Consider the following 288358-nt stretch of genomic DNA (forward strand, 5'->3'; position numbering starts at 1 on the left):
GCTGAGGCACAGCAACATGAGAGCTGAGCCACTCCTTTCATCCAACACCTGCAGAAATCCTGGATGTGAAATGAGTTACTGAGGTGAGTGGACAGAGCCTGGCAAAAAATGCCAAGGGGGTGGCTCCTTCTCATTTTGTGTCCCACAGCTTTCCCAAAATGAGCTGTCCCAGCAGCTCATGTGTAGAAAATTGCAGTGATCATGGGAGCATCATGGTGCTCTGAATTCATCCCCGTGGATTGTGCCCAGGAATCAGAGAAGAAAAAGAGGGACAAAAGAGGAGCAAAAGAGCCCTTCAGGTGTGTGCATCTTTTATTGAAGGGTACAAAGAGCCCCTCATGCAGCAAGATTCCCTGGGAGGGTCAGGTGTTCCCTATTCTGCTGGGCTCACAAACTGGTGGCCTGATGAAGCCTTTTCTGGGGAGACAACAGCTCCAGGCAAAGGAGAATGAAGGAGCTGCCCCGCAATCCTCTGCTGGGATCAGTCTGCCACTGCTTCCCACAGCTGGAAATTCTGTTTTGGGGAATAAGCCAAAGGCCAGCCAAGCCTAAGCCCAAATGATTGACAGAGCAGGACAAAATTCAGGTGTTCTCTAACTCCCACAGCCTGATGCCAAGCTCAGTCAAACCATCACACTCCGGCTGCAAATCACCCTCCTTGTCAACAGCACTCTTGTTGATGTTAATTATTGCAAGGATTAGAAATAGGCATTCAGTAATTAAGTACACATCACATTAATCAGCAGTCTGTTAGCAAACTTCTCAAGAGCTGAAGGAAAACTAAAGGGGCATTGACAGATACAGTTTGCATTTGCAAAGTCCTGCTACCTCCTCCTGGTGCTTTTACAGAGCCTGGCAAGTTTGCATAATTATAAATTTATCAAATTTGTCCCCCACCCAAATTTCTAGTTCAATGGACCAGTAAAGATCTTGCTGAAGGAAGTTCATGCTAGCATGAAGGATTTCAATACATATATACATACATATGTTATTTCAATTTATGTTGCCAGGTTAGAATAGGAATATTATTATGTTGATGGATAACCATTCTCAGTTTACTCAATTCTTATCACCTATTTCTAGATTCTAACCTGGTTGTGAACCAGAGAATCTCTGGACTATTCTGTGTTTTTGTAAACTCACAATCATACTTTTCTAGGTGCCAATTCCAGCACTAAAGGTTTGCTCTGTATTTTGCATTGCAAACACCTAATTAATAATTACCTGCAGTGTCAATTAATACTGATTTGCACAAAGGAAGATGTCACATCCTCTGACTCTGTTGTGGAAAGTACATCAGTGGTTCTGAGGGATGGGTAGATATTTGCACTTTAATTTATAATAAATTAAAAATTACAGAGAATAAAGGTAAAATCCTGAAGGAATGAATTGAGAATTACAGGAGAAGCAAATATTAAGTAGAGCATGAGAAAAACACCCTCATGATGCTTCCACTCATCATTGCCCACTGCCCATGGCAGGGAGGCAGCAGAGGGGCTTTATCTCTGGGCCCAAATTATGTTGAATGGTTTCATGAGCAATTTTGCATCTCTAAGAGACTGCTGGATGCAGAGAAAAGCCACCAGAGCTGCCAGTAGCAGCAAAATATTCTAACTAAACCATGAGCCAAGGACCTGACTGCTGTCTCTTGATTTCTTTTGCACTTTCCCAGCTGGAGCATGACCTGGGATTCAGTTTTGCTCCTTCTCCCTGAGCGTCAGCCCCAAGATGTCCAGCTGAAGACACCAGATAATCCTCCCTGTTAAATTATCTCCATGGTGAACACCAAACATTGCCCTTGGCCTGAAAATGTCATGGCCTTCACAAGGCCTGTGTTTCTATCTTGGTTGTTTTCAGAGGCCTAATCGTCAAACTATATTTTTTTATTTTCTCCCCTTAATTTCTATTTGAGGTATACGAGAGTCCCAGAACACTCTTACACCCCTTTCCTTTCCTTTCCTTTCCTTTCCTTTCCTTTCCTTTCCTTTCCTTTCCTTTCCTTTCCTTTCCTTTCCTTTCCTTTCCTTTCCTTTCCTTTCCTTTCCTTTCCTTTCCTTTCCTTTCCTTTCCTTTCCTTTCCTTTCCTTTCCTTTCCTTTTTCCCATCCCATTAATAGTCAGGATATTGTCACTGGCTTTGAAATACTAGGGGGAAAAAAACCCCAAAACTCAGCCACACTTTTCTGTGTATCTGCTTGTCTCTCATATGCAAAAATGCCCTTTTTTCCATCCCATTAACACATATCAAACTGAACTTGAAAGCAAACATCAAAACATTGTTCAGAATACAACTTTTCACAGTGCCATAATATGTCTTGATTAAATACCACAAGATTTATAGATATCTGGGAAAAAAGCAGAAAGCTTAAAAATAAAAGTGTTTAAAGCCTGAAGTACATCTGATGGATTTAGGTAGATATGTCTGAAAATTAAGCCTCAGTCTTCTCCAACTCCCATAACTAAAGCTGCTTTGTATTTCAGTCCTACAAAGAACTAAATAACCCACTGGCTACTGTCCTGCAAAGTCATTTCCTCTCTTTGTTTTCCATACTCGAATTTTCGTATCTTTTCCAACCTTTTGTGCTTAGAATGAGTCAAGTCTGGCAATTTTTCCCAGAATGGCCCTTTTTTTTCCATAGATACAGTCTTTATTATCCTCCTTGACTCCATCTAACACAGATTCTTGTCTGTGCGCTCATAAATTATTGGTTTTTGTGATTTTAGAACTGGTGACTAAAATGGATTCAATGAGACAATTTGTGCTAAATTAACAGGTACTGCTGAGGATTAGCAGCATCTATTTCAAATTTTGAATGTGGTTCTGTATGGAAAACAGAAAAAAACAGCCACTTGTTAATCAGTTTTAATTATCCTGCAGAGAAGAGAAATACAGCATCTCTCTTATAATTGGTCTCTCATCAGAGAACACTACAGCTAATTTTTAAGTTAATTTTGCTGCAGGACCTTTCTGTTCCTACCCTGGCTATTATTTGCTTATGGAGGTGATAAAAGGGAGAGGAAATAATCCAGCAGCAGGTCCCAGACATTCTGTTTGGAAAGAACTTTTCCCAGATTAGCTCTGCAAGAAAAATGACTGGAAATACTGTGATTTGTTGATTGCATCTCAAATAGGCCAAGTCAGGGGTAAAGGATGAGCAATTCAAAATACAGAGAGCATGGCCAATGTGCAAGCAAAGGCTTCTATTTTCAGGAAGACACATTTTTAATGCAGACCAAAAGAGACAGAGACAGAGAAAGAAACAATCTGTTCATGTCAAAACAGAGGGACTTTGTGACTGCCCAAATGAAAAGCTGAGGCAAGAGGAGAAAGGATAAAAATTATTATCTATCACTTCATTGTTTATATTATGCAAAAAGCAGAGAAAGAGGGGTTTGACATTCTGTGGGGCTGGGACAGGAAACCAGACCTTGCCCATCTCTAGGATACTTCAGACAAGTTCCACGCCAGCTGCCCTCTGCAGAGAAGGGAAATTCCCTGATTAATAAGGTTGCTGTTTTTCATCCCAAAGCGTCTCCTGTCCCAAAGTTCTCCACTCAGAACATTACAGCCTTGTCTGTCCCACGCAGCATCTCTTCAGGGACAGCTTCCAGGGCCATCACAAACAGCCTGACACCACCTGAGAGCATTCCAGATACACCAAACCCCATGGGAATTCTATCACTTCTTCTAGCTGGGCTTAGAAATTATCCTGAAATGTCTTAGTCCCAGATGCTTTTGTAAATGTCCAGCTCCATCTTGGGCCTGTCCTAAGGGGCAGATATTTGTCACAAGTGATAAACACATCCTTGTACCCACAGATAAATAAAATAGATAAAACAGGAGTTTTGGGGCTACTAATGTTATTGGCCTGAAAGGTGCTGTTCCAGTTTTGGGAGCTCTGACATCCTGCTGCTGTAATTAGATTTCCAGAAGTGCTGTTTACTGATAGTGCCATGTGCCTGGTGCCAATTAGGCTAAATTCAGACCCGTTATAGTCACGTTCAATGCCCTCAGAGAGGCACTCACTGAATTTGTCCTAGGCAAAATGATCCCAAATTAAAATACAGAGAAATGGTCTTCTGACTCCTCCTCATCTTCTGACTCCTCCTCATCTTCTTTTCTGATCATAGTTCTTACCCAAAATAAGTTTTTTAACACAAAATGTGCTAGTGACACTTGTACCAAAGTTCTGTGCTACAACAGCTGAATGCACTTTGGTCCATTGGGGCTTGGACCATCTGGAAAGGAATCAAAAACCCTTTAGGAAGGGAATGAAATACATGGTCACACATGTCAGACTGGCAGGTGAAATGGCCACCAGGGTGCCAGGGAGGTGGGACACTGAGCACAAAATCTGGCTTCAATAAAATGGCAGTTATTTAGTTACTCAAAAATTCAGGTCTTTATATTTAGAAATTGTTCATGCTTTAGGCTTCTCTCTCTCTTTTCTTCCTTCCTCCATATCCAGATAAAATTCTGTCAATTCTTTGCTTTTTGTGTGAAATTATTCCTCTCTCCACTCCCTACTGTGTAAAACCCAGTAAAAACAGATGTCCCCTGTACAAGCCAGGTGCTTCCCTGTCTCCTTCTCTTTTTGCATCACCACCTTGCATTTGGTTCTTCTCATTTCCCATTTAAAAATAATTTACCCTGCCCCAGCCAAACCCAGCACAACACTGAAACTTGAATGATAACTGCAGACACAGACATATATACACAGGGTTTTTTTATATATAAATACATAATTACTCTATTAGATCTGAGCATGAGTTGGGTTTTTCTGGTTAAACAAATTAAGAAAAATATTAGAAAGTGTAACAAAAACAACAGGATTCAGTTCTGCTCCTGGGTCCAGCAGCCAGCCCCTGGTCCTGTTTAGGGTGTCTCAAAGGGCACTGGAGCCAGCCCATAAATATTTTAGGAGATCATCACGACAAAGATGGTGACACTGGGTCACAGAGCTCAGCAAGGAGTCAGGCTGCCCTGAAGAAAAGCCACAGAAACAGAGCAACTGTGATTGACCTCTATAAGGAGAAAGCATCAGAGCAGTGGGCTCAGACCAGCATTGTTACATCACCCAGGCAAGGAGTTTTCAATTGTGGTCACTGGCGCTTGTGCAAGAGCGTGCAGTGAGAAATTGAGTCTTTGTTTTAAACACACCAAACACTTATTCCCTTTCAACCTCAGAACACAGCTTTTCTTTTCTTTTTTTTTAATTTTTTTTTTCTGATGGCTTCTTGTTACACTGCTACATGGATTAGCTTTTGTTTGAATAAAACATAATAATTTTTTAAAATTATACACCACAAATGTATACATGCATAGAAAGAGGAATGTGGTTTATGGCCGAGCCTTAGTGGTCTCCACCTTTCCAGGATGGTTTTTCTGACCAGAGTGTAACAAAGAGGGATAAGAAAAAGAATTAACAATGCCCAGCATATGGACAAATCCTGATTCTGCCTACACTAGATACAGATTTTTTGCCACCAAATATGGGGATAAAACCATATTGCTGTGTTTTGGTTCTCTCTTTTAATGGGACTAAATAAAAACTACATGGGTGTAAAGGGGATGGAATTTAAAGGGGTACAGTTTGAATGGGCTCTGAACAACCTTAAAGCAAAGTTCATTTCATCCCACCCCTGCCATGGGCAGGGACATCTTTCACCAGCCCAGGATGCTCCAAGCTCCCGCCCGGCCTTGGACACTGCCGGGGGCAACCACAGCTTCTCTGGGAACCTGTGCCAGGGCCTCCCCACCCTCACAGGGAACAATTCCTTCTCAATATCCCATCTAAACCTACTCTATTTCAGTTTAAATAACATGTAATAACAACACAGAGACTTTGGAATTCATTCCTACTCAATAGGTGTCATTTTGGTCTCCCTCTAGTTGCTTCTGCCAAAATATTCAAGTATAAAATCTATAGCAATGACATGTAATATGCTAACTGTTACATATATTTTTCCTCAACCATTAATTTCTGTGTACTAAATTGCATATTTTGGCAGAATTTTTAAGTGTGCACAATTTAGAAATTGCAGTATAATATGATCTGGCCACGTGAAATGGCAACATGTGGGACACTGATCAGACAAAATCAGTAAATGGTTTAAAATAGGTAGTTCCAGATTTAAATATAATACAGAACATCAACCATATAAAATTAGTCCTAGCAGGTTAACAAAAGAATTCTTTATCCTCTTTATATGCACACAAACACATTAATCCACTACTGTTTCCATAAAATAAACTATATTAAAACTAAACCTCTCCTTGAGTGGCAGTGGGATCTTAAAAAGATTTTACCGACTGTGCTGAGTCAGAAAATGGTCCTTTAAAGTAAAAACAACATATGGATATAAGCATTGAAAACAAAAATTCTCAGTTAAGATTTTATTTTAATATTTAATATCCAGTGTGCAGAGCCGAAGTAATCATTATTCTGGAATAATAAGTGGTATTTATTGTAAATGTTTAAGGTAGATATGGCTACATTTTAATGTGTTTATATAATGTGAGCTGCTGCATGTACACATTATAATGACATGGATATACTCAGTTATTTAGGTGTACACACCAAAGGGAAAAAAAGCACATTACTGCAGCTACACGTTTTTCAGAACAGGGAAAGGTTTTTGTTCAGACTCCAATAATTCTGGTGGAAATACTGTGCAAGACAGGCATGTTTTCCATTAACCTAAATTCTGTCAGCCCCCCCAGAAAGCACACTGCTGAGAAATTACTTCATCCTGCACCCTTCAAACCCATCACCCCACATATCTGCTCAGGAACCTGGGTATTGCCACCAGCTAATGTTGAAATACCAGCCTAATTACCTTGTAGAGTTATTTGTTTGTTCTGGAAAGCTAATCCATGGATTCATGTTAATTCACAGACAGCAAGTCTGAGATCCACATGACAGGCTTGAGCCAGAGCACATTAAAGTCAAAGAAAGTTCATTGACGTCAAAGGATTTCGGATCAGAAGCTAAAATAAGGTATTACAGCTCAGCAGTGAATAACACTTTTGTTAGGCCTTGTTCTTCTTGGTAGGGAGGGATTGTCTTTTTATCTTTCTCTTTCTTCTTCCTCTCCTTTTTTCTTGGTTTTCCTTCCTTCTTCTTTCCTTCCTCCCTGTTTCTCTCTCTTTTTCTCAGCAGACTGGCATGAGCACATTGTTTTCACTGAAACTGAGTGGAGTTGTGCTGTGGACACAACAGAAACAGCTCAAATATGGCCAGCTACTGAGCATCCCTATGGAATAATCCAAATTCCAAGCTGTGTTACCCTTAAACAAACGCCCTCAGCTGATTGGAATTTCTCACAGGCTGCAAAGCAGAAGAGCTCAGACACCAAGGGCTGAATTTCCCTGCAGCCACATGTCTGAAGAGATATTTGTATATTTAAAGCAAATCCATAGGCCTCGTGAAATCCTCACCAATTCCAAGGAAAACATTGGAGTTTATGCAATCCTGACGTTATACTCCATTACACAGCCCAAACAGGGGCCAAAAATATCTGAAAAAGTGCAAATATGAGCTGTGAGATCCAGAGGGCACCTTGCAGAGTTTGTTCAGATGTTTGTAGTGGACCTCTAATGACTTCTAGATCCAGAAAGGTTTCTCAGCAAGACTTAGCACAGCTCAGCCCTTTCCTGACACCATCCTGTAAAAAATTGCTGAATGTAAGAGAATATTATTTTGTCCTTTTGTATTCATCATACAATTGGTAAAATTACCCTTGGCTTTCAGAGGAGTCTCTTTACTTTGAACATGAGAGTAAATACATTGTCTTTTCTATCCTCTTCCAGAGGCTCAACTGTCTGAAAATCCTGACATTGAATAACTAAACCACTGTGTTCCAAAGCTCACCCATTTAGGGTTTTTTTAGTAACTGCCTCTGTGAAGAAACAAATATTGTCCTAATCAACTCTTGGGATGCATTAAGATCCAGCTGTGATTTTCATGTGATCTCTAACATAAGAGAGCTTTTTTTGAACTGGGTTTGTCCACATGTGAATATAAACATCAATTTCTGCTACTATAATTTCATTTCAATTCAGAAACAGTATTTTCAGAGATGTCTCCAAAAGATTAATAAGAAATATTAAATATCTTAAGAAATATTAAATATCTTAACCTGGACCCCCTGCATGTATCAAATACAGTGTCCTGCTTTTGGTTTTTTTTTTCTTTTTTTTTTTTTATTTATTCTCTATAATAGTGTCTAATTGCATCTATTAATTATTCAAACCTCTCAAAACCTTGCACATAAAAAACTCCCATTTGCATGAAGAGAAGTTACTCAGATTCTGCAGTAGAAAATGCCTCCTACTTACATTTTCCTGTAGGTTTTTCCTCAAAAACTCAAGATTGTTTACTCTTCTTTTAACATAAAACCAAGAAAATCACATTTAGCTTTTGGGGCAAACATTTTTCTGATCTGGCCTTTGACTTGGAGTAAGCAGTGTAAAGGTGGTGAGATAGAATAGAAATAAGTAAAAATTAATGTTTGACAACACAAAGCCAGCTTCTTATGTGGTTTCTCTGCTCGTTTGAGGAAGCATCTCACTGCACAATTACATCTACTAATGGCAATAAGAGATAATTTTCAATCTGTTCTCAATAAAAAATAGACTTCAGCTGAGTGACTCAAATAAATATTACGTATACAAATATATTTGTACATAATTAAAGGCACATGTATTACTTCCCTGTTTAGTTTGCTGAAATCTCCCATTACTTTTCTCTATCTTTATTCTGGAATTCTATGATTTCCTGAAGAGTTGGCAATCAGAGGTTTTGAATTTTATGGAGTGGGGAATTTCTTCTTAGTTTTAATTCTCTCTTGATTAAATCTTTCTGGTGGTTAGATTTCCATGCAGGGGGATGGAAACCAATTTCAAGACAGATATCCCTTTTCTTTCATCCCCATGAAACTCTTCCATATGGAGTATGTCAGTCAGAAGCCAGGGCGCCATTTAAAAGTCACTGGATTTTACAGAGCAGGGGCAGAGCAATACTTAAGTAGTGCCCAGAGTCACCTCTGGCTCCTTCCAAGGGAATAATTTCACTGATAAATCTTTATTCATCTTGTTCCACTGATAAATTAATGCTGTGTATGAAATCTCTCCATACAAGGAACAGGTAATACTGCTGAGTGAGGAGTTTTCAGCATCTTTGGACTGGAATTACAGTGATTTCCCCCAAGTGGATGTAAAAATAGATAGCAAGTGTAAGAAGCTTCTTACATTATCTCTCAAATTCTCCCTGGCTCAATAAAAGAATTTATTTGAGTGATTTCAAATAGCTTAAAAGAGAGATCCAGCCTCCTACTTCTTATCCTTCCTAACATCATCATCCACCATGTTTAGGAAATTATTATTTTGCAAGGGGATATTTTCTTCTAATGGATTAAAAAAAATGTTTTCTGTCTGGGATAATAAAGCTTAATAAGGAGGAAGAAGATAATTTTTTTTTAAATCAGGACTTATCTTGATTCTTATTTTAAATTCAAACTGCAAGATACCCTTCAATTCAATACCCTTTAATTTACCTTTAATTCAATGATGCTGGATGAAACCTGTGAGAAGCCTTTACATCAACAGTGCTGACTCCCTAAACAAAACACTGTCTGAGCTATGTGCTCACACATATCTGGGAGATAAATTATGGTGATGGATTTTTCTGCCCAAATCTTCTCACTGCCTGCCTTGGAGTTCTCCAAGTGCAGGTAAAGTGTGAGAGTAATTTAAGGTTGCTCAAAGGCTGCCTTTACTTTATAATTTGGTGTTGGCTCTTTGCTGAGAGCCAGTTTTGGATAAGATTTGGCATCAGAGGATAACCCAAAGCTTATTAAATTATTAAATGCCTGACATGACAGCTTTCTATACCTCATCTTGGTAGGGCCTGAACTCTGAGTGAAGAGAAATGATCACCAGCTTGAAAAATACACTGCTGCTTTTGTCCCACAAAATGCACTGTGCCCACTGCTGTGCCCATGAGTGATGCTACCAAGCTCCAATATCGGGAAGTGACTGAAATGCTGAGGAAAAAAAATCCATCAAACCACAGCTTTCTTGTCTTAGGTGTCCAGTCCTTGGATCTGCTGCAAATATTCCCCACAAAAAGAAGCACTTGACTGCCTCAGCCCCCAGCTAAAATTGTCCAGATCAGACAAAGTGTGTTCTTGACTAAAAAAAAAAAAACAAACCCCACACCCACATAAATTATTGCTAAAAATCAGCAGTTTGTGGTGAGGACCTGAGAGCAAGGTTTCACCCTTGGAAGCTGTAAGCAAGCAATAATTAGATTTCCAGGCCTTGCTGTGGCTCTTTACGGGTTTTTCAGTCTCAAGGAGTGTAACTAACCCGTAAATGATCTGCTGCGGCCTCGGGAAGCAAACTGAACCGACGTGTAGGGGATTTAGGGCATTTCCATAAATACATTTAAAAACAAAAATGATGGCTGTTTTCAAACAGGCCTCGAGTGAAAAAAAAAAAAAAAAAGAAAAAGAAAGAAATTTTGGGGGCCTGTGCAATCTCTGCAGATGATATCTTCTCCATATGTGCCTGAAGTGCACTCCAGCCAAGGAGCTCTCGGAGAGCCTGAGCTGCTCTGACGGAATCTCGCAATGTGCCTGTGGACTGGGATGGAGAGAGCACAGCTAAAATTCCTGGCTAGGAAATACATCACTTATAAACAAACCTGCTCCAGGAAAAAAGTCATGGAAAGCGCTGAAAGCAGTCACATGGCAATGCAAGATGTCAGCAAATGTCTTTCTTTTTACCCCAAAAAAAAGCTGAAAGTCAGCATGATTGAATGTCTCATGCCTGCTTCCTTATCAAGAGTATTTTTGCTTGCCATTTATCCGAAAAAGTACCATATAAAATTAGAAAAAAAAAAAGTAAAATAAAAAAACAAGCCTACTCTCACTGTGCTAAATCACTAAATCAACTACAAATAGCATTGGCTGCAGTCTCAAGCCAAGACCTGGTAGGATCTGATTATTAAAAGATCCCTCTGCCCAAATTAAGGTGCAAATGAAACCATAGGCAACCATAGGCAAAAGTAAATAATAATAAAATAATAATAAGTAAATAATATGGATTTTATTTAACAGCAAATGTGATGAGGAGAGAGATAGGGGGTAGAGAAAGAGACACAATGAGGAGGAAGAGAGATACCACCATGAGTTCCTGCAGCATCCCTGCAGTGACCCTGAGATTTCTTTATCATTTTAACTTGATTCTCTTCATAAAGGTTATCAGACATGTCAAGAATTTAAAGTAGCAAATGGAATATATTCTTGAAGATTCAATTTTTTTTTTTACTGTGTACTAAAAAAATATTTTTTAAGGGCTGCACAAAATTTAATAAGAAAGTGGTAAAGGTCTGGAGCAAGAGTGAGCTTGGTTAACATCGGGTAATTTTAATCCACTGTTCCTGTGTCATGATGAAATTAGATTTCTTGTTCTCCCAGCTGAAAAATAAGCTATGAACAAAAACAACGAGGTATTTCACAGGCTGATTCAGATGCAGAATATCTCAGAACAGCTTGGAAATTCAAAGCTCAAGCATGTAGCATTATATACCCCACTTTTCACCTTTAACATTTATCATTCCAAAAAGCAGCCTGGGCCCCTCTGTGGATGCTCACACTATTAGGCACAACAAACATCCAAAGGAGCAGCTGGAAAAGGGCAAAAGGAACTCAGAACTAAGTCAGTAAGACCTGAGCCAAAGAGGACAGCAGCTGTTATTTGGTTATTTGTGTTAGCTAAGTTGTATAAGTGGCAGATAATTTTCCACCCTAACACAATTATGTACTTGCAGAAGTTGTTGTTGTTGCTTTTAATTGTCCGAGGATGGTTTAATGCTATTAGCAGGATATCTCCAGTCTTTAAAAAGGAAATGAAGATTGTGAAATGCTGCATGATTGTGGGAGTGAATATATTGTTGTTCCACTACTGGATTTCACAGAGAATAGTTCAACAGTGAATTTTGCTATATCATAATTAAATTTTCAGTGGAAAAACACAAGAATGCCAGTGGAGGTGTCTTGATTTGCATCAGACAATCATGTGACTCTAAAAGCTTCTAAAAGCCACAAAATACTCTGATATTTAGGACCTTTCCAAATCTTCATGAGAGAGCTCAGATTGAGCATTATAATGTGAATTTCTACAGATCACATTTTAATAATCATAAATATATCAGAGTACTCCAAAAGAAAGTCATTATCACTTGTTCTCATTTAACAGTGACTTAGGATGTACGTTCAATAAAGCTATCATCACTGGAAAGCCATTTCATTATTTTTATTTCAGTACACAGGGTAAGAACAGCATTGGTAGTGGAGACATCAAGGTCTGAGCTGTCTGTTCTTAATGCAACTGATCCCTTGTTTGAATTACAGTCTTGAAGGTCATGACTGAGCAGAACAACTTTAATACAAGCTCCCAGCAAGTTCTGCCTGTTTCCTCCTCTCAGCTGCCAGACTCCACATGTAGCTCACATCCACCAGCCTCAGGGCAAGCAGGTCAGGTATTTTAGAGTTCTTTTCTAAAACTTGTTAAATCAGCCCAGCTTCTTCAACAAATCAGCTGAAAGAGGTCCTGTCTTTAAAGCTGCTGTAGTACATAATGAGATGGAAGAAGGTCAGTTGTTCATGGCCATCAAAGTTTCAAAAAATGTTTACAGTGACAATTCAAACTAAAAATTAAACAAGATTCTTACACAAGAAAGGAAAATGTTTTGGGAAAAGTGAATAGGACATTTTCAAACATACAATGTGCCCTTACAGAGATTACATGAGGTGTTTAATGAAGTGTAGTTTTGAATACTCCAAATTTTCCAAGGCATGGGTGGAACTGGAAAACTGTTCAGTTCAAGCCTTTACAGGAAGAGGGGAGAGAAGAACACTTTTTACTAATTAATAGCTTCTTTCCAGTTGCAGTTGATACTTACAGAGAGTTTGTGGATTAAAATAACTAAACAGACATACAGCTTAACCTATTGCCATCCTAAGGATACAAGGAACTTTTCTCCCTAGGGAATTCAACTGTGCAGATGTCCAGCAAGGAACACCACGGAGGTCACCCTAACACCTGCACTGAAACTGGCCTGATGACAACTTTTATCTTCTTCCTCTGCTCTCCTCCCAGGCTCTGGCTCTTGGATCTTCACTTGGGCTCCAGTCCCATGTCCCGGGGTCACAGAGGAGAAAGTGGAAGATCAAGGGACACAATCCTGACTCTCCCAAACCCCAGGCTGTTGTCCCTCCTACTCATAGCTGTCAGAGGCAGTTGAGAAACCTACTGATCTGCTGCTAATCTCCAAAGAGCCTCTTCCAAACCACACGATCCTGGCTCTGACTTCACAAAAATCTCCCAGTCCAACAAAAGTGAGGCTTCTCCAAGCACCAGTCCCAGTCACAAATTGTGGTTTCTCGTAGGTGGAGGCACCGTCAAAGGCTTGGCTGGGCCTGGTGCCTTCCTGGCCTTCCCAACAGCCACGGGAAGCACTTTGGGAAAGGGAGAGCACCAGAGATGTCACTGCACTGCCTAAGGGGGACACACACAGAGCACAAAACCTTTCACAGGGTGTGGGGGGTTCTTCCCTGCAGCTTTTTATACTTTTGGGTCAAACATGGCAGCTCCCTGCTTGCAGCGGCAAAACATCAGAGGTCACACGCACGGATCCTTGGGAATTTATCTCCCACTGCCAGTCCTGTTAGGAACAAATAATCAGTATTCCAAATAATCAATATTTCAAATAATCAGTATTCCAGGCTGCAGGGACTGTCTCCAAGAGCTCTGCTTTCTGTTACACCTCACTGCCCTGCTCAAAGGTCACAGGAGGAACTCCGTGAAAGAATTGGAATTCAAATCCAGGTCTCTTAAACACCAAATTTACTACGGTTCTATAATTAATTTATACTATGCAAGAAAAATTTTATGCATCTTATTTTATTATTTGGAAGCAGGACCTTCTGGTTTTTATATTCCATCACGGGCAGCAGTTCCATAAATACTTTCTGCACGTGACTGATCCTACGCAGGGTCTGAAGTCAGACTGCTAAAACACATGGCCTAGATTGAGGCCTAGATTTGTTTTCAGTCATTCTTATTCAGTTATTTATTCTTCAGTTATTTATCTTCTGAATCCCCAAGCCACATCTCAGAAGGTTTTTAGGAGGAAACCTAAAGGTGTGCCAAAGCCTGAGTGCTGCCCTGTCATCTTTTCAGTGCCTCAACATGTACAGCAATAGCTGTTACCCCCAGAAAATTAGTGAAAATAGTCAGAAATATGAATGTATGGATCAGTGGTACCCCAATGAAAAATATCTAAATTCCTTTTTACATTCTTTACTAAAGTATATCCCACTTTTCAGCTGTTATCATTTGTTACACTTGCTTGGATGGAAAACTGTCCCATGAAGGAAAATCACCTGCAATCCCCGCAAGAGAGAGCAACACCAGCAGCAAGCCTGCATTACAGTCAGGTTTCATCATAGTAGCAAAGAGTGAGTAAGTTTAGCTACAAAACTGGCCCAGACCCAACCCCTGAGAGCTGCCATTTCTCCATGCACAGTCCTGCACTGCCATCTGCAGCTGCCTGACAATATTTAGATTTCTCCACGAGCGGGCTGACATCGACATTGGCAGCAGCATCCTCCCTGTAAACACTAGGAGTGTTCAGTGGCAGGCAAACTTTTTTTTCCACTAATATTATCATGCTGAAATAACCAAAAGATTCCTCTTTTTCAATATTGTGTTTGTTCTTTCTCCAGCTTTTTTTTTTAACTTTCTGCTTTATCCCACTACTCCACTGTCTTTGCCAATTGAAATTGAATGTTAGATACAAAGTGAAACATATTTATTAACCCAGAAGATTTGTAATACACTGAGAAATAAGACTCTTTTAGAAGTTGTGCAAGATGCCTCAACTACACATGGAAATTGTTTTAAATTCGTTTAGCTACATTTACACCATTAAAACTGGGGTTTAATTGAATATATCCCCCCTAATATATCCTGGTCTATCACCACAGAAATATAAATAGGTTTGGTAGGATTTGATCTGAAATAAAGAAGGAGCCTTCAAAGATCAACAATCCCTAGAAAATTATTAATGTGATTGTCATATTCTGAACGATTTCGGCCTCATTAGTACATGGGCCAGGTCCTACCTGCAGCCATCCTCCTACAGCCTCGTGATTCAGAGGGGGAATGGCTTTATCTTAAGGAACAAAGACTTCTCCCAGTGCCTGGTCAAGTCAAAGGGCTCAGGAACAGACCCAGGAGCCTCTTAGGAGGCAGAGGTTGGGCCAGAGGCAAATCTTACACAGGCACATGGCCAGGAAAAATGTCACACGGAGGAAATCAGCAAGAAGGATTTCAAAATTGAGATCTAGCCTCATAGCTGATGAAGTTGGGCACTGTGAAATGAGCACTTGCAGTTCGCCAGATACCAATGACACCAAAAAAAAAAAAAAAAGAGTTTGTGTTGGATGGGACCTTGGAGATCATTTAGTTACAACACTCTGTCATCTATGGGACACCTTCCACTAGGCAGGGTTTCTCCAAGCCCTGTCCAGCCTGGCTTTGGACACTTCCAGGGATCCAGGGCCAGCCACAGCTTCTGTGGGGAACCTTTACCAAGGTCTCCCCATCCTCACAGGGAAAAATTTCTTCCTAATATTCAACTTAAACCTACTCTCCTTAAGTTTAGAGCCATTCCCTGTATCCTGTCCCTCCATCCCTTGCCTCAAGTCCCTCTCCAGCCCTCCTGGAGTCCCTTTAGGCCCTGGAAAGGGCTCTGAACTCTCCCTGGAACCTTGTCTGCTCCAGGACCAACAGCCCCAACTCTGTCTCAGTTGATTTTCATTGGAGAGATGCTCCAGCCCTTGGATCATCTTTATGGCCTGCCCTGGACTTGCTCCATTTAATTTCCAGAGCAAAGGTCTGAGGGAATGCATGTGGAAATTTAAACTGTAGCACAGGGATCAGTCAAATAGGGAAACATGGAGAAAAAGGGACCCATGACTTGTTTAATACCTAAAGTGCTTTCTGCACAAAGTGCTTCAAGGAAATGGTTTGTAAGGGTACAACTAATCCCACCTGCCAGTGTGTGTCCTTGCAAGTGTTAGCACAGCAAAAGCAGAGCCAGAACATAAAGATCAAGGACACCTCAGTATTAAAAACTATTTTTAACAGGAGGTAAATTACATTCCCTGACATAGTTTTTTTATCATAAATATTTTGCCCTATGTGAAGGAGTCACTGCAAAGAAAAAGAAGATTTATGGCTATGTGGCAGGACAAATTGTAGTGGTATACGAAGAGATTGTGTTACCAGAGATATTAGAGTTTAAAATACTGCATGAGCCTGGGCAGGACTGTGCTTGAATTTTCATGTAGCCAGACTGACATCTTGTGGTTTGTGCAGGACATCTGAGTGGAATTAAATTTGTTAGGGCACCATAAAGTTGCACACACTTCTTTCAGCAGAACAGTGTGTGACTCCTCACTGCATCCATTGGCTGCAGCCAGGAAATTTGGAATTGTAGAAGCACAGAATACCCTGAGGTGGAAGGGACCATCAAGGGTCACTGAGTCCAACTCCTGGCCCTGCACAGACACCCCAAGGGTCACACCCTGTGCCTGAGGGCACTGAATGTCTCCTGCACCTGCAGTGTGAATTCTTACAGAAATGGAGAAACACTGGGGCTCCTCTTATGAACAGGTCACAGCTGCTATGCCATAAATGCTGTGCATGCTTCCAAAGAACAATTCAAAGCAAGAGCACACCTAAAGCTGTGAAGTATCCTAAGTCATCCTCTCTCCCTCTCTCCGTGGAGGATGAAGAAAGAGTGAGACCTATCTCCTAATCTTAGGCTGACCCAAACTAAGAGAAAAATGTCCCAACAGTCCTTGAAAGACCTTGCACTCCTGATGCCTGGGCAAATGTTCGTGCTCAGGCTTCCCACACCCAAGCACTGGGAGCTCCGTGTGGGTGTAGTGCCCCGAGGACAAGTGGCACAAGCAGGGCACTCTGCCAATAAAAGCTGGATTTCTTTCCTCCTTATTTTTAACACGAGAGAATAAAAGGGGAGGAATTAAGGTCACCATGCTAAGAGAGGTGTTTCTGAGGGCACACTGGAGCCACATGCCCAAGCACATCAAATGACTCAGGCTGAAGTTACAGGGAATCAGCAGCTCAAGCTGGGCTGGAGCAATAAACTCAGCCAGGAGTCTCCCACACAGCTCCACTCCTGCACCTCCAACACAGCCTGGATGAAATGTCCTTGCTGTCCCAGCTGGGATCTGCTCTTCATCAACACCTGACATTCACACCAAATTGTAGTTTAATCCCTAAACACATAAAGCTTGCGGATAAAAGTGGCCTGGGATCTATTTTGTTGCAGTTACTAAGGCAGCCATACGCAGGTCTTGGTGTTCACATCTCCAGGCTGTTCCCATCCTTCCCAACTCTGCTCCCAAGCCATTTCTCAGCTTCTTTGCATTTTGAACAAACTCTGCCTATAAAACATCCAGCTCTCGCACAAGAGGGCAAAGGGGGGGAAACATGTCCTTCATGATATTCCCTTCTTTTTCCCACAAGATAATTCAAAATTCTGGCCTCAAAAGAGGGCAAATATTTTAAAGCAGAGTATTTAAAGCACAGTATTTAAAGCACAGTATTTAAAGCAGCCTATAAAACATCCAGTTCTCGCACAAGAGGGCAAAGTGGGGGGAACGTCCCTCGTGATATCCCCTTCTTTTTCCCACAAGATAATTCAAATTCTGGCCTCAAAAGAAGGCAAATATTTTAAAGCAGAGTATTTAAAGCACAGTATTTAAAGCACAGTATTTAAAGCAGAGCTGGAGGGCTGTGTGGGTGAGGGGGTACCATCCCTGCATGAGCTCTCCCAGCTCTGCCCTCTGTTCCCAAAACACTTTTCCCACAGCCATGAATAAGAGAGAACAGTAGCTCATTCCATTTCTTATTTCCCATTTGTCTTTACAATTTACAAGCATTTTCTAAAGACTGAGAGATTCACCTATCACTATTGGGAGGTAGTGAGCAGGGTTTGGACACCTCTGAACCTTCTTAAAACCCAGAGCAGCCACCCCAGACACAGCTGGCAGCACTGGCACTGCTAAAGCCAAGACAAGGTCATGCTCACAGCACTTCACACTAGAGCTTGGAGCTGAATAGGCCACTTTTAATCAGGATAAACACTCCTGGAAGCATTACTGAAGCTGCTGGGAACTACAGATGCAAGCACAGCAAGGTTTTCAGGGTGACACGACACCTTACATTAGATCCACTGACAAAACCGGAATAAACAGGCACAGAGCTGAAACCCTTCTCACCCAAAGGGGCCTGGGTGTCCTAAATCTTGTCTGATTTCTCCCCTGTGTATGAACTAGCCCAACAGAGGATCATATTTCTCCCTAGAAACCTTCCTTCAGTCAGGAGAGACCATCACAACCAAAGGAAAACTGCTGCTGGCACCAACACAGCTCCCTTGTTAATTGTTACAGCACCATGTGGTAGAGATCATCATTCTCTACTGTCCAAACCCATTCTGTAATTATCTGCAGGAAGACAATGCTACTGAGAGCTGGCCTCATCAGCAGAGTCAGGGCCTGCACCTTCTCCAGGAGGGAAAAAAGCCCAAGGAGGAGGACAAAGGCTGGTAGGTGTGGGCTTTGCTGGCTCTCAAGGCTTCAGGAAGGGATTTAGACAAGGCTTTGCTGGCTCTGAGATGTAAGCTCAGAGCTGCTGTGTCCCATACTGGTGTGCAGCACTGCCCAAGTGAATTTTATCTTTCTTTTGAGCTACCATGAGCTGTATCAGACAGCCAAGTGACAGCACAATGGATTTTTTGACCAATAGCTCATCCAAACAGGTCAGGTTCTCCTCCTTCTTGTCCTATAAATTTGCATGGATTTTTCCTCAGGTGGACTCGCAGAACTTAATATCACATTGGGCCTGGGCAAGTGAAGAAGCAAAATGAGGATCTTCAGCCTTCTCCAGCACCAAAATACTTTGTGTTTGGTGTGTGGAGAGACCCACCAGCAGTCAGCAGCTCTGTGCAGCTGAGGGAAATCCTTTCAGGGCTGAATTCTTTACAAGTAAAGCCTCTTATACACTCCCCAGGTAAGTGCTGTTGGTATTTATTTTAGTTTTTTTCCAGCAGCATTACCCTGGAGCTAATTATGCAGCCCACAGTGTTGTTAATTACAGTCAAACCAAATCCTCCACATGCAGCACACCCAAAGCATTACCCCACGAAACTTTATTTCATTACCCCATTGCACTGCATTTTATGCAGTTTCCCTTATGCTGTCCTGAATGCATTTCCATTCTCTGCCCAGGAGCAGTCCACTCCCTGCAGTAGCAAACAATAAATGAATCCTAGGAGGCTCTAGTGTACTTAGGAGGCTCTGGTGAACCTATGAAGAGGCAATTTATTTCTGACTTGGCACTAGGCACAGCGTGCCTTGTAAATGTCAATTTGTGTATGTGTGAGCATCTGACGCTGCTCAGCAGCACATGGCTGAGGCCAAGAATTTGACTGACTCTGGCTGATTTGCGAGCCTAAAAATATTCTCTTTTATCAATATCCACCTTTTTGTGCTGATTTGTATGCTAGCAAAACCCTAAGCAGGCAGTGGTTTCATGGGAGTGTGGGATGGTCTGCCACAAGCAGTGTGATGACACAGTTTGCATCACTGCATACTTTGATTTGTCACTGTTTGTTCTAAATCTGCTGGAATCAGAGACATTTTAATCACTTTTATTATTTTGTCTTCATTTACATGCAGTGCCAAAGGGCCACTGGCAAGCAGAGATACAGCTAAATAAGTCAAATGCATTGTTTTTACTACTGTAGCTCCTACCATGGGCCCATCTCTCCTCCCATTGACGTCAACACTAAATCTTCCAATGGATTCAGTGAGAGCCAAAAATCTCTGGTCACACCCTGTTATGTTTTATACCAGCAGCACCGTGGGCTTCAGCTTCAAATTCAAGCTCTTACTCCAATATGGGAAATGCAGGGGACTTTAAAAGAGGATTTGATGATAAATGTCTGCATTTACGTGGCAAGATGCTTTGTTTGTCATTGGAGTGTGACAAAGGTTGAGTGCCAAAAGAAAACCTTCAGAAATACCAAGCAAAAAATTCCAAGTTTCTAACTTTTCCTATAACAATATGATAATAGTGCACTATGATAAGCCAGTAGAATACTTAAATGACACCCTAAGTGTGCAGCTTGGATACACTAATTTTTCCATCTCATCAATCCTTTCCAGCTGGTGACTGTCAGAGCTGCCTTATCAATTTCAGTTTCATCCACTGAAATGGAATTAATTAACTCTTAATTTCTCTCTTTAGTGTTCATGTTGCTCCCTTTTCCTAGTTCTCTGACCCTTTTTCATTAATTTTTATATACTTGTCTGCTCACTGCTTTCCTTCTGTGCTTGCTGCCTCTCAAAGACTTCTCTGTTATGAGCTCAGCCACTTAGAGCCCCACCCAGCTCTTCACACCTACAAAGATTTTTCTCTCTATTGTCAACTTTCATGCTTATGCAAGGCCAGAATCACATACTGCTTTCAGGACTGCTCCTTCTCCCTCCACTTTCTTGATTCAGCTTTGTTTCCCCTTCCTTAGCACTTTGATATGCCCCCCATAAATTAATTTGCTTTCACACACACCTTCTCCAGCAGAAGAGTTCAACCTGCCTTGTCTGACACTCTGCACTGGCCAGACTCTCCCTGTCTCCATTATTAAATCAGGCTTCAAACCAGGGAAAAGGGAGATTGCATGAATTTTGCACAGTAATACTTTAGCACACATCACTCTTCTAACTCTTCACCTTCAAGGGATGACTCCAACAAGCAAACCAAGCCTACAAAAGCATTGCTCATATCAAGAGATTTCAGATGCTGAGCAATGAGGAGTAAGATGATGTCACATTTTTTGTGAGGCTGCAAACTGCAGAGAACAGTCAGGAAGGTGGCAGCACATCCCACCCCCCATTTTCCTGACAGACTACTCTGTGACACTGAGGAAAAATTATGTCCCTCAATGAAAAGCTGCAGAATCCACCTTCACCTGTGTTAAATATTCCTGCAAATGCTGGCACAAGGTGTAAGGGCATCATTAGTGGAAGTCAGCAGAAGGCAGACTCCTCCAGCAGGCAGGCTGGACTCGATGCCCTTCAAAAGTCTTTTCCTGCCTGATCCATTCTGTGATCCTGGCATTTGCAAAATCCTGAGGATGCAAGAAACACACACTTAAAATGCTGTGCAATATCCCTTGCCTTCAGTGAGCCAGCAAGTGAAATACACCTTTGAAACATGAATTTTGTAATTTCTGCATGATCATTATTGTGCTTTTAACAGGTCCTCTGAGAAACTCAACAGAATAAAGGTTATTTGGCATTCTAGAAGTGTATGATGAGATAATAAAATTTAGTTATTGTGATCCCATTCTTTGGACCACCTCATCTTAGCCTCTAAATTACATGTGAGTGCAACTCCAACATGTAATAAGAGCTGCACTTGTGCTCTGGCAAGAAAATCTGTAAAAATCATATATTCCTGCTGATCTTAAGAGTCATAATATTTTTTTCTCCCTGAAGTGGATATTTCTTCTTATTTCTGCCCCTTCTGAGTATTGCAAAGCCACATCCATTAAAGAACAATGAGTTCTGCCCTGCATCATGTTTCCATATGTTCTGCTGTTCTGCATCGTGAGTTAATGGATTTCTGTTCTGCATCACGTATCAATATGCTCCAAATCCAAGGCCATAATCCTGTCTCTCCAGACAGCCTCTGCAAGACAAGGAATGAGAAAGATTAACCAGAAACAGAATTTGAAGAATGTGTGCTTGCATAAATGCAATACAAGACATGATTTGGCTGGTGGGAAGTTATCGTGACAAGAAGATGTTGAGGGGAATGCAGCTTGAATTTCAAGAAGATCAGAAGCCTGCAGAGCTGAAAGATGGACAAATGTGTCTTGTGGACTTAACAAAATGCCATAAAAGCTGCTGTTACATAGGCATGAAACTATATCATGCCATATTTTCTGTGCTGTTGTTCAGAGTATGAGTCAGTAATGTAGAAGGCCTTTCAGCACATTTTCCCTTCTGGTAAAAAAAAACCAAAACAACTCCAGAGAATGAAAAAACAAAATTCTGGTTGTGCATCTAATTTTTTTTATTGCTGTTTCAATGTATGGAATGAATTCACACTTTCACAGTTGCAGGTTTTGGGGCAGAGATTTTTGTTCTGTGTGGCTGAGCTCTTTGGACAGCAACACATCTGAAAACCCACTGCAGATGGATATCAGCAGTGGGCAGAGCTGGAAAACTGCATTTGAATGGGTCATGTATAGCCTTACTGCTGGCACAACATCAGTCCCATGAGAAAGTCAGAAAAATAAACCAAAGTGTTAATAAAACATGCAAAAATAATAGAAGAGAGGTGAAGCATTATCCCCAATGCTGTGTTGACCTTGAGGCAAGCTCCTCCATTAGGAACACTTAGTTTTATTTCAGTGAGGGCAGAGGAGAAGTGGAAGAAATAAATATTTATTTGTATTATTTACATCCCTTTCTTTCTTTATGAAAACAGTAGGAAACCAGAATAGACACCCTTCATCTTATGGCAACTGCAAGCAGACTATAAATGGCAATAAACATTGAGTTAGGGGCTTAGTCAGGAGATTTTATGGCAGATGCTCAGAGCAAGAGACATTTCAAATCCTTCACAGTCCTGGAGACGTGGAGTTCCCAGCTCCCACCCTGAGAGTAAAGATTTGCTGTTTCTTACAAGCTAATCAAACCATGGTAATCTTTTATAAAGATAGCACAGCAATAGGGTAAATTATGTGGAGGCTTTCTTCTGCAAGTAACCACAAATTGCTACACACTATGAGTAACCACAAATTTTAAGTGCCATTTGCAAGTACTTACAGTACCAGGAGTTCCTTAGACTAAAGAGCACTGAAATATTGAGTCATACACGCTCAAAAATCATCTTTTGCAAAAAAGGAAAAGTAGTTTTTGGACTCAGCCTACAGACACTTAATGTTTTATTATACTTTAATCAAAGCCCAATTAGTCATAAGATAAATTTAAACAGACTTCAGCAATAAAATGTCTGTCTCAGGCTTGTCTTACGCAACTCGAGAGCAAAAGAATAAGGGTTTTTTTAATGGAAAACAGTTTTGTTTGAGTTAAAGAACATTTATAAAATCTGCTGCCAAATCACAGTCTTTGCAAAGGAAAAATATTTTAATTGGCTTTCAAATTTTTCCTGATGAGGCATATTTGTTATCTTTTCCATCTGTGCACCTGAAAGCATCCTCTGGCTAGAAAGACTTCTTCAGGTACTCTGTTTGTGCTATCATTATTATTCTTAGCATAATATCTGGACTATTATGGTAGGTCTGTAAAATGTTTTCCTGATGGCACACAAATCTTGTCAGCAAATGCACTCCAGTCTGCTCTCAGCTGGTGCGTAGTAAAGATAAATAACTAAAGAATTCTCCATGTGACTTCACGCAACATCCTTGGTAAACTATTTATTATGTCTGGGGCTATACAATGCCCTGTCTCCCACTCTCCACTTTGCACAATTTAGTGATTAATGGTTAAAAAAGGCAAAACCCCTGCCAGTTTGAACAAAAAGTCCTGGGGATTTGATACAGCTGGGCACGGTTCCAAATTGGAGGAGGCGCCAGCAAACCAGTGCAGAACGTTACTGATCTGCTCCAGCCATGAGAGATCAGGATTCCAGCTTGGACAAACTCCACAGAGTCAAACACGGTCAGCAGCCAGCTCAGGAGTCCTCAGGATGTCCCTGGATGTCGATGGGCCAGGTCTGGTCCAGTGACACAGCTTGATCTGGGGAAGCTCTGTGATGGTAGGGAGGATATTGCACTCACAGGGCACCTCAGCCCTGGGTGTCCCTGGGTGTCCCTTCTGTCCCTGGTGTTCCTGGGTGTCCCTGGGTGTCCCTTCTGTCCCTGGGTGTCCCTGGGTGTCCCTGGGTGCAGGAAGGGCTCAGAGCAGGGCCAGGCTCTGCTCCAGGGCCCAGCAGTGACACCAGAGCCACAGGCAGAGACTGATCCCAGCAATTCCCCTGCACAGGAGGCAGAACTTCTGCCCAGCCCTGAGCAGAGACCAGACAGGCTATGGGGTCTCCACACTGGGGACATTCCAGAAAATCTGGACACACTTCTGTGCCCTGTGCTCTGGGATGGCCCTGCTGGAGCAGGGAGGTGGCACCAGATGCCCCTTCCAGCCTGAGCCATCCTGGGATTCCGTGGGCAACATTTGCCAGGGCCCCATTTCAGTAAAAAGTCTTTTAAATGTGGTTAATATAAGTTTGCTGAAGGTTCCTCTGTGCAAACCAAGGCAAAGCTGCTCAGATGGGATTGGGAATAAACTTTCTCTTCTTGCCTGTAATAAACTGCAGGCAAGGTCTAGGACCCTACATCTGCAGAGCTTCCTTCAGCCAGTGTGGGATGAACACTTAATTTGCAAAAACAAAAGATCTTCTTTCACACATATAAGTGAAATATGGAACTTCTTTGCAGTGTTTCACATGTAAATGAGATGTGGGCAAGAATTCTTGCAGAACAGAATCATAAGTCAGAGGTGTTGTGATTGGCCAGGAAATCTTATGACTGGCACTTCCTGAAGTAGGTGCTTAATTTTGCAATTTGATGTCTTAGGATTTTTATAAATATCAGGAATTGCTTTAGGGAGCTTGTTTAGTTGATTTGGACTTTTTGCCATTTTCATAAGAAGAATGAAATATAAACTGCTTTCTTGTATCTCTGCAGAAATTCCTGCCTGTTCAGCATCTGCTGAATTCTAGATCCACCTAGACACATCCTGGTTTCAAATTTGTTTCTCTCACCAATCCTGGAACCAAGCCTGGCCAAGAAAACCCAACACAACTTTGTCTTTTGTTATGAAGTGTCCCACTCCACCTCATCACAGTGCAGAGATATCACAGCACTCTGAGGAAGCAGTGCAATGTACAGGGAGAAACAGGGAGAAAAGCAGTGCTGGAATGATGAGAAGAGCAGGCAGCTCTCCAAAGACAGGAAAAAGAATAACTGAAAAAACACAGATGCAAGTGCAGTCTTTCCCACAAGACAGAGCTCAAAACCAGAACAAGTAAAGGCACTTTATGTTGGAAAGTCTTATTCTGCAAATTCTGTTGTGATTTCATGATCTGCTGGTCACAGGTTGCCCATCTCCTATCTTGGCAGGGTGAAAAAAACAAAGGGATGAAATAGAAAGGGGAGAGCAGGGGTAAAAAATGAGAAGAAAGGTGACTCTGAGGAACTGGGTGTGCAAGAGCAAAGCAGCACAGGATGCACAAATCACAGCCACTGATGCTGAGGCCCCCATTAGTGCCTGGATGAAAGGGAGGTGGCACCAAGGCTGCCAACAAATCCATCTCTACAAGTTCTACAAGCTCCTTTGTTTCCTTGGTTCCTACTAGAGGTGATCCAGGTAGGAACACTGTGCCACAATTCTGCTGAAATTTCCACAGAACTCCTTCTGGGGTTTGTTCAGGTTGGAAAACAAATCACAGAAATCCATGTTCAGTGCAACTCACGCCATGTTGGCTTCAGAGTTTTCACCTTTTTACTGAACTGGACACTCCAGTACAATCCCTTTAACCATGGAATGAACCTCTTAGAAAGAAGCCAGCTCTCCTCTTTGTACAGCCACTCAGGAGGCAAATTCACACTGCACCTGAAACAAGCAGCATCAGTGCTCCCTCCTTGCTTCAGGAGACTGCAGTTTGCCTCCTGTACATCCATCTGCACACAAACGTGTGGTTTGGCTCTGGTCAAGGGTTGGAGAGAACCTTTTCCCTCAGCAAAAACCCAGATCAGCTTCATCCACTCAGAAATATGTGGATGAAGCATTCTAAAGGCTGAATAAACAAAAACATACTTGCAGATTTGAGGCAGGACAACTTGGCAACGTGTTTTTGGAGGAATTTAAATCTTCAGTTACTCCTGGAATTCCTACAGCACTACCAATTAAATCTACAAGTCAATAAATAGCAAACTGTGTCTATTAATTAAAGACTACAGGTCACACTGCTGTCACTCTAAAGTGTTGCTTTGGATATTTTTTTGAAGCTTGTTTTCCAAGATAAGCAATCAACAGCTAACAAACAGCATTAAAAAAAAAAGAAGAAGAAAGGCAAAGATACTCTTTTGTTAAAAAGTAAAAGAATGCCCAATCTTGGAGAAGAAAGTTCCTACTTTAAATAAATGCAGTAATTAAAATAGAATGGGGTTCTGGGCTCCCAGAGCACACAGCCAGGGCATATTCAGCCTCCCATCCACCTGCAGATATTTTTAAGTTATCCATTTTAAAACAGACTGAACCCTCCATTTATTTTAAATTAGCATTGTTACTTTAGCTTCTCTTAAATTCTTGGGGGTTTTCTCCTGAGTTTAATGAGCTTAGCAGTGCTTTTAGAGAGTAAGTGTTTAACATGTGCTGACCATACAACTAGCAGGATAATTTCCACTGGAGAAAATGATTTCAAGCTCCATAAATCAGATGTGAATTTACAATGTTCTCATCTAATTGCTGGGAATAGTTTGAATGCAAGTGGAGGACAAAAATATATGAAAATAAAAAGCATGTTTTAACATATTGCAAACAAAAGAATCTACTGTGTCATTGTAGTGACATCAATTCACTCTCTACTGAGTATCAGGGGAGTCCTAAATTCAGATGTCACATGTGGTAATTACTGCAAGCTCACTGAGCCAATTGGGTAGAAAGGAATAGGAAAATAAAGGAGAGCCTCTTACAGCGCACTTGCACAACCCAAATGTCCAGATCAGAAATAAAATTATCAGACTTCTTACAGCCTGTCAGGAATTCTTTCCTATAAGAATGCATGTAAAAGCCTATAAAGGTGAAGGCTGCTGGGATTTCAAGGGATTCATGAAGAATGTTTCCTGTAAGGCCAAGACAAACTACAAAATAAATGAATGCAGGAGAATTCAAAATCTGCTGAAGCAGCACAGCATCACTGGAATAGGTACAACCACCCCTCTTAAAACAGTAATTGCATCTGGAAACTTAACCAGAAGTTGAACCTTAAACCCCAGATAAGCCTGATTGTAATATGAGCAAAATAAATCTTCAGGCCAGGAGTGTGGTGGAGAAATAAATCTAAATTTCTTACAGGTGTTAAAAATCAAAATAACATTCAGCATCCAAGGCTTTTGTTTGGAAATTCATCATGGGCCAAAGCTCCACATTTTTATGGATTCATTTACAACCCATTTTGCAATCACTTGCTGCACACCACATGCAGTGTTCTGTGAAATCAACTAACTAATTACGAATTGCTGAACTGGACATGCCCAGACCCAGCACAAAATAAAATTCCTACTGCTCTGTTCATTTGAAAGTCAAATTTGGAAAACAGAAAGGGGAGGCAGCAAACCTGCATTTCTGGGAGACATCAGGGGACTTTCAAGCACAAACCTAGAGCTTCCAGATGTGAAGATGCAAAGCCTTCCTTTTTTTTTGGGATATCTTAATGATGCCATCAATGCCTCAGAGGTCCCACTGCAAAAACATTGCCTAGTGGAGCATGGCTGGCAGGTTGTGTTTATAAAGAAGGGGAATATGAGGTCAAAGAGGGTGCTGGACATCAGGATCCATGACATAAATATGTCTGGGGGTTGCACAGTGCTTGCTTTCCCCTGGCTCTTCTCTGCCTCTGATCAGTGCAGTGATGTCCACTCATAGAAAACATCATGTGTGGCTCAAAAAGGCCAATGAATCCTCCTGAAACTCCTCTGTCTGCTGCTAGGACAGGATGAAATAGAACCACATTGGTTTCCCAGGCACCTGGATAATGAAAAGAAATTTTTCAGGAATAGGAGGAGGATGCTGGAAGCTTGAGACCCAAGGTCAGCTGGCAAAGGTCTACACCAAAATCTCTGTATCAGACAGAGCTGAGAGGAGCAAGGAGATCAGGAAAATGCCTTGTGACTTGGCAACTACAGTCCATAACATTTGTGCTCAAAACTGTCTGCCCATTTGCCAAAAATCCATCTAAGAAAAAACCCAGCCTGGCTCTTTTGTCTTGGTGACAATCCTCTGATGGGACGTGGGGAGGGAGGTTGCTGGGGGAATGTCAGAGCCATTTAAGGAGTGAATTGTGTGAGGATACACATGGGAAAAAGCAAATGGAAACTGCTGAGAGCGTGGGGACACACTGGTCCCTACTGGTCCTGTCACTGAGTCAGCAGGGCCAGTGCCATGTCAGGGCAGAGCATCATTTCCATAAATTCGTGATATTTAAGCACCAACATAATCTAGTGGAATGCATCCCTGCCCATGGCAAGGAGGTTGGAACCAGATTGTATTTAAGGTTTTTTCCAGCCCAAACCATCCTGTGATTTTATCAGTGCATGATAATTTCAGCTTCTAGAAGGTATAATTGCAGTGACTAGGATTGTAATACGTGTGGTTGTCTTTTAGGAGACAGGGATAATTCTCTGGGTGAATTAATAATTTGTACCTGTCATGTATTCTCTGTTCAAACATTCTGCCAAACAAAGCATCAAGCTCTCTGGTGGCACAGTGTGGGTTGCAGCTTAAAGGCCAAAACTATTACAGGTTTGTTTTACTACAAATTATTACAGGGATAATCTCTATATATTGCGCAGAAGAACAGGACAGTTCATTTAGGGAAATACCTGTTTAATCTGGAATTTTGTGCCTTGCAATGCACATTTCAGAAACAACCAACCAGGTATGTGATCATGTAATTCTATATTGCTTCTTCTCTTCTTTTTATTTAATTTTTTTTAATGGAAATTTGTTGGCACAGCTTTTCAGTCAGCACTAATGAGCACAACTGCAGTGGGCTGTAAATAAATAATCATATTTAAGACATAAAAGGAAACAAACTTGTTCTTGTGACTTCAGAACATCAGTTTTCTTTTTTCTTCTGAACATTAACAAAATCTTATGTATTAATCAATATGTGTGATATTTGAGGCTTCTAAAAGCGTGTGCCCTGTTGGTTTGTCTGGCTATTAATTTTGTCATTAATCAGGAAGCACTACTGTAAAAGATACCCAAGATAACTCTTCCTTTAAATTTCAGGGAAAATCTCACTAGCACTTACTCTTCTTCAGACTGGGAATCACCATGAACTATAAAAATCCATAGGAGGGACTTATTTACATAACAATTCTAGTAGTATTGGTTTACTGATACTAAGATGTGAGTGAAAACACACAGTCATTTCCAGGGCATAGTAAGAATTAAAATATGCCTTCCTTTAGCAAGTAACAGCTGTAAGTTCTTTCAAATATTGAAGAGACAAATTGAAATTCATCCATTAATGTCTAAAGAGAAATGTTAACATTTTTTCCAAATGTTTCAGTTAAGTTAACATGTGTTATTTATCTGTTTCCCTTCTACAAACCTCATTCTGTGAGTGCTGAGGTCCACGTCCCAACAATGGGCACCAGAACCATCAACAACTGCCCACTCACAAGACCCTTTTTCACAATTTCATGCTCTGTTTGGGCATTTGAAAGGGCTTGGGACGTGCTAGCTCTCTTGTAGGTGCAATAGTCAGGTAAAAGCAGACAGGATGTTAGAACAACTGAAAAACTGTTGCGTTTTCTGCCATTCACCATTAACAGCTGCCCAGGAAAAAGCTCAGCTCCCTTTCCTGAAGACTGCAGCAGTAGGATTCCCAATATCTGACACTGTGAAACAGTAAAAGTTGTTTCACACTCACCTATCCTAAGTGTTATGCAGGTAAAACATATTTAGTAGAAATTAACTATTTTAACAGAGAAATATTCTGCACCATCAGAGCTGTCAGATCTTCCAGGGCTGTGGGATAATCCAGGTGCTGTAGAGAGAGAAAACAAAAGCAATGGAGTAAATCCCTATACCATGAAGGAATTCCCTCTCTATCCACTTCAGTGTGGCTAAAGCTGGCCTTGCTTGATTAAAAACAATCAGCTTGTGCAATCCTTTGGCTCCGTGGCTTTTGGAACACGGGTGCACGAGGGGCAGGAGGATTCTGAGCTGGTCAAATCAAGCACCACTGTTTGCTGTTACAAGAGCACCTTCTACTGCCTGTGCCGTGGCATTGTGTTAGGAATGCTGAGGCTTAACACAACTCCCTCTGAACTCATCAGAGCCCTCCTGAAAAACGTTAAGGAATGATCTCATGTATAGCTTGGCAAAGGAAATTATGCAGATTTCAGACTACTTGTGTTTTTAGAACTATTCTTTGAGCTTCAGTTCAAAATCTCATATATTTCCATGATTATACTCTGTGACCCATGCAGATGCTTTCTCTGCTTTTTCCCTGCACTCACATTGAATTTCTAGGTTTTATTTCAGTTCAGGCATAACTGTTGAGACTATTTGCAATTTTGCTGGAGTGGAGGATCACATAGCTCACAATCCAGCCATTAATAAAGCAGCAGTTTTAATTACAGTATGTTTCCAATGTTGAGGCATTTGAATTCCACGTTCTCAAGGAACAACAGTGTCCTGCCAAATTATACACTACAGAAACTATAAACATTGTTTAGCAAAATGCTACTACAACCATCAGACACAATTAGTCATTACAGATCTATCTGCCAGGGAATACTGGAACTTTTCCTTCCTTTTTTTTCCTCTCCTTTTTTTTTTTCCCCTCTTGATCCTGTATTCTTGATAAATCTGCCCAATTTCAATTGAGCATTCTCCCTTAAATATCTCTTTCAGGGGAAAAATAGCTTTTCATGGATTTCTTGTTAACTGCTACATGAATCAATTCAGTTGCAACATGACACCAGAAAGAAGCTCTGACCTTAACAGACCTTATGGACACCAAAAGGGATGACTCAGCAACTGAATGGAGAGAAATAGAAATCATGCATTAAATCATTTAGTGGTGACAATCTTTTTTGTCTTAGTAACCTAGTTCTCCACTAATGGAACTAATGGAACCATTGCCACCAAAAAACTCAGTGCATTGTGGGTTCAGATCTCCTTCTCTGCCAGTTTAATTGTGAATAGCCTACTCTTTTTTTTTTAATAAGTATAAATCTAAACAATCCTAAAAAATCCAGCCCACTACTCTGTTCCAAACATTTCCTATTTCAGACATGCTATGCAGAAAACAAGCCTCCACAAAAACTCAGACAGCTTAAAAACTAATATGAGTGGCCACATGGAAACAAAAGGAGATTTTTGTTCTCTCAGAAGACCCCCTTGGGACTGGCACTGCAGCACATCTGAATGATTGTGGGTTTATTCTGTCATCTCACAAGATAAGGCTCCCATGAATTTGCACTCTAGCCACGTGTACAAGAGCTTGGAATTCATTTTATTGTTCAACTAGGATGCAAGATGTGTATACACTGCTGACATCCCCTTCCTTAGCAGTGTCCCACTCTACATGAGAAGGCTAAAAAAATAATTTTCAGAGATGAATACTCAGCAGAAATCTCAGCACCTCGTTTTTGCATATTTTCCCTAGCAAAAATGCAGCCCAGTTAACTTTTCTCCTTTTTCTAAGAGCGTCTGGATAACATCAAGTGCTGTCAGTTATGCTAATTCTGTTCTTGTGTGAGTGGATCCATTTTGACATCATGCTAGACTTGGCCTCAGTTTTGGGTACATACCAGTGGGGACAGGTGGAATTTCTATAATAACTCTTGTCTCCTTGGCTGTGTTATGAAGCTGTGGAATCTGAGCAGACAAAGCAAAACTGTGCTGAGGTAATTTGTATTTTATTTTGTACAATTTATATTTATTGAATATTTTAATTATGGAGTATATATCTTAAATCTTATAGACAACATTAGTTTTATCAGTTTTTGTGAATAGATGACAAAATAGTGATCTGCTTTTAGAGCACTCATTTTTTGTACCAGATGAAGTTGTGGGAGCCCAGTCTGTTTTTGCCCCCGTGTGTTTGGGCATTGTGAGCTGATAACTGTAGCATGTTTGTACTACAAACCGTTATTTTCATATTAAGTTCTTTCAATCGCCCAGAAAATCTTCCTTCTTTCTCCTCTGTACTGAAAGATACTAAATTTACACTAAAACTAGAGTTTTGAACAGCCACTGAACTTCTCCTTTTATCTTAGCAAAATCCTCTTAGAACTAGAGAAAGGCCAAATTGTTTGTATTTTGTGTTATCAAAATGTAGTAGGGGAAACAATCCATAAAATGTTCACTTTGAAAAGACGTCACTTGATTTCTGGATGTAGCTTATGTTACATGCAAATAGTTCTGATTGAAGGTTTACAAAGTTATATATAGTGTGGGAAGAAAGATGACTCTATTTATTGTTATTTAAAAAATGCCTAACAGTCTTCATGAAGTTCATAAAAAGCATTTTGATTCTTTTTATTCTCTTGGGAAAATCACTCTTTCACTTGCTCCACCCACGTCTGCACAGTCAGAAATTGCCCTGGAAATAAAATATTTTGGAGGAGTTTTATTGCTGCTCCTCAGGTATTCTGTCTCTCAGACATGGGAATGCTGGGAAGACATTGAAATGAATTGTTTGTGGGGGAAATAAATCCCTGACATTCTTCATGAGTTATCTGCACAGTTGGTTAAAATTTTTCCAAGGTTTTCATACAATTTTCCTTAGCCAGAACACTGCTGGGAGGCAATGCACAGCCTAGGCTGGTAAAGAACTGGGACAAGAAAGTCACAGAAAATGGAAGAAGATGGATCTGTCAAGGCCTTCAAAGCCATTAATTTTCAAGGAGAAGTGTCTTTGCTTAAATAAATTCTACAGGCATTAACTGATGTGGCTAATTCTAGGATGTCTTCCTACTCAAACCTCTTGTTTGCTCATTTTCAGAAGCAAGAAGAAGTTTAGTTAGATCCAAATTTAACAGTAGGACCTCTGATACCGTGAAGTATTTATTTCTGATTTCAGCCATGGGGTTTGTGTAATTTTTTTTCCCCCAGAACTGCCAGTTCAAACAACTGCAGAGAGGAGGATCATATCACATTTTTCCTCCTATTTGTTTCTGTATCTGGAGCTCTGATGAAATTCTTGGTGCTAGGAAAGGTAACTCTGGTTTGTACACCATCATCAGGTATATAAACATCACATCCTTAGCACAGAGAAGAAAAAAAATCTTCAGGAATGAACACCAACATCAGTATTAACTAGAATTAACTAGAAACGTCTCATTTGCAAATTCTAACTCTACATATGGCTTTTTGCAAGGTCTTGTGCAAACCCTCTGCCTCATCATCTCCCTCTGCAAGCTGTAGCTAAGTGCAAGAATTAATTATGTGACCCGTGGGTAGTGAAAAGGTTTGATGAGCCAAAACCTTCCATTCATTTCATACCTTCTTAAAAGCATTGTTCTGATTTGCACCATTTCCAGCAAAAGGAGGATGGATGGTACTTGGAAGAATTGCATCAAGGCAAAATATTGTATTTGGCACTTAAATCTAAAGTTGATAGCAGTTTCAGAAATGCCTGATTCTGACAGTCAATGCCAAGGGCTACATTTTTTGTATTCTGTAATACTCCTCAATAATTGCTCCAAGACTCATACAGAGAGAACAGTGCACAGCAAAGGCTGTTACTAATTCTTTGATCAAAATCAGATGATTTGCCTTTCTGATATTTCAGAGGTTCCAAGCTGTTCTTGCTTTGGTTTTTGCTGTAAGAATTCTTGATGCAATGCACAGCTTACATGTTTTCCCCAGCTCCTGAGGCTTGTACATGTGTGAGCAACAACAATCAAGGTGCAGAAAATTTCCTGAGGATTAATGCCTGGCTGGGAGGGGATGAAGGTCAGCAGCACAGCCAAGGATCATTAACCCAAACTGGTCATTAATCTCAAAAAATATTTCATGTCAAAGCCAGTATTGTTATTATAAGCTGGAAATAAAAAAAAACAAACAAAACAAAACAAAACATGGCTGTACCTCTTTTTATTTGATAGGTTTCATGGTAACATCTAGCATATTTAAAAAAAAAATGACTTGGGAGAATTACAATTAATCAGACTACCAGCCTATCTCCCAATCTCCCAGATTGATTAGTTTTGCTTTCTTTAACATATGTAACATCAGAAAGGATTTATAACAATTTTTTTTTCACATGCAATTGCTGTGGACTTAATAAAGACGGACCTGATTTGTGCATCTATTTATAGGTTCCTATTCCCTTCCCAAATTCTAACTCCTAGAGCTTAATTACATCTCTCTCTAAATCTTTGTTTGACTGGACATCTGCTCTGGGTATTACATTTCAAAGTGATGTTTCAAAAGGCTGTTCTTTGCACAGTGAAGATAATACAGATTTACTCCCTTTAGAGGCAGTACTCCACCTTAGCACTCCCTTTCCTGAACTAAGTCCCCAAAACTACCAAGATGCTGGCAGCCCTTGTGTTTAGGCACCAAAGATGCCAAGGAGCTCAAATATCCCCCAGATCTTCTGGCACATTCCAAAGCAGCTCTGATACAGGTGACAGCTGATGAAAACCTTTACAGACTCAGCAAAAGTGGAAAAATGCAATTAATCTTACACAATCTGAGAAATCTTTCCAAAACAAAGAGCATTTTTTTCTTGTTTTCTTTGTTTGTTCTATGTTTGTTCTTGCTAGGATATTTCTCCCTGTGAGGTGCTCCTCAACTTCTCAGCCTCTGTAATTTAAATATCTCTTGGTGGGGATTTCCTGATGAAAGGGACAAAAATCTTTGGGTTCAGCCCTCCAAGTTTACACACAGCAGATGTAGGTCTCCAGAGCTTTGTTTCTACTCACCACCACATCACAAAATATTTTCCAACTTTTCTTACAAACCTGAGCCCCATACCAAGAGAACAGAGTGAGGGAGAAGGAGTGACAAGGATCCATCTCAGCAGTTTTCCTGGATCCAGCTGAGGTCAACCTGCAGGGCTTTGGAGCATGGCTCACCAACCAGGCACCTTGAAAGTTTTAATTCTAAATCACCTCATTCATTCTTCCTGACATATGTTATGTCTCTGCTTGTAACATATTTTTAGTATTTCCTTTAAAATATATTAACAGGTGTGAGTGTGAAGAACAGACAACTTAAGGAGGTTGTTGTTACTGGACAAAGCCTCCGTTTGGGTGTAGTCCAATGAAAATGTTACAAGCCAAAAATAAAAATGCTTCACAAATCTCACATTCTGATTGTAGATCAGGCTAACTCAGCCAGGAATATGCTAATCTTCAGGTTCCTTCCCACAGTATATTCAGTTTCTGCTTTTTTTGTTTATTTTCTTTTACTCTTCCTTTAAAAAAGCTAAGAAAAGTAACTCAAGTCTTGATATAAAGTCATGGAAAGCCACAGAAAACATGGCCTCTCATTCATAGTCCCTTGCACTCAGATTGTGTTGGTGGCAGTTTGCTCCTGTCTTGTACTGCCATAAAATCCCTTATTATGGGCCAAATTTTGTTATTCTGTTTTTGACTGAACAATGTATAGTTTCAAAATGTCATTTTTGACCAACATTTCAAGGGTTGTTTTGAAGCAAAAACCCTTTAAAATATCTCTTTATACTAAAATACAGACAGGGAAATACAGACAGGGCAAACCTTTATTGTCTTTAATTGTGGGTTCCCAACAACTGACTCATAGTTTCAATTTCTTCCTTTCATATGATGTAATTTTTAACATTCACTATTTTGAAAGCTCCAATCGCATTTTTATTCTTATTCTTCCCTTGTCTCCCATCCTAATCTATTCTCCAGAAAGTCCAAATCTTTTCCTGGCTTCAACGGCTTTCCATCCCCCATTAATGAGCTTCTTTACAAAACCAGGACAAAAAAGATATGATATTTAAAAAAAAAATAAAAATAAATATATATAAATATATATATATAAAATCAGGTAACATATATTACATAAAAAAACATTTTAAAATGACATTATAAATATATGTATGCTTATATATCTCAACATCAATATATATAATGATAAAATAATATTTCCAATTTTATTTCCTCTCCTTTGAACCTAAGGTATGTCTATGGTATCTCAAACAGATTTTTCCTTTTTTTCCATTATGCTGATTTACTTTCTGATGAATGACAAAAAATTTATGCTGAAATGTATAAGGACAGTTATAACTGTGTTTTCTAGGTTTTCTATCTTCTGTTTATGAACACTAGAGTGGCTACAGCTCTGACGAAGTCAATACAATTATAAATTAAAATAGGTAAAGGTGTGGTGCATTTAAACCCAATCAGGTGCCTATGAAGAGACAGAATTGGTGTTAATTATTGCTTTCTCTAGCACTGACTAATTGAAATAGCCAACTGACTGTGGTGTGCTGCTTCTCTGTACAGGCCTATATAGAATTTAATTTCTTGTGAGTTCCTGGGGAAATCAGACATCATTCCTGCTCACTGAAGGAGGAAATGTTGGTAAACAGTTATGAAAAAAAATTCCACCAACTCTGCTGCTTCAGATGCTGCAGCTTAAAATGCAAATGAAAACCAAAGGACTTGGTCGTTGGTGACATAAAAGCTCCAATTCCAATTTTGCCATTAGCAGCAGGTTTTTCCCAGGTTTCTGGCCTAAATCCAGTTAAAACAACTATATATGACTACTTACTAAACATTCCCTTTCTGCTCAGTTGATTATGGCATTATTCACTTTCTCTCCTGAAGTGCTGAAATACTTCTATGCACTGTTAAAAATTCCCTGCCTTTCCACTGGGGCAGCTGCATTTCAGTGTTGGAGTGATGTAATAATTCCTTCAAGAGCTTGCAATTGGTTTTCAAAGCTGAACATGCACTCCAGGATCTTTTCAGAGAGGGCTGTAAACAAACATCCAGCATTCCTGCTCTTTCATATGTCATCCCTGGACCATTCCTTAGCAGGTCTAAAAAAATCCCACAGCCATGCCATGACGTACTGCAGAATGATGTAAGGGCAGGGATTTTCATCAGTCAGGAGGGAAGCAGGGAAGTGATAAGAGATTTGAGCTCTTCACCTTAGAAATACAAAAGAACTGTGTTTAAACCAGATTTGACCCATCTGACAGTATCTGTGGAGAAGGGGGAGTTTTATTGGGGGATAAACCCCAAGGTTTGTTGTTTGGTACGTTAGGGAACTCAGGTATGATTAGAAAGGGTCATTGGGAAATGTGACACTTGGAAAAAGAAGTGAATTATCCAGAGACTAGAAATGAGTAACATCCAAGTGGTTTGCACATCAATAGCAGCAGTAGCTCTTCACTTAATAGCCAGGAAAGCAGTAAAAAGATGATATTATTTTGGCCTTGGTTAAGTGATGAGCATGTTATTCAAAGATGCCAAGGGATGAAAACATTTGATTGAGCTAAGAGACGGAATGAATAAGAGCAGGAATAGTCTTCAAAGTTTATTGGTTAAACAACCATCTCAGGCATGAGATAGTGTCAAAAATAAATAGGGTAAAAGACTGATCAGTAAAAAAGCTATGTCTTAGAAGCCAAAATACATAATGTAAAATAAGAATTATTAAAATTCGAAGTGTTCAAGGCCAGGTTGGACACAGCTTGGAGTTACCTGGTCTAATGGAAGGTGTCCCTGCCCATGGCAGGGCATTGGAATGAGATGATCTTTAAATTTCCTTCCAACCAAAACTATTTTATGATTCTATATTTCTATTGAAGATATTAAATACTACAGCAAAAATGTTTGGACATGTGTCCAAAAGGACAAGAAGGAAAACAGCAGGGCCTCTGTACCACTGAAACGGGATAAAAATTGAAAATAACGGCTGAGTGATGATTTTGGCCACGTGGCAGAGGCAGGACACCCTGCTACATTACTGCAGTGTCTGTCTCCATTTTTAAACACCAAAAAATTAATCTGCTTAGGCTTCCATGCAGCTTTGAGATGTGATGTTATGTGGAAAAGTATGAACTAAGCTGGAATTGGCAGCAGGAGCATGAAGTGAACATGAAATTGAACATAAGTTAGTCATAAACTATACTGACAAGAAATAGTGACAGATTCAGTCACTACTGGTGATTCCTGAAATTTCAGTCCTGGGGCTGGTTGTGCTTGGTGTTTTTATCAGGATCCTTGGCATCTCTGTGATGACAACAAGAAATCAGGAGACATCAGTTTAAAATTAAATTATCAGAATGTGAGCAACAGGCTTTCAAAAGAGGAACTATTAAAACCAATAAAATGCTACAGAATTCTCACTTTATGGTCAGTTATTTGGAAATTATTGAGGAAAACTTAGTAAAACCACCTGATCACAAAAGGGCAAAAAATATTTCTGCAAAGCAAGTGCAACCGTGAGCCTGGCATCAACCATGAAAGTTCCACAAGTGATAACAAAGCTTGTAAATTACATCAGTAAGGTATTAACTGTAATATTTTGTGCCAGTCACATTCAGGGTGAAGTCAGACTTGAATCCACCTGCAGAAAGTCCAGAAGTGTGGTAAGAGAAATGAAAATAATGTCTTGTGACAGGAAAATTTTAAGAGCATGTTTTATTTAATCAAGCAGAACAAGAGCTGATGAGAACTTCTCTTTGCCTACAAATCCACCAAGAAAAACTGTGAAAAGAATTGCTTAATTTTACATACTTGCCAGAAGACTGAGTGTAAAACCTGTTACCTCTCTATTTAGGCCAGGATCTACAATATTTCCACTTATTAGAGCACTGAAGCGTAATCTTTAAATTAGAAATTCTGGTGGCAAGAAAATGATCTACTTTTAGGAAGATACTTGCTCAGCTGAAGAAAGAAATCATGAGGTTTCTTCCAGCCTTCTCTTAGCAGTTCTGCTCTTTGCAGATCCTGGTGGCTCTATTTCCTCAAAGGCAGCAAAAGAGGAGAATTCCCAGATTCAGCACAGGCCTAGGTCTCTTCCAGGAGATGCATCTGTGAAATGTTTGAGAATTTTACAGAGGAAGCCTTTGAGGGCTGACAGGAAATCATGGGTTAAGGATTCTCTATGAGAGGCATGACACTGAATTCCAGATGGGATGAAGCCATACAGCTTAGTGTAAACAAATGGTTATGATTCCTGTCAAGATCAATTTTTCATCTCCATAAAGCCCAGTTTAATAACATGGCACAGGCACCACTGAAAAACGGGAATATCAGCTTTCCAACAATTTCCCAAAATTGAAATAGAATCTGTTTTGGCAAAAACAGTACAGTTGTCCACCAAGAAAAACATTTTAGGTAGGTAGTTATGTAAGCAGTAAAAATAAATGTTTTATAAAATGCACCCACAAGGACTTAGAAGTATTAAAAAAAGCCCCCAATAATAATTAACCAGATTTCATGAAGTATGAAACAGCCAAAAATAATAAGCAGTACAGCTGAAGGAGGTGAAGTCATTTCTCCTACTGCACTCCAAAGCTTGACCACCTGGAGAGATTAAAAAAATATATCCAAAGAATTAATTTTCCTAATATGGGCACAGTGCAAAATTCTGTCTCTTAACATGACTTCATTTGGCCAAAGGAATGGAATTTTATGGAAGCCTAATATGTTTTACAAGTACTTGTTTCTCTGGCACAGCAGCAAATCTTTGGGAAGGCAGATGAAATGAAGGAGCATCTACTAGATTTCCTTTGGAGCCAAAAGAAGCTGGTATTGTCTCCTGAAGAGAAAGTATCATTTTAAATTAAAAGGTAATATTAGTACAAGGTCAAGTCCATGAATAAATTTACTCTGGAAACAGGAATTTTCTGAACTTTTGAATTCCTACGATTGTGTTCTTTAGATAGTGGAGCAAGAAGACTATTTTAAGGTAAAGCTTGGTGGTTTCATTTCCATGACAGGACAAAAACAATCCTTGAGTCAAAACCTCATCTTTGGATCTGTGAATATTAATCTGTGGATATCTAATTGCACTGAACTTTGTTAACATCACCTTTTTCCTTCATTGACCTAGAGAGTCACCTCACACAGAATTTTAGTGTTTAAGGCACTGATAATCCAACAGAGACATTTAATGGGAATTAGAATCTGTTCAGCTCTTTCTTCTGCTTTTGATCAGAATGTCTTTGGGTTTCATTGAGAAAATCATTAACCCAATCTGTGGCCTGAAATTTTTCCTCAATCCTTAATTATTTCCTCCAGCTCTGGGGTCTCAGCACGGGAAAGACCTGGAGCTGTTGGAGAGAGTCCAGAGGAGACACCAGGATGATCAGAGGGATGGAGCAGCTCTGCGGGGAGGAAAGACTGAGAGAATTGGGATTGTTCAGCCTGGAAAAGGCTTCAGGATGAGCTAATTGCAGCCTTCCAGTAACTGAAGGGAGCCTGCAAGGAAAATTGAGAGAGACTATTTGCAAGGGCTGGAGTGGCAGCATAGTGAGGAACAGCTTCAAATGGATGGAGAGTACTTTAGATGGATTAGGAAGAAATTATTTTACTGAGTGAGGGTGGGGACAGGGTGCCCAGAGAAGCTGTGGCTGCCCTGGATCCCTGACAGAGTCCAAGACCAGGTTGGACAGGGCTTGGAGCCACCTGGGATAGTGGAAGGTGTCTGACCATGGCAGCGGTGGAATGAGATGAGCTTAGAGGTCCCTTCCAACCCAAACCAATCTGTGTTTCTGTGACTCTGAAGTTCAGATGCTTGGTACATAAGGATGCTGTCTAGTGTTGCTGGCTGTCAATCACTTGTTTTTAAAATTTTAAAAGTTTAATAGTATTACTGTAATTATATTACAATAGTAATATAATTACAGTAATAGTAATTTGGACAATTTGGATTACGACCATATGAGACAATAAAAAACAAAGCCTTACGGACAGTCCGGGTACCTCTTCTGGGCAAAATAAGCCCGAAAAAGGACACACATTAACAGAGGATTAACCCTTAAAAACAATAGCCTGTTACATATTCATACATGATGTATAAATTCCATTCAAACAAAGGATTCTGTCTGGTCATCATCAACTTCTTCCTCTTAATCCTAACGGCGTCTTCAGGGCTGAGTGAGGCAGGAAGAAATTAGTTTCTTCTGATAATGGGGCAATAAATTGTCTTTCTCTGAAAGATTTAGGTGTCCTGTGGCTGCTATCTTGGTGTGAGTCCTTTCTTTAGCAAAAAATATCTTACATAGCACCGTTTCTATTTTAACATTATGCTATAACCTAAAACTATATTTAGCAAACTACTTAAGAAAATTAATACAGCATAACTTTCCAACATAATACATATAATATTTGCGAAAAGCCAATCATAAACCACACATTTTTCACACTGGCTAAGAATCACAGAAATATAGTCCTTTTATTATTAGAAAACAGAGCGGTTTTGGATGTCAATATCAAGGTTTCCCCCGCGCGTTTCAGAAACTTCCTCAGCAGCTCTTTCCTTCGGGTTTGTGCTGACTCCCTGTGGTCGTTTTGGCCATGGAAACACCATTGGTGAAGCCGGCACGGAAATCGGGAGCAGGAATAGGAGCAGGAGCAGGAGCAGGAGCAGCACCGCCGCTCCCTCTCCGCCCTCAGGGACACCGGCGGCGGGGACACCAAACACACCGATGGTGCTCAGTGTTGCACAGAGGCCATCACATCCCACCGCACCCGCTGCAATTCCGGGTCCAGCACATCCCAGCCTCCCCGAGGGGTTGCGGACGCTCCCGCCCCGTTCCTCCCCTCGTCCCGCCCCTTCCCCCGGATGCGGGCCGGGATGGCGCTGCCCACCCCTCGCTACGAGCACCTGGGCCCCGGGGGGCCCTTTCGGGACGTGTACGAGCCGGCCGAGGACACCTTCCTGCTGCTCGATGCGCTGGAGCGGGACGCGGGCAGCCTGCGGGAGGCTCGGTGCGGCTGGGCGGGCAGGGGAGCCGGGAGGGGCGGGCTGAGGGGGCATTGCTGGCACAGGGGTGTTAAAGCCATTGGAGAGCTCCAGAGGGGCTGCGGAGATGGGGAAGGGCCAGGAGGGGTGAGCTGAGGGGAGATTGCTGGCACAGGAGCCACGAGAGAGCCTCAGAGGGGCTGCGGAGGTGGGGAAGGGCTGGCAGAGGAGCCGGGAGGAGCGAGCTGAGGGGACATTGCTGGCACAGGGGTGCTAATGCCATGAGAGAGCTCCAGAGGGGCTGCGGAGCCGGGAGAGGTGAGCGGAGAGGGGATTTCTGGCACAGGGGTGTTAAAGCTGTGAGGGAGTTCCAGAGGGGCTGAGGAGATGGGGAAGGGCTGAGGGCACTTGGCTTCCTCAGCCTGGAGAAGAGGGAACCTCGTCACTCTCTGCCGCTTTCTCATGGGAGGCAGCAGAGGAGTCAGCACTGGTCCTGCTCGGTGTGAGCTGAGGGGATGGCCTGAAGCTGTGTCGGGATATCAGGAAAAGGTTCTTCTCCCAGAGGCTGGGAGTGGGGCACTGGAGAAAGCTCCCCAGGGAATGGTCACAGCACCATCCTGACAGAGCTCAGAAAGTTTTTGGACAACGCTCCCAGGGATGCACAGGGTTGGATTGTTGGGGTGTCTGTGCAGGGCCAGGGGTTGAACTGGATGATCCTTGGGGGTCCATTCCAGCTCAGGATATTCTGTGATTCTGTACTTCTGTCCTTTAGGAGGACAGCATATTCTATAATGCTGTCTGGACCAATCCTGTGTCTGTTACAAACAAAAGTCATCCAGAGTGTTCTCTCTTTAGAGTCGAGATCTGCCTTGAAATAGGATCTGGATCTGGTGTGGTTTCAACATTTCTGGCTTCTTCCATCCTTGGACCCAGTGCACTGTACATGTAAGTATAACAGCACCTAAACTGCTGCATGCAATGATAAAGGGTGCTTAGCTCAGGATGCTTTAGCCCTCTCATACGTATTTATCATTTTTGCATTTTAAAAACTATTCTTTTCTCAATTCTATAGATACATAAAGCAAAGAGAGCCTGTTGAGCATTTCTGAGCTTATGGTGCAGCCTGAATGATTTACTTCAGGTTCTGTAACAAATGAGTAGTGCTGTGACTAGAAACCCGTTTTCCCATTTCTCAGACAAATTGCTAAGCCTACACTTGTGTTGGCTGGGTTTAATCCTTGTGGGTCCCTTTTAATTCAGAATATTCTGTGATTCTATAAACTAGCTTGTGGTTCATAGGGTTAAACTTCCAGGTACAGTAGCCCATAATTTACACTTTGTAATATTTCCCTTTTAGATGCACAGATATCAACCCCATGGCAGCTTACTGTACCCAGGAGACAGCTCTCCTTAACAATGTCCACCTGCAGCCTGTCATCACTGACTTGGTAAGAGAGAGGTTTCAATAGTGTCTCTTTCATAGTTTGTGTATTTTTTTAATACTTACTGCAGATCATGGAGTCACACAATAGTTAGGGTTGGAAAGGACCTCTGGACATCACCCCCTGCCAAAAAACCCCCAACCAACTACTCAAGCTCTAAAATTCAAAATTAAGCTCTAAAATTCACTGTATTAATTAAATAAATCTGTAGATATAGTTTGGAAAGTGCTGGACAAGAAATTTTATAGTGGCCTGACATTATCATAGCCCTTTGTGTAAAGTTATGCAGTTCTTGGTTTTCAGCCTTTTCTGATTTGTGTCTGCTTTTGCCTTTAGTTTCTTACAAAATTTGATATGGAGAAAAGCTAATTTTTCTCATCTCTTTAACTCTTTTATGTTTATAAAAGATGATGTATAGGCCACAATAATTGGGATTTAAAATGGCTGAACAACTACACTATGTAACTATATGTTTACAAAACATTCGTATTATTCATGTTCCCTAAAAGAAACCCCACATAATCATCAACTTCACCTACAGGTCAAAGGATTATCCCCAAGATTAAATGGGAAGGTTGATCTACTGCTGTTTAACCCACCATATGTGGTAACACCTTCTGAAGAGGTAGGAAAATTTTGAAATACTCTTTAAAAATTGCTACTGTCTGTGGTTGTGACAGTTCTGTCATTCTGTTTTATGACAATCTTTGCTTTCCTTCTTCCTAGGTGAAAAGCTGTGGAATAGAGGCATCCTGGGCTGGGGGCAAACAGGGCAGAGAAGTAATGGATAGAGTTTTCCCACTAGTACCAGACCTGCTTTCACCAGGAGGATTATTCTACTTGGTCACAATTAAAGAAAACAATCCAGGTGATCACTGTCCTTGGACATTCAAATGGGCCAAACCAGGTTTAATGTGGTATAAATCAAAATGTTGATCACAGCTCGACCAAAAATGCAAGCAAATTTATCAAAACTGAGAACTCCCCAAGCTAGTTTGGAAAGTGGTGTGGGACCCCAGCAGCTCTGCAGGAGTTCAGTTCCAATTTTGAAAGGTGGATTAATTAAGTCTGAATCAGTTAATGATGCCAGACCAGTTCTTTCTTATGGAAGAGAATGGTGGTGTTAACCAAAAAGGCTTAGTGTGAAATGTGATGTCTTTCATTTTACAGATGTAGAGAAAAGATTTGGACTTGTTCCTTCTGATCTAATGCTTGATGGCCACAAATGATCATGTAATGTCAGGATTATTCTTTCCACCTGATTTATTAGGCAGCTTTTCTGAGAAGGTACTACAAATTTCACTTCCTCTTACAGTTTAGCTTCATACAGAATTCTAGAAAAACACTGAACTTGTTTGTAAACTGTGAGCTGTATTTGTGCTTGGTGGGAGATTATTTTCCATAAAAGTTCCTGTCTGAAAGAGTAGGAGGACAGAGTTTGTAAACTTTGCTTAACAACTTGGCAGATATTTTAGAATTAATCTTCTATAACCAATTTCAACTCATTTGTAAACACTGCACTTTCCATTGCAGATGAAATTTTGGAAACAATGAAGAAAAGTGGCTTAAAAGGCACACAAGTACTTTCCAGGCAAGCAGGACAAGAGATGCTGACAATCCTCAGATTCAGGAAATCTTGATAACTTCTCTTCACCTGCCAGGTAGTAGGCATGAAGAAAATGAAAAAAACTCTGAACACAGAGTTGTCAGCTGGTAAACACTGAAGTGAATGCAATCTGCCCTTTGCTAATGGCAGGCACTTACTCATTACAAGCAAAACATCAAGAAAGAAATGAACCCAAAAAGTGAACTAGGGAACAAAATATCAATGGGTTCATGATGATCTAATATCCTCTGACAATACCAATGCCACACACCAGAGAGTCTGACTTCTACAAGCCATGCACACGTATCACTTTTAATTTGTAGTCTTCAGTTGTCATTGGTCAGAACCAGGATCATTTTACACCATCAGCATTCACAACAAACTGCAAGCAGCAGTGTTAATACACGTATCACTTTTAATTTGTAGCCTTCAGTTGTCATCAGCATTCACAACAAACTGCAAGCAGCAGTGTTAAGATATCCTTCTGTTGGCTTATAAAGTTCTTTCCTCTCCCAGGATCAGCGTTCTCAGCACGGATCACTTTGGCCTTGATTAAGGACCAGTCTTCCATGTCCCTCTGACCTTCAGAGATGAAGAAAGAGCCTGGTTAAAATACAGAGATGCTCAGAGTTCAGCACAAAAGCATTTGGAGGAAGTTTGGATCAGTGCACAGATGGAAATACAGTGGCACTTTATACAGTGCAAAATGTGAAGGCAGAGCTAGGAGTTGTTTCACTTGTTCTCACACAGCTGTCAGATACTTTTAATACTCAGGGTACTGAACTTCTCATCTCTTCCAACATGTGAGGATGTTCCAGCAGCAGATAAGGAGGATTGTCCAATTCTTCAGTCCCTTGTAATGAGCACAACAGTTCTGCAGCTCATTCAACACCTTCCCCAAGCTTCAGAGATGGCTTCTCAAGGAATGATGGAAAATTTTATTTTAGTAACTGTACGTATTTATATTGCCATTGGGATTTTTTGAGGAATGCAGTTTTGCAAATAGAAATTGAGTTTTAGTCCTTTTCACTTTTTTCTCCCCATTTTAAAGAAACACTAATGTAGTTTTTCTGGTGTACACTGGAGGGTGTTTTTGGGGCTCTCATTGTTTTGTCTGTGGATACAAAGCTTAAATAAGTTGGCTTCAACTCCCAGCTTACTTTTGACCAAAATAAAAACCAAACAAGGGGTAAGAGGTAAGATGGAAATGAATTAAAAAAAAATCCATCGTGGATCTGTAGAGACTGACTTGCAAGACTTTTGTTTGTGTAATGCTCCTATAAATATTATTTTGATATTTGTAGTAATTTGTGTCATTGTAGCAGTGCTTTGTCATAGGGGGCTACTGGAGTGTAGTCCTCACATCAGTCCAAATTAGCAGAGCCTCTTACTCAAAAACTTCTGGAATTGAAAGTGGGATGATAATTAGATATGGTTAAGCTAAATAATTGCAGCTACACTGTCAAGTTAAGGATAATTTGACTGCAGACTGGACCTAGAGCTTGTAGGATTTCCAGATTTCAAGCTCAGGGTTGGGTGCCACCAAAACCTTTGGCCATGGTTCAAAGTAGTTTGTCCTCAGGTGCTGGAGTTTTTATCTAGCCAGTTACTGAATATTTCCCAGTGATTATCATTATCATCCTCTTCAGTTATATTAGGAGGCTCTGCTATGGTAATAAAATGACTCATTATCTCCAGGGTGCACTGAGCACTGCTTTGGCTTCTCTTCTCCACCTGTAATGTTTAATAGCTACAGACAGGTTTAATTATGAGGCCACATCTTACTGTAAACTTGATAATTGCTCTGAGCCAGCATTTCCTGAGGAATCTACAGGAATATCCTTTTTATCAACATGACTGGAGAAACCTTTGTTGTCTGGGCATTGGGAAGAAAAAGTGATCCTGAGGGTTTAAAAAACATCTCCCCTTCTGTGGCTCCTGCCTCCCCGCACAGAGTAATGAACAAAGCTGCAATTTGTTTTTTGAAAGATGCTCCTGTACACGAGGCTTTGATTTTACAAGAAACAAGATAGCAGAGAGGAGGGATGCAAAGCAGGATTTTAAACTGCTTCAGTGCTTCTGCATGACTTCAACATCAGTCAATTAAGAAGTTGAAAAAACTCATTATTTACACAACAATCTGCACTGTAAGGGATGATTGTTTCTGCTGCTTGTTCTCAGCATCTTCATAAGGACAAGTAATTTGGATTTTGTGTGTTTCTTTCTCATCATGTCCTTTTTTTCCCCTAAATATTTTTAAGACATTGAAGCACTTAGCTGAACCTCCCCAAAAACGTTGCCCATGCAAAGTTTCTTCATAAAGTTAGAACCAAATTGAAAGCAAACAGGCATTTTGTATATAGCAATTGTCACCTCTGGTTATGATGGAAATGCTTACCAAAGTCTAAATTATCAGGATTTTTTCCCAGAGTAATATTTTTGAAAAAAATAATGGGACAAGTTTCTGAAATGTTATGTTTGGGTTTCTTTTTTCTGTTGAAAATTTTGTGAGGAGCTGAAAAAGCCTGACAGAAACTCCAATCCAGCCTAAATGGAAAATATTTATGGAAAAAACTCCTTGAGTGTTACTGCACACACAGCAGGGCTCCACTTGAACCAAAACTCTCCTACCACAAATTGCATTTTTGTGCACTGAAGACACCTGGTGGTTGCATCCACAGCCAGCTCTGACAGAAAACTTGGATATCCAGGGAAGTTTTTCTCTTGTTGAGACTTAATTACCACCTTGAGCCATTCTGTTTTTATGGTATTATTAAGATACAAATGAGATATTTTTGATCTCCAAATGGTAATTCAGATTTTTAAATTTTGTTTTTTAACAAAATTCAATTTGAGACACTGCAAGAGTCTAGTTTTGCTTTAAAAGCATGTTTCAAGGGATAGTAAATAATAAGTAAATGTAAAATAAGTATTTGTCAAAGTAAGGAATGAGAGTCCTAATCCTAAATTGTATAATTAGGAAAGGGAGATGGCAGGAAAAGATGTCACCAGATGGGTACTGATTTGCACTGTCTGTAGTAACTCAGTAACTTCTTTGCTGAATCCTAAGAGATGTCAGGAGTTTAAAAACCCTCAGTGCAATTGAATTCAAAGAACTAATTCAATTTAAACTCAACTAGCACAGTTCTTTGTGTTGAATATGATTATTTTGGAGGAAGAGGCTCCAAAAATATGGGGTGAAATTCAGATCTGAGGATTGCTATAAACAGAAATGTTCTTTACCTGATTCAGTCCCCTTTGTCATGGCTGTTGCTACTTCACTGAAGGCAAGTGAAAAGAAAAACCCAACCATATTCTATGCAATGTTCTTTCTGTCCCACCCCAGTTTTTCTTCTGACAAGACCAACGTTCTATTTTGGGGCTGTATTTTTCCTGTTTGCAGGAAACCACAGAGCGAGACACAGCGTTCTGAGAGTGGGCTCCAGGAAGTCTGCTGAAAATTACCTTTTAACACTGCATGAAGGAGGTTTTAGTGCCTTAAAGGAGCAGCAATATTCCAGTGTCCCATCAGCTCCGTGCCTGTCACTGGTGATCACAGAGCTCGGGATTTACTGCTGCACCAGCCAAGGTAGCCCCTGTAGTTTTACTCCTCTAATTCCCTGTTAGAGGAGGGGTCAGCTCTTTCATTTTGATGCAAGTCCTTCACAACATGAGATTCTTTGCATCCCCCCACTTTTCCCTCAGCAGTTTCAGTTTCTGAGGTAAGCTGAGCCTTGTTAAACCAAAGCACACATCTTGAGCCAGGTTCTGAATTGTTGGCTGAGCTTGGGTGCTCTCACAAGGGGGCTCAGTTCATTCTGTCCAGAGCTGGTTAAAGCTTCACTGGGGGTTTTGTTGTCTGTAAAACACTTCCCTAAGTGCAACCATGGGTATTGTAGCTGTTGGATTTGTCTTGGGGTAATGACAGCCTTCAGAAATAAGGGTAGGGAGGAAGCAATTTAAACCTAATTATAGAAGAATTGAGGTGAGAAGGTGTCAGTTACTGCAGTGAAATCCAATGCTGAATTGGAGCTATTTTGTACACTGGAGGACAGATTGAAAAACCACTTGAGGCAAACCAATATATGAACCCCTCCTAAAAACCTCTAAAGTCCCTAAATACTTTTCTGTCAGCTCTGAACAGAGCTACTGAACAGTATTTTCACCTGAGCTGCAGTAGCTCTCTGTATTCCAACCCTCACCCTGCACTTTCTGTTTCTACCTGAGATGTGCTTGTAGATATGAAAGAGGTGGCCACACAAGCTACAAATTCCAAACCCCTTGTAAAAAAGTGGTGGGATGAGGAAAAAAAGTAAAAGCAAAATTGTCAGAGATTGACTCTCCTTCAGCCTATGTAAATAACAAATGTCAGACCTAATTATCAATATCACTGATTTGAAAGCTGTGTGTACTTAATCCTACTGCATCCAGGATATGGATTGAACTGCCTTGATTCAGTCAAAAAGGTAAAATGGTACCATCAGAATTTAGCATGGCCTAATTACTAAACTTTAAATATTTGTTTCACCTGGTTCTGCATCAGCTTCCACAGAAATCCTGACTGATACATTGATTTTTGCAAGCATTTTCCTACATGAATTGTCCACACAAAAAAATTTATAAAGGGTATGTTTATTTCTATTCTGCTTTTCCATTTCACAACAAAAAGCACTTGATCTTAATGTGCTGTGACCTGGAAATGACTGAAAATGAGAAAATAATGGTTCATAAATTCATCAGTCAAGAGGTTGCCTGAATTTATCATTGATCCATCCTCAGATGTCAAGACAAGTCAGAATTCAGGAAAAGAAATGTGTAAACAATCGAACCCACACTTGATGATAATTTTTGATGGGTTGATGTTATTTGCTCAATTTTCATGAAGTCCCCAAGGGAGAGGGATCAAACTGTGACCTTTTTGGATTCTTCCACATTGCAGAAGCCCTTCCTGAAAAGATCTGAGGCCTTGGGTAGCTGCAAGATCCTGTACCTACAAATGGTTTACTGCAGTGTCAAAATGCACAACAATTATTCCACCTGGTATTCACTTGGAGCAGAAGGCATCATTAGGGAATTTCTGTCACCATGAAGAAAATCAGGAATTGACAGGAAGCAAGAGGTTTTGTATAACCAGTCCTGAAACAGAATTCAGTGTCATTGCACAGGTAAATCAAACAAATGCTTCAATATCTGATGTCACCTTAGGCTACAGCAGCAGCAGCTCCTTCAATTTTCCTGTCCCCATCCATTTCTTGTGTCTTATATTACACCACTCTGTGTGAACCACCACGTTCTTAATCCACTTGATTAGGGTAAAGTAAGAGATTATGCATAAATTCTATAAAAAAGGAATACCTTTATTTTTTTTTAAAGAGACTGTTTTTTCATTACCAAGCGAAAACTTTACAATGTAAAGTATTTCTCTTCAGTATTGTTTTAATATAAAAACTTAAATCACTTACTCTGGTCTTACTGTTCCTACAGGGAGTCTTGTGGCACTGCAGGACCCAGGTATCTTCAGCCTCACTCTAGTATCTAATCATAAGTTCATGACTTATTTTTTTAAATAAAACCATTTCTGTGGCCACTCACCATCAACAAAACATCCCTACCACCAAAACAAAAATAAAGCATCTTCATCAGACCAAAAGAGACTAAACTCTTAACAGCACTATTACAGTGAGAAACTTTGTTAAAATAAAAATATTTTGAAAGTTAGACACGACTTTAAAATTGTACAAAGACAACAAGCACTCAAATTACACAGAGTAAGTAGCAGTGAGTACAATGTGAATGCAACAACAGTGAGACTTGCCTCTTTTTATATGCAATATAAGTAGAGATTCCTTGCCAAACTTCCAGCTTTTTTTTATCCTTTTTCCTGAAAAGCAGCTCATTGTGCTGCAAAACCTAACAGGGAGCATCTCACTCTTCAGTTCAACAGAATTGCTAAAAGGGGCTCTGGCTAAAACCAGTCTTTCTATCATGAGAATATCCCATACAGTGCAGAACAAGTTTCTTTCTCCACTGGAAATCAATTCCTTTTATTATGCTGAATGCTTCACATTCCCATGGGATCTGTCAAATTACAGGCTTCAAAATGATTAAAAATTCTGAAGCTTGCTCCTGTTTTTTCAAGAACATGCTAGCTGATACTATCATGCTGTGTCCATGTAAGGAGTCACACAACAGAGACTGGTCGTGTTTGTATTTTACTCTGTGCAAGTGTTGTTTCAGGAAAAACACTTGGGACTAATTTTAGATAATTTGGCTCAATTAGTTTAAGTATTGGTCAGAGAAGAAAATATTTATTTAATTTTTTTCTATTACATTTAGAGCTCAAATATATCCCTAAAACCACATGGCAGGAAGTATCCCTTAGAGATTGTCCCTACGTTTGGCTGTGAAGTGAAAAGCTAACACTGTTACCATCCTCCCTTTACTTCTGAGAGTTTTCTTCTTTACAGGAAATACATCTTGCACAAGAAATTAATCCCCCATGGTGACCGTTCAAACAGCTCCATTACAGCCTCAAAACTAGGATTCAGTTATTCCTTAGGTTTAGATAGATGAGAAAACTTCTGCTGTAAATCTTCCCTGAGATCAACAGCAATTAAAAGAAAGTTATGTTTTATCCAACTGCAGCCATACTGGCAAAACTGAATGATGAAATGAACTTTTGGCAAAAGTGAATGGTGAAAAGAACTTTCAGAACTGGTGTTCTGAATTTGAGTGCTTGCAGGAGTCTGTTTCATGACAGAATGCAATCACTTACTCATATTTTCTCTAAAAATGCCTTGATGATTAGGGTTATGTTCATGATTTTAAACTTATTCATTCTTTCTAGATTACCTGGAAGTGCTTTATTTTTAATAGCTTTACCCATTATTAATGACTGTTGCAATGGATCAATGTCCTGATTTTCAGAAAAGCTTCAAAAGTATTGTGGCTTTACTTTTAAATGAAAATAGCCTATTATTAAGACAGCAGTGTCCTGCAAATTGAGTCCATGACACTTGCCAATTGCTTCATTTTTATGTAAAACTGTAAATTTGAAAGCAACTTGATTTTTTTTCTTCTTTTTTTTTTCAGTTATGCAGGAGCCTGTTTAATGTTCCCATGAAGCATTTCAAAATGTCTGTCAGTCTGTCAGTCAAGGGAAGAACACAGCATCTAATCTTATATAAAATTCTTATGGGGTGCAGCCTGAAAAATCCCATGTTAGCAAAACTGAGTGAACCAGCCCAAATTCCTTTTGCCCATCCCACTTCTCTAGCTGCTTTTCTCAATATCCCATTCTTCTCCATTTGCTTCAATTCTAAGATAGCATTGCTGAGGTTTCAATGAAGATTAAAAATTAAAGCAAGGATGTTGTTTCACTGTAAGGAAACAGCAGCTCTGAGAAAATGCTTTCAGTTCTTGTCAGGACAGAAAAGGCTATTGGCAGTTTACCTTTCACTTGGCTTCAGAAGATTTATTAAACAGTTCTAGCCCAAGGCAGTTAAGGATTTTAAGCTAAACCCAAGCTTGTGCAATAAAAAATTATATTTAGGAAGGCATATCTTGATCTCTAGGATTAGATTAAAAAGTTGCTACTGTTATTCTGTCTGAAGTCCTAGACCAGCAGTGGGCTGAGCACCCCTGGATTGATGCACATGGGTAAGAAACCTTCTGCTTTTTAGCTTTGTCCATTTATTCCAGCAGGTTTCATAGCAGGACATGGAACACAAGTGCATTTCTGCAGACTAACTGCACAAAAAAAAAAATTGTTACTAAGTATGCAAGTCTCTCCCAGCCCAGCAAAGGAGACTGCTCTAGAAACAGCTGGGAAATAGCTCCAAACCCAAAATAATCTGATTATTTTGTCTCTTTTCAGCAGTTCCTTGGTATTGCTGTAAATAAACTGCTGTGAAACTCTGCTGGGGAAAGGAAGCTGGACAACTGGCTCCACCCTCAGGAGTTAAAGCATCCTTGTGCCATTGTACCCGTGGAGAGGGAGGATTCCTGTGCTCCCAGGAGATGCTTGGCACTTGTCTGAGCCCAGAGCATCTCCAGATCTAGAGCAGGCAGAGGTCAGTTGTATTCCAGCACTTTGCACAGTACTCCCTCATTTCATTCCAAACCTTTATGGAACATTTGTGTTAGGTGAACTATTTGGCATCATCATTTGGAATAGCTTAGTAACTACTAGATTTTGGAGAGAGTAACATTACTGAAATTCTTCAATTTCCCATTTTGCTTTCTGCCATCCAATAGATGTGGCCATGGCAGTAAGAAATACAGCCCAGGTCTGTAATTCCATTATAAGTTCCAAGTGTATGTGCCTTCTGACTTGTGTTTACAAGTACAGAAGAACTTTTGCAGTAACTGCTTTAAAATTAATTCTAATCACTTCACCTCCCTTGACTGAAAGGCTGATGATAAGGCCAGATGTGTAAAGGACCTTCAGGGAAAGGTGGAGCAGCCTCTTCTCCTGTGAGCAATGAAAAAAACTTCCCAACTCCTCAGTTTAGTGCTTCTACCATCCCCAATTTATATTTAGCTGAGTCCTGCTAGTAGGAAAAAGGCATTAATCTTCTCTGCTAAGAATTTGGTCCAGCATAAGTTTCACTTGACAGCAGCTGCACTGCAAACCACACTCAGTTACAGGTTTGTCTACTCAGCTTTCAAATATTGGCACTGAAATGGAAGGGGGCATGTGAAACCAAGACAAAGGAACAGTGATTTTAGAAAAGCAGACACGGCAAACCTGCAGAACTCCCAGCCTTATGAGAACAGTGGAGTTCAGAGGTCAGCACAAGAGACTGGCTGGTTAAGCTGGGTAATGAATACATCCACAGTTGCACCAAACAGCATAAGAGAGAGTTCTAGAAGAAAAATGTTTCCTGTTTCAAAACGTTAACCAAGCTTGAATACAAAGTTGCAATAGTCCTCCCCCAACAGAGCAGTGATATTTTAACTAACCATCCTAGAGCTTCTTGCATTTCAAAGGTGCAGCATCTCTTCTTGGTCACTCAGGGACTGGACACGAGTAGCAATCCCTACCACACCGTCTTCTTGGATGCACTGTGAAGTGGGGTGCTCCATTCAAGTGCCTTTTTCTCAGCCTCTGGGCTGAACAGAGATCAGGTGCATGCCAGGGATGCTCCCTACATTCCTCGTGAGCTCTACATCAATGTAGCTCTGAAGTCTACAGCAGGGTTAGCAACGATCTGTGGCACACCGCTAGGTTCAGGAGCAGATTGTCATTTCTACAAGAATACAAAATAGCTTGTAAAATCAATATGTAACACTGTATATATGCATGAATATAAAAATAAACCACACCATCAATATGTAAAACTTCACAACAAGGATGAAAACAGTTCTCTTCTCAGCGGTCTTCGGTGTTGATGAGCTGGTTCTCATTGTCATAGCCATCAGGCAGGTAGGCTTTCCTTAGCTGCTCCGACTTGGGAATGGAGCTGCCGTTCTTAACGTAGCGGGACAGGAAGGCTCGCACGGAGGGGTGATCGGCCTTCTCCAGGGGGATGTTGGCCTCCAGGCACATTTTCACAAAGTCCTGGATCACACTGCTTTTCTCTGTCTGGGCAGCGCTGTTGCACTGCAGGGAGGCAGTCAGAGTCCTTTGCTTCTTCCTGACGTTCTGCTCCTCGAACTCCGCCTTCCTCTTGGTGTGCGTTTTGGACTTGAGGTGGTCGTTGATGGCGGACTTGCGCACGTGGTTGAGCACCACGTTGCAGGAGGTGCAGAAGAGCTTGCCGCCGTCCTCGTGCAGCTCGCTGCCGAACTCCGTCACGCGGTCCTGGGGCGTCACGTACAGAGCGGTCTTGGAGCGGTTCCGCGACGGCGCCGACTTCACCGCGAAGCGCTCCATGGCTCCTCCGCCCGCCCGGCACAGCTGGGGACAGACAAGAGCTCATTGCACATCCAGCCTGGCACCTGCTCACGCCTCGAACACCGTGAGCTCCACTAAGACTCGTTTGTGACGCTGCTGTTAAAGGTTTTTCATCTGCAAGTCCAGTTAATTGCTGCAATGAAGCTCCTCGTGGGTCAGAGTAAAACACTGGTTTGGTTTCTAGGTTTATTACGAGGAGTGTTTTTTGTTATTTGGGTTATTGTCACAGTCTATTTGGACTTTTAGTATAAGATTTTATTAATGTGGTGAGAGATCTTTTCTATTTGATTTTTTTATAGTATGTATTGTTAATCTGTTAAGATTGTGGTGGATATGTATGTGTCGTTATAAGGTATTAGACTGTAATTATAGGAAGTGTTTTTTAATAATTGTTTGAAGTTATCCTCACACCACTAATATTGTGGTAACTCAACACAACCCTCAAAACCCAATCTGTTAATCACTTAAAGTCAAACAAAACCACTTTTTGCTTTCCTTGAAAAGTCTTTTTTATCCTTCAAACTTTAGGACAAAGGGTACTTTCTTAGCATTTTCAACATATTTGGCAATTTCTTAATTATGTTGAGTCAGTGTTTTTCTGTATATTTTATATAGCAAGCAAGAAAACCATTACTGTCACTTTTAAAAGTCAATAACTCCCAACAAAAAACAACCCCAAACCAAACCACTTGTTTGGAAACAGCCCTGGTTTTTAAACCACAGCTGTTAGATTGAACCTGGAGCTTAGAGCAAAGAATTTTGTCACTGCAATTACTGCTGGAACAGCCTGATGGGAACACAGAATTGCATCTGTTGCAAAGCAAAATAAGAAACTGTATTTTCAAAGAGGTTTAGCATCACTCTAAACTAGACCATGTCACCAAAGCTGGCAATAACCCAGTTAAGTGCTCTGAAATCAAGCACTGTCCTTTTGTTGCTGAGGTAAGGAGTAGCTACTGCAAATCTCAACTAAAGATAATTTAATTTACTTCTTTTTAAAGTGAAAGTTGAAGTCAAGTAACAGCTCTCTTCAGGTCTGATGTTTTCTGAGCAAAATTAATGGTCACATTAACTACCCATTTCCCAAAAAACAAAAACAAAAACCTCAAAAGTCAACAATGTTTCTTCTAAGTATCCAGATACGTCTAGATGCCCTTTTCTGTACCTGTTTTCTTTTGTTACCCAGTTTGTTGTTGCAACGTTAATCAAAAAAAGCTTGAATACAGTTTCTGCTGTCCAGAATGGGTTTTGCCCACCCTGGAACTAAAGGAATAGAGAATTCTATCTTCAACACTGTCTTTTTTTCTTAAGCCATTGCTACATGAAGAGATTACAAGCTTCTGCAAAAAAAGGAAACAAAGATCTTGGTGTTAGCTACTTTCCTAGTGATATTTTTTGCTCTCAGTGCAGCTTTGCAGACCTGTAAGTCTTAAGACTGATACAAAGATAAGCAGTCTTTATCCAGCATCAATGTAACCTTCTTCATTCCTTTTCTTGCTTTATACCTGAGTATCCAAACAACCATTTCCTGAAATCAAGCAGAAAACAAGCCCTAACCTAACACAGACTTGTTGCTTTGGCTTCTGAAAAGCCAAAAAAAAAAAAAGTTCCCCCGCCAAACCAGGTGTTCGCGGTGCTACTGCACCAAAACCTCTGGGGATTCTGAGAGCACCACAACACAGGATTTTTGGAAGGCCTATTTTTTTTTTTTTTTTGGAGTCTGCACCTCCGAGCGCCGGGCGGGTTCCGCCCGGGACCAGTTCCCGCCGCGCTCCTCGCCCGGCCCCGTGCCCCGGGTGCCCCGCGCGGGTTAAACGCGCACAGCCCAGGCCCCGCGGCGCGGCTGCGTCCCCGGGAGGCCCCGCAGCCTCCTCCCCGCGCGCGGCTCCGCCGACGCGCCGCTCGCCGCAGCCGCACGGCCCCGCCCGCCCCGCCGCCGGAAGTCACTCCCTGATTGGTTCGCCGCGGAGATGGGCGCGGCTTGAGCCCAATTAGGAGTGGGGGGCGGGCGTGACCGCGCTGATAGAGGCGTGCGCCGGCCAATCAGAGCGCGGGCGGCGGCGCTCCGCGGACGGGGCACGGGGCAGGCGACTGCGGAGGGGGGCGTGACAGACGGCGCGAGCAGCCAGTGGGAAGGCGGGATCGAAGTAACGACGAGACTTTTCCACCAATCGCAGCGCGCTCCTGCGACGGGGCGGAGCCAGATGCGACGGGCGCGTTGATGGGCAGGGCGGGCGGACCAATGGGAGCGCGGTGCGGCGGGGGCGTGGCCGGACGCCGGGCGGCGCGGCGGGGGCGGCTCTTCCGGCGCGGCGGGGCGGGGCGGGGGCGCTCGGTACGCGCGGGGCGGCGGGGCCGCCATGGCGGAAGACGAGAGCGACCAGGAGTCGGAGCGGCTCAGCGAGGAGCTGGAGGCGCTGGCCGCGCCGGGGCTCCCGGCCGGGCTGCCCGCTCTGCTCCGCAGCCAGTACTACTGCCGCCGCTTCTGCCAGGTGAGCGCCGGGGCAGCGGCGGGGGGAGCCGGGCCGGGCCCTCACGGCGCCGGGCCGAGGAGCGGGGCGCGGCCCCGGGGAGCAGGGAGGCTGCCGGGGGGAAGGGAGGGAAGGCGAGGCGGGTCCCGGGCGGGGAGAACCGGGGGCGGCCGCGGGGACACGCGTGGTGCTGCGGGCAGAGCGATCCCCGCTGGCCGCGGTGCGCGCCGGAGCGGCGAGAGGGGCCTCGGGAAGAGTTCTCGTCCCGCCGGCCGGGTCAGACCGGCGTGTTTTATGGCTTTTGGGGTTTTGTCCTTTGAAAGGCAGCGTTTTCTCCATGCGGGCCCGGGGTTGCTGTGCTCCTGGCAAGGTGTGCCCTGCGAAGTGCCAACAGGTTGCTTCTCCTGGCTGCTCTCATCAGCAGGTGTGGCTGGAACACTGGGTGCCTTCGGTGTGTCCCAGCCACGCCGCTTGCTGCTGCCCGCAGCACAGCCCAGGGGTTGTTTTATACAGAACTGCTTCGTTTTATCAACTTTTTGACTTGCCTCACCCACTGCGTTTGTCTTCTGCCATCTACAGAAACGTGATGCCATGTTGTCACTTTGTTCCTGTTTCGTCGTTCAGTGAAACACCCTGTTTGAAATATTATTTACTGTTATATGTGCTTATAGTAACCAGCATTCTGCTCACTAAGCCCATGGGTTGCTTTTTGGGGCTGTTGATCCCTTCATGTTATCTTCTGTTTCATGATCTCTCAAAAATTATGTGCTTACAGTAAGCAGCATTCTGCTCACTGAGCCCATGGTTGCTTTTGGGGGCTGTTGATCCCTTCATGTTATCTTCTGTTTCATGATCTCTCAAAAACTGCCGAGCCAGTAAAAGGAGAAGCAAATGTTTTTGGAAGTCTGGCATTTTCCACAACTGTAAGGAATGACAGCCATGTTTGATTATGTTGGCTGGTTGGGAAGACATTTACTTTTGCTCAACCCTGGGGGTTTTATCTTAAATTTTTCTCTTTGTGCTTACTGTATGTTGAGTTTATTGTGTTGAGGAAGTGCAGACAAGGTGATAGCTGCATGTGCTAATGCCATTCCCAAGGAAGGTATGAATTAGTAGGAAACAGAAGAGGAGAAGAGCAGAGGAAGAATTTTCCTGTGAAATAGTTTTATCACAAGTGCTTTATATGTTATATATCTTGTGTTGACTTCTGCAGATTTTTTTTTTGGTGTGTGTAGGGAGATTGCCAAACCTTCTCCCCTCCTTTGAGTTGGTGAACTCTCCAGAAAAGCAGCCAAAGTTCTGAGTATGTAAAAGGCTCTGCTCCTTTTCTCTTAAACTTTCTTTTCAACAATGCATAGTTTAAATAATCCTGATGAGAGTAAGTTAACATATTAACAATTTGTCCCCAGGGTTTTTGGGTTTTTTTTATTTGCTTGTTTTGTGTAAATTTGGCCTGGTGTGAACAGGAGTCATGTGCTCAAGGTAATCAGTGTTTTGTTTAAACATGTGTTTTAGTAATGGGGTTTTCTGCTGATTTAACTACACAAACACAAGATCCTAAGGGTTGTGCTGGTGTGAAAAGCCTGTAGCTGTGTGACATTCATGGATTGACAACAAATGAAGTTGTATGTGCTCCACACGAGCTCATTTTTCCTCGTGGGATTGGCACTGTGTAATTACACATGTAATATATGTTTGTACTTTTTTATCCAGATCTTCTGAAGGACGTGTTTGGCTGCTGTGCAGACTGAGCCTTCCCACCTCACTCCACTTTGCACTGCTAACACAGTTTTGCTTGTCTCCTTACTCATTTGGCCCTTCTGAAGGTCCTGGTTTGCCTCCTGTGCTCCTGGTTTTGTCTCCTAAGTGGAACAGCAGTTGTAGAAATAGTTGCTTGGTGATGGTGCAGTGAATTTGGACTCTCCAAAAGAAAGATTGTTATTTTCAGAATAACAGCCTATCAAAACACTTGGCTGTGCTTCAGACATGGTGCTGGAGCTTGCTGTCACCTGAAAATAATATTGTTTAGATTGCTTGTAGTTAAGCTGATGAAGTCTGAGCATCTTTCAGTAAGAACCACAGGATAAATGAAGCAAGGTGTAAATACAGCCTTTTTTAGTCTGTAGATCTGTTTTATGCTCACAGAAAGTCCTACTGATCTTTAAGAGAGTGGCTTAGAGCTTGAAATGCATTGCTGTACACATCTTTCATCCTTAAGTGGTGTTAGAAAGGTAAAAAACCTGCTGTAAACAGACAGATTCAGTTCTCTTGAGGCCTGGAGCATTGTAGCTCAACTTGAGTTTTGGATTGATTAAGTGCCAGTTAAAAAATATGAGGTGTCAGGATTATGAGAGCATTTTCCATAAATTTATGGGTAATCACCCAAATTTATGGGTAATTTAGTGATACAAGGTACCATTGGAATGTGGCATCTTGAAGCCCATTTGTAGTTTTGGGATCTGTGTCTTGTAGGTGTTTGTGGTCATAGAGAGTTGTTACAGCCTGAGTCTTTCAAGGCAAAATGGAATAAAACAGTTTTTTTGGAATGCTATTTGAGATTGATGACATGGGCAAAGCAGAAATGAAGCTTTCTATGGCTGGAAGGGAAAAAAGACAGTTGGAAGATGAGTCAAGTGCCCAGCTTATGCATCTCACCAGCTGTTTCTGTGTTACTTTCTACACTTTGCTGATGTGGCTTTTCATCTTATTTGTGGCGTTCCAGGCCCACTTGGATGTTGGGAAAAGCAAATCTGCTGTTCCCAGCTTTGGCAGGCAAAAGAACAACACATCTGTAACTACTTTGTAAGTTAAAGACATTTGAAAGGTGGTACCTGGAAGAAACTCCCTCAGCCTAAACGTTTGGAAGTTTCAGTTTGTGCTTGTATGCAGAATTTGAAATTCTTTCAGGAGGTTTCTCAGGAACTGGAGCCATTGGGAAGTTCCTGTGAGACTGAAATACAAATGGTGAAGGCAGTGAAAACAGCATAGATGGTGACTTTTGTAATTGGAAGAATTAATTTCCAATTTTATTGGCTTAAAAACAAACTTTAATGGTGAGCTGGAAAATGGGTGTAGCTTCCTTCATTGCATTGGAAGCGGGTACAGTTTTATTAACTAGAAAAATAAATTCATTTATTTTTGGGGATATTTTCTCGGAACTTTATTATCAAAATATTACAAGTTGCTTGCAGCATTTCTGTAGCTGTCCTCAGGGCTGCAGAACTGTACTAGAGGTTATTTTATGTTGTTGGTACTGACTGCAATAATCACCAGGTGAGTTCATCTCAAGTAACAAGGTGATGCTGTGAGGAGTAAACACTCCTTGATCTGTTCTTCCTGTGGCATCAGTTTACAGCCTTCCAGCATGATCCTGCTCCTGAGAGAAAGATTACCTCCTTTGCTTACATTAATTGGTGGAAAAACAATTCTTGGGCTTATAAAAAAGTTAAGTAGTAAAATATAGTAACGCACCAGAGGAGATGGTGTTTCCTGGATTTATTTTAGCGGGCCAAAAAAGGCAGGGAGGGTTGTGTGACTCAACTGTTGTTCGTCTTGCTTTGTGGTGAAGGAAGTAAAAAAATATACAGCCTTAGGTGTTTGTTCTTCTGACTTTGGGGTTAATATCTTTTCACACATTTTGTGCCTAAATTTGAAAGCATTTGCTTTTGTCTCTTACTCTGGACTTCAGATCAACAGTGGTTAAGTTGTTTTTATGTCAAAAACAAAACAAGTGCAAAGAAAACCTCCCCAAACCTTTAGGTTATGTCACTTTTATTTTATCAAATTTTGGACCTTTGGAATCCATATTTGATCTACATACACCATTTTAAGGCTCAGCTACACGTGAATACTAGCAGTGACAAGTGATTTCTTCAACATGCTTGAAGCTTATTTCTCTGAAAAGGCACAATCTGTAATTTTTCACCACTTATTTGCTCTTGTTATAATTTGTGGTGTTGATGTTTTGGGGTTTTTGTACCTGGCTGAACAAATATGCTTTATCCTTGTTATTGGCTCAAATTTTAAGAGCACTGTTGTAAGTAATATTTTACTTTTTCGTGGTTTTGAATGTTGATACTGCTTGTTACACGAAAGCTTGCAACGGGCCTAGCATGCATTCCAGTAACTTAATTTCAAAGGGTAATGTAACTGATTGAAATTATTTAAATTTAAAATTTATGCTGTCATGGTGTTTTTTACATTGGGACTGGTGGAAACCAGTGTGTTCAGCTTACTTATTGCTAGTTCAGTATTGTGCTGCTTGAGTTTCAGGTGAATTCATATTTAAAATGAAATCCTTTTGAAACAGACGTGGCAAAGGCACGTGGTGTTGACTGCCAGGTTGGATGCCAAGGTGGGCTTCCAGCTGTGCTGAGGATTTATCTGTGTGTGCAGAAGGGAGTCCTTGGCCTGGGTTGGGTGGTGTCACTCCTTCCTCTGACACTTGATGGCAAATCCGATAAGGGTCTGTCATGCAAAACTGGCCTCTGGTGGCTGAAGTGCATTTCACTCCTCAGTCGGTTCCTGAGAATTCACAATAGCAGCTGATTTGCAAGCTCTTTATCTGAAGATTGACTCCTCCGGGCTTCCAGTCTTCAGTGCTCTTGTCATTAACATCATAAAATCTTTTCTTATTCACATGCTCAGGGTGCTTCTCATCAGCTTTTGTGCCTGCTGTCCTCTCAGCTTTGCCCTAGGAAACGATCTCCCTGTTTTACAAGTAGGATTAAGGAGTTACTCTTTTCCAAAAGAAACATTTGAACATTGGTGCAACACATTGTAGGCTTTTCTTGATCTTTGTAACAGCTTTTTTCTTCTCTGAAACTTTCCTCTTTGACACTTTCAAACTTTTTGGTTTGGAAGTATTGCTACTTCTCCAGGTTTTAATGCCTTTTCATTAAGTATAACTTTTACATGGCAATAACCTCGTTGTTTTTCCTTGGAAAAATGTATCAGGATTGTAACTTAGAAAGGAGTTGCGGGTTTTTATACCTAATGGGAGGATCTCTATTGAGTGATGCTTCTGTCTAGTAGCTTTGCTCCATGGGCTTGTTCAAGTTAGGGAAGGCACACTTGGTGCAGGAGCTAATGCAGAAATCCAGAAGTTCTGTCCTTTTGTTTAGATGAGGAAAAGAGGTAATTGTACTTCTTCACTGACACAACTAATAAATTAATTTTACTGGTTACCGGTGATGTGGATGTGAGCATTTGTGTGTTCACAAGATTAGCAGTTCTCCCTTTCATATGTGAGCAAAACAATTCCTTTCATTAGTTTACTTTCATTTGGGGGGTGAGGTGCTAATCAAAAGACGAGGAGGAATATTTGTATTTTTTCGGTAAATATATTTATCTCTCAGCCATAAATCAGTGCTCCAATCATCCCAAACTGCTTTTCTAGAATTAATGTATAGTTTTCACTGTTGTGCAAGTGACAGACTATAAACATACATGACTTTTTGGCTGGCTAAATGTAGTGGGCATATGGTAGCCAGTCTTGGGAATTGTTCTTGCCTGAAGCAGGCTGAGGAGATGATGAGATTTTGGTGATTAAGAGTAGGGGGAAAGCATTTAGCTTTGAGGGTAGAAACTTGTCTCATGGATGCGTCATGCTGTTGCTGGGTGATGTGTTTTCTTTTGCCAGAAGTCTGATTATGTTTGGTTACTCCTTATGTAATATTCGCATGTGAATTGCAATAAAGCCATTGCTTACATATTTTAGTATAAAGCCACTTTCAACTTTTATATGTCAATATTTCGTAGTGCCCTAAAATCATAAGGCTTTTCCTACTCTTTTTTTAGTATCTTTGGATAGTAAAATCCTTCTTTGTAAGGACATGGTTGGCTTGTTTGTATTTGGAAACAAAACAAAATGCTCTTCATCCACTGAACAGGTTCAAAAGACAGTTAAAAAGCTGTGATTATTTCTTGTGATGTTTCTAGGAAGAGTAAATGTAGTATTACCCAGGTTCTAGAGCTGAACTTTGGTGTCTGAGCTGCTCTGGTATTTCTGCGGATCAGGCAACTGTGGTGGGTGTTGCTTTAATTACGCATTTTAATTTTCAGGAAACTTTGGGTTTTCTAAGCTTGCCCTTTTTGGGTTTGTCCTCATGTGACAACCCTTACATATGTATATTATAAGGAATGACAACCATTGAATTTGCCAAGAAGCTTTCTGTCTGAAAACTAGAAAGAGAAAAACTCACAGAATTGTTGTGAGTCTAATCCTGTGGTGTCTTTACTGTTAAATCTCACAAGAAGCTATGGGAGTAACTTTGTTTGAAATCCTAGTAACGATGAAGTTCAAAATTGGTGGGATTTGTAGTTTCTTTTTTTTTCTTGTGTGGAGGAATAGGAAAAGCTGTAGCAACTTCCAGCCTAGCACTGCATAAAACATTTGTGGTTTGTGTCCTGTGTATTTGCAAATCTAATTATTTGCAATGCTGTTTCTCTTAAGTCTTTGAAATACAGCCAAATAACTTTATATGTGCATATTTAATTACTTTAAAAATGTGTATAATTCATCAGTTATAACATAACTTTATATGTGCATATTTAATCACTTAAAATATGTGTATAATTCATCAGTTAAAACATAATATTCCAAGAAAAGCTATTGTTTCACTGCTATAGTCCAGGTTTTTAATTACTACCTTGTTATTTTTGGGGTTAGCTGTCTTAGCTGTGTGCTCAGAAATTTTTGATGAGTCTGGTCTTGATTTTTTTAATGGGACACATCTGAGTCTTGGATTTTCCTCTGAGTTATTGAAACCTATTAAAGGAGGGGAAGCAGCGTGTTTGGTGTCAGGAAGGTGCTTCAGCCTCCTTTCAGTGCCTTTATCTGCTCTGACTGAGAGAGGGAAAACAAAAAGGCCCAGTCCCTTCATGGTTATTAGCAATGGCAGGTACAGACAGACTGGAGGGTGTTGCTTCAAGGATATTAAAAATTGCACCCTAACAGAGACTTTGAAAGCACCTGCTGCAGGAAGTCACATAAAAAATGTTGCTTCCCTTCTGGTTTTCTCTCCTGTGTATTGAACAAGGCCACTGTGCTTTGGCATTGTTATGTTCTTTTTTTATTTGGTTGACTTCATTGTATTGATATTGGTGTGCCTGTTGGAAATGTGCTGATAAACTTTTACTTATGTTCTGTTTGCAGGCCTCTTTCAAAGCATGGCATCTTGAGTATTTTGTACAAAAAAGTGTTTGTTTTCTATCACAGAAAAAGTTATTCCATGAGATCACTTCAAAACAGACATTGAAGTATACATCATTCCCTGCCCCTCCTTCTGTATGGATTGTGTGTGAAGTGTGGTTTGGAATTTATTATTTTATACTTAGTTTAGGTTTTTATCCACACACTCCCCACACCTCCATCTTTTGCTGATTGTTGCAAGTCTTCTGAGAATTGATTAGATTCTCAGTTAGATTTCTTTTCTGCTGTGACTGATGAATTCATGGTTTCAGGTTATGTACCTTCAGGAAAAGTTTGCTATTGCTGTTTTTCCTGAGCAGTTTGGGATGGGGGGGACTGTTGCTGTGAATGTGTTTTGGTACATTTGAGTAGCAGACCAGCTGCCAGGCCAAGGTGCTTTTGCTGCTGTGTTCCTTTCTCTGCTGGCTCTGGTATTTGTGTGGCACAGGAGCTGGTGCAGACTGGGACTGATGGCTTTTTGGGGAGAGGCTGCTCCCTGCCCATTAATTCCAATGTAGCTGAGCTTACATTGGGTTCAGATGAGTGCTGGAGGTTCAGTGAGGCCTGTGCAGTAGGACACAAAATGTTGTTTTATTGCTTGAAATAATTTATGAACATATCTATACCGTGCGCATCAGGTGCAAGTGTTGTGAAACATCCTAGTGGGAAGTGATGCTTTACTTCCACCTTTGCTTGACCTTTTGGAGGCTCACATTTCTAAAGGATGTTTTTTGTTTCGGTCTGCTTTGTTTTTCTAAGACTTTTGTGGTTTTCTATGAAGGGGACTTGGCTGAAACTATTTCAGGGAACTCTTAATAGATCTATGAGGCAGGACTGTCTTAAAAAATGTTTAGTCTTCTTAAGAGAAAGATTAATGCAGCAAATACCTAGGTCAACTGAAGAAGAATTAGCAGACTTGCAGATAAATACTCTAACAGTTTTTCAAACAAATTACTAAAATAAGTTTGGAAAACTTAGAATCTGCATACAAGTATGGGTCCATCTCAGCTGCTGTTGCCTTAAGTCCATCCTGGTTCTAAATAAAGCCAAATTTACTCATTTGATCAGATAAGGGAGAGGGACTGGGATGTTTGTGACTCTGCTGACATAGAGGCTGGAAGAGTGCAGGTTAGTCTTTCCCCTCTTGGAAAGTTTTTAGACTAGAACGTCTGGATGTTGTTACAGACTCTAATTTGCATCCCCTTGCAAAATAAAAACTTGTGTTTAAATGCAGAGTGCAATATCTACTGTGGCCTAAGAAGAAGGTATTTCCTGTCTTATCCTCTGAAAAGACTAGCTGAAGGTCTCTTGTGATATTCCTTTCATGATTTAGGTCATAAACCAGAAAAGTCACATTTTTTAGGTTACAAACTCTGCTCCTGAGGGAGAAGTTGGGGAGCTAAAGCAGGTATAGTGTCAACTGCTTCTTCTTTCTGAGCAAGGAGAACGTCTTGGATAACAATGTGTATTTCCCTGGTTTTGCCTAGGTTGTTGAAGACTATGCTGGGAGGTGCCAGGTGCCTCTGCCTCAGCTGCAGGTGCTGCAGACGGCGCTGTGCTGCTTCACGTCCGCCTGCGTGTCCTTCCCGGCCGAGTGTGAGCACGTGCAGTATGTACTGAGTAGCCTTGCTTTGTGAGTACTTCTGCTTTTTTGTTATTCCTTCCTTTACAATAGCAGAGCAAAAGGGTTTCGGATCCTCAGAGCTCCCCAGGTGGTGTAGCTAGACAAAACCAAAAATTGCTAATTAGAATGTATTTTCATCTTTTTTGTATCCTTTTTAAATATTCAAGTTGGTTATGAAGTGTTTTGCCATAAAAAACACTGGCAAAATGAATAATCTAAGAAAGAAGGAATCATCATAACTTTATTTTGGAGTATTTGAAAACCAACCTTTGCCAATAGATAATTTTAAATAATTTATCTCAAATTTTTACTTCTAGTGTTGTAATAAGCTAAGTACTTCTTAAGATAAATTTCTTCAGAAGAAAGTCAGTTACTTCAAAATAGTACGGATTTTTATGTTTGAGCCCTCAAAATGCTTCTGGGAATTACTTGTCATGCAGTTAACTGACCCAAAGTCGCATTCAGCTTCAAGAACTACAGGATGTTTTTTCATAAATTTTGCTCTAATTTCAATTAATGCATTGGTCATTTTCCCACGTGAAGACTGGAAGTGTCAGGGTAATAAGTACATAAGGAAAAAGTAAATGCTGTATTTACATGTTGATGAAGCTTCAGTGTGGACATTTCCTGTTTTGTGTGTTGAAACTGTTTGACAGAGGACTATTTATGGCATCATAAGACCACAGTTTTCAAAGTTGCATCAAAACATGGTGACATCTGTTGCAGTGGGTTTTTTTCACTAGTTTTAAGGAAAAAACCTACAAAGTTCAAACCATGTTTATATGTGCATTTAAACAACAAAGCTTGGGAGGTAAAAAGGTGGAAATTCAGGTATTTTTTGGATGAATACATTCTGGTATTCAAGAAGTAAATTGGTCACTGAGTTCCTGTCACCCTTGTCAGTTTAGATTTTTGAGACTGGGTTTGCTCCATGAGATTTGCTTCCATTCTAGGATATCAGATTATTTATTCTTCTGCCTGGCTGGCCCATTTTGCATGTGATGTGATATAAAGGGATCCCAGGGCTCGGTAGCTGCAGTTACCTGGGCAACCTTGCTTGAATCTCTTTTGAAAATTCAGTGTATATTAGGTCTTAGTTCTTGGAGAGCAAAACTCTGCCTGACTGTATTGTCATCCTTGAGTAAGATTTCCTTGGTAACCAGACAATAAACTGTTAACAGGAGCAACTGGTTTATTTCCTATACTTCATAACCTTGCTATTCATATCAAATGAAGCAGCATCTGCATTAATATCAGGGGGTTTTATAATGGTGCCACAGTAGTGTTTTGAGGCAATCTTCTGATGCCAAAGCAGTGATGTGATCAATCTACATGGATAAAAATGTGGATATGCAGTGCTGCAGAGGGTTTTGAAATAAACAAAGTTGGAACTGACTGTAGTAATTTTAACTGGAGACCAGTGATGAGGAAATAAAAATATTTTGATGGCTTCCTTTATTAGACTGTGAGCAAGTGCATTGATAAAGCAGAAAGTCATAGTTTACACTTGTTCACTATTGATTTCCAGATTTTTTTTGCAAGATCTTCCTCTTTTTTAAATCAGTCAAAACAAATTTAAATGCAAGCATGCATCACTTGCTCTAATTAGTTTTGTCTTATTATTTAAGTTCCGGTTTGGTTGCTTGCCAGATCATGATGTGACTCATGGCTGACCTTTCCTGAGAGTCAAGTATGCTGCAGAATTTTGTTTAACATGAAATGAGCTAATGTTTTTGTCAGAACCACGTACTTATTTGGGTAGGGATTGTTTTTTCATTGCATATTTGAATTGAGATTCACAGACTTAGCCTTGAGAGAAACTCTGTCACTGAACATAATAAGTTTGTATCTATTTCCCTAAGCCTGTTTTTGGCATAGTTAATCATTGGTTAAAAAAACCAAAACTTCAGCATAATCTATTGGAAATCTAATTTTGGTACTTTTCCATTATTCCTATAGAAAACTTAATTTTCTCTGTGAGTATTAAGACTTATTTTAATGCCCATGTCTAATGAAAATGTTACTGAGGAGAAAAAAATGCCTTTAATTTGCAAAATGTTTTTTGAAGTCCTGCCTGTTCCTCTGAGAGTTGCTCTTCTTGCCTGCTGCTCTTGACTTTCTCAATCAGCAATTGCAGCTCATTAGTGCAGTGCCTGCCTGGTACTTTTTCCAAGTAGAAATGAAGTTTCTCAGAATCTTCAGGCAGAACAGTAACAGTTGCAATGCAGATCCACGATTGCCAAGTTTTTGATTGAATTCACTCAACTGCATTATCTGGAAGGAGGTTTTTATAAACAAAAACCTGAATTGAAAGGAGATCTGGAAAGTTGGGTTTTACCTACCTCTCTGATTCTGTAACAGGATTTAAAGGAACTAAAAGGCTAGACCAGTATTTTAAGATGATAAAACCATGGAGGTCACAAATCAGTGTGAATCTAAGCAGCTGTTGAAAGTATTAGTCCTTTCTTCACCCATTTCTGCCACCTCTTTTTTTGGGTAACACTTCTGAGTTCATCTTGCTGGACAGAGACCTGATCTGCTTAAAAACTTGGTGGTGGTGGTAAAATTCAAGTTGTATGAATTTGAATGCCACGCAGAAGGTGAGCGTAGTTTTGTTTGCTTGTTTGCACAAAAGCTGTCCCTTTCTAAATAATCTTCAAAAGCTTTTTTTGAAAAGATAAAATAATTAATACCTTTAAACCAACATCTTAATAGAGAGACTTCAGTTACAGCAAGACTGGCTGAAATGAAATAAAGTGTGTTTGTAGTAAGTGCCTGAAAACAGGAATTGTTGTCTATTAGAAACCTTTGAGTGACTCCACATGGCACAAGTCTAGAATTCACAGAATTCCTGATTTTGGTTTGAGTGCTGCTAAAAGTAAGAGACTTGAGTAGTTTCATTTTTTGAATCAATGTTTTTAGTTTGACTTGTCACTACTTCTGTTTTTTAGGAGTTTTTTTGAATTGCTGCTGTTCTTTGGAAAGGATGAGTTCTATGAAGATCCTTTGAAAGATATTTTAGGTTCAATCCAGGTAGTGTTGCCTACTTTCTTATAAACTTTTAATATTATTTTAGTAGATGTCAAGACATTTTTTTGACTGTATGACCTGGAGGAAATGTGCCATTATAGTGAAAGAAACTTTGTTTATATCTATTTAGAGTTTAATGTCATTCAGTTAATGATGTGAAATATCATGTAAACAGTAAATTTGAAATTGAAGCTTCATCTCAATGAAGTCTTCATGTCAGCATAAACATGGATGGTTTAAATTGTTCTAACAATCTGTGGATTGGGAAAGAGCTTTCTATATCTGTGTACAACTACATAAGATAAATGACCCCAGATTAAGAGCTTGTTTTGCCAGGTAAGTGTGGGATTTGGTTTGTTTGGGTTTTTTTATACCTGAATGGATTTTTAGGGTTGTACCACCATGAGAGGAAACTTTGTAGAGAAAGAAAGGATGAAAACCTGGGTTGTGTCTCTATTAATACTGCTCATGGAACTGCAGTTTGAGACTTTGCTGGTTTTATGTGGATACCTGTCTATTACTGCTTCTTCAAATTAATGTACCAGCACTGTTTCTGCATCAGTTGTGTAATCAAACTGGCAGTGAAAACAGGTAATTGTATGTGGGTGGAAGCCATTCTTCTGCTGCATTTTTTGTTTCAATATTAGATAACTCTTTCATTACTAAAGTTTTCTGTTGATTAACGGTGTTGTTGACACTTTTACAGCAAATAAGGCATGGGGATGAGAGGGAACTTGACATGTGAAAATAATGGCTGGCTAAAGCATTCCATGATCTTACAGGCAAACACAATTCCTGTTATGCAGAGATCTGGAGAAAAATGGTTGCTTGAGGGCTGGTGACTCATGGATTAATTCAGTTTTTCCCTCAGAAATCACAAATCCAGCTCAACATGTCTAAGTCTGTGCAGGATGCCATGAGGTGAAGGCTTGTCTCAGTGTGTGCCAGTAATATCTCCAACCCAAATTGGTTTCCATTGTTATACAAGTGGAAGGCTCTTTCTGAGGGCTGTAGAAGCCATGAATTTGACCTTCAGCAGTTCTGTATTGCTATTTGTAGATAATATCAGTTGTTGCTTTAGGGCTTTCTGTATGGTCATTGAAAGACTTTGTAGCTCAAATTACTGATTGAGGAAATACTCAACCATGCATAGGTTTCTTGGTTCGTATCTTTGGGATAATCTAACTGTTTTAGACAACATCTTTTTATTCTTTCTAATTTTTTTCTCTTTTTACACTTAGGAATGTCAGAACCTTCTAAACAAATACAGGAATCTGAACCTGGAACTAGTGACTCGAATAATTCGGGATGGTGGACCATGGGAGGATCCAGTATTACAAGCAATTCTTAAAGCAAAGCCTGTGTCACAGGAATTAGGTACTTCATTTATCACAGTAATTCTCTAGAGTACTGAAAAATGTGTTCAATTATGCTTTTTTAAAATATATGGGGTCAGGTGTTATCAGCTGACATTGCACAGTGTTTTAACTATTTTTCTGTAGTAAAATATGCTGGTCTCTTTTTTGTTTGAAAGAAAGCTGAATTTCTTTGCTAATTTAAGTCTGCTTTTATAATGTAGAGATCAGATTGGTCAGACAAAGGCAGCTATGGAATAGTTTATAAAATTCACAGGGTGGATTTCCCAATCTCCCAAAGCATCAAGAGCAACTTGACTTCAGTTAGACTCCTGAAATAACATGATTGGAGAGGATCTGATGTGTCTATGTCTCCTGGCACTCTGACTCATTTAATTTTTCTCTTCACTTGTAAATACTTGGTCTTGTGGCTTTCCTTGGTTCTGTTTCCAACGATGCCCATGGCTACATGTCACAGCTGCTTTCTGTTTGTGGATATGTAATTCCTGTAGCTGGGAAAGGTGCAGTGCATGGGAACAAAATCACTGGAATGTTAATGAAAGTTCCTAAGAGAAAAAGTACCCAAGCTACAGTAAAGTATTTATTAACATGTCAAGCAACAGTGTTCCTCAGGGGACCTCTTAAAAGTTGTTTTTAGTTTGATAGTGATGGAAAATGCCAGCTTTTCTCTAGTTATTATGGTGTAGTGCCTGATAGAAACCCATCACTGTGTTTGTGACAGTGTGTTCATTGAGAGAGAGGAAGAGCAGTAAAGGCAGGACAGCTCAGTGAGCAGCCTCCCTAACCAGAGCAAGGGTTTTGATAGCAAATTAACATCATTATGCCTTTGTTGTTCTCTTTTGTGAAGCAACTGCTTGAGCAACAGATTTACCCATGATTTTTATTAGATATCTCATAAAGTTCTGGTCAAATAAGTACAGAAACAATGAAAACCAAAATGAACCTTGTTTTGTTCTGCATTGCATGGTTTTAGTGATTATGATGGGGAATTAGGTCTTGATCTCCATCTCTCCAGCAAAGAATTAGTTTAGTCCTTTGCTGTAATGATTCTCTTGGTCATCGTGAGTCCTCTCTATGATGGGTAACAGTTTGAGGAGTTTGTTTTTAACTTGGCAGAGCAGGAATGAGACCTGTTGTCACTAGATGAGCACTTTGTTCCCTTTTATTTCAGGCTGCATCTCCTTTCCCTCTGCTGAGAGATTTTCTCTCCTTTTCCCTTGATATCCTCACACACACCCTTGACACATCTCATCTGTGCTGACAAATGTTTTATTTTAGATAATTTATATTTTGAAAGCTTGTTCTTTCTTCCTCTTTCTTCATCTAAAATTTGACTCTTGTGAAGTCTTACACAAAGCAAACATCCTGTGCTGCTTTATAGGCTAGCAGGGTTTAGTGTGTATTTTGAAACTTGGCCATGTAGCTCCCTCAGGGGTTATTTAAAGAGGAAAAACTGCCTATTATTGCTGAATCACCAGCCATTCCTTGCAAAAATGAGTTTGTGTGAACTACATAATCCTGTCCTGCATTACTTAACTCTATGGAGAAGCTCAGGCCAAGACAAACCTCTCTGCGTCTGTCTTTACAGGAGTTGTAGTAAACTTTCAGATGTCACAATCTTTTTGGAGATTGCTGGAAACAAAGCAGTCATTGAGTTGAAAGAAAAATAGTGGGGTTGAAACATAGGAACAATCAACTTGTAATGGACTAGGGAGAATAAGGTGAGCATCTAGAAAAGAACATTAGAGGTGTGGTCAGAGGGAGCAGTTAATGAGTTTCTGAGGTGCTGCTTGATGTCTGCTGCTCTAAAGCAAAGCATCACTGCCTGGGTAAGAATACATGTTGTTTCTTAGTGTATCTCAGGCTTGGCCAAGCACTGCTGTAGCTGGCACCTGTCTTTGGTTTGGGGGGTTAGAAGAGCTCTGTGTGCTGCCCTGGGGAAATAGGACAGTCCAGGACAGGGAGGGAGCACTGCCCTGCCAGCAGCATCAGTGAAACTTTGAAATCAGAGGAGCTGTAGGAACCCCCATCCTTGGGGAGCTCCTGCTGGCAGTGGTGTAGGGTGTGGAGATGCCCTTCCCTAGGAGAGGAGGCTGTCAGAGTCTCCTTTGTGGGGCAGAGAGGACCTGAGAGTTCCCCACATTAAATGGGAATGGTAGAACAGGGTGAGCTGTGCTGTGGGGTGCAGTTCTCCTTCCTTTAAGAGAAAAGGATGTTACAGCCACTTGTTAGTTGGGCAGCATTTCCTTACCATTAGCACTTGACAGAGCTGAGTATTTCCAGCCTTATTTTTCAGTAATGCTTGCATGCAAAACAGAAGATGTAGTTTATTACCCTAAGGGTGCTAATTCAGTAAAGGAGAGGCCTTTACTTGGCTCTAAGGACTTTTCCATATAATGACTTTTTCTTGCAGTTCATCACCCCCATTAGACACTGGCTTGCCTTTTAGTCCTCTTGTTTTCTTAGTTTGTTCTCAAAAGTGCTAATGGGTAATGGGAATAAGATGTTTCTTTCTTACAATGCATCTGTTAGCAAATCAAATTCAAACCTGACACCTTGAATTATACTGCTTAAATGTTCATTAGCATGGAACACTGCTAGCTTGCATAAAAATCAAGATGCTAGAGAAATCTTGGGTTTGAGTGTAAGGAATTATTTCAATCCTTTAAAAAAAAAGCTTTATCTGAAAGGTTGTTGTATAAGTAATCTCTTCATTTGGGGAAAAAAATTCTTTTTTCTGTTTGTGGGTTTTAGTAACCATTTCTTTATTATCACTTTAGATTGCTTGTAATTAATACAGATTCCTTCTAAGGGATGAACTTTCAGCCTTCACTGACTTTAAATTGACAATCTCATTCTTTCTTTCTTTAAAACATGAAACATTAAAGTACTACAATGGTAGCCTTGAGTGATATTTTAACTTATAATCCAAAGAGATACTATCATCTGTATGATCTTCTATAATAAAAATGAAAAGCATGTCTTCCAGGTATTTCTGAATTTCCAGTTACTTCATTGATGAGTATTTTCAGTAGCTCACTTAAAATTATTTCAGTCAAATATTAGTGTTAAAATTATCTTTTAGAGCTGAAAAACAGATTTCCAGAAATTAGAAGCCAGAATTTAAAGGTATTTAGATAGGAATTGTGCCCAGCAGCACTTTCAGAGGAAGATATGTTTTCCAAGCAAGCAAAATCAAGGCATTCAAAGCTTCTTAAGGCAATAGCATGTGAACTGTAGTGAACTTTTTTCACCCCTTTGAGGTCTTACATTTTAATGGATAATGAGTATCTTGAGGTTTTTAAAAGTATTTATAATTATATCTTTGGTGGTGATGTCAATCCTATGCTTCTGACAGTCACACATATTCCACTGCTGAGAAAGAAGGGGATTTTCTTTCTTTAAAATGCTCACATCTGCTTCTATGTAATATAAATTTCATCAGTCCTTTGCAGCACCTTGTATTAACTTGTTAGAAACAAAATGCTGAATTAGATTACTGGTTTAAGACAAATAACAATTTGTTTCCAAGCAGGACAGATTTCTTATGGTATTTAATTTAATATTTGATAGACTTTTTTAGCAGAGTCTTTATTTTTTTCTTAATATTATTTGTTATTAAACATAGCATTACATTTAGATATATTTATTGTTTGGACTTCATATTCTAATTGCCTTTAAATCTTTCTTTTCTGTGCAGTTAACAAATATTTAAGCTCTGAAAATCCACTGTTCTTTGAACTCCGTGCCAGATACCTTATTGCCTGTGAACGCATCCCTGAGGCAATGGCTCTTATCAAATCTTGCATAAATCATCCAGATATCAGTAAAGATCTGTATTTCCATCAAGCTCTTTTCACCTGTCTTTATATGTCACCATTAGAAGATCAGCTATTCCAGGAGGTATTGTTTGTCAGTATACATTTCTTTTTTAAAATTAAGTGGTGCTTTATACTTGCTGTGTACGAGTTGTCAAGAGGAGCATGTGGAACTCTGATTTTGTGGAACTAAGTGTCATAAAATCAGGCAGCCACAGTGGTGTTGCTCAACTTAGTGCTGGCTTAAACTTGGAAAAGTTGAATGTGAAGTGCCTACAAATCTTGTTGACCTAAATGCAATTTTTTGGTCAAGTATTCTTGTAGATATACTCCCTAAATATTTTGTAACTTCAGTGTATTGACTATTTTACTATTGATTATTTTAGTAAAAGCACTTGAGCCTAATTGATGTTAATCGTACACTATATAGTTTTGTTAAAGTTTTGTAATTATGCCCCAATATGTTAATGCTGGCTTAAGCTTGGAAAAGTTGAATGTGAAGTGCCTACAAATCTTGTTGACCTAAATGCAATTTTTTGGTCAAGTATTCTTGTAGGTATACTCCATAAATATTTTGTAACTTCAGTGTATTGACTATTTTACTATTGATTATTTTAGTAAAAGCACTTGAGCCTAATTGATGTTAATCATACATTATATAGTTTTGTTAAAGTTTTTTAATTATGCCCCAATATGTAAAATGACACTTGAGCTGATTTGATTTGAGCTCACTGACAGCACTTAGTAGATGACAGTGCTTCTCTTAACCTTGTTTTAAGAACAAGCCACCCAAAAGTGGCAAGAAAAAGTGCTTTTGTGTTGTATTTTAATTTCTCAGACAATTATTCTGGTCATTACTCTAAGAAATATGAAAGAGCTAGAAATACCTCCACAATCTTTACTTATAGATGTACACAAAAGCCATTCCAAAGACATCCTGTTAATAGCATTCCAAAGACATTGTGTTAATAGCAATTCCTGAAGTTTTTAGTAGAGCAAGGTCTGATTGGTTTTGATTTCATGTCAGCAAATTGATCTAAATCAATTTTATTTTAATTGTATAGCACTTGTTGAGGACTGATTGCAAGAGTGGAATTGAGATCATCTGCAACACTGAAAAAGAAGGGAAGACTACCTTAGCCTTACAGCTTTGTGAATCCTTCCTAGTCCCACAGCTCCAAAATGGGGACATGTATTGTATATGGTAAATACTTTATTTCTGGGGAAGCAGCTGACCATAAAATACATCCTTATTGCCAAAATGAAACTCACCTAACTTAGAAATAACAGATAAAAATGATTTTTAAATGTTTCTGGTGCTTCTGTTGTGCCTGTTTGCCCTTTTACACATAGTCATATACAGGGTAGCCTAATAGTTCATAACTCTTTATGTACTATTTCCAAGTAACAGAAAAGTGAACCTTTACATACCTTACCTAGAAATGTAGCATTTATTATTGACAAAATGCAGTCTGTAGGCTTAACCATGTAGATATATTGCTCTGTAACTGTAGTGTGTCACCAGTGTGCCTAAAAAGAGAATGTGTGGTGCTGGAAATGTGCTGTTAATTATGGAAACTTGGATGTCATGAACAGAGGTATCACATAGATGGAGTTCTCTAGAAAACATTGACGATGTCTTCACACATATTCAATTATCTTGATACCTGAACTTGTTTTTAGGGCTAAGAAGTGTGTTCTAGAGTAATGTCAACAAATTTAATCGTTCTGAGGACTGAAAGATGGCTAAGGACTATAATCCTTTTGTTGAGCCTCTATAATTTCTGTACCTAAAGGAACATCTTCATTCCTTGGTAAAAAGTGCTTTGTTTCTGTAATTAAAGCAAAACATCCTTCCAAGGATTTGATAGAGATCAAATTATCAATCTAACTAATACTGAGGTCAGAAGCTACCTTGGATTTCTGTGTTCCCAGCTTCCAGGAAATCAAAAAGCTTTGTTGTCTTGAGAAACTAATGAAAGTTAGATATGATAATGTTTACTTTGGTATTAGTATTTTTCCTTAACTACTGGGCTGTAGGAGTAGTAATTGCTCAATCAAAACATTGGGATTATGATAATGACATCAGTACAATGTATTGGCAATGGCTACTGACATTTTTCATCCAGTCTGTCCAGGAAAAGATGGACAGGACTGTCCCCATAGGAAAGATGAAGTTCAACCCAAAAGGTAGAGTTTGTGTGAGCTCAGTGGGAATTGAATCCATCTTTGCTGATTCCTGCCCAAAAGCTGCCTCTCCATGTTACTTACTAGGAAATGACAGGTGTAACCTCCATGGATTAATGCTTTCTGTTTGGAGGAGCCAGTCTTTGAAGAAATGCATTTTCAATACTGTAATTAAAACTCCTTTTGCTGTAGTAACATGTTGACCTTGCTCTTGCCCAGCTGATTAAGTTTTGCATCATCCATTTTTGAAATTCCTGTTTAAAGCAAGATGTATCTCTTTTTTGTTCTGGCAAATCAGATGTCAAAGATAAAATTCCAGTAGAGGCTTGAGTACTGTTTGATACCTTGCTTTCAGGGAGATCATCTTGCCATCTCAGTACTTTAATTTATTCAGAATATAGAACTTGAGGATCTTTGGAAGAGAGTTCAGAGCACTTCTGTCTGTGCAGCTCAAACAGATGTTTCATTCTTCACAGATGCTGAGCCTTAAGAATTGTGTTCTCAACAAGAACTCTGTGTAATACTCCATAGCTCATGGAAACTGCAGCAAAGCTTGTGAAGGCATGACTATACTGTAGTCCAATCTTTTTAAGAAGTAGGAGACAGGTTAAATTAACCTACAGAGTCTTATTTTTTCCCCAAGGAAAATTTTAGTGTCTCCAGCACAGTATAAATCATCTCCCCTTGTCTGGAACTGAGGGCCTTGCAGATCTAACAGAGATCTAGCTGCTAACATTACAAGCAGAGATGAGACAACAAAACTATTAGAAAGCTCTAAATAGCAGATATTTGCTACAGCCTAAATGAAATCTTCAAGCTGAAACCATTAGCTGTCATCTTGGAGGAAGATGAACTTTAAAGAGCTTGGTCACGAAACTCAAATTTTCACCGATGTTAAGAATGAATTCTAGATTCAGATGAACAAATTATTTTTATGAAATTACATCATCAAGCAAGCTGTGCTTGGTCATACTAAAATATTTTTGTGTGAAATAATGGTAAGAAATCAATTTATAATACTTTGTATCAAAGTGTTGTCTCTTCAGGAAGACACACAGTATTTTGATGGAGCAGGCATAAATGGCCTTCCTTCTCTGACAGAAGATTTTTAAATGCTATTTTGGCTGTTTCCAGGTGATTCTTATGCAGTAAATTCAAAGAATTTAAGTAAATTCTTTGACTTACTGCAGTAAGTCAAAGAATTTTTACCACAGGTTTGATCACTCTTTTGGCAAAGCATGTTCCCTACTTGTTAAGTGTAGCAAAGGGTTTAGATCCAGCTAAGTTAGGCAGGGTTTAACCATCATTTCATGTGGCACACAGTGGTTTTGGTATTTTGTAGGTAATTAAGAGGCTGAAATGCATGGTTGCCTCTGGTAAAGAGATGCTGAGTTCTTGATCTTCCAATAGCAATTTAAATTGTCCCAGCAAAATCAGAAATGGACTTGAAAAGGAGAAGCCATTGTATTGACATAGAAAAATAAAACTAAAAGACTAAAATACTGTTTCAAGTCAGGGTCTAGGTAGATGGTGGGTAACACCTTGTTCTTCAGCCATGCAGCTCTTCCTTCTCTTTCCAGTTTTCTGCTCTCCTTTTTCAGTTCTTTCCTTGTGCCAGCCTAGCACTTGTCTGAACACACAGCAAGCCCCTTTAGCCACTAATCTCTGAAGAATAATTTGATTTTTTCTCATGATCTCTGGGATTAGTATTGAAATGGCTTGCTCTGAAATGGTGTGAGGCAAAGCAGAGAATGAGATGGATTTCTGAACTGTAACATATAACAGCAAAACTACTCAGTTCTTACTTCTGTACTTCAGGTTGATACTTCCACTGAGTTGTTAAGAATGTGTTAGTGCATGAGGACACTAATTTCAAACGTGCATATGAAGTTTGCAGATATATAGAATTCAGGTTTCCAGCCTGGTAAAGGCAGAGGTGAGCAGTTTCTATCTTTAGAAAAGCAGAAAGACCAATTTTTTAGTGTGTAGAGCTGCTTATAGGTGACTCTTTTCAGTTTACCCCATAAGCTTGATCTTTCTTTCAGCTTTAGCTCTCTTGGGTTCTGAATGAAAGAAACCAATCAAGGTCTCAATGTCAAGCAGAATTCTAGAGCTGTCCTGACTTAGAAGTGGAGTTGGTTTTGTCATAGGCAGTTCTGTCCTTCCCTTCCTTCAGGCTCTGAGCTCACTAAGAGAAGCTTAACCTCAAAAGGTTTGTCTGACTCTGGAAATCAGCCAAATATTTTGTCAGTAGCCAGGTTTGTTTTCCAAGGGAGGAGATTGCTGGAGTAGAAAAGTGTCTTCCTTCAGAAAATGAAAGTCAGTGTGTCCTGCTTTCATTGTAACACTGTGGTGGGATTTCTGCTGAGTCCACACCCCTGTGTGAGATCTTAGTGCTGAGAAATCTTCTTGTGACTAAAAGTTAGCCCAGTTGCCTTCCTCAGTCTCTGAATTGAAGTGCAGAGAACTTTGATGCTGTAAACTTCAATTAGCTGTATTTTATAGGCTAACACATCACTGAAGCAGAGTTCAGCACTAAACTGTTCTTACATTTCCTTTTCTCAGGCAGAAATGTTGTTTAACTGCAGATTGTGGAGATGCAGGATAGCTGTAGAGCCTGAAACTTTGGTGTAACTGCTCTAGGCAGAAAACTGTGCTGTAATAATTAGAGAACATCACTATTTCCTGCCACATCAGGAGCTTCCTATGCTGCTTCCACTTTTCACATTCAAAAGCTTCTTCTCCTGAAGGACTCTTCATCCCTGTACTGCAAGTGACTTAATCCCAAGAGCACACAGATGTTTGTTGCCTGTGTTGTTGAGGGCTAGGTGCTGTTCCATCTGATTTTATTGTGCACTTCTCTGAAACTGAGCTGAATACATGAATGTTTTGTTGAATATTTAATTGCTTGGTGATAGGAGATACCCTGAATGCTTTAACAAAGTAATTAAGTTGCATTTTCCGTTGTGCACATCGTGGTGTTAATTAGGTCAGTATTACACCATCAAATATGATTTTAATCACAGAATATGCAAATAATTGTCTTTAGTAATGCATTGTGCTTAGTGAGAGAGCTCTTAAACTCAATGTAATTGCAATATTTTATTCTCTACCTAATAGGGACCTGATCTTCATTTGGAGTAAACTGCAGCTGAAATCTAACCCATCCAAACAAGTATTTGTGGACCAGTGCTACCAGCTTCTAAGAATTGCTACAAATGTCAGAGTAATTTTCCCTTTCATGAAAGTCATTAAGGATGAAGTAAGTTGTGTTTGTTTTTACCTCATCCACCATTCTTTCTGTGACCAGTTAAAGTAAAGAGAAGTGATGTTTATATTGTGTAATGACCATTTTTGGTGGAAAGTTAAAAAAGAGGGGTTAGGGAAGGACATAATATGATCTTTAAAATTTTGTCAGTTTCCAGGATGGGCTTCAATATTATGATTGCTTGTGTGGTTTTAAGATTTTTTTTTACTGAATTCTGAGTTTTTCTGTTTCTGCAGCAATATTTACTCTGAGGAGTAAGTCCATGGAATAAATGTGAATGATTGGGGTTGGGTTTTTTTTTTTCAGCCTGACCTCTTAAGGAAATAGGATCTGTGTAATTGTATGTACCCTTCATTCTTGTTAAATTCTGAATCCTTTTACCAATTCTAATCATAACTGGAAAAGAGTCTTAGTACAACATAAAGGAAAAGGAAGAATAATACAGGAAAAGACATAATTTTGGCTGATGAGGTAGATGCTTATTCTGAACAAGACAAAATTTGTAGCAAATCAACAGAAAGGTTTAGATGTGGCACATTTTCCTTCAGAAAATTGTGCTGTATTTCATGCTTCAGATCTCAGTCTTGTTCTGCCCCATCTGCAAAAGATGTCACATGCAGTATTTTGCACACAGGCCTGAGAGTTGTTTCCCAACAAATGTTATTTATTGTTCTTCATGTTCTTCATTGACCTGACTTAACAGAGCTCCTTAATATTTTGTGTTCTAAATGAATTCTAAATTATTTTGTCAGATTTAAATGCAATAATTTGTTGCTGTTCAAGAGGTATGTACTCTAAAGCGCTTGTGGTGACATAATTCTATTTGCATCTGAATAGTCTTATTTTTTTACTAATCACCTACTTATGGAGCATTGGCTGTATTTGTTAAAACCCAAATATAGGACATCCTAATTATTTCTCAGTTTCCTGTACCTTTTTTACCTTTAATCTGCTGCCTGTTGGGCAGAGTATTTCTGACTGCTCCTCTGAGTTCCATGTTCATGACAGGGCCCCCAGCTTGAAGTGTGGAATAGTTCTGCTCATTGGAAGGAAGGTACATCAGTTTTGGAAAATGAAGCCTTTTAGACTTCTTGGCCGTGGGTTGTTACGGTTCTTTCCTCTGAGTTCCATGTTCATGACAGGGCTCCCAGCTTGAAGTGTGGAATTAGGAGTTCTGCTTATTGGAAGGAAGGTACATCAGTTTCGGAAAATGAAGCCTTTTAGACTTCTTGGCCACTGCTTGACCATCTACTGTAATTCAGAAGCACTTGAGGCTCACCTTGCACAAAAGAAGTGTCAGACGCTCTTTGGATTCGATTCAGATGATGAAAGTAAGTCCTGCAGTCCTTCCATGCTGATTTCTCTGGCAGTCAGTAGCAATCAGAAAATGGCCTTTGCAAACAGGAGTAGATGAGACACACTAACTAAATCACAGTACTCTGCTAAATTGGAAGTTGAAATTGGACATGCTGTTCAGAATAAGAAAGAGGTGGTGAGAATTTGTAGGCAAACGAATGGAAAAGACTTCTGATAAAACAGAATGGGGTAATTGAATCAATCTGTCTTGCCTTGCATGTTTGAAACTTAACGTGGTAAAAAAACATATGCAGTGTTCTAGAGCAAGGAATGATTTACATTCTGATCTTTTGTCTTTTATAGGTGCCTGATTCAATGTTGTGGAAAAGTATCAGATGAGGAGTGGTGTAAGGAAACACTACATGAAGCAGCATCAGTTTGTTTCCCAGTTGGCCTTAATCATGAAGCAGTCTCAAATTCCTATAGAAAAACATGACCTTGATAAAGACAAAGCACATTTTCTAGACAAAACTCACAAAGGAGTAATAGGAGCTCTGCAGGTCTTCAGAAAAGTTGCTACAAAACCTCCAAAGTACCAGTTATCCAAAAAAGCCATGTTCATTCCAAATGTATGATTGAAGCTTAATGGCACAGCTTTTCTAGCATGAAGGTTGAAGGATGGTGAGGCATAGAGGGGACAGGCGGAGGAAGTAGAGGTGTTCATTGCCTTGTGGAAATCCAACCAGCCAGTTCTGCAAGCTGCTGTAGTTTGTGTGGTTAATGGGTACCTGTCCACACAGCTGAGAAGGAATCATTCAAGGAGGTGTTATGTTTTTACCTTATGGATAAATGCATAAAGAAACCATGCATTTTTAATTATTTTTTTAAAAGTCTGAGTATGTGAGTCCATTATCTGCTCAAAAGCATGGAGCTTGTTTCGTAAACTTCTACTCAGAATCCAAAGAGGAATGTGGAAGGAAATCTTGAGCTAGATGGGATGCTGGAATAGCCAAAAACTTGAAATACAGAACAAGCAGGGAAAAGAGAGTTGATGTGCTATTTTGTGAGACTTGCACACGGTGGCAATCAGATGCGTGCAAGAGAAGCCCTTTGCAAGGCTGAGGTAAAAGTGACTCCTGTAAAACATCTGCTGTAGGTGTGGGAAGACCAACACAAGTGCTAGATTGTGTGGATATTAACAGCAGCTGATGGAAGCAAGTCTGGAATGTTGGGAGGGCTAAGCTTGCAGAGTTAAACTAATATTCTGCAAGCACAGAGGTCCCTCAGCTGTTGGTAGGACAGACAAGAGCTTGAGAAGGCAAACAGAAGCAGAGCACATCAGGTTGGGGTGAACAAAAGGGTCAGGAAGAACCTGTTTCACATCTGTTATGTTGCTTAATGGTGGTGGGCCACAACTCAGTACTGTCACAATTATTCACTGTCTAGAAGGGAGAAAACAGAGATTCTCTCAATCCTCAAGACACACTGCAATCCTATTTCATAGCATCCCTTGAAAGGAGAGCTTTTCCCAGAGGCAGGTGAAGGAGTTACTGAAATGTTAAGCACTTTATTCACAATTCACTGTTCACAGAAACAATCACAATGTGAAGACAGGAAATAGTTGTTCTTCAATTCTGTATGGAAAAATGAAATACAGAAGATTTTGAAACCAAAAAGATGCCATTGTAATTTTTGGTCTTCCTACCCTAAGGCAGAGGTGTGGCAAACATGCACATTGTCCAATTACTGTGCAAATTTATCCTCTAATTCGTCTCACACTGTCTTGCCACATCATATTTTTTTTAATTTGGGATCCCGTTCTATGGAAATCGTAGTGGGATTGCAGGCAGGGGAGGCACAGGGGTGAAGACTGATGTTCAGTTATTCCAGAAATGCAGGACAGCCCAGAGCAACTGTTCCTGCTCAGCTGTCCCCGAAGAGTTTGTCACAGTGTGTGCAGGGCTTAAATCAACAGGTGGGTGAAAGTTAATGAGTAAAAAATCAGGGGGTGCATAAAACCCCCGTTCATTGTAGCAGTGGCTCACTCTTGGAAACCCAAGGGTTTCTCTGTAGGACTGGCTGTGAAGTAGTTCTGGAACAAACTCAGTAGTTCAGTAATGCCTCTGCTAATAATCCTCTGTAGAACTAAACAGACATTTGCATTAATTCTGCTTTCTTTCCCCTTCCTGCAAGGAAAAAGAATGCAAATTCAAAATCATGCTCTTGAGTTCTAGAAGAGTTTTGCCTTAACTTTGAGTTGGATTAACATAAAAGGTTATAAAATTATGATCACAGGTATGTGTGCATTACATGAATCCCAGTTATGGCCCACTTCCAGAGATTTGTATCATGTTCAAGGCACCAAAGAATTTTTTTTGCAGTTGCAAAAAACCTGATTTAAATGCATCATTCATTATATATACATATATACACACAATATATATATTTACATGTATAAATACATTAAAAAGTTTTAAACATAAAGTTAATGGGGTCCTTATCAGACAAATGCACTTTCACATTTTTTACTTTAAGATACCAACTAATTTTTAAGGACCCGGGTACTGCGTTGAATGTTCCAAGGCTCTCCCTTCTTTGCTCGAGATTGCTTAAATATATTTGGGAAAAGTAGAGAAAAGGTTAATTTTAAAGTATTACAGTTCTGAAAATCTAAAAAGTGAGTAAACAAAGATACAACAAAGATGATTGTGTAAAATCTTTTTAATGTACCTTTTAATCTTTGGTGCTTTTTTTCCTTTTCCCTGGAGCTCCATATGTTTGAAGATGCTTTAAAATCATGATTGAGACTTGTATTATCTTTGGTTTAAGTGTGTAGATAAATGCATCTGTGTACATGCATAAACTGTGACCATAATTTTTTGTACCTGCATTAAAATAATTTTTGTTCCAAGATGCTTTTCTGGGACACCACCATTTGTTTCTCTCATGTATTCAGTGTGTACACTCTGGAGAATAGGAAAAATGAATTCTTACATAGGTGAAGATGAGCATCACCTAACAATTATCAGGAATCTGTTAAATTGACTTAAAGTAGCAAGTGGGTGGTAACATTTTAAAATAATTATTTTTACTTCATAAGACATTGCATTTTCTTTAAGCTACTCTCTGATACCTGTTGGTATTCTCAGATAGTTGCAGTATTAAGCAACTTTAATCACAGGTAAAAAGATACTTGGATCATGTGTGGAATAATTCTAATCACGTGTGGAATAATTCTCCGTGCTTTTTAAGGATTCTTTATTATTTTGAGTAATACCCCATACAAAGCCTGCAACTTGTAAGGCTGAAAATAGTTTACAAGTCTTAAAAGTTGGAGATTTTTCGTTTGTTTTCTTTTTTTTTTTCCCCAGACATTAAGCATTGTGTGATAGAATTGGAAGCCCTTGAAGATGTATCACTTTGATTCAATAAATCCTGAAGTACATGTGTAATATAAGCCTCCAGCCTTCCTTAAAGCTGCCTGAAGTTATCCATGAGCTTAGGAGCCTTGTTGGATCAAAGTTGGTGCAATTCAATGCTCATAATTGTATTTAATAACATTCCTCCAGTTGGATTTGGACTTTCCTTTTAAGAATGTCTCCTCTAACCTCATCATGTTTCACTGTAGAGGTCATGGAATTTCTAATTTCAAAAAGCTGCAGCTCGGTGTAGGCACCTTTCACAAAAAAAAAAAAAAGAATACTGAAAGTAGGTTTCAAGTGGTCATATCTGTGGGACAAGGTCACTGGTACTTTGGTTATTTAGCCATATTCATAAAAATTATATGAATTGTATAGTTTGGATAATTTATAACATTAAACTTTGTGATTTTAATATCACATGGAAGGTTCAGCTGTACTCATTTCTTTTATTGTTTAACACCAGTGCTATGGACAAAAGACCCAAAGGGGGTGGTAGTGTTACTATTTTCTTAATTTATTTGGTACTGTATAACACCTTTCTGATTAAATGCAGTGTATGCATTTTGGGACTCTTAATTTGTAAAAGCTGTTACAGGTTCAGCAAGAAAGGAAATTTGTGCTTCCTTGTTGAATGTTAAATTATTTTACTTTGCATTTTATATAAGAGTACAAATTAAAACTGAGCCATCAAACTGCAATAAATCTACAGTAGTGTTTCATTTTAAAGACCTTTTGTACTGTACATAGATTTGTTCAATAAAACATTGTCTTTGTTGTTGATAGAAACTGATCTTGTCTTTTGGAGAATCACTCTGGAAATGCTGCTGTGATGTTCAGAGCTACTGTGTTATGTTTGGTACATGATGGTTGAGTGGCACCTGTGTGAAGATGCCAGGTCTTGATGTTCCAGGTGTGTGGGTATTTGGATTTGGACAGACCAAGCTTCAAAATGGAGGCAGCAGTTAATTCCTAGGGCTCAAAATCCAGATTTGGGGCCACAGACAAGAAGGGGTGCAGCTGTTTTAAGAGACCTCTGCTTCTGGTTGGTGGGTTCAGACAGAAAGACAGTGTAGCTGCTTTTTTCTTTTGCTTCAGAAAGTTCAATACTGCCCCCTGAAATTACTGGAGAATTTAGATTTATTTACAGCCCCGTAAATTATTAGGTTTTTTTGACTGCAGATTTTTGACTGTCTTCTGGAAAATTTTGGATGGTGACTTTTTTTTGTGTGTGTGACTTCAAACTTACCTTTGTTTTCTGCTGTGGATGATTTTGACAAGGTCCTTACCTGAGGAAGGTAAGTGTGAGTGTAAGGGTAAGGGACCTCAGGTACATTTTGCCAGCAAGAATATTTATCAAAATGGCAATGTGTACATAAGCCATTTAATAAATTAATTGTTAAATATATTAACACCAAATATAAACTTTGCCCCTCCTCAGATGAACAGGAGACAGAAAATACAACAAAAGCCCTTGTAGTAACTCCTTGAATTACGACAGCAATTTATTGTTACAAGAGTTCTGTTCACCTTTTGGTTTATATAGGCTAAAAATTTTCCTGTTCCTTCCCCTTTGGGAATGCCAGTTCCTGCTCAATGCTCAAGTCAATTACAAGTTTGAATAAAAACTCTAAAGGGATTTTTGAGTTATGAGAAAGAAAAAAATGAAATCTACTTCTGAGATTATCCCTTTTCCACCCCCATCACCTCCAACGGGGAAATATTTACAAAGTAAGATAATATGTAAATATATTATAAACAATCCTGCTGAAAGGGCTGGTCTTGGTTTAGAACAGGAAAGGGGCTGTCGGGAGACATCAGTCCTGAATATTGAAAAGTCTCTGCAACCTCTGATGCCAGTGCACTTTTCCTGTCTAAGGATTAATGGGAATGTGGCTATTCCAAGGCAACCTCTCCTTGCCTTCCCCTCCCACCCTCTGATTTCTTACTGAAAACACAGCACACAATCTAATTTTTAAAATGGCATGTTGATGGTTGTTTGTTTTTCCCCCTGAATTCCAGAAGAATTGGATAGGTATTACTCCTTGAAGGCTGCAAATAAAGGATTATTGAAACGTAAGCAAAATGAAGGTAATTTATATTTATCACATGCATTGTCTAATTTGTAGTTTGCAGGATTGATACTCATCAAGAATATTAAATCATTGTGCATGTGAGGGGAAGTTTGGCACAGCAGACAATAAGCATTATTATGTTAAAGCTTTCCAGATGCTTCCAGACTGAGTTTTTATCAGAATGTTGAACTTAAAATTCATGGGCAAATTTTGTTCAGCTGTTTCTGGCTCACACAGAATTCATTGCTGCAGCTCAAGAGAACAGCTCTTACTCAGCTCAGTGTGTGTTGCTTTTCCCTCTGACCAGCCTGGGACATCTGCATGGAATGTTTTTAGATCTCAAAGAGGAAACAATAATCTAAAATACAGGGATAAGGAGTGTGTCCTCTGTTCTTGTGTTCTGTTGCAGGTTTACTGGGTCTTGAGGGCAGGCATTCCTTACTGCACCTCTGAACAGAGCCCACCGTAATGATGAATTTGTGCAAAAGCATCATCAGTAATTTGAATGTGGTTCTTTTGCGTGTTTTTACAGGATCTGGGTGTTCCTGGGTTTGAAATCACAGGCAGCTTTAGCACAAAAAGGTGGTCTCTTTACACATCCATATTTAAGCATGGGGTGGAGGAGAGTTGGCTTTTTCTGCCACAGAGAGGTCAAGCACTCTTTGCACCTTTACTTTTCTTGGCATGTAGATTTTGATGCTTAGCTCAGTGGAAGCTTCTGCTGTCTTCTATTCCCTCTTTTGTTAATCTTTTATCTTTCTTATGAAGTATCCATCACTGGTTGCTCTGCCCTGACAGAAAATAGTGCCAAGTGGAAGAGCAATACAAGGTTGAGAGCTTGCATTTAGTAAAAAAAAAAAAAAAGGTGTCTTCAGCTTATAGGGCTTTGTTTCCTTAAACAGGTGCTGCTGTTGGATTTCCCAGTCCTGTGGAGATGCATCACTTGGGAACATGCAGTTCTTGCCTTGGGCACGAGGGATGACTGGCTTGGTCCAGATGAGGTGCCCAGTGGTAGGAATCACAGAATGACATCCTCTGTGAGGAATCTGAGAATATCCTGATCTGGATGGGACCCCAAGGACCACCAAGTCCAGCTCCTGGCTGTGCACAGGACCCCAAGAGTCACACCCTGTGCTAAGAGCATCATCAAGACGCTGCTTGAGCTCTGCCAGTCTGGTGCTGGGGAGAAGAATATCTTTTTCTAATATCCAGCCTAAACCTTCCCTGCCACTTCAGGTCATTCCCTTGGGTCCTCTCACTGTCACCAGAGAGAGATCAGTGTCTGTCCCTCCTCTTCCCCTCACAAGGACGTTGTGACTGCAGTGAGCCTTCCACTTGTCCAGCTGAAGAGACCAAGCCCTCCTCACACAGCTTCTCAAGGCCCTTCCACATCAACACTCTCTAATGGCTTTATAACATTCTGATGGCGTGGTGCCCAGAGCTGCCCCAGGACTGGAGGTGAGGCCGCCCCAGAGCAGAGCAGGACAATCTCCTGGCTGTCCAAGCTGTCCCTGATGTCCCCAGGACAATCCCCTGCCTGTCCCCGATGTCCCCAGGACCGGGATGTCACCCCTGACTCCAGGGCCGGTTCCCATCCCTTTCCACGCTGCTGCTCTCCAGCATCTCCCCAGAGCTCAGCACGCCTTCAGGGCGGGCTGGGCGGTTCGGACAGCCTCAGTTATGAACCCTCCATAGGTACAACACACAATCTGCACATTTAATCCCGCCTCCCCGCCGCGTCGCTCCCCCTGTGCCGCTCCTCCGTGCGGAACCTCGGTGCCGGCCGCCTTTTCCAGCCGGCGCTCGGCGCTGCAGCGGGCGCGGCCATGGCGGGCCCGGGGCTGAGCGAGCGGGAGCGGGCGGGCTGCCGGGCCCTGCTGGAGCTCCTGCACACCGAGGAGCTGCTGGCGCTCACCGACACCGTCACCAACCGCCTGGTGCACCCGGAGAGCCGCCAAGGTGCGCGGGCAGCCCTCGGGGCCTGCCCAGCGGGGCCGGGCCCTGCCTTCGCTTCCCCGGGCCCGGGGCTCGCAGGGCTCGGGGTCGCTGCCGGAGCCTTCTCCGCACAGCCCAGCAGCTCCGGGGGTCGCTGCTCCGGGGGGTTTGGGGTGTCCGGGCCCAGGAGGGTGCGGTGGCGACGGGCTGGTAGCAAAGGTTCAGCTCCGCACGCAGCTCTGCTCTCAGAGCCGGCAGTGAGCGGCCAGCACGGCCGTGCCCTCAGTGGGTAAAAGTATTGAAATCAAGAGTCTCTCCCTGTTGGTGTCAGTCACATTTTTTTTTCAGGTTTTGAAAGGGTAAAATTTGAATCTGCATTGAACTTCCTTTTTCGGCAGCATGCTTCCAGTTGTGCCCGTCCTCCATCACTTTGTTGAGATTTGTTTCATAAGAGTTCATTTTTTGTGTGAGGCCATTAGGTTTTTTGCCCAGTTGCCTCAGGTGTGTATATATATATATATATATGTATGTATATATATGTGCATATTTATATGTATATACATCTCTATATATATACACACACCTATATATATATGTGTGTGTATATACATCTGTATATATATATACACACCCCTATATATATATATATATATATATATGTTCGTCCCAAAGCCTTGAGTATGTTTCATGTGATGTAACTAAAACCTATAAGATTTGCCCAACACATTTCTTTAAAAGGTCTTTGCCTGTAGTGTTTTTTTTCCCCCTTACTTTTTCCCCCTACTTTTTGCAGTGGTTGTAAGTTAAATGGAAAGATTTTTGTGTTTTATTTTAGCACTTTCTTTCTGGTTAGATTTAGGGTTTTTATAGGTCCTGTGTTAAGTGCTAGCCTCCGTTCAGGTGGGAACTGTGTGCTACAAGTGCTTTAAAAGAGAATTTAAGTTTGTCATGTTTCCTCGGTCTGCCGCAGAGCCTTGTAGCTGCATTTTGTTTATTGCTGCCGTTCAATGCACTGTTGTTGTGCTAGGATGCATTTTCTTATGAACATGGGAGTTGTAATTTCCATACACTGGTGTGGAAATAAAATAGATTGAGTTCCATTTCCAGCAGGCTTCAGGAAGGGGGAAGGAGGTGGAACCTCACTTTCTCAGACTACTGTGCATTGCTGAAACACTTCACTGGAATTCTTGCCCAAGAAGCATATTTGCAAGCTTTTGGGTGTATTCTCTGTCTGATATGATGAGGCCAGATTTCCGTTTACAAACTTGCAGTCTCTTCATGTCCTGCCACCTTGTCTTGCTGTGTTTGGAGGTCAGGAGTTTGGGATTTTATTGTGAAAGAAGATAACTCTAACGTCAATTTCTTTCTTTGCAGAGGCCATTCATGCCATTCTGGTGTACAGCCAAAACGTGGAGGAGCTTCTGAGGCGCAGGAAAGTCTGCAGAGAAATCATCTTCAAGTACTTGGCGGCGCAGGGAATCGCAGTGCCTCCTTCCTCGGAGAAGCACGTGCTGATCGAGCGGGTGAGACAGCTCTGGAGCGGGCAGCTCACGCCCCACGCCCCGGAGGCAGGGCACAGAAAACCTCCTGCACCGGTGAGTGAGTGCTGCTGGAAATCCTCAGGCTGCTCAGCGCTGCCTCCACAGGATGAGCAGTGCAGGTGTGCACCTGTAGGAAGGTCCCAAACCTTTTTAACTCTTAGTCGGTTTAGTTTGGTTAGTTTTTAAATTACAACATATGAAGGTGTCTGCTCTGTTTGCCACAGTGTTTGAGCTCTAATGTGCAGGGTCTTCTCCATGCTTTGAAGTTTTAGATTGTCCTATAGGCTAAAATAGAAGATATTCCCACATAGTTTTGTGGGTTCAGGGACAACTGAAAACAGTATGAATGGCACAGAAATTCTGCAGAGGCCCTCGTGATTTTAGTGAGTTTATATATTGATAAAATGTGCAGTTTCCAGCAGTGACAGTTCAGTGCCATTTGCTTTCCCTTTTTTCCAAACAATTGAATTTATAATTTTGGTGGGCTCTGTTCAGAGCTGTAGTAAGGAATGCCTGCCCCCAAGATCTGGTAAACCTGCAACAGAACACTGATGGGAAGAGAGGACACATTCCTTATCCCTATATTTTACATGATTGTTTCCTCATTGAGATCTAAAAAAATTCCATGCAGATGTCCCAGGCTGATCAGAAGGAAAAGTAACACACACTGAGCTGAGTAAGAGCTGTTCTCTTGAGCTGCAGCAATGAATTCTGTGTGAGCCAGAAACAGCTGAACAAAATTTGTCCAGGAATTTGTAACACTTTGTCTTTTGGCAATAATAGGTTTTGAAGTTAAAATCTTTGCCATTCAGCAAATCCTAGTGGTGTAATGAACTTGGAGGGGTTTATTTGTGGTTCTAATTGGCCTCTCTGCTGTAGTTCAGAGCCCTCGTGGGCAGCAGCCCCACCTCCTGGGCTGTGAGAGCTCTGTCCCTGTTGAGAACCTGTTGCACTGAGCTTTCACTCAGGGATTAGCTGATGACAGTTAGCATTTAGCTGAGAATTGTTTTCAAAGCAATTTTCTGTGTGCATAATTAGAGAAAAAAGAAATGTTTCTCTTTAAAAAAAATCTTTGGTTGATGGTACATCAATGAAGTACTTCAAACATATTCATAAATTTAAAAGAAAGTCGATTTATTTATCACATTCTTTGCACTTGTTTTCTCTTAATTCTTGTCCCTTCTTTCTTCACCACTTTGAAGAAATGGGAAACTTGAACCTATGTAACAGAATTGGAAATTATTTCAACTTGTGGTGAAGCAAATACAGCATTTCTATACAGAATTCTCCAGACTTTTAATGCTTAATTGCTTAATGCTTATAACACAATCTAATACTTACTAGACTTTGGTGTTAGAAAATTTGATACTTTATTTACTTCTAAAAAAATCTTGCTGTCAAGTCATTAATACTGAGAAGTCCTATAAAGTAACTGTACATTTAGTTCCAAAAAATGTCACTTTACATCCTTCCCTGCCCTTTTTCAGTAGAACCAGGATTTTCCTCTTTGTTTGTAAAGAGCCCAAGACTCTGAAGTTCTTTCTAGGTGTAATTCAAAGAACCTGTCCTGGTTCTCTACACTAGATAATCATGTTAGTAAAAACAAGTGAGATTTTACTTTGGTGTTTCTCTTCAGGCACTCTGGCTCAGAACACTTAAAAGGTTTAATATAAGCATGTGCATGATTTGATATTTTTCTAAGTGATAATCTTGCTGAACAGTTCTAAGAAAAAAATTTGCTTGACTGCAGAGTCATGGAAATGGACAGAAGTCACCACAAGATGACATTCATGGTCTAGGAGGAGAATTCTGCCAGTGGTACTTTGAACTCCTGAACTCTCAGCACCCTTTGGGAGTAAAATCTGAAGCAACATGGGGACCACAGCATTTTTGGGAGGATGCCAAACTGAAGTTCTGTTACAACACTTTGGAAAAAAACGTGGAACAATATGTGGGTGCAGACATGGTGAGCCTGCGCCTGCTGTCCTTGGTGAAAGAAGAATGTCTTCTCTTCAACCCAAATTTGCATTCCAGTGGCCTGAAATGTGCCATGTCCCCTCATGGATTGGTGCTGGTGGCAGTGGCTGGCACAGTGCACAGAGACAACACTTGTTTGGGTGTCTTTGAGCAAATCTTTGGGCTCATCAGCTGCCCCATGAGGAATAACACCTGGAAAATAAAAGTGGTGAACCTTAAAATAGTAGGGCAGAACGCTCTGGAGCCTGGGATGCAAATGGAAAAACCTTCCATAAAATATGAGTCAAACCAACTGAGAGAGTTCTATGATGGGAATGAGCTGACTGTGTTTGAACCTCAGAAATTCTGAGCATTTTGTCACAGCTGGGTGCAGGGCTGGGTTGTTGCTGCCATGCAGTTTCTCTTCTCTGAGTAAGATGTGCTGAGTGGCAGGCTGAGATACAGGGTATTAACACAAGTGATGCTTGTGGGCACTTTCCAAGAGCTAACAAATATTTCATGGGCATTCCTTCAGGTTCTGCACTGTAATTAGAGTGGAGTTTGGTTATTCATGGTTGCATTTAAATATGGATTGGCAGCCTTGTGTAATGAGGGGTTCACAAACTGCAAATTCTCTTCAGAACACCAGTTGAAACTCTCACCTGAGCGATAGCAGGAAGTCATTGCATCTGGCTTTGGAAATTTGGGAGGGCTAAGTGTGTAACTGGACATCTGAGTCCTAGGAAAACCAATAGAAAACCCAAAACAAAACACTGAATGGAGGCAGCTGCTGTGGGTGTTCTGAATGTGCTGTAATGGGACAGTGCAGGGAACTTGGCATTGTTGAAGTCTTTTTTTTAGCCTCTTTCCATTAATTGCTTCCTGCCCTTTTACCTTATGGCTCCAGTTTTGTCATGAATGCACACAAATTGTTCTGTGTCCCCAGACAGACAGGCTTGAGATGGGTGCCCATTTCTGGCACTGGCTGTCTTGGATCAAGAACTTGATTTCAGAACTTGCAGCAACACTGTATGAACCAAATGCTCTGATAGTTATTTTTTATATAATTACAACAGAGTTCTTAATATAATAGTTGTGATTTTTGTATATTTTCTCAAAATAAGTATTTTGTTTACTCTGAGCTGCTTTGTTACAGGTACAGAAAGTCCATTTGTTACCACTGGGTGGTTACAGTGATAGGTCATGCTAAGAAAAGTATCCAATTACTACGTAATAATAGAAAATTATTGAAATTATTGCCACTGTAAAACTTTTTTTTTTTTTTACTGTATCTATTTATAGGGGACTAGAGGTGAAGTGAGGTGAAAACTTCTTTTTCTGCATCTTGTTTGATTGTTTGGGAATTTTGTTTTAATTTTCTGTCTTCACTATTTAAGGTTCTGAAAACATAAACATTCCCCCTAACTTAGCAGAACCAGAAGAGCTGTTCCCAGGTTTGTGTTGCTGAACTATGGCCAGGTGAGAGGAAACAAAAAGGTTCAGGTATGCACAGAATTGATCTTTGTGAACAGTTGGAATCTTGCTTTCTCCTTAAAATAATTTCTAAGCAAAAGTTCAGATGTGTTGGGATGTTCTTTCTCAATAAACAGCTGAGTTGTGGCTTCTAATTTTTCTGTTGTTTAAAATAAATATCCTTACTTCGAGTTCCAAATTCAATTTTCAGATCATTGACACAGAATGTTTTCAGAGTAGAAAAACATTGACTGTGTGGCAAATGTGAGAAAGTACTTTTAGCTTAACCTTGACTTTAAGGGAAAAGTTAGGACTTGTTTAAATGGAGCTGAAATTGTTTCTGGACTTGTTTAAATGGAGCTGGACAAGTTTCAAAAAGCTGAAATATTTACAGGAGTGATTTCATCCCTCTTTTTAGATGCTGCTGTTCAGAGCTGAAGGAATTAATTGTTGATTTACCGTTGGAAGCACTGGACATTTTAGTTGTATTTAGGAGATTGATAACAGTTTTCAAGAAATTTTACTTCCTTTTTTCATCCATTTTCCTCTGTTTCTTATCACGACAAATATTTTCAATAACAGTTTCTTATGTCTATCACTACCACTGAAGCTGCAATGCTAAATTTGTGCTCTCTAGATTTTCTCTGGTAAATAATCTGGTAAAAAGTAAAATTCTGATCTATAGCAAAACGTGTGGAACTTTCTGAACATTAAGCAGTGGAAATGATATCGCTCTGTGCTTCCTTTGGATGCTCCCCAAGAAGTGAAGGTTTTAAGTGCGTTCAGGAGTTTATGAAAGGTGTCTAATAGTCTTCATCTGTTTAGACTATAATTTTTTATTCTGCTGGTTCTTTACTGTTATAATTGCCTTTATTATGGCTGGAAATATGTTATGTTCCCTTGTCACAAGATGTTTCTTGTTTGCTGTTTTCTTCCAATCTGTTATCTGTCTCAGTAGCTTGTTCTTTTTCCCCTAAGAGTTGCATAAGGGTAAGCTCTGCAGGGTGATAAAATTCTGTAAAAGGAGAAATACAGGCCTCCAGTAAAGATATCAACAACCACAGCATTTTGCTTTTAACTCTTGCAGTGTACTTCAGCTTTTGAAGTATTTTGAAGCATTTTGAAGATGTACTGCAGCTTGAAAGTTTCTTTGCTTTTTTTAAGAGCACAAAGTAGAAATCCGAAGTTAAATGTGAGTGTAACTGCAGGAGTGATGACAGTGCTGTGACCATCCCTGCTGCCTGCAGGAAATCCAGGGGCTTGCTGGATTCTCAGCAGGGGACAGGAGTGGCCTCTGGGTGACATCTGGTGGCAGATTCATCACTTGCCTGGAGCTGCAGTCCCGAGGAGACTGTGCACAACACGCTGCTTTATCCCACTCCTTGCTGGCAACAAAATGCCCTGAAATTGCCAGGTTCCCCCTCGCCTTCATCTAAAGGAAAGCTTGAAAGGAATCCCTCAGCAGAATGAAAACTAAGAAACCTCTTATATTTCTGGGATAAACTTAAAGAAATGACAAAAATACAACATTTATTGGGCTTGTTGCCAGTAGTAGTTGCCCTTACAGAAATTCTTTAGAGACATGGGTTAGAACAAAGCAGAGATTTTTGTGAGAGTGGTGTTTGTGCAGAGAGGCATCTGCTGGAAGGAGCAGGGGATGTGTAATTCCTGCACAGCCACCTCTTCTCTGCCCTCTGAGAGCATAAATTGCAAGGAAAATAACATCATGTTGTACATGCTGCCATAAATCACTCTTTATAACCAATAAAAGCTGAGCTGCTCATCTAGATGAGGTTTGGGTGCCTTGCCAGCATTTTCCCACTTAAGACTATTGAAAGGAAATGGTGATTTTTAATAACTTGACTGTGATTTAATGAAACGGGCTCGTCTTCAATATCTGAGCTTTCTTCCTCCTCAGCTACTGAAGTCTATTGCCCCAATAATGGACAGGAGCAGCTTTCAGGTAAGGAATGAGTGAATAATTTGGGGATCTTCGACCAGGAGAGGTAGCAGCACCTCCTTTTCTGTAAGAACTGTGGGATTGAGTAAAACTTGCAGGTGCCACATCCACTCCTTGTTGGATACTTCCAGGGCTGGCAATTCCATCACTTCACTGAGCAGCCTGTTCCAATGCCTGACCACCCGTGCAGTGAGGAAATTCTTCATGATATCTAGTCTAAGCCTCCCCTGGCACAACTTGAGACTATTTCCTCTCTTTCTGTCTTGTTCCCTGGGAAAAGAGAACCTCACTACACCCTCCTTTAAGGTAGCTGTAGAGAGTGATAGTGTCCCCTGAGCTGCCTTCTGGTTAAACAACCCCAGCTCCCTCAGCTGGTTCACATCAGACTTGTGCCCCAGACCCTTCCCCAGCTCTATTCCCTTCTCTGGACACACCTCAGCCCCTCCATGTCTTCCTTCTTTTTTAGGAACCTGTTGAAAATCACTGCAAGTTTCCTCTGAAGCAGCCTGGATAACTCCAAGTGTGCTGTTTGAATACTATGGTATAATTCCAAAATACCAAACCAAATGTTTTGATTTCTCCTCTTGGCAAATTGCAGAACCTCCCAAGCACAAGGAAAAACATGTTCTTGGGTTCTGTCTTGACAAGCTCTCACAGCCCTTACTGAAAAGGCTCTCTTAGATCCCCCTGGTTGTCACTGGGTCATTTGGGTTGTGTGGGTGGGTGTTGCACTGTGCTGTCCTAGTGTGAGCCCTTTACAGTGCCCTGAGTGCTTCTGCTGCAGGAAGCATTCCAGTGCCAGTCAGAGGCTGCTTTTGAGGAAAATGCTGTGTTTGCTGCCACACCCACAATCCCTGTCATCTGTTTCACATTACAGAGCTCTCACCCTGGAGTTCCCTTGGGACAAAATGGACCAGGGAGCTCCTGTGGGCAGGGTATCCTGCTGTCTGTGAGGCACTCAGGCTGCAGGACCACCCTGGAGCTGGCTGGCAGCAAACCCCCAACACATTTAGAGATGCTGTGCTGGCAGCATCTCAGCAACAGCTGTTTCATGCTCCTGTTGCACAGCACTGTTTGCTAATGTAAACACAGCTTAAGGGTGATGAAAATGGTAATATGGCCTCCTTAGGATGAAATTAAATTGGTTTTCATCCTAATGCTTTCTTAAAATGTGTGTATGTATATGTACATACATATTTTTAACAAGTCTTTCACTCACTTTCTAGCATTTCCCTTGCAGGATTTATATTTCAAGTGGAGTAGTTGTCAGCTCCTCTTTAACAGCAATAAGCATAAGACATCATGTCAGTACTTGTTCATCTATTCCTTTTTCTCAGTTCATTAGTGTTATTTATTGCCTGGCTGGATTTTGAGTATTAATGAATTCTCCTCAAAGTTTGCATTTTTTATTGAAATAAATCGATCCGTTTAATATCTCTTCAGTAATTATGTGTTTAGATATATTTGCACAGTGCCCCAGCTCTAACAAGATTAGTGGCAGGAAAATCCCATTCTGCAGATTAGTGTGATTTATTGAGTTGAACTTCAGGATTTTCCTCTGGTGCTTCATTATGAAGGTTTATTACAGAAAAACACTTTGTCTTCAATTACTTGCTGGCTGATGTGCATCTGAAAGGCTCAGACGAGCAGTCATTTTTTTTCTCTGAAATTAAAAACATCATCTTATGAGACACAAACTCTTCAAATGCTGCCATTAGAAATACATGTCATGACACTAAAAGGATCTCAGTATTTTCAGTTTACAATTCAATTTTCCATTCTGTCACATCTGTGGCATCCTGACAGTGGCCAAGCCGTGAGCTCCCAGCAATGTCTCCTGCATCTTCCAGGGGGTTGCCAGCCCCTTGCAGCTGCCCCTCTCTTGAAACAATGCTGGGCTGGGGTGCTGGGGGTTCCCCTGGCTTCCTGCAGATTATTTCTACATTGCAGTTTGTGTTGGTGACAGAAACTGCTAAACATCTGAGTGCTAACCATGGCACAGATGATATTGCAGCTACTGTAATAATCATAAAAGTCTCCTTCCAGCTGTCTCCAGCAGCTGCTTCCCCCAGATATAACAGGCAAGGACTCTGCTGGAGGCAGGAGGACATCACACAATTTACTTGGAACTCAGTGAGGGGTTAACAGCAAGGATAAAGGCTTCCAGAGCAATAGAAGGGCAAATTCTTCCCCAAGTGAGCTGAATTTCAGTGCTGGTTGGTTTTCCATGTTATTGACCCAGGCTGGAATTGTGTTGTGGATCTGCCAGGTTTTGTAGGAGCCCAGGAGGGCTGGTTTGTCACTTCCAAGGCAGCTCCTGCTTCAGCCCGGGATGCCACCCCCTTACAGCTGGCTGGGAAGCATGAACAGCGTCAGTGGTGACAATAAAACCACTGGATTATAAAATGAACATGTTAAAAACATTCTAATTCAAACTCTGTTAACTCTTTTTGCATCTGGGAGAAAACCACCCACAAGAAATTTTGAGCTTCGGGTGCAAACTCTGTGTTTGCCCTGAAGCTTTTACATATGGAACAGAGGGCTTGGATTCCAACCTAAAAAAGTTGGATGCTTCCAGGCTATAGCTGACAAACTTTGGCAGCAGGCTGACACTGCTAAGCATGATGGATAGGTTTTTTTTAAACCCTGCCATGGAAAATATCTGGTTGTGGGCTCCTTGGGGAGAAGCTGGTGTGTGGATGAGCCCTTCCAGTGGTCCTGTGACACAAGGAGACAGCTCTGCAGCCCTTTGGAAAAGACCACCCACCCTGTCCTCCTGGGAACAGAGAAGAGGTGCAAGTGTCTGCTTCTCCTAAAATGTGTTTCTGGGATTTGAGGCTCCACATGTAGGAAACTGCTGAGCACAAGTGTCCTGCCTCTTGCTTGCATGATGTCAGCTGTGATTTTTCATGTCCTTGGAGCCATAAGGATTCTATAAATGTGTAAGTTTAATTAGTAACTATGCCATGTTTCAATTGCATGGAGGTGGTACAGTTACCTGGGACAGTTCCTTGTGTCTAATCCACTTGGAGTGCCCTAAATCTGGACTTCTCATCAGATGGTATATGTTCTACCTCCCTGTGTGCTTCCCCTGGCCTCCTGCATGCTGGGCAGGGCTGGACAGAATCAGAGGCTTTGTATTTCCATATCTGCTCACAGTAACTGGAGCATTGCAAATTAGGGAATGGGCTTAAAATTAGCTTTACTTCTTTTATCTTTTAGTTTTCACCCTTTTCACTTTGAAATTCTGAGCTCCTCACTTCACTTCCAGATTTCTTTTGCTCTCAGTGTCCCCACGAGATAGTAACACATGTTGGAAAATCCCTGACATTTTCAGTGTGCAAAAGGAAAATGGTGCTGATGGAAGGTTGTTCCCCTTTTCCCAGTCACAGTGGCTGTTTAAACAAAAGTTTAAACAAAATTTTAATCAAAACACCTTCCATCTCTATTTTTAACAGGGAAATCCTGTCTCTAGATAGGCTTTTTGTAGTATTCCAGTTTTGAAACAGAAGTGAAATTGAGCCAGAAAAGTATGGCTACAGATCCCAGGTCAAAAGTGAAGGGCTGCTTGACTGGATTTCTATTTGTAACTACATTTTTTTGTGATGTAGTTTGATCTCTGCAGGTAAAAGTTGTCTGATGAATTGTGTGCTCCTGAATGGTATTTAGGATGTTTTAATTTCAAATGTTGCATTCTTTGAATGTGTATGTGGCCTGCATGCTTTTCTATGTCTTTTCTGTCTTCTTGTCTCTTCCTCTTATAATTCCCCCTTCTTGGAGCATTTTGAGTAACTTAACATCAAATGGGCTTAAAGTTTGCTAAATTGAATGGGCCAAGTTAATGCTCTTAGAAGTGTTTTATGTAGACTGGATGTTGTGGTAAACCCTTTGTCAAACTCCCTTAGTTTTTCTGAAGTGCCAGTAAAGCTGTTTTGACTTCTTGAGAGAATATCTTGTCAGTATTTTCTCAACTGCTGAGTGCACACTAGGAAATATCCTCAAGGAGCAATGCCAGGTTGAATATTGCAAGCTCATTAGGGTCCTTTTTGTTTCTTTTTTTTTATTCTATTTTTCCCATTTTAAATCCTGTTGTGTATGCCAAAACCTGAGGTGAGTAGAAGGGAAGTTGTCTCTTGGAGCAGTGCTGGGGATTGCTGCCTTGCTTGTGGCAAATGTTGCACCTGTATGCATTTGTTCTCCTATTTAATGTACAGAGAGAAGTGTCCCTTTTCCTTCTCAGCTGAAATAACATTTCATATTGATCAAATCACTTTCTTTTTCTAATTTTGTGCTGTCCCCAAAAAGTTATTCACAAAACTTTGTCTGGGGGCTCTGACAGCACCATTAGCTCTGTATTTCCTTGAAGGAAGGATTTGGGATGGAACAAGAAGCTCTGTTCCTGTTCCTGAGCAGAAAAGGGGATGTTTTCTGTTTGCACCCAGGGCAGGCTGCTCCTTCAGTGTGTTGGTCACTCTGAATGTCCCAAAGGAAAAAAAGTGGCAGAATAATTGTGAGGGGACAGTGACCCACCTGAGGGTGAGGGGATGTCCCCTCTGCTCTGAGCAGAGGAAATGCAGGGGCCGGGGAGTTTGGTCTGCTGGTGACAGGCACATGGGGAGAACATGCAATCATACAAAGAACTTGGGACCTTGGTTCTGAGAAATTAGGGAAAAGAATATTTTACAGCTCTTCCCTTCCTGTGGCTTTTTTTCATCCTTCTGAATTTTCATACTTTTGAATTGACGTGTGAGCCATGGTTTGAAATCCATAATGTGTGGGGGGAGCGTGGTAGGGAAAAAAAGTTTTCTTCTTCTTTTTTTCTTCTTTTTTTCACTTTTTTTTTTTGTGTCAGGTCATTGTAAAGTCTGCAGAGACACAACTCAGACCTGGCAAAGTCTTGCTGATGCCTTTGGCTGGTGTTAGCTCCAGCTAACATGGGAAGGGGATGAACTGTTTGCTGAGGAAACAGATTTTTCAGGCAAAGTTCTGTAGGAAGAACTGTGAGTTAGGAATGCTGAGCTAAAATGTTTTATTCTATTTTTATTGGCAAAGTCCAGCCAGGGAGAGGTGATAGCTTCCAGCAGTGTTGATGTGTAGGAGCAGAGGAGAAATAGTATTCTTCTCCTCCACCTCCAAGGAAAAATGAGGGAGCACACTGGCCTGTTTTGCTGTGCTCCAACCTCTGTTCATGGGTGTAAAGATGAAAATAAAAAGGTTTTAATTTGTTGTTGAACTGTACATACAAACTTGCAACACCGTTCTGTTAAGATGAAAGTGGCTTTTGTTGTGAGGAAAGCTTTTATAAAAACCTCACATCTGAGAAATGGCACTTGGAAAATCAAACTGAAATCTAATGCTGGCAACTCTATGTTGTAGCTATAACTCATTATGAAAAATACAAAATTAATCAATAGGGTCATCAGCTGATACTAAACCATGTCTCAGAACTGGGCAGGTTTCTGTGTTGTATTTGCCTGGTAATACAGATGACTGAATTCTGGTGTGCTCAAAGGCTTTGCTCAAAATTTACACTGCAAATTGCTGTACAGCACAGACCCTCCTCAAGTCTGCTTCCTTTGAGAGGAGGTGGTGATGGTGACAAAGGATTGAAAAAATAGAAATAAATTAGTCATTTACAAGGCTTCTTTCTGCTCCTTGACATTATTTTCAATGACATCAGTGGCACTGAATGTGGCTCTTGGGGACACAGTAATGGCAATATAGAAGCAAAAGCAGCTGCACAGGGATTTGGTGCTGAGGAATCGAGGCAATTAGGAAAAGGTGCTAGAGCTGGGTTGAGTCAGATGTGAAAAAATTGCACCCTGAAATGTGCTGGTATCAGTGATCATAGGCAGAAGAGGTGGTTTTCTCAAACTGCGCAGCTTCCAGAAGATGGGAAAATATTCAGAGGTAAAAATCAGAATTCCAGCCAGCATTCAGCTACATATCTATTCAGAGCTGAACTTCACAACAGCTGCACTTATAATGCTGTTTTGCAGATCTAACACTTGAAAGATGTGGAAAATAAAATTCAGGATGAATTTTAAGAACGCAACAGGAATAACCAGCGTGGCAGATGTAGATTTAGGATATTCTGCACTTTCTGAAGGATTTGTTTTTAATGTGAAGCATGTACCTTCACACTCTGTAACATGTGCTCTGATTCCCTGACAGATTCGTTCTGCACAGTCCCTCTGGAATATTGGCACTCACACCATCTATAAACAGACAGTCAAGGTTTGTGTCTGTCAGGGCTGGACTTCATTTTATTTACTGCATGGTCTTTGGGGGTGGGAAGAAAGGGAATTAATCAAAAGAAGCACACAATTCTCCGTTCCTCTTTCCCTTTATTTATTTATTTTTGGAACTTGAAAGCTCTCAGAACTCCTCATTATTCCCAAGACTCATTTTTTATTCTTTTTTCCCAGTAGGAAGGCAGCTGATCTCAGCAGGTGAGGAGCAGGGCAGATGAGCTGTTGGAGACAAAAGGCATTTCCAGAGATGATCACAGAGATAAGGGGTCCTCTGGTGATTACTGGGGGTGAATGGGACAGGGTGCAGAGGCACTGGGGTGTTGGGGAAGGAGGGTGGAGGGGACAGGGTGCAGAGCAGGAATAGGCACAGGGAATGGTTTTCCAGAGGTCACAGTGGGGAAATTTGCCTTTCTGCACAGAATGTGTTATCCCTGGGTACTGTGCAGGGTATTTTGTGGGATTGCCTCCCTTTAATGCTGGTGGAAACCCCCGTGTGGAATCACTGCTAGTACATCACACACATGCGATTCTCTGTGTGCTCCAGCCTGTCAGTAGGGAAAAACCCTCCAAGCAGGAGGCCCTTAGTGTTAAGTGGGAGTGTTGGAAATGACACCGAGTTGAAAATATTTTTATATCGCTTTAGTCAGGGGTTTTGTTCGCCTTTGCCCCGGGGAAGGGAATTTTAACTTTGTTTTCTAAGGACTGTTTCAGCACTCATGGCCTGATGTCTCAACAGACTGGGAGCAGCACAAAAGGTACACAAAGTATAGCAACCATCAACGACCAAACAACACCCCTGGCATGGTCAGAGAAACCTGGTCCGAAAAAACTTGATGAGAGAATCAGGGAATGAGAACCTAATTAACATCAAAGGTGAAGAGATTGATAACCAATAGGAAACCAAATACTGAGAACTGTGTAACTTGGGGCCAGTGAACACTGAACCAATGAATTTCTATGGGTTTTGACTCTATAAGTGTGTGAAAAATCTAGTAAAATTGATGTGTGGTGGAGTGATTTCCTCTGCAAGGCTCGGGCCCTGTGTGGATGAAATGATTTCTGTTGCACATCCTGGCCAGAACAGCATCCTGGCCAGTATAAAGTATAATGCCTTGATTCTCCAACACTAAAAGTGTTGGTGAGTTTTTATTTTTCCTGCAGTTATGGAGACATCAGGGAGACAGCTCAAAATTACACATATTACAGACAAGTGAGAAACTCCTTCAGGGCCAGAGCACTGCCACCCATAGTTCATGACCACCAGCACAGAACAATGACACACATTCACTTGGAGGACAGGAAGAGTGACAGCCCGCAGAACCCTTGTGGCAATCATTTCTTTTACAAGCAGAACTCTCTAGAGGAGGGTCTTCTAGTTGAAGACTCTTATTTCAGTTGGAGTAAAACAAGCAGGATTACAAAACTTGGCCGCGTTAAAGCTGGGATAAGAAACTTCAGCGGGAATGAGAAAGCGAGGGGCGGCTCGGAGAGAACGGGATGGAGAAGGGATGATGCTCAGGGTGATGCTCACCCGGGATTTAGGTACCTGAGCCGCAAAACCTGGGCCATGAAGGTGACGGGGGGGCTCGGCAGGAGCGGGCAGAGCCCCAGCCCCGCTCCGCCCGCAGTGCGAGCAGCGGCCGCGTTGCGGAGCTGTTGCCCCGCGGTGGCGGCGCTCCGCACGGGAAAAAGGCAGGACAGGCAGGAAAGAGAGCCCGCCCGTGCCACGGCAAGAGGGGACGAGCGTCGCAGGCCATTGCCACGGGATCGATCGTGGATAACTTGCTCTCCTCCGGCCGCACGGGAGGGATCCCGGCGCAGCATCCCGTGCGCGCTGTCCCGGGCTCGGCAGCCGCACACGGGGCTGCGGGAGCCGGGAGGGCACTGCCCCCCATCCCGCCTCGCTCCACGTAAAGCAGGAAGGCGCTGAGGTCCTGCAAGGAGAGGGTGGCTGCAGCAGGCAGATTTACTGACTAAACCCCCTCCCTTTTTGGCCCAGAGTCCGGGGGCAAAGCCCTGGGTGGCATTTCCTGGGGTACCGCCGTCCCTCCTTGAGCAGCAGGTGTCGGGCACGCTGGGGAGGCGGCAGGAAAGCTGATGGTGGCAGGGCGTGATGAAAGCCAGGAGAGGAGTTTGGATGCTGAGGTGACTGGGAAGGGCTTGTCCCTCCCGAGGGACACTGTGGGCAAGCCCAAACCCAGCTGTACTAATATGGGCCATTTCATTCTCGCTGAAACCCTGGCTCTACAAAGCTTCATTCTTTGGCAGTGCTCGCTCCGTGCAAGGGTGTTTGCAGCCCAACAAGTCTTGCTCAGGTCTGCAGTAACTTGTGATGCAGGGAGGGCACCCTAATCTTGATCTGAAAAATTTAAACAAAACCTAAACTGCCTGGCTTCACCCCCTGGTAGTCCATTAAAAATGTGTACTGTGCTTCTCATTTTCCATGACCTGGATTTAGCTGTCAGCCCTTGCCTGGGGTTATTCCTCTCCCTGCTAGGTCCAGTCACCCTTCCTAGAGCAATAGAACTGTTTGCATTAGGGATGTGTTGCCGGCCAAAACCTCGGGCTCAAGTTTGTTTCCTTTGTGAAGAAACAATGTCTGTGCTGTTGGCTATCCCCGTCCCACTGAAAACCCCTCTTCCTACTCCTGCTGTGATGATGACAGGCTCCAACCTGGGGCAAATCCATGGGAACAGTGGTTTGGAGGGCAGTGGCCCAATGCTTTCACACTGGAAAAGCAGCATTTGCTGGAGAGAGTGAGGAGTTTTTACCTTGGCTCCGACCCACAGGCTTTCTTCAAAATATCCCTTTCACATGGAAATTGCTGCCAAGTGAAGATTGCTGGCTCTGGCTGGCATGTCAGCCACGGCAAGAGACACAAAGGTTCTGTATCAGTGGAAATACGTGACACAAAGGAAGGGGAAGGGTTTGTTTTGTGCTGGATACTGTCATCGGCCAGCAGCGTCTTTGTGGCAGGGCTGGGAGAAGGGGGAGTGGGTATCGGAAAAGAGAGCTAGATTTATTAACATTAATTCCAAATAATCAGTTTTCTGCTGAAGGCAGCAGCGCTGGTCTCAAATTTCCCTGCCTCAGAGTCACTTCTTGAGTCCCTTGCCTGCTCCATGGCCAAGAAAGCACACCTGCATTAACTCTGCTGCACGTAATTTATTGAGCCATTTTACCACAATGCTTTTTTTGTTCCCCATCTCCAGCAAAACAAGAGAAACTCCTAGCATGGCCATCCTACACGTTGGTTTTTAATCAGGATTCCACTGTGCAAACAAGGCAGGTGTGCTCTGAGGTACAGACCCTGTCTGCATTGTGACTGTCTTTGGAGATCGGCCTACGGTAAATTCCCAGATTTTTCTTGGAAATCAAATCATACTTTTGTGAAAGAAAGTTAAAGACAGAAAGGCACCACTTGGTCTCACCTTTCTTACCCCAACCAGACAATCAAGGACTGAGTACCAAAAGCATATTGCAAATTCCCCCCTGAGGTGTCTGATGTCTGCAACATCTCGCAGGAACCTTGACATTTTCTCACAAAAGGCAAGTTGTGTCTCAAGGGAAGAAATCCAGTCCGTGGTGGACTCTCACAGAGCACCTGACAGTGCAGAACTATTGCAGCATGAGCAAGGGTGAAAGTAAGAGTGATTCACCCCTTCTGAACCTGCTCGGAGATCCTGGGGATCTGGCATCACCAGCTGAACTTCTTTTTCTCTATGTATCTCTGTATTTTGTTGTACAGACATTTCCATCAGGTTATCAGGCTGGAGATGTTGCAGCACAGTTTCCTCCTCACCTTGCTTGAAAGGCCTTTTGAGAACTTCTGTTTTCTTAGCAACTTTCAAATGCTTGCTTTAAAATTTATTCATGAATTAGTGAAGGTGACAAAGAAGTGCAAGGTGCTGCACCTGGGATTTGGAAATTGCAGACATGAGAACCTCGGAGCCCCTTGCAGTGCCTGAAGAGGGCTTATATAAAAAAGGGAGATGGGCTTTTGCAGTGATAGGACAAAGAGAAATGGTTTTAAACTAAAATAAGAGAGATTTAGTTGGGTTATTAGAAAGAAATTCTTGACTGTGAGGGTGAGGAGGCCCTGGCACAGGGTGCCCAGAGAAGCTGTGGCTGCCCCTGGATCCCTGGAAGTGCCCAAGGCCAGGCTGGATGGGCTTGGAGCACCCTGGGATAGAGGAAGATGTCCCTGACCATGGCAGGGAGTGAAACTAGTTGAACTTCAAGGTTCACCCAAACCATTCCATGATTCCATGAAGTTATTACAGTGGGATTTCAATGGCAGGGAGTGAAACTAGCTGAACTTCAAGGTTCACCCAAACCATTCCATGATTCCATGAAGTTATTACAGTGGGATTTTGTGTACACATTGACTTAAAATGAAATGATTTATTCTCTCATTGAAATTTCTATTGTAATTTTATTTTTTTCTAAGCCATCCTGAACAGAAAGAAGAAGGCTTATATTGAAACTTTGGTATTTATGGTATAGTTTTCCTTTCTTCTCTCTGGAATACAAAGTGAATTTTATTCACATCTCACTTCAGTTCTGTGGATATCTGGAAATTTATGGGGAATGAAACCAGAGCTATTGAATTTCAGTGGATTTTACATATCTGTCAGCATCAGCTTCTGCTCTTTCCTACAGGTTTACATGGTGCTGTGTCTCCACGGGCAGCTTGCAACAAGAAACTCACCACACCTGAAACCCTCTTGATAAGGAAAGACAAATGCTAATGGGGTTGGTTCTTTTCCTCTTTTCTGCTTATTCTCTGCTTTTTGGAGCTCTCTGTTATCCTCATTTTTAGGCAAACATGCCTTACCCCATTTCTGTCACTCACATTTCCTTCCCTCTGTGCTGCTTACCTCCTTGTGAAGCCTTAAATATCTCTTTGTTACATCTCACTGTTCATTAGGATATTTAGGCATCTTCCAGCTGCTCCATCTGGGGTTTTTAATTGGAACAAGGATGCCTGAGGGTGAAAAGAGGAAAAGAGAAGATGAGGGAGCAACTAAGGTGTGGGTAGGGCAGAATACAGATTTTTCACAGCTGGGAGGGGAAGGAGCTCCCCTGCAAGCAAGCAAGAGGAGGGGAAAGAGATAGGAGGGAGCCAGGTGAAGAGAGTTTTGGAAACTCTGATTAGTTAATGTTTGTAAAGTGCTGTTCAGGTGGCAAAGTCAGCTGTGTATGCTAATCTACTAATCTGTGTTTTGTGGAGTGTCCTGGTTCATGAATCTTGGCTGATTAATCACAGCTGACTTGTCAATAGCAAGGGCTGATGGTAGTGTAATATAAAAATTAGGCAGCAAGGGATGTTAGGCTTTTCCTCTGTTCTGGAGCAGAAGGGGATTTTACTTTGAGGAACTTTTAGAAGATTCCCTGTTTGAGCAGAGAGAGCTCTTCCCCCAGCAGAAGGATCCCCTGGCTGACCCTGGTGTGCCCCCTGCCCTGGTGCAGAGAAGGTTGGTGAAAGTTCCTCTCTCATTTCTGTAATGTTTTATAGCAATATCAGGTGGAATAACAAAGAACCCTCAAACAACCCTGTCTCACTTCAGGTGGTATAAAAATCTCATCCCATGTGGTTTGTGGGAATTGAATACAGAGACTGGGGGAAAGCAGCAGGTGATGAAAACATTTTTGTGTGGCCCAATGGCCACAAAAATGGATACATTTTGTGTGTCCCACAGTCTGTGTGAGCTGGTCTTTCAGGTGTCCTCCTGGGCCTGGTATCCAGAACTGACATGATAATAGCAATGGTGGCCAGGGAGAGAGATTATTGCTAAAAGGAGCCTGTTTGGTCATTTTGAGAACTAGAGTTTGTTTGTGGTGGGGTATTGGAGCAGAAATTAGAAGCTGGTGGTGGTGTTGGATGGAGGGATGGAGTTAGTCCTTGCTGGCTTGGTCTTCATGATCATGGTGAAAGTTCTCTCAAAAGAGACCTGACAATGAAAGCTGTAGCAGCTTTTGTTCTCCCTGTGTCTGTGTCAGGCTTGTTGGCCTGAGCTAAGGTATTCTGAAATTATTTGGTGTTGGTGAGTGTAAGACTTTTTTTGGTTATTTGCCTTTTTTTGGAAATGGATATAGCCTCTGTTTGTGTTAGTGCTTTAGCACAGGTGGTGACCCTTCTGAAAAACCTCAGTGCCTCATGTCTGGTCTGCAAAAAGTCTTGGTGTTCTCTTCTCCCTGCTGCTCCCATACTTTGGTTTTTCTACTCCCTCTGTAACTGTACTTAGAAGTGGTGTTTATTGCTCAAGAGCAAATCAATCTCTTTTTGTAAAAACACAAGCAGGACAGAGAATCACTTCTTGTTTTAAAAGAGAAATCAGAATTGAAACTTGCATGCTAAGAGGGCAGTTAGAAACCGTGCTGACCTTTACCTGCTGCTTTAATGTTTAAAGCACAGGAATGATGTGCAACTTCATCAGCACTTCAGTGGCAACGAGGGGAGAAAAAAACCCAACCTTTGCTTCTGTCTGTGACTTTCTGTTCAGGCTTTCTTCATGCCTGTGATGCCAGCAATGCTGCTTCCTTGTCTGATTCCAAGGAGCTGTGAAAGGGGAGGGTGTTTTTGGGGCAAAGAAGAGCATGTGAGGAATCCCAAAAGCCTGAGATGTCCTGTCATGGCAGAAAGGCCTTCCCCTGCTGCAGGTCCTGCTTGGCAAATAAAGAACATCTGCAGAGAAACACTCTCTGGTGTTCTTCTAATCTGCTCAGTTGGGCACTGCAGAGGGGAAGCCTCAGCTGAGAGTCTGGCAAATAAACATCAGCTGAATGATCTTCATTTTATTTGGCTGTGAGATAAATCTGGGAAGTGTCCAGAAAACCAGGGTTTCTCTGTCTCTGGTGCAGTGGAAATGTTCATGGATGGTTTTGTGCTCTTGAAGTGTTGATGCTGTAAAATGCAACATGAAATACTCTTCTGTTATACAGTGACATGAGGCTCTGTGGGTTTAGCAGTAGTGTTTTGAGCTTTATTTTTTCAAGGAACAAAATAATAGTACAAGATCCCTGTTCTAGCTACTGTTGATGGGAAGGTCACTGGGTCAGCTCTTGTTTCTATGTCTGATATCCAGGCCTGAGAGAGTAATTTTCAATTATTATGCCTTCTCCTGTTATCATCTTTGGAAGCCACTGTTTCCTTTTCCCTCCATAGCAAAGACAATATAGGGCAAGGACAAAAGCAAGGATGCTGGGCTGGTGGGAAACAGGGAGCATTTGGACACTGATGCCCAAACATGAACATTAAGACAAGTTGGGGTGCAGGAGCTTAACCTAAGCAATCTATCAGAGAAACCTTTGGGATGGGCTGGCTGCTGGAAAAATGAGTTGCTGCAGGTAGGCTGTGTAGTGGCACCTCTGGTGTCCCACAAGTTGCCTGCCCTACATACCCTGACCTATATAGTAAAAGCTGAACCAGGTTTTGCACAGAACACACTTTTCCCTATCATTTGGGAAAACAGATTCTTCACTGAGTTCTGTTTGTCTGGAAAACCTGAATTGTTTGTGTTCTGTGGCTTCCTGGAGCTGAGCTCCTGACCCTCAGCAGATCCTTTAGGACTTTCCTAGATGGGAATTAACTGAGATATTTTAATATTTTATGTTTACAAATATGTGCTAAAAAATGTGCAGCTCATTCTCAATGACCATCCCCCTGTCCTTTCTCCCACTCTTTTATGTGGAAGCAAAACACTGCTAAAATAGCAAAATCTGTAGGATTTTACTTGGAAGGTGGTTTGGATGTTGTGCTTGGGAATAACACCTTTAGACTTGTGTTTTTCCTGCCATCTTCTAGAAAATTATTCTTACCTCAAAATATGTATTTATTAATAGAAATACTCATCCTGATTAATTTCTAAAATGGAAATAAATGTCATCAGAGTTTCTCCACGTCAGATTATTCACACGGGCATTTTTAAATGTTGCTTTACATATTCATGCTATTTTGGGGGAAATACTATTTTAATTGAGTATGGGTTTGAGGGTTTTTTTTTCTTTTGGGGAGGGCTGTTTTACAGGAATGCTTCAGGATTTTTTTTCTTTTAACCTTTTTAATGTTTAGTTACATAAAAAATGGAGGGAGGAATATATTAAAACAGAAGAGGCAAATCTATAGACTTCTTGAAGGTTTCCCCACAGTCTTATTAGGGACCAGGATTTAATCTCAAACAAGTGATGTGGTTTTTGTCCTACTCTCACAGCTTCTTCTTTATGTTTAAAAACAGATATTGATTCTCCTCTTGGATCTGTATATTCTTCCTTTCTCCTTGTCATATATCACTGAGGGAGGAAGGGAGCAGAATTATTTTGGAGCAGAATTTTAAGATTTTAAAAAAAAAATTTGCATGAACATCAGTAATCTGTTTGGGTTTTTTTTTTCTCTCTGGTATTTCACAGGGAAATATCCCTGGAATGCATTTTTTTCTGAAAAAATAATTTAAACCTAAGTCAAACTTCTTTTGTAGCATCTGTAAGGGATCCAAGGAGCAGATCATTGTCTTAATTCAGCTTAATTTCTTTTTTTTTTCAGTGAATTCACGTACTTATTCTGGATTTGGCATTAGCAGGGTCTGAAGTTGGCCTCTACTTGGGTTTTAAAGGATAATGCAGCCTCAGACCTCTTTCAAAGACTTGTTTCAGGATTAGGGCAGTTTGATTTTACAGTAGGAACTCTTTGGATTTGTTTTATTTGATATACATAGATGGATTTCTGGGACTAACAAACCAAGCTAAGATAAAAATTTCTAGGCAAATTTCAGGAACTTGGAATGTATTTTAACAGCTCCTAGATATGAATGTTCAGCTGCTCATCAGTAATTTTGCAGGACTTAGGATCATAATATCTTTAATTATTTGCTTCTCTATTTAATTCTTTGCTAATCCACTCCTCGTGTGCCATCTTGTGTGTTTGGCTATTTTTTAATTCTGGCTGTATGGCATGGACAGCTCCTGTATAATTTGCTGTCTGTCCTAATCTTCAGACACAATCAGTGTAGTAGGGCACAAAAGGAAATGCTGCCTCATCTTCATTTTCACAATGATAAAGCTTTTTGACCTTCCTAGTATTCAATTTCTGTCTTTTCCCTTAGACTTCTTCAGTGTGAAAGTTATTTTTTTCTGGGAGTGAATTAGGAGGGAGGGGAATCTTGGAATTAAGAGCAACCCTCCATCAAAACCTGTGTAATAAATGCTGAAACAAAAATGGATTAATTGCTTTAAGATAAAATTGGTCTTTGACTGAAAACATGTTTATCATCCAGTGCTTTAGTCACAGAGCATCATTTATTGATGAGAAGTGATGAAAGACAAGGTTAGTCAGTGCAGACTTGATCATGAAATTGCAATTTTATTAATGGACACAGAACCTTATTATTGTTTTCCAGAATAGGAAAAAGAGACAGGATATCTGTGGCTGTGAGTGATGGATAGCTCACTAAGCTTTCATATAATTTGCTTAATTTCAGTAGGATTTGTACAGTGAAATTCAGTGTTTTACAGGTATGTGACCCTCTTAGCTTTGTACTTGGAGAACAATAATAGATTTATTGGCAATTCCTCTTTGGGAAAGGCAAAAACAGTGTATCAAGAATTCCACACAAATGCCAGCAACTTGAAAAAGCATAGGCACTTGTGGCTTTTGAGCTACAAAATAGCATCATCTCTAAGGCCTTAAGTCCCAAAGCATAATATGAAAAAAGGGGATTTGCCTAATGGAAAAAAAATATTGTTCTGCCACAGATTGGACCAGAAGCAAATCATTATTCTCTCTTCTAAAAGAGGAGAAAATTGAGGGACAGCAGCCTTGATCTTATTGAGAAGAAGATTGAAGCGAAAGACAAGGTTGGTTGTTCTCGCTTCAGAAGGGTCTGAAAGCTAAATTGCAAAATCAATTTACTGTGGTTACTGTAACAATTAAACTGACGTGATGAAAAGATGGAGGAGGAGGAGGATGGATCAGAGAATCCACCCCCACAAAATATCTGTGCGTGCAGGTGGCGAGTGTTGGAGCTGCCAAGGGTAGAGCTGCCACGACTAAAGCTGCCTTTCCTCTAATGTGACAGGCGGCCATCTCCTCCCCTTTTCCATCTCCCCCCAAGGTCTGTGCTGCTTTCCCTGCTCAGATTTCCCTCCTCTGGTGATTTTTGGGGGTTTTAACCCCCTAGTTCTGATTTCTGGGTGTCACTCACATAGGGTGAGTGGCACATTCAGGTGTTTCCTTTCTCCATCTCTTTCAATGTCCATGCTGGTTTATCTGCTCAGCTTCCCCTGTTCTGACAATTTTTTGGGTTTTAGCCCCCAGTCCTGTGTTTTTGGGTGTCCCTCAAAGAGATGTCTGTCTCCTCTCATTTTCCATCTCCTCCTGAGGTCCGTGCTGCTTCCCCTGCTCAGATATCTCTCTTGTGATTATTTGTGGAGGTTTTCAACCTAGTTCTGTTTTCTCGGGTATCCCACAAACAGGCAGCTATCTCCTCCCCAGGTCTGTGCTGCTTTCCCTGCTCAGGAAAACCTCGTGGTGGGTTTTCACCCCCAAATCCTGTTGCTTTGGGTGTCTCAGACACAAGCATCCTCCCTGTCTCATCCTGCTGGTGTTTGCACAGCACAAGGAGACATCTGCTGCCCACCAGCTCCCGCGTGTGCCCCGGCAGAGCGCCGCAGTTGACTGCTCTCCCATTTATATTAATTGAACATGCTGTATTCTGCATACACCACTGATTACCCTCATTTATTTCGGCTCCTAAAGACCCAAGGATTTCTGTTGCTTCGCCCTCCCTGCATTGTTTTACTCATTTGGCTCCAATTAGCCTCGGCTAATGAAAATACATTATACGGAGCCTCTCGTTACCCCGTTGCAGTTTCTAATGACATAATTTGTGAGTTTTGAGCCTTCTCAAGTAGAGACATTAGGAATTGCATTACAGTTTCTTCAGTGGAGTAGAGAAATATTAATTGCAGGCATCTGGGCTCCTTCCTTTAAAGAAGGTTGGTGATTTTTACTTAACTAATAAATGTTGACATAATCAGGGAGCTATCAGCACCATATGTTGGCCTTTTGTGAGATGCAGATCTTATCCCTGCCTGGCTGGGTAAGGAAATGCTTCAGTGTTAGCACCATGTCTTGGTATATTTTTAAAGCATCACTCAGCACGGGCAGATTGCTGTGAGAGAGATGAAACCTATCTTTAAAGAGCAGGTGGGCCGTTTCCCCAGCCATCCAGGTGAGGTTATCTTTAATGATGAACAGATGCCAAAAGCTGCGTGTGTGCTACCGTGCTTATCTCGCGTGGTATTTGCAGAGCCCCTTTTTGTTAGCAGAGCTTTGCCCTGGGGACTCTGAGGGAGAGGGTGGAAGGGAGCCAGATGGAGCAGTCAGCCTTCTGTTCATGTGGGGTGCGCTCATCTCCTCTCCCTCCCTTTTCCTTTCGGGAGTGTCGTGGGCAAACATCGGGCCCTGAGGATGCTGCAGCAATTAATGAGATTTGAGGGTCGAACCTGAAGGAGAGAGGTGTGCTCCTGCCCTTCACAGAGGGATTGGTGCCACTCTCCTGCCTCACCATGCCACGGAATTAATTCAGGGAAAAAAAATGTATCAAGATTGGTGAGTTTATTTTTTTCAATGTGATGCTTACTGTCAAAAGGCAACAGTAATTCTTCATTGGGTTTTGACAGAGCGCACTTCAGCCCTGAAAGCTCTGCACATCCTCCCTCCTGTTCCTTCCTTACCTGTTGGCTGTCTCGACAAGGAAGCTTCACAAAATGTCCCTCCATCTGTCTCTATTCTTTGAAAGAGTTTTTTGGCCTGGCCTCCTCTAGATTTTTCTGAAAACTTCTCATGGCCTTGCTTCTGAGAGAAAGTGGGACGTGATCTGGGGGCAGCTGGCCAGATAAGGCTGCGGTACCTCAGGGATGTTTTTCCGCTGTCAGTCTTCAAAACGTGTAGAAAAAGAGCTTGTTTAGCACATAAGTAGCTGTTAAAAAGGAAGGGGGGAGGTTTGGGGAGGCATTATAAGCTGTGGCATGATTTGAGAGGCTGCCTGGTAGCATTCCACATAGCCCTCTTTGTCTGAGGCAGCAGTTGGCTGCATGGCGAGGGCCGGGAGGATCAGTTCTTCTCCATTCATCACTCTCTGCTCAGCATCCCCTCTCCTGCCAGCCAGCAGGATCGGATTCCCCCAGCACGAGGTGTTCCATTTCCCCATGAATGGGATCAATCAGGCCTCCCCAGCCACGGGGGTGGCCGTGGCTGGCTGGGTCTCCTCCAGTGGCAGGGCCTCGTCCTTGCCCCGAGGAGCTGCAGCTGGCACAGCTTCCAGGGGGACCAGCACCTCTGGGAAGGACAAGTGCTCCTGCTGGAGCAACAGCCAGGTTCAGGAAGTGTCACCTTCTTGTCACAGCCCTTGGTTTCAGGTGTTGGTGTTGTCGTGCTGAATTTTTCACCATGGGTTTTAGGGAACAGAGCAGTCCAATAGTTTGCTCCTGACTCCCTTCCAATCCCTGTGCATGCTCAGAAGAGGTGAGATGGGCTGCTGCTGTATTTACCCTTCTTTTGGTTTGGCACCAGCAAAAGTGAGAATTATTTAGGAAACCCATTATCAGGTTGCACTCCGAAAGCAGCACACAATTGATTTGTTGGTTAATATCCTTTATTTCTTGCCTGAAGGCGACATGGGAGTTGATATGTCAAGAAGACAAGCTGAGAAGAACTTATTTTATTTATTTATTAATGAAATAAAATAGTGCCTCCTCCAGTATCTTGTCCCATTTTAGCATTAACTGCAGGTACTTCCTCCACACACATCAGCAACCCAGGCAAAGGCAAGCCTTTAACATCCCTGGAGGTAACAAAATAATGTTTTCTAGCAAATGAGAAATAAGGATTAGAGTTAGGAGTGTTCCCTAACCAGCCATGTGCCATCTTCCCAAAAGATCCAGAGAGAGTTGTGTGACATAAAAAGTACATTTCTACCTCAAGAAGCTTTTAGGATGAAGAACCTTGTTCTAATGGCCAAATCTGTGTTTTCCTCAGGATGAGAGAATGGAGGGGCATTTCTCACCCCTTCTGGGCTGATGGTTTGAAGAGTAACACTGAATTTTCTTGTCTTTTGTGGTTGTCCCTGGCTGAGGTGGATCAGTGTCTCATAGCAGGGGTCTTGGTGGTCTGTGTGAAGGTGGGGATGTGCTGGGGTGGGTCTCAGTGCCAGCTCTGGCTTTGGAGCTGGGGGTACTTTTTGCTTTGCTGGCTCTTCTGGTGGATTTGCAAAGCAGGAAGAGGCTGGAACTGTGTGAGAGCGAAAAGGAGAAGGTGGCTGAGGTGCCACTGGAGGAGATTTGGCACGTGGAGGGGGCAGGGAGCCAGAAGGACTTGTTCTCCTCTGCTGGCAGGGTGACTCTGAGCACACAGAGTGAGGAAAATCTACTTGAAAAATGAATTTTTAGATGAGAAGTGTCATTTAAGTAAGAAAGCAGAATGTGACTGCTCTTCTCTATTAAGATGTGACACAAAAACATACAAACACATTTTAGGGTGTCTAGAGCACCATGACCCAGTTTCTTCTTCATTCTCTTCCCTGCTCCTTTTTTAAATTTTTTTTTTATATTTTTTTGGAGACATAGTGCTGGAATAAAAGAAGAGAACAGAAATCATTGGGCAGTCTTCAGTGAAGAAGACTTTTATCCTTTAAATAAATCCACCCTGCCACAGAGTGGAAAGCTAAGTGGGGCAAGAGGAAAAGAGCCCCTGAGAGGACAGGCTTATTGATCCCTGTAATGAATAGTCTTGTGTTCATCTTGCTGAGGCAGCGTCTCAAGACTTATGGGATTTGGCTGGAGGTAAAAAAAAGTGTGTGTGTGTGTAAATTCATGTCTCCATGAAGTGTTCCACCCATGTTTTGATGTGCTGGCTGAAATATTATGGCCAGGCTAAATCAAAGCTGGCTGCTCAAATCCTGCCTCCACCTGTTTTGGAAGACAGCAAGAGATTGTTGGGAGGGATGTGTGATTCTCTCTAACAACAGGAGGGTGTGGACCATGATTATGGTAACTCTGTTTGAATAAGGTGGCCGAAGAGACATTTTTAAGTGTTTAACCTGAATAAAAGGCTTAGAAGCCATCACTGGTGTACCCTGGTACATTTTGGTGACAGCCTGTGTGTGTATCTGGGCCAAGACCTAATCTCTGTGCAGTGTCCCCCATTACAGCTGCTGTTCCCAACTGCAAAGCTTAAACTGTGTCCTTTCTGCTCTTCATTAAGGATGTTGACAAAATCTTTATTAATTAACCAAACCCATGCCCACTGTAACTGGAGGTAAATCCAGTAATTTTGTGGAGTTGATTTGATTACTCAAGGTTAAAATCTGGCCTTGTGGCCTTTATTTGAATGGGGATTGAGTAATGTCACCAACAAATTCAAGTGCAAATGTCTTGGGGTCATCTTCTTGTTTAGATGTTGCATTACCCCTCCCTGTTTTTAATTGAGGTTCTCTCTGTCTGGTCCCATTTTACATTCTTCAGCACAGGAATAAAAAGTTTTGGAGAGTTTATTTTTCAGAGGTTCAGTGTCACTGCTCTTGCTGGATTGATAATCTTAATGGGTTATGTTTGGAATGGTTCCAAATTCTAATTTTGGAAATTGAATTGTTTTAGTGATTAAACAAAGTAACTCAGGGCATCACCCTATTAAATAAGATATTTCATGCATATGATTAATTGTAATCTCAATGCAAATCGTTTTGATTTAGAGATTAATGTTGATTCTTTGCTTCAAATTTACTGTCCATTTGTTTTCTTAATTAAAATTAAAGGTAGAAGACAGATAGCAGAAGAGCCTCTTCAGGATGTTGATGTTCACTTTGTTAAATAGAACATTTTTCATTAGGAGGCTCAGAAGTAATAGGCTTGGTATAACTATATTAACCCTCAGACAATAGTGGATAGATTGTATGGGTTTTCTATTGCTGGCTAAGCTTGTCATGCTTTAGATCACTTAAAAAATATTGGTAGCTGATTTTCTGGCTTGAATGCAGTCTCTTTCAAAATTAAAAGGTAGCCTTTGAAAAATAGCTTCCTGCTTTTTAGAGAGGAAATTTCTCCACCACACCACTCGAAGAGAGTGTATTTAAAAGTATATCATGTTCCCAAGTCAAAATAAGAGTGTGTGGGGGTAGAGGGAAAGTCTCCTGTTCCCCATCACACAAAGCATCTATGCCTGGTCCTGGTCCAAATGGCTCCAGCATCATATCAACTTCTATAAGTGGTTATCTTCTCATTGCTCAGCTGTTAAACTAAATCCAGTGGGGTGTGTTAATGCACTGTTATCTCTGGGTATGAAAGCCAGCAGCAGTACAAGGGCAGTATTGACACAACTCCTGTGCTTCCAATATATGCTGAGCAAAATGTACATAAAATACTTTATAATACAGAGGGAAGCCATAGAAAGGATTTGTTGTGTTCATGCAGTATAATGGTAACAGCATTAAAAGCTTTTTAGTGCAAGGATATTGGGCTTTTGTGGAAAATTAATATCACTGATAAAGCTGCAAAGCTGCTTTGTATTAATGGGGTATGTTATGATACAACATGATGATCTTAATTCATCTTAATAAGAATGCAAATTATTGCCACAGCAAAGCAGTATTGAAAACCATTGGAGATCAAATAATGACAGCAAATTCCCCCACGTCACCACTCTGGTGCCTGATTGTGATTTACAGCAGCATCATCTCATGCTTGATTTCTAGATCTTGAGACAAGATTGATCAAACTACAAAGGCAGAGGAAACTTGGAAAAAAAAGTTGTGCACCAGAGAGCCATCAAGTACACTGAAGTTATTTGTGATGGATGTCTGCCTGATCTGATCCTTGGCTGCTGCTTGGTTTTCTGTGCTGTTCCTTCCTAAGATGTGTTTTTATGGCTTTTGGTGCAAACAAAAGCTTCGCTTCCCTTTAATACGCAGACCACCTTCCCTCTAGGAAGGTAGAAATCATCTGATTCAAGTCTACAGCCTCTTTCACTGAACCATAGTCCTCTCCTTGCATAACTACTTCTGGTCAGATTATATTAATCCATTTTCAGTTGTAAGCTTTTGGAGTTGGGGTTTGTGAGATAGAACTCCGATGGACTAGCTTTTTTCCCACACAAAATGGAAAATTCTTTTAATGTGAAGGCTATAGCTGCCATTTCAATAACAACCATTTAAAATGTAACATTTCTTAAACTGTGAATGGTTGAAAACTTGGTTCTGCTGCATTCCTGGCATTGCTCATGCTGTAAGCACTATTAAGCACTCTGCAAACATAAACTCAATCTAGTATTTCCTTGTGTACTTCTCCTATGAAAACTGACTTAAGCCAGTGCTAATATAGGGAAATCCTCCATCAGTTTAATTTTCCAAAGAGTTTGTTTGTTTAAAATTTAAGCAAAATTTTCAGAAATCTTCCTATAATATTTGTAGTATCAACACAATAGTGTAGCAACACAAGACATCAGTGAGATACAAGATTAAAAGCAGCTTCTGCTGCCTCAAAATGTGCTTTCTCACATGTCCTGCAGGACCAGCTTGTTTTCAGGATCTGTCACTGGTTGCACCGTAGCTCCCAGCACCGTTTAATATTTCCTTCTTTTCCAGATGTGTGTTTCCTTCTTTCCTGTGTGTTTATGAGGCGAGCAGGGTTTGGGCTCTGTGTCCTTGTCAGTTGTGCAAACACAGCTGGATTGGAGAGGACAGCTCAACGTTCCCTCTCTGCTGTTTGGTTTCCCAGAGAAATCAAAGATAATGATAGGGGAATGCTGCCCTAATTTAGGCTTTATTGGAGCCAACCTACCACTTTGTAACCACTACAGACAGAGCTGTGCCCTCCCACTGATCCTAGCAGTGTGCAATTCCCTAATTATCCCCTATCAATGGAGAACTTCCCATGGAGATCAAGGAGGCACTGGAGAACTGCAGAGAAGTACCTGTCTATTTATCCTTTCAAAGACCTTCTAAGGGAGGAAAAGGAAGCCCTTGGGCTGCTCTCCCATTAGTTACCCCAGGAGGAGGAGGACACCTCCCCATTTGGTGAACTCCTTGCACAAGGGAGTAAATGCATCATCTTCTCTTTAGGAACGAGGTCTTGCTTTCCTTTGTTTCCTCTTGTTATATGTAAGCCAATTTGTTCCTGATGCATTTTGTCCCTCTCTAGTTAGCTTTGTGTCTTGTCTTTAATGCACAGTGATTAATGTTGGTGCTTTTGTATTCCTCAGCCATGTAAACTTGTTTTTGACATATGATTTATGTTTCTTTCTGTTTTCAAGTGCCTGTTTCTGGCACAGCCGTGATGGTCTTGCTATGCATTCTGTTCCTCTCTATCAGAAGAAAAGCTGTTTTACTTAAAATAATTATGTATGTATATACTCATGCTTTTTTTTTTGGACTGCTTTAATCCACAGTGTTATTTATTACTCCCATATGTCAAATTCTCAATTGCTTCTCTTCTATTCTCCTGTTAGTGAGGACTGGAGCAGAAATAACTTCCCTCTAGTACTTTCTCTATTTTTTTTTTTTTTGGTAGCTTGAGGTGGTTAGGGGAGTTTATCCAGAGATGATCCCAGTGAATTCCAAGTGGTCAGTGTCGCTCTGTGCTGCTTTATCAACATCCCTAGATGAAGTTCTTTGCCATATGTATCAGTGGCTTCCTTTCTGGGGTGCTTTAGATCTGGTGATAGTAAATAGTGACATCACCCTTGTGGTTTTATTTTTCCTTTTTTTTTTTTTTTTTTTTTGGGGGGGGGAGGGGTGTTTCCTTGTTTCTCATTGAATTACACTTGGAATTTAATGTAATAAATTCCTGTGTTCTTCCTACAGAGTGAGTGGTGCTCAGCTCTAGAGTTTGCCCAGGAAAATCTCTTCTAGTGCTAGTTCAAGTATTGGAGCTCCCACTTGTTCCTCTCTCCCTCTCCCCCTCTCCTAGGGTTGCTGAACAGACATCCAAGTGAGTTTCCCTGAGTGTCAGGCTGCTGATCCTTCTGATAGACTCTATTACAGCTCCTTATCACTTCCCCAGATTTCAGCCCCCTGGGCCAGATCGTTGCTTTTGGAACACTCGAATTTTGTTCTCCTCTGCTGTTCAGTCTGCCTCCAGATCTCTCCCACTTGATAGGCAAGCTGATGCTTTCCCCCCTGCTCCTCTTATCTCTGCTCAGAGACACTTCTTGGTGGGATAACATTCCCTAGTTGGAGCAGCCAGAGATGCCTTGCTGGTGCCATCTGCACAGCTACACAGAGGCATCTGTCTCTGTCACTGCCAGCCCACAGGGTTTGTGCCTGGGCTCCAGCCTGGCCCCCACCCAGCCCCATCACTCACAGGTGAGCCTGGTGCCCTCCAGCTCCTCTGCAAAATCAGGGACCTGCTCTGAAAGAGGTGGGCAAGGGGAGGGAAAAAACATCCACAAAATCTGGCTTTAAATGAGGCTTCTGTTCTGTATCAACATTTGGAAATGGAGGTGGTTTTGTGTTAACACAATGGAATTACAAAAGGCTTATCGATCAGAATGGTAAATTGTAAAGGAAATTAAACTCTTTTAAACTGCCTTGCTGTGGAGTGCCTAATCACTGCAGGGGTTAGTGCTTAATCTGAAACCCTTCCTGATGCTGCTTTCCTTGCACAGGTGGGAGATCACCTAGAATAGGAAAGCAGATTTTTCAATCAATTAAGTACAGTATATTTACTTTATGTATATGCATATATATTTTATTCCTTATGTCACTGCTTATTAAACTGAAATCCATCATCATAATTTTTCAATGACTTATAATTTAACCTTTTGCTCTACATAAATATTCAGTTCTCCTTATAGCAATCAGAAGAAAGCCTGGTGAACCTAATAATGCAGGATCTAATACAAAATATGTGCAGAAGATAATTGGTGAAATGACCTTTCGTTTGTGGCAATAACTTCATACTCCTGACTCAGAATTATTCCCCTGCCTTCTACCTCTTTAGGCTTGTTGTTTTGAATAATGACACCTCTCAACTGGCAGATAGCAGATCTGAAGGAAGGAATTTTCAGGCGGTGAGTTATGCCCCATGGACCCACTTCTGCCTAGGGTGGAAATGTCTGAGAGCCTGTCAGTAAATGAACCTGGGCTGCTGTGAGCACTCTTGGAATTGCCCAGGCTGGCATTTCACACTGGGCATGCCCCAGGACCCTGCCTAAACATTTTTTAAATATTTGTGATGAGAAGACCCAAAGGTGCTTATGGTGTTTCAAGGGTTGCCAAGTGCTGCTCGAAATCGAGGTTTTTCAGGGCTGTCAGTGAAGGAAGCATGAGAAGGAGTTAAATCCCAAGTATGGAGCTTCCCTCACAGGCGCAATCTGTGGATCAGGGGACAGGCAGTGACTGTGTGAGCTGGGAGATGTGGAGCATGTCTGGAGGTGGCTTCCAGGAGCCAAAACTTGAGGCTTTATCCCGTCATGGGAGTACTTCTTCACAGGAGCCATCTCTTGCCAGCTGCTTTGTCCCATAACTTGTGTGGCAGAAGTGAACGTTTCTCTCCATTTCTGTCAGTGTGGAGGGGCACAGCTGTCTAGGAGTCAGCATCAGAGGGCAAGGGTTGGTTTCTTGTTTCTGCAGAGGAAAAGGAACTCCCTCACCCCCTTGGTGTGCTTGGCACCATCAGCTGGAGTTGCTGTGGTGAGAAATGGCAGCTCATGGGGCAATTTAATGTTTCAGGGCTGGATCAGAAGTGTGCATGCCTAGGGAAAGGCTGTTCTCCACATCCCTGGTGTTGTAGGGACAGAATTCCTGTCATCATTTCCCAAGAGCCAGTTGTGACCATGAACAGCACTCCCTGCAGCCCATCCTGCTGTTGGAGGGCATGGATGCTGTTTAAAATCAGAATATTTTCAGTTAGAAGTGATCTACAAGGTTTGTCTCATGCAACAGCACCATATTCCAGTTCCCCAGCACATGGACACTGCAGCTCGAGGATTTTGAGCTTAATTGTTCATTGTTACCTGAATATCTCTGATTGGAAAACATATTTATGAATGGCTGTAGGAAGCTAGATTTTATAAACATTCCAGAAAAAATAGTCTGAGTACCAAATGCTATCAGAACCCAAATAATGATTACTTGTAAGACAAGAAATGTGATTGAGCTATTAGAAAATACCCTAGAGTCTCCTGTTGGCTTTTATGCTAACACTATTTTTTTTTCTATTAAGATGAAAAGTAAAAATGTCTGTGTCTTCAGTACATTAACTTTAGTGCCACTGTTTCAGCATTAGCCTATTTTTTCCCCTTACCTTTCTATTCCCATATATGTAAAAATAACTTATTTGCTGAAGGGGCAATTTAAAATTCATTTCACAGTGGACAGAGGAGACCAGAAATCTTCCTTAAAATACTTCTCTTTATTTTTAATCTTGATTGCTCCTGGACACAATGAATGCTCATTTTCCTATCACAAGCAGCCAAGAATTGAGGCCAAGTGCCAGCAACAGTGGATGGTGCTGCAGAAACTTCCATCCTCTGCCTGCTCAGCCCCAGAGGAGCTTTATGTGAGGAAAGGCATCTTAACTGAGACTATTTAAAGTGCTTTGGAGCTGAGAACTGTTTGCTTTTCCTTGTGAGGCATTGCTCATTGAAGGAAACCATCCATTTCCATGCAAATATTTGGGGGAAATGTTTCTCCTTGGTTTGGTTTAACATATATGAAATTATGGGAATATTTCAATTTTCTGTTCCTTGGCAGCTCTGAGCACCCCTTGTTGCAGGAGCAGTCACTGCCCATGCTGCAAAGGCCATGTGCCCTAGAAAAAGTTTTGAACCCATGCATCACTTTGGTAAAAACTGACCTTCAGAGCATAGTTTTTAAACCATATAGTGTCCTGTGTAGAAAAAATGGTATGTACCTTCTGTCTCCATGGAAAGGAAAAGGGGGAGGTCCTGTGGCACAACAGTTGAGTGATTTCTATATCACTTACTTTATTTTAATAAATTCTATCTGTCTAGCCTGAGATCCATTTTACTTTCCATAGTGTTTGGGATCTTTAAAGCTGTATTCCCCACAATTTTTCCAGTGAGGAATTTTTGTCATTAGGAGCCCAAACAGATTTGGAAGGGTGTGATGAACATGAAACTAGCCATGTGGTCTTGGAATATGAATTTTGTGTGCCATTTACCCTTGACTTCTGAACAGAGAGGCTAGAGGTATTTGCTTGTGGCCAATTAATTTTCCAGGAGAGTGTTAGCAGATTATTGCTATGCTTCAAAACAAATGAAGTTTCTATAATAGGTATAATTCCCATAAAAATATGTATTAACTACCCACAGATTAACAGCAGGGGAGAAATAAATGGGAAAGCACCTCACCACAAAGATTTTTATGGGAAGTTGCCCAGAGGAAAAGCAGCTGGGGGTGCTGGTGGCCAAGAGGGCCAAGGGCACTGGCCTGGATGAGGAATAGTGTGGCCAGCAAGACCAGGGCAGTGATTGTCACCCGTGTTGATGAGGCCACACCTCGAATCTTGTGTCCAGTTCTGGGCCCCTCACAGCAAAGCAGACTCTGAGGGGCTGGAATGTGTCCAGGGAAGGATCTTGGAGGTCTTTTCCAACCTAAATTGTTCTGTAATACATTTTTTTTGAGGCCAACTCTTTGAAAAGAGACAAATGTTTGTGAAAGCAGGGAAGGGTGAAAGCCCACTGCTGGGAATGCTTTAGGAGGGACTTTATTCAAACAGCACTTATTGTGTATTTCAGAGAGTTGTTGGTACTATAATGAACATGGGGAAGGATTCTGGGTTATTTGAAATTTAAAATGGAGAACTTAATGGCTCAGGTGAACGGGCAGGATCCTTATCCTTACCTCATGACTGGTGGCTGTTTCATAACCCAAATTTGCAAGTTGTGTTTCCTGCCCTGTGTTCTCCCTGTCTTGTGTTTCCTGTGCTGTGTCCCCTCAGGAAAGGACTTTGCAGGAATGTGAAAACTTTGGCCACTTTTGTCCAGAATTGAATGAGATGGGTAAACGTGGAGTGATGCCAAGTAGCAATTGGTTTTTCACCAGGGAGTTCAGCAGCACCTCCCTCTGCTGATAGAGCAGGGACCTGATCTGGCTGCCTGGGGGCAGGAGGAATATTACTTTAAAGTAGCTTCCATACACATTTGTTCTGTTGAAATTATATTGTACCCACTGTTTCCTCCCCACAACATCCCCAAATTGTACGGATGCCATTTCATGTACCAAAGGGAAGACCTGGGGGCAGCAGGAAAATTATTTTAAAGTAGCTTCCATACACATTTGTTCTGTTGAAATTATATTGTACCCACTGTTTCCTCCCCACAACATCCCCAAAGTGTACGGATGCCACTTCATGTACCAAAGGGAAGAATATTTTGCTATAATATTTGAACTTTCTTGGCATTTCTTTGCTAGTAAGATGTGTGGCTGGAAAGTTTAAGGTTACTGCTATAAAAATGTCATCCATTATTTGAAAAAAAAAAAAGAAAAAGTGATACATGGCTATATGATAATGAAGCACTTTGATTAAAAGCATCCAACAGCCTGTGATGTATGGGAGCTCGCTGGAAGACCATTGGAGTGTAATTAATTATGAGCTGTTCTTTATGAGCTCGGGTTGCTCTTGCAGGATTGATTGTGAATGGTGGCAGAGAAGCAGGCTCTTGCTTGGAGTGCTGCACAGTGAATATCTGGTTGCTGGCAGGAGCAGGTGGTGTGAGATGGGTGATGGAGAGCAGAGCCTTCCCCCTGCAGCCACTGCAGTCAGAGAAGTTGTTGAGGCCATGGAGCTGCTGCTGCTGGCCTGGTTGGGAGCCAGCACAGCTCCTGCCTGGTGGGAGTGGAGCTGTGTCCTGAAAACTGTGGTGGAGCAAAGCAGGACTCTGCTTGGGCTCTCAGCTTTGCCTCAAGGGCTGGACACACACTCTGCCACAAGGATTTTGTGCTGGTCTCCGTGGCCCCTCCTCTGCTCTGGGGTTAAATCGAGGTGTTAACATAATTTTCCCCCATTTATGACAGCTATATGTGCTTTAAATTGAGCTTTTCAGGAGGGAATAATGCTAATTCACTTCAAGAGACATCATCTGAGAAGTTGTTAGTACTGCAAAGGATTTTTGTAATCAGTCATTGAATAATTTGAGTTAATGGAACTAAAGTGAAATAATAAAAATGCTTCCACTTATACTCAGAAATCTTTGTTTCCTGTTAATGTTGCTCTCTGTCACAGAGTAAGACGTTTTAGGCTATCACTACATCTGGAAGCATCAAAACCAATTTAATACAATTTTTACATAGATAAAACCTTCACAAGATGTTAAAGATTTGTCCTACTGTGGTTGTTGGGCTAATTTGGCAGCCTGAAGTCTTGGGAAAAAGAGCCTGAGATATTTCCAAGATCTTGTTTCAAGTGCAGATGAGAAACTTAAATTGCTGGTTTTATTATTATAATATGAATTCAATGAAAGCTGTCAAAGGATTTTTCAGGTGTGCTTTTCTGGATGGAACTTGAAGAAAAAAATCTGGTGCTGGAAATGTGCATACCCTGCTGCTGAATTTCATTAAAAGCAAAAAATCAGAAACCCCCAGAGCAACAAAACAACCCCAATCCTAAAAGCATTTAGGGATAATTTGAAAGGCAAACAGAAACCTTGATGAATTGGGATGGATACTGGGAAGCACGAGACAATCAATCCATGTTGAATGTAGGGTTATCCCATGAAGAAAGAGGTTAAATTTGGAAATGTTGAAACTCTGTCCCAGCACTTTGTACCCTTACTCTAGGGTAAAACTTTAGTAAAAATTTTACTTTTTACTGAAAACTGCTTTTATATTATGCTCTGGTCTGCATCAAAATAAAAGAACAGAGCAATTAGTCTTAAACATTGTCCTGTTAGTTTTGGATTAGAAACTTTATATTAGAACAGTTTTCTTTTAAGGGTCATGTTTGCTGGAGCAATCAAGAAAATCATGGGTGGTATTTTCCCAACCAGTTCTTTGCACAACAAATAATGGAGAGCAGTGGATGGCAGTCAGGATTGAGATTATTTTTACTTTTTCTGGAAGCATCTATTTGGGGCAGCTGCAAGGAAAAGAGTCCGGGGAGGAGCAAGGCAAGCGTGGCTGGGAATATTTTTTATTAAATCCGTGAAGGAATGAAAGGCCAAGCACCAACTGCCTGCAAGGCTCCAGTCTGCCCTGATGATGTGAGAGGGAGGGAAGCTCCCAGGGCTCTGTGAAACAGCCCAGGGCTGCAGCTCTGCGTGTGGCTTTCCTGGATGTGGTCAGGAGCTCCCAGTCCTCCAGCTGGAAGCTGGAAGCACTTGGGCTGCAGATCTCCAGCAGTGGTTCCTGTAGCTCCAGCCTTGGGGAGGGATGATGTTGGGATGTGAGGGTTTCTTTCCCTCCCTCTGGATGGGAAGGGGATCTGTGCTTGGAGGGGGGTCTCTTCCTTACTATTCAGTTGGGAGATAAACAGGATCCAGCTATGGTCATACTCAATGTCTTCTCTTCCTGAAATGTCTTTTTTTTTTTTTTTTTAGTGCAGTCCCACTGCCACTTACTCTGTAGCTTATTTCATATGTGAAAATAATAGTTTATAAATTACATTTGTGGTTAACTTTTGCTTATACATCATAAAGAGAAATATCCTATAATTATTATGGTCCCCTAGTAAATGCACTGTTATTACCTAGTTATTTTGGCCATATGGATTACACCATATTTAAGGTCCCAGTTCAATAAAAGTACATCTGGTTCCTGTGCTGCAAAAACCTATTAAAGATTGAGGAAACCATGCAAATAGATTTATATGGTCTTTTGTTGCATTTTACAGTGTTTAATTGGCCTTTCTATTGAGAGTAACCATGACAAACTTGAAATTCTGGGAGTAGCTACTTTGAGCAATATTCCTGTAGTTCCTACAGAGTTAATATCTGCCATTCTCCTGTTAGGACATGTTTTAAGGGTCTCACTTGTTAGAGTCTCCTCCACTTCCTTTGGGAGAATATCCCACAGCCTCATAGATCTCCATGTCAGGAAGTCTTTGACCACAATTTATGTAACTGCATGTGTTTCATATGGATTTCTCCTTGGCCTGTGCAAAATATGACGAGGGCGTCAGCAGGGATCAAAAAAAGAAAAAAAAGACTTGAACATGAATGGCTTTAGGAACACTTTCTATGTAGTCTATAAAGCTGGTTCATTAAACAAACCTGAAAATAGGCTGAAGGGAAGTTTTTGGGGGAGGGATTCCACAGCTGCAATTAACAGCATTTCAGCTCATGGAAACAAGTTTACCAGGAGCAAAGTAGCAGCTGAAATATTTTTGCTTCCCCTCCACTGACAGACTCCTAGCCAAGCAGACTCTGAAGTTTTCTGATGTTCTTGTGCTTCAAACAACCATCACTTGCAGATTTCAGACTTTCCACCCTTATTTTAATTTACACGTTCCCCCACCTTCAGAACTTTAAAAGTACTTAGTGTGTCCAAATTTGCTGTGCATATCTACAGCAAATTTAAGACTTGCTTCTAGTTTAGCTCAGGATATTGAGTGCTTGTCCTCCATCAGAATTTTTTAGGCTCAGGTGAACGGCTGATAATGCCAGTGGAATTGTGTGTGGCCTTTTTTCAGCTGTGAAATGCAAGCCCAGAACCAGCATTTCTGTGTAATAGATGGCTGATGTTCCTTAGGCTTTAATCTGCTGCTGGAAGTTTCTTTGAAAAACTACTGCAACTTTTTTGCCTTGGTTCTTTTTCTCCCCTCTTTCCTCCCAAGTAAATCTTTAATGAGGATCTGAGTAATTTAGTGTATCTCTGTTTCTGAAGTGAGAGGGCAAAAGTTTTGCTTTCCTTATTAAGATATTTGTCTAAGATGGTTCTGGATCATTTTCTTGTTGGCATGATGATGACTTTTTTAGCTTTAGGCTCGTGCTCTCAGCTGTTATTAAAGTGTGAAGTGATAAACTCCTTTTATCTGAAAAGATGTTGGAGACTTAATCACAAAACATACCCAGATAACATTAATTTCTGCTAACCCACTTTAAAGGAGTGAAAGTTGAAACTTTTTATGACTTTCTTTGCCTTTCTGGAAGGAAAAATAACTTTGGAGGAAACTTTATCTGGTAATCCTTGCAGGAATTAAAATTACAGTGCATGAAGGATACCTGGCATACCAGAGCTGAGTTCCTGTCCAGTCAGCTTACTTAAAATGGGGGCAAAATAGGATGAATGTCCACAGGATTCGCTGGATTTCTCTTTGGGACCATGCATTTCCTTGGGGCTGCCTCCCAGGGACATGGGCTATGCTGTTCACTCAGGGGGATAAAAACTCTTCTCTTTTTTTCTCCAAAACCAAAACTTCAGACCACATATATCCAACATTTGGTTGTGCTAGAGCCCAAAGCGTAGCTTCTGTGTATATAGGGCTGTGATACATTTTTTACCCTGAAAACACCTTTATTTTATTATTAATGATCTGGATTTTTTTTTTTTTTTTGAGGGGGAGGTAGTGAACAGACTGGTTTTGCTGTGTGAGGTCACATTCCACTTATAGCTGCGGAGTGCTGTGAGTGGGAAAAGGGCAAGAGAGGAGCTGCAGTCAGAGGCTTAATGAAAATGGGAGGGAAAGTTTTGGGGGAAATCCATCTTCCTAGGAAGAGAGACAGAGGAGAGGGCTCCAGCAGCAGCTTGGCCAAAATCCAGGTTTGAGTGAAGGGCTGTGAGGAATGAAAAGGAGCAGAGGAGCAGGAGAAGGAGCTCCCACCTGGAATGAAGCCACCAGGAGCAGCTGCTCACCCCACTCCTGCTCCAGCACTTGTAAGGGCAGATCCCTGCCAGGGGAGGGGAAGGGGGAGCATCCAACATCTGCCACATTCCTGGTTTCAGTGCCTGCCACAAGCTGCCCCTCATGGGAACACACCAAGGCTCCCTCCCCTCTGTGTGGTGTCCTGGCAGGGATGCTGGGAAATGACAATACGGAACCAAAAATATCCCACCCAAACATGTTATTTGGCTAAAATGCAAATAAAGGTCTTGCAAAACCAGTGACCTATTTCCTGCCCTCTGGCTCCTCAGATATGTCTGGAATGAAATGTTTGAGTTTGAATGGTTTTGCAAATCAAACCCTTTATTTGGGTGAAAGAATAGAGATAAGTAGAATAAAATTCCCCATTAAAATGAACCTGTACAATTCGTCTTTGTGGCAGTGTTGTCATTGTCTTTACATTCAAAACAACAACTTTGAGGCATCCAACTTCAGCTGAGTCTGATTTCCTTAGAGTTACCTGCTGTTTCACCAGAAATAAAATGTAATACCAGATTTTTAATTTTTTTTTTTTTTTTTTTTTTACTTTTTGTGAAATGTATGGGTATGCTTGACAGACTGACACAAAAAAAAGTCCTTAGGAAGGCAGTATGCTCGGGGTCACAACATCTGTCTTTAATGTAAATTGGACCCTCTTCAGGCATTTTCTCATGTGCTGTGTTTGCACGTTTTTTGTTTATTATTGTCAGCTGAGTGGCCTTTATGAAAGGGACAGCCAGATATTTTTATTTTTTTTTTGTTTTGTTTTTTACTTTGTGTGAAATGTATGGGTATGCTTGACAGACTGACACAAAAAAAAGTCCTTAGGAAGGCAGTGTGCTCAGGGTCACAACATCTGTCTTTAATGTAAATTGGACCCTCTTCAGGCATTTTCTCATGTGCTGTGTTTGCACGTTTTTTGTTTATTATTGTCAGCTGAGTTGCCTTTATGAAAGGGACATGATCTATTAACTATTTACATGCACACATCTGTCTTATAGGGGAATCTACTGGCACAGGAGAATGTGTTGTGGCTTGTAAGGGTGCAGGTTCAGCAGATTGCTGCTCCTGTGATCTGCGCGAGCTCTGATGCAATGTTTGCTCAGCTTTGCAGCTGTCTTAGCCTCACACATGCATCCTCCTGGGCTGTAGCTGTAGTTTTCACTCTTTCAAGGAGAATGTTTACGTTAAGATGCTTTAAAAAAAAAAGTTGAAGAAAATTTAAAAGCGAAATAAATCCTGAGCAGATGTAAGCAAGCAGAAGTCTGGTTCAGCAGTTCTGGGTTTGGAGTCCAGGAGCTACAAGAGACTCTTGCATTTCTGTTTATCCTTTGAGTAGGTTTCTAGCACTGTTCCAGATCATGTTTTTCAGATTTTTCCCTGGAGCAACACAACCAAGAGAAAAAGAAACAAAATTGCATTTTCAATTGAGTGCAGAAATTCCTGTAGGTCAGCCTGGTGCTTCATTAACATTGGGGTTTGACAACAGCAGGGAGGGTGAACTGCAGAATATGAAAATCAGTGTTAGATAATTTCTTAAGGTAATCTGCTTGCTGCTACATGCTAGACATCATGAATGCATAGATATCTGCACTGGCTCGGCAAGAAACATTCTGTTTGTGGTGGAACAGCAATGAGGAGAGCAGGGTAGAAAGGTCTCTCTGCCATTCCGAGTAAAAGGAACACCAGCAGCATGTCCTTGTGGTAAAAACATGACAAAGATCAAGGCAAGAGGTTTCCAAGTTGAGCCTCCTCCCTCAGCACCATGGATACAGAGCTGCCAAGATCCAAATTCATCTTCCCTTCATATTCAAAAGCTACAGGGAGAGGTTTGCTGAGATGTTGAATTGTGACACTTTGCTCTTTGTACTGATCTCTGCACAAAGGGATGTAGCTGTGACTTCTCAAAATCATGAATATGAAACTTTTCTGGTTTTTCCCCTGTGATTTTTTTTCTTTTCTTGTGAAATTTATATTTGTACCTCACCTTTCTTGTGACTGTATTCTAGCAAGATACTTGGATTTTCCTAATTTCTCTGTGACTTAATTAAGAGAGAAACCAAAATTATACATGGGCAGCTATTTTTTGTGGGTTCCCTTCCCAGCTTTTCTTACAGTGGTTCTGGTAGGAAATATTTTACTTTTTCTTGTACATTAACACTAAAATGTACAGAGGCCTCATATTATTTGAATACAGGATTTTCTGTGGAGAGAATTCAGCTTGGCTTTCAAATTCAGAACTCACATGCAAGGCTCACAGGGAGAAATTTGTATTGCAGCATCTTCAGTCTCTGCTCTGGACTTGTGTGATGTCTGGGTATGGGACAGAATTAAATCTTTGTGTGGCCATTCAGTGTCTTTATTTTTTTTTCTGTGTGTGTGAAGTGGGTTCTTTGGTGTGTGGTTAGTTTTTTAGGTTTGGGTTTTTTGTGTGTGTGTGTGTGCATTTTAAATTTAAGTTTAGATTTTTATAAAAGTGTGTGGGGTGGATCTTTTTAGGTTTGGGGTTTTTTTGTGTGTGCGTGCATTTTAAATTTAAGTTTAGATTTTTATAAAAGTGCGTGGGGTGGGGTGGATTTTTCCCTTCCACTGTTCCTACCTAGATGATATCTGAAAATTTTTTCTGAATTGAAATTTGGCACAGATATCTTCATATAAAGCAAATTTGAAACAAATATGATTGTAAAACTTGCTCCTGTTTTCAAGCAGATGTTCCAATACAGTGTGATCTACTTACCTGGTCAGTACATGACCAAAAATGTCCCATTTTAGATGAGTGGATTTTTCCTGAAGTTGTTCACATCTGATGATATTTTCATTCTGGGTGATTGTGTGGAATCTTTAAAATGAGAGCTGTTTTTGGTGCAGATGTTCTGGTTGTGCCAGGTGAGGGTTATCACTCTTTACAGCTGATGTCAGGAATGTTTATGGGATGGGATTTGAATCCCTGGGATTAACCAGTGTGGGTGATTCATGTTTTCACTGCACTCACAGGCTGATGAGTTAGGCTCTTCTGGCTGGTGAATGTAGCAAAAACCCAGGTGTGATATTTGTAGCACAAATTGGTTCAAAAACTTCTTTTTGTTTTCAAATTGAAAAGTTACAGCGCTGTATAAATGTGCATTTTTTAACTGGGGAAAACAGAGGCTGAAAAAAGAGCTGTTTCCATTAATTAAGCTTTTTCACCATCCCATGCCATTTCTGGTTAATGGTTATTTATTTTATAATGGTTTTGGTTGGAAGGGAGCTTGGAGAACATCTGATTCTGACCCAAGTCCCGTGCACAAATCCTGTCCTGGGTGTAGGATGCTTCCATAGGTTTGGAGCAGCCTGCACAGCCCTACCTACCCCCATTCCTGGAATTGCCAGCCCTTATTTCTTGTCCTTGCCTCTACCAGTAAATAACACACTGCCACCAAGAAATTCTGCCTTCTTAATCTCCAGTCTTCCCTTGTTTGTTGGTAGCTTGAAAGCAAAATTCAGATAACAATATATTGATTTCTGTGTCAGGCTGTCAATTCACTCTTTCCTATTAAAACCCCAAATATACAATATATAATTATGTGGTACATTTTGGAAGGAAGATTAAAAATACTTTAAAAAATCAATTGAATTTAAGTCTGTATATTTTTGAAATGTGGATTGAATGCAGCTGTCTCTGGCTGTGCTTTTTTGGCTTGCTATCACCCTTTAGAATGTGACTGTTTTAAAGCTGAATAAATATCTAACAACTAAGAGGTAATAAAAATGTTATTTAGTATTCTCTTCCCAGTGTCTAAGGAAAGGTTACAAACCCTGATATCTGGTTAGTGTTCCTAAGGGTTTTCCAGCAAGTTATTTAACTGTTCATTTATTAATTTAGTTTATAGTAGTTAATGAGAGCTAAAATGCAGGCACAGGGTTCAGAATCCCAGAAAAGCAGACATAAATTATGAATAAGTTTAAAGAGCATGATCTATGGAGTCATCATCCTGGTAAACCACCAGGAGTTTGGTGTCTGTACCACAGACTTTTGTGGTAATCCAGCTCTGCTTCTAGAACAGAGATTTCTTTTAGTCTTCATTGCTGCTCTGCCAGTTCCCACTCATCTCATCTCCAAGACAGGGAAAGATTTCAAAGCTGGCATTGAGTGGAACATATGAAGTGCACTTAAAAATGCAGTGGATGTTTGCAAATGGGTGGGGTAATTCTGTATGGCATTCTTACTGTCTGCTATAGAACTTCAGGCACCTCTATGTGGTGTCTGGAAAATTAAAAAAAAAACAAAACAAAAAACTTTGTTATATTCTCTTTGCCTAGATCAAAGCTAGTTCACAAATTCTTAGTGTTAAGGACATCTTTCTTAAATCTAAATAAAATTCTGTCCACTCTTTGCCAGGTTTTCAGGTCCAGATGGCTCAGGCTTGTATTTATGCTGAAGGAAAGGACTCTAATCTGTCTTAATATTCTTGTAGTAATCACCAAAAATGTTGTGGGGTCTTGGGGCTGGTTCCTTTGAAAACTTAGATGTGCTAATAGGTGTTTGTCAAAGTGAGGTCCTCATGGACTCAGACCCTCAAAAAGGTGGTTGAGTCAATGTTTATTTTTCAAGGCATGCAGGGATGCAGAGGTTTATATAAGATTATGTATATAGAAGTTAGTGGTGTAGAATTATGAGCTATTTGATTAAATGGGTGCTGAAGTGTTCAACTCCTTAAAGACCAGTTTAGCCTGGGTATTTGAAAACAAGAACCCTTAATCTAAGTCATTACAGCTTTGGTATTGTAACCAAATATAACTGTGCTCGTAGCAGTCGTGGAATAAAATGGAAAGTGAAAATTAAACAGGGGAAGATTTACTGCTGTTTCAATCATGCTGAGTTATTGTAGTCATGTAAGAACACTTAGAAAAGCATGAAGCACTTAGAATGCCAAGTTTCTACAATATTATCTGGCAAGTAAAATGGTGCAGTATTATATAAGTTAATATTTCTTGACACATGCTGACATTTTAGTTAAAGCTTCTAAATTATTTTAGACTTTAAGGAGAATGTGCATTTTTTTTTTTTCTGCATTCCTGGCAAACTTTTCAAGTTGTTTGGTGTGGAGCTTGCTTGATTCAGATCTACCCTGTACACTTGTAACTTAGAAATTTTAAATTTAACTTGGGCAGTGCTGGTTCTGTGCAGAGGTTGAGTGGGAAGTTCTCTGCTCTAGAGTGTATGCCACCCAGTTTTAATATTTTATTGTGTGAAGGTGTTTGGAGGTAACACCATCTTGTGACATGATCACAGTTCCTTTAAATTGTGGGACTATCACTGTAGGGAGTGATGGTGCTGAGCTCTGGAGGAAATGCAGAAGCTGTTTCAGGAAGTACAATTAGGTTTCAGTTAGATGCGAGATGTCAGCGATGTGCTTGGACCTGAAAGGAACTTCAAGCTGGTTATTTTGGGGCTGTCTTGCTTAAACCTGACTTTAGCAGGGTGTTGAAGAGGTATCTGGAGCATTCCAGTGGAATACCAATAATCTGTGCTCTAAATGCAGGGTGTATGGAACATCGACTCTGCATGGGCTACGGAGAATTAAAGTCAATAAAGTCTGTGTGGCTACAGCCAGGCTGATTCCTCCTTGATGCACCTCAGACATTTCTGTGCACACATTCCTGGTATCCAGAATGCAGCCAGGCAGGGGACAACCCTGTTGTCATCTCTCCTGGGCCTTCAGAGGGTATGAAAGGAGAGAGACTCCCCAGCTAGCTCTGGGTAGGCTATTACACATGAAGTGGGACATGACAGTGTTTTTTCCCTCTTGGCTTTCTGAGGACTTTCCATCCAGCAGCAAGGGTGAGAAATGAAGCCTGGGCAGATGAAGGTGTTGCTGCTTTGTGGGGATGGGTCTGTTGGGTGATGTGCAGGGTGTGAGCACTGATCATGCAGAAATGTGCCATGGCAGCTTCCTGGATCCTGGATCCTGCTACCCAAAGAGGGAATCTGTGGAGATAAATTTTAGAGGATGTGCTACTTTCTAGGATTTGAGGCGGGAAGGGAGGGTAGAATATAGTGTGAAGGAAATAAGCTGAGTCGAGTTCCATAATTGTTTCATTATGGTCACTATTCACTCTTTGGGGGATCAACTCAATCACCTTAATAAATTTTGGGGCTGCAGTACACTGAACTTGCTGTAGGAAAAATTGGAGAGATAATAACTACATCTCACAGAAACATTCAAATAATGTACCAGAGGCTGCATTTCACAGTTCCAGCTGCTGCCCTATGGGTCACTGTAGCTTTACTGTGCTTGTTCTGAATTCTAAATATTGTACTGTAAGCTCTTCCCTTTGGTCTCTTGGTTCTTCATGAGAAACTCTACTAAAATATTTTAATATATGTGGTAGCATAAACCTTGGAAGATGATAATAGAACTTCAAATCTTTGTAGTGTCATGTACATGATTTAGCTGCTTTGGTTATGTGAGATAATAAGTAGTAAAATGAATTATTTACATCCATATTAACTCCTCCAGTAGCAGTGCAGGAAGAGAGCAAAGAGAGAGGTTTTTTTGGAAGAATTTCTGTGTCAGGCTGCATTGTTTCCTAAGCCATAAAACGAGCTGAGCCACACACAGTTGCTGCTGTGAGGTCTCTGCTCTCGTGCTGCTGCTGCGCTGAACACCCGCATCTGACCACCTGCTCTCACTCAGCCCAAAACTTCCAAAAAACAAATTCCAACCACAAAAAATGCCCCAGAAACAACTGCCCTGTCCCATCCAACCACCCTCAAGCTGTTCTTGAAAATAGACCTTCCAGTGAATAATAGGGAAGGGCAGGTGAGTAGGACGCCAAACAGCCTGGAGATCTTTATTCCTTATAAATCAGTGCTGGAAAAATTATCTTTTATTCAGAGTAGGGATTCAAAAGCCAGTCTGCATTCTCACCTATTTCTAGTTATATTGCAGATGTTTTCTGCTGGAAAACTTCATAGTTTCAGATGTGATTGCACCTGAAGTTATCTTCTACTTATTTGACCTTGCTTCACTAGGAAAAAATTTGTCTTTATTCTCTCATTAGGAGACCTGGTTCCAATACTGTGAAGTGAAGCTTTGCCTTTTTTGTGCTTACTTTTTTAGTAATGTTAATTAACTATTTTCTGAAACACGTGTAAAATACAATTAGTAATATATTTTACTGTGTTATTTTTGACAACAGGCAGATAATTACCTTCAAAAAATAACAGATTTTAATCTAAATAAATATCTAAATTATAGTCGTTGAGCTGTGAAGAAAAACAAATCCAGCTAATCCTTATTTGCATGTGCCAATTAGCTAAGTGTTAATCAATCTCCTATATAAATGAAAATGAGAAGACTCAGCTCTCTGGTAAGATAATGTTTCCCATTAACAACAAGTAAAACCTCCTATTGCTATTACAGGAGAAAAAATTCCACTTCTCTTCCTGTTTAAAATGCCAATAAAACACAGCAATAAACCACATTTTCTTTAAAAAAACCAATTTTTGCATACCTGTTTGTTGAGAAACTTTTGGTCCAAATGTTATGATGGCTTTTATGATTTGTGAACACCAAAAAGAACACAGGAATGGTTCTATAGACAAGCAGTTTTGTTCTCTGCCTTCTTTTCCCAATGCTGCCTCCTAGTTCTGAAGAATATACCTTAGTACAGACACTACTTGGAAGTATGAGCCCAGTAAAAAAATTCCCATATGGGGATGTTGAGAGTACAGTGTTTTCTTTCATGAGTAAGCAAGGAACAAGCATTTTGATTTTGTTTTAGCTATCACATATAAGAATGTGAAAATAACTACGTGTGTGCATTGCAAAGAAATTGTGTGTGCCTGTGTTTCTCCAAGATTTATCTTTCACAAGCTATGGGATGATAATTCCCTTGAAAGTTAAAAAAAACCCCTGTTGATCCCACTCTGTGCAAGGGCAAGAGATGCAAACCAGGACTTAATAACAGTTCTGTGAGGATAAATGCCAGCTTACTCTGGTAATCTCTGGGTATTTCAGAGACACCACTGCAAGGGAAGTAGGACTCTGTCTAGCAGCCATGAGGGATTTCTGCACATGGCAGAAATGGTCTCTGTAAGCAGAGCCATGTCAGACTTCCCATGCTGGAAGCACTGCCTGGTTTGTCAAACCACTTCAAGGAACAGGGTTGTAAGCATGTGAATATCCCCAGGACTGCTTAAACAAATAACATTTCCATGCTAACATCTATATCTATCTTCACACTGACTGTTTTTGGTTGGTTGGTTGGGTTGTTTTTTGTTTTGGTTTTTTTTTGTTGGGGGGAAACTTTTTTGTGGTTTGGTTGTTGGTTTACCAGAGCAAATTCAACTTTTGGATGTGTGTGTCCTTTCAAAGCTGAAAAATGAAACAGCAGGCATGTGCTGTGAGAAGTGAGCTCTTTCAGAAAAGTGTGTAGTGATCATGGAGTGATCACCACAGGTCACCTTTGGAAGGATTTTTCTGTGTGGTTGCTTGTTGATTTCAGTCAGAGTGTGATTTCATCTGTATTTTCAAGTGTTGTAAAAGACATAAATGGAAATATTTTAATTTGCTTTTTATTGTCTACATCAGCATATGATTTTGCAAGAGATTATACATACACTTAGCATAAATGTTAGTGTTTTGAATATCATTGTAATTTGTACATTAAATTACAGTTCCATGCAGAGAAGGTGGATAGTGGAACCCATATTGTTTGTAGGCAAAGAGTAAATTTTGTGTGATACCTCTGTGATGAATGCAAATATATTTTGCTAAAAGTGAATTTTATTTAAAAAGCAAACAAGAACTTTACAGCCTATTTGAAATTTCAGATTCTTCAAGGGCCAGCTTTAACATTCACAAGTAGTCTCTGAAAATGTCAGCCTGAAAATTTGTTAGCAGGTGTCAGGATTTTGAGGAGTAAATGTATGCTCATATAGGGTTTTAAAATTCAGGTGTCTATTGTAGCAAGATATTGACTTAAAAAAAAAAAAGGCACCACCCACCAAAAACATAAAAGATACACTCTGTTCATCCCCTCTGCAACTGAATAAGGGGAAAAAAATATAACAAAATGGGTTATAACCTCATGGGTTAAGGACAAAGAGAGATCACTCACCAAACACCATCACAGGCACAACAGACTCAGCCTGGGGGGGTGTTAATTGAATTTATCACTAAAAAAATCAGAGTGGGATAATGAGAGGTGAAGTAAATCTTAAAGACAATGCTATGCAATAAAAGCTTTGTCAATAACTGTATTTAAATCCTCAGGCTAGAAACGACACTGGCAAACTGGTACTTTGAGACTTCAATTTTCCTACTGGTATTTTATGGGGAAAGAAGGACTGAACCTGAGCCAAGTTTTAAATGCTGACAATAAACCACTCCCTCTCCCCCTATGCCCTTCTTCCTTGGAAACAAAAGACTGAACAAAAACTCTCTCCTAGGTTTCATTAGTTCTTGAACTTGGTATTGATCTCACACCAATTTTGACTCAGTCCGTTCGAGTAACTTGAACAGAATTGCTCTTGACTGAGAGCAGTGGAGAGCTGGAGACCAGAATTATCACAAATGAGTTAAGGATAATTACTCATTCTCTTCTCAATGGGCTGCAGTCAATGCCCAAGTTAATCTGCTACATGGCAGGCCTATTATTTTTACTTTTTCTTTTGCTTTCTGTGTTTTGAGATGAGTTAAAGCAGTGAAATAATTTCCTCATGCATCTCGTAGTACAGATAGATGTGACCATTTTAGCCAATTTGTTATGAAGGGTTCTTAGGACACTGAAATAAAAGTAATTCAAGTATATATGTATTTTCTGGTGTAGGGATGGATTCCCAGTTAATGCTGAATGAAGCCATTTTTTGAGTTGAATTTTGTGCTCACAGGAGTCTTTGTTTACCAACCCTAATTTCTTTTATTGCTGTACAGTGTGATGTGTGAGTAGGTGATAATTCAACACTGGCAATTTGCTTCAGACCAGTCAAGTATTCTTTGTTTGCTGTTGTTAGAGAGGTGAAAATGTGGAGCAGCCTTGGGAAGATTTTCTAGTGCTGAACTCTGTGAACATCTTTCCACACTTCTTGGAGACTTGGGTTTCCATTAATTATTTTTCCAGACAGCAAGTTGCTTTCAAAAGTATTCATGAGGGAAGACTTTCATTTTTAGAACAATATAGAAGAAAATGTGTGGAATTTCAGCAAGTCCCCACATATAAAATGCTTGGATATGGAAAAGTGTGATCTATTTTTTCAAGTTCATGTGGAATGTCAATGACTGAAGTGCAAATGTAACCCCACTAATGAACAAACCCCATGTATTTAGTATGGGTCACTTCAAGCATTGCCTTGTGTATACTTGTGAAGTAAACACAAAGAAAAGCAGTGAAATAGTTCTTTACCCATCCCACTTAAATGAAAAGTGAATAACCAACTTCTTCAGCCCCCCAAACACCCTCTTGTTTCCCTCTAAACCTGACAAGGCCATTGATTTTGACCTTTCTTCTTGCAGTTGCCATCAGCCTTGTTGATGTTTGATCAGATCAGAAAGGATTTGATATGTGGAGGTGATGTGTTCTGGAGTCCATGACACACAGTGTCTTTCTCTTCAAGTGATAAGAGACTTAAAACTTAATTTCCCCAAATATTTTTACTTACTATCTGGATTTCTTGGTGTAAGGCTGTACTGAAAAGAAAGCCTCTGTTTCCCACCATGTACTGCAGTTTGATACTTGCAGTGATTAGGAGTTAATGAGAAGGGAGCTGAAATTCAGGATTCACTCTTGTTCTCTATTGGCTGACTTGGAGCTGCTGGTTAATAGAGAGGTCCTGATTTGTATTAAATGTCACAACTAGGAAGAGGGAGCACAATAAATGTCATAAGTTCATCTAATAGTGGGAATAGAAAGTGATCTAACAGTATTTAAAATGTCTTGCACACTCATATTGCAAACAGCATGAATAAATTATTGTCAGATCCATGTGCTGTGGGGAAGAGAGATGAGCTTTTAATTGTTGTATCACAGGAATAAATTAGAAAATAATGGTTTATTCTTCATGGATAGGGAACTGCCATGGTGGGCATGTATTTGAATATTTTCCAGTGCTGAATCTCTGTTACATTTGCATTTGTGGCGCAGGGCTCCCTTCAGCTGACCTGTGAGCATGCAGATTTAAACTGTGATAGTAACCAGAGTCTCCCAAGTCCTTTTGTGCCCTGGCAACACACTGCTCTGCTTTGTAAATAACCTTAATTCTTTAGCTATTTCTCAAATTTTAGGGAGCTCAGGTATTATTTATGTGAGGCATGAATATTTCCCCACTGGAATTCTCTCACCTTTCTTTTTTTGAAATTTCCTGATGATCCTGTTTCACTGGCAGCAGCAGAACTGCCAATAAAGATAGGGAATTTCTTCTCCCTGCATGTTCTGTGAGCAGAAGACAGTGGATGACACAGCTGCTAAAGCTTTGCTCCTTTATTTTGACCATTATTACAGTTAGAAATGGACTTTTAAGGACAAAATCTTGTCTGGATGTGTGGATGAAATTATGACAGATAACACTGCTTGTGCCAGGGCATGGGAATGACTAAGGCTGAGGGAAATAATGCATTACCAGGAGTGTTCAGCCTCACAGAGAGGAAATGCAGGAAGTACGAGAGTTCTCATTTCAGATAATGCAGATTTTCCATCAGTTCCCCACACACAGTACAAGTTCTTCTTTAAAGTTTTCACATAGCCAGTGATGCTAAATTTTTGTTCTCACCATGATGCATCCACGTGGATCTATGGGCTCCATAGCTGCATTTCATGTCTCATTTAAATAAAAAAATTAATACTGATGTACTTAATACATCTCACAACGCCAAAACAAGCTGCTGCTTTTGTGTTGTTCTTTGAGGCAAAGTGGGCTCAGAAGAATCTAGTGAATACCTGGAAGCAAATTGTGGTGAGGCGTATGTTGGTCTCTTCTCCAAATTAGCAAACAACAGGGCAAGTGGAAATGGCCTCAAGGCTGCCCCAGGGGATGTTTAGATTGGTGATGAGAAAAAAACTTCACTGAAAAGCTCATGAAGCTGCCCAAGGCAGTGGCTGAGCCCCCATGCTGGAGGGATTGAAAAGAATTGTGGATGTGGTGCTCAGGGAATGGCTCAGTGCTGGCCTGGGCAGTGTGAGGTTCATGGTTGCACTCAGGATCTCAGGAGTCTTTTCAAACCCAAACGATTCTGTGACTCTGTGAAATTAAGTCAGTTAAAATTTTATACCAAACTTTTATAGAGGGCTGGAGAAATGAAAGCTCAGCAAGACCCAAGCTTTCAACCAAGATCAAGCCGTGTGCCTCCACTAGAAGGATGGCTGTTCAAAAATGGTGATATAAAATAGAATCTATGATGTCGTTTTATTAACCTTAATATTGAGAGTGTACCTGAGCTAGATTTTACATCTTGTCTTTTAAAAAGGGTAGCTATAAATGCAATAAATAAATAAGCAAAGAAACCAGTCATCTGATTATTTTATTTATTTTAAACTCCCAAGACCAGGGAATTAAAACAAACCTGTGTTCTGATGCTGTGTGTCAGCAGCAATGGGTATAAAACCTAAAAGTGAAGGAATGTTTTTCTTTTGCTTATGCACAGTGAGCTTGTGTTATATTTGAAGATTGCTTCTTAGGATAGCTGAATCTTTCCTTCAAATATTTATAATCGTGGATTAAATTATGCTGTTTTCTAGTTAGAGACCTGATCTTAGTTGGAAATAGCAATTAAGAAGTTTGCTATTGAATATCAACTCCATTTTTGGTCAAGAGGTTATGTGAATTTTACCTCTATTAAATAATGTAGCTGATTTCTGCCCAAACTCCATTTTTTTTTGCATCTGGATGTATAGCCAGGAAAGAACTGGCTATTTCTGTCATTTGGGCAAAATTGTGATAAAAATATTCCTTAGGTAAGAAGTGGTAAAGATCATGAAGTCTTACATTTGCCATTACTGTCTACTTTTGCAGCTAAATATTGAACTTAAACTCATTGGGCTACCCTCAAAGCATATTAAAAGGTCAAACAAATAAGAGAAAGAAATGCACAATTTTGTCAAAGGAATTTAATCCAGCAGCATTTCTTCATCATGCCATCCTTGTACTTGCATTCAGCAATTTTTTTTTTAGAGGCTGAACAGCATGAGACAGCTTTTACTTCAGAGAAACACTAATTGGTGATTTGAGAGAAATGTTAAGTATTTCCTCCATTCCTTAGTTCTATTTTTCTGCTTCTGCAGTAAAAGCTTAAGGAGGGGATACCTGACAAAGGAGGAGCCCACAGTTAGTAAACTCTTCACTGCTGGTATGTCTGTCAGGAAATGAGATCAATGAAAATTAATTCACTCCTATAAGAGTAATTTCCTCACTTAATGTCTTCATCTAACATGAGGGTGCCTTCTCCCCTGCCTGCTTTGAGAGCAGTAAATCAGAGCTCTCTATTCCAGACACTGCTGCAGAGGTCCTTCAATTCTCAGAATGATATGGTAACATTTTCCTTTCCTTTTTGGTTTTTTTTTCTGAGGCTGAAAGTATCTCATGAGCTCAGGAAGGAGTTGTGATTCTGTGGCCATCTTGGTGCAGAGAGCATGTTGAAGCTTTTTCAAATTATCTGCTGCTGTTTGAACCAAAAGGGGCTGTTAATTTGTTTTTTCTGCCATGAGCTGTGCTTTAAGTCACCCCAATCTTCTCCCCTTTTACTCCATGTGGGACAGCAGGGTTATCTAGCAAGACTTGTCCCCTTTTGTGAACATAAAAGTAATGGGAGGGCAGAGGGAATATTTCATCCTGTGATTCACTTACTGAGCAAGGTTAGGACAAATGCTGTGTTGGTTACTCTGACTGCCTTTCTTCTGCAGCCACTGCTTTCTCTTGGATGGGGTGGCAACATCATCCTGGGGCTGGAATTGTGGTTCTATCACCTGCTCAGTGGGACAGCTCTTCTTTGCTAGGTCTTATGTGGGTGCAAGGCCCTTCCCTTTGGTTAAGAACTAGAGGACAATGATATGATAATATCTAAGACTTGATATAAAGTAATGAACAGGGTTCCTATGGCCTCCAGCCATACTTTCCTTAAGCTCTCACCATTTTCTTAAGGACTTTCAAGAACTGCTTTTAGCTGTTATTAAAGCCTGAAGAAACTGAGAGGATTCAGGGAAATAGCTCTTTGCTGCACAGATTTTCCATGCTCAGTAATTTGTGCTGTAATGCTGCAGTAGGAAGGCTGGGAGAAGCAGATTGCCCAGGAAAATGGAACATCCAGACCACTTCCAAACACAGTGGGCACTGTATTCCAAGGGTTGTTTGGGAGCTGGGCATCAGATGTTTTCATCCAACCCAGTAAAAATGGTAGGGACTATGATTAAGTGTTGACATTTCTGCTCCTCAATTACTGTTTTCTCCTAAGCTATCTCGGTGTTATTTGGCTATGCTGACCTATAGGGCTTTCTTAACCTTTCTGTAAACTCAACTGCCAGTCACAGCCTGGATATAATTACTCTTTGGTGCTGAAACAGACCTTTTCTCTAACTTTGAAGGCTGAAAGATTGCCTCAGGTATTTAGTTAACTGGCTGAACTTTTTTAATTGGTACAAACTGTCTGTGAAAACTTCTGTTTGCCTGCCACGCAACAGCTTTGCTATTGTAAGTTTATACACTCATTCTGATTAAATTCCCTGATACAGGATATAAGCATATGATCAATGGAGCATGGCAAGATTCTGAAACATCCCTGGGGACCCTCAAGCCAGAATTAAACACTAATACGTAAATTGGTATCTGTTAATCTAAAATTTATAAGATAGATTGGCCGAGTTAATGCTTAAAATTGGATTATCTTTTAAATGCTGCTGTAAAGTTTATTTCCCCTTACTAGTTCACATGAAAACCACATTAAGGAATTCTCTATTAATTTTGGAGTTATGTGATAAAACTGAGAAAAGGAAATGTAACTAAGATTTGTATGAGGTGTAAAATAATGTTTTTCTTAAATAATGTGTGTGCTTATATAACAAACTTATTTCAATTCGATGGCATTCTGTCCCCCCCCCCCCCCCCAAAAAAAAAATATAAATTGCAGTCAGCATTTGTTGATCAGTTCAAAGGTACAGAATCCAGTAATTTTAGAGGTTAGGAACTTTGTCCAGCTTGATAAAGACTCCACAAATGCTTATGAAAAATAAAAGGAAGGCAAAGCCTCATCAGTGCCCATCACAAAGGGAGTTTTAGATGTCTAAAACATTCTTTTGTTGGATCTACTTTGAATTGAATACCACCATACTTTCTTAGAAAACTTATTTTGCTTTTCTAAGCAGTTAAATTCTCATTAGGAAGGATCTAATTATATGGCTATGGTATTCATAAGAGCCATATAATCCATAGAAATGTCTAAGTTATGCTTCTGTTCAGGAAATCCATCATTCTCCTTAAGAGGAATTCTGGCTGTCTCAATAAGAGAATGGCTTGTGGCTTACAGGATTGAATGTGTGATTTAATTCACAGGTCATTCATAGGCAAGTTCTGCTGATGGGGCAGGTCCCTTAAGTGCTCCTTACTCACATTTAATTTCCTTTCTCTAAGGTGGAATTGTGCACTCTGCTCTCTTCCCCCATCTTTATTTTGTTCATTTAGGTCCAAACTGATTTTGTGTTTGCTGGCTGTCTTTCCCATCCCAAAGACAGATGGGTTGAAGAATTATCCTGGAATGGGCTGAAATCTGGGTGGAAGGAGTCAAGGGGCTGCACATCACTCTGTCAGTCTGTCACTGCAGAGACTTGAACAGCTCTGGGTTTCTTCTCCATGAGGGCACTCATCCCATGGCTGAGGCGATGCTTCCAAATGCCCCAAATCTGCAGTTTTTTTGTGTAGTTAAAAGTATTGTGATGGGCTGGCAAGGCAGTGTATTCCTGGCTTCACATCTCAGTGTTCCTGCGTATCAACTCCTCTCTGCATGTCCTTACAGTGAGTGGCAGCTCTGGAGCACTTTTTCCTCACATAAGTGCTTATTTTGTCATTCAAAATGTCTGAAAGCTCAGCTTTTTGCAACCAGCAAGTGCAGACCCTTTAGGACTATGTGATGCACTCAGGATCTGAGAGCAGACTACCTTAAACCCCAAGACTCTTACTGCAATATTTAGTTTTGACTTTAAAGTAATTAATGAGATATTTTAATATTTTGTATATGTACGCATATATTTATATCCATAGTGTGTGTACACACATGAGCACACAGATGTTTACCTTGCAATCTTTTTACTGCAAGTAAGTATTACTACTTTTGTGAAAGGTATCATGGACTGACTGACTCCTGTTTTCCCCTGAGAAGCAGTGGAGCATTTTTCAGGTGCTGAATTACCTTCAGAAGCAGCACATGAATTTCAAGAGGATTAAAACCTCAGTCAGAAGAGACAGGTAGGCAGGCACCTCTTGACAAGGCTTGTAGGAAAAAAAATGCCAACCTATAATCCCAACTGAAACCGCTATAAGATTTCTATCAAACTAATATTTATCACAAAAAGCTTTCTTTCACTGGATATTTTGGCTAGCCTTACATATTCAAGTTCGTGTAAGTGTTTTAATACTTTGATCCATTTACAGCTCTAAAGCAGCTTGACATGACTGGGCTATATTTTTATTCCTCACATTATAAAGTGCATTTGTATGGAAAATTTATGGGTTGCTGGTTATACACCTGCATACATTTTTCCTTCAGTAGATGTAGCAAAAATGAAAAAAAATAGTCAGAAAAAGATATGGCCGAGAGAATGAAAGGAAGACTTAAATGAAAGCTTGCATACAGAAAGTAGAAGAAACAAATATGATTACAAAAATGGTTTATGCGTTGATGATAGCCTAGAGAAATTAAACTACTGCAGGACAGAATGGTTACAGGAACTGAGAGTGCTTTTAATCTGCAAAACTCTAGATCACTGGCTCTGGCTCACCTTGGGCTGTAATAGTAGAAAGTATTTAATGGATGACTAATGAAGTGTCAGCTGTACCAGCCCATTCCTCACGGGGAGTGCAGGGAAGGGGTTTATACCTGCAGCCACTGCATTTGGCTTTCTAGACAATGCAGAAAATAGTGGTTTGTGGCTTGACTTTTTAATTTTTACTATTTGATTTGGTTGTACTGTGAGTATTCCTGGGACGCTAGCATGATTTTGCTCCTCGTCCAATGCACGTTGCCCATCCATGGGACCAAAACTCATGGTGTTGCTGTGCTGTCAGAGGTGACACACAGGTGAAAACGTGTCAGGGAGCAGCAGGGGCAGGTGAGCCTGGCCAGGCTGCAGGCAGGGGCAGTGCTGTCACTGGGCACAGACCTGCAGGACACCACTGAGGTGAGCCATGGCCGCAGTGGCACTGAGCTGCTTTGGGCAATGGGTGTGCTCCTTCCAGATCATCCCAAAAAATGCAGTGGATGCAGAGAGTCAGGATCAGAAAGGCACAAGACCTGCCGAGGCACAGACTTGCCTGTGGTGTAGCTCAGGCAAAGATCAGGGCTCACTGGGAATGCAAGGAAAGAGGAATGAGGAAGGCTGGGAATATCTCCAAATTCTGCTTGAGGAAGGTTTTGAAATGCAGGAGAACAAAGCCTCTGGTCTTTTTGTAAAGGCAATTTTAGTAGCCCACAAATATGAGGCATCTGTGCAGGCTGAGCTTCTCCCATCAATCCAGAGCTCATCCTTTGATATTAAGTGCTAACAGAAACCTTAAAATCCAGCGGTTTTCACTGGGAGCACCACATGGGCACTCCCAGTGACCTGAACAGGTCCCACAGCCCAAGAGCTCTGTGGTTACTGCACGCCCCATGGTTCCTCTGCTGTCAGCAGCCCCTCTCTTCAGCTACTTGCTATCTCCTTGAAAATTCAGGATGAGATCTCCATGGTAGGAGGAAGGGATTTATTTTCATCACCTGCTTTTTATATTTTGGTCTCCATGCTTCATTCCCTGCCAAGTCCCTCATGCTCGAGTGGAGCTCTTCCTAGCAATTCACAGAGCCACTTCATTACCGTCCTTTGAAAACGTCTTTATAACTCCTACGCCGCTTGACAGCAGTTGGGCAGCACTTGGAGAGCAGCTCTGATGAAGTGCTGAGAGCGTGCTCTGTCACTCTGACCAGCCCTGCCTGTCACCCAGCCGTGTCCCCAAGCCCCTGGCAGATGGACAGGGCCGTTCCTGCGCGGCTCCGCGCCCTCGCGCTCCCTCGCATCGCCGCTAACGCCCGTGACCGCTTTTGCCACCTCATAATTGAGCTTTCACTGGGTTTTGTTGCTGTGCTGAGGCTTTTTTGGCCGAGTTCCACATCTTTCTTGGCAGTATCGCTGACCAGACAAAGCACATGTTGGGCCATGAGTGCCCATACATATTTTTTTCCTTTTGTGGCCGCTCTGAGGTTGTTTTTTCTCCCGGATGAACAATGAGGATGTTGTGTGACTGCCTGTTGGGTGTTGTCAGTGCAGCAGAAGGATGAATGCCCCTGATCCAAGCTGTGCCTGGGAAGCCCATGTGCTGGATCTGGCCTCCCAGCTCGTCTCCTGTGAGCTGCCAGGTGGCTGTGCTGGTGCTGAGCGGTGCCTGCAGCAATGAGGGCATGATGAAAATGTGGCTGGTCCAAGAGATGCACCAGGAGAACCACTCTGGTGGTCTGGAGCTCTGTCTCAGCCAGCCCCTGCTGTCTGTGTTCTCACCTCATCTTTGCAAAAGAGGAACCTGCCTCTTCTTTTAAAGGGATACATGGCTGAAATAAATAGTAAATTGTGAGACTGATTCTTGCCCAGCTTTTGGGAATCTGAGCAAGGGCATTGACCATTGCTGTGCATAAAAAACACAGTAAATCCAACCTTTGCAAAGCTCTGGGCAGTATGAATTATCTGGGGTGTTGCTTACCAAGGCCCTTGGCAAATTTCTTCCCCTCTGGTTAGCAGGAGGAAGCTTATGGGCACTTCTTGTTCCCCTGATAAAATGGGGGCTATCAGGGATCTGTAACTGCACCAGATGGACCCAATGAAAATAGCAATGCTTGTCTGGGAGTTGCAAAAGGGAGTTGAAAGTGATGCACAGGAAAAAGACATTTCCATACAGAAGTGTCAGGTAACAGGGAGCATTCCCAGCAGTTTCTACAGGGCATTCCAGATGAGTTCAAAAAACTTTTCCCAGTTTTCTGTAAATGAATTGCTGGTGCAAAATCTCCCTCCACCTAAAAGTGGATGTTAAAGCTGGGTAAGCATTTGCTTTTCCTCTCTCAGGCTGTCCTGGTGCTACAGGGATGGCAATTCTGTTCCCAGCCTCCTGGGGAAGGAGGGACATCCTTGTGAGTTGGCAGGGGGGCACCTGGAAAAGGGATCCAGCTGCTGGGAGCAGGGACACTCAGGATCCCTGCTGAGCACCCCTGCATTTCAGATCACAGAGGAAAATGGCAGACTTCACCCCCAAGCCCAACTCTATAAGGTTTTGTAGCAGAACTGCCTGATTCAGAGTGAGGTATCTCAACTCTCTGAGCAAAAGTACACCTGATGCCTTAGAGCTGGGGGAACAGGCTGTTCCTGCAGCAAACCAGAGTGGGGAGAGAGGCTGGGAAAGGTTTGAGAGGTTAAACAGTACCTGTGACTTGGCTGGCCTGGGAAAACCAGTCCCAGCTCAGGGTTGCTTGGGCTGTTCAGTCCTAGCTGGCAGGTGGTTAATTAACAGCACAGCCCCAGGCACTCTGGGTAGGCTCTTCTCAAAGGAAGGCATGGTCCTGCCTCAGAAATTCCCATTCCCAGAGCCCGGCCAGTTTCTGCACAGGCCACCAGAGGCCAGTGTTAGTTGTCCCAACTCTGAGTATCCGTGTGTGTCTCCTTTATTTTGTGTTTCTGTAATGCCGAGAATGAAGTGGTCCTGCCTTGCAAAGGCACATCAGTATAAAATAAGATGTAGAGTAATCCAGTTATAGTCCTTTGTGCTCCGAGAGACCCCAAGGTAGTAAGGAGACTAGCAGGGCACCAATTCCCCAAAAAAATCCTTTTAACGGTGTATAAATTCAGAGCTCAGCAATATGAGGTGGCAGTAGCAGTGGCTTTCTCTGAGGTGTATTGTGTATCTGCCTAATGAATGCTTTTCTTTGTGAGCAGTGATCTTTTCCTCCCTTTATCCTCTCTATTCCCTGTTGGATGTGATAAGAGGTATTAAAAATAAGTGAGCATGATGTAGCCTTTTTCCATTTTAAGAAGGCTAATTGCTTCCTGATAATTTGATTCCAAGTGAACTAAATAAAAGCTTCTAGATTGTGGAGACATAGATATGAAAGCAGGAAAGGATCACTTTCAGCTGTTTTACTTCATCTTGACCTAAAATGCAGTTGGTTTTAATAACTTTTTTTACCAAACCCAGTGAATGATGACTGCAGCACAGCACCACTTTTAGGGAGAAAGTTCAATCTTGCAGTCTTGATTAAGAATCTTCTGTTGAAGGATAATTTTTATCTCTCTTGAACAATGTCTGTATAATTACTGTTTTTGAAATACAGGGAAGCTTGAGCTTTTTCCAAAAATATTTAGAATCATGTTATTTGTCTATTTCTTTTTCAACCACCAAAAAGCTCTTTCTGATCTTTCTTTGATCTTTCTGATGCTTTTTATTTAGGTTGGGGCTAGTTAAAGCAATGTATGATCATCTCCAGCTATAAAAGATGAATCAAGAGATCTCAATATGAGAGCTCTATTTAGGACATGTAATGAAGCAGCACTCAAGATCCTACAAAATTGAATGATTCAGCAAGGGACTGCTGTCACAGCTGTGGTTTTGAGGCTGTTTTGGGGTGGTGGAGTCAGCAGCTTGATTCTTGCTCCTCCCTGTGGGCTCCAGTCCCTCCTCAAAGGTAAATGTGGGTCTTTGGATGCAGGCAGACATGTCCCCAGACTGAATGGAGCCGTGGGATTTCCCCTCAGATCTCTGTGTGTGCTTGGTCCTTCCTGGGTCAGGTCCTGTGTGCCAGCCCTGTAACCCTGCCCCTGTCCCAGCTGAGCCTTGCATGAATTAGAAAAGAAAGAAATAAAAGGTGGCTCCCAAATGTTATGCATGCAAAAAGAGAGGAGAAAGTTTGGTTAAAGCAAAGCAGAAACTCCCAGAAAACTGACATTAATTTTAGAGTAGTTCATTGCTCATATTCATTACATTAAAATATTGATGCCATCACTGAGATCACCTCCAGTCTGTGCATCATATTTTCTTAGGGTATTGACAGGGAAACCTAATTGAGCAAGCATTAGAGGTAGGAACTGAGAGTGGGAGAAAGAGGAGCTCAGCTGAATGTGGAATGATTCACAGGGACTCCTCCCCAGTCATTAATCTGTGGTGTGTCTGCAGTAGTGTATCCATAATTAAATGTGGAAGGGATGAGTTAGTGCCAAAGGGATGTTACTCACAGGCAGGGAAGGAGCCCCAAAATAATAATTGTTGCAGTAGTGCTTGATTTCTTTTAATATTTAGATGCCACCTTAAGAGAATCTTGAAGTCATCTTGATAAAGCTCGTCTTAAATGGTGTTATTGCACTCACCTGGTATGGAACTACTTGAATTCTCAGCTTCAGGGATAAACCCACAGTTTTTCTCACACTTGATCTGTAACAAGTTAAAAGGTTTTGTGCCAAGTGTTTCTGCAAAACTTGCTCAAACTGGTGGGTTGAAAATGAGCGTACCGGGACTCAGAGTGAATTTTAATCAGTGTTTTTATCTTTGTTCTAAAGCATTTGAAAGTCTTCTTGTACTGTTTCATCAAGGTTCAGTTGCACAGATTTTTTTTTTTGGGTGAAATTTGAGCAGATGGTGAAGGATTGTCAAAGGTTTCTTGTCCTACACCTTCCACTTCTCTTGTCATTGTCATCTCTGATTTTGATTGCAAACAGGACATCTTTACTTAGCCAAATGAATGCCTATGTTTGTGCAGACAAATGTTTCAATGTTAGATTGGGGTATGGTTTTCTTTTCTTCCTCTCCTAAATTTCTTGGAAAAAATTTAACAGGGCATAATGCTTAGTTTAATTAAAACCAAAAAAGAAAAAAACCCTCCAAACTATGGTTCTTAGAAAAATATCATCAAAGATGACCCCTCAAAATCCCTAATACAGAAAACCATCCTAACCCCTTAAAAAACCAGAATCCAAAAGCAAAGCCTTCCAAGCAACTTGTGCTTGTTAACTACACCCAGTGCTCCATCTGAAGGCAGCTATAAATGAAGTAGAACTAAAACCTGTTTCAACACGCTTGTCAAGGAACAGTCACCTCAGTTGCAAAAATGTAATTTCTCACTTGTTAATTTCTTCAGAAATAGGACCCCTTTTTTTTATTAACCGTTCTTCTATTCTTTTGTCTTCCTCTAGGTAAATTTTTTTATTGTGCTGTGCATTTTAATGAGTGTCTGCTGTGAGGATTTCTGTGTGGTCATCACTTAGAAATACTGCTTTCCTTTACAGCACAGCAAAGCTTCAGGTGGCAATGCCCGAATTCTCTGGGGTCACGGGCAGAAAAAACCTAAATTGAAATTTTCTGGTTGCTCTGGTGCCTTTTTGGAGGGAAGTAGGTGTGCGATTCCAAGATTGCAAGGCTGGACCCTCCTTGGGCAGCAAGCAGAAAGCTCCCACTAAAGCCCTTTCCCTAGCCTGGGGGCTTTCCCTGGCTGACAGCTTCCTCCTTCCAGCTGCCATCCAAAGTCTGCGGCACTCAAGATGCCTCAGCTCATTTTCTGAGCTTGAGTGAACCTCCTTGCATTAGTGTGAGCTGTCCAGGAGCCTGACAAGTCTCTTTCCCTGCAGCTTAGTGAAGGAAAGGGGGGACATTAGCATACAGTTGTCCTTTGTGAGTGGAAAAACATAATAATCCTTTTTTCAGACCCGGCGCTGTGCAAACGCTCGGAGCGAGGGGTTTATTCTGTCATTTCTTTGCCTGAATAATTGCTATTGCTAATAATGGAAATAACATACTAGGTGACTGGGTTACCACGCTGATCATATGGGATTTGGGCAAACTGTTCCTATGGCTCATTTAGCTTGCAAGATTTCACACTCTGTGAATCTTCTCACACTCAGTAGGAACTGGCACGGCTCTGCAAAACCATATTAGAGGGAAAACAGGAGAGATGCAGACACATGAATTGGGGATATCTGCCTGAGACAGGGCCCCAGTCTCTCAGGGAACAGAGCTGGTGTCAGTGTGGATACTTGACATGATACCAGTACAATTTCACCTGATTTTTCTGATTTTTGGATTCAATATAGTTATTTTTGCAGTCATGTTATATAAGTATTATCAATGGAGGCTATATTGTCTCTTTAGACAAACTGACCTTCAAGTCTACATTGACAAGAATATGCTTTGAAGCTTCTTTCCACAAATATATTTTCCCTAATAATTTCTATTTTGGCAACAAACTCAGACTGCAGAAGGATTTTGGAGCTGTCCAGCTGATGAAAGCATTCTCTTTGTCTCATTAATTTTGAGGCTGGGACAGAAATGTTTACTTTTAAAAGCAAGTGTGCACATATCCTCTGGATTATTTGATTGTGCATCTGCTCTTTTCAGTTTCTGCAAATATTTATACAAATCTTCATGCTTTCCTGTTCGCTGTAAAATTTTACTGGTTTGCTAATCCTGATTTTATCTCAATCACCCCCTTAAATCTTCCAATTCAGGAAGAAATGGGGAATGCAAACACTGCACACTTCAGACAGAATTTTTATTTTGTTTTATCTTCAGTGCAAGAAAACTATTTCCTAATATTTATTAGTTTTAACTAGAAACTGATTAGAGATATTTGAATCCAAAGGTCTAGTTAAATCTTTTTATTTCTCTGTTATATTAACCTTGGCCTAAGACAGAAGTGTGCTGGTGGCAGCTAGAAAAACCAGGTTTTTCTAGCTAAGAATTGTTCATTGTAGTGTTCAAGCTCCTCCACCATGAACAGTCTTCAGAGCATTTTGATGCCACTGTGCAAGTCAGGTTGCAGAAATGCTCAAAATGTGTGAAGTAACCAAGTGCTTTGAGCAGGCATTTACAGTTGTGATTAAAGCAAATAGACTGCTTCTTAATAATCTCTTCTCCAAAGAAACCCCTCAGAGCAGGTTCATATCTGTTCCAGCTCCCTGAACTCATTAAGTCGCATGGATACTGTTCTTAAAATCTGAGATCTTATCTCTTTCCCAGGATGGAGAGGTCCAAACACCACAACCTTATGAAACTCTGAAATTCTCTTTAAGAGTAAGCTGCCTTCTTTTTTTTATTTATTTTTTGATTTTTTTTTATTTTTTTAACAACAAGAAAGCTTCAGTATTTAAATGCAAGTGAGTTTTATGAAATTCTGTTCAAAAGAGTTTGGAATGAGTCAGTCCTGTATTATGATGCCATGTGAATTAAATCCTGTCAGTGCCTCAGAATGGAGCACAGAGGTTTTGCTCTGTTCCTGCTCAGGCCCTGGATAGCTGTGTAAAGCCTGTGTCAGGAATGAGTATTAACTTCTGGAAAATTGGGTGAGTGAGTGGGTGAGAAACTCCAGCTGAACACAAGCTGTTTGGTGGCCTGCCAGATGAGGGCTGCAGCTCAGACAGGGACACAGGAGCAGGGCTGAAGTGTCCTGTGTCCCTCTTACAGCCTTAAAAAGAGTGGAGCTTAAAACCAGCACCAGTGGAGCTGTTACACAGTGATGTGTGAGATGGTGGGCAGTGAGTGGAGCTGAGTATGTGCCCTGATTTGATAATGGAAACTTATTTCCTAAGAGTCTGCTTAAGTGCAAGTGTAGATCCATGAAAAAAGGGGTAAAAAAGGGCAAAGAAAAACAGAGCAGCAGGAATCAGAGAGGACCAGGACCTTGCTGGTTCAAAGTCCTACTTTCTTCTGGCTGGATATGGGATCTCAAGCTGTTTTTGATGCATTGTCAGCACCTGCAGCAGAACCAAAGAGCAGCAGTGGCTCAAGCTCTTGTTCCTGGTGCAGAATGTATTGACCAGGTGCAAGCTGCCTCCTCAGACCTGCAGGGGAACCTCTCTTGTGGTTGGCCCACCCCTGCTTCTGCACCATCATGTGCAAAGCCACATGAGGCCTCTTGAGTTTGGAGGGCTTTATCTTATGCCCATAATCCTGGTGGGATTGTATTTCTGTGTTTTCCATTCTTCTCCTTCTCTCATGGCAGAAATCTGTGCTGAATCTCTACCAGCTGAGTCCTGTCCATGCCTGCTAAACACCTCAATGGTTTTACTTTTAGAAACATCCAAATGCCTCCTGCAGCTTCTGTTGTCCTTGAAGGACAAGCCCCCTGTCCTGATAAACACAGAAATGCTGTGAGCCAGGAATTGTGGTGCATTGGGTGAGCCAGGTGAACTCAGTGCACACCCTGACCTCACAAGAGATGCATTTAAAGTCAGCAATCCAGAGCAGGATTGATCAAATTTGAACTATCTCACTTTGCTGTTGAAGCTCAGTGGGTGCTCTGAACCTTTGCTGTGTGTTTTAGATCTAATTTAGAAAGTGTTATTAAAGCTTCATTGCCTAGCACTTTTCTTTCTTGGAATTCAGAGACTTCCAAGTTCTTGGGCTGGATTGGTGGGTTTTTATTTTGTTTTATTCTTGGCACAGCTGATGCAGTGTGTGGGAAATGGGAAAGTGAATCTCTGCTGTTACTGGCTTTAGCTGAGTGCTCCAGAGTGTTTGCACCTTAGAAAATAGGAGAGAATGTTGAATTGAATGATTAGGCAAGAGTAAATACATTTTTATACATGCTTGATCATCTTATACTTTATTAATATAATTATCCATTATGCCAAGACTTTTCTATCCAAATTCCTTCAGCTGAGTTTAAAGAAGAGGAAAGAGAAAATTTCTCAGTTCTCAAAATCTGTTTATTGCCTAAAATCCTCTATTTTACCATTACTATTTGCACTAGGGTTGTTTGCTGTGTTGTACTTTCTAGAAACAATTCAAGTTGAAGAATATATTTTCAGTAATATTTATCTTGCTTTTATTTTTGAATAATTGTATATTGGCAGACCTACACGTGCTGTCATTGTGGCCAGTAGGACTGTGTGGCTTATCCACTACTTATATGAACAGAATTCTTGGAAGAGAGGAACATTCGTGACATGATTCTGACTTGGCCGAGTTTTATTTTGGAGTAATATTTAATAACAGGAGCAGGGAAAAAAAAAAAAAAAAGTGGAGTAGGCACCTGCTTGAGGAGTCCTGATTGTATTATTACACTTTTAGGATCTGTTATTTGCATGACTTATGGAAAGAGTGAGCCAGTTGTGACATGAGATGACAAAGTGCCACTGAATTCAGAAGCATGTGACAACGTAAACAAGCAGAGGACTGATCTGTTGTTTTTCAGTTGTGCTACAGCTGACAAGCAATCCCAGAGCTTTCCCTAGGGAAGCCTGTCCTTTTTGTGAGATGCAATTGATTTAATCCTTGAATGCACCTCTATCTTCTGACAAACACCGCAGGTCACGTACGACCCCAGTGTGCACATCCAGCTTTTCTGGGCATCGTTTGTTCCTGGAAAAAGGGTGCTGGCCAAGGACACCATACACTGCCCTGAGACTCATCTGCTCCTGATAAATATGATATGGTTTAGCACTGGAGGATCAAAAATCCCAGACCTTTACTGCTTTTCTATCTCAATTCTTACCAGTTGTCCCTCTCTTTCCTTAAAATGAACACTTAGCACAAGAATCTGTACTGTAACTCTAAAAACAATTCAAACTGTCTCATTTTGGGCAGGAATCTCAAACACCTGAATGCACACACAGATGCATAGGCACACATCAAATCCCCAAAATAAAGAAATCTGGATGATTTTAAGGCAGTCTTGTGATCCCAAATTACTCTCTCTTTCTGAATATGCTGCTTTAAATAGGCAGCTTTCCTCTTCTGCATGGTTTCTCACTGAAGCAATGTTTGGTTGCACCAATTACGTGGCAGAATTCTTTCAAGCTGCTGTTAATATGAAAGTTTTATTAGTAGGTCAGTCATTTTGCTTTCAAAGCTCAGTTATGAGAGACTTGTAAATATCATTTTTCTGCAACGCCTTTTATTGGCCTTCTGCAAAATTCAGGGGTAGCAGAAGAAAATGTTGTGTGTGACTCAAGCTAATGAGAGGTGGATCCATCCTAATACCCTGAGGAGATCACATGGGTGTAACAGGGAAAGGCACAAAAAGGTTTCATTTCCATTTAAAGGAAAAAAATCAAAGAGCAAACAAACTATCACAACAAATATGCTTCACAATATTTTGTAAAACAACCTTAAATGTTCCTGAAGTTCAGGTCCTTTCATTTCACCAGATCTTTTGCATTTTGCATGGTGCTGTAGCTGAAAAACATTCCTTTGTTAATGTAACCTCAGTGCTGAAGTAAACCATGCCACAAAGCCCTCAGTTTTCCTGTAGCTCAGGCAACAAACCCAGAACACACTAGCACTGATTTACCATGGTTCTAATCAGCATTTCGCACATGGAAAACTCACCATGTGTTTCAGAACCCTTTGACACTCATCTCTTTCTAATACAAGTGCCTGTTTCTCCCTCTGCTGGTTTCAGAATAAACGCCTTGTCAAAAAAAGAATTAGATTTTGACAGCTTTTTTCCTATGGTTAATTGAGGTGATAGATACACTTGACATTTATCTCGGCGCAGAAAAGAAGATTAAGACATATTTTTCTCCGTGCATTCTCTGTATTAGAGGAGGTCACTTTCCAGGGTCTTTTTAATATGCCTGTGCAATTAATAGTGGTGATAATTCCGCTCCATATCACAACCTCTTTAAAGTTCTCTTTCAAACTGACAGATAAAACTCTCTCTTCTGTACACAGGACTTGAATTAGACTAATCTTTTTCAAGTTTGCCCCGCAGGCCTTCCCCCTTCACTGTCCTGAAAATTAATACTGTCTGAAAAACACAAAGGATATCGTGCTAACTCACTTAGTTCAAAGCAAATGAAAAAGAGTCATATTTCAGTTTCCTTTAATTATTCCCACTGAATTTTTGGGGGCGTCCCCCTGAATTGTTACTTCTGCAGTAATGCGATTTGAACGTTCCACTTGTTAAGTGTCCAAGCCTATTGTGCAGGGCTTTCTGCTCCTTGTCATGCAGAGCAGCTCTCAAGATATCCACAGAAGCCACCAGATGAATGCAAAGTTTGGATGCCCTGGCTTATGTAATGCGGTTATATAATAATAATAATTTCCAGAGTGGAATTAATTAATGCTGTTCAGAAGCCCCGACGATTAATTCATACAGTTAAACCCTCTTAAGCAGAGTTATTAAAAGATCAAAGCCCACATATCACCCTTTCATATCCACAAAAAGGGTGCAAGTATTCAAAGTCTGCAGTTCACACATGCAGAGCTTTGGATTAAAGACTGCTTCTCATGTAACGTTATTATTATTATTTTAAAGGCTGGCATATAGCAGAAATAGTCTGTAAGGTGATAAAATAATTATTTTCAAATATTTTCCCAGGTCTGTTGACATTTCTTATCTGTATTAATTACTTGGATTTGACATCAATAATTTTTTTAACATCCCTTTTCCTGTTTAAAACATGATGTTCTATGTGCTAAGAGGTTCAGGGAACATGTTAGGTGGGCTTTTACTTCCAAATATGTTGCCTTTGGATGATGCTTGCAGCTACTAAAGCTTTGCATATCAGGTTACAGAGTGTATAAATATGGAAATAATATTAAGGAATGTGTGGCTTTGGGAGAGTTTTATAAATGCCAGGTGTTCCTGCTGCTTTCCCCACAAAAGTCTTGCTAACACATGAGACTGTTGGTGGTACCAACGTTTGTATGAGTGGTGTTTGAAGGATGAAACATCCAGCATGGATATGTTTCACTCCATGCTTTAGGTTTAATTTTTGGAAAACGTCTTCATTTCCATCCTACTAACTTTTGACTTGGACCAGCAATCTGGCAAAGTATTGAGGTGTGTTCATTGGTCCCTACTGAGAAAACAAGTTGTGTTGAAGGTCCTTGGGATATGGAAAGGGTTTCAGTATTTATCAAAGGATTTTTGTTGGACACTTTTGGTTGAGACCTGTTTAGCTCCCAGTTCTGATCTGTCAGCACTCCCACAGGTATCCAAAACTCAAATGTGGCAGTCCATACTTGGAAACTGGAGATTTTAGATTCCTATTAAACATTGCTGTTCTGCACTGTAGATCTGTGTAAAATAATTTTGGGTAAGCACTTCTTAACTAAACGTTTGTCTCCAGATTCTCATTCCCCAAAAATTGTGCTTGGGTGGATTTTAGTTTAATCCAGAAATTTGTTTGGACTTGTCCATTGATATTCCTTGAAAGAGAGGGTATCAAAACCTGAAATTAGGAAAAGTATTTGCATTCCCATTGTCACTCCTTTTTAATCTGTGTTTCCAGCAGATGCTCATCCATTTCATGCTCATGAAGAAATTATCAGGACTATGACACAGAGTTACTTGCTGCTGTTTCCATGGAAACAAAAACTTTGGATTGAAGTTAATACAGAAGCATTATGTGTGTGTATAATAAGTATATCCACATGAATGGTGTGAGAAAAGGTTTCTTCTGTGGAGTGTAAAGGGCAAAACTGGCACAGCTTTTTTGACCTTTGACTGATAAATGAGGGACTGTCAGCAGAAGACCCCAGATCTCTCCTTTCCAGACTGTGTTTGCTGCCTGCCTGTTGTAACCTGAAATTGGGAGTTAAATTATAAAACTAAGGATTTACTTATGTTTGGTAGACAGGTTAATGCAAAATGCATTTTTTTATCCACAGAAAAATATGTTTGTTATAGTTATCTCTCTTGTATGTTAGAGTTATGGTGTGGATCTGAGCTTCTGTAGGGCTAAAAATATCTGGGATTTTCATTCTTACCCTGTATGGGTAGTTTTTTTGGGAGCTGGGTTTTTGTGTCTTTTGTTCTTTATGCTTTGAAGCAGGACTTGTTTTGTGCATGGGTGGAATTTTTTTCTTAATGCAAGGGTGGTTGGTGTTCTGGTTTAGCTCTGCATGGGGTTTTCTTTTTGTCTTGTTTAGGTTTATTTCATTGGTTGTTTGCTGTTAATTCATGTCCTTACCATTTTAGCGACCACACTGCTGGGGAATGACAATCTCCTGTGCCATCCCTAGAACTAGACCTAAGGAAAAGAATCTTGAAATACTTTTGGGTAAAGCTCAATGCAATGTTGATACATATATTAAAAAATACATATTTTAGAATTTACATCTTAACTCCATTTAATCAATATGATTCACTAGGGTGTATTTGATTAAATGACTACAGAAAAATTTTTCAAATATCTCGGTGTCACAAAACTGGTCAATGCAGGGAGAATTTTTCTGCAATTTTCCAGGATTTTTTTTCTTTGTTGCTATGCCTAATTTTAATAGATAATTATCTTCCAAACCTGCCATTTATTTTTGCCCTAGTGATCTCCAAGTTTTAAAAATGCAGCACTCTGTGTTAGATTTTGAATGCAAGTGCCAAATCACTAGGAAGTTACATCAGCCTGTGGGTAGCTGATGCACAGGGCCCTGTGTGTATTTTTATTGCAGTTCTCAATTCTCAAGAGTGAGAATTTGAAAAAAAAAAAAAGCTTTTCAATGGTGTTTTTTGAGGATGATACCTACTCTGGAAACAGGACATGTTCAACTCCTTTTTACCTCATTAGTAGATCTTTCCTTCACTTTTTGTCTCCAGCTGGCAGACAAAAGATACTCTCCTAATTTCCTGTCTTTCCACTCTCTAAGGAATGCTGAAATGGATGGTCCTTGCACTTGTTTTCACTGTGGGATTGGTTTATTGAATCAAAGAAAAGCATTTGGCACTTAGTGATTTAGCATCAGCTTTCAAGTTTTTTGATGATGGATTGTGTCCTGCCTCCAAGAAATTCACTTGCTTCTTCTGATGGATTTGAAGGCTACAATGGGATATGACTCATTTTAAAAAGGGAAGGCAAGCTTCAATTATCTCTGGAGAGGTCAATATCGGTCTCTTTAAACTCTGGATTATCACCAAGCTCCTTTGGTCACAGCTGCAAGGAAAGAATTTTTAATTGTAGGCCATGGCAGAGGAAAGTGTGCCAAACCATAATGAAAAGATATCTGTGTCCTTCCTCTTCACTTTAAGTAATTAAATGTGCCAGGGGAGGTTTAGGTTGGGTATCAGGAAGAGGTTCTTCCCCTAAAGAGAGGTCAGACACTGAACAGGAAATGGGCACAGCCTGACAGAGCTCAAAAAAAGTTTGGACAATGCTCTCATGCACCTCCTGGTGTGATTTTTGGGATGTCTCATGCAGGGTCAGGAGTTGGATTCAATTCTTGTAGGTCTCCTCCAGCTCAGGATATTCTCTGATTCCACCTGCCCTTATGCCTTAATAAACAATAATTATGGTGCTGCAGTGCAATTGATGTTGTGAGTGTTTAAGCAGCATGTACAAAATTTATTGGCTTCTGTTTCTTCATGAAATGATGTTAATGCTATCTGTTTTTCCAAGTAAAACAAAATTAATTTGGTTTGTAAAAGAGGGATTGTCATGGGACATCTGGAAACCAAACTCTTCTCTTGAATTACTTTGCACACCTCTGGTCTGCCCAGGTAATTTCAGTGCTTTATTCTCCAGTTTACATCCACAACTGACATAATATTGCTTGGCAGAGATGTAATAGGTGTAATAGGCATTTTTAAACTCTTAGATAGAAGAAACTGTGCAAGAATTAAGTGTTGCACTTTCTCTCTCAAAACCAGGTGCATGGTTTTGACACCTCTGTAACATTTTGAAGGCATGAATCAAGTCCTAGCAGTACCTGTATTGAGTATCTTTAGCTTGATAAACAGTAAAGCAGATGACAATAAAAGTAATTTTATTTCAACTCCTTTTGGGATTAAATACCCCTGAGATTCCAGGTATCATATATCAGGATCTGGAAAAGCCTAACACGTGCGAGGAAATGCTGATACCATTTATTTTCTGGGTTATATTTAAAACATGGCTGTTCCTCTTTTTGGCCAAAGGGGCATCCTATCATGTCCCCAGACACTCAGTCACCTCTGCAGCCTGGCAGGGAGCAATCAGCTGTACTTGCCTTGGTTGTACCTCATCAGAGGGATTTAAGCCTGGGGAGGGAAGAGGAGAGTAAATGTTTCTGTCCCACAGAAAAAGATGAAATTAATTTGTGTTTTGTCCTTTTTGTTATGCTGGAAAAGTTGTGTGGTTCAGGGTGCCCAGTGCAGAGAACTTTTCAGGGCAGACAAAAGTGGCTCTGTGGCTTCCTGGCTCCTGCTGCTGTGTCACCCCCAGGCATGGAGTTGGAGCCCTTCTTAATTTTATGTGAAACTACCATGTCCAAATGATGGCACAGGGCTGAGTTCTACTAAGCTGAAATAGGAATCAAATAATGTAGAAAATAGTTTTTCTAGCTGCTGCTTTTCTGGATCAGGGCATCAGAGGAAGGAGGGAGGAAAAAGAAAGTAAAATGAAATGGAAAAACCAAAAATAGATGAAAAAAGAAGCTTCTCCAAGTGCATCTTCCCCCAGTCTTACCAGAAATCAGGTCGGTGTGTGTTTGTTTGATATGAAAAGTCCTGTTTTGGCAAATATTGGCCAGGGTCTCCCTGTTGTTAGTCTGACTGCATAAAAAAAAAAAAAAAAAGATGTCAAGATCTCAAGCCAGCAGATGTTCTTCTGTCCTTTAAAATACCTGCTGTTGGAATAATACCAAGGAAAGAACACATAGGATGATGTTTTAACCATCCAGTGCTGGGTAATGTGCTAAGTTGGAGATCAACACAAAATGCTCTGTCTTTGATACAGACACTCCCAAGGACTTGGTTTGTTTATTTTCTACCATGTAGTTTATTGATGAGAGGGAACAATGGACAAACCCTTTTATTTTCTACCTTATTTAAGAAATAATTTTTTAAACAACTCTTATCTTAGCAAACAAATGTTTGCTTTTTTTCTAAACTGTTGTTTGCTTTTCAAAATGGGCTGAAACTGAAGGCTTAAGCATTGAAAAACCATTGTTTCAGATGAAGCAAAATATTTAATTCTGAGTAAATTTGTTGCAGTTTAGGTTAGGTCATCGCTGGAAAAATATTTACACTGCTCTACTTGGGATTATTTCAGAACAGCATAAAATTTAAATTATCTTTACATGAAGTTTAGATCCCTTAAATGTAAGATGCCAAAACTGTAGTCCCTACCTCCTTAAGGACTTTTTTGGGATTCTAGCCAAGAATCTGTCCATCATAGTTAAAGTTGTCACAATTTTGGATGCCCTATTCACACCATCAAATTCTGCTTGAAAAGTTCAGTGCTAGAGGTTATGCTTCCAAAATCAACTATTTAAATTCCTCCCTGCCATCTTGAGGAAATTTGTCAATGTGCTCTGAGATGAAATCCCAAGATAATTTTGCCAATAGGGGCAATGCTGACAATTCTCACTTCTAGGCTCAGTCTTTTCAGCCAAAAATCGAGTTTATTCAGCTTCTTGCTTGTAAGTGATTTCACATCTCAGCTTTTGTCCCTTGGCTGATTTCAGTCTGCTTCCTTCATTTGTCAGAGCTGTATATAATTTTTAGAGAGCCTCGAGTGTACCAGGAATGATATCATCTTCTTGTAGTAGAGCAACTTCAAAGGGTTTTTAAAATATTCTGCAGTCATTCCTTATCTTACAAGGAGATCATTATCATTGCTCCTGTTCTACACATGCTTTAGTGGATGCAGCAATTTTGTTAAAAGACGGAGGCATATTTATATCTTATTTTAAAGTAGGTTTGATCTGGAGCTCTGTGTACCAGCCTTTATTTAGCTCCAGGCTTTTGATGAATTTATGGGTGGTGATTTAATCTGATGTATTGCCTGCAAGCAGTGTTGGGGTATCTGTTCCTTCTCAGGAACAGATACCCCAACCCATGTCTGTCCTCAAAGATGTGCCCAAAATTTGTCCCAGGCTGCCCAAAAATGCTGCTGCCATGTGTGGCAGCATGGCATGTTCAGTGATTGCTCTCAGCCTCAGGGATTAACCCTGGGAGGACCCTCCCTGAAGCAGCTCTGTGCCATATTGCACCCCCAGGGACATGAGGCAGAGGATGGTGAATAATGCCTCAAATCAACCTTTTCATGGTCTGCTTATAACCCAGTAACCTTAATTTAGTCCTGTGTTTGGGAAAGCATCAGCACCAGCAGTGCCCTCTTCATTCAGGGGTGGTGGCTGATAAATTTTGCACTTGGCACTGCAGGTACCATTTTTCTTGTTGATAAAGGCACTGTGGCATTTAGTGTAATGGAAGTAATAAAATCATTATTGAAAAGCTCTGGAATTTGATCAGAGAGAGAATCACCTCTGAATACCCACTGGTGAGCCCGGGCTCATACCATACAATTATTTCAGAGCACTTAGTTTGCTAAATGACAATATATTTTCTTCAATCACAGACAGGTTTACCTTGTGTTTTATTGGAATGCTCGTGCACTGTGTCATGGGATTATTGGTCTCAGACTGTGCCACATCTCTCAGCAAAGACAAGTGTTACAGTCACTGCTACAGAATTAATGTTATTGATCAGTAATAGCTGAACATAGCTGGATTTTTGCTAGGGCATGAAGGCAATGCTGGGGCCCAGTTTGATTTCCTGATGTAATTTAGGTGATGAAACTTCACCTAGGAATTCCTGCATTGATGCTCTTAATTTGCAGCTAACTAAGGTCATCTGCTTCAGGAGTTTCCACAGCTGTCTTGCTGCTGGCTGTGTGGCCAGGTTTAGCCATTAACATGAGCTTGTGGTTTGCAGAATAACTTCTGTCTTGCACACCTTTAATTCTTCTTAGTACTGAAAGTGGGTACAGATTGTTACCAGACAGAATTCTCTGGACTTCCCCAGCCTCTTCTTCTCTGGTTTTGTGATGTTTTCTGTGAACCAATGGTTCATCTTTGCAGCATAGGCTTCTCCCCAAATATTTGTTCCTGTAGGAGCTTCAGGGATATTTCTGAAAATCAACAGCATCCAGGGTCCCAAGGGACTACAGCCTGCATATGCTCCAAATTATTGGTGCAGTGAGGAGAGGGAGGAATTTATTTTTTTTGGCTGCTCCTGACCAGCAGGATCAATTTTTTGGTGGTCTCAATATTGCCTAGAGCTTTCCTGCTCTTCTGTGACTTGGAGAACATCTGAAGTCTGTGTTTTCTTGTATGCTGTGTGCAGTGCCCTGCCAGAAATCTACAGCCTGAAATCTCATGGCCTGAGTGTGATAATGGAAGCAATAAACCAAATAATTCTCCCAGCTAGAGGAAAATATTGTTTGAGAGGTTTGAGCAAGTGTCAGCTAGAGTAGAGGAAGCAAATAAAGAGCTTCCAGTCTCATGCTGGAACAGACTCAGAAATTTATATTGTGGCTTAAAAGTGATTTTTGCTTCTTTTACCTTGACTTTTTATTGGTTAATAATGTGTTCTAGCATGAATAGTTCATTCTCCCTCTCCTATGTACCTACAAGCTCTGTAAATATTTCAGGATTATGCTTTGTGCATGCTGCCTTCATATCCTGGAAGTGTGGACATACCACTGGCCCTTCACCAGCCAAACAGCTGGGTTCAAACATTGCTCTGAGGGTAAAATGATTAGGGTTTTTAAAGCACTGAGTATGGATTTTGGGAAGATGATATGATTTGGTTGTTTGCCCAGTGTTAATTGAATTTCAGCTTTTCAAATATGTTCTTGCCTAGGAAAAAATACTCAGGTGGTTTCCTTAGAATGGGGGTGGTGGGGCAATTAAAAATTTATCTTTCTCTATCAAATGGAGAAACTCAGAGAAACGTTCAGGTAATGATAAACCACTTTTTTCTCTTATTCTCACAAATTTGTGTGAGTTGAAATGGTATCCTAGACATTTGAAAAAACTATCTGAGATGGAAAAGAGATCATCTCCAGACAAAATTTCACTCTTATTTACACTCCTCATAGAGATTCTTCAAAGGGAAAGAAGTTTTGACTCAATCACTTCCCTGGGCAGTCTGTTCCAGGGCTTGACCACCTTTTTCATGAAATGGCTTTCTTTCCCCCCCCCTAATATACAATCTAAACCTTCCCTGTCACATGAGGACATTTCCCTTCATCCTATTGTTTTTTACCTGGGAGAAGATACCAACCTGCTTCCAGGGATCAACCCAGCTCCCTCAGTCACTGCTCAGGTGCTGATCTTTCTCTCCCTCTCCTGCTCTCACACTCTCGAAAGCAGAATTTAAAAGTTTTAATTTTTTACTCAGCACTTCTAAAGACAGTTTTCAGCGATACTGTAAGTGTTGAAAGTCTCCTGGGAATAACTATTTACACTGGTGTCAGTTTTTGTAATAAAGATGAACTGAAAACTTTTGGAAAGACTTTCTGAAACCTCAGTCTGAGTTTTAATGCTGATTGAGTTTCTGTTTGGAGTACCTCGGATGTCTTGAACTTATCCAGAAATTCACGTTTACCTTTTCTTCTTCAAAAGGATGTCAAAGAAAACTGTAGATTTCATTGTTTCTGGACCTTCTGCCCTCTTGAAATCAACATATGAAATTCACCAAGTAGTTTGCTGATCTACTCAGTGACAGGACATGACTTTTCAATGTGTTCTTTGGATTTAACTAATCCTGTCATTCAAAACCTTTTCTACAAGAATCCTTGAGTATTTTGTGCTGAATTGATGTCCTACAGGTTCATCCTCTTGGTTCATGGAGAGGATCTTTGGATTGTTTATCTGACCTTTTATGAATTTTCTATCCTCCCAATAGACCTGGCATGACTGTCACAGGTAACAATGTTGAAACTCAAAGCTTAGTTCTCTTACCAGAAAGCAAAACAACCCTGGCAAAATATTTTGGTTTTCATGAGGTCTGAGAGGAGATTGAGTTGAGTGATGGCCTCCCTGTGATGTTTTTCTTCTTAGAAATGAATCCATGTTTACTTATACTTTCTCTTAATTGGATGGCTGAATTTAACTTCTGGTGTGCATTAAGTTATGTAATTAAGGGTTGATTAAAGCTGTGGTTTCAGTTTAGAACTCAGCCTGAAGAAATCCAGTGTTTTAATAAAACTCATCGCATTGCTCTATTTGTTTCCATTTTTTTTTTACTTTCCAAAGACTGCCTTAAATTATTTCACTTTTGTGTTTTGGTAAGGCTGCATTGAATTAAAAAAATCCTGGGTGTAACTTTGCTAATGTTTGGGACTGAAAAGTTAGAGACTTCCTGCTCAAGCATATTATATTCCTGACCCCTGGTTTTGCAGTTGGAGAAACAGATGAGCAAATGGGTCATATGGAAAATGGATCAAGTGTCTTGGAAGGGTCATTAATGACTGTGCAAACAGAATAAAAAAAAAAAGCCATAAAGGGAGCAGAATATTTTATTGCAAAGATTGAAGAAGGAATGCGTGCTGCAAAAGCTTTTCAAATGTGGAGGTAGGTCAGGTTCTGGCAGATGAAGTTCTTCAGCAGAAATGTTAACAGATCATATTAGAAATTTTCATTGAAGACCAACAGCCCATAAAAGCAGAAAATTCCATTCTCTGTGGGCTTATTCTGTTCCCTGCTTAGGTAAGTTCTGAGCTGGGTGTGTGTCTGTAAAAGAACAGTAACACTGGAGAAAAAAAAATAGGAGGATTGCTTGGAAATTCTGAAATGAATTCTGAAAGCTGAAGACTCAAATAACAAAAAAAGAAATGAAAACCTGAGAGATGGATACTTTTTAGATCTTATACTGAAACTACTCAAAGTTTGGAGAGAACAGGTCAGAAAAGAGAAAAAAAACCAGGAACAATACAAAAATGTTGTGAGTACCCATTTTCTCAGGGGATTTCTGAGGGACTGGGCTTGGACATTTTTTTGCTGCAGGCTGTTTTATATCCCTGAGCCAGAAAAGCAATTTGTATGCATGCAGCACTTTTAAAAACCAAATTTTCTTTAGGAGCAACTTCCACAGCCAATGGAACACAAAATAACATCAGCTTAGGTGCACACAATAGTTTAGTGTATCTAAAAGAGCTACTTCCCCCCAAAAAAACCTGAACAACCAAACATTTATTTTTTTTTAAATTGCCCTCGTCCTCAAGTTTTGGTGTGCAAAGTATTTTGTGCTTCTATTTAAGGTTAAATACTGTTTCTATGTCTTTGGCTTCTGCTAAATAGGGAATACATGCAGATTACATATACTCAGGGTTTTCCAGTGCACTCTGTTTAAAGCCATTCCTGAACATCCCTTGCCCGTGACAAGAAATTTGATAACTTCTAGCCAGGTTCCCCTGGAAGATGCCTTCCAAATGAAATTTCTCTTTTTAGCTATCTGGATACTTGAATTCAGCTGTGGGAGTTTTTTCTTTGTTTGTTTTTGGGTTTGGTGGGGGTTTTTTTGGGTTTTTTGGTGAGTTTTTTTTTTTTTTTTTTTTTTGTTTATTTTGTTGGGGTTTTTTGTTTTGTTTTGTTTTTTTTTTTTTTAATGGAAAGGGCATTTCCTTTCACCCATTGCCTGATTCATATGTTGCATGTGCACAAAAGTGCACTACCTGTAAGTCCGCACTTGATTTGAAGGGTGTGTAATGAAAGTTTTCAATCTTTTATTTTTCTCACCCACAAAAACAGTTTGTATGGGACAGAAAATGGTATTTTGCCAGCTTTCAATAGGTGAAAATGCTGAGGGATGCCCTCACAAAGCAGTGATTTCATGTGCCTGTGTGCCAGGAGACCTTGAGATGTTTTCCAGCTCTTAGAAACTCTACCCAGTTAGATTTTTACACTCTTTAGGATGGCAGTGATTGAAATGTTATAGATGTATTTTCATTGCCAAAGTACTTTAAAAAAATTTCTTTGACATCTAAAAAATGCGCTTTTGTGATGCTCTTCAAATTTGGGCACATGATGTATTTCTTCCTAAGTGCCTGTGTCTTTTTAGAGTGTTAAGTTACAGGAAATATTTATTAGAAATACATTTTGGCCAAATCTTTAATTTGCAGTTAAAAGCAGAACAAAAAATTACACAGCACTTACACTGCTTTGTAAATAAACAGGAGCTTTGAAGTGTGAATCTGGAGTTTTTGGCATGAGGACTCTTCCTCTTGTGGTGCTGTGGAACTATACAATTCCTTTAGATCCTTAGGAAATGAAATTATTTAATGTTCTAGGCTCAAGCATTGCTCTTTCAGTTTCTTAAAACTCTTGGGAAATATTCCTTCTCAGAACAAAATTTATTCTTAAGTAATATTTTAACAACTCCTAAACTGAAGTGTGACCATTGTGAAAATCCACATTTCTTTCTCATGCAGCTGATGGATTAAGAGTTTGACTGGAAATTAACAAATAACTCATTATTTTCTCTAAAACTGCATCAGACTCTGTCTTCCCATTGGCAAAACTTGGAGTAAAATAGAGTATGGTTGTAGAGTTACCACTCCCTCCACAGTTCTAATCATGGGGTGCTGGCAGTTTAAGTAATTTCAGATCAAGTTTATTACTGATAATTTATTACTAATACTACTTCAGTTGAAGCTGAATAATAATTTAAAAAGTATTAACAAAGCCTGGTAAAATTAAGGATATGTTTATTGAAAATCAAAGTCATGCAGTCACTTTGTTTCAGGGATTATTTTTTACTTAAAACAAATATTTTGGCACTATGGGTATAATTTTTTCTCCCCAAATTTAGTATTTTTATTCCAATTTTACTATAAATAGACATAGACAGGGATAAAAATTTCTTTTCTGTAAGAACCAACATGACTAATTTCTACAACATGTTTTTTTTTGTAATGGAACACTGATTCTCATGCTTTCTAATTTGGAAATAAAACATTTGTTGTCACACTCTTCCTATATACACATATATCTCTCAGTGAAGCATCAAAAATATAAAGAAATATATTTTTATTCTTTCAGTGAAAAATTTCTTCAGAATAGTCACATTCCTGACAACTGTTTTATTAGTATGAAGAGTTCATGTTTTTAAAATGGAGAACTAATTTTATTTTTTTCAGAAGATATTCAACCAGCTCTTCTACCAGACACAAAATCACTGTTTTGAGAAAACAAATACTATTCTGGAAGTTTAATTATAACAGTGAGCTGTTGAAGTAATTTGAAGCATGTGGGTACTTTGTTGCCCCCAATATTTAAAAAACCAAACCATGCTTTTACCTGTGCTTTTCCTGGATGTAGCAAAATTTCCACCTAGCTTTAATTTCTTTGTACTACTATGAAAATTGTCCTCCTGTAGCTTAATTTATGGCAATATTTATGCTGCATGAACTCGCATATCCTACAGAAAATCAATATAATCATGCCACGAGACTGCATCATAATAGATTTCATAGATTACTACCATTTAATATCACAACATTTTTCTTTAGTGCTGTCAGATTTATTTTTTCCTGTCTATGGTATAGAAAGGGAAAACGAAGAAAGGAAAGAATTACTAACCAGAAGAGTTATGGCTTTAAGTCAGCTTTGGGAAAGAAATGAGGTATTTTGATCTGTAAAAGATAGGTGAATTTCAATCACTTGAATTTACCTGACAGGCTGTTGAAATTAATGACTCCATGAAAACATTTCAGGCTGTCAAAATTAATGCTTGCATTAAAGAGTGTGAATCTGATGCTTTTTTTTTTGCAACAAAGGTGTTATTTAAAAAGACAAGGAGTCAGATTCAGCTCCTTTGATTTCAGAAAGAAATTTGCTTACATCTGAATGTGACATTGCACTTGAATCTGTGGGTAGAGTGAAAAGTGATTTTGTTTCTTTTACTGACATAAATGGAGTATGTTGGTTGTGTTTCCTGCTTTTTTAGATGTAATTTCTAATTTAATTATTTTAGCTATAACCCATATAAACCGTGCACAGTTTCTACGACTGCTTTTTACGTGCTGTATGGACAGAGACAGAAAGGCAAGAGAAAAGATAAATATTCTGTTGATAAATATAGATAAATATTCTGAAGATAAATATTCAAAGAGCTGTTCTTTTCCTTCTTTTCCTAGTGCCATCTAGAGGAAGCATATTTTAATTTTTCCCAGCCTTTAGAAGGGCAGGAAACACCCAGGAGAAGCTGCAGTGGCGCTCTCCCAGCCCAGGGATCTGAGCCACCTCCCTGCCCACTGGGGCACTCCCCAGTGTTTTGATGTTTTGGTGGTTTCGTGATTGCCACCAATTTCCTGCAGCCAAAACATGAATTTGTCATAACTCCGAGCCCGTGAACAACTAATTGAAATAAATCGGCCGTGACCACTTAGGGCCAATTGCGACGCTGGGAAAAGGGGTAATGGAACATCATAATTAGGGGCTGTTTCACGGCGCTCACCTGAAATTTTTGCACAGATTGGGGCCTGCTGGGCTGCTTAAGTAGGTATTTGCACGCTAACTAGAGGGATATTTGATCCATCTCGGTGTCAAGAGCTTCCAGAAGTTTAAAAATTCAAGAGGCGGGGAGTCTCCGCTGGGCTGCGGTCGGCGCTTTGGTTCGGGTTTTATTATCGGCAGCGGCTCCATAATAAGCAGGACCTGTCCTCTCGGATTAGCTCTGCCTCAGCAGCTGCCCACTCTGCCTCTCCCTCCTCCCCTGCCTCTCGCTGGAAGTGGAAGAGGCCATCTGCAGGTTTTAACTTGCTTTTCAGGCTTGGATTGTGGGGTGGAAAAAGGGAAATAAATGGGCTTGTCCTCCCGCAAAATGGTCCCTCTCTGCTCTCCTGCCCTTTATTTTTCTGCACGCCCTGAATGGATGGATTGCAGAATGGCAAATGTGGGAACTAGATAGATAAACATGAAATTTAGCCTAATGATTGGGCTTTTCTCAATTGAGAATCAGAGGGATTTATTTCCTCTGTAAATAGCAGAGTGCATTGTAATGATAAAGCTTCTCTAGATACAAACACAATCGTTAAACACCTGCACATCCTTGTTTATTTTGCAGGAATTGAACTTGATGTGCTCTTTCATCTCCTTTGCAATTTAGTGGCTTACGAGCACATTGATGAACATGAAGTGTATGAAATATTTAAATACAATAGTGAAAAGGCTTTGCCTTTGTTTTGGTGCTTTCTACAACACTAACATATTAATTACCACAATGATTAATCTTTGGCCGTCTCTTCTTGGTAGAGTTTGGAGCTATTTATTAATTGCTATTATTGGTCTCCTCTTATGAGTGGTGTGAGCTTGTTACATTGCTTAGAAATCCACAAAAATTCTGGAAGAACTCGAGCAGAGACTGACAAAACCCCTGCTTCAACAGAGGGGAGATTTTTAAGTTCCCTGAGGTCACCCTCCCATGGCGTGAGAGGACACTTAAGTCATTGAAGCAATGAACTTTTCCAGACTGATTAGAACAATAAATCTGTCAGGGAAAATAAAATTTGGAAACAAATTTTTCCATGAGAAAATTCTGGTTTTAAGTGATATCTGGGCATTTAATGCATTTATGGCTTGCAGTGAAACATAACTTGCATTAGGAATTCTTATCGCAAACAAGGATGGTGACAGATAGAACACTTTAGCTCAGGTGAGAGATCATAAGGATTGATTTTGATTTTTATTTTTTCACATGAATGCAGTCCAAGTAAAAAAACATCTCCTTTAGATCTTGAAGCTGGTGATGAATGCAAAGTTGTAAACTTCCAATATATATTTTTTTATCTTTAAAGCCAGTGTTTGTGAAAAGAAAGATGGAATATAAATATGCTGACGTGATTTTTTTTTTGGTAGGAAATAAGTAATATTTTACTTTTTATTCAGCAAAAACAATACAATTTCAATACAATTTAAGGACTCTAGCCTATTTGTTATGTGAATAGTTGGGTCTTTTTAAGGGAAAAAAACTCTGAATAATAAACTTAGGACAACTGCAAGGTCACATTAGTTTCAGTAAACCACATTTTATTCTTGGACAGCAAAATGGACAGTCTGAAAAGAAAACCTATAATCAATGGAGCTAATTCAACACACTAAGCACTGAGAGATAATTTGGAGGACACAAAATACTCAAAACCTAGACTTATATAATTTACCTTTTAACATCCAAATATTTTAAGCCCTAATTATCTCTTAACTGTTTAAAAATCAGGCCTTGGTGTATGGCTCACCAAAATATTTAAGAAATTTTCATCTTGTTTATGATGTTACATAATATTCTAGAAGTTTTTCTATAGGTGGAGTTCTTTCTGCTGTTCTTACTCAGAAAAATAAGATTTCTTGAAAGCTGGGTTGGAGATGCCAAAACAGGAAAACAACTTGGATTTGAGGAAGGAGTAAAAGGTACATTAAATGCTTTTTAAAAAGCCACAAAACAAAGTAAATTGCCTTGGAAGTTGATCTATTACTCATGTATATTACGTTTTTTTAAAGAATGAAAAGGCAGGAGCCCCTTAATACACTGTGAAAGCTTTGGACTTGGCTTGACGCAATTATTGGTGTTCTGAAATGTATTTGCTTTCAGGATACTCCATGCAGCAGGCTGGAGAACCATCAGCCATTTATTACCACACTAATGCTGTGCTGTGACTTTGTTCCTATGGTTTTGGACCCACCTGGAATGATCTGGAGGCTGATTTAAACCCTGATGCATTCATTTTGACTTTGTTCTTGTAGCCCCTTTTCTATTATTTTTTTAATCAAAAATACATGACATGGAAAATTGATGCTGTAATCTCTGAACTAATCCAGATGCTTTGTTTAATTTCCTAATTAGTATTTCTATTTTTTTTTTTTGTTATATTGCGTGTGCTAATGGTGTTTAAGGGTGGGGGTTTATTTGGAAAGCAAGGCAAATAATGTAGAGTGCCATGCCTGCCTTGCTGAACTCTCCCTGGTTTACTGCATTATTAAATATTGCATAAATTATTCAATGTCCTTTATATCAAACAAATATTTTTTGCAAGCAGGATTGTGTGAACAAACGGGTGTTAAGCAAAACCCCCAGACAGAAATGAAATGGTGCTTCCTGTTCATTCCTTGTAAAACACCATTGCTCTCCTCCCCTTTTTATTTTTTATTTTGTTTGTTTTTTTAATATCACTCAGTGGGAAGAAAAAATAGTGACAATTATGTGAACTGCTCACTTTTTGTGTGATATTAAAATATTCCTTTTCTGAGGCAGCCAGAATGTGGTACAGAACGTGACATTCAGTGTAAAGGGAAAGGCAAATGCAGCACATGGTCTGGACTGCCCTCAGTGGCAGCTGAGTTTCTCTCACACTGCTGCTTTTGGTGTTTTGGAAGCCACTTAGGAGTGAAGCCTGATGGAATGGCAGCAAAATCTGCTGCAGAGGAGAGAAGGCTTGCTGGGAGAAGCAGATAGCACCACACAAAGTGGATGGATTCAATGGATCCAACCACAAGCATCTAAGAGTCAAAGACCACTTCATTAAAAAAAAAAATTGCCTTTTAATTTCTTTATGAAGGGCAGCTCAGGCACTTTCCTTGTATGAAAAGTCCTGTTATATGCATGAAGATGACAATTTTGGGGTGTTGCTTGTTTGTGCAAAAATGCCAGCTGGTTCAGGCCCCCCAAAAGAGGCTCTTGGGGAGGCAGATGGGGGTGGAGGGGAGGAAAAAGCCACAGTATGGAAAAAAAATGCTTTTAATGCCCAGGCGAGGTGGCTGGGAGGGGGAAGGGTTTTCTGGTTTGTTTTGCTTTTTTTAAACAAAGGGGAAGGTTCCTTCTAAGAGCACTTGTTCTGAACGTTGCGTGGTCAGATTAGCCATGCTGCTCTGAGCAGTTTAAGGAGGTCTGGGAACTCAGAATTCCCTTCCTCTGCCTCCCCACCCACAGCCACAGCCAGGAGCTGAGCTAAATAGCAGAGAAGTGTGACCCAGGCAGGAATAAAGGCCCCTAATTTGTAGGATGAGGAGTTGGGAATGCATTGCTGAGGTTTGTGCATCTTTCCCTTTGGAATAATGGAAACGTGTAGGAAGGGGGAACTGGGATGGAGAGTGAGAGCTCAGGGAGAAGTGAAGCTCCAGGCTTCATTCCTCAATTTTCTTCTTCAGCTTCTCACAAATAAAGGGGTCAGTGGAGGGAATTCCCGTGCCTGCTGTCTGGAGAGCTGGGAAGGAAGCAAGGATTTATTGAGTGTCTCTTTCTGTCGCTTACCTTTTCCTTACAGAGATGTTTGTGTTACAAAGGGCAAACCTCTGACTTGTGGAAAGCAGTTTACAGGTTCACTGCTCAGTACAGAGACAATCTGATTTTTATTTTGGTTTATTTTTGGGCAGGGGAGGGATTTGCCTTGAGCAAATGAAGGTTTTGTGTTATACAAAAAAGAAGGAAAGGAGGACTCTTAAAATTGTAAACTACTGATACAGAATCTGGTCCTCCAAATATTGTTTGGATAGTAACATGAAAATGGGAAGATATATAAGAAATGAATTTGCCCTGTTTCCTTGTGCCTGTATCCATTTTGCTCTGCTTTTTCCTTGGAGATGCCTGGATTCAGTCTGTTTTTAGTCTGTGCAAACACGTGGGGTGGGTTCTGTCACTTGGCCTCAGCCTGCCCTGCCCTGCACACGATATTCTGGAAACCTTGGAGAGCAGCATCTCTTTTAGTGGTGCCCAAAGGTGAAAATGAAGTGGGGCTGACACATCAGAGGCTGCTGCCTCCTCTGCAGTTTTTCCAATTGCATCTTGGAAAAATAAATACTTGAGTGCCACGCACTGTTTGATTTCTGAGCAAGGGGCTGGCTGGAATTGCTGTTATCAACAAAGTCAGGCTGTACAAAGGGAAGTGTTTATAATTATTTACTCTGCTGCAGCAGCATCCACAGGGTGTGAGCAGGAAGGGGCACCCTCTGTGCTTCGAGTCGTGTAAACAGAGGAAATCATACTTCTGGCTACTGGGAAGTTTATAGCCTTCAACCCTGTTTTTTTCTTTAATCCGAAATCTAAGCAATAATCAGCCTTTTCTCCAGCAGAGGATTTTTCTTTTTGTGAAAACTTGCATTGCATCAGTCAGTCAAGTTTTAAAACACTGGATTCCTCTTTGTGGAACATGAGATAATGTGGGACAATATGAAAGGGTGCAAAATGAAGGGATCAGGGGCAGGATTTTAAAACATCATGAAAAGATGCTGCTTAGGAACTTAACGATGTTTCACTTTCATGGACATTGTTCAACACATGAAAAATTAAAGAATTTGTGTTAGATTGCTAACTGGACAATGCTGGACCTCCACTGGGTGAAATGTCCTCAGAGAATTATTTTATTGATGTGTTTCACTGCTCTAAAATCACTTTTGCTCTGGTCCTAAAATTCCCTTTGTTTCTGATGGTCTCCAATAGACCTTTATTTGATATCTAAGAGGAAGGGAATCATATTAAAGGCTACATAGAAGAGCAGTAATTTTTTCTAATTTTAATTTTTTAAAAAAAATTATGACATCTACTTTTTCCGGACAATTGACACTGCAAGGTGTAATTAATTTTTTTTTTTTGAGCTACACAAAATCTTAGTTTTTTTCCTTTATGGATTAACTATCACAGTTACTTTATAATTTTCTCATAGATTATACTTATTTCAAAGAATACACTGGTTTAGGACTATATTTTAAAATACATAATTAGGATATATTATAAAAATTCTGGTGTCTAGTATTGTTATTGAGATATGCTGCAGATTTTTTTTATTGTAAATCTCACTGGGTACACTTTTCATATTGAAGCCTTATTACAGGTTTCCTTTCTAAATGCACAATGTTAAATTTCTATAATAACAATTAATATTTCTTCCTTTTTTGCATATTTTTTCTTTTATCTGTATCTTAAATTTGTGCATTTGCTGGACTTTGTTATTTGAAGATATGCAAGTTCAGTGTCTGATTGTTTTATCCACGTTTTAAAAGGAATGTATCCTAAATATCTCATGTCAGGGCGTTTTGTTATACAAAAAGAAGGAAAGGAGGACTCTTAGAACTGTAAACTACTGATACAGAATCTGGTTCTTCAAATATTGTTTGGTTTGGACAGTGACACGAAAATAGGACAAATACGTTAGAAATGAATTTGTCTCTATCATACAGCATGTTTATTTTAAAAATGTTTACTCTTCCTTGTTGCTGTTTATTATTTAATATATAACCTCTCTTTTATAATTTTATGGCGTGCTTTCCTTTATACAAATTCAGTGTATTTTAGATTTATCCTGAAGACCAAGGGGAATAAGAAATTATCTTCAGGAATTTGTTATAATTACATTATATCCACATGAGTACCAAAAGAATTTAGCATGATTAATGCTATTATAAGGTATAGAAGGGTCAGGAACAATTGTTTGCTCCTGTTCCAAAAAGAATTAAACACTTGCACAAGAAGAAATCCAAGAATTAAAACTATTTTTTTGTAATATATATATAGTTGAGAAAATACAAATAGTAACTGTTTGATTAACAACTTGTGAGAAACTTAATAGAAAATATTGACAAGTGTGATTTAGTGTTGTTGTGGGTGTAAGCTGATAAGTGAAATAAACTTAGAGAGAATTAAAGAAAGCATTTTCTTCTCTGTTTTTAATATTAAATAAAGTCACTCAACATTTACTCCGCTTTCTTATATCAGGACTTATCAGCCCACAATAAAATAATGCTACTTATGTTCCAAATAATATCTTTTTTGGTAGTCTCTTGGATTTATCCTGGCTCTGGGAAGGTTGAATGGAGTCCATTGCTACCCCTTTTTATACTCTTTGCATGCAGATAGAGGGATGATTAATATTAAAATCAAATCTTGAAAACCCCCCAAGCAGCAATCTCACAAAAAATATGTGTAGCCATTGCTGCCCCCCTTTTATACTCTTTGCATGCAGATAGGGGGATAATTAATATTAAAATCAAATCTTGTGTCAGAAAACCCCCCAAACAGCAGCAATCTCACAAAAAATATGTGTAGCGATGCCAAGATGGGATTCAAGCCTCAGCAGGATTTAGGACAATGCAAATAAAGTTGCAATTTTTCTTGTGAAATTCTGGTTCTAGCCCCGATTTTTACCCCTCTAAGAGAGGTTGCCAAGGTCAAAGCTGCTAGTCTGAGTATTCTCTTGATATGTTGGTCCTGATTAGGAGCAGCACATCAGCATAATTTGTTTTTGTAGGGTTTGGAGTTTGTCCCCCAGTGCGTTTCTTCTGCAGCTTTGTGTGCAAATGTTGAAGGAAAAGAAATGTTTTTCTGTGATGCTGTGGAGGGAAATACATTGTATTGCTTTGGTTGCCCATAATCCGTGGGCTCTGTAATTATCATTAAGGTTTTGTTTGTTTGTGGGTTTTATATTTTTAATAGAGAAAATTATTAAATAGGCATTTCTTTTTCACGGTTAACACACTGAAGTAGGTTCATTCTTTCTTTCCCTGGTTGGGGGGGCAGGTAGAGGAAGAGTGAATTTCATTATATTTAACTATTCACTTAAATGTGATTTCATCTAATTGCTGGGGTGATTAGTATACCTGGCTTTTATAACACCATAAAATGAAATATTGTGACTGAGACTGTATTTTTAACTCTGGTTTATTCGCTTCACTAACAATTAGAAGCTGAGTTCTCTGCAGCTCATTTAGCTTTACTGCTAGCTAAGGAACTGAGAGGAATTTGCTTTGTAGTAGCTGTGGAACATAGCTAGAATTATTTCCTTGTGTGATGGGATATCTCTTTACAAGTAATTTTTAGTTAATGGTGGTAGCCAAACCGCTGTGAAAATAATGAATTGGATTTTGCTAGCATTGTGATTAAGCAAGATTTTGTTTATGTTTTATGCTGGTATTTCTTTTTCACTTTATATAATCTTGATGCTGTTTGCTGATGATATTTGCTTCCCCCTATTGTTTAATAGCTTTTGTATTTACACTTGCAATTTTCTCCATTGCAATATGATATTAAAACCTCCTTCCTTTTAAAAAAAATTAAATTTAAGTATCTGGCATGGGCATGGCAGGGCTGGGGGGACAGGTGGGATTTGACCTGGGGGTTCCAGCAGGGCATGGGGAGAAGAGAAGGGAATCTGGGATGTTCTGGAGCTTGGAGGGCACTCAGTCATGTTTTTAACCTGTTTCCTCGAGAAATCCAGCAGGAAAAAGTCATCTTTTGATAGTCATTGCTTAGCAAATTACCTGCATATTACTGGTTCTGCAGATAGAAGCCAGGCAGAATTTTTCTGTTTCAGGAGGCTGTGCAGGGAGGTTGCTGTTGGAATGGTGCAGGAGAGCACTGGTTTTCCTACATTTGAAACTGTTTTCAGCCCAGTGTGCTGAACTCTGTGTTTGGTAAATACTGCTTTCTATTCCATGCATTTTGCAGAGTACATCTCCTTCTGAGAACAACCTTGGGTTTTTATATTTAAGTGAGGAATTTATTTCTTTGCAAGTTTTGTTAACTGGATGTAACAGTAATTTCATAGGTGCAGTCTATGCATTCAATGAGTTTTGCCTGGCAGTTTGAAAAACATTGGTTTAATATTAATATAGAAGAGCCAAATAATGATAATTTTCTCTTTTCTGCCTCACAAAAGAGTGGAAGGTGCAGACAGAGGAGATGAGCACGTACCTGATGGTCTTTGCAAGTCAACTGCTCACTGGATAAATATGAAAAGCGACAGCTTTGTTACGGCCACAAATCACAAATCAACTTTGCTTACTTGTCCCTGACCCTTTAATTTGTTAATTTTTGGCTTGCAGCAAAGGAGCTTGAAGCAGTCTGAGGGTGAGGGGGGTGTGCTGTCTGTCGCCTGCACACCTCCAGTTTGGATAGTGCATTTGCTGCGTGCCTGAGGCTCCTGCATATTTAAAGGCTGGGTATTCAGGGATTATCTGTCGTGCTTTTCCTTGCTGCTCTCATCACGCAACCACAGCAGAGCAGCCCACTCAGCCAGGGAAGGCTAGGGCTCTCTTCCCTTGCTATTTTATTTTTTTTCCCCCTTCACCAAGGCTTCGCTGTTGTCACATGTTTGGGAGGAGAAAAAGTTGCCAGGCTGAGTGTGCAGTTTTATAAATCAGGTGTCTGTGGGGTATTTGCCTGTTAACACGCACAAGGAGTTGGGCTTAGAGGCACAATGTTCCTTTTCACTCCAGGAGAAGGTGAAGGCAGGCACATGAAAGTCAGAACAGTGCTGAGAACAACTGCGAGAAGCAAGCAAAAACCAAAAAATTAAAACTAGAATTAACATTCAAGCAAAATCACAATTACCAGGTGACTTGTGAGGCGTCATCAGTTGAGTAAAATTTAGCGATTATATTTGAAATTTAAATATTTTTAAAATTGAAAAGTGCATTTATTTTCCGAGGAAAGCTGGGAAAAATGACAGTGACACCGAGTGATACGTGGCATCCCTTAATTAACTCTTTATTCTACATTTGCTGCTCTGCTCCTTAAATAGTATTTCTAATGAAATTCAAACTCTGATATAATTAATTAAAAATGTGCTGTATCTATTTTGTTTCATAACCATGGTAGCTCCCATCTTCTTCCACCAGAGAATAGGAGCAGCTTTAGTGGTAGAATAAGAGAATAAGGGATCAGCTGAATGTGTCAGGAAACAGAAATATTCTGCTGCACCACTCAAGTTGGATAAAAAAGATTTTCCCCTTCTGATGACTCTCTGGCCCTTGTTTTCAGTTTAGAGAACCTTAATTTTCTTTTTGAAATGAATATAACTGAATTAAAAGAAAGAAAATTTCTCTGGCCTTTTTTTTCTCCCCAGTGTGAAATCCTTAATCCCCTTTTAAATACCAGCATCATTAATGGCAGTTAATAGGATGTGTACTTTGATACAGGAAAAAACCCAGACATTTAGGGATTGGTATCACACTCGTGGTGTTCTGTGTTGTAAATTATTTGCAGATGAGGTTAATTGAGCCATCTCAGTCCACAGCTTTAATTCTGACATGAAGGTCACAAATTGAATCATAAACCTGTGCAGTAATAATCAGCACATAGCCTTTAAAGGATATCCCTGGTGAAACTCAGTGTGAAATTAACAGCTGCATTTCTCAAAGCCTGCTCTGAATTAACATCTACACCATGGTGTAGTTTGTAGTATTAAAAATATTGTTTCAGTAGAAATACATGTACATTTTCAAATATTAATGGATATGCTAATGTATAGCAAATTATTTTTATTTAATGTTTCATTTTAGAAAAAAAAATTGTTGGATTATTATAGAATGTTCTCATATGTAATTGCTAATTTCAAAATGATACAAAAACCAAGTTCAGTGAATTAAAAGAGGGACTTTTCTTAATTTTCCTTGATTTACTAAAAGAAAAAAAGTCATAGTAATTCCAGCAATGGTAAAGCAATGGAAGTAAATGAAGCCAATTTGATTGTTTCCCATATAAAACTGGTTTTAGTGTCACTCTCCCAGAATTGCACCCACCATGAAAATTTGAGTGATGTGTTTGTGACTTTGAAAGAATGAGAAATGTAGGTCCTACAATTCAAAATAGGAAACAAAAGAAGTAGAGATTAATGGAAGCAGTTCATAACTCTTTCCAAATATGTTTCACTTTAGAAATACTTTGTGAGTCCCTTGCAATGTTCAAGTTAATCTAATTTGGACTAGAAAATATTTAGAGTTTCTGAGATTTGAAGGCGAAATATGTATCTTGTAACTCAAATGATCTCATTTTGTTGAATTGTGGAGAATAGAATATAAGAAGTACAGGTAGAATCTCATTTCACTTGGACAGTGAGAAGACCCAGCACAAAGAAACATGAATTTGTAATATTGTAATATATGTTTTACTTAAAAACATTTTGTAAGTGCTGTGAAATCCATACAAGCATCATGATTTAAGGAAATGAAGTTTATAGACAAAATTTAAACTCTGAATATACCTCACATATATAGGAAATGTGAAGTGTTACTCTCTAGCCCAGCAAATATCTGTGGAGAAAAGTATGTTTTTAACTCTGTTTTACTTGTGGAAAACGCCAAATCCTTGAATTTTCAGGAGAAAGAATATTACCCCATTGTGTCAGTGTGAGGTTAGAGAAATTAAAAGCAATGGATGACGCTTTTCATTATAAAAACATGAGATGTGTTGTTATGTAGCACAAAGGATGTTGGTTAATCAGTTATTCTGCATTTAAATATGGGTTTGCCTGAGATTAGTAATCCAGACTGTGCAAGAGATTTCCAAGTGCAGATTTCTCAACATGCTGCTGAGATAATAGGAAGTAATGACAAAAGCTTACCTGCAGTGGAAATTCACCTTCCAAAGAAATCCTCCCACCAAAATACTTTTGGCCATGTGGTTTTGACCTGTAATGCCCAAATTTTATTTCCAAATTATCAGGCTACCTGGTAATTTGGAAATAATCCAAATCTCTTGAGGAGAAATATGAATAAATTGTAAATCTGTGAAGTGATTTACATAGGGAATGGTTTCCCTATTTAAATAAGGAATGGAGATTTTTTGTGGGGATGGGTATGTTTTATTTAAGTATAATTCCTTTGTTTAGGACACAGTGTAAAGCAGGACAAGTCTGATTCCTGTAGGGTCTTGGTGATACAGAAATATATGGAGAGAGAGAGAGTTCATCTGTTTAGCATACTGAACATTTTTCTTCTATATTTTTCTGGTTTTATGCAACTTCCCTTGAAATGTAAAAATTATGGTTTGAAATTGCTAATTCTTTCATTCCAAAGTGGTAACTTAAAAACTACAACTAGGAATCATACATGATTTTAAATCAGCCTAACAAACACAATTTCTTTTTGTTTTGTGGTTTAGTTTGGGTTTCTTTGACAAGTCTATTAAAAAGTCCTGTTAAGTGTGGAATAAATCTATAGGATTTATATATTCTCTCTATATTTATATATATATTAATATATATTTATATATATATATATTTTGTGCCTACAATGTGGCACAAAAGCAGGTCTGATTTCCATAATAAAATTAATTTCATAGCTATGCATGTGTGACAATAGCTATAGCAGATACCCAAGCACTTTCTCCCAGCCAGGGAGAAAGAGTCATGAATATCATGGAAGAGAAAAATGCCATTTTTTCACTTTTGGCTTTCAATTTTTCTGAAGATGAAATATTTGTTTTATGTGTGCATCTCCAGATACCATGTTAAAGGAATTTTTTGTTTTTCAAGACGTTATTCTGTGAAAATTTCTATTACAGTTTTTATATATATATATTTTGTCCCCACAATGTGGCACAAAAGCAGGTCTGATTTCCATAATAAAATTAATTTCATAGCTATGCATGTGTGACAATAGCTATAGCAGATACCCAAGCACTTTCTCCCAGCCAGGGAGAAAGAGTCATGAATATCATGGAAGAGAAAAATGCCATTTTTTCACTTTTGGCTTTCAATTTTTCTGAAGATGAAATATTTGTTTTATGTGTGCATCTCCAGATACCATGTTAAAGGAATTTTTTGTTTTTCAAGACGTTATTCTGTGAAAATTTCTATTACAATTAAGAGCAAAATTATTTGTGGAAAACAGCTTCCACCAGTGTGGAATGGCTTTTAAAAAAAATTCAGCTTAGAGGTGTTGTGGTTAAAAATCAGACCAAACAAGAGGTCTGACAGAGCAATATATCACATTCAGGATGAACACAGAAGAATAAATTCAGAGTGGTAGATCTGTGAGGAAGAGCAATTACTCCAAGAAATGTCGAATTGTTGCTGACAAGACTTTATCAAAGGTAACACAAAAATGATATTGATGGCATTGGCTTCCTCCTGGACAAGAAGCAGAGCTTGTCACACTCCTGAGCCCTTCTGTGGGAGTGGGTGAATCCAGGTATCTCCTAGGGCTTTTGTGGGAAGGATCTCCCCCGCTGGGAGTTTGGGACAGCTGCCTCCAGCGGTCGTGGCAGTGGGAGGATGCAGGGGCAATCCAAACTGGGAGATTTCCCAAAGCAAACCTTCCTCCCCCCACCTTTGCTTTGGGAATGAGGCATCATTCATAGCTGAGTCTGCACCAATTGTGCTTTTATGAGCAATTAAATAATTAACAATGTTGACATCTAAATTATATTTGCTTGGCATCAGAGTTAACCCCTTACTGAGACCTCTGGGAAAATTCCACATCTCAGAGTCAATCCTTTAGACCTGGGCAGACATTGCTGCTGCAGTTCTGTGGTTTCATATCCACGTTTGCTTTCCTGCTGTTACACCTGGAGATTTAGGGGTTGATTCTGCAATGAATTTAGCACTTTGATGCAGTCCAGTGAGATGCTTTAATATCAAGGTCCATCACACTGTTTTTGCACTTGAAGGGAAATGTGTCCTTAAGCAAAATACTAACTGGATCAGCTTCCTCACTGGCTTTTTCTTTCTTCCTAAGTAAAATCAAATTAGATTTTCCTCAAGAGTCAGTTGTCTCTTATTAAGCGATTTATTTTACTCTTGTTAATATCAGAAACTTTTGGACTGGGGGACATTTGTCTGTTTGTTTTTGTGGTTTTAATTTTTTTTTCCTAGTTTTTAACCAGAAAAATGGGAGCTTGATTTATTTAATATAAAGCAAGCACAGCATCTCTTTGTATTTCAGTGGGCCCTCATTCATTCAGATTTTGTAATACCAAAAACCACAGAGCTCAGGAATCAAGTGATGGTCGTGTATCATCTTATTTGCTTTTACATCTCCTTAACTGATGAAAGTAATGTCATCTCTCTTGTTTCAAGGCATCTTAAACATTAAAAATAATGTTGTGCTCAAATAAAATCATAGTTTACCCCTTGATAGGAGTTTAAAGAAGAGAAATCTTTCCCTCAGCTTTTCCATGGCATTTATCACAGCAGTGCAGGCTCTAATCAGGAAATAAACTCAGATCCAATTAACTTTATCATTTAATTAGAGATGTATTCTTGGATTTATGCTTTACTGACCTCACTGATATTGAAATGAAATTATTTAACTTCTGGAAAAAAAAAAATCTCAGCAAATTCACACCTCTCCATTCATCAAATAGTTTTCTTTGATACCAGGCGACCAGTTGCTTGTTTGACTGCAGAAATAACAATATTATAACCATGCTTGAGCAGATGCTACTTTAGTCAGCTCCAGGGATTCAGTTCTTCATTCTCTGCCTGCTTTTCTGCCTCTCAAATCCATATCTGTGGACAGTTTTCGAATAAATTCTGACAAATTAAAAGCACTCAGCTCGAAATACTTTGAGAAAGCACAGATAAAACCACAGGGACCTTTGGAGAGTCTTGCCTCTTTTTGAAGACTGAATAACTGTGCAATGGTGGAATTTTTTTGGGTGTTGTGGGGTTTTACCCCCCCCTCATTGGTTGTTTTTTTTCTTTTCTTTTTTCTTGTGACCCTCTAAATATTTTTAAGAATAACTGGGTTTTTTAGCTGTTAGCTTCAGTTTGTTTCTCAAGCTGATGTTGCCTGGTACAGAGCCCAAACTCTAACCTTGTGTCCTAAAGCCAGCTTCCCAGGAGATGCTTTTTTAGGCTTGTGTCCTAAGGAAACAAAGTTTGATGAGTTGTTTTCTCAGTCCCATCCTCTCTCTCTCTTTTTCCCTGCAAAATTATTTTGAAATTCATTCCCCTGCTTTAAATTAACTTGAAAATGAAACTGAAGTCTCAAAGACTACCAAAGTTCAGTAAGTGTGCCAAGAGATGTCCAGGGATAAGAGAAAATACCCAAAATTATGCTTCAGTTGAGGAAGAATGGACTGAACAGAGTGCACAGGTGATCTGATTGTTTTATCTTTGTTTTATTGTATTTGTATTTGGCCAGTGGGGGAAAGAGGTCATGAAAATTCAGAAAAAAACCCAACTTTAGTGAATTCTATTTGGGAAATTAAGCAGCCATGCTCCAGTCCTGACCATTTTGTTCTCAGAATTATTCAATCAGTGTGGAAAAGCTTCTCGTGCTGGGATGGGCTCCCTTCAAGAGATTTCAGGTTTTGGAGTTGTTCATTTGCTTTCATGTGCTGTGCTTGATATAAAACCTTTACTGTCTACTGGTGGCTGGGGGAAAGCAACTTGAACACAGTGTGAGGGTGATCCCTCCAGAACAGGCAGCAGAGCATCTGCATTTTAGGGGGAAAAATGCTGGGGCTGGGTTTTTCCACTTACGAAGGTGTTTCACTGACATCAGTGCACCAGCAGGAGATAACAGCTCCATGTCTTTCTTTCTTATTAGTTCCATAATTTAAAATTTGTGGGTTTTTTTCCTTTCAGAATTTCTCATTCTTGCTAATTTCTTTATTAATTTCCTTTTATTTGTCTTTTATGCAGGACTTTACAGCTCTGGGATTTTTGACTGTGTACTCACAGCATTATTTATCCAAACACCTTATGGGGAACATATTATTTGTGTGTTGATTGGATTTCTGGGATGTCTTTTTTGATGTTTTGATTTGCTTGTTCTTGGTTGTATTATTTTTTTTTTTTTTTTCATCTGGCAGTACAAAAGTTTGTTCAGAATTTGTCGAGCTCAGTTGTTTTTGAAATCCATTTGTATAGTCATCACCTCTCCTAGGTGTGATGTAATTTAATGTTTTAGTTTTACTGTGAGGTTTTTGCTAAGGTTTTGTTTGTGTGTCCCTCATTATTTGGGAAGGCAGAGCAAAGGAATAAAAAAAGAAAGCTGTACACAATTCCTTGCTTACAAACTGCTTTTGCTTTCATAATTATTCTGGAATCATGGATGCACTCCAGGGTGGATTAGCATCTGCTAGTGAGAGTTGAGGAGAATTAACCTTGTCTTGATTGATTACAGAACAGTCTTTCCAATTCAATCAAATTTGACCACCAATTTTTTTGTTTGTTGTCGAAGCCGTGATTTTTAAGCTTGGATTGAGATCCAGCAGTGCCTGGCTGTTAATCCAGGCTGTCCTGCTCCCCAGGCTTGACCTCCTGCTCCTTCCCATTGTCCTCCTTTCCTCCTCCTTGGCACACAAGTGACACTACTTACCTTTCCTGACATGTGCTGCTGTGGTCAATTAAGATTTGTAACCTCTCTGAAATATTTCCCTGACAGCATCTGGGGAAGCAGAGCCGCTGTTTTTTCCAGCCTTGCATGTCCAGACTCTGCTGTTTAAAAAGCAGCATATAGCCAGCATTTAATTGAGTATTTCTTGCATCTTTTAGACTGATTCAAACAGCTCAGATCCTTAATTTCAATATTCTGACTGGATGTTATGTTAGGCTTTGAGTGCTACTATGAAAGTAACTTCAAATACCATTTATTTTGCTGAATTCAGTAGGAGAAGAGCTGTGGTTACTACTACTGAATGATTTGTATATTTTAAAGGAATATTTGTACAGAAAAAAAAAAAAAAGAAAGAGTATTTATCCCAGTTAAATTTAGGGCCAGTGCTGTGTCAGCTTGTGCTTTACTGCTGATCCATCCTCCTTTTGTATTTTATCACAAGTATTTGAACAATTTCAGCTCTTCTCCAGCATTAGATTATGTTAGGCTTTGAGTGCTACTAGGAAGGCGACTTCAAATGCCATTTATTTTGCTGAATTCAGTGGGAAAAGAGCTGTGGTTACTACTACTGCATGATTTGTATATTTTAAAGGAATATATTGTGCAGGGGAAAAAAAGTGTTTATCCCAGTTAAATTTAGGGCCAGTCCTGTGTCAGCTTGTGCTTTACTGTTGATCCATCCTCCTTTTGTATTTTATCACAAGTATTTGAACAATTTCAGCTCTTCTCCAGCATTAGAACAAGTCCATCCTTCCCCTGCAGGATATTTTATTAATTGCAGTTGTGCCCTGACTATTACAATGTGTTTCCTCATCTTTCAGGACTTCCAAGTTCCTCTGCCTTTTCTTCCAGGTGTTGTAGCCAACCCTCAGAAGAGTCTGTCCTTGGTGCTGTGGAACTGGGAGCAAACTTTGATTTTTTTGTGTTGAAAGTAAATCCAGGGCAAAGTAGGTGTGAGAGGACTGAGGGAGGGAGGAGCAAGCTGGGGTGAATAATTCACTGAGCAATTAAGAGAATCTGAGGGCTGAAAGATGAGTCAACACCGTGAGCTGTTTTCCTTAGGCTCGGAGAGAAGCACCTGTGAGCCCTGGCGCCGTTCCTGACCAGGTCATGTTTGTCCTGCTGCTGCACCATCCAGCCTGCAGTTATTCAATCCAGTTTAGAGAAAGGAAGTGAAATGTTTTAGCTGGTTTCCTAAGGAAATGAGGCTTAAGCAGTCACTCCACGTGCCAAATTTGACAGAATTTTGTGGAAGTCAGCAGCTGGGATCAGAACAGAGACAAAGTTAATGGTGGTGCTGGGCAGAAACAAGGCAGTGGTCATCAGCATGCACAGAGCTGGTCACAGCACGTTCTGTTCTTTGCCAAGGGAGTCAAAAACCCCAAAATTTTATGTGGTAGTGGAAAGAAAGCTGAGTATTGAAGAGGAAAAACAGGAGGGAAGGAGCTGGGGTTATGACCATCACAGAAAGGATGAGATGAGGCAGAAAAACATAGGGTTAGGCTAGGAGATGTAAAAAGGTGTAAAGGTATTGTGATGGGGGTGACAGAAGACCAGAGGAAACAGAACTCCATTGAAAACAAATTTTCTACAGCTCCACGTTCTGCAGCAATGTTTTTAAATTCTGACACAGCATGAAAGATAGGGGAATCAATATTAGCTGATAATGTTGCTGCATTTACAGGGGAACTGAGAGGAAAAACTCATTTTCTTGGTGATGCTAAGGCCAGTTACTTGTAGGAGCATGGCTTCAAGATGCTTGAAGTCTGTTTCCTAGTTACTGTGGCATCTGATTCATACAACTCCTCCATAACTGGAAAAACACCTGCAAATTTAGATTGGTCTATTTTATTTGTGAACTTGATCTCTCCTCTCCCAAGCACCGTACTGATGTACACCTCACTGCATTTCAGGGAGATGAGGAATTTGGCATGAGGCAGTGAGGGGAGATTGAAAAAAGAATGCAGGAGTGCATAGTGGACCATGAACCAGGTCACGTGTGATGAAATAATGCTGCCCTGGTAAATTGAGATGGCTTAAAGAAGTGAGAAGCCAGAGCTTCAAACAGCAGAAATAGTCCATGTGAGGTAGGGGAAGGAAAGATGAGGCTTTCTTGGATGGAGAGGGAGCAAGAGAGGGAATTCTGGCAGCACAGGCAGGCTTGAGTGGATAATTGAAATGCGCTGCTGAGCACACAGAACCAGCCAGGGGATGAGGCTGAGCTCTCTGTTGTTCTGTTTTCTTGTGAGGTGACAGAAACTAATCCATTGAAGTCAGAGAACACGTTTAAGTGCCTTTTGAATATTTTTCTGTTAATGACTCTCCTGGCAGTCCTTCAAAATCCATAAGCTTGTTGATTTAAAGAGCTTTTTTATTAACACACTCTCCTTAATCACTTTCTGTTGTTCTCCTTCGTGAGGGGGGAAAAAAAGATAAAAAGGTATGAATAAAAACCCCCTGGTCTTTCTAAGGGGAAGAGGATTTGCTGTCTGTGCAGGTGACAGATTAATTTGAAATACGATCTCTCAGCTCTATGGCAATGCTGAACACCTTGATAGGACCCAACCATTTCACATATTCCTACTGTTACAGAAAAGTAATTATTTTTTTCAGATTCACGTGTTCGAAACTACAGCTTAAGCAGCTCATCATAAAGCAAGAAAGTCTTTTAAAAAGGAATGTATTGTTGAATAAAAAAAGAATTAATAAACTGAAGGTGAAGTCCATGTGCAACCTATTAAATTATCCACGATTTAGACTGTGTTCTCAAGTTTTACACACCAAAATGTCCAACCTTAGACATGCAATGTAATCAGCAGGTCCCCAAACGTGTAATAATGCTCTTCATAGGGTTCTTCTTCTTGTTTGCACAGCTGCCAGATGGTGTGTGCCATATCCCATTTCACCACATTATTATTATTTCTGTCTCGGGGCTGGTGAGAGCTGCGGGCCGGATGGGATATTTCACACTCGGAGCTGCTCTGTGAGTTTGATCCATGTATTAACAAAGGCTGCATCTCTACAAAGCCCCAGCTTGGGCAAGAACTTGGGCTGTGGAAAGTGTGAGTTCTTTGGGGCAGATGGAATTAATGCCTGTCCTTAAACCTCCCAATAAGCTTAGCCCAGAGCCTACCTCCCTCATCCTTGTGCACATCCTAACAAACCTCTTCTAATCAAGTTTCTCCTTTTCCCAGTCAAAGTCCACTCCGTCAAAATCTGTCATGGAATCACAGGATAACTTGGGTTGAAATGGATTTTTGAGGGTGGAACCCCCCCTTGCAGTGAGCAGCTTGCAACCAGCTCAGGTTGCTCAGACCCCCATCCAGCAACAGTAATTTAAAATTTGATCTTGATGTTTCCATCTCTTAAAACTATCTACTTCCTTCCCCACCTCTGAATTCCTTAATGCCCTCTGTGTGTGCTGTCTGTAGCTCCTGCCCTTCAGGTTCCCCTGACATTCTCTCCAAACCATCCTTTCCTATGTACTTCCCTGGAATTTTCTTCTTGCCACCCCTGCAGGTTTCCTCAGTGCAGGTTTGAGGGTGGCACCTTCATCTTGGTTCCATCTATCCCCCACCCTTTCCTGCTGGATGTCACCTCTCAGTGACTGAGACATGTGGCTTGCATGTCACCTTTGACTACACAGAAATGGTCTCCAGACCTTGCTCCCAGGATTCTAAATCCAAGCAGTCACATCTTCCCATCTTTTCCTTGGTCTTGATTGGTGCCACTGTCTTGGCTGGCTTGAAGTGCTAAAATAATCCTGCATCCCACTGGTTGCGTTAACTCCCTTTCTTCTTTGTGTTATTGCTTCTCCTTTCTTTAGGATTTCAGCTTGTAACATATGGATATTTTCTGGAGTAATTCCTTTTTCATAGCCTACATGTGTGGAGACATGCACAATAGGAAATATGTGCTGAACCAGAGGCAGAATCCACAAGGAGTTAAATCCAAATTTTCCAGGAACAGAGAGAGAAAAAATGAAGGTGTGGAAATCAGAGTATGGATGTTGTTGCCTTCCATTCCTGTCTGTGTTTTAGCTGCTCTTTATGATCTTAGGGAATTAATTTTTCCACCTCTTTGCATGGTTTTTCTCCTGCGCTATGAGTTGCTTCCACAGCCTAGTCCTAATCACAACAGAACATTCCAGAAGAAGGAATGAGCAATGTTTACAGCTTTCCAGAGATGATTTTCTCAGCCTCTCCCTGGTGTGTCTGTCTGTGCCTGTCTGTGTGTGTGTTTGCTTTCACAGTCAAAAGCATTCTTGGCAAATGTAATCTCCAAGTGAAGAGAATGCTCCAGCTGTTTATCTATTATGCCTTTTGGCACCAGGGAGCCAAAAGTTGGACTCCACAATAAAGCAATCAGCTGCACAGAATTTGGCCAGCTCTAATGGGAAAAGGAGGCAGCAGCTATTTTAAAATATCCATTCAGTAGATTAAAAAAATTATAAAGTACATATCTTATTTTTTTGCATACACAGGGTTTGTCCAACAGCTGAGGAAAACAACTCCTTGAAAGAGTTAGAAAGTAGATAATAAAGATACATTATCCTAAGAAGTGATTTTTTTTTTTTCAAGTAAACAATGGAGGGGAAAGGGCAAAAAGAGAGTTTGGTACTGGTATGGGCTGAGGCTCATCTGAAAGTATGTAAGGCTGATTTCACCCATCATCAATTTCTTATATAGATGCTTGTCACAGCCAGTGTTGAGCTGACAGCATCTCACTTCATCTGCTTGGTGTCATCAGATTTCAATAATTCTCCTTTGCATCCCCTGGGCCAAAAGGGCACATGATTCCTTGCACCTTAAGTGGTAATTCTGTTAACAGCTTGGATGCTGACAGCAAAATGGGACCAATATTTAATATACCTTAGATGTAGCATTCAAGTTTAGGCTCATTTTTCATCTGGTGCCAGTTTTGCTCTCTTCCAAGTCATTCCAGTAATTCTCACAGGATTGGTCCTTAGCTTCGCATGTTGCATCCTCTTTTGTGTTTATACAACTGACAGGATCTTAGTGCAGCCTAAGTCTCTTGAGATGAAGTAGAATTTAATAATCATAACTGTTGCCTTTCTCTCCTTCCCAGTGCTTTCCATAAATTCTCAAACACAATTTTCTAGATAATTGGGAAAAATTGTTTAAACATAGTGCCACAATCTGGTCCATAATTATATCCCTCCAAAAGGGCTAAAATTGAAGTGTTCAGGACAATAAGAGGCTCTGCATCAGTACAGAAACTTCTCTTGGCAGTTGTTCTATGAGCAGATGTGTGTGTTCAGTTTCAGGCACTTTTGCAGTTGTAACTATCCTGGGCAAGGCTGGGGGACAATTGAATGTGTACAAGAAAAGGTGGCATTAAACAGTGAAAAAAAAACCAAAAAAACCCTGAAAGAAGCAGGGATGAGAAAAAAACTATTCAATTTCCTTTATTTATTCCTTGATCTCTTGCTAATGCCAAATCTCCTCGTGAAATTACCATTGCGGTTGTTCAAATTGCCAGGTGTTAACGAGAATTTGCAGTCAGATGGGACTTAAGGAGACAGATTTACATTTAGAGTTGAGGTGTGGCTGCAGGATAAGTTTGAAAAACCAACTTCTTCCCACTATTTCCTTGCTGATTTTCTTAATTTTGGTTCATAGAGTCACATCTAGGCTGGTGATAGTGGGCATAGGTGAAAAGGTCCTGGGCAAAGACTTCTGAGAAGCCAAGGTCTGCCCTGTGCCAGATTTGGAAACCAAATAAGTAAATACATTTAAAAAAATTATTGGGTTATGCAGATCTGCTGTGCTGTGAGTTGAAACAAAAATAAAAACTGACCCCTGGGTTGTGCCAAAAAAACCCCCACAAATTAAAAGCACAAATTATCCCCAGGTACTGCTTGGGCTTATCCTGTACAGCATTAGCATTGAAATTCACAGCCGGAACAAGCACAAATTGATTCATACTGTGTTTTATTTTTCAATAAGGGTTGCATTAATGAAAGAAATATTATGATATATATATTTATTTATACATTTAAATATATGTATAAAGTAGCTTTTAGTTACTTTGCAACAAGTCTATTCACTCTGGGTTAAGATCCAAGTTTTAACTCCAGAGCAGAGGAGTTAAAGAAGTTATTTTTGATGGATCTTGAAAAGGAATATCTGCCTGAGCCCTTTCGAAGACAAAATTCATAGACATAAGAGGGTAATTGATGATTTTTGTATCACCAAAGCACTTGGAGCTCTGAATGGACCAAAGAGTGTGTGCAGGGCCACCTCCCTGGCTGCTTTTCCCTTACTTGAAGTTGAATTATAATTCTAATTTCAGTGTTTGTAGCTGTAGCTCTCTAGAAATAGTAACTGAACTTGAAATTACTGTTTTGTTCCTGTCTATTTTGCTGTTGATGTTTGTTTCTGTTAGAAAAACTCTCTGTCAATGAATCAAGGTGCTCCAGTGGAATGCAGAGCTCACATGAGAAAACCTCTGCTTTCACTCTCCAGTGACATATTTTTAAATTAATTGACATTTTTTCTTCCTGCATTCAACAATACTGTAATCCTTAGGAGTATCAGGATATTTTTTTTAATTACATGAAAAATTTAAATTATTAAAATAAAAATAAATATTAAATGCCACAGGAATGTCCTTGGAAGTCCTGGGGAAGATGGCAAATGACCTGAATAACTGCAGGTGTTGTATGGTTATCCCTCTACCTATAAGGATGGAGAATTGAAATTTTGGGGGTTTTTTTCCTAATTGATATTAGTTTTAGTCTCAATTTTGCACAGGAAAAAAAAAATTGATAATACCACATGGACTGGTCACTTTCACAGTAAAAAAGAATTGAGAAAAATGTGTTTAGAAATTTTTCTAGTAATTTGGGTTTATTGGCAAATCTGTTTCTGATCACTCACTTTCACATGGAGACTGAATTGATTGCATGAATTGAGTCTACACATACAATGAACCAAAAGCTCTTTTTTCCCATCATTCAGGGCGGGCTACTTCAAAATCACAAAACCAACCTATTGGTTGGTTTTGTGATTTTGAAGTAGCCTGCCCTGAAACCAATTCTGGAACTGTAATTACATTTTCTGAAAACACTCAAAATGTCAGTAAATCCCACCAGTCTGAAACAAAAAAAAATCAATGTATTTTAATTTGTGACATAAATACAATTTATCACATAAGTAACAACTAATACTTAATGTTTATGCCTTCAAAGAGAGAAGTTGCTTTATTTAAAAATGATGCAATTCACATAGGCAGTGCATATAGAAAAAAGAGAGAAAATCTTTTTTTTCTCAGAATCCCTGCTATTCTGAGGGAAATGTATTTACTTTGAGCCGTTATTTGACAGTTGAAAAGTCTTGATTTGAGGAAGTTTTTTTAGTATGATTTCACCATAAGAGATATTTCTAATTTGTATAGTATGTACAAATAGTTCAATCTGTGGCATAAACATGACTTTACAACATGTAATTATTGAGAGTTATTATAATGGAATACAGAACTAAGCCCTGAAGGTGATCACTGTAGAAAGTTGTTTGAAGAATTCTGAAAAAATTGGGATTTGAAGAGGGTGTCAGTATGTATTTTTGTGCATGGGTTTGAAAATATGAGAGTCCTAGAATCTCACTGGATGGATCATTTTTGTCTTCTAACTCTGCAATTCTCAGAGCTTCTTTGTTGCTCTGCCTGTTGTGGCCATGTCATGTTTCCCTTTTCAGAGATTTTTGGGCATTTCTTTCCGCTCTTCCTTTCCCCCTTTTCCCTGCCATAAAAAAATTCCCAAAGGAACTAACTACAACAGAGCAAACAATTTGTAAAGCAGTCCCTTAAATAGAAAATCTGCCAAAAGAGGTATTTTGCTGCAATTCCCTTCCCCTGGTATGTATATCACAGTAATCAGTGACCAATTTATTGTTTTAAGTGTTTATTCCAACTGTTTTTTTCTGTTATTATGCAGCCTTGATAACAAAAAGGGGAAAAATTCTGGCTAGGCTGAAGATGAATTAAAAAAAAAAAAAATCATTGCTCCCTTTAAAAAGCACACAAAGTCTGTAAATGCTCTCCTAAAAGTTGAAAAGTGTTTATTTGATGAGAATCCACGGCACAACTGCCTGATTCACTTCCCAATTCTTCACTGACCTTTTGGCTTCCTTACTGCTGCGTGACACAAATTGTGTGATCCTGTCTGTGAGCTGTTTCTTTTTGTCATTAGCCATGATTCATCTTCTCTGTGACTTGTCAGACTTGAGTTATTTTTAATCCTTTGCTGGGCCTCCCTAAAGGCTTTATATCATATCTCCTGACACTGCACATGATCTCTCAATCCCTATTGTCCTACCCTATTCAGATTCCTCGTGTTTATTTCCTACCCCTGATAGGGTTCCATCTATTATTGCTCTTTTTAATAAATCTGCAGTTTTTGACAAGCTGCAGCCACTTTCGTTTTTCCAAACAATTTGTATGAACCCGTTAAACAAAATCAGTCACAGTAACAAATCCTTCAGGGCCTCTGTTGCTATATTCTCATTTGGCAGGAGATTGTTCCAGGACACAATTTTATGGCAAAATATATTTCAGACAGTTTAGTTTCACCTCTCACTTCATTAGCCAGAGTAATATCTGGAAAAGTTTGCTGCTCTTCTTGCTGTTTTGATTATTTCTGCCCTTTTCAAATGTGAGTTGAGCTTTTAAAAATTATTTACTGACTATATCAAAGGAGATTTCCTTCTCTTCTGCAGTGCCTGCAGTGAAGAGGATGTGAGGAAATGGCCTTAAGGTGAGACAGGGGAAATTCAGACTGGAGATTAGACAATTTTTTTTCACTGTTCAGGTGTTATGGAGCTTCAGGGGCAGTGCTGGGTGGACAATTGGACTGGATGATCTCAAAGGTACTCTTCCAATCTTGATGGTTCTGTGATTCTATTGATTCCCACTCGCAATATTTAAGTGGAAGGAAAATCAAATCTGTTTGCCTTTGTTCCAGAAGTGAAGCTGGAACTAAGCTTAAGGTTTGTCTTGTTTTGTTTTTATTGATAATTTAAGTGTTAAATTTTTTCTGCTAAAAACTGCGAGAATTTTGGCAATTCTACTAAAAGTACTTTTCATAAACCTCAGGAATTTCAGATATAATTTCATCTTTAAGGGAACTAAAATACATTCAAAAACAGGAAAAGCACAGTTTAAACATCCAAGCAATTGTAATTCTGCTGTGTCATGACATTTCAGTCCTGCTTCCACGTAAATTACTGTTTTCAGGATGTAGAAAATTATATACAAGCAGTAGAGTTGCTGACATTCTTGCATGGGTTTCAAAAGTCACTTTCTGTGACACTTAGGATCTGCTAAACTCACTTGGGAAGCAGAGAATGGAACTAAAAAAGAGAAGCTACTTTGCTGCTTCTGCAGTCTCTGCTCAGAAAAACTGTATCTTTGTTAGTGTTGTAATTGATTTATGAAATCTAAATGAGAAAGAGCAAATTACTGATTAAAATAAGGATTAATGTTTAGACAACTGTGGAATATATGTGCTGTCCAGTGGAAGTTGTGTGGCTCTGAAGAAAGGCATATTTTCCAAGTTACCATATAAAATTACACTGAACATGTTTGGATGTGGGGCTGAACCAAAGTGTTTAACTGTCATGATAATATTTTTGTTGTTTTTCATTGTATTTCCTTGCAATCTAAACAAGACTGGATCAAATATATGCAACAAAGGTTTTAGTTTTTTTCAAGAATGTGAATCAAAAATCCTTTGTTATGGAATAACAGTGAAATATAAACTCAGGACAAATCATGCTGAGGATGAGCCAGGTTTCCAGTTTTGAAATTAATTTTGCAATGTCATGGGTTATTCAGAGTTACAGAGAGCCTTCAATTTATGCACATCAGGTTAAACTGAGAATTTGATTTCTCATTTCACCTATGATGGGAAGCACTGAGCAGTGTGGGAGCCTGGTACTCCACAGTGCCTGACAGCTCTCTTTTGACTGTCAAAACAAAATAAATATTCTCTCTCACTGAGCCCTAGACTGATGCTGGGCACTGTGATGGAGAGTTCAGAAACCTGGGGGCTGCATGGCCCCTTATCCAACCCAAAGGCTCAGTCTCAACCCTGAGAAATTCTTGTCCTCCTCAGCTGGACATGGATAATGGGTTGTGAACTGTCCAGACTTTCAGCGCCTGTGTGCTTCTGTCCAAGGGTAAATATCCAACTCTAAAATATAGTGCTAAAATCTTCTTTCTCTAGGTTGATTTCCAATGTCAAACAGTTTGACAAACACATCAGATCCAAGGTATATCCTCTGCTTTTTATGAGGAAGTGATTGTTGGAGGAAAGCTTGAAAAGCTGTTTTGGAGGGCAACTTCTTTGTTGTTGATTGAACTGAAAACTCAGGTCTTGGAGTTTCATGTGTGTTCACCCAATATCCTGCCCATTTCTCTTGTTTATCTAGTTTAGTGGCTTATTTAAATATCTACTTCATTACAAAGAGTGAAGTGGATTATTTTACCTTGTAAAGCTAATGATATGCCCTGAAAAGATGATTTATGAGGTTTCTAAAACATGGATTAAAAACCCCTATGAAATTAAAAAAAAAATAAAATAAATGAGCAGTGATATTTACAAGCATCATAAGTAGCAGGGGCAGGTAGATTGTGGTGGGTTTCATGTTATTCTTTCAGGCTGCTGTGTGGACTATTCCATCAGTCTTTGGCTGTTACAGAACAGGGAGGTGATGCAGGAAAGGAAAGGCTGAGCATTAATGGGCATGGGTGAATTTACCTCTCATTCTAAAGCGGCTGAATTAGAAGGAAATGAATGTAAAAAGGCTGATGATTAAACATTTCCCAAACTGGTGGAAAATGCTCACAACTTCTCTGAAAGAATTAATAAAAGGATTTCCAGCTCCCAGCCAAGCAAGAGGCAGCAATAAGTTTCTTTGCTATTAGTAAGAGGCTGCTGGGCAGAACATGATCTTAATTTTTTGGAGTTTTTCTCAATCATATGAATTTTAGAAGAATACATCTTTGTATTTCTGGTTCAAAAACCCTATCAGGAGTGGCTCATGAGTCTCAGAGCTTAATAAATATTCAGCTGGCCTTATCTGATCCTTTCCTGCACTCTTTTGGAAAGCTTGTTGAATTTTATTCTGCACCTTTCCTGGTTCAGAGCTGATAAATACTCAATACTGAAATCATGTAAACAATGTCAGTGTTTTTAAGGTTTTTCAGAGCTAAAACACCCCATCTGATCACATTTCACTCTTTTCAGAAAATAAACAGGATGCAATAGATTTTTATTATCTTCTGTTCCAAAACTATGTCAGATTAGCTGCAAAATAACTTTTGTTTGACAATGTTGTATAAATACTTTTTACTTGAAATGGTAGTGATACCAAAAGATTTAAACCCAAGGGCTTTGAAGTATTGTCCAATTGTCTCAGTGTATACAGCATTAAGAAATGTTTTAACTTTTGTAGCTTTGAAGGGTGTCTTAATATTAAGCAAAAGCTGGTGTGCTTCTGCACCACATGGAAATGAGGAAATATTCAAAAGCACTTTTCCTTTTTGATTGTCCTTTATTGGGTGATGCTGAGTGACCACTTCAAAGATGAACCCCCTGCATTTGTGTGTTTGCACAGATCTTAACTCCAGCCCAACTGGGGCCTAAGGAACTGATGCAGTACAAAAATGACTGCTGGAGTTTTTGGGGAATAGAGCCACCTTTTGAATCACACTTTTCATGAAATAGCAATTTTAGTCCCTTATTGTGAGAAATGATGGATTGTATGAGTTGCTTTTTATAAAATAGCAGGAAAGATTATTTCAGAAAAGAAAGCAGAGACAATTCAGAAAAAGGAAAACCAAAATGTATCTTGATATCATTATTGAATTTGGTAGCAGAAAAAAAGAAAAACAAAAGAGAAAGAAAAGTAGATGTAAAAAAAACCCCAAAAGACATCAATAAGTCTTTGAAAAAAAAAGCCTGAAAGCTGTGTGAATTTGCAGCTTAAAAAGAAAATTTTTAAAATATCCTTTGAGTGGAACCCCATTGGCTGATCCCACCAGCATCAGGAGCTTGAAAAAGCCCATCAGTTTTCAAATCCACTGGCAGTTCATCAGGTTTCCTACTGGTGTCAGTGCAGTGGTGGTGTTGCACTGTATTGAAATCGTTGCAATATTCCCATTCCAGCAGTTTACATTTATTCCTGCATTTGCAGGGGTAGGAACAGCTTCAGGATGAGTCTTCAGCCCATAAAAAGCACTACAAAGGAAAATCATTTAGAATGGACCATCCTTTTAATTTTCTCACTTTTTGCAATGGAGGAACTTTGGGAAAGAAGGCTGAGGATGAAAGCAGCAAATAAAGCTGTGACAAAAGCCTTGAGATATTCATCTGCCTTTCAGTCACTGTGTGCTCCATGGCCATTGTCTTCTTACCTCGAGGTACCACTCATCTCTGGGAATTTTTACCTCAAACCTTATGAAAATGGAACAAAAAGTTAAAGGTTTTGAGTAGTGTTTGGAGGTATTATTTTAAGAGAATATTGAATTTGATAAAAAGGTTTTGGTTTTTTTTTTCCTTTTGAGTAATGGAAATATGATTAAAGTTTTCAGAAATGGTCAGTAATAAGTGAAAAAGTTCACATTTTAAAAGTTTGTTATATTTTCTGGTAGTCTCTCTACTCAAAAGAAAAAAGTATTAGAAACTTTTAATAGTGTGGGATAATAGATATGCTTATGATGAGTAAAAATGACAAAAAGAACAAGCAGGAACAAAAGTATTTTTGTACTTAAGACTGTTGGATGAAGTTTAAAAGAAGTCATATTATTCCTAGATTATAAGCATTCAATAACATCAAAGAATACATACTCAGCACATGGAGACATATATTCAATAGAAATAATTTTTTCTCTCCCCCACTCCTCAAATACTATTTTTTAAAACTGTTGAACTTTTATTTAATTCTATGAAGTGTTTCCTTCTTTTTTTTTGAGAAGTGCTTGTGAAATTTATGCCAAATGGAGGCCTTATTGTTGATTTAATATTATTTCAGTACAAAAATATCTATGCAGCACAGTAGCAATTGCCAATGATTCAGAAGCGCTCAACTCCATTAATCTCACATTAAAGATATAGATAATTTCCTACGCAGATAAAAATGTCAGGCAATATAAACTCAGAGCAGTCTTACCAGAAACAGAGACTTTGCATGGTGTTTGGTTCCTCTATGCTCATTTTTGCATCCTTCCCAAATACCCCATGAATTTCAGTGGTATCAGGCTTTGTGGCAGTACATAGAAACCAGTGGAAAAAAATTTCCAAAGGGAACTTTTGTTTGATTTTCTGGATATTTATTCTATGCAGGATTTTCTATTTCCCAGGGGCTTTCTCTCTTTTAAGTGAAGCTGGCTGGCTTGGTTGAAGGGTACAGATTTCCTGTCTCTGTAGGTTTGGCATCACAACAGCCCTGGTGTTTTTCAAAGAGAGAGAGAGAGCCCAAAGCGACTCAGCCCCTGCATCCCAGCTGAGATCCTGACTGGCTTTTTAGGGAACAGAAAATGAAACAGGCCTGAAAAAGAGGGGCTCTCTTGGAAGAGTGGAAGGGAGCATGAGGGGAATATCTCAGAATTATGGTGCTCCTCCCATGCCAGTCCCTGGGTCCTTCAGTAATTTCCATCCCACCATGGTAGGGTGGAAATGCAAGACAAGGTCTTTGCTCTCTGCCTGGGCCAGGAGAGATGCCTGAAGAAATCTGCCCCCAAGCACTGAATTTTATTTGCTTTTAATCTGGTTTCTAGGCCAGCATTAGCTGCAGATCCTGACTGGGCTGTCCTTTTCCCTCACAATTAATACTTGGATGAGACCCAAAGGCAAAGCTCTGTAGATAATCCCTCAGCAGAGGAGTATGAGGCTGCCTTTGCCAGTGTTGTGCTTTTTGGGTGCTCTTCTCTCAGGTGGGCACTGTGCATAGAGAACCAATTTGGCCTCTAGCTCATTTCTAATTTCTAGCTCTGAGTTGAAATGCTGGATTTCCTGCATGACAGGCCTATCCCTCTGTCCCGGATTCCTCACTTAACTCGTCTGAAACACACACTGTCTCCCTCTTCACTGGCTTTTGAAGTTTCACTCAATTTTATTTATTTTTTTTTTCCCTGAAAAAAGGGAGAGCATTCCCTTTGATTTTACTGCCCCTGGATGCTTCAGGAAGCAGCTCTGAGTGAGAATATTTGAAATGATGTATTGACATTTCAGATGGATCTCTGGCAGCCTTTCATGGCTACTGGTTTGACAGAGTGGCCTCCACTGAGCTGCTTTGTAAAAACCACATTGTGTGAGGTATTCTCCTAATATTTCATATTTTAAGCCAAAATAAATATTCAGGCAGAAGTAATTAAGGTGATTCGTGTACACTGAGGTTAGAAATGGTGGGCCTGCAGATAGAGGGGGGTGATTTGTCTGTGGGCAATGCCCTGATGGTTTAGGGGAGCAGCTCCCTGCCCCACACCATGACCCACCCAGGTGTCCCCAGCCATGAGCTCCTCTCACTCTGGGCACGGGGAGTTGATTTTCAGTACTCAGCAGCTTGTGTGTGTCCCACGGGCTGAACTGGTGATCTTGTTGCCAGCTCTTTCCTACCTGATTTTGGCCAGGATAAGGTGCTGCATAATTTTTCCCATCCCTTATAGGTGGAACCCCAATGTGCCACTTCCTTGGAGCTCATTATTGGGTTCAGTCTGTTTATGGTAGCAGGGATTTCAGGTCCTAATGTGAAAAGAGTTTTGATATTACTGTGGAAAGTGGTGTCTGAAGTCAGTTTTTAAGTAGCAGAAGTTGGAAAATAATTAAATTACAAAGCAGTTGAGTGGCCTTATACAACCACTTATTTTGCAACTTTCCTTTCCGAGAGGATCGCCCCGTCATAAAATCTGTTTTTAAAATTTCTTTTTGCCATTTTTAGGCACCTGCCCATTGTACCTGACATGCAGCTGACAGGGGAGAAGGAAATAAATAAAGGGAGGAGTAGGCAGTGGTTTTTTCTGGTATCACCTTGTTTTATGGAATAATTTTGTACCCTCAACCCTTTTTCCTTCTCCTGGAAGCACAGGTCTATATCAATGAAATCTCTTGGGAGCAGCAAGTCCCAAAAGGATGTGACTCCTGTGTCACCAGGGAATGAGGAGGGTGGCAGGAAGGGACCGTTTCAATGGTAGGGAAAGAGAGTCCCAGGGCATTTTTTTGTTTGTTTATTTATATTTGCATTTCACACAGAATAACTGTTTTGGTTTTTAATGATGTGTGAGGAGTGTTGCCAAAAATAGAAAACATTCATTTGAATTTTCAATGAAGCTGATTGTACCTCTCTTCCATTTAATTTCCATGAATATTCTAAGGACTATAAAGGGAATATTCACTGGAGCAATAAATGTTATGCTAATTCTGTGGAACAAAAAAGGGAAGTGAGTTTCAAATTCCAAATATTCGCAATGATAATCTATTTTATGCAGTACCCATTCAAAACCAGGCTTAATTTGCATTGAAGTCAGAGACTTGAGGTGTCTCTAGACTTCAGGGTATTTGTACACCTTCTGCAGAATCAGTGAATCTAAAATGCATCAAGCAAAATTGTGCCTGATGAAAGCATTGCAAATTTTAGGAACAAAAGAGAAACATATTTAATTTTTTTTTTTTCTTAAACCCATTTGGAAAAGGGGGAAAATTTCCCATAAGCTTTTGCAGTCCTTGTGGATTCCTTCAAACAGAATAAAGAGCGTGGCAAAAAGTTTTGTGAGTTTGATGCTGAGAGTTTGCCCCTTTCTGGCATTTTCCTGCTACTGCTGATTTTTCCATCAAAGCCAAGATCTCTTTGCATAATTATATTGACAAACAGTTATATTTGTACTAGAGAACAGACCATTAAACTGTTTTATAATATGCTTTTGTTTTGCTTTTTTTTTTCTGAAGTTTTCTTTTTATAAAGGAATTTCAATAAGCAGAATTTTAATAATGCTGATTTTTTTGTATATTTCCAGTATTTGTTTTAGAGTTATTTTAACCCTTACTTAGGTCACTCACCAAATCTTTTCCTTGAGGGACTTTTCTGCCTGAAAGGCCTCCCTGAGTGCAGACAGGTATTTTGACTCTGTGTTAACATGGAGTGCATTTAATTTTAAATTGATATTGCCTTTTGTTTCAATTTAGTTTAAGTCTCTTGCAAGTGAAAAGAAAATGAACAGGCACTCTGAAATCTGGAATAAGTGTGCAGGGAGGATAATTTCAACATCTGTAATACATGCTTTGTTGTGCTGAAATTTCTTTCCTTTTGTAGAGAGGAGAAAGCCTAATATTTACAGGCTGTAAGATTTTATTTATAGTGTCAATAAAACCTCAAAATATTATCTATACATGGGACAAATGCTTTGAAATTTCCCTACCAAACCAGCTTGATTGGCTTCTTTTCCTGCCTTTCAATGAAAATACAAATCAATATATAGTATTTCATTATCTTGTGTCCAGAAGCTGATTTGGCAATTAATTGTGCTGGATGTGAGCTCTGTGGCTGAGGGAGGGCTTACAAGGAGCAGGTGATGGATGCACTCCCCTTCCACCTTTGGAGACCTCACTTTAATCCTGCCAGAGATCACACTGGGAATTAGTTTCATGGGCATGTTTCACTCTTTAGGGCTTGTCTGTCCACATCATAAACCCATCAGGCCACATGGTGTAGCTAACAGTGAATGCCACAGAAAAGCTGCTAACCACATCAGCAGGCAGCTTTGGGAAGGGGTAATTCATGTCCTTTAGCAGAATTGTGATTGGGAGTAGCCAAGTTCAGTTTGTCCTGAATTTCAGCCCCATTTGAAAAACATTTTTTTTCCCCAGAGACCTTCCTGGAACTCCTTTAAGGTCCCAAGTGCAACTGTAGAATTCAGCATTTTAATATATTCAGGAAACACCCATTTGACAACAGCTCTTGTTGATTATTGGATCATGGTGACAAAATAAACCAATCCATCAGAATAAAGAGATGTCCTCAGGGGTGATTTGAATTCCAGTGTGACCTGTGTTCCCCAGGCAGCAAGAGAAGTTCCCAGAGGTGGTTTTAATTCCAGTGTGTCCTGTGTTCCCCAGGCAGCTCGGTGTCCCCATCCCAGGTTGGGGAAGAATCCTTGAGCCGGAACTTGGCGCCGCATCCAGAGCCTCACGACAGGAGCTGTGCCTCGAGTGGAGGTGAGAGGTTTATTATTTCACACATTCTGTGTGTGCCTTCATCATGCACACCCCCTATTTCTCACAAACTCCCTACCTGCTGAGCAGGAAAAAGGAAAAGCCGGGTGGGAAGCGGGAGGGATCTGTCTGCAAGAGGCACTTGTGCCACTCACACACGCAGGTGTGACGGCCTCATCAGCTGCAGTGCCCCTGCTTCACACCGAGCCCGCATGAATAAGCACTCCCAGATTAGCTGGTAGGCCTTTCATTTAGCATCTCAAGGTATGACTGTGTTTCTGGCATGTGGTGTAATCACAGGGAAGAGTTTTGATGGATAGCAGAGGAGGAGAGGGAGAGAGATGCTCACTGAGGCCAGCTGATGCATACAGGGTCGTTTATGTCTTGTCCATAAACTTATGAAGTACAAGAGGAGACCCCTGGGAGGCCAGTGACACTAATGGAAAAGTTAAGTGTGAGACTGTACAGCTGGACTTGATGCCTTTTATTCAGAGTTGTTATTAATTTAGACAAAAGCAATCTAAAGCTGTCAGGAGTGCAACCTCAGCATTCACTTCTGTAAATTGTCATAGTGTTCATCACCTCAATAATAGCAACTGAGGTGTGGGTGTTTGTCTTAGAGGTGAATCTCAACCTGCTGGGTTAACTTGTGATTTGGAAGGGAAAAATTATCTTTCATTCTCTAATAAGCTGTTGGGTTTTTCTTAAGATTGCCTTTTTAATATGCTTTGTTTTACTTTCTTAGTAGCTGATCTCCTTGAAAATGGTACAAAGCGAAAGTGTGAGCCCATAGAAAATGCAACAAGTGGAGTAGCAGGCATTGCCCTTTATCTAACTGCTCTGTGGATGGTTATCAGAGGCCATTAGTTCCCAAATTTCAAATATTCACAGGTATTTCTGATATTGTAAGGAAAGCTGGTGCCAGCAGCAGTGAACTTTTGTTCTCATTTCCAGTTACACTTGAGTACCAGCTGTACCATGTAATAGTTGTAACATTTTTTTTCCTTCAAAGAGAGCATCCCTCACCCTGATGAGAATTGCAGCCTGGAAAGATCATTCTGATTCAGTGATCTCAGCTGTCACCTCTCTGACCTCGCAAAATAGACTTTTCAGCTTTTGTATATCACCTCCTGCTTTCCCTGGGCACGGTGCATTCGCATCACCTCCTCCTCCAGGCTGACATTTGATTCATTGAGCTGCATTCTGATAGAGAAATCCCACATTAGCCCCTCTTGTTGGGAGACTGACAAAACCTTTGTGATGGATAAGCTTTCTTCTGAAGTTTGAGATAGCCTAGTGCACACCTGCCTTTTTTTCCTGTGATTCTGCACCTATGGGGTAGGGCAGCTTCAGAACCAGGACATCTGTTACATGATATTTTTAAACTCTAGCCGTGGAGAAGCACAAAATGATTGCATGTAATGTTAAACAACAGCTCGGTTCTCTTTCCTTTCCCTTATCTAAGGAAACATAACTCACTCTGTGCCTGTGTCCCTAATTAGTAACACTTGCAAGCCTTGACCTTTAACAGAGAGCTCAGCTCAGCCTCATCTGTAGAGAATTGCCCCTATGATGTAGCTGTGCATAATAATAAAAACAATTTAAAACGCATTAAAATGTTAAAAAAACCCACCACAACCCAAACCACTTAAAAGCTGAGACCCAGACTTCTCCACATTTATTCATGTTGAGCAGTAATTTGCTCTGGTAATGGTCCCAATGAGGCAGTTTTAAGATACTGTGGACTGAAAGTAAGAGCATTGTTTAATAAATAAGCAGTTCTGTCCTTCTTTATTCATTTATGGCTCAATGGTCTTTGTGTCCAGTTCATGATTTGTTGCCAGGACCAGCCTACTTTCAACACTGCTCCTTTGCCTTATTTTGTCTGATTATTTATCATAATCTGCAAGAAAAAAAAAAAAAGATTGCTAAAGCACCAGCTGGAGTGCAGTTATTTTGTCCAGACTGCTGTCACTGTTAGGGATGAGTGAAAATGTTTATTTACTGAGTGACATTAAGACTTTTTTCTTTGTTTATGCCACAACCATATATTGCCAGGCCTCAGTTTCTTATTCCAGATCATGGACGTGTCCTCTGCCTGAAATAATTTTAAAATTTAACTGGCTCTTATTCATAAACATTGATTTAATAAAACCTGTCTGTCCAGTTCAGGGAAAAAAAAAAAAAAGCCTGACTCCAACACTAATACGTTGTCTCTCAGTTGGTTCTGTAGTCTGAAGAAAAAGAATGCAATATACAATTAGTTTCTCTCTAGTCAGAGCACTTGTCCAGGGATTTCCATGGGATTTTCTACCTGCTTACTCTAAACTGGACTTCTCCCTTTGTATCAATAACTGAAAAAACAAATGATGAGTGTTTACAGCATAAGAGCTGCTATTGGTTGTACCTTAAATCTAACTTGTACAGGTTCTCAGATTTCCTTATTTTTACTTCATCTCATGGAGAAAATAATGGCTTTCAGTTTTATTTGGAGAAGAAATTATGGTAAGCCTCAGTACCAGGGGGGCTTTACCATAGGTTGGATTCCTTTTCTAATTTGGATGAAGCTGTGTTAAAATAAATTCCCCACCTTGAAGGTTTCATACATTAGAGAACAAAATTTCTGCTTTTAACAAAAGAGGGTTTGCTGTTACATCAGCAAAATTGAGAACAAAATCTGTGCCTGTTTTCCCTTTTCCTTTGTGAAGCCAGTAACGGTGGCTGCCCATTGTCAGACAAAATAAATATATAAAAATTTGTCTGCTATTATGCATTTTCCTGATATCTCCTCTTTGCACTAGAGATGCCAAATGTATCCAGGTGATATTTCAGTGCCCAACAACTTGTGAATAACACTTCCCTGAGCGTGTGCAGGGGCTGAATAGTCAATGAACCCAATGCAGCCCTTGCTGTGAGTCCCAGGGAGGCTGTGTGATGGTTACCACAGGGCTTGGATTTGGAGGAATGTGTTTTTCCAAGATTAAAGAGTGGGTATGAGCCTGATTCATTCCCTCCAAGTTGATGGTGCTCACCAAGTTTGACCTTTTTATGCAAGTGTATATTATACACTGCAGATTATCGTTTCATAGGCTGTTTTTTTCCCAAATATTTCTCTTTTATAATGTTAAAAATATGAATATTACTCTGATCTAGTATGTAGGGATGTTTCTTTTCATCTCCCCCCACTTTAATTCTAAGGAAAGAATACATTCTTTTGGTAACTTACTTGTTTCAACTAAGTGCTCTTAACCTCCAGTTTAGAACATTTGGAGTTTTAAAATTCAGATTTGGAGGGTCTGAAAAGGATGTGTCTACATTTACATTCCAGACTTCTGGAGCTGTGAGGAAAACAAGATTAAAGAAGAAATCTTTGGCAATGGAGTGCTACAACAACTGAACTGCTGACTTTTTTCAATGGATATATTAAAGATATTAAGGTAAGCTGCCATCTTAGCAAAAGGGGCTAAATTCTCTTGTATATTATATACTAAATTTCAAGAGGTACATACAGAGGACAATGCTGCCCTACTACTGAAAGTGTTCATTTTTCTGCATTTCTCTATGAATGTTGGATTTTTTGCTGTTGCACATGTACCATATACATTTGTAAGGGCCTTTTCCTGCAGCTGCCATGCAAATAGCTGTGAATTTTAGATGGCTGAGATCATACCTAACTCATCTCCCTTAAAAGCTACCATTTCAACTCCTCCTCCTCCCCTTGCTACTTGACCCAGGCTGTGTCTGAGCTGCTCAGCTGTGGAAACAACTGCAAAGGAAACAGATAATGATGGTAAACTGGGGTGTCATGCTTCTCTTTGTGTATGGCCATTGTAACACAGATCCAGCAGGCCAACAGTGACTCATCAGTGGCACCAAGCCTGCAATTTTGCTGTGTTTGCAATTTCAGAGGAGAAAAGCAGCTCACAATTACACATATTAAACTTTCAGATGATGCAGAAATGATGACGTGCATCACTTCTATTATCAGCCAAACTCCAGGGACAGGGCATCAGATTTTTATGCAGCCCAGGTGCACATTTTTTTATAATTTAATCAGCTCAAAGCACCCTCATTTCACCAGAGAACTCTAATTCATGCCTTGAAAACCACACCATGCCCTCTGTCTCCCCCCTGCTGCTGCCAGTAAATTACAGCTCACCATTTCTAACCCTTACCTGCATTTAATCCAGCGCTCTCTGCGAGGAGTTCAGCCAGCTCTGCTCCACAGGCTGAAAAAGCTGGACAAAAAATGCCATGAATTATCTTCATGGGGATTATGAATAGCAAAAGGGACTGCTTAAAAAAAAAAACAACCCAACAGCCCAAAAAGCAGCTGATAATTTGGTTTAGGCAAATACATGTGAGAAATATTTTTGTGCTGGGAAATTATGTCCCTCCACTCAGCAAGGATGTATTGGTTGTGGGAGAGGGACAGATCCCTCTCTGATTTCCTCTTTTCTGCTCCTTTTCCCTTCCCTATGTTGTCACAGGCCAGGGAATAGGCTGGCAGGCTGAGGAAGCAGCAATCCTGGTGGGGGAAACTCAGCTCACCTCTTGGCCAGATTGAAGTCAAATTTGGAAACCCGGTTTGGTATGATCTCAGCTACCTAAAATATGCAGTTGTTTGCATGACAGCTTCAGGAGAAGGCACTTGAAGTTTAAGGTGCGTGTACAACAGCAAAAGATTCAACATTAACACACAAATTCAGAAAAAGGAACACATTAAGTAGCAGGGCATCACTTTCCTTTATATGAACCTATTGAAACTTAAAATAAAATAGAGAAGAGAGGGATGGGGTTAGAGGGATGACCTAAGGAAATGCCATGGGAAGAGAGGGGCAGTTCCAGAGGGTAGAAACATGATTCAGGGCTGGGAGGAGGTTTTGGAGGGGATGTATGTGAGTTTGTTTTGCCTACCAAGAGCTTGCTGCCAGCACGGGTATTCCTAATTCCCATCTGGGTATTCCCTAATTCCCATTCCTAATTCCCATGTGCCTCTCCCCCTCTGCTTGTCCCACCCTGGAGAGCTCCTCATGGCCCTAAGCACTGGAATTGGCCACCTTGCTGTCCCCCCAAAAAGCTTAGTGGAGAAGCTGGAGCTGCTGTTTTGAAAGCTGTCCAAAGAGGATTTGGATGCTCTGCTCTGATTAAAAAACTGGTGGGAAAACAGGTGCCAAAATCCTGCTGCTGACCTCGTAAATCTGCCCACACCAAAAATCTCCAGAGAGACTTGAGAAAGACAAATGCCCCTTCAGCTGACTGGCACTGGCTGATATCACATCGGTTTCAAAGGATTTTTTTTTTCTTATGTATTTTTGACCACTCCAAAATGAATGGTGGGGATGGGGAGAGGAAACCCACCTAAGATTTTTTAAAAATGTTTTTCAATTTGGAATAATACTCTTCTCTTATTTAAGTTTCCTTTTAAAGGGAATTTAAAAAAAAAATCCAACTAGTCAACCAAAAAATTAATTTTCTTGCTGTTCTAGTTAAAACTATTTCTAGGTACAGAACTTGCCAGTCTTTGTAGATATTAGCATAAACTAGGAGAAAATATTGAAAATTAAGAAATGTACTTTATTTTTCATCACCAAAAGAATATTTTTACATTCAAAGAGTGGGTGAAGAAAAGATAATCAAAGCTTAATCTCCACTTAACAAAAACATTTCCATACATTTTACTCATATGAATAATTCACAAGAAATGAGTCACAACTGAGGAGTGAAAAAAACTTCCACAGACATGAAGAAAAATATTAACAGTGGTTATTCCTTGCTTTAAAAGAGCACTCAAAAATTAAAATGCTGTGAAGTTTAGAGGGGACCAACATGCTTAATTTCTGTTAGCTGAGCTTTGTCATTTGGTAATCAAGGTAAACATTGTAGGTTTTATGAAAGGAAAAGAAGTTATCTTAAAAATTCATGATTCCTGCTTAACATATCTGAACTTTTATAAATTTAGAAGTTACAGAACATCTAAAGAAATCATATTGGCTCATTCAGAGCAGTGTTGAGTGTAATAATAAAAGTCCATCCAGCTGATTGTAGGGAAGTTACTGATAATCTGATACGTTTCCTCTGGCGATTAAAACATTTTGCATGATGAGCTGAGACACTGGAGTATTTTTCAGGTTTATAGATTTGTCAGTGTCATCACAATTAAAGATTAACAGGACTCCCAGTGCTTCTTCTTGGAATTTACCAATAACACCAGAATAAATTAATCCAGATCCTCTTTCCAGAAAAGATCTGCTGCCCATTAGTACTATGTGTCCCAGATAAAAGTGATCCTGATGTCTTTTTCTCTGACATTCCTGGTGAGGGTGAAGTTAAACATGCTTCAGATCCATACAGAATGACTGAAGTATTCCCTTTTCCCTTCCTATTTTTGATAATTATTCATTGTTAGCCTCTCCATAGTGGAAATGGAGAAATGCATGAACAGTGATGTTCAGTATTTTGGGATTTCAAATCTGCAAAGGCTGTGCAGTTCACTTTGCTGCTTTGGGTGTAGAGGTGGATGTGATGGAGCAACAGGTTGAGGCTGCACAATGATACACAGAGATCAGAACATGGGGCAAATCCCTGGAAACTCTCAAAAAACTGTAAAGAGATCTGAAAATAAGACAGAATGCCTGTCCTTGTGATGGTGACACACATCTCTCTGCAGGTTTGAGCTATGTCAGAGCAGCTGAGGGTTGTGTGTAGTTACAGAGGGCACATCACAAAGTGTATCCATGTGTGTAGGTTGTGAATTCTGCCCAGGATTTACGGGACACAAAATTTGCATTGTCTGATATTCTGTGTGACTGGTGAATGCTTTAAATCCCAAGTAGCTTCAAGCCCACAAAATTTGCCAACACCATAGAAAGATGAAAAGTTGCTGCAAACCATTTTCCCTAAAATTCTTTACTGAAACACTTCTTACTTATTTTAAAAGCAATACATATTTCCCCAGGGAATGTCTTGGCTTTCCAGCTCTTTTGCTGGTGCCAGATATCAGTGCCAGGGCTTCCTGCTGTGCCTCCAGTGCTTCTTGTGCAGGAATTGCCTGCAGGCCAGGGTCTGATTTGGCTGCAGGCAGCAGAGGGGGCTGCCATGGCATTGACTCCTGGTGTATTTCAGATTATAACTATTGACCCGGGGGTGAAAGGCTCTGCTTCCCATTACCCACACCCTGAGTCATCCTGCTCCCTACAGCAGGGCTCAAAACAGCTGATGCAGGATGCTGCTGCTCAATAGCATCTGCACTAAGAGCACTTACTCAGATTTATTGGCCAGCATAACTTTCAGGTTTTGTTTATTGAACAGCAAATTGGTATTTTTATGGAGCTGCACTCATGAAATCCTCAAGTCCTTATGCATCTCAACTTTTTGCTGAAGACAGATATCTTGAATAAGAATTAAAGGCAAGGCAGTCTGAAGTTATTTTAGAATCCTAGCATATTGTGATTCACAACAATTTACTGGATATAGTAAAAGCTCTGAATTCAGGAAATCCCTTGGTGTGACATTTTTCTGATTTGAGGGCGGTGGCAGTCCTTTTAATTTGTGGTTGAGACTTACGACATGTTCTCATTACTGCTGTCTGAAAAGCTGCACATGTTTGCATTTCAGCCCTATTATTTGCTGGGTGTCTCTGAGTGGAGGAGAACTGAGGTAAAAGGGACCCAGAGTCAAGGAGGGGAATCCTTCTTGCTCTTGGATACAGGTGAAAATCTGGACCATCAGCACCCTGTCATGTTTATCAGCTGATTTTTTTCTTTCTTTTTTCACATCACTCTAAACAACAGATGCTGTGTCCCATTCTGTCTGTATTACCCTGTAACCAGCTTTTGGTTGCATGTTATAACAAAATGTAAAGCTCCTAGGCACCAGATAATTCAAAATTTTCACTGCTGTCTTATATTTTTACATTAAAATTGTGCATTGCAGAAAATCACAGCACAAGAATTTGGTAGGGAAGAACTTCAGGTTTTTTGCTTCAACGTAATTCAGTCTCTATGGTCAGATTTTACATTTCTTCTGCTCCTCTCACTTGCTCTGAAATACCTCCACTTAAAAGTGCTGCACCAAAAAGTTAGTGTTGAATAGATAATTTGTGCTAATAGAAACAAAATTTGCTTGAATAAATCCCAGATAATCTTTTGCAGAGCTATTCTCATAAATTTGTATAGAAAAGAGTTTTATACAATAAGCACGAAAATTGTGAATGGTCAGAGTTGGATTCATGTTGAACTTCTTTTCTCCAGGCACACTTAAACTGTGGAGCTGTTTTCCTGAACTTCAAGGCAGTGTATTTATTTTAGATATAAAATTTATAAGTTACCAATGTTCCTGAGGCATCTATAACTGGTAATTTCCCACACTGTCATGTGGTTGTAATGTTATTTTTTTCACTTGTGTAATGCTAAAATTGTCATGGATTGTCAGGGCAACAAAGAAATTGCTTCTTTATATCCTCAATGCTTTTGGTTAAGAATTCATTATGCATTATGAAAAGTGATTTTGGAGCACTGGTGAAAATAATTTAAAAAATCTTGGCTATAGGAACAGCAGTGATAAACGTCTGCTTTTATATGGAAATATAGCAAAAAATAAGAACAGAAGCTGTCTTTTTAAGCATCTTTTCTTTAAAAATATCACTAAAAATTATTTATACCATTGATTCCACATCAAATTTAGGAGCAGATTTCTTATTTTTGAGTATTTCTGATCCTCTTATTTTTCCAGTCACCTTAAAGACTGTAAATAGAAATTACAAAGGATTTTAAAATACAGTTTGAAAACTCTTAGTCAAGAATGGCCAGGATTTCGAATGAGAAATGGCAAAAGCAGAAAACAAAAAAAAAAAAAGAGTAATCTGAAGATTTTATAGGTTTATTGTCATTAGCTGGAAAGAGGAGCAGTCTGGAAGGAAGTGGGCACATTAAATATAACTAAGTCTGCCACATTTCCATCTGCTTTTATGTATCCAAACCAGAAAGGAGCCACCTGCTAATCAGAAATGCCATGTCTCATTTATGAATGCAATTAGTCTTTTTTAGTTAATTGTCTTAATTAGTTTGGAAAACTTTAAACATATGGGCAAACAGCAGAAGATCAAAAGATAACAGTGCTGCAAATGGAAATGGTAAAAATATGATGAGTAATCAAAGGAGTTCAGGGCAAAATCATGAAAATTGCAGCATAAACAAGGTTGTGGTAAAAATAATAATTAAAAACCCCAGCCAATTTTAGCAAAACATTGTCTAAACAACCGATTATCTAAACAAAACATAGGTTAAAAATGGAAGAGGGAGAAAAGCAATGAAAATTGTGTTCCCGATGCCTTGGTACTTCCCTCACCTCCAAAAAGCCCATGATATAAACCCAGACTGAGGAAAAGGCAAAGAAAAAGAGCTCAGTTCACCATATTTAAGTATTCTGCTTAAGTACACACCTACTTTGTCTAGCCTTTAGCTGGTTCTTTTTATGCCCTTTTTGCTTCCTCAGTTATTTTCATGTAGAAAACCTATATAAGTAGGTTATTTCCATACCACACACTGCCATCAAAGGCAACAATGAGTTTCTAGATTTTCTGAAGGCATTTACTCACTTTTTGTTGTTGTTTCTACAGCTGTGAGCACAGCCAAATTAATCCATCCATGGAATTTGAACAAAAAAAGTGCAGTTTTCACTGAGGAGCAAAGCACTTCTGCCTTTGGAAGTAGAATTTTGAGGTTGGGTCAGTATTGGATTAATTCTTTGGCACTGGTTTCAACCTGCCAGTTGTTAACTCTGGTTTAGTTCTGGTCAGTGATAATCCTGCCCTTTGGAGTAAATTCCATGCCTTGAACAACTCCAGTGAGGTCCCTGGACAAGCACTGATTCTTCAGGAGGTTTGAATTGCTGTGATGTATCCATGAAAAGTCCATTCCCCCTCATCATTCTCTTTGATTTCCCTGGAATTTCTCTATCATCACACCCCTTCCTTCTGCAAATCTGCACTTTCAGGGTCAAATCATTCCAGTGCCAAGAACTAGAGGATGTGTGCCTGATATTTTGGAGCCTGCTGGAAGCATTTTTGCTGCTTGGCATCTCGGGAGGCTCCCCTGACTTCAGTCCTTCCCGGCTGGAATGTTCCTGCTGGAGCAGTTCTTTGGCTGGATGACTCTGAAATGAGCTGCATCCATTCCATTCAGCAGAGCAACAATGTCACTTTGGCACAAATGTATTTGTTTAGTTGAATTCAGGAGGTGTCTGGGATGTGCAACCTTGTTTTTTATGAAAGAGAGCACCCAGGTAGCTTGCAAGACATCTGGAGTGTCGGGGAATGATTGGCTTGTAGCATGAAACAGACTTTTGGGATAAAGATGAGGAAGAGTGAGCTTTAATTAAAAATCCTCTCAGCTTATCTTCTCACTCAGGGGAATGTGATTTTTCAACCATTAAAAGCAACTGGAGCATTGCAGTATTTTTTTTTTTTTTCTGGAAGGAGAAATAACTTCTAATAGAGTGAGCTGTGCAATTCAGAAAATTCAAATGGGCCCCATTTGCTCTGCTGTGTAGAGGATGCAGTTTCCCCACTCACATCAAACACCCATCATGCTAAACAGGGAGTCAACCATCAGCTGAATTAAACAAAATCCAGGGAATTGCAGGGAAACTTTGGAAAAAGGCCTCAGCTTGAAAAGAAATGACAGAGCAGCGTGAAGCCTGGATATTTGTGAGCACAAATTAACATTTCTCAATTACCCAAAATACTGGCTTCACCTGCTCCGTTGTGGGAATTGATGTGCATAGACAGATAAAATATTGGCAGTTATTTGCAAGTCATCAATAAATCAATAACTGATGTAAAACCACATGAATTGAGCAGTTTTTTCCACCTATGGTGCTGCTGAACATAAAGATCAGGCTGTTGTGAGAGGCTGGAAAATGGAAACACTGAACTGCAGAGAACTTTTAGTTCTTTTGTGATATTTGTGATGTTGCTCAGAGATATTATAGCTTCTCCATGCCTTAAATAGTGTGTGTGTTGTACTGATATTATTGTTTCTGTCCTTTGTAGTTAGAAAAAAATCCAGGGTCTATATCAGACAGCAAATTAACTTTTTTTGCTCTGTGTACAATGCTTATTTTGTAGTAGATGAAAGTGGAAAAAAAAAGTAAATAATCCCACAACTGTCTCCTTTACTTCAGTTACTAAAGGAAAAGTGAATAGGACCAGGTGTTTGAAAAACCCTGTCATATAAAGATTTCCACTTTCTTTGGAAAGCAAGAATATTGAAGGAAACCTACAATTTCTGGTTTCCTCTAGAAACAGTAACACTGACCTTCCTCTAATCCTTTTGACCCTACTATTGTAAGGCTGCTTATAAACAGAAATAGAAACCACATGCTGTCAGTCAGGGCATCCTTAATTTCTCATCCTGAGTAAAATAAAGCTAAATCCTTTGTGAAAGAGCTCATAATTCTTCTCCTTTCTTGCAGCTGAGAAGGATCATAATGGAAAGTGACACTGAAAAATCACAGGTGGGCAAGAGTTGTGGCAACACCTTTTAGAGCTGAAAAATATCCATCCAAGAGAGAAAAGGATGTGGGTTTGATGGCTTTTGGTTTGTATGTTTGGGGTTGGTTGGGTTGGGTTGGCTGATTTTTGTGTGTGAGTGTGCTCCTACAAACAGCCTCTTTATTATAACTACCTTCCTTTAAAGAGGAAATTAACTGTTCCCCAGAAATTAAAAATTAGTGTAATTGTCTTTTTAAACCATCTCAAAGCCATGGGAACAGTGGGGATGTTCAGGCAGGCAGACTGTAGGCCAAAGGAAAACCCCTAAAATGCCTTCAGCATAGATATGAGGAGCTCAGAAACATTGGTTTGCACAAGAAAAGAGACGAAATAAATTCCAATTTATAGGACTGGGTATCTTCATAAATGAGTTTCAATTACATATGGAGATATCAAGAACAGAAAAGGGAAGGATTAAAGAGAAGAGCAACTTTCAGAGAAGTCCTGATTGATTTAGATGTCTTGAAAGACTCTGTCCCAAGTAGGAACAAAATCAGAATTCCAGTGGCATGTATTAATAAATAATTGATTTGAAGGGGTCATGTGCCTCTAGAAGATAACATGATTCTAGGAAAAAAAAGAAAAAAAGTGTTACTTTTTCTTGGCTCCTCATTTATGCTAAGGCAGTTTTGATTATATAAAAGAATGGGTTGTACACACATCTCTCAGGATGGGGTTAGGTTATGAACCTGCCCTTGGCTTGGGGACTGCACTAAGTCACCTTTATTCTGTAGGCTCAATATATTTTTAAAATTTTTTTTAAATCATTATTTATTTAATGTTTTTACATTTTTTTATTCCATATCTGCCTTTAGTGAGCTATAGTAAGATATTGTCTGGTGTGCAGTGTATCAAGCACACACACATCTCTCATGATGAAGTTAGGTTATGAACCTGCTCTTGGCTTGGGGACTGCACTGAGTCACCTGTATTCTGTAGGCTCAATATATTTTTTAAGAATTTTTAATCATTATTTATTTAATGTTTTTACATTTTTTTATTCTATATCTTCCTTAAGGGAGCTATAATAAGATATTGTCTGGTGTGCAGTGTATCAAGCAGCCTGGATAATGGATTGCCATCCCAAATATCAAGCAATTCAAGTGATGGATTTTCATCCCAGGACAAGTCAGGACCAATTGCTCTCAAGGTCAGAATAGAACTGGTGGTGCAGCCATAGTTCAGAACATCACAGAGATTATATGAAGCCTTCTGCTTCTGTAAAGTTCGTCATTTGCTCACAAAGTTCCTGATTTATAGGAAATAATTGTGTCTGGATATTTCCCAATATTTGAGTGTTAAAACAATCAGTGAAAATCTGATATGACTGGGTTACAGTTACTGAATTTTTTTTCTGAGCTACTTGGAAGCACATGGATAATGAGGTGATTGCTCCTTAATTCTTTTTGGAGTGATAGATAAGAGTAACTGATCAGGGATCTTATTGCTTGTCAGAATGAGTTTGGTTAGGAGGAAACACATCTCAACTCCAAGACCAGGTTTCTCCTAAAAGAAAAGTACAAGCAGCTGGGTGTCTCTAGCAGATGCTGGGTGTTTTAGATGTTCGAACCCCAGAGAGCAGATATTCAGGTGCAAACTTGTGTTGGCTGGTTCAACTGGAGACTCAAGACTGTGTCTCCCCTACCTCAGGTTAGTGTGAATGTGTGTATTTTTTTATATAAAGTGCAAAGCTACCTATAGGAATGATTGAGACATGAACTGTGGCTAAGAAATAACCTAAAGAAAGTATTTTGAGAGATCCCAATTATGTATTTATTGTATTAGTGTGACTTCTGTACAGAAAAAACTGCATATTAAAAACAAACTGCAAACCATTGTGAACTTTTGAGCTCAAAATGTGATTACAATATTTATATTGTTTTCTTCATCAGGTTGTGCATTAAAGTCCTGAGATGCCATCAGTTTTGGGGAGAAATCTCTATCAAGGTCGTTCTGTTTGCTGCATCAGTCGCTCACTTACATTGGGGGGACCCCGCAGCGCACGGCGGTGCCTTGAGATGCCAATTACTCTGATTTGGAATTTTGTGTACAGTAATTAAAGAGCCAGGTAGCAGCAGACATGTGTTACCCCGAGATAACACGCTCCTTGGAAGGTTCATGAGGCAGGAGGTGAAGTGAGTGCCTCCAGTGACCTGGGGAAGGCATTTATCTCAGCGCTGCACGAGCTGGGGGGGCACTGCCACTGTGCACCAGCTATCAGCACTATCAGCTGCACTGTGATTGATTGCAGCATGTCAAACAGATGTTTAAAACATGTTCAGCCTTGTGCATCATGTGATAATTAAGTCTGACTCTGAAGGACCAATGTATCAGGTGTGAGGAGATAGGAGCGTGAAGTGTTTGGGTTTGGTTTTTTTGTTTGCACTGGGATACGCATGACTGGCAAAAGTGATCTTGAAAGGGACTTTGAGCTCCAGAGTGCCACAGCTTCAGCAAACCCAACATCCATAATGCAGGAGAGTGCTCGCATGGAACTGGCTCAAGTGGAGCTTTCAGAGCTGGTGTGTATTATTCCTTTTTTTCACAAATGTGGGTGTGCACGAGCATGTGTTTGCACACCCAGAGTGATCTCCACGGTGTTTATTTTTACCCCCTGCCCAGTGCTGTGAATTATTTCATTCTTCAGGTGACTGACAGGCAACGATTTTCCAGCAGCACAGAGCAGCCTGGCACTGTCCCTGGGATGAGGGCTGGCTGCTCAGCACAGCCCTGGCAGACAAAGGGCTTTGTGCTGCCTGCTCTGCCCACATCACACCCAGGAGAAAGGTCTATCTTTAATCTGGGCTGCTCGGGAAATCAAAGCGGGGGGATTAAAACAAGAGCAGTGACTGATTTCCGTAGGAGATCGCTTTCCTGTTTCATTTGATAGAATGAACAGCAGAATCAAAGCAAGGTTAGAAGCCCCATGTACCTTTTTTTTTTTTCCCAGCAATTTTTGTGGTGTCAGTTCACAAGGTATTATAATAATGGAACACATGTGCGATAATGATTTTAGAAATTTTCCTTCTTTTTTTACCTTAGAACAATTTACATATAGATGCTCTGGCAAGGTGTGTGCCTTCTGAGTCATCAGGCTAGTAGTTAAACATGTTAAAGCTGATTAAATCTGCAGCTGTTTGTTTCTTTGCATTCTTTTGATCTCTGCTAAAAATAGCCCCAGTGCCTTCATAAGGACTAAATTTCAAAGGTATGGTGGGATGTTGCTTCAGCCCTGGATTTGAACAGCCAATAATGAACAGCAAAAATCTGGTTTGTGCTCAGAGGAAAGAACAGTGAGAGGAAGGCAGGAGCTGTGGAAGAGTCCCCAAGCTTGGCTGGGCTGCCAAGTGCTTTGTCAGGGAGGGAAATGTTGTGCCCTTTACTGGCAATGCCCCCCTACAAGTGAAATGTACTTCTCTCATGTGTTTTAGATAAACTGGTGAATTTTTTCCCCCTTCTTTTTTTTTTTATATCTGTAAAATGAGGTTAAGGTGGCAGTGTAAGATCTCGGCTTATTCTGTGCTGGCTTTCTTTGCACTTCAGTGGAATCACCATGGGATGGTGATATCCAGCTCTGCATTGCTGCTATTTCTCACTTTAATGACCCTGGTAAATCTTTAATGATTGCCATCACTGTCAGAAGGGCACAAAGGGCCCTCATCTGTCTTGATGCAACCTAAGAAAATATGCTCACAGATGTCAGTTAAAATAATGGCATTGGTGGTAGGTCACTTGGATTTTTATGGGTACCCACCTCTTCTTGCAAAAAGCAGCACAGGAATCCCACTCTTAATCATTATAATCACTTAAAAAACCCAAATGTCCATGTCTTAGGTTTTGGGGCTTTTTTATTAACTAGGGCAGCACATTCCAGACAAAAAGAATTGACACAGGCACTTCACAGGAATGGGTCTCCTAATTTCTGTATTCCAGAGCAGCTGAGACATAAGATCTTATTTTAAATTAGGCATTTCCAAGTGTGAGATTTTCACCCAAAACTTTGCTTGAAAGTCCCTGTTAGAAGAATCCATTCAACATCAGAACAAAGCTTTTTCCACCACTCAAGCATTGTTTCATCACGAGTGATTTCCCTGTCATAGCATAGCCTTTAAGACATAATTCTCTCAAATTATGGGGTGTGCTAGCAACCCTGAGAGTCAGAAACTGGATATACACATCTCCTGCTCTCATTAATAGCACTTGCCTGCCTAATTCACTGAGCAGCACAGAGAAGATGGAGCCCTGTGGGTCAACAGCAATGGATTCAATGAGGTCTTCACCTTCTAAAAATGTCATTAGTGGGAGTAAGAGCTGGCTGTGGGCCCTGGTGTTTGCTACAGCCCTCTGGAGAACATAAATCTGACACAGAGGTGCTCAGGCTTGCCTGGGGAAGCTCCCACCCATTGTTCCATTGGCTACCACTCTCGTTCACTCTATTTCTGCTGTGTCACCAGCTCATCCGAGTGTAGGGACAGACACTGAGGCCTTGCCTCCTGTCTGCACCCTTCCCAGAATTAAATGCTCATGCTAAGCTAACTCACGTCTTTAAATGAGTTCAGTTCCCACCAAAATTTGTCCCCATATAGTTTTTCATGCCTGGTTCAGCTGCAAGGCTCACACTGGGTTTGCAGGTTGATCTGGACAAGGAGAAGGTTTTTCTGGTCATCTCTAAAGCAGGGACTTGATAGCACTTCTGCTTAGTGGTGATGGAGTGTGGGATCAGATTAATGTGTCTCCTGGAGCTGGGTATTTTTGTTTTCCTTATTATAATGTACTCAACTACATATTAAATCTAATTTTTTCCTGCTTTCCACAGAAATGTCAAGGCACTCTATCTCCAAACCTGATCAGTAAAATGGGGATGTATTTAAGAACCCTTCTTCTTGGGATGTTGTTCAAAACAGAAAAAAACTTGAGAACTTTTCTGCTGTGTGTGGTAGTTAATATTTGAATCCATTTAACATCCAGAGCCTGACATTAGGAAAGTGTGGATGACCTAGAAAACCACAATGTAATCTTATTTAAAAAAACCCAAAGTACTCAAGCTCTAATAAATCATTATTTTATTCATAAACCATATATTCATAGCAGATTTTATTACACTTCTATGCTCACCTAACTTTGTAGTCTCTTTTGATTTTCTTTTTGTCTGTAGTTATTTTCCACTTCTAAGACATTTGATCTGTGTTTTCCTTTAGACCTCTGCCTCTTTGTATAGATTACTAGAAAGGAGCTCAATTACAATTTTGTCTCTGATGTGGATATTTCTTTATTGAAGGTTGTACAAAGGCATCCTTTCTCAAGCTCCATTTCAAACAGGGCTTCAAATATAAACCATAAAAAATAAAAATAAATAAATAGCTAATCTGAGCAGGCCGAGACATGTTTAATTTCAGCTTTCATGGCTGTGTGCTTGGTACAATGTCAGCAGCAAGTGTTCACAATCTTCTGTGCTACACAATTTGAGCAGTCTCAGGACTTCCAATATTCTATTTGAGTATTTTATGTTCAGCTCCTTGAAAAAACTAGATTCTTGAAGAATGTATCATAGTGGTTCAGCTGTAATTTGAGGATGCAGAATTCCTCTGCTAAATATGCATTTTTTTCTCCCTTGGATATGGGATTTCCTGTTGGCATTTTGTGTTTTCCTCCTGCAAATAAACACAGCACAGAACTTTACAGTCTGTGATGAGGCAATGTGAGAGTGTTCTTCTGGGAATACACTTTTTACATGTGTTAATATAAACGATGCAATAGTTCCACAGTTAAAATTTTCACTTAAATGTATTTTAACCCACTTTGGCAGATATGGATTTATAGAAAGACTGTTCACCCTACACTTACAGCACTTACTGTGATTGCTGGGTGAGTTCTGTGAGAATTTATGAGCAATGATATTAATTAGCTGAGTTATACATTTTATTAGATACAATTTTCCAGCCATATAATTCTTGGAATCTGAAAGACAAAAATTGACCTACTTGGGGTTTATTCCACAGTCAAGGCTAGAGATTTTCAGTCTTTCTCTGTAGGCATATTTTAAGTAATGATGTAATAGTTTTTATCAATTTCCATGTCGTGTTGTAGTATTTTCTTGATGCTATTTTGTCTTCAAACATCTTTGAGATGAAAATTCAATTGATGTAGTGCTGCTTGTTTAGAAAGAGAGGGATGCACAGCTGAGTTTTCCCCAATGACTGGTATATGAAGACTAGATAGAATATTTTTAGTTAAAGACGGCTTGAGTTTCAAGTTGCTAAACATAAAACTCTTTTAAGGTATTTGAACGTTGGTGACTTCATGTTAAGGAGATATTTCAGAGACAGATGGTATTTGTGTTTGAAGTTATGTCCTGACTGCTCTGCAGGATACAGGACTGCTCTCTATAGACTTCTAACCTCAAAGGAACAATCTTGCTGCTAATATTTCCTTACTGAGATGGATGGAGAGCAAAACAAAAAACGTTGTGTCATCCTAACCTCTGAGTAGAAAGGGATGATGGAACCTGAGCTGCATTGGCACTTGATGGGAACAGGAATTGGCACACTTGGCAGGAAATGTCACCATTTTTCAAAGTATCAAATCCAGATCTGGCTGGCAAAGTGAACATGCTCAATGGCTGTTGGGCGTGGGGGAGAGGATGCTTCAAGAGAACACAGACTGAAGAGGAGCCAAATGTCATTTGTCAGCTGTGGGCTGAAGGTGAAATCCCCCACCCTGAGACCTCCATGGGGCTCAGGAAAAGACCCAGACACTGCAGCCACCTCCCCAGCCGCCAGCTCAAGCCCATGATTCTTCTGTAAGTTGTATTTCTTATTGTATCATAGCTGTGTCATTTGAACTGAAGATAGTGAGGGTTAGGCCCACTTGCACAGGAGATGTATTTGGTTTTTCTGGTCATCTCTAAAGCAGGGACTTGGTGACAGTTCTGCTTAGCAGAAGCAACTTAGTAAGCACTAAGCCTGAATAGAGGAGTGAAGTTATCCTAAATACATTCTTTATTTTTTGGTTTATGGGGTTGTAGATCAAGAAATATGTTAAGTTTTTCCTGGTTTTCCCCAGGTCTTGTTAATGGTTGGTTTTGTGCTTCTTAGAGGAAAATTGCTGTTGTTCTTTTTTGTTAAAACAAGAAAAACTTTTCAGTATCTCATCTTTAATACAGCTTGGAGAAATTTTTCCTTTTGATCTTCATTCATTTTTTTGCCCTTTCTTCCTAGAGGAAAATTGCTGTTGGTTTTTTTTTTTTTTATTTTTTTTTGTTAAAACAAGAAAAACTTTTCAGTATCTCATCTTTAATACAGCTTGGAGAAATTTTTCCTTTTGATCTTCATTCATTTTTTTGCCCTTATGTAAACTTGGATTTATACTCCCTCTCTTACTGGCAATCTGCCATGTTCTTTTGAATTCTCATTTATTTGTCTCTCTCTCCCTGCTACCTTCTGCTTCCTTTCTCAGTAAAATTAACCAGCTCTTTCTTACACCACAGCTCTGAATTTGATCCACTGACTGATCCAAATGCTGCTTGTTTCTGTATGTTCTTTGTGTCTGGAGTGAATTCTGCTTTAGCCCTGCAATTACCATTACAGCTGATTAGAAAATCAAATTTTTTCATTTGAAATGTTTCACAAAAAGCAAGTTTCTAAAAATGCTTCCATTGAACATTGTAGGAATGTCCCCGTTTTCTCTGTGAAAGACTGCAAGCAAATGTTGGGAGTTTTTTTAGCATTTTGTTGAGACTGGCACGGATGAAAAAAAACCTACATTAGCAGAATTTTTTTAATTACGGAAGTCATATGAATGTGGTCTCATACACTGAAATACCTGGTTTGTATATGTATTTTTATGGTGCTGAAAGAAGTTACTGCAATTTAGAAGTTAGTATTATATTATATGCTATCACAATGAGTGAGAGTAGTCTGTCTTAGCACAGACTGATTTTGGTTTTCCTAAAGAAATACGTCACAGAAACTCATGTAAATAATGTCCTGCTCCTGTACTTCTGCTTTTAACAGTGACTCATTGGCCCTGGCAGACCTTACATTGTACACCCCAAATAAAGAGCAGTCTTTGAAAATACTGCATTTAAAAACTGTCTTGAAGTTTGAAATCAGAAAGGATTTTGTTAGTCTTGATCCCAGTGAAATAATGGAAATAATCTAGTGATCTGGCAGAGGGAGGAGGAATTCCAAGGAGGAATTTGGTGTCCAACCCTGCTGGTGGTGCCAGAGCAGAGTCAGGAGGGGAGGGAACCTCATCCCTCCTGCCCACACCACACATTGCTCCAGTGACAAAAATAGCAGTGCTGCTATTCCTGAGTCACTTGGGCATGTTCACTCTGTGCAGAAGATAATGAAGTGTTATTCTTTCCTCAGCTGATGACAAGGGAGCCTTCCTGGAGCCTGTGTTTGCTGAGTGCTCTGGCTGTAAGAGCACCACTGCAGGCTGAGCACAGAGATCTAAGCCAGAGCGCATTGCACCTGAGCCTGATCTAAGCCTGGGGGATGAAAGCCCTGATTTGATCATGAACCAGCACTGGCACACTCTGAAGAAAAAAAACCAAACCTAGCAGCCTTGTACACTCTTGCTGTCTCTGATTCAAGCACTGAATCAAGGACATTTATGTACATGTTATGCAAACTGCCAGTGCAGCCTTACTGGTGCTGTTACTGAAGGCACTGTTTGCTGTTTCCATACAATTTAATACACGTGGGAGTCATCACAACACAAACCCTGCCATGGTCAGCCTTCAGATGATGTTTTGTCTCTTCTTGGCCTTTGTTACATTCAGAAGGCTGTGCAAATATCCATCAGTTCTCACAGCAGAGGGAGGAATTTCTGGCCTCTTTCACAGATGGGAAAATGAGGCAGGGTGGGAAAGGACCTGCTGAAGGTCATGTGCCCAGCAGTGTCAGAAACTGCATCAGAGCTCATGGCTCTGAAATGCCAGCTGGGTTTTGGGCTTTGTTTTTGTTTTGTTCTGTTTTTCTCCTTCAAAAACAGAGTGGTTTTGGATAAGGTAGGTTGAAGTGACTGAGTTAGCTTTAAAATAAATAATTGGGCAATCTGCTGTGCACTACTCAATACCTGTTCATATTGGGTCATCCTACTCCTTAATTTTTCCAGTAGTCCAATATTGTCGATTTAGCCTTTATGCTGCAGTAGGATTTTGTATCCAAACATTTCAGTGGGTTGTCCATGACCTAGAACAGTGCAGCTCCATTTGCAGCTCCAAAAAGATCCCATGATAACTCCAGACATTCCAGTTTGGATCCCCAATATTGTCGATTTAGCCTTTATGCAGTAGGATTTTGTATCCAAACATTTCAGTGGGTTGTCCATGACCTAGAACAGTGCATCTCCATTTGCAGCTCCAAAAAGATCCCATGATAACTCCAGACATTCCAGTTTGGATCTGGAGAGCCCTGGGTGCTGCTTTCAGCTTTCCCTCAGATGTCCTCTGTGACCTCAGGGAAGTCATTTATTGCCTCCTGTCTTGTTTCTCATATCTAAAAAAGGGCAATAATGATTCCCTCCTTTTGAGGGCCTGGGTGAGGGTGTCAGCACTCTGATCAAGAGGAAAGTAACTAAAAAAAATCCATTTAGAGTTCTTCAAGGAAAATAAGCCGGGAAATGAAGAATATACTGCACAATATAATGACAGCACCTGTCTATGTCTGCTATTTTCCCCTCACTTTTATGTCACCCCACAGAGAATTGTGAAGACTTAACTCTGCTTTATCTCCATCCAGGATGTTCTGGACCTCTGCTTGCATCCTACTGGTATGTGACCCTTTAATGTTGAAGTTTTGAATTAAATACCATCTTTTTTTTTCTTTTTAAGCAATTCAGACTGCTGAAATCTGCTTCTGTAGTTCAGCAACAAAAGCAAGATCTGCCAAATTATTCAAGAATAATTAGAACAGATGGCAAAATATGGCATCTCAAACCTCCCAGAAACATTTAACATCCTGATTACATTTCACAGAATAAATGTTGACTGAGATAAGTGCAGTAAGGCACGTTTTATAAGTGCATTGACAGTTTTTGTTTCCCACAGACAGAATTATGGTTTAGTTACATTAATAGAGACACTGTGATGTAAATTTAAGGTAAATCTCACAAAATAAGGTAACACAAATGATAGTGCCTGTATTCTTTATTTTCCAATTGTTTGCATGACCACCAAGAGAGAAGTAATCTGTCACAAGTGAATTTGTTCTTTTATGTGTTGTGTTTGGGTTTTTTTTCTTTTTTTTCCCAATGAATTTTAGTTCTTTCACTCCAAAAACCTGATGGAAATGTCTGGCCAGGTGAGTCTACCTGTAAGGAGAAAACCTGTGAGGAGCTGAATAACACCCTGCAATCTGAAGGAGCTCTTTGGTCCCTTTTCAGACCTTTCCAACCTCCTGCTGGGAGGTGGAAGTCGATGAGCACCTGTGAAGAGGCTCTCCATCACTGCATGGCCAGAAATGGCCTTTCTCATCCCAATTTGGAGGGCATTTCAGCTTGCCAAGAGTTTAAAACTAGAAAATAGTAGGAGGAAGGGAAGAAAAAGGGATTTTTTTCTGTCATTTTAGTGGTTTTAAAGCTCACTTCTGTAACATTTTCAGGCTTACAGGGTGAGGTAGTGGTAGGAATTCCCAGGGTGAGTGGTAAGTGAAAACGAGAAAGAGGAAGATGAGGTCTTTACTTCATTGATAACTTTTAGGAACCGCAATTTTAGGGAAAGTAAATGACCCAAGACCCACCACAAAGGGTGTTGGTGCTGTCAGCAACAGACAGATTCCATTCGTTTCAGTACACCTTCAATCAGGTAGTGCAGAAGGAAGCCCATTTTATTTGTGGGATAGATGCAGGTGAAAAGATAAATTCTGCTTACTGCTCGACTCCGTTTGTAGAGTTGAAGAAATCAGGCCATCACCAGCATTTCAGCCTCAGAGGCAAGTTTTAGTTATGAAGTCCCCGAGGCAAAGAAGGGGGAAAAAAAGACTCATAAATCAGCACTTCAAAAATTATTAGGAAATCTCTGGTGTTTTGAAGAGATGGGCTGTAGAAAGCTGACACCATGGATGGAGACATCATCTAATTCCTTCTCATGATGGGAAGATGGGAACACAAAGTGGAGATTATGGCAATTTTTTCTTTTTTTAAGGTTTCAGGAATCTTGAGTGTTGCTGATGAGCTGAATTCTGTAAGCTTAGTAAGTAGTTTAATTTCTCATTCTTGATGCAAATAGATAACATGAGCCAAAGGGCTCAGGTGAACATTATCAACCTAAAGTTTAGTCCTTTAGTGATGGAAGAGGTGGCAGTAATCAAATATATGCAGGAGCCTTGGAGGGGAGGAGAAGAAAATTTTAAATAATTTCAAGTTTTTCTCTAATTCTGATGGCACTTTGGCAAATTTGGGCGGATTCCTGAGTTAGTGTGCTTCTCCAGAGCTACCCTTCCCTGGAGGAAAGCCATTTGGAAATGAAAAGTTGTCCAAAGGAACGTTGTTGCAAGAATCTGTCACTTTGGGTGATATTTTTGGCCAGAAACTTTAGTTCATTTTGGAAATGAACATGGAATGAAATGGGAACAAGGGAGAGTTAAATTTTCCATAGGGGAGTTTTAAGGAGCTGCTTTGAACTCCATGCAGCTCACCAGGAATTTCAGAGTGTGCACGAGGTAAATACAGTGCTAAATGCAGAAGAGTTGCTTACAGGAATGGAGCAGCCAAGCTGATTTTGGCAGGGCAGAAAGAGCCCATTTTGGGATGTCAGAGGCCCCTGTGCTCCCAGTTTGCTCTGAATCCAGAACAGCTGGAAGCATAACCCAGATCCTCCATGTCGCAGGCAGGTGCTTTATCACCAGGAAATCAAAAGCTGCTCTGTTGCTATGAGATGACCCCTCAGTCAAATGTCAAAACTTTGAAATATTTTCTTAAGATGGAATCTTTCTTTTCTGATATTCTGGAAGATGTGGAGGCCAAAAAGAGTTGCTTGAGGCTGATTGTTTCATTGATTGACAGTTTGTGGAGGCACCTTTGGTGTCCACCTGTACAACCACGCACCTGGGAGGCAGCACAGGAGCTTTCAAAGCTCTCTGCTCCCCTGGCAGCTAAAACAGAGGGGTAAAGGTGGAAAACTGGAACACACTGAGTAACCCAAGTAATGAACTGATTTCAGAAGAAAATACTTTAATGGAGAGCATATAACAGCACCCGAGACTGATTTCTAAACTCTTGATTAGGAGATTAGGAAATCTCTTGTGTTTTGAAGAATTGGATTGTAGGAAACTTGACACCATGGATAGAAGCGCAGCTACTTCCTTCTCATGATGTGAACACTGAGAGGGGAGATTATGGCAATTTTTTTTTTTAAGGTTTCAGGAGCCTTAAATGTTGTTGGTCAATTGAATTCTGTAAGCTTAATTCATAGTCAATACAAAATCTAGGGCTGGTTCTCTGAGGGACTGAGAGGCACAAAGGGAGAAACTGCACACCCTCAGAGCTGCAGCAGGATGAACCTGACTGCATTTCATTTCCCTGTTTTTAACTTTAGGTGAGTAAATTGATGCTGAAACTGTACAATATGTGTGGCAGGAAAGCTGACACCACTAGCTGCACTTAAGGTTTTCAGTGTAACAGCTTGGTTACGCTGAGCTTGGTCCCAGTGGTGAGTTTCAGACTCTGGAGACACCATGGTTTGCTGTACACACAAAGAATGCTGTCAGGTTGGGTTATTATTGTTTTATGGTGTTTAATTATTGTGTTATCATGAAAACTGCTCAAATTGTTTCCTAGAGCGAGTCAAGACAGCTGCCAAAGTAACATCACTTTTACATTTCACCAAGTCACCACAATAAAACTGCCTTGCCCTTAATACCTTTAAAGAGTAGTGAAAGGAAATTTAACTTCCAGAGAAGAGAGTAAGTGCAGGTTCCAAAGAGGACAGGATTTTGTGCTGCTAAGTGGATTATACCTCTCTCAGGGTACTCCAGATTTTACAGACTCAAATCTGAATTTCACATATGGCCTCAGCCCTAGGCCAGGGTCCTACTTGAATTATTCCAGACTTGTACATAGAAAGCTGTGCTCCAAACATGAATCCAATTACCAGCTGCAGTGAGGCAATTGAATGGCTACAGAAAAAATAATCTGAGACACTGGGGGGTGGGAGGGAAGGGAAGCAGGGGGAGGAGAGGGGAGAGGACTATGATTTGTGTGGTAATCAAGAGGAGAAGGTCAATTGTAATAGAACAGGCTGGTTAAGGAGACAAAGCTAATGCAGGATGCCTTCCACTCTGTTGAGGGATGCTATCAATAGATCTGCTGCTTTCATTACAAAAAATGTCACTAACTGACAAGATGAATACAGGCAGGGGAAGAAGGGCTTCTGATGGATCAGGTGATTAAAACCTAGGCTGCAGACGGGCAATTAGCAAACGCCAGGCTGATGACCTGGACAGGAACTCAAGCACACGAAGGGAGGAGTGGAGAAGGTGCAGCAGCACACACAGGCAGCTGGCTCTGACTGGTGACACTGAATGGGATTTTCTGCCTGTTTTCTCCCACTGGGAGCCCCTGAGTAGGAACCCCAAAATGCCTGCTGTCCCCAGAGAGCACAGGGGTTTGTTAACAGCTTGATTGGAGTTTAAGCAGCCAGCACTCTGCTCTCCTGGAGGCAGCAGGACTAGAAATGAACACCTATTGCAGCCTTTGTAGGGTGGCTGTGGCTGCTCAGAGCCTGGTTTGAAGTGTCAGTGCACCCATGCACCCATTAAACATTTCTCTGCTCATTTGCTGAGGGCAGCCCAGGCAGCTGACACCCACATTCCTCAAAAATCGCTTTACTTTTTTATCCCTTCTGCATCTCACAAGATGAGGGCTTTTGAAAAATCTGAGGGTATGTTTTCTGCTAGGATTGCAAAATAGCAGTTAAGCCTTCAAGTGCATCCCCCAGCCTACAGGTCAGCCTATAAATCAGAAAGAAAAAGGGTTTGGATACTTATGTTTGTTTCCCTGCTGTTTGCATAATATCATATGTTATTCTCAAGATATGGCAAATGAGCTAATGCTTTCATCAGTTTAAAATACTGGCACTTATCAATTACAAGAATTGATTGTCACAAAGCTTGTAGAGCAGTGAATTTATTATTGAGAGAAATGCTATGGATTTCTTCAACTGCTTCTAAGGTTTTAATGGTGTATTTCAAAATATAAGATGCTGAGATGCAGCTCTTAAGGAGAGCACAGAAAAACCTGCAGGCTTTGTTGGAAACATCTATGATTTCATTTCAAAAAAAGAGAAAAAAAAAGAAAAAGAAAAAAAAAAACAACCCAGATTTTGAAAAATTGGGGCATCAGAAGTTATGACGAGATGTCAGGAGCTATTTATTCCATAAAAGCTTATGGTGTTAATGTATCCATCAGTGCTGATAAATCCATCATGGCTTAATCTGTTGTGCTCAGTGTGGTAACAGGACAAGGAGCAGCCATCTGCTTACCGTATTTGATTGCTGTTTCTTTGCACAAATACAGTCCTGCTTCCAGCACTTAAGAGTGATTAGCTGTAACTTATGGAGCTTGCTGTGACATTCCCACTGAGTAATTACTGGGGAAAGCAATCGAGAGAACGTCTGAACACGGGGGTAAATGGTTAGCAACTACATTTGTGACAAGTTTAAGGTCTAACAAATCTCCCCCCACACGTGTGCCCATAAGGGAAAGGAAAAAGGGCAGAGCACAATCTGTAAAGGACGGGGATGTCTGCTGCAGATATTTTCCAAAGCCTACTCTGCAGAAGCTTGAAAAGCCTGATTTCCTATCCCTTCAAACCCCCGAGGCAAAACAGTCCTTGATTAAAAAAGGGGGGGAAAAATTTAATTGCTCTTTCTCTCACATTCCTAGCTTGGTAATTTGTTTTTCCAGTAGTTGCACAGGATCAGGGATGGGGGCTTTGTGCTCAGACTCCCCTCATCAGGAGGTGAGGGGGCTGAGGCACAGGCATGACAGAAGCTTCTGTCCCCCTGATTAATAGTTTATTTCATTTAGTGTGTTAGAAGGGGCTAGCTCTCCAAAGCCTGCCTTGAAATTACTGGTTTGGTGGATCTGCTCCCAAAGCTGAACCTTCCTCCATCCCTGCCCTGTCCTTGAACTTCACTCAGCCAAATGTTTGTTTATAGAGGGGCAGATTAAATGTGCACTGAAAGAGAGTTGATTTAGCAGCACAGACTAAGATATTCTGAACAACTCCAACCCCAGTTTTGTCCTATTTTAAGTTCTTAAGGGGGATTTGAGGTTTTCTTAGAACTACTTATGGTATTTTGAGCAATTTTCTTTTTGATGAGCTGCAGCTATTACCCTTCTCCTTTTGTAGGATTTTATTACCTTCTTTCCCTTTAACCAAAGACCCCAGCTCTTCCCTTTTCCCCACATCCTCTCACTCTGAAGGGGAATTAAAATGAAACTTCATATTGGCTCCACTGGGCTTTCCATCAAAAAGAAAAGGCTTGACTGTGCCTTTAGATTTGAGCTGGCCTGACACAAAAATTAATTTATCTGAAATTATGTAGCTTTGTTAAATGCTTGGGGACATGTGGCAGATTGTACATGTTCTACAACTAATGTGAGTGTATTTTATTTTACCTGATAATGCCCAGCTCTACTGCAGGATTGTGCTCTCAGAAGTCACTTACAGAGACCTCTCCTTCTGGGGAAGGAGTAACATCAACCAAACGTCAGAGCTCTTAGAGCTGCAACTTTTTGTTTTTGGCTTTTGGAGAAGAAAACCCATTCATTGTGCAGTTCTCCCCATGCAAAGTAACATGAACATGGTGGTGAAGATTTTCCCTGGTGCTCTTGGGCTGTGTGCCAGGGCACCCCTTGCCAAATCTGGCTGACCGGCTGAGAAAGGAAAGATGTTTTTGTACAGCTGTGGACTAAGATTATTATTTTTTTTTTTAATCAGATGAAAATGCAAACCTTTCCTCAGAAAATTATAGAGCACAGCCTGTGTAAGGTCTTCCTTAACAGAAAATACTGCCCAAAACTCCTCACCATGTACTGAACCCAGATCATCCCTATTCCAAAAAAACCCCATGATTTTACCTGAGTAGGGCAGGGACTGAGGGGTTTGGAGGCCAAGCAGCAGATCCCAGAAAGGCATAAAAAATATAGCACATGCTCAGATTGGGGAAAAAAGGCAACATGAATGTTGCAGTGAATTTTGCCACAAACAAATACATGGAGCTCTTCAAAATAGAGAAAACTCTTGTCAAAGAAATCTTCCCTTCCTCGCTGTGTTTTCTCCTGGAAGGGTCTGTGTTCCCAGTTCTCATCCTGCCTTCTGGTCAGCTCTTTTCATTCTGAGTCGAAATGTGATGGGACAATTTTCTTTCCATGCCATAACTTGTTGCAGCACTAATTACATCTTTATCTTTAAGAGCTGGAGTCACCAGGCAGCAGATCCCAGAAAGGCATAAAAAAGGTAGCTCATGCTCAGACTGAGAAAAAAGGCAACGTGAATGTTGCAGTGAATTTTGCCACAAGCAAATAGATGGAGCTCTTCAAAACAGAGGAAATACTTGTGAAAGAAATCTTCCCTTCCTCGCTGTGTTTTCTCCTGGAAGGGTTTGTGTTCCCAGTTCTCATCCTGCCTGTGACTGGCTGAGAAAGGAAAGATGTTTTTGTATAGCTGTGGACTAAGATTATTAATTTTTTTTTTTAAATCAGATGAAAATGCAAACCTTTCTTCTGAAAATTATGGAGCACAGCCTGTGTAAGGATCTCCTTAACAACAGAAAATACTGCCCAAAACTCCTAAACTCCTCACCATGTACTGAACCCAGAGCATCCCTGTTCCAAAAAATCCCATGATTTTACATGAGTAGGGCAGGGACTGAGGGGTTTGGAGGCCAGGCAGCAGATCCCAGAAAGGCATAAAAAAGGTAGCTCATGCTCAGACTGAGAAAAAAGGCAACGTGAATGTTGCAGTGAATTTTGCCACAAGCAAATAGATGGAGCTCTTCAAAACAGAGGAAATACTTGTGAAAGAAATCTTCCCTTCCTCGCTGTGTTTTCTCCTGGAAGGGTTTGTGTTCCCAGTTCTCATCCTGCCTTCTGGTCAGCTCTTTTCATTCTGAGTCGAAATGTGATGGGACAATTTTCTTTCCATGCCATAACTTGTTGCAGCACTAATTACATCTTTATCTTTAAGAGCTGGAGTCACCAGCAGAGAGAGATTGGGTTGTTCTTTACCTTGAATGAGAAGTGGTGACTTTTGTTTGCTGCTGCTGCAGGCTGGATTTGTGCCAGAGTCATACAGCAAATTAAATATTATATATCTCCCATATAACCCTGGCTAATTTAGATCCAAAGTAATTGCTTCTGGAGTAATTGATTTACATCTATAGCCAATATTTCTGCGTGTCTTTTGTTGTTTTAATTATCTAATGATCTGATTGTGCAAGCAATACAGGATAAAGACTTCATGTTTATTTTATTTTGCATTGCAGAAAGTCAACAATTTGAAAAGCAGAGGTTTTCGGTCCAAATTTCACAGGATTTTTTTAACCTGGACATCTCTTTGACCTGCACAACTCAATGATAATGATATTTTTATGTAAAAATATTACAAGTAAGAAAAATCCTGTATTGTGTTGCAAGTAAATACTTAATTCCCCCATTTTATATGTGATCATAGGATTTGTTTTTTGTCAAGGAATAAATTTGTAGCTTATTAAGCAAGACTGAGAAAAGACTGCCTGGGGTTTTTAGTTGGGTTATTTTATTAGAGTTTTTTTATCTTTTCCCAAGTATTACAATGATTTGATGTTGTTTGTGCCTGCTTTGGAAGGCTGATTACAGCATTTGAGGACATAGGATGCAATCAGTCCTTAGCTAATTACTTTAGCTAGTTCGTTATTAATTTACAATGCAACCTCTTCCAATCTAGCAAGTTACTGCCTGTGCCATGCCAGTGACAGGGAAAAATGAAGCAGAAAGGGCTGAGGAGCTCTGGAAGGATGGGAGGTGATGTTACAGTTTTATTCCATCATTGCTGGCTGAGGATTTGTCTGGGGATAATTTCCTGCTTGCCATCAGAGGGGCACTGGAGGGTGGGAATCCAACTGCAGGTCACTTATACCAGAAATGGTGTCAATCTGAAAATGGAAGGAAAAAATATTGATAATGGCTTTGTCAGTCAGAATGAAGACTAGAAATCCATGGCATGGAGGAATAGAAGATATGAAAGTGGAGGGTTAGGATGAGAGATGGGTGGTGATAATAAAAAACTTTTATGAAATGCATGAACAGAAGGCAAACTGCTGTGCTACCAAAAGGTTTGAAGAGAGTGTGTAGCCTTAAACACCTCGTCAATAACCTTATCTGAAATAATCTAAATTCTCACTGTGTCAGGATTCATTGCAATCAAACATTTCTGGAAGGAATGGGTGAGGCATTTGCCCTGCCAATATCCTAAATAATCCTTCTTATGTTGCTGTAAGGGGAGAATGAGAATAGAAGCTGAGAATTTTGCACCATTAGAGGATATTTGCAGGAAAAATTAAGCATAAGGTTGTCAGAGTCATTGAATTTCATCAGATTCCTTCAGATCATGTTTTTGTTAAATAAGAGATTTGATATTATTTCACCCCTTTGTGCCCTTCTCCCTTTCTCTCACATGCTGCAGGATTTTCTGTTTACACCAATATTGGACTTTTCAAAATGGCCCAGTGCAGGTTTCCCAGAGATGCTCCATAGCCTTGCTACTGTTTAATTTCTTTGGCCTTTTAAGTAGGTGCTTTTAAGTTACTTTATTACGACCAGAGCTTCTCTTTTTATCCAATGCAGTTCCCCTGCCTGGTGATTACAACCATATTCTCACCTATTTTATTGATGTTGAATTAACCATAGTTTTTTGTGATGATTATTATCATCATTTTGGTACTAAGTTTTGTGCTGTTTTCCATTGTTCTGTATTGTTCACATTTTTTATAACCTTTACAAACTCTGCTTCCTGGGCTGTAAAATCCATGAAATGTGGAGTTTGAAATAGAGTCGTGTAGTGCTTGAAAAAAAGTTATTCTCATTTTATAGCCATTTGTTAGGTAATCAATTTAAAGGTCTTCTATACTGCCCTTTAAATATGTAGGTGTAGTTCCTATAAGCATTAATAGGATTTACATTTCCTGTTCACTGGAGCCCATATTCTTTAATTGGCTTCTCTTTCTTTCTATACACAGGTTAAAAGAATATTGTAGATAAAATAATACATTGTATTTACAATTATTTTCCATATTTGATTTTAACAACTTTGTCTTCAAATTTGTTTCGGTCAGAGAGGACTAAAACCATAATAGCACTGTTTTTATTGCACCTCTTTCCTGATAATACAGCAATGGTTATTTCATAGCTAGTACATTTAGAGAGACATAAATCTGACTCGCAGTATTGATCACCTACCCCAGTAAAAAAGACTCAGTGGATTAAAATCCTGAAGTGGGAACTCAGGGTCACCCCTGAGGGAGGTGCTGTCAGAGCAACCACCCAGCTAAATTAGAAGGTGGCAAATTAAGAGGAAAGGTGAGGCAGGAGGCATCCAGAGAATGGTGGGCAAGCAAAGAACTGCAAACTAAACTCGGACACCTGTGGGTGTATCGGAAACAAAACCCCACAAGTTTCAAGAAGAAAAAAAAATTTTGGAACACATTCTTAAAGATCCTGGATTAAAGAGAATTACTTCCCCCCTCCAGCAAGTTGGCTTGTTGGACATGTCTCTGCTGTCTTGCATTTGTGCTGAAATTGGCCCTGACATCTGGAGGCTACTGCAGTATCTAGAGTTTGGAATTAAAAAAAAAAAAAAAAAAAAAAAAAAAAAGAAAAATGTCTCTGCTGTCTTGCATTTGTGCTGAAATTGGCCCTGACATCTGGAGGCTACTGCAGTATCTAGAGTTTGGAATTAAAAAAAAAAAAAAAAAAGAAAAAAGAAAAAGAAGAAGAGTAAAATCATGGTTTAGTCATGTTTTTCTGTAGTGGGGAAAAATATTTTGTGTTTGAGCTGCGTAGGCAGGAGTTTCCCAAGGCAGATTGAACTTTGGCAGATATTTGGGATAGTGTTTGTGGCAGCAAAGAACACAGTGAAGCTTAGGTGGTGTTAAAATTGTACAATGTTCAGCCTTCAGCAGCTTCATCACAAATGAAATGTAACAACTGCAGGGATTTCCACAGACACTATTTAGTAAAATACACTTGTGATGTTCATCAGAACCCTAGAACACAAATTCATTGAAAGTTTTGTATTGTAATAACTCCACAGTTATTGTCAAGCAATTTCACTTGATATCATAAATGATTATTTAAAAGTAACTTTTCTTTTGGTGCACAGCAAAAAAAAAAAAAAAAAAAAAAAAAAAAAAAAAAAGAATACCTTTTCTAGCTGGCTTTCCATCCTTGCCTCAGAGCTTGACTGATCATTTCTTTCATCGGAGGTCATCTGTGCTTCTAAAAATGAAACCTGTGTGGCCACTGTTTGTTCAGTTGTTGCATATTAGCTCCTCAGTGGTTAAAAAGATCTGAACAAATAAGAGGGCTCACCCTACATTATATTACCCTTTATTAGTAGGAAATTGAAGTCTAGAGATTATTATTAAGCCTCAGCCACTGAAGGCTACCCAGGCTCGGATAAAGGCCCCTGGAGCTGACCCTTGATCAAGCTGCATTAGGAGGGTTTTACCCTGGTTGCTAATTAAATAAACAGTGCTGATGGTATTATTCCTCCTCAGAGGCATTCCATGACATCAGCTCTCCGTGGCACCCGGGGACAAAGGGAATCAGGTTCCTTTTGGTGACTTCAGGCTCTGGCATGGGCCATCCTGCCCCGTCGTGTTTAACCACGGCTGGATCGTGTGTCACAGGGCTTCCCATTGAAGTTTGGGCACAACAGGGACAAGGTTTCTATTAAAATAGAAACTTTTGTGGGTTTTTGCTTTCCAAGTGGAAGAGAGGCAATTTAATTTCTGCCTTGGTGTGCCAGGAAATACAGAAGGAAACAGCTTGATGAGTCTGAGAAGCACAGACATCTAAAGAGAGGATATTTGGGTAACTGGTGTCTTTCCAGTACTTAACTCAGATTTTTTCTAAGAATGTGGCTTTACAGACACATTTCTTCACTTCAAGGTAGGAATAAGGTTAAGGTAAAGAAACTCTTTATTTTGTCCAGTGTTTCATATGGAAATTTCAATTGAAGGACAAAATCTCTCTGCCAATATCATCTAAAAGTAAATAAATTCCAAGCAGAATATTTATTCTTTTCTGGGAAAACAGTCATCTCTTCTTTAAACAGACAGAGTTCACTGGAAACAAAATAGAGATGGAACTGGGGTTTATTTTGTTTTTCTGATTTTTGTCTGTGTGAAGGAAGTCCTGAGGTTTACAAAGAGATGTGGTGAGATCAAAAGGTCCAACCTGGATAACAAAGATTCTTGTCACTCAGGGTGACATAAAGGATCCCCTCATCCCTGTACTATGGACTGCACTGCATCCCAGTCCTGAGTGTTGAGAACATACGAGCAGGAGCCAGAAAAAGCAAAATAAATACTAAGCTTTTCTTCCTGACAGAATTTGGAGGGGTTTTATCTTTAGTACAGTGTGCTCTTGCGGAAAACACACGGGCCAGGGTCTTGGTTCTCCAGCTCCAAAAAGAAAGGCAAAGTAAAAAGAAAATACTAACTTAGCTAATTAATAAGGTGCTATTACTTGTTTGTGTTTGATTGTTTCACAAACCAACTATCTTATGACTTAAATGAATCTTGTTTGAATTAGACTATTTTCAAATTTAAAAATTATCAAGTTCAAATGGGAACATTTCTAACAACGAAAAAATCTGCTTCCAGTTTTTTGAGGCAATTTCAATTATCATCACCAGTAAAGAATTTGTTGCAACTTTTCTTTCCCTATCCATTAATTTTATTTTATTTTTTTTTGCAATAGGCTTCACTAATTATTTTTCTTACACTTTTGAAGTAATGAGTTAATGAACTTCCTGATCAGCAGGGCACCATCCTGCACCAGGCTCACAGGGAAATGCCACCATGTCCCTTCAGGATGTCACTCAAGGATTTTGACCCAACACTGTCCCAGTTGTTTGTCTGCCCTCTCTTTTCCTCTTTCCCATTTCTGTGAGATCCATCCTAATGCTTTTTTTTTTTTGCAATAATCCATGCGTAAAGAGAGGACAGAAGCTCCCTGCCTGCTCTCCCTCTCCCAGAATCTGTATTTTATTAGCCTTTAAATTTAAAGGATCACAAAATGTGTTTTTCAAAGCAGCTGGCACAGCTTAGAAGTCTCAACATTTCAAACTTCTCTGTGAAAGATGGATTTGTTGGAAAATTACTAACAATCTGTAAATCTTTGTAAAACCAAGATCAATTCTGAAGTAACACTGTTTATTTTATTGCTCATCTGTGTCGTGGTGGCTCTTGATGACACAGAAACCTGAAGTACAAGACAAATACTGTTTGTCAAACCCTATGAATTCCAAGCAGTGTTTGAAAATGTTTTATTTGAAGTGTCTTCTATTAGGAAATGAAATCTTGTGAAAAGCAAAGCATTTTGCAGAAAATTTAATTAAGATATTTTTTATTTTCTGCAGGAGAATGGCTAAAAGCAGTGAGCTTCAAGATTTTTAAAATATTTCTATAGTACCTTTTTCTTCAATTTTCTTCAATTTTTCTTCAATTTTTTTCTTACTGTTTTTATAGTATGTAGCTTATTAAGGATTAAAAATTTCATAATGAAATTTTAATTCCATAACAGCTAAAGTTTTATTTATTCTAAGTAGTTTTTTAATTCTTTGGCAATTTTTTCCATTTTGCAATAGAAAATTCTAAAAACTGCATGAAATAAAATGCTTGGAAGCCTTCATTTTCTTGCATTGCTGATACCTACACTTCCTGGGAGATAAAATTAACTCTTTCCAACTTTCATTTGATCATCCATCTGTTTTTTTCCTCCTTGTTCTTCCAGGCTAATGATTTCCACAGAAAAATCAGCTTTCATTCACTGATGATGACCAAAACGTGGTATCAGAGATACAATTGTGATGATTTTTCTGAATGCAAGCTGCCCTTTGAACAGCAACTGTCACAATTAGTGACAAAAGTGCTACAAGGCAGGAAATACCTTCTCCAGGGGCATCACATCCAAACAAGGATCAGCAGTGTCTATTTTTCCCAGCTTAAAACCAAGCCCATAGATTATGTCAGACGGGGACATAAATTCTTGCTGCGTGCCATGGTGTGTCACAGAATAATGCCACGCAGTTTATACTGACATCACATAAATGTCAGACTCTGTCACAGTGCAGAAAACAAGTGGCCTTGTCCCAGGGCAGCCTGGATTTTTAATTTTTCCCCCCTCTTTGTTAGAGAAGCAGCCCCCCTGCTCCTGATGACCTTGCAGCAGGAGTGGAATGTGCACGAGGGGCACATCCTGCCTTCTGGTGCTGGGGAATTTGGTGCCCTCTGTGCAAATCTCTGCTGGAAATGCAGCTGCACCCTGAGCTGATGTGACTGATGGGATGTTGGGAAGGCAGGATGAATCATAACAAGGCAGTTATGAGGGATGGGAGAGTGTAAATAAATCAAAGCAGAGATATTAAAGCGATCTTTTAACAGTAGCATTTTCAGGGAAAGTGGAGGAGGTGGGGAACTCTGCTGGTATTTCTGAGTTTTCTGTTAAGCTGTGCTCCAAGAAATCCTCAGGTGTTAGCATGTGCTCTTTGAAAGAGCTCAGCAGTGCCATGTTCACACATTCAGCACAAAGCAACATGTGCTGTGCATCTTAGGAGTGGGAGAAATCTTTTTTCCTAAGATTTTCTCATAGGAGCAGCACCTAAAGGAAAGAGGAATTAAATGGTTGTGCATAAGTAGAGAGATTTTATTTAGTATGAATAGGTTGGTTTGGTCTGGATGCGGATCCTCCAATCTGAAGCCCTCTCTGATTCAGGAGAAATCACACTGCAACTCTTCAGAAGTCTTTGATTTACAGTTTTGTGGTACTTTAGGTTAAGAACTCATCTTGTTTAAGTGCTGTACTTGGGAAAGCACAAGGTGTGGAAAAATGGGTAAGCACAAAACTCCACATTTATAGCAGTCACCTGAGTGCTTTTTTTTACTTGATTGCATATCTCAAAAGCAACAATTCTCACAATATCCTGTATTCTCATGCTGTGTTAGATCAATAAATGTCTTACATTTCCTTTTCCCTTTTAGATGGTTTGAGAACCTATATTCAAATGTGACAGACAGACTTAAAATGATGGGACTTTGCTACAAAATCTGGTGTCTGTTGGTTTCTATATAAAATACAGATCTGCAGATGTTTCTCTGGGCTGCATGCAGGTTGGCAGGGGCATTTCAGTATCTTCATTTATGTTTTCTCCTTATCCTTCACATACTAGACTTCTGCTTTTATCCATTTGGTCCTGTAATGAGATTGGCTTTTGCCATCTGTTAATTTGAGTCTGTTCCCAGCTAAATCATTTGGGGAAAAAATTTGGGTTTCCTCACCTTAGGCTGTAGGAGCAATTCAAAGAGATAAACTGCATCAGTTGCATTGCTGTTTATTTCTCTGCAGGGCTGTCCTTATGATTTCTTCTTTATAGGAAATTTTCAGTCATTCCACTATACTACTTTAGCTCTTTAGTACAATAATGAAAAAAAAAAATTATAACTACAAGTGATAGACTTTCCAGAGAAGATGATTTAGGTTTCCTTTCCAAGATCAAATGTTGACTTTAGCCCAAGGGGCTTAAAAAGGTCTATGGATTTTATGTGACATTTTCAGGTGGGATGATTACCAAGATACTCAAATAACAGGAGAGAGGAAAGGCCTTGATCTATACACTCTACACAAAAACTAAGAGTGACTTTATGATCATGAGGAAACCCATATGTTTTGAGTTACTTCAGTTGCCTGTAACAGTTTTTACATTATTGGCTTCATTTTTTTATTGTGTTGGCCTCGGTGCATTAATACTTCATAGACCTGTAGAGTAAGTGATGATTGACAGATGTTTTAAAGCCCTGATTCAAGAACCTTTTCTGGCTCATGTTGATGCCTATTCAGGTGAAAGTCAAGTGAGTTAAAGCCCTACCTTGGATGGAGTGAAGCCTGTGCTTAAACATCTCCATGAATCATGATCTGCATAATATTCCCTCAAGGTAAACCAAATACATTCCTTATTTTCTATTTTTTTTTTTAGTGAAAAATGTAGCTCCCCATACCTTGTCAGTCTGTTTCTGAGTGACTTCTTTGATTTGTACCAAAAAAAAAAGCCCTTTCCTGCAAATTACCACCACTGCAAAGAGGACTGAGCAGGAATTTGTGAACAAAACAAGCAGGAGAATTAAAATGAATGACTTCCTAATGAAGTTGCTATGGAAATGTCAATAAGCAGGGATGCAAATTAAATGATCTCGCCGGCACTTTTTGTTTCTGTTGTTCTTTCCTCGCTGGCTATGGGAAGGAATTACATTCAGGATGTCTTAATGTTGCATCAGTGACTGTCACTTGGCTGTCTTATAAATGGCAATTAGATCAGTAGGTCTGCCACAGAAGGGGCAATTTTCTCCCATTCTTAAAATGAGGGATGGAGACACAGTGGTCTCCATTCAGAAGATAAACCACAGAGGGAAACATGCAGTGCTCTGGGATGGCACTTTCCAGGCCTGGCCCCACCAGGGTGGCAGCCAGCCTTTGTTCTGGCCTGCCAGCCATGCCCAGCCTGGGGTGTTTTAATTGCTGGCAGGGACTGCCCCTTTGTTTTTGTGTATTCCCTCTCTCAGCATGCCTCCCATTCTGGGCTGTTGGCAGCTCTGAGGAAACTGGGGTTTTCCAGCAGGGATTGCTTTCACCAGAGTCATGAGAGAGTGCACCTTTAATATCATCTGCACTGGGGAGAGCAGGAGTTATCCTTGGCAGAGAGCCAGGGAGCACAAAGTGACATTTCTAATGGCCACTACTGGAATTAAAGGGAGGCTTGAATGAAAGGCTGGGGTGGGAAAAGCCCAGCTCAAGTTTGTTGTTGACAGGCAAACACACCTGGTGGGACGGGGACAGAGATGATGGCAGGTCACAATGGGAATAAGGAGCTGCTGAATCACAAGTGCAGCTCTCCCAGGGTGACATCAGTCACTCCTTGCCTGTGGAGATGCACAGGCTGAGCAGATTCTGAGGTGCCACCAGCAGAGGCTCGGGTTCTTTGGCCAGGGAAGAAATTTCTGCTGCTTCACTTGTGGAAAACAACCTCTTGCAGCTCGTTTCCAGATGTTAGCAAAATCAAAAGAAAAATGTGCAAATGCACAGAGAGCAGAGTTGAAAGACAGATAAAAATTAATCTGGCATCCTACCTTCAGTGAAAAGGTTAAAAAAAAAAAAAGCAGTCTTAAAATTCTAGTTAATCCTTTTACACAACTCATAGCACTTGCTGCTGAATGCTAAAAGGAATTTCTGGAAAAATATTTGTCTTAAAAGTTTAAGGGATCATATGGACATTTTAACAAAGTTGAGTTCTAGTCCCTGTGAAGTGAGTGGAGTTTCAAGTGTTGGCCTCAGTGTGACCATGAATTGGATCAAATGGAATCTTCAGTAAAATAGCTCTGCATTCAGCAATATCTGAGCTAACAGAGTCAGCTCTAAATGCAGCTATTTTTACAGACATTAAATAAGATTTGATTTTGAGAAAGGTAATACAATTTCAATAATTTTTTTAAGGTTATTACCCTTCTGCATTTATTTTTCAGCATTCTCAATTATTATTTTTTTTTAAGGCTTGCATTTATATACAATCAGAGGTCAGTGTTAAAATAGCAAGAAATGCAGACAGGATTTTCAATGTAAAGTTTCCAATGCACAGATCCAAGCTGGATCTGCAAAGACATTTCCCAAATATCAGGAATGAAGATTAGGTGTTTTCTGGCATTTATGAATGCTAAAGCAAATACCAATCACAATCTTCTCCAGTTTCCTGAAACCTTTTAGGAAGTTGTGAGTTAAAAATTGGCCTGCCTGTGAATATTTTGGTGAGTGAAATGTACATGAAATGTATTGAGAATCTCCTGTTCACACTAAGAGAACAGTTTTAGATGCACAGCTCTGCTGTTCCTTGGTGGGGTGGATTAAACCAGGTATTTGATTCAACAGTGATGTTTTTGTTGGCACAAGGCTGGTGCTTCCTTTGTGGAGCTGCAGGACCAGCAGATGTTGAGCTGTTGGGGGTCTGTGAGCTCCTAAAAAAATTGCTGAGAGAAACCCCATTCCCATGACATCCTAAGAATCCTGCATGGTTGTATTCACCATTGGTTTATGCTTTGAATTTTAATCAATGGCAATTTCAGGAAGCCACAAAAAAAGAGAAAAACTCCTGAAATACAGCTATTGCTAATAGAAATTATGGTTTTGAAACAAGGTGTGAAAGAAATTGCAGCTATGTTCTTATACTCAAGCAGCTTCATTCTCGCTAGTGAATTATCTAGGATCACATTGTTGTGATTGAAAAGAGTTCAAACTGAGAAACCAGGAGGCCAACAAAAAATGAGAAACTGGAACTTCAGGATAAATGTGGATTTGAAACTGTGGTGGGTTCTTATCCTATCTATTCCCTTAGCTTGTGAAACTTATGAGCATGGCTGGCACTCTGCAAGGCACTGCTGAGAGTGATGATTTAGGTTTTTTTGACATTATGGTTGTCTCCTTTTGGAAAGGCCAGAGGCTGAGACTGGGAGTCCCTATCTGATGTTTACCTCAGGCACTGAGAGAAAATCCCTTCTTGATTTCCTTGTTCCCTGCAGAAGCAAGGGAACTCAGTTCAGCTTGGTCCCAGAGGGGGAAGGGGAACAATGCCAAATTCCAGCCTAATTTCTGAGCCAGCTCCCTGCCAATGGCAAAGAAATGACATAAGGTTCTATCCCCAGGTTACTGGAAAGGGATCCCTGCCTTTGGGAAGGGAAGGGTGTAAGAGAAGGTTTAGGGATACATTTGTGGGGGAAGTGGAATGGGATGGGGAAACTCATTTCCTGCTGGTGCTTGGGGCAAGATGAATCAGCAAAGGCTGATTTCACCCCTGGAAAATTTCATCCCTGGGTTATCACCATATCTTAATTGTGATTGTAAAAAAGCTTGAAAGGCATCCCTAAAAAGGATACGCTCCCCTTGCTGGTGCCTGGGATGTGTTTGAGGCTCAGGGTTCAAGTCACAATGCAGAGCAAAGCTCCATGGTACAAAATTTTGTACCTCTACCACACCTGACCTGTTGGATTATTTTCAAATGCAGATTGATTTCTGGGACTAGAAATTTTTAAGAGTGAACTGAAATATTTAACAGAAGCTTAAGGTAAACATGATTCTTCTTGATGCATGCCTCGGAACTTGGGAGCTCTGTAGGGTGAGATAGGGTAGGGAGATACCATTAATCCACAGCATTTCAGGAAATACAGAGGCTGAAAATCTGAATGAAGATATTTTCACTGGTAGAAAAACAGACTTGCATTTACTGAAAAAAGGCAATTTACATTGCAAATTGCCAAAGGTATGCACGTGTACCCAATCTCTCTGCAGTAGCATAGCTATTCCAACTGAAATTTGTAATGGATTAGGTACATTTCTTAAGGGTACAGAAATTCACAGGCAACGAAAATGCTGTGAAAAGTTGGCAGATTGAAAACTCTTAGGAGACAGATTGTTCAAATTGGGCTGTATGTAACTCACAGCACCAGAAGACATAAATTTGTTTTCAGGCAAACCAGGTAGAAGTTGCCTTCCTTTGCAATGAAAGCAGAGATCCTTTCTCAGCATACAGAGCAAATTGAAAGTTTGTGTGCTTATTTACAGGCTGAAAAGACTTCTGTTTCTATTCTAAGTCTATGAAGTGCTTGAATGTCTGTGAGTAGAAGGGGAGCAAGAGAATAATTACCTGGGAAAAGTAACTTGAACCACCTACTCAGAGCACTTGAATTGCATTTCCTGTATTTTCCAGATGTGTGTCTTTCCTTGTGTGTGTTCACTTCTTCCTAAATCAGAAGTAATTTCATTCAGTGAGAGTGTGGGGGTTTTTTGATGACCAAACCCATATTTAAAACAAGAAGAAAAAAACCACAAACCACCCTCTCTGAAAACAAAACTTTAAGTAATTCCACCTCATAAGCGAGTGGAAATATTATCTGGATTAAATCAGGGCAGCACAAGAAGCTGAACTCGTGGCTTCCTAGCAACATCCAGGAGCTGCAGGAACAGAGTCAATAGGAACATTCAGTCTGGGAAAAGCACCTCATGATTCCAAAAGCTGGGAAGGACCCCAGGGCAGCCAAACCTGTTCATATTTGTAGGACAGGGAAGGTGTAAGGATGTTTTCTCTGTGCTCCATGCACCACATGGAGCCCACGTCCATCTGCAGAGCAGATCCTGGTTTCAGGAGAAGGCTGTGAGGAGGAAAGAGGACCAGGGATGTGGTGATTCAGGAAATGACAGCACAGAGAGCTGATAGCTCCCAAGGAGATCTGAGAGCCCCTGTGGGTGTCTGATTCTCTGTGGAAACAGTGGCAAAGCCTAAGCAGGCCTGTGGCAAAGGGGTGACCTGCTGCTGTAAAATGATCAGCACAAAATTAGCTGTTACAGAACAAATGTCAGCGAAAACCGCCAAACAAATTTCTCCTCATTTGAGATTCCTCGGTGTCTCGGATTCAGGTGGAGTTTTCCTGGAAGGAGACCCAAGGAGAATGTCAGTCACAGCCTGATTAGCATGAACTCCTTAAACTAAGGCTTCATCTTTGACAAGTGTGATATAAACTTGTTCTTCCAAGAGTAACCAGAGGACAGGTACCTATAGATGTCATCCATCACCTTCAGATCTACTGACTTCCTTGCAACCTGCCTTCATAGACTCACTTGGTATTCCTTGACCTTGGCTGGAATTGTTTTTTAGAGTTTGAACTCTGCTGAACAAGTTCTGGCCTGAATAAGAATTTTGTTCTCTTTACAGGAAGCTGTGGAGACCTAATAATTGAAATGAAAGCTTCAGCCAGATGTGTAGTTTGTGTAAATTTAAAAAAAAAAAAAAAAAAAAAAAAAAAAGGCAATAAAAATATAGTGCTGATAATTTTTTCCATGCTCTGACTAAGGTAGCAGCTTTCCATGAAAGGTGAACAGAGCTAAATTGAGAATGCAGGAAGGAAAATCATTCTTGAAAGCAAGGAGGTTTGTGAAATAGTAAACTGGGCATCCCACAATGTCACTCCCTTTCTCCTTGGGACAACAAATTTCATAAAGGTTTGGAGACAGCCTCCTTTATCCACAGTCTGAGTAAATATCAGATGATAATCTTGCCTTGGGATAGGATTTTGCTGTCATTTTTGCAGATGGGAAACATCCAGTGCTGTAAAAGCCTGATTTGTGGGGTTTGCCTGGTGTTCACCCACTTGGGTTTTGTTTTGGACCACGTTTAGTCAAGTCTTTAGTTTAAGAACACCAGCAGCTTCTGAAGTTCTGGCAATCCTCACATGATCTAATCCATTAAAATTCAGGGCACCCCAGAACAGTGAGGCTGTGGAAATTTGAGCTTGATTAACGTAAACTTCCAGACTGGGTAGGACCCAGAAACAGGATTGCAGCTCTGGGATTTCACGTTTGCTCTGTTCAGGGCCTTGTTCGAACCAAAGCGATGAGTGGAAAAATTTGTGCCTCTTTTGTGGAGGGCTGAGACAAGTTGTTGCAATGCTGAAAACACAACACAGCTCTCAGCACCCTGCTCTCCAAAATTGCCTGCTAGCATAAGTTCTTGGGCATTAAATCCAAACTCATAGCATTATTCATTCTTTCAGCATTTCCACGAGTTATCGTGTGACACAGAGGTGTGACAGAGGGATGCTGCCAGCGTGGGGATTTTGGCTGCTTCCTGTCCCAAACCCATCCAGCAGTTGGTGTGACTGGTGCTCTGTCCAGCTCATCTGAATTTAATAAATTCTTTATCCCATTGATAAAATAAAAGTGCATTCAAAATTAAAATTATTTATTAACAGGAGGAACTGAAGTGCCCTGCATTAGGACATGGTGAAATCCAAGCTCTGTCAGCTGCTCAGGTGACTGAATCCTACAGACTCTCCCCAGGTATGTAAATAGGACTGGTCAGTTTTAATTTCTTTTTGAACAGCAAATTGCTGCATTGAAAATGTTTATTTCACATACACACCATGTAATTCTTCCCAAGACCCTGCCCTTTTTAGCTTGCTTCACCTCTCAGCCCCTCTTCTGCTCTAAACACTGCCAGAAGTAGTCTGGATAGGAAAGAAAAATTAGTTGGAAAAGGAAAACAAGCATCTGTACACAATCATATACTCCATCAGTGTGAGTACAAGGCACCCGAGCCTTATACAAAGCTGTGAACATTATGTGCCAAATTTGTTGCAGATGTAGGCAGAAGCAAGAAAATATTGAAAAACAGAGAAAAGTCAGTCAAAACAGGCATACCAAATTTTATTAAGAAAATAATTATTATGAACGTGTTCCTTAATATTAAATTCAACACAACTCTTTTTTTGTTGTTGTTTTCTGTCTGCTTATGAAATATTTTGCAGCCAGTATTTAGAGAAAAGTAACACAAAAAGAAGCAGCTCAGATGCCTCCAATGATATAGGTTTTATCCAGATGTAATTTTTAAAAGTGCATCTTTCCAGACATGAAAAGTCCTGTGGGTTCATTTTTTGAGAAGTGAGTTTCTCAGCATGTTCCAGTTTGCTGTGAGTCGTGAGAGTGGTCAGCTTGATTTTCTTTCTGTGATTAATGAGAGCTTCTTGTGTTATTTTACCAAACAACCTATGCTAGATATCATTTCTGTACATTAAAAAATTCCTTAGAGGATCTGCTGACTTTAATGAAGAGAAGATTTAATATTAGAGTCTGCAGACTTCCCAAATGACTCTTTATTTTTTAACTTAATTTTATTTTAAAATTACTTTTACGTGGACCTTAATGAAAACAAAACAGAAAAACAAGAGGTTTCCCTCCACCTTTTTTTTTTTTTTAATTAGATATTTCTTATTTTAATGAAGACATTATTAGGAAGAGTTGAGTAGCAACCAGTGGTGGGGAATCAGAGTTTAACTATAAGGTCCTGCTCCTCTGGTTGACTTTTTTGTAACAGATTTGGCCATGGAATCTCATGGAATCTGAAGGATGCAAACTCTAGAAGAGCTTAAAATGAAACACCATTCACATGTACAAATGGCAAAAAGTACTTTCAATCATTTTTATCTTTAACAGAGATATTGGCTAACACTTCTTTTTTTCAAACAAACAAAACGAAATAGTTTTGGGAGAGAAGAGAGATCTGCTTTTCCCATGAGAAAAGTTAAATATTTTTCCTAATATGGTATGGCTTGTGTCCTAAAGCACGTAAATTTTTTAGTGCATGATGAAATATGTATTTTGGTGCTTCATGAATTCATCTTCCTCTCTTCATCACGCTTCTCATGTCATTACATAGCTGAGCAAGAAGGGAGGTGATCTTGGTGCAACCTGGGGAATGCTGACTCAGAATTCCAATATTTAACGGGAAAAAAACCATTCAATCTCTGAATTCTCCAAATTTCCATGCCAGTCTTCACTAAACCAAGTTTGAGAATGGATTGGTTCTGTCAAAATACCAACATTGGAACACAGGGTCCTAATTTTAGATATTTAGTTGGGATTTTTTTTGTGTTATATGGCTATAAGATAGATGGAAAAAATTGTGGGATGGCAAGAATGGACTGTTCTGGCAGGTAGACTTTGCCTTTCAGTTTGGAGATTGTAAAATTGACCAAAACAAATTCCAGGAAGATCCATAAATACATTTAGGGGTGCAACCTATGTCAGTCAAGCCAGGTATAGTTTGAGGAACTTGCAATTTTTCTCTTGACAAAATTCCAGTGAGTTGAAACCTGAGTTAAATCTGTTAAATCAGATTTAACTGAGTTAATGTTAACATGAGTTAATTCCATTTAACTCATGGAATTCTCATTCTGATCTAGAAAGTGATAATGGGAAAGGTGGTTAGCAGGTCTATCCTCAATATATTTAGTGCAAAGTCCACCCAAAAATACTTAACATGTTAGCAAAATATTCTGTGTGGTTGTTGTGGCTTTGGAAGAGCAAATATTTCATATTTCCTCCCTTATATCAAACTCACCAAAGTTGGAGTGACTCCAAGTTTTGGAACCTCCAAGCAGTAATTCAGATAATCATGGGAAAAGATTCATTAGTGCTGGGGTTTCGGAGCTTAGAACTTTATGCAGGACACACATCACATGTTGGAAAAGCAGCTTCCAGTGGAAGTTCAGTAATTCAGAGTATTTTCACATTAAACTACAGAAATTTATCACATGAAGAGAACACAAAAACAATCATTGGTGCAAGGTGAAGCAAGGATTTCAGTTGGTGCACTTTATTCTCCTCCAACTCCCATTATCACTTTCCCATTTCAATTCCCTTACAATTAATGGCATTGACTCCATTAGAAATGACAAAAGTTACTAATTTACTATTTTATTCATTTTCAGTAGGTTTGAACTTGCATCTCCATTTAATTTTCCTCCCCCATCTTACTTTCAAGGTTTTTTAATACTTCTGTTCCCATGTAGGCAGCTAAGAGAGTGGTTAGGACCTTCTGTGTGAACTGGAGAGGGTGTGGGCTCTTTTTGGGCATTTCACTTGAATTCTGTGACAGGAACACCACTCAGTCTTGGGCTGAGACCCAGGATTTTGGAGCTGCAGCTGGCAGCCCCATGTGAAAATAATTCAGTGTATTTGTCTGCATGTGCAGAACATGTGTAAGTATATATATGCAAACACATATATATATATATATATTCTCATTCATACTCATAAATGCTCTAATTCATGAACAGATACTCTTTTCTTGTTCTGTATTTCAGTGTTTCCATGCTCTAGAGTGTCATAGTTTGGCAGAAAAAGAGAGTGGTTAGGACCTTCTGTGTGAACTGGAGAGGGTGTGGGCTCTTTTTGGGCATTTCACTTGAATTCTGTGACAGGAACACCACTCAGTCTTGGGCTGAGACCCAGGATTTTGGAGCTGCAGCTGGCAGCCCCATGTGAAAATAATACATGCAAACACATATATATATATATTCTCATTCATACTCATAAATGCTCTAATTCACGAACAGATACTCTTTTCTCATTCTGTATTTCAGTGTTTCCATGCTCTAGTGTGTCATAGTTTGGCAGAAAAAAAAAAAAAAAAAAAAAAAGGAAAGAATGAACAGATACTCTTTTCTTGTTCTGTATTTCAGTGTTTCCATGCTCTAGAGTGTCATAGTTTGGCAGAAAAAAAAAGAAAAAAAAGAAGTGATTCTCAAAGCTCTGCTGCAGTAATGGTTTTGCATGAACTAAATAAAAACATCAGACCTCTCTGTTCCAAATAATTTTATAGCAGTTAACAACTCAGCCAGCTGTCAAGTGTGTTGTCACTAAGGCCCCCTCTCTCCCTGTGAATAATGACACCAGTGAGTGTTGGATTTCTGGAGCATCTCAAACATTTAGGCACTATCTTACAGATGCACAGAAGTCTTTTTTATACCATTTTTGAAGGGATGGTAGCTAAAAAACCCCCACCTTTGTTATTTCGTGCAAAAGCTATTTAGTGATGATAAGGTTTCACAGGCTTCAAATTATTTACCTACATCAATTTGCATGAAAAATATGCAAAAAGCACTCCCTGAACATTGTCTGGATGGGGCTTTATTTTTCTAATAGTTAATATTTTTCTAATTTTTAATAGTTGTGAGTTCCTTCCAGGAATCAGTTCTGGCCTTGACCTCTCCAGTGCCTGCTCCATGCCTTGTGTTTGCATGGGTGTCTTACAGGAATAACCTCCTAAATGTAAATACTTCCTTAATGTATGGAGAATTTATAGGGACTTTTATTTGCCTCATGTATAATTCTCAAATTTATAAACTTGACATTTGTAGTGTTTCAGTTATTTTTTTCCCTTTTAAAAGTTGATTGCGATTTATCCACTTGTAAATCTCTGCTTGCACTTAATGCATTTTTATTGCCCTTTTTTCTAGGATTTGCTACAGAAATGTTCTCTGTGCATCAGCTGAATGTGGAAAAGGTATTCAGTAATGTGCCAAAGTTGAGCTCTACATTTTTTTAAAAAAACCCCAATATTTCAGGAATAAGTTCTACATCTAAAAGATATAAAACTGGGAATTGTGACTTAGGAGTACTACAAAGAATTTTTTAAGAAATTGATGCCCAAATTTTACTCTTTAAATAATATGCTGGTTCTGTGGAAATTAACCTTTAGGAAACACAACTGGATGTGATTCATTGTGGCTCCTGGGAAGCAGGGACAGAAATGGTGGGTTTTTGTAAAATTAATTCTCACTGATAATTCTTTTGCCTTTATTTTTCCTCTGTCTCTCAAGACAAGATCAGTGCATGGTAAAGTCTGTTTTTTCAGAGAACAGATGTGATAATTAAGAACTGAAATAAATTTCAAAAATTCATGAAAGAATAGATGTCAAGTTGGCCATGAAATGTCTACCTGTACCCTTATTCTTTTCAACCCATGATATAATAGTTCTTCTTTATAAATATATATATATCCCCAAGTTTCACCCATGCAGCTCTAGTATTGCTTTCTACACTAACTGATCAAATGGTATGAGCAGGAAGATTATTTTGATGGGGAAAAGAACTGTAAATCAAATATAATAAGTTTTTACGTGATTGCTATAATGTTTTTGTTGCCTGTACCATAGGTAGTGTTTTAGTGAAGGAAAATTAGGGCTTGAAACTCAATTTCTTAGGTGAGGAGTGATTTATGATTGCAAACATACATTCAAAATAATAAACATTTGTAAATTTGCACATTCCTCCCTTTGCTATATATAATTATTTCCTGTGTGTAGCATTAGTGTCTTGTGAGTAAAAAACTTCTCATAACATGTCCTCCTGCAGCATTGCTAAGCTCAACTAATGAATGCAATTTTTTGTATGCTGTTAGGTTAAAAAAAAAAAGTTCTTTATCTAAAAGGCTTTATGCTCTTTCTACCATGGGCAGGGGAATTTACAAGTTGCCATTGTTTTTCAGTGCAGTAAAAATATGTTGAGAATTACCAGTATACACATAATGCATTCAACATACTCAGATCCACAAAAAACAGCTCCCCAGCTTGCTCTTGGTGAATTAAAAATTACTTGAACCTACAGTTATGCTGGTTTTTAGGTGTTTTCAGGTTTAGGAAGATGATGCTGAGCCTTTAGACACAAAGTTCTTTACAAGAGTTTCTGCTCAGCTCTTTGTGGTGATGATCAAGTTCTCTGTAGATGATGTAAAATAGTTGTAGTAACTCACAGTACAATACAGCATTTATGATGTGCTTTGCTTCTAAGACTAAAAAAATATTTAAAAATAAGAATAAGAATTTAATAATAATAATAATAAAGTTACTCCCCTCCTGCAAAGCTCAGACTGAGCACTAGGACAAAACTCTAGTAAAGAAAAACAGATCGTGCTCTGATGATTTGGTGCTCTAGGAGGATCCCTAAAACCTTTATTCCTAATATTGGTGCCTTGGTAAGACAAAAAGACAGAAGTAAAAAAAAAATTTGACAGGTATTAGGAGTCTCAGTTTCTGGTGGTTTAATATTCAGAGTTTGTCATGAAAACAGTCAGCAAGCAAGAGAAGAGAGATCCTAACAGCATGTATGAATACACAAAGATTGCAAGTAAATCCTTGTTTTACAAGATGTCAAAATTTAATAGGGCACCACAGCATTCTGTTCTAAGAAATTGTCCTTTATATTGATGTGAGGTTTGAAAAACAGGATAAAAACTGAAGTGTCCAAATTTTCAGTTACAAGAACAATTACTTTCACATATTAAGATTAAGTAAAATTCTCAACTGGAAGTGCAAAATAAAGCATTTGGGAGAAGAATCTCCTGCGCTAGTAGATGACCCATACCTATCCAGAGAATCTCTGGGGGTCACTTTAGTATATGAATTTTCACTTCCCCAAATGCTCTCAAAAGGCAAAAGAACATGGGATGATGGAATGGAGAGGAGTTGGAAGCAAATATCACGAAAAGGTGAATGCAGACCTGGTTTCTGATTCAGGCTGTGGATAAAGAGTGGATTATGTCTTTAAATGAGAGATCACTGAGCTGCAGTGTTGGTATCCCAGCTGTTCACCTCCTGATCCTCCTGGCCAGGCGTTCCTAGGGTTTTCCAGATTTTGCCTTTCCTCACATACTCCCCACACCCACAGTGTCTCTCCATTCTGAGACTGCTTTGTGCTCGTGGAGTGAACCTGGTCTCCTGCTGCATCTCTCCTCAGACCACCTGCAACTCCTTGGGATTCTAATTCAGCACCACCTCAGGTTCTTTTGCCAGCAAAAATACTGAGTTCAGCTGCAGCTGCATCAATTAGTTCCTCAAGCCTGCAAGCAGTGACACCAGTGACACTTTTTTGGGTGAATGTTGGACCTACTGGTGAGTCCATAACTGTAATGATCAATCTTCCCTTTCATGTTGCTGTATTTAAACATTCTTTTACCACCATGGGCTTTGAAGGTGGCAATCCACTGCCCTTCACTCATAAAAACACACAAGTATTTTGCATCTGTCACAAATAAGCTTCACAGATGTGCAGCAGCACAGATGCTGGTTAAAAAAAGAAGAAAAAAGTTTATATATATTTATATATTTCTGTTGCTCAGAGATAATTTTGATTTTGTGGCCCCTCAGGACAAGCAGACACTGAGGTGGTGGAAGGATTCTTGTGAGGAGCTGCTGAGTTTGTTGGGGTTGTTTAACCTGAGGAAAAGGAGGTTCAAGGGAGACTTTGTCACCCTCTCCTTTGAGAGTGAGGTGGGGATCAGATTCTTCTCTCAGGTAACAAGTGTCAGGATGAGAGGAAACATCCTCAAGCTGCACTAATGGAGGTGAGGATGGGTGGGATATTAGCTTAAAATTTCCTCACCAAGAGAGTTGTCAAGCATTTGAACAGGCTGCCCTGCCAGGAAAACATTACTGGGGCTATTCAAAAAGCAGTAGATGCAGTGCTTGCAGACATGACTTAGTGGTGAACTTGGAAATATTAAGTTTAGGGTCAGACTCGATGATCTTGAAGGTCTATTCCAACCTAAAATATTCTCTGAACCTGTGTAATGTGTATCTTGTGGTCACTGAATGCAACTGTGTTGTTGTTGTCCTGTGCTTGTTCCAGATAATGCCTCTCATCCAGTATCAAGTGTGTGAGCTCTCCTAGAGGGGCTCTCTTCATCCTCCCAGGATAGGGAGGTTTTAGCTTTTATATTTTTCAGATTCTGTGCTGCTTTAGTGTGTAGTTCTGACCTTCACATGAGGGGATGGAGAGCTCTCTGCACAGACTAGGGAGACAATTCCTTCTCTAGCTGGGCACCAAGGACAAAGGATCCAAATCTCAGGCCCAAGAGCACAAAAAACATGGGCTGAAGAGAGATAAAAAAAAAGATGGGACCTCATCAGCTAAAGCTGCAATTGTACAATTAACCCCAAGATGCAAATGGAGCAGAGCTGATCACAGTGTGAGACCCCCGGAGCGCTCGTTCATTTTGGGACCATTTTGGTTCATCTTGGGTGCAGCCCTGGCTGGGCTCTTGTGCTGCCCAAGGTGGATCCATTGAGGAGATCCTTTTAAATGCTTTAATTTGGAGTATTTTGCTGATAGTGCCTTCTAAAATATCAAAATCTCTCTGTTGATCCTTCTGGCCCTACACCAATCTATTATTCTGAAAGTGGATGTGCATTTTTGATTTCAGGGTTTAAGACTCCTGCTAATTTGCAATTTACCCAGGCCAGGCTTTTCTTTTCACTGAGATAAAATAGTTTTAACACTCTTTAGAAGGATGAAAGCCTCTGCCTGTATTGTTGGGTTTTTAATTTTTTTTTTTTTTTTAAGCAAAATACAGATCTATAGGATGTGCTTGGTAAAAGAATTGTAAATTAACAGTGTTTTTTGAACAAATTATAGAAGCCACTTGAACTCTTCCAGCAAAAATTAGGGTTTCATTCAGGTGCTGCAATGAGAATCACTGTGCTGAGAGGGATTCACAGACTGGAGGGGATTATTGGGATGATGGGGAGCACACCCATCAGCCACATAAGGAAAAATGGACCTCTGGAGCACAGAGAAATGGGAGTCATTGCAAGGACTGAGCAGATGGATTAGAGCAGCAGCAGCAAACACCAGAGGTTTATTACTGACCTCATGGGCCACTCACTGGGGCAGAGATGACAGGTGAAAAGTTGTGCCTGCTTTCAGTGGTTTCCAGGGGTTTGGTGTGGTTTTTTTCAGGTTGACAATGAAATGAAGCAAAATTTTTTTTTTTTTTTTTTTTTTTTTTTCCTCCCGCTCTGGGAGACAGAAGAGTGCACATCAGGTATCTACTTTATCTTGCTGATTTCAGGCAATAATTTGTGATGGGAGAAGTGCACACCTTAAGTCCTGCTCAGCTTGACTCAGAAAAGAGGTTTTTAGTTCAGATCACTTTTGGGCAGAACTGGTGCTTGACATTTTCATTAAAAGTAACCACATGCAGCACTACTTGCTGCAGGAGTTGCAAACCCCTTATTTTATTTTCAGGGGGAGAAGCAGGCCCTCAAAGTGCTTAAAAGCAGAGGAATGGTGCATGCCAGTGTGTGTGCATGTGTGTCCACTTGCCTGTCCATATATTTGGGAATCATAATGGGAAATATATCCTGAAGTGGAAACACCAGAGGACTTATTTGTGACCCTGCAGTGATAGAACTCTATCAGTGTCACAGAGATGCTGCTGATTTATACCAGTATGGGGTCAGAGAGCAGAGCCCCTCAGCACCCAGAGCAGCAGGGATGGTAAAAAAATCAGCCTGAGCCTTTTCTCCTTTGCTGCTTTGCTTTTTCAGGTCTCTGCCATGGATGACTTCTGCTTCTTCTTCCAGCAGGACATGGATGTGGCAGCTGCTGAGCCTTTGCATGAGTGGGAAGGGTGAGCAGCTCTGTGGAGGGCCTGTGCTGACAGAAAACACATTTAATCAGGATGGATCCCTTCCCACAATGTCCTTTTCCTCACGAAACTCGACAGAAAAGCACAACAGAGGCAGCTGGGTTTGCTGCTAATCTCTTGCCTTTCACCTGGGTTTGTTTCCTCTGCCCTAATGTCTCCTGTCAGCTTTTGCTGTGTCCATCCTTCCTTTTTTTGCTGAGCCTCTACTGTCAGGCAGAAGAGGGGATCTAATTTAGGGTTCAGCCATCAACAGAATATAAATTTGGCAGCATGTCATGAGCATACTTCAATATGCTGTGTAATTTATAAGGCAATGCATCCATTTTTAAGGCCAGCCCTGAATCCCAGTATATCAAAAAGCAGAAGAATAGATTGCTGCTGCCACTTATAATAATGTGTCCAGAAATACATTGTGTGAGAGGCCTTGTATCCATCAATGAAAGTGTTTTAATTCTCCTTTTAGTGGCTATGTACCATGTATTTAGTAGAAGTTATGGCTAGGATGACTTCATTGATAAAGCCCTATTTCATGTAGCACAAAAGCAGAACAAAAGATTTAATAATCTCTGGTGTATCATGTGGATTCCCATTGTGTGGCATTGACTTCAGGGGACTGAAATTTCTCTAATTAGGGTTTTTTCTCTGTCCTGAGTTCCTGGAAAAATAAGAATTCAAAACTCAAGGATACAGCTTGACATGGGTTGAACACATTTGATAAAACGGAAGGGATAGAGAAGTTCTGGAGACAGCTTTAAAATGCACCCACTTCTTTCACTGATATTTTATAGGGGAGATTCTTCCCTCTGGGCAGAGCAAAGAGGGAGGTGGTCAGGGAATTTCTCTCTGGCCATGAGGAGGGGATGGAAGGTGACCTTTGCATTTCCATTCCTTTTCTGTTCTAGTCTGATGGCAAGTACTGAAGGGGAGGGAGATTAATCTAATTGCTACAAAAACCCTTGGCTCTGTTAATTAATTAATTGTTTATCTATTTGTTGTTTATCTAGTTATTTATTTATATTTTAAACTGAGGAACTTCCAGGATTTTATTGCTTGATGGGCCTGATCTTGAAGCCAGGCATTTGATTTGGGTATTCATAACCTGAGTGGAGAAAAGACAGTTTAAAACAAGAAAAAGCATACATCATGAAGACTCACGAAACCCCTAAGAATGTGAGCTACAGACCAGAATAACTGAAATCATAAAGAAAGACAGAAGATGACCCCTCCTTCCTTGTGCCACACTGCCTGCAGAGGAATGCCAGATTAGTGCAGAAGCCAGCACAGACATGAAAATGGCCATAATGCAGCAGAGATTAAACACCAAATCAGTGCTGGGGGGCAACTGAGCCCTCTCATTCACTGCAAACAGGTGGCAGAAAGCTGCCATCTCCAGAAGGGTTTGCAGGGCAGGAACTGCACATGGTGTCAGACCTGGGAGCTGCATGCCAGGCTGGAGAACTGGTGCAAGGCCAGCTCAGAGCTGCTGGGCTGCTGCTGGAGTTTGGGCCCTGGCACCAGCAAACTGCGTGGAAACCAGAAAAATCTCCAGATATTCTGGGAGTTGTTGTCTAGCAGCTTTACCCTGAACTGGTCCTGCTTGCTTAGACAGTGCCAGTGAAGTTTTTCCACAAGTTTCATGAACTGCAGAGTCCTTTCAGCCTCCTCAGAACCAGCACAGAGATACAGCCCCTAAAGCACAGCTGCGAGCACAGGTCACTTGTGGTGTGTTCACCTTCTTTTCCAGCAGCTCTTAGGGACTTCTGGGAAGCCAGGGCTCTGTCTCCAGGGGGAGAACAAGTCAGATGCTGAGTCTGTGGGTATTGACTCTCTCTCTTTCAGCAGGAGGTTGCTGTGTTTTCCATATGACATTGCTGCAGAGGCAGACAGTGCAGGGCCAGTGAGGGATGGAGAAGTATCTGGTAGACAATGATTCCTTTGGGGTTGTACTGTCTAGAAGATGGAAGAGGGCCAGGGAAGATCAAAGGCGCAGTGTCTGCTAAAAAATAGTGATTACAGCTGTGTGCATGTATGGTGTGGGGGGTATTCTGTTTTCTCTTTTGATTGAATTATTAATCTGGTAGAAAAATAATTTCAGTTCAATTACAAAGCAGATTTTTTTTTTGTGAATTAAAAAAAATGTTGCAGATTCTTTTTTTTTCCTCAGAAATAAATGTGTGCATGCATGTAGTTGCAGGTTCACAAGCTGCCATCGTGGCATTGTAAAAGTAAGCTCAGTTTCTTGTGCAGTTACATTATAAAATTGTGTGTAAAACTGAAATGGTTCACTGAAAAGGAAACCATAAAATTGTATAAAGATTCATGATCCCTTACTGGTCTTATTTTAACAAGAAACTATAAAAGGAAACATTTATTTTCCATGCTAAAAGTAAAGGTCACTCAGTAGCTTTCAGCTTTCTTTCCTTCTTTCCCCCTTCTTGGCACTTATGTCAGTTTCTGAAAATATTTCATTCTTTTTTTCTTTCATTTCTCCCCTTTCAAGCTCACCATCTTTCACTCTAACAGCTTCTTTCTTCTCTATCCTTATTTCCCAGCAAACCAATATCCTTAGGGGTTCTCCTGCCTTTTATTAAAAAGAGTTCATCTCATCCAGCCCTGTGAACTGCAGGGCAGATAAGGAACTATTTTCAGCACTCTAATGTTCTAGAGGTAGTCTGCAAACCACTTCAAAAAGACTCATTCTGTAGTCATCTCTGAACTTTCTTTTCCACAGAGCCTCTGTAGCATCTCAGAACAATGGTAGAGAAGCAGTGGTCATTTGTAAAAAGTGGCAAGGAAACCTTAAAAATTGTGTGCCAGACTCCAAACACAGGAGTTACTGACACTTTACTCCTGTGTGGAGACACAGGGTCAGGCAATTCTTATTTTTATGAAGTCAGATACTCTGACTATTGACTATTTAGAGACTTTATAGACTAGAACTGTGCTTCCTCTTATCCCTGGGGTCTCTCCTGGGTCTGAACACTCCAGGAGTATAGCATGAAGTGTTCACATTCAAGGAGAGGCTTCTGCTCTCTGGCCAAATTCTATTCAGTAAGACCCTGGATTTACCACATAATTTTGCCTTTTAATGTACCAGATTTCTGATGGATGTAAGTCATGGCACTTTGTTATAGTCCTTGCAGTGGTAAAAAAAGAAAGACTCTCCTTTTTGCTAGGGCCCTTCCATGGACTTTATTGCAGATGTTTGCCCTACATACTTTCACATGTTATGTCCCATTCTGTAGCATAGAAGTTCTCATGGGCTTTTCACCACTAAGATTTTTACTTTTCCATGGGCTTGAGAAGTCAGTGTGCTACTGACTAATTAGGCATTACAAAAATCTTGAAACTTTACCAGTAGCACAAGATTATTGTTTCCTTCCTCTCTTAGGGTATACTTGCTTTGAACTGGCTTTCTACTTGTCTATTTATTGTTCCTAAATAACCTCTATAAATAAAAAAGTCTTTCTTACATTTCCCAATCTGGTGACTTTTTTTCTCCAGTTTATTTTTTAGGCAAGAAATCTTTAATTTAAGGCAACACCATATTGACTTTTCTAACTTTCCTTCCCTGCTCTAGTAACTCTAGTTGAGTTTTAATGGGAGTAAATTCAGAAATCAGTCTTGTGGCAGCTTCATAGATTTTACTCAGTAATTTATGTTGTGCATTGTAAAGCTGCAGACCACTGAGCTACTGCAGGTGCATGTTCTTTTTTTCTTTCTGTATTTGGAATTGAAAAGCTCTTCCTTATTTTTAGTTCATTTTTGTTAATTTTATTCAAGCTCCCTCTAGTTAATATTCTCAGCATCTCTTTCTGTTTGAAAGTACCGAAGAATAAAAAAAAAATCTTCTATTTATTCCACTGTTTGCTTTTCTTTAATCACTTCTATAAGAGAAATGTTTGGCTGGTAATATAGTAAAAAGGAAAGTCTTTTTTTTTTCCACTGCAAGGACTATAACACAAGAATTAAAAAAAAAAATCTTCTATTTTTTCCACTGTTTGCTTTTCTTTAATCACTAACTTCTATGAGAGAAATGTTTGGCTGGTAATATAGCAAAAAGGAAATATTTTTTTTCCACTGCAAGGACTATAACAAATTTCAGGGTTATTTCAAAATTAGATATTTCAACCATCTCTATAAAACCTTGAAATAGTGTGATTTTCCCCCTTTAATTAGCTTAAATGCCATGTTTAAAAATTGACATGAGATAGAAATGAAATTCCAGCAGAATTCTATCTAGGGCAAAGTAGCAGCTGATAAATCTGAATTTCCAGGCAGATTTTCTCCAGAGTGCTTGCAGAGCAGCTGTTGGATGTTCTTCAGTGGGAGCTGTGTGCTAGCAGTGTGAGACTGAGACATTTTAAAATGTGTTTTACCTGTGGAAGGTGATCTGCAGGGTTTGGCAGGGTATGGAGAACTCCCCTGGCACTGCCCAGCCCTTTCCTCCTCTCTCAGACACATTCCCAGGGGATGCTTTGGAAGGAGGAACCTTGGCACTGGCAGGGTGCTGGGGTTGCCTTTTGGATACAAAAAAGGGGGAATGTCATGGCTGGTACACATTGGGGATGTCAATATTTCTGAACATAAAATTGAATTTCCTCCCAGAGCTCTTCTTCAAGTTCAAGGTAAGTGTGCACACTGAAGGGACACTCCACTGAATTATTACTCTTGATTAATAGAAGTCTTGTAAAAGAAAAGTTATCTCAGTGCAATCATGCCATTATTTGCTTGATGGGAGAGCTTGTCCTATGCACAAAACTCGAAATCTTTGGGTACAAAAAAAAGGGGAATGTCATGGCTGGTGGACATTGGGGATGTCAATATTTCTGGACAGAAATTGCATTTGCTCCCAGAGCTCATGAAGTTCAAGGTAGCTGTGTGCACACTGAAGGGTCAGTCCATTGAATTATTACTCTTGATTAATAGAATTATTGTAAAAGAAAAGTTATCTCAGTGCAATCATGCCATTATTTGCTTGATGGGAGAGCTTGTCCTATGCACAAAACTCGAAATAATGTAGAGGTTAGATCTGAATCTAAGGCAAACTTTGTAGGATAGGTTGAGCACCTGCATGGCAATGGATGAGATTTCTCCAGGTGGGGAGTGTGGGGTGCTCCAAGAGGAGGGCCAGGCTCTTTTCATGTTGCTCTTTCTGCTCCTCCTGCACTATTGGGACATTGATGTGATCTGTTGCATGCAAGACCCTCCTCAAAGGCTCCAATCTTAGGTTCAAGACTAGTTAAACATTTGCAAAAAGTTATGAGAGACTGGACTTACTATAACACAGCTTAGTGCAGAGTACTAAATACAGTGCTTTTTGTAGATCATAGAAAATTTATAATATTTACATATGTTCATAGATCATTTGTAACTCTTCCAAGTAATAGAAATCTAAGATGTGAGCAAAAGCAACACAAGGAATACGCTCCTCAGTACTCCTATGGAGTAAATCCAGGAGAGCTGCAGCTACAAACACTTGAGGAAATTGGGTAGGAGTGCTGAAGCAGAAAGCACTGACAATTTTGGCAACTCCTGAAATGCCACTGAGTGCAGCAGAAGAGAGCAGAGCAGCTTTCTTTCCAGCCAGCATGTCTTCTGTCTCTCTCTTTCTCACAGCTGCCTTTGTCTACTGGCTATGCAAATACCTACACTACATGCCTCATGAGTTTTCTGCCCTTTTGTGTTTTTCCCAGATACCTCATTATTCCAGGGAGCTTGTGGAAGTGTTTGTGTCTGTTTGTGTGCACAGTGAACAATGCCATGGACTATTCACTGGAGTGATAAATTGTGCTCGCTCCCATGTCAGGTACCTCTCATTGACTTCAGTTCCTTTCCTATTGGATGTGCCTTAGATTAACCAGGCATTAGGCATTAATCAAGGAGGTATCTACAAATAAATTTTTCATCATAATGAGCTGTGCAGCTGAATTAATAGTATTTGCACTCTCATTATTTGTCATGATGTATGGGTGTGGTAGCAGTGCAGTGCACCCAGCTTGGCTGTTGGTGTTGCTGTGATCTCAACATCTAACTCAGCAACAAATAAAATGCTCATTTAATTATAGAGCAGGACATTTTTTTTTCTGCCTGCAGAGTGTATTTCTAGTGTTTTAGACACTACGTTATTAGAGTTTTCACGTAGATAAATATTTTTTAGGTAATTTCTTGTCTAGCATTGATAATAAAGTGGTAGGTCAAGGCACCAATGGAACAAAAGTGGGGTTTTGAAGCTTGTTATGATATAGGTCTTGCAAAACATCTCTTAGCAATAAGTGCAGGTGCTGTATTACACACATGCAAATTTAAAATTTCACTGAATTCTGACTCTGCAAATTCTAATTCTAACTAAGAATAAAACCCCCATTTTTTGCTACAATTTAGTTTAAAAACTTAGAGTGGCTTTTCAGAGTAACTGGTTCAAGACATTTCATTTGTATTTTTTCTGCCTAAGAACAGGTAAGAGAACGGATGTTCTTCTTAAGATGACAACTAATATCTTTTGCAAGAGAATATAATTTCCCTAATGACTGTCTGAATTCTGGAAAAGAAGGCTTTGTGTAAAGAACTGGTGAGTACACCCCATAAAATAATTCTGTTGTGCATAGAAGTGTTTTATGTATGCTTAAAATTAATTTTAATAATATGTACACTACCATTAAAAAAAATACTGCAAAAGTTAACCTTGATATTTAGATCTCTTTGCTCTCAGTGTGTTGTCATAGATGAACTAGAAATTTTTATTATTTTTCATACTATTTTCATTGAAGCCTCATAGGTAGTAAAAGGTAACCTCTGAAAAGGGATTTGCTTTGAATCCTAGAGAGGTTTGGATTGGAAGGAACCTTTAAAGGTAATCTAGCCCCAAACCCTCTACAGAGAACAGGGACACCTTCCACTAGACTGGGCTTCTCCAAAGAATCCTGGGCTGGAATGTGTCTGGCAAAGTTTATTCTGCCAGTATGGAGAGTGGAGACATTTGGAAAAGTGAATCCTAATTTCAGAGATGCAACCTGTTCCAATTACCTCCTAAATAATGAATAATGAATGGCAGCATATGACAAACCTGTCCTGTTTGTAAAAATAAAGGAAAGGCAATAACAAAACCACCAAAGCAAAGCCCAAGCAACCACGGAGAGCTCTCCCATGTGCAGGAAGGGGGAGGAAAAAGTTCAATTGCAGAACAGATTAACTGCACTCACTTTTCCCAGTCTTTGTGTTGCATTATTGGATGCAAGGCAAAAACTGTGGCTCTCTGTTCCTGTGGAGCTGTGTGGCCTCATGAGTTTGAACATTTGCAGCAGCCTGACAACACCGACCACCTTCATTCTCCTCAGAAATTTCATTTATCCCAACACAGTCAGCATGGATGTCTTTGTGGACATAAAGAAGAGCAATGTGGTTGAGGAGAGCTAATCCCAGGATACATTTATGGCAGGATTTCAGTCCCATCGTGGCAGTGAAAGATCACTGAGCTGTTGCAGATGAGGCAGGAATTCCTAGTGTGAGGCACGGCCATTTGAGGTGTTCTTTGAAAAACATCCAGGCTCTGGATGCATTCAGCAGAACCTGACCTGTGGCACAGGAGGAGATTGGTTTGCATTTCTAATTAGTTCCTGCATATCCTGAAGCAGCTGGGCTTCCCAGAGCAATGTATAGGCTTTGCAGGATATCACCAAGTTGGAGTTGTCTCTACGGATATGTAAAGATTAAATGCACAGAAAAGTGCTGTGTGATCAAGTTAGCTCAGCAAACACAGCTAGATACTTTGGGATGTAAATTAATCTCAACTTTCAGAGAGAATAATATGGCCCCTCAAAATTCACTGAATTAATTATCTGACAAATCTTTAACTAAACACACAGAATGTACTATGCAGATCAGAGATCCCCCTTTCTCCTTGATTACAGCTCAGAGTGGGAATGCAATGTCTGTGATTCTTCTGCAGTCATTCTCTGGGACTCTGAGCTCGTAATTTTTTTTTGGTAGCACTTAGCAATTGATGGCACTGGTGGTGTTGGAGCCTCACTGCTCATGGTGTGTTTTTATTCTGTGTGTGCTTGGGATCTTTTCCTGGTGCGCTGCAGCTCCCATGCTCTCCTGCAGCAGAATTGCCCAAATTTGCCCTGCCAGATCTGCTTGATGTGGAATGTGGAGCTCTGGAGCAGCAGGTATGTTCCTGGAATTCTGCTTACAGCAGTAAAAGCTACAGTTCAGCAGAAGGAATAATAGTCACAATTGTCACTGAAGTGTTTTGACACTTGTTCCTAAAGCTCCTTCAGAACGTACACAGAGTGGATCATTTATTTTAATGAAATTCTGTCTAACACAGGCTATTACTCACTCTCCCTCCTCTGATTTCTGTGAAGTGCCAGCTCAGAGGATGCTCTTAATGATGAGCCTGAAGAGGCTTCCTGGGATTTGCAGCTATGAGCTTCTCCCAGCACGTTTGTGTTTTGAGAGAGAGAGATATTACTGAAGTGGCAGAAATTCAGAGTGTGGAAGTTCACCAGCAGAGTGAAGCTCTCCCAAGGACAGCCTTGTATTTTCAGGGAAAAACTGAAAAAGAGAGGTTTGTCTAATATGTACATCAAGTATGGGTGAGAGAAAGAATGTGGAGAAGTCATTCTGCATCCTTTGAATCCCCTTGGCTTTGGGACAGAGCAGTGCCTGTATTTCTGTGCTGTAGCTCAGCTCTGAGCTGCAGTGTGTGAGCAAGCCTAAGTATGATAAATACCTTTATGGCTCAGTCACCACAGCAGCCTGCAGACTTTCATCCACACAAGAGCTCCTGCCCTAACAAAAGCAGTGTGCTGTGGTCATTCACACCAAGCAATCTCTCTGTCTGGTACCAGGGATAATAAATATTTGACTGTGCTGGAAAAATCCTGAGGGCAAAAAGCATGTCCTCCCTCTTTTGCCAGGGCATCTGGTCCCTGAAAAACATGTCACCTTGCTGAACAGCATTTAAATCAAAGTGAAGTTTAGATTCCAGCTCTGATTCAGATATTTATAAACCTGTCATCTGCATTTCTGTGGAAGGAAAGGGTTGACTAATAGCCAAATTGCTCCAGGAAATGCAGAGGAAGACCATTTGGAGGTCAGATAATGTTTAATCAGGAAACTTTTCAGCACATCTTTGATGTTCCTATTAATTTTATCTCTTCACTGATTCATAAATAATATCCATCTGGAGAAACTTAGATGTATTTAGTTATGTTTTATTATGCAGGAAGTAATCCACTGGTCACATATTTTTAGGAAACCACACTTGGCTTTATCTTCTCTTTCTGTGGAGAGTAGAATACACACATGGCAAAATTCCCTCCCAGCAATGTCTCTGCCACAACCACAGATTTTTATTGTATTTCTCTCTTGTAGGATCACCTGAGAATAAACCCAAGCACCAACAAAATTTTCTGTTTACCCTGGATGTCTTGAAATACCACGGCTCTCAGGAATTACTTTGTTGTTTTATTTAAAGGGTATGTACTACAATTGATTCCAGCACATCATGACATTTACAAAAGTGCTTGTTGCAAGAAGGCTCCTAATCTAGGTGAGGAAAGAAAGCACCCAGAATTTAAGGTGATTCTTGCTGTTCTGCAGGCAATCTGTGTGTGCCAATGGAGGGAGAGGCAGAGCAGACAGCCCACGGTGGGTGCAGTCCAAGCTCATGGCCTCCCCTCTGGGACAGATGGACACACAGGTCCCAGAGGTGACCCAATGCCACCCATCCAAGGGGGTGGCTTGGGCCAAAGCTGTTTCTCACCTCTGTTCCCCCCATGAGGTCATGCCTGCCACACTGGGAGGGCTCTGGGCACCCTCCAGAGTGTTGCTTTGTGTGGGCAATGGCATGGGGTGACTCTGAGGTATTCTGCCACGTGCTGTGGGATGTCATTGTCACAGGACTCAACATTTTTCTTCCCTCACCAGAGCTCCTGTGGGAAATGATGCTGTGATGTCTAATCATAGCTGAATTTATAAATTATTCCAGCCTCTGTAGTTGTTCATCGAGTGCTTTGGTAAGATGTTCAAACCAAAAAAGGTAGGAAGTAAATGAAGAGAAGCTGTGATAATTCTCAAAATAAATCTGAATAGGGGTTTTGTGCTTTGGTCTGACATCTTATGCAAGGCATTCTCCTCTTTCTGGTTGGTAGCAGAGGGAAGAGAAAAGAGAGCTTTTTAGCTTTTACATAAATGCCACTCAGCAATCCATACCCTGAGGCTGAACTGAGCTACTTTTAAAACAAGAATGATCCAATGGATCAAATAATCTGAAGTTTTCTTTTTTTTGTCTTTCCAGTTTAACTATTGTAAATGAAAGATAAGTTTCAGATATGTTTCTAAAGTCTTTTGCCATCCCCAGGCATACTTTTTACTTTGTACAATTACAAATTCTGTTGCAATTTCCAACCAGTTGGCCTTTAAAAATTCCTATATTGTAAAAATCCTGTGCAAGTGATAGTGGGATACTTACATGTGTGATTTTTAAAAATAACTCTCACAGTGTGTAGATCAGGACCTGTATAATCCTCCCCTGCTGAAGACTTGTAAAAGTACCTGCCCTTTTTTAGATTGCTTTGTTAAAGCAGCAAGATTTATCTACATTGAATTTGTGACCCTCTTCTTCCTTCTGCCCTCCTCTACCTAAAATCTACAACACCTCTGACCAGTTTTTGGTCTGACAGTACAAGAGGTGTGTCCAGGATATTGTGTTTATTTCTGGGAGAAATAGCTGAACAAAGGGAGAGATGTCCCAGCAAGCAGCATGAGCTCAACCTTTACAAAGTCCACAAAGGAGCTCACAGTGAGAACTGTAGGTACTGTAAAAACACAGAAAAACAGAATCATTTAGGCAAATTGCAATTATGTTGGAATGGTACAGATTTAAATAGAAGTGGTTTGTGGGGTTAGAGCCACTGTGTGCTGTGAGTGCACACAGTGCTTTAAATTTGCTGATGAATAGCAAACAGTGCTCTTTGGGAAATCTGCTCTGTAAAATTGAAATTTAAATGATGGGGTTTTTTTCACGGAGGCACATTTTTCAATTTTTTATTTTTTTTTTTTAGTGGGAGGTGGTTTGCCTGTATTCCCTTCCAGCTTTTCCAGATGATAATTCCCTGCTTCCACCTGGCTCTAGGAGTCATTAGTGGGTGACAGCTCTCTGAGGCATCCATAGAGCTCCTCTGCCCTGCCTGTTTGAACTGCCATGTTTCAGATGTGTTATCAAGACATTGCTATTGTGCAGATACAGATTAGTTCTTGAGACTGATTTTTCTGCTTCACCAGTTCTTTTGTAGCTGCCAGAACTAATTGCTTACATTACATTACCAGTCTGGGCCTCTATCACTCCCTGGATGATGCCATCCATTGGAATACAGCTGCATACTTAAATGCACTTTTTAAGTATATTTTACCATTTCTGCCCATGTTTACAACTGACAGAATTGTCCCTGATTTTTTTTTCTCTGACCCCCACTACGTGCCAGAAATTGTATAACAGCTGAAGTGATTCACTTGCCTTTTTTGCCTCCAGAATTCCCAGAGTTTTCTGATTTAAAGGGAGTTTAACAAAGCTATGTATAAATTCTATGTACAATCTTTCCTTTCTTAGACTGGGTAAAGTTGCTCAGAAGCAACATTCTAGGGACTGCTGATACTTAGAAAACTTAAATCTTTAAGAAGGCAGAATGAAAATCTGTAAATGCATCAAAGCCTATCCTTCTTACATAATAAAAGGGTTTTTTATTGTCCAGCTGTATTGCATCTTCATTCCAAGACATAAAAACCTCTATATCCACTAACTGTGCTATGGTGTGACAGCAACTCTGGCAATATATATTTCTGGATGATGCCTGCACATTCAAATACTCTTGTTAATTTTAGTTAAAAGTTTTCTTTTATAACTCAAGAGATATATTTTGTTCAATAGTTACCATTCCTTCCTAATATGCATTTAGAAGGAAAATTGTAGTTTTGTTGAGCAGAAGCAAATGAATGTGTGTGTGTGTGTGTATGCATTTGACAAAAAAATTCCAAAATTTTAATATATCTTTTTAGATTTACAGGGTGAAGAAAATTTTTATCTGTTTATATCACTGTTGCTTAAATGTTGAAGATTAACTATTATTAATATTGTTAATAGTAATAGTTAAGATGCAATTTGACACCATGTGAATAAAACAAAGGTTTATAAATGGCGTAAGAGTAAGATTGTGCTTTTGGTGACTGGAGTTTCAAACCCTTCATGCACAAACCAAAATAAAGAGGTGTAACTGATAGGAAGATTCTCTCAAGATTTGTAGAAACTCTGAATATTGTTCATTTTTTGAGGGATAAGATTTTTCATCCCAAGCAGAACAATATTTTTTCCATGAAAATTGATATGGAATAGCTTTTAAATGTTAAATATGACATTTGTTAATAAGCCCACTTTTCATCATTGCAGGCTGTGTGGACATTTTATTTTGAAGAGAGAACTTCACTGTTCTACATGCTAACCAATAATTGTTAAACAACCTTAAAAGGTACTCAGGGTGATTTGTTCTAGCACTGGCTTCCTTCAGACAGTGATGCAGAGCAATTAGTGACTGGGACACACAGCTGAAGGTATTTCACTGCTTTATTTGCTCTGCCTCCGAATTGTCAGACTTGTGAGCTTGTATCTGTCATGTGGAACTGAATTTGTACTTGAGTAAGGGTTGAGTCCAAAGTGACAATTTTGGGCAACCCACTTTTGTTCTTGGTATTTTCAGTTCCAAAGGCTTTCAGCTTTCTTCACCACTCCTTCAGCTTCTTCTCGCTTACCTCTTTCCTTATTTTGGTTTGTAAGTTGCTATTAAATAAAACCTGATGCTTTTCCTAAATAGTATTACACTTCTCCAAGCTGAAAAACCTTTAGAGAGTCGTAAGGTGAGGCACATCCTAAACTTCTCAGAATGTTTTTCTGCCTGGTTCTACACCTCAGCTCGCAGGAGGAGCGTTCCCAGACCTGCACTACTTCCAGAGTGGAGTGTTGGAAACAGGGTCCAACAAAAGAGGGGAGATTGGCAGTTTTATCTCTGCCACAGAGAATATGGGACAAATGCAGAGGAGGAGAGGGGCTGAGCAGCAGGAAAGCTGCTGAAGTCATGAACCAAAATAAGCATCACAAGCGAGTTGTACTGTGATTTCCTGCAGACTGTATCTCCTCTCAGATCATTGCAGCTATTTCCCTGTTGGAGGGGGGCAGCAGAATTTATTCCAGTGGTTTCAGAATTAGATTTCTCAAAGGGAGAAAGGAGTGGGGAGGAACACAAACCACTGTGGCTGTATGGGATGCTGATTTAATTTACATTTGTGGTGATTGGATTGCAGTAATTTCCCTGGAGAGCAGCTTCTGAGATAATAATTTCCAAAGACAAGCTTAGCCATGGTGAGCTGAGGACTTCCTGACACAGGATGGCCTACTGAGAAAAATGTCTTTTTAAACTCGTGTGGCTTCAGCCAAATTCCATAAGAATTCAAAGAACAGGAAAGCATGGAGAGACTGTCTTTCAGGCACAGCAAGTTCATTTGTGGAAAAAATTCTGTGTTGGTAAAATGGTTTGCTATAAAATGATCTTTCAGGCAATTGCATTCAATATTCTTAAAAAAGATCTGTGGGGAGTTTGGGAGAGATTAATGAAGAGCCTGGTATATTTTCAGTTCTCCATGCCAAGTACTCAAAAATCTGCACACCCATAAAATCCTTAGAGCACAAGAGTGGACAGGGTTCAGCCGTAATCACATGGCATGATAGGAGAAAAATCTCAAGTTCTGACTGGTTTTGGTTTCTGTCCCACTTTTGTGTCAATGTTGTCACCCTACAGAGAAAGAGTTTCAGCCCTCTTTTTTGCCTGAAGGCCTTCAGTCCAGTCCACCATGGTCCATCTCAAGAGGTATTATCCATTTTTTATAAGTAAAAAAAGGGAAAGAGTGAAAACAATGAGTTCTGATTATATGCTAGGATAAAGAGTGAAGCCAAAACAAAACAAGAAAACGTTTCATTATCTGTCTCAGAGCACAGTAAGTTAGGGCATTTATGGGCCAGGTTTGGGGTATATTTGGGCTGCTTTTTCTGGTTGCTTAACACAAGAGAGCTGCAGATTCTGAAGGCCCAGCATAGTGGGGATTCTGGCTCTGTTGCAAAATCACCTTTGGTGTCTCTATTAATTAGGCAGCAGGGCTGTCATGCTGCCTTAGCCATGATCCATTTGTTAAACTCACTTTGATGCTAAAAATAGTCCCCTCTTGTTAGCTCTGGCTTCCATAGGACAGCTCTTGCTTGATTTGTGATGCTGTGTGAACAGGCAGAAAGGAGCTACTGGACAGTCTTGTAAAAATCTAAGCCAGAAGTACTTGTAGCAAGGAAGGTGGGAGAAATTTGTGTCACACAAGAGAAAACCCTCAGGGAGACCTTGCTTCACCCCTTCCAAGCTGTTTGCTTCTCCTACATCCACTGCAGAATGATTGCTATCAGCACACATCAACACTTGTCATACCCTTAAGCATCAAAAATTACCTCTAACTTACTCTGTACAAATAGCATTTTTGATGCTGTACACAAATAGTTTCATTTCAATTATGTTCATTTTAAAAGTGCCCCCTTGAAATTAAAAGCATCAGAAGAAACATCAAAAAAATCAGAAAAACATAATCTATTTCCATTCTTCCAAAACTTTTTTAAAACAAAGAATTAATAGCAAAGCAATGAACCTCTAAAATATTTCTGTGCTGTTGAATCCATTATTTTCAAACTTATACCCCAAAGCAAAACAAATGGAATTCTTAATATATAAAATTTCCTAGAACACTGTGGGTGAGACCTTCACAGGGTCATGGTGCAGAAAAGTGAGCATCCAGGAAAGATTGTTAGATCAGCCATCATCCAGAACTGGCTTTTTTTCTGACCTTTGGTGTATGCCTTTAAAACCCAAGGTGGTTTTGCCTTAATGAAAATAAGGAAGAATTGGTGGGAAGATTCTAGAATTATTGGAAGAGGGCTGTTTGACTAGGAAAAATAGTTCCAAAGCTTTAAATTTTTCAAAAATTCTTTGGAATCCTTTGGTTCAGACCAAACAAGGACAAATATTGTCCTTCATCCCAGCCTGGACTAGGACAGAGTTTCTCAGTGTGGCAAAGCGGTTGGAAGAGGGCTGTTTGACTAGAAAAAATTGTTTCAAGGCTTTAAATTTTTCAGAAATGCTTTTGAATCCTTTGGTAACTCAGACCAAACAAGGACAAATATTGTCCTTCATCCCAGCCTGGACTAGGACAGAGTTTCTCAGTGTGGCAAAGCCTCAGCTTTCCCTAAACACAACCCAGTGGTACCAATCAACGACCAGGCCACCACTGTATTTTTGCTCTTGCAGTATGGAGTTTGAGTCAGGCTGATTTTTAAGACAGCTGATTTCAAGCACAGACTGCACTGGTGTGTGGTGAGAAGAGGACTGGTCTTCACAGAATTTTCAGATTGTTTTGCTCAGGAGACCACAGCTGTGTGCAGCCCCCAAAAACCTGTAAGAACAAATAATAATTTGGTTGCCAGTGAAGTCAGGTGCTTTGTTAAATGCTGACAATTTACCCAGTTTTGCTGTCACAAAGGCAAAGCCAAGATGAACTGGTAGCTCTCCTGAAGAAACTCCTGATAGTTCCAAGCTGAGGTGACAATGGGATCTCCCACAAGACCAAGAGCACTGACCATGGGGCAGAGCTTGAGAAGATTTCTCCTCCAGAGCAGCTCTCTGGATGACCAGGCCATGTAAAAGGCCATGATGTGATTTAAATGTTGCATTAGATGGAACTGAAGCCCAGAGAACTGATTCACCCGTTTGGTTTTGCTTTGCAGGATCCATGAGCAAATCAGTTTGGAGACATCACTGTAATGACGTTTCCAGTGGTTTTTTTCTGATGGCTGGGGAAAATACTGACACTGGGGTGAGAGAAAAAACAGGCAAAAAAGGGAAGAAAATTGTTAGAGTTTAAAAGTGATACAATCACTGTTCTACTTTAGTGTAAATTTCTCAGAATTTTATCCAACCCTTTGGGAAGAGTCCTCTCAATTTCACCTGGCTGCTCTAAGGATTTTTTACCATTAAAAACACAGTTTTGCTTTAACTGACCTCTGTTTTGTCAACACATTTGTTATGAGGTGTTTGCTGGCCTCAGCATACATAGCATGGAAATGATATATTTAATTGAAAGGATTTATTTCATCAAAAGCTTCATTTGTCTTATTTATGGAGGTGCACCTAGACAGCCTGCTCTGTCTAGGTTGTTGGAGAGAGATGCTTAACAATTTTAAAAACCTGGTTATAAAGAAAAAAAACCCACATGCAATCAATCTCTCTTTGCCATCCTGCTGTCTTTCATGCTCTTGCTGTCACTTAAAAATCTTAAGATGGAGGTGTGACCCTTACTAATACATTCCCATACGTGTCTAACACTTCTTCTTAACAGCCCCAGACTTCCTCCTGCACAGCCGTCCCTGGAAGTGTGGATTTATTCTTTTATGAAATCTTAGGAAAAGGTGCAAAATGAAGTGTAAATAACATTCATCTCACCAAATCGATTGGAATGAGACTGCTGCTTTTAAGGTGGATTAGATCTTAGGGGAAAGTTAAAATTTTCTCACTAATGTTATGTAAGGGAATGCTGAAGTACATGGGCCCTGTGTTAGCAGAGACCGATTTGTCTCAGCTTTTTCTGGTGTGTGGTGAATGTTATTTGAAATACTTGGCTGTGTGCAAGAATATTTTATATTATAGATGCAAAGTGTGCCACTTTTATGACCCTGTTGCTCTTTGTTACTAATCAATTGTCATACACACAAAAGGAAAGCCATTTGGTGAGAGATGGGCTAGAAACACAAACACTAAAATGAGAAACCCACTCTGACAGCTCAGAGATAATTTCCTGACATGGCTGAGAATGAAGCAATGGTATCTCTTTGCCACAGTGGCCTATCAGACTTTGAATTTATTTTCAGGTGGTTTCAGAGCATCTCTCTAGCTGTCAACACATCAAGTCTGTTCCAGAGCTCATTGATGTCAATATGAGCCTTTCCATTCACTCCTCTCAGCTTTGATCATACCCTTGAAAAGTTCAAACCTCCTAAGTGCATTTGGGAGTTTTTTATGTGTGGGGCTGGATCACTTCTAGTTCCATATTTATTAGTGCTGTGCTATGGAGATCTATCTAGAAATATACATCTTATCACAAGGGGGTTAAATATAAAAATATTTGGTATCCATTGAAACCTAGGCTCAGCCCACCCAGAGCTGTTGAAGTTTTTGCCAGAATTTATGACACAGTCCTAAATACCTCCCTGTAATTTGTCACTCCAGAATGATGTGCCACTGACTAAAAAACGAACTCGGTGTAAAAAACTGTTGATTGGCAATTTCCAATAGGAAATCTGAAACCCCTGTGACACTGTCTGAGTGATCTGCTGGGGAGGGATGCATCCCACGCTGCAGGCATGTTCAGCTGAATGGGAAATAGGCCAGTATTTATAGAAACTGAACCTTCCTTTATGGCACTGAGAGTCTGCCTTTCCTTCCGCATGAAGACGCTTTGCCACTTCGTTTTGGAAAATGGAATTTCCAAGCTGTTGGATAGCAGAGACCCAGGCAATTACAAGTAAATCTGGGGGAAATTCAGAAGTCCAAAGCAATTTCAGATAAAAGTTAGAACACGGTAATGGAACTTCAGACAGTTCTAAAAATGGGGGGGGAAATAATTTGAATAGCAAATCAGGATATCTCCACAAGCAAGATGCATTCTTGAATATTATTACTGAGCTGTGGGGTACATTTTTGCTGGACTTTCTTCCCTCCTGACCTTTATTTTACAAATATAGACACCTGAACTGTGTGCAAACATTGCTTCAGCCTAGCAGCACTCTTTGCTGACTACTCCAACCTGGAGTCATAACCTCACCCTGTTAATGAGGCTGATAATTGAAATCATTGTCAGCAACTTAGTTTTAAGTCAGTTAATTACTCCACTCAGAGCCCTTTTCATTAAGGAATCCACATCCCCTTATTCCATGCCTAATGAGGATAATTTGGAGATAGGTTCTCATGTATACACTACATAAATTATTGGCATTTTCTTGCTTTTACAAATTAATATTTCAGATTAAAAAAACTATTTAAGGAGTTTGTTGAGAAAGATACAACATATTTGGTAGGTTTGGCCTTTGTAACAGGTCAGCACTTAGGGCAGACACATTTTTGACTGTGGGCAGCATAAATGTATTATTTAAAGTTGTAACAGTAGCAAAACCAGGTCATACTAAGATTAGAAAGCATAGTAAAAAAATCTCTGTGTGGTCTTAAATCAAGGTTTAATTAGAATTTGTCAGCTGGAGGTGACAGGAAAGGAAAGAGACCAAAAGTGTGTTGGCTGACCTGATCATTTGGAGCTGCAGAATGGAACTGCAAAATTCCAAGGACAAATCATGTTGTTCAGGATATATAAGTGCAATTGTAGAATATATAGGAAAATATAGAAAGAAATAAGAATACAAATAGTTCTGGTCATGGTTTTTGAAGAACAAAAAATGAAAGGAAAACAGATACAGAACAAAACTTCCTGGGATGATGAAATGAATGGATTATCTTATGAAAAGAGAACTTGGTTTTGAAAATAGCCAGAGGAAAGCTGAGGGAACAGATGTTGGTAAATGCATCTAGGGCTGAGGGATAATTATCACTAAGAAGGAAGACAGTTAAAAAATAACTATTTATCATGGAGTAATGAATACATTTGGACTCAAAATTAGAAAGTTGCTAATAATCAGAAGAAGGAAGTGTCTATTTAGAAGAATATGAGCCATTTTGAGCTGGAGTTCTTGAGACTGGGAGAAGAAATTCTGTTGAAAGGATTTGAAATTGTTGGGCATGCTGTTTGTTTGGTAATGTCCCATCTTCCAAGGTTTCCATCAGTTTCCTCCCTTATTGCTTCTCCCTCCCTCACATCCTTGGAACATTTCTCTCCCCATTCCCCTCTGAAGAAAAGGTTACAAAGAGGTGATAAAAAGATGGAGCTTCCCAGTACTCCCAAACCCCTAATATTTGTTATTTTTTTTACCCAGTTCACACCATGTAACTGTCAGATTTGGGGCTGGACAGACTGGTAGCATTTACATTTTGCTCAGTTTTGGCTTCTTTCTGTGCTATGGACAGAGTAGCCTGCTTAGATTTAGCTGGGGCTTTTATTGAATTTTTTTTTCCCTGCTATGTCAGGAAAGTGGCTTATTGGTTTCTTGGCAGTAATTCTAGTTTTGAAGATTTTATTGTAGTTTTTAAGTTTGTTAAGGAAGTTAGGAAAGTTTTATGGCTTCTGTCAAGTGAAATAGATGTTGTAAAGTGTTCTACAACTAAACATCTCTTGCTTAGTAGCCAAGGACAGAAACAAGACTAGGGTTTTTTTTCTGCTGAAATAAATTGAATTGGAGGATTTTAGAAAAATAAAAAACCCCTTTCATTTTTATCCAGACCACCTAATATCCCCCTCTTTCACTATTACTTTTATCTGTAGAACTCTGAGCTGGACCACTTTCAGATTTCTTTGTATTATTCTGTCTGATACAAAGATTTTCTACATGGCTCCATTCCAATCTCCAGTACCTGTCTGACAAACTGGTTTGAAGATCTACTGTTGGTGAGAAAAGTCACAAACCAAAAAAAGAACAGTGAGAGGTAAGAATTTTTCAGTTTTGTTTCATTACGACAAAGCTTTGTTTCCTATTCTCTGTGGCACTTGTGATACTTGTTAAGGACAGTGAAATTTCTTGTTGCCAAGGGTTCTTTTATACTAATAGGTGCAAGAAAACTAAAAACAGAAAGAAGGGAATGAGGTCAAAGTGTGAAGATTTTTGACAATTATCTCAGTATTTCCTGGGGAGAGGATGTGAGATTTTCCATCAGTTAAGATGGGAAGGCAGGTGCAAGACTCAAATTTGGGTGGAAGCAGTGGAGGTCTCAGGGCAGGAGATTCACACATTTGTGCTACCTAGAAAGCTGCCTATAAAACTCATGAACAGAGTTGCTGGAATGATAACAATTTTCTTTTGGGAAACACTAACATTTTTAACCTGTAACTTCTACAGTGGGGTTTTGCTTTGCTTAAGGACAAGGAGACAGAATGTCTTGTCTTGAAAAGATTATTTGTCATTCCAGCAAGCAGGACACAGACTGGGGCTACCAGGAATAACAAAACAGCCTCTTCCTTTGATGTTATTCTTGTTAGATTTTTATGGGAAAGTAGTTTGAGAGTTTGGTACTGATGATAAGCACAATAAATGCATTTTCAATCCAAAGCCAATGAAAGTGGTAGGCCCTGCAGTAGATCCTACAGAGTACCCTTAAATCCTTATTTAGGAAAACAAGCTGTATGCTTTGGTGTGTGCTAGCTCAGAGTAGGGATGCAGTAAAATACAGAAAGTAAAATTCTTCTCAAACACATGTGTTACATTAAGGCAGTTCAGCCAGGAGGTAACAGGACCATGAATTACCAAGGTGAGATCACCACCCTGGTTATTTGAGCTCTGCTAGAAAGCACCACCATGAGGTGTTGCTCTTGAAAGCTTTGACCAGGAAGAGTCCAACAGTGCTGAGCTGAGCAACAGTGCTGTGAACTTCACAAAACTTCTGATCTGGCTGCACTCAACTTCTCCTCACCTGTGGGAAATGAATTTGTAGGGAATTCTCAAAGCCTGACAGAATGCTCACACAGTGTGTGCATCTGTGTGGAAACCTTGAGACAAGAAATGCTGACTTAGAAATGCCATGGAATAGGACAGACATTGTGGAGAGAGAAATGGAGCTAGAAAAAGTTTCAAAGGGTGGCCTTGCAAATAAAACTAGATAGTTCACAGAAACAGAAGTATAAAAGATTCATTGCAGTAGGACCCACGAGGGGTAATTTTAGATAATTGGCTTTAAGGCATTTACAGCATGGTGTAGCCAAGAAACACTTATAGTGTATTGGAATTAAGAAACAGTTAAATTCTGATTGTAGTGGTGTGCATTATAACATCTGTATTGTCTCACCCTTCTCATGAGACTGAAAATGGAATAAAAGTTTTTAGAACACCTCTCAGTTGCTCTATCTCTAGGTCAGAAAAAGACTTAATCTAACACTCATCCAAGGACTTGGTCTGTATTTGTGCTTATGTTTGTTGATATTTTCTGACAGGATACCACACCTAGGTGGCTCAAGGAAATAAAATAGATCTTTTCTTCTTCCAGATCAGTAGTAAAGTGTGGAAAGCTGTGTCTTTTGAGGAAGAAACCACATTTTTCTCTGTTCTGTGATACAGCAGCAAATTGTGCTCAGCAGTGTTGAAGTCCAGAAGAAGAGGAAAGGACAGCTCTTTTCTTCATTATCACAAAGAATATTTCCTTTTCAAATCCATATCCTGGTGTAAATCCAGATTGTGCCTAAACCAGAAGGTTACCAATTAGATGTATTTGTCAGTATTTTCTGCAGATTTCCTTCAGGAAAGAGATTTTGGATATGGAGGCAGTGTTTGGCTGGGACTGCTGCATCCAGGCCAGGCTTTCAGATCCAGCCAGAGCAGCTGTATTTAGAAGATGAAAGGAAGAAACCTTCTGCCAATGCAGATCTGGCACTTACCATTTGTCATTTTTTACAAGCAAGAGAGACTTTCACAAGCCTAATAGAGGGACTCCATTAAAAAAACCTGAAACTTCTTGCTGAGTGAATGTACCAGTTTTTTGAATGCAGGGATTCATCTTGACCTACTGAATTTATTAATTTTGCTGACCATTATTTTTTTTCTTCTCTTTAATTTTGAATTTTCTGTTTTGGGAATATTTAGCTACTGCTTTTAATAAGAATACAATTTTAATGACATTTATTTCAGCAGTTGTATTTATTTCTGTTTGAAGATATCTGGTTTTATTAAAAATGAACTTTGGGTATATGCTGCATACTTTAAGGAAAAAAAGGTATACATATAAAGTTGCTTGGAAAATTATTGATTGATCAGAAAAAAAAATGATATTTTACCATTATGGAGAAATTTCATGGTGTTGGTTTCCAGGTTTATATTTTTTAAAAGCTTTAAAGGAATTGTCTTTCTAACCTTCAGCTAGATCCTGTTCACTTTAGAGGTTGCTAACAGGGAAACTAAAATAATATAATGTTACTGTAGAGATTAAAAATCTTATTTCTTAAAAGATCAGCTAGTTAAAAGCATTGTGTCATTAATATCACAGAAAGGTGTCTCCTTAAGATATTTGGACGACAGTAGGAGTAAAATCAGCTTTGATTTAGGTTTTTTTTAGATTAAAAAGGCACAATATAAAAAATAATGATCAAATCAACAACTGGATGTCCTGGACAACTTGTACTTTTGTAGATCCATGACAGTAGAACATAATCTGGTGTTGCACTGTTCATCTGTACTGCGGTTACATGTACATTTCTCAATAAAGGAATTACTTGACCTAAAATCAGCCATTATCTGCTCAGCCCTCAATGCCTGTGGCTCAGCTATAAAATCTACACAGAGGGCTGCATTTTCTTGGACAGGAGACCACAAACTCATTTCAGCCAGACCTCTAAATTGCTGAGGAAACAGATTCCCACCCCCCTGGCCTGGATAGCGTGTGAACAGCCAAAATTGATGAGCAGCCTATGAAACATTTCTGTGTCTCTCCCTTGCTGCACTCAGCAACTGCCCTAAAACACGGTTTTTAAAGAAGAAAAGAGGTGCAAAGAAGACAAAATAGTTGTGTCTCCACATAATGAACCCCAACTCTCCACCTCAGGAATAATCAGGCTTTTTACTCAGGCTGACCTTTTTTTTCGCCCCATAGCTGGGGATACTAATTTATTGTATTAATCTGTGTAAACAAGTATGAATCTCACAGAACATGGCTGGCACAAAGACTGAGACAGAGACAACACCCAGTCAGGATAGGTTTCCTTTAGAGAAGCTCTAATTAATAGTCTCATTACTTTTCAATCTGGGCTTCTCTGCCTCTTGGAGGGGGAGCAGTGAAGAAGGGAAAGTCTCAGACAAAAAAATGCTGAAAAGGAGAGGTTTGGCTGTCATGTGGGTTAGTGATGCATCAGTGTGCCTCGAAATCGATGTTGATGTAGCTAGGAACAGAACCAAAGCCTGGTGCCAGAGGTGGCATATTTATAATGAGACTAAATGAAGGGCCTCATTAGTCTCACAAATGGTGAAGAGCTGCCTGTTCCCTCTCTGATTATCTCTCCTCCATCTCCATTAGGAGGGTGTGTGTGCAAAGGGGTGGGGAAGAAAAGCAAATGTTCTCAGGTTCAGGCTGTGAGCTGATCTGCACAGCCCCACTGGGAATTAATGAACGCCCTGGTGACTCCTTCTCCAGGCTCCCCCCCACCCCAGAAAAATGCAGAATTCCATTCCAAACCTAATGGGAACTAAATGTTATTAATGAAACCTTTATATTTGCCTTTGATTGGGAAAAAATATAGGAAACAACCCCCAAAATATGTAAGAGCTCTGTGAGGGAAAAAAAGAAAAAAAAATAAAAGGCACATATGGAGTTTGTGCTGTTTAATTCAAATGTTTGATGATCTGTGGATGTCGGTCAGGTCATAACATGCAACAAAGCCATCCTGGGTATGATATACCAAAGCAGAAATGACTTTTTACCCAGAGTGAGTGGAACACTGTGCAAATGACCCTTGGATACATCAGGATGGCACTCAATAAGTAATTGCAAACACTTTTTTTTTTCCTTTTACAGTTTTTGTTCAGAGACAAGTCTGGCAAATACTCCATCCTAATCCCAACACTGAGCAAATAGTAAAAGCAGCCTTTGCTGCTGGTGCTGGGAGAAAACATTCAATTAAGTTGCTGCAGTGGCTTAGTGACAGCAGCCTTTCACCTTTGGAAACCCAGCCTCTGGTTATCTGTCTCGGGTCACTAAAGAAAATGAGTTGATGTTCTCAGGCTAAGCCCCAGGGCACATTTTGCTCAGAATCACCAAACTACAGGATAATTTGGAGCTTTTGTCCCTGTGTGCTTAGGAAAGATCTAGGCCTGGAAAAAAAAAGCTGAAATTCAAGATTAGAATGTGTTGAGAAGCAAGCAGCTTCCCAGAAAATTAAAATGCTGACATTCCCAGCAGTTTAATTGACATTAGATAACTAACATGTCAAAGCCTAAAGAAAACTACAGGCAGCACAATGATGTATGAATTTGAAACTCAGATGCTGGGAACAGAGGGAGGGCTCATAAATGGTGGAAAAATCAGGTGGAGAGGGATTTTAAGCAGCTAGAGGAGCAAACCTTGGCTGCCCTCAGGACCAGAGTGGTGATGTTTGCAGTGCCAGCACTGGAATCTCTACATCAGCTTGTATGATACAGGGACACACCTTAATCCTCCAGTTATCCCTGCCTGAGTGGAGAAAAGTGTCAAATGCAGGACTGGGAGGGACAGAAGAGCTACATCCATCAGTCATCACCATCATGCATCGTGCCTATGGCTCAGCTCCTTCCAGACTGAGACAAGGGACGGATGGGCTGCAGGGATGGCATTCCCAGGCTGCCACTGCTACAGGGAGCAGCTGGGACTGCTGATGCAAACACCCAGTGAATTTTGAGAAGTGTTTATGATTCCCTGAAGTCCTGGTGGGAATCTTTTCTCCAAAGTGAGCTCATCAAGAGTGATCAGTGACTTTCTAGCTGTAAAGTCATATTTAGAGTGCACAAAAGCATAGAACCAGTACAAGGAAATCTTCTTGTAAGGGCAGGAGCTCAGAGATCCCGGGGTGAGGCAGAGCCAGCTGCAGAGCAAATATTCCCAAATTCCTGGGGTATTTCTTCCCTCCATGCTCACTTTTTGCTTCAGCAGCTTTCAGCATCTTTCTGAGCTGCACAAACACTTGCATTGATCCTGTGGGTCTCTGCAAGAGCCACTTTGTTTTGTCACCTCTGACTCTTGGCTCTCTGCCTGCTCCCTATCACAGACCAATCCTCACCAGGCTCTCCTAATTTTGTTGCACCTGGCCCCAGCACCCTACACCTGCCAGAAACTTCATCAGGTGTTATATTTAAAGGGAGGTGAGAAGAAAAAGCCCTTTTTTCTCCACAGGGTTGCAACTAACAAACACCAGCCAGACCTTTTCCATCTTGGAGCCTTTGTTTCTCCTGCTTATTTCTCCAAACACCAGTAAGTGCTCAGTGGGTTTGGGAGAGTTGCTGACCATGGCTTTGTCTGCATCCAAAGCTGACCAGGGTTCCTCTAACTCACCTTGGGACCTATTCTGTGTTTAATTGTTTCTCCTATCATTTGAGACCCAGAATGTTCTCATTTTCTAGACTGATAAGCCATAGAGAGGCAGCCTGGTAGAGCCAGAAGACTGTTAAAATGATGGACTGTGTCCCTTGTCCCAATTTACTCACAGAATTGAAATTTAGCAGGTTTTTCTCACTGTAGAATGTCCTTCAAGAGTCTCTGTTTCATTTATTTGATTTTTCAATAGTAGAAGAAAAATCAGTTTATATGTTGGTATATTACAGTGTGCAGATATAAGCTGGAAAGCAATATAAAACAATCTTGGGATTGCTTTTTATGACATTAAGATTCCCAAATCTTTGTAATTCAATTTTTTCCCCATGATGTCTGAAAATGTTCTGGTGTTTCCCTTTCCTTGGGGAGCTCAGCCATCCCTCCCCATGCTATATACTGCTTTTATTGAAATTAGAGGCCACAGCAGCTTATTTCTCTTAGGGGTGAATTTGAGTGGAATTTTGAAATGAGACACCAGTGTTTTCCAGCCACTCTAATGGCTGAATTTACCCTTTCCTCTGAATGGGAGGTGTGGGAGAAACAGGCTATTAATGCAGTTCCTCGTTAAGCAATTGTAATGGCCAGCTTTTAAAACTTGCCAGCTCCGCTCACATCACACCTCCCTTGCCAATGACCTGATTTTGATGTGCAGCAATTTGTGCAGAGGAAGCACTTTGGCAGAACCTGGCACTGTAGGAAGGAGGGGACCTGACTTGAGCATGATTATCATCTTCCCTTACGTTTTGACCACAGGTTGTCAGAAAATAGCCTTTAGAGTTTAATTATAGGATGGGGTTTGCCGAGAAGTGTGAAAGACAAAAGAACAAATAAGTGATGGAAAGCAATTTTTCCCCACCTCTGCTTTACTCTGGGGCTGCCATAATTAAACTTATAGTGCTGCTGCTTTGCTGGAAACGAAGTTAGGGAGGTGAATTGTAATTGCAAACACTGTTTGCTCAGTCACTCTTGGCAACAGCACCACGTTAACTCCGCCTTTGTGTCTCCTGTGAGTCCTCCAGATTGACAAAAACATCTATTCTTATCCAATTTGTTATCACTGACTTCAGAAAGTCATTAAAGAATATCGGTGGAGCAGATTGGGATCTGGATTAAGAAATCAATTATTGCCAGGAAGTACCTTTGCAGACACTAATTATGCCTTGACTGACATTTACGGGATTCTTTCAATGGGATGTGTGGTCAGTTTTTAAAGGCACAGGGCAGACATCAGTGCTGTGTGTGACACCCACTGCTCTTCTGCTGTCTGTGTGCCACCCCATGCTGGAACAGATGTGTGCTGCCATAACCATTAAATATCTGTACAGTCTGTATTTTCATATATGTAAAAATAGTCACTGGCCTGTTGGTTCAGACAGGATTAATGAATTGTTGTCCTGGCTCCAGATAGGCAGGACAGGCTGCACTTAGCAGGATGGTTCCTGTCTCTCGTGGCTGCTGTGCAGATTGCCAGAGACAGATAGATTAGGTCTCCCCAGGAAGGAGCTGATAGAAATCCGACAGGTGTATATGGGTTTAGACATCTGTGAAAGAGAGAAAGGCCACAGGATAAGTAATCCTGCCCTGTGAGATGGGAGCTGCTCCAGAGATCTGTGACAGAAGCAGCCTAGACAAGGATAATTTAATAGTGGGAGCACAGGAATGGGGCAGTGTCTGTCAGGGGACTGTCTCAGGCAAGGTGGGGACAGGGCTTGTTGGCACTTCTTGCTTTGTCTGTGATTGATAAACACTGTCAGTGTGATTGTCTGTGGAGACAAACACTGGATCTTTCTGCTTCGTGTGGCCTCAGCTGGGGACATTATTAAAGCTTAAGTTAAACTGCATCCTGTTCCCATCCTTCCCTCTGTCAAATCTTGCCCAGGGAAATATTTGATGTGTGTATTTCTGTTTTATGAGCCCTTCCCACATTTAAAATGCATAATTACTTAATAACTGCCCTTACTGTAGGCAAAACCTCTTTGAAGGGAATTCTCAGCAGCTCCCCTGCCCCATGCAAACCCCACTCCCAAAAAACTCCACCAAAACCCCCAAAACAACAAAAAAAACCACCCCAAACCAACAAAACATCCAAACAGACAAAGCCAAGATTCTGAAATAATGGTAAAAAAATGTAAGAAACTAGAGAGGAAAGCTCAGTAAAGAAAGATACAAAGGAATTATGGATTATGTCAGGGTAGATGCAATCAGAATAATTTGTGTAAGAACTAGAGGAATTCCAGCACTCTTTTATGTGGCCAACATCAAAATGACCTACAATAATTGTGTGGGAGACTTGTACAGAAAAATTTAAGTCAATAATTTCTAACTCTTTAGGACTGAAATCTCGAGGTTTTGCATTCACTTTAGCTGCATTGCTGGTAGTTAACTGTAAGAGCATTTATGGCATAAATCAGATTTATATTTCTTATGGTACATGTAAGCCATCCTGAAAAGTCATGTCGTGCATTTTATTTATTTGACCCAATTTCTAACACTGTGCACTGAAATGCAGTTTTAGTGGTCTATGACTAAAAATCAGGCTCTCAAGTAATCAACATAGAGACAGAAATGCTGCTTAGAGCAGTTTAGAATATTGAATTTAAGGTCTATCTCTATTAATAGGATATGGACCTGAAATTTAGCTGTCTGAAGATAGATTATCCGTCATATAAGTGTCAAATAAAAGGGAAAAGACCTCATTTTAGTTCTGTAAAAACTGAAATGAGTAAAACACCTGTGAATAGTTTCCTCTGTTTAGTGACTCCCCTAACCAAGCATGGTGAGTGCCGCTTAATAAAAATTCCCAACTTTCTCAGCCTGTCTTTGTAGGGAAGTTCCATGTCCATGCTGTCCAGCAATGATTCAAGATTTAACCATGGAGAAGCTCCTCAAACCTCTTTATCTCGAGTAAGTTATGATCAGTTTTACATATCCTTCAATATAGATAAATATTCCTCCTGGATTTTATAAAATTATTATAAATAAATGTATTTATATTTATAAAAAAATTATACTCAAGTTCTGAATTAAATTAAATCAAATTAACCCTCAAATTTATCAGCACAAACCACAGGTAAAAAACAGGGACATAGGGCCATTCCTCATCAATTCTCAACCTCAAGAAATCCAGCATCTTGTCTTTGGAATAATTTTTTAGTTCAGTGCCTACCCTTGATTGTGTGATTCTGAGACCTGTAATGTATGGATGGAGCACATCACCTCAGAAATGTGCTGCAAAACTCACAGTGCAAATCCATGTAGATATAAATGTACCTTTAAAAGGATATAAGTGAGAAATAATTGTGAAGTCAAAAGGAGAAAATAAGAGCCTGTGTGTCCAACTCCGAGCAGCAGCGAAAGCTTTAATTGTCAGAATTACAAGATGTAAGATTAATGCAGGGTTTGTTTCTCAGGATCTAATAATCTCATTGAAAACGAGTCACATGGATTAACAGCAAGTTAAAAATCCTGGGAAAAGTGGGAATTTGGATAGGTTTTTTTTCTCTCCAGGGATTGTCTTGTCACATCTTGCAGAATGCTTGATGGTGCAAAGGCACAGCTCTTGCTCAGATATTGCAAGTGGGCAAGCAGAAAACAAATGTTTGAGACTTTCAGCAGCAAACCCCACATCACTGCCACGTCTCAAAACATAAGAAATTTCTGTGGAAGGTGTGATGAGGGGAGAGGACAAATATCCTTCTGCCTGGGAGGGGCATGGTACAGCTGTAATTATTGTTCCAGTGGTAACCACAGCTGTAACAAGTGTGATTAAGTGGTTGTGGCACAGCAGAGTGATTCAGGATGCTTCTGGGCTCTGCAGGGATGTCAAGGTAAGGCTGCTGAGATGGATCCAAGTTCCTTCCTGTGCCAGCAGAGAGGAGGTGAATGAGAGGAATGCCTGCAGCTTTCTGAACTCCAATAGGTTCCATCTCTCGAGAGATGTTTTTCATGGATTAAAAAAATGTTTGGGGCTCTGCTACAATTTCAGCAGGTACAGTTTTTTCAAGAGAAACCAGCAAAAGGAGCAGTTCTGAAGAGGTATAGTATTTCCACTGCTTCCACAAGTACTGGAGAATAGCAGGTATAGCAATTTCCTGTGTCAGAAAAATCCACAAATGCCAGAAGTTTATGTCCAGAAAGGAGACAGAGGATTCCTGCAACTTTGTTGGAATAAAAAGAGACTCAACCAGGGCACAAGCCTGTCTGGGCTCTGCAGCAAACCTGCTGCTTGAAGCTAGCAGAAACACCAAGACCCGTTTCAAAGATGTTAACACCCATACCTTCACCCCGCAAATTGTTTGTACACACGTGAACTTTCCTCTCAATCCCTCCTCCTAGTTCTCACTTTACCTTACAAAGCCTGGTTATGAACTGAACCCTTTTGAACAACCTGGAACACTTGAAACACCCCCTGACTTTTCCATCTCTGGTCGTGCAAGAGGCGTGGCAAATAAATCCAGGGAATAAAGCAGACACTGTCACTTCCATTAGCCCATTAATTACTAGAGGTCCTTGCCCATGGCTACTGATAGACAAGGTCTCCCATCTTTTTCCTCCTGCTGAGAAGTCCAAACCTCCAGGGTTTTAGAGACCTTGAGCTGAGTGTGAGCTGTCCACCCATGTCCAGCTGTCCTGGCAGCATGTTATGGACAGCAAAGTCCAGAGGCAGCGTCTGTGTGACTGGGCTTCCATTTCAAGTGATCCCAAACTCACTCAAGCAAAGATTAAAGAAAATCAAATCAAATATTAAAATAAAATGTTTAAATAGTGAGATGACCTCAAGTAACCCCTGTGACCTAAAGTAACCCCATCATGACCTCAAATGACCCCTATGACCTGGAGTAACCTCGATTGTGACCTCAGACGACCCCTACGACCTGAAGTAACCCCGATCATGACCTCAAATGACTCCAAGCAGGGTCTCAAATGACCTAAAGTAACCCCTGAAGAAACCAAAAAATTCTCAAATGACCTAAAGTAACCTCTGTGACCTGAAATGACCCCTATGACCTAGAGTAACCTCGATTGTGACCTCAGACGACCCCTACGACCTGAAGTAACCCCGATCATGACCTCAAATGACCCCTATGTCCTGGAGTAACCTCGATTGTGACCTCAGACGACCCCTACGACCTGAAGTAACCCCGATCATGACCTCAAATGACCCCTATGTCCTGGAGTAACCTCGATTGTGACCTCAGACGACCCCTACGACCTGAAGTAACCCCGATCATGACCTCAAATGACCCCTATGTCCTGGAGTAACCTCGATTGTGACCTCAGACGACCCCTACGACCTGAAGTAACCCCGATCATGACCTCAAATTACCCCGAACAGGGTCTCAAATGACCTAAAGTAACCTCTGTGACCTGAAATGACCCCTATGACCTGGAGTAACCCCAATCATGACCTCAAACGACCCCTATGACCTGGAGTAACCTCAATTTTGACCTCAAATGACCCCGAGAACGGTCTGAAATGACCTAAAGTAACCCCTGGAGAAACCAAAAAATTCTCAAATGACCTCAAGTAACCCCTATGACCTCAAATGACCCCTATGACCTGGAGTAACCTCGATTGTGACCTCAAACGACCCCTATGACCTCAAGTAACCTTGATCAGGTCCCCAAATGACCTCAAGTAACCTGTGCCAGTTTGAAAATAACCCAGAATGTCTGGCACAGCAGCCCTCAGTGGTTTGACTTCATCCAGGCCCTGGCCCTCCATGGTCAGTCCCCACTGGACTTAGGCACTGGCCTTATGGGGCTGCCTTGGCTCCCTAGTTCCTAAATAATCTAATGGGAATGGGAAGCACAGAGACAAGTTGAGACAAGTCTTATTTAGGGTTTTATTTTGTTTTAATTAAAGGAGGAAAAAAAAAAAAAAAAAAGGCACTTTGCCCTTGTTGAGATGTTCCACAGCAAATTTATGTTATGATGAAGAATTGTTGATGGTGCAGTGTTGCTGTGGTGATTGGTACCTGTTGTTCTTCAACTCTTCAACTCTCAGCAGTCCAGCAGCAAGGGGCTCATCTGAGAGACCAGGCAGGGTGTTCAGGTTTCTGTCTCTGCAGCAGCAATCCCAAAACCCAATGATGTACTTGAAATACCCATTTCTGAGATGGTCTGTGCTGAGGATGCAGGGTCTCAGGGCCAGCCACCGTGGAATGTTTGTGCCACTCCTTCCCATACAAATGCACGTCAGCTGTGGGATCCTCCTGTCACCCCAGAAACACAAATGGATTCCACTCCCACATGCCTTGGTGGCACCAGGCTGCCCTGAGTGCCAGAGCCCACCAAAGCTGTACCTTTGTGGGGCAGACAGGCCATGGCATCCACACAGTCCAGTAGAATTGTCTCTTTCCTCCACCTGGCTAGAGGCAGGGTTCCTCTAATCCTGGCCAAGGTACGCGTTGGTCTCCTCCTGTAAATGTGTTCCTGAGGTCCCTTCAAGAGAATCAGAAAAATATTATCATTCCTGTACCAACAGCAGTTCTGTCCACAAGACCAGAGCACTGTTGATTCTGATGAGCTCTTCTTAAAAACTGCGGTGTCAGGTCTGAAAGGCTGGAAGAAACATTCTCTACTCTAACCCCCAAGGTCTGGGTGTGATTGTTGAGGAGGACCCAGATGTAGTATCCCAGACTGGGACAAACAAACAAAATTAAATGTATATTTCAAATGATGTTCACTGCCTCAGAGGTTATCACGCAATAGACATAATAAACCAATAAAGCAATTGACACACCATTCCCCGGCCTCAACAGGAGCATTACAGCAGACAGGTAGTTCCCCTTGTGCAGAAAAATACAGAGAGCAAGGTATAAGACCCATGTAAGCATGTTCAGCATCATGGTAAATAGGTGCTCTTTTGTAATACAAAATTGTAATTCTGCCTTCTCTCAGGACTGGCTCCACATTGGATGCCAAAATATGTACTAGTCTGAAAATAAACCAGTGGGAGATTCCAAGTCAGAAGTACAATTTAATAGGAAAAAATAAAATAAATGCAATAATACCGAAACACTGACAGAGTCAGGATACAACGTGGCACCCTGGGGGTCAGGGTGGTGGCAGCAGTCCTATTAAATGGTGGCTGCAGTCCTCCTGGAGTGATGGATGCGGTTCTCTTCAGGCAGTGATCACGTAGAAGGGTCTGGTCTTCTTCTGAGGTAGCTCTTGTCCCCTGGGAATCCTGTAGAAAAGGCTGCTGTTCCAAAACCCCTGAATATATCCAGGTAGGTGCTTGGCTCCTCCCCCAGGGCGGAGCATCTCACAATGGGATGATGTCATTTATGAGGCATGCAGTGACACTTGCTGGCCCATTAGCAGAGAGATAGCCTCCCAGGGACTGCAGTGACCTCAAGAAACCCCAAATGATCTCAAGAAACCCCTGTGAGCTCAAGCAGCCCTTGGGGTTCTGCACCCTCACTCCTGGGGAGGAGCAGCCCATCAGAACCAGGCTGGCAGGGGCAGGGGTGCCAGGCAGGCTCTCCTACAGATCCCCTCCCTGCCTGGTGCCTCCATCCATCTCTTCTTGAGGAGCTGGCTCCGCAGCAGCAGGATCTGAGCAAGCCAGAGAACTCAGCTGGATCATGGCAGCCCTTCAGTTTGGCTGCACACAGTCACTACAGAGTCTTAAACTGGGTTAAAAAACCCAAAAGCAATTACTATTGTTCCACAGACAAAAAGTGTAAAACAACTCAGTGGACACAAGACTGCTCACATCTCATTCTTCCTGGCATCTCCCAATCCTGTGCAATGTGTTTGAAGGGAATGGGCAGAGGTAGCTGTGGATATAACACACACAGTGCTCATTCCCATCCACACACACATTCACCAACAGTGCTTGAACCAAATGCTCATCTTTCCCACTCACCAAAAATCATCTGAACAATTGTTCCCCCTTTGGCATAAAATTCAAATCAGACAGAGAAGTTCCCAGGAACTTCTGTCTACCAGGAAACACTTCTTGGTGCAGCAAAGGCTCCAGTGTGGTGAGCCTGGGTACAACAGCAGATCTGACACTGAACAATCCATTTCTAATGTTCTTTTTACAAAAGGCACACTGACTCCTTCCCAGTCACTGTCCTGGTGGCTGCCCCCTTCCATATTGTCCTGAGGTTCGCTGTGCTTTTCCCCACTGGGGGCTGTAAAAACTGTGCCATTATCCTTGCCTGTACCTTTTCCTCATCCCTTCTTTCACACCTCTCTGAGATCCCTTTCTAACCAATTCCTGGCAGGCTCAGCCACCTCTCCACCCCCTGCTCCCACTGCACCTGGGCTCTCACCCTCCCACAGCCACCAAACTCTGCAAAATCACTCAGCTTAAACAAAATCCCTTTGCATGTCAGGCCAGGCTTTGGGGACACATTGTCTCTTACAGGGTACACCAAAGGTGCCATACACCACAGCCTGTCCCTGTACCTTACATGGACACCACAGCTTGTCCCTGTATCTTACTGAGCACACCACAGCCTGTCCTGTGCCTTACAGGGCACCCCAAACCCTGTCCCTGTGCCTCACCGGGACACCACAGCCTGTCCTGTGCCTCCCACCCCGCACCAAATCCGTCCCTGTCCTGCCGCAATTCCCAGATCCCCCCACACCCGCGCAGCCCCCGGGCCGCTCTGCCCGCACCACAAGCTCTGCACAGCACCACGTCCCTCCACCAAAAACAGCACCATTTGTACCAAAATGTCCCGTGGATTGCTGGGGCTGTAGGAGCTGCGCTTCCCTGCTTTCCCTCTCC

General features: G+C 40.3%; 4 protein-coding genes and 3 long non-coding RNA genes across 10 annotated transcripts in view; 5 read left to right on the forward strand and 2 right to left on the reverse strand.

Annotated features, from left to right (window-relative positions):
- Nucleotides 1–41702: 41702 nt before the first annotated feature.
- Nucleotides 41703–51234, forward strand: N6AMT1 (N-6 adenine-specific DNA methyltransferase 1). 3 transcript variants are annotated; one of them, XR_005627907.1, is made up of 9 exons: nt 41719–41863; nt 42693–42782; nt 43195–43285; nt 43821–43904; nt 44006–44147; nt 44813–44940; nt 45402–45837; nt 48289–48474; nt 49825–51234. XR_005627907.1 is itself a non-coding variant. In XM_039713160.1 (7 exons), the coding sequence occupies exons 1-6, from the start codon at nt 41718–41720 to the stop codon at nt 44917–44919; spliced, it is 660 nt and encodes a 219-aa protein (XP_039569094.1). In that variant the 5' UTR covers nt 41703–41717; the 3' UTR covers nt 44920–44940; nt 45402–46873. The 3 variants fall into 3 exon arrangements, 2 of the variants coding, with proteins under 2 accessions (XP_039569094.1, XP_039569093.1); XM_039713160.1 differs by lacking the exons at nt 48289–48474; nt 49825–51234 and having other exon boundaries at nt 41703–41863; nt 45402–46873; XM_039713159.1 differs by lacking the exons at nt 43821–43904; nt 48289–48474; nt 49825–51234 and having other exon boundaries at nt 45402–46873.
- CGGBP1 (CGG triplet repeat binding protein 1) lies at nt 49502–55869 on the reverse strand. Its single transcript, XM_039713161.1, has one exon. It carries the CDS (start codon nt 54760–54762, stop codon nt 54259–54261), a length of 504 nt encoding a protein of 167 aa, XP_039569095.1. The 5' UTR covers nt 54763–55869; the 3' UTR covers nt 49502–54258.
- Nucleotides 55870–57076: 1207 nt separating this feature from the next.
- Nucleotides 57077–80243, forward strand: ZNF654 (zinc finger protein 654). Of its 2 annotated transcripts, XM_039713241.1 has the most exons (7): nt 57077–57275; nt 65934–66079; nt 69022–69103; nt 70342–70477; nt 74177–74379; nt 75359–75498; nt 79602–80243. In XM_039713241.1, the coding sequence occupies exons 1-7, from the start codon at nt 57144–57146 to the stop codon at nt 79798–79800; spliced, it is 1038 nt and encodes a 345-aa protein (XP_039569175.1). In that variant the 5' UTR covers nt 57077–57143; the 3' UTR covers nt 79801–80243. The 2 variants fall into 2 exon arrangements, with proteins under 2 accessions (XP_039569175.1, XP_039569176.1); XM_039713242.1 differs by lacking the exons at nt 74177–74379; nt 75359–75498 and having other exon boundaries at nt 79602–79739.
- A 736-nt stretch (nt 80244–80979) lies between these two features.
- On the forward strand, nt 80980–85257 carry LOC120504081. Its single transcript, XR_005627929.1, has 2 exons — nt 80980–81080; nt 81409–85257. It is a non-coding gene; the product is annotated as an uncharacterized LOC120504081 (long non-coding RNA).
- Nucleotides 85258–88328: 3071 nt separating this feature from the next.
- CUNH3orf38 (chromosome unknown C3orf38 homolog) lies at nt 88329–93599 on the forward strand. The gene is made up of 3 exons (XM_039713284.1): nt 88329–88498; nt 89849–90069; nt 91766–93599. Exons 1-3 carry the CDS (start codon nt 88366–88368, stop codon nt 92339–92341), a joined length of 930 nt encoding a protein of 309 aa, XP_039569218.1. The 5' UTR covers nt 88329–88365; the 3' UTR covers nt 92342–93599.
- Nucleotides 93600–107033: 13434 nt separating this feature from the next.
- LOC120504067 lies at nt 107034–219502 on the forward strand. The gene is made up of 5 exons (XR_005627922.1): nt 107034–107135; nt 202542–202640; nt 205966–206074; nt 214113–214154; nt 216084–219502. It is a non-coding gene; the product is annotated as an uncharacterized LOC120504067 (long non-coding RNA).
- Nucleotides 219503–285512: 66010 nt separating this feature from the next.
- Nucleotides 285513–288358, reverse strand: part of LOC120504103 — a 2931-nt gene continuing 85 nt past the window's right edge. The window contains exons 1-4 of the long non-coding RNA XR_005627944.1: nt 288300–288358; nt 286654–286801; nt 285915–286053; nt 285513–285824 (exon numbers count right to left, since the gene is read on the reverse strand). The exon at nt 288300–288358 is cut by the window's right edge and continues 85 nt beyond it. This is a non-coding gene — a long non-coding RNA (uncharacterized LOC120504103). The remainder of the gene's footprint in view (nt 285825–285914; nt 286054–286653; nt 286802–288299) is intronic.

Source organism: Passer montanus, unplaced genomic scaffold (genome assembly GCF_014805655.1).
Source record: "Passer montanus isolate IOZ18808 unplaced genomic scaffold, ASM1480565v1 scaffold28, whole genome shotgun sequence".
Lineage (NCBI taxonomy): Eukaryota > Metazoa > Chordata > Aves > Passeriformes > Passeridae > Passer > Passer montanus.

Coding starts and splice junctions, on each gene's coding strand:
- N6AMT1 (XM_039713160.1), top strand. CDS start 41,718: ATGCGGGCCGGGATGGCGCTGCCCACCCCTCGCTACGAGCACCTGGGC. Junction 42,783..43,194: donor GGACCCAGTGCACTGTACAT/GTAAGTATAACA, acceptor TTTCCCTTTTAG/ATGCACAGATATCAACCCCA. Junction 43,905..44,005: donor TGGTAACACCTTCTGAAGAG/GTAGGAAAATTT, acceptor CCTTCTTCCTAG/GTGAAAAGCTGTGGAATAGA.
- CGGBP1 (XM_039713161.1), bottom strand. CDS start 54,762: ATGGAGCGCTTCGCGGTGAAGTCGGCGCCGTCGCGGAACCGCTCCAAG.
- ZNF654 (XM_039713241.1), top strand. CDS start 57,144: ATGGCGGAAGACGAGAGCGACCAGGAGTCGGAGCGGCTCAGCGAGGAG. Junction 70,478..74,176: donor GCCTGTGTCACAGGAATTAG/GTACTTCATTTA, acceptor TTTTCTGTGCAG/TTAACAAATATTTAAGCTCT. Junction 75,499..79,601: donor GGGGACATGTATTGTATATG/GTAAATACTTTA, acceptor TCTACCTAATAG/GGACCTGATCTTCATTTGGA.
- CUNH3orf38 (XM_039713284.1), top strand. CDS start 88,366: ATGGCGGGCCCGGGGCTGAGCGAGCGGGAGCGGGCGGGCTGCCGGGCC. Junction 88,499..89,848: donor GCACCCGGAGAGCCGCCAAG/GTGCGCGGGCAG, acceptor CTTTCTTTGCAG/AGGCCATTCATGCCATTCTG. Junction 90,070..91,765: donor ACAGAAAACCTCCTGCACCG/GTGAGTGAGTGC, acceptor GCTTGACTGCAG/AGTCATGGAAATGGACAGAA.